The 288,358-nt window shown below is 36.8% G+C and overlaps 1 pseudogene; it reads left to right on the forward strand.

Annotated features, from left to right (window-relative positions):
* Positions 1 to 1,918: 1,918 nt before the first annotated feature.
* On the forward strand, positions 1,919 to 126,780 carry LOC136171071 (death effector domain-containing protein pseudogene; annotated as a pseudogene).
* Positions 126,781 to 288,358: the final 161,578 nt, after the last annotated feature.

Below are 288,358 nucleotides of genomic sequence, written 5' to 3' on the forward strand. Positions count from 1 at the left end.
CAGCATCTCTCCTGGCTGGCAAAGCAGCCGTAACAGCATTCTCTCCCAGCTGGCGCAGCGGCCATGGCAGCAGAAACACTACATTCTCTCCTCTCCTGGCTGACACAGTGGACACAGCCATGATGCAGCAGTAACACTGCCACTTTTCTACGTGGAGCTCATACAGGCGTACCATACACAGTAGCCTGTGACCAAGCGAGTGCCTTGTGATGCACATGTGTGGTGCTATAAGTCATCTCAGCTGTTATACAATCATTATTTACAAAACATGAGGCACGAGCGAGAGGCAGTGGGGTAAGAGAGCCTGACTGTGCCATCTTGGCTAATTTGCTTTCTGTACACACCAACTCCCCACCTGCCATTCCACCCCATTCTGAAGGAAGCAGTCAGTGGTGCTCTGTCCTGCAGGTGGTGTCAGCTAGAGAGTAGACAGCTGATCTTCCAACTCCTATCCAGTGGAAACAGGAAGTGTACCAGTTGTCTGCCTGGGACAACGTTGGTGGGTCTAGCAAGAAGTTGATTTTCCACCTAAACGTGAAGGAAGCAGATGACTCTCTGATTATCCCAGAAGGAAAGTATTAGCAGAATCCAGTCTCAAGCTGGACTTCCAGCTCCAATTAGTTACAAGGAGACTCGCCTCAGGAAGAGTAAGCTCACTCTCATTGCCATGAGGATTCCCTACACCCCTCCCAGCCCACTGAATGTCATCCAGTTCTTATGGATAAGAGCCTCAGCATACATGGCATCAGCAACACTGAACAAGGTGCTGCAAGTCAGGACTAGAAAACACTCCAATATCCCACCCAATTCTATCCCTCATGTCACTGAGACTCCATGAAGCTGAATGTCTACCTCCTGCAGACAGCAATGACTGAAGAAGGCAACACAAAGCAATGGGTGCTGTTTCTTTGTCCTCTCCTTCAACCCTTGAGTTTAGCAGGTTCATAAAGGAAGCTAAGAACCTAACCCAATCTGTTTTCAATCAAACATAATGAGGTGGACAATAGTGAGATAATCAACATTCAGCTTCCAAGCTTCCTTCATGGGAGCAGGGCCCAAAATGAAGATGTGCCTGACCTCCAACCTGCATTAATGAGATTGATGTGGTGGAAGTGGGCACTTGTCGTTTTGAGGAGTCAGAAGGATACAAAGGGTAGCTAAGCTTCTGGTACCACATTAGAGCAACAAATCAGTTGAATACTTCCTATGATTTACCCTCCCTTGTGACACTGGGATCCAGAAAAGTACTGGTCTTACCATCTCAATTGGAGGAGAAGAGATGGAACTAAGTCAGTGTTCTACATTTGAGATGCTGTTTGTGGGGCCCAGAGAGAAACTCATAAGCTCACACATACACATGGTCCACATGCTACATCTCAACAGAGATTCCAGGTTCTTATAAAATAGCCTGAATGTCTAGGATACAATTAAAAAATACTTATCATATCAAAAACCACACAAAATGCAAGAATGAGAAAAAGACAATTAACAGATGTCAGCACAGAAATCTATTAAATGCTGGGATGATCTGAGGTAGACTTTGAAGCAATTGTCATAATAGTGTTTCAGGAAGCAATAATGAATTATCTTGAAATATAAAATACTCAAAATTACTAACCTACAACTCTCAAATGTACTAATATTAACAAACGTACAATATTCACAGTTATGCCGGGTGTGCTTTTTCACCGAAATATAATCAAATTTAAAATCAGTAATAGAAAAATAAGAAAATCTTCAGAATCTTGGAGATTAAGAAATATCCTTCTAAGCAGTCATGCATCAAAGAGGAAGTTAGAGAGGACATTGAAAAACACATAAAAGTGAATGAAAAAATCAAAATACAAAATACATCAGATGTAGCTAAAGCAGTATTGGGAGGAAAATTTATCACACAGAATGCTTACATTAGGGCTGGAGCCCGGATGTGGAGCCGTGAGACAGGCCCGGGAGCACGGCGCAGATGGATCCAACATGGTGGCGCAGAACCTGAGCCGAGAGAAGAGACCTGGGCAATTGAGTTTCCTGCAGAGCACAGTGGGGACTGTGACTGCTGAGCCGGGATTCTGGGAAGCACTGTGTGCCTGAGCCCCCAGCATGGCAGGCTTGAAGCGGAGGGCAAGCCAGGCATGGCCTGAAGAGCACGGGCTCTATAGCCTCCACCGCATGTTCGGCATCGTGGGCACCCACCTGACGCACAGGGACGTGACGTGCGCGTTCTCTCCCTCTTTGTCTACGTCATCGACGACCACAAGCGTGGCCTCATCCCGAACGGACGTGACTTCTTACTGGCGCTGGAGCGCCAGGGCCGCTGTGAGGAGAGCAACTTCTGCCAGGTGCTGCAGGTGCTGCGCATCATCACTCGCCACGACCTGTTGCCCTACGTCACTCTCAAGCGGAGACGGGCTGTGTGCCCTGATCTTGTAGACAAATACCTGAAGGAGACAGCAGCTCGCTATGTGACACCCAGAGCCCTCAGCGACCCAGAACCGAGGCCTCCCCACCCCCCTAAAACAGTGCCTCCCCACTATCCTGTGGTGTGCTGCCCTACTTCGGGCCCTCAGATGTGTAGCAAGCGGCCAGTTCGAGGGAGAGCCACACTTGGGAGCCAGCGAAAACGCCGGAAGTCAGTGACACCAGATCCCAAGGAAAAGCAGACATGCGACATCAGACTGCGGGTTCGGGCTGAATACTGCCAGCATGAGACTGCTCTGCAGGGCAACGTCTTTTCCAACAAGCAGAACCCACTTGAGCGCCAGTTTGAGCGCTTTAACCAGGCCAACACCATCCTCAAGTCCCGGAACCTGGGCTCCATCATCTGTGACATCAAGTTCTCTGAGCTCACCTACCTCGATGCATTCTGGCGCGACTACATCAATGGCTCGTTAATAGAGGCGCTTAAAGGCGTCTTTATCACAGACTCCCTCAAGCAGGCTGTGGGCCACGAGGCCATCAAGCTGCTGGTGAACGTGGACGAGGAGGACTATGAGCTGGGCCGGCAGAAACTCCTGAGGAACTTGATGCTTCAAGCCCTGACCTTTTCCCTCTCACTTCTCTGGGCACTTCTCACCACCCACCTCTGGAGCTTACATGCTGTGCTGGGGTTTGTTCTCTACCCTTCCAACCAATCAAACCCCTGCCTTTTTTTTTTTTTTTTTTTTTTTTTTTTAAGGGAAAGACAAAAGAAAAATGGAAGTGGTGTCCCCCACCCCTCCCTGCACCCATGTGCCTGGGCTTCCCCTTGCTTCCCTTTTCCATTCACCCCCTCATGTGTCTCTACAGTCACCTTGCCACTGAGCCTTAAGACAAATGTGTAGGGAGAAGAAAGGCTACAGACCATAGTCTTTGTAAGGGATTGAAGTGGTCACTGCTTTTGGGTGCATTGAGGCGTTATCAGTACTTCTGGCTTTATGAGGGCTCTTAAACTCTGTCTGAAAAACCAAAGGGCTGTCAGTAGGGAGCTGTGTGGAAGGTGGGACTCTGAAGTGTATTTTGGAAATTAATCACCACCCTCTCCCAAATTATTGAATTTTTAAAAAACAAAGAAGCTGTGGCTCTTTCCACTCTCTCCTGGCCTCTGGTGCTGCTCCTCTCTGCCTCGCTTCCTCCATTCCATGGCTTGAAACCTCTGGCTGGTGTGGCTCCTTCCTTTTCCCTCTCTGTCAAACCTTCTTCAAAGGAACAATAGGTAAGAGGACAAGGTCACCCTAGTCACCGTCCCAACACACACACACACACACACACACACACAGACACACACACACGGTGGATGGAGAAGTGGTTGCTGATTAAAATACACTCCCCCTGAAAAGGGGAAGGGGGAGTGTGACACTTCTTTCCATGTTTAAGTGAAAATAAATAATGTACCCTGCAGCCCTTTCCCTTTGTGCTTTCTTCTGGTTTGGGCAAAGGGCATCATAGGTGAAAGTGAAGTGATTTGGTATCAATGCCTTTCTTCTTTTTCTTTCCTCATCTTCTACCCTCACGCCCACTCCCACGCTTGGGAGCAGGGGCTGGGGCGTGCACTGGTAGAATTTTTAAAAAACAAAGAAGCTGTGGCCCTTTCTTTAGGTAGGGAGGCGTGTTGAATAAGCCAGGAGGCCTAGAGCTGGAGCCTAGTCCAGCTGGTACAATACCACCTCCCCTTTCAGCTCGGAAAAGAGAGATTCAGACACAGACTTTATGATTATTATATTTTTTTCAATGCCAGTGTGCTCAGCCCTCAGCATAACTTCAGTTTTCATGAAATAAACAGTGACTATATTAAATTCCACCTTTCTGAAACGGAAAAAAAAAAAAAAAGAATGCTTACATTAGAAAAGAGGGAATGTCAAAAACATTCAATTTTCCTAGAGAAACTAGAAAAAAATACAACCCATAAATCTTTAGCAAGACTAATAAAGATTAAAAGAGAGGAAAAAATCATCAAGCTTTTTTTTGGCATGAAATAAGGGAATCCACCACAGATCCTGTAGTCTTAATAAAGTTAATATGCAAGCAACTTTATGCTCAAATTTGAAATTTTAGAGTATATGGATCAATTTCATGAGAACAAAGTACCAAAACTCATTTTTGTTGGAAGAGACAACATGCCTAGTTCTATAAACATTAAAGAATTACTTTTGTAATGAAAATTTCCCATAGAAGACATAGCTAGGCCAAAATTATCTAATTGAAGAATTTAAATATTTAAAGAAGAATTAATGACAGTTTTACACAATATTTTCAAAAGTAGAGGAAGAAACATTCCCACCTCATTTTTTAAAAGCTAATCTTACCAGAAGTACCCCAGAAAAGAAAACCAAAGACCAATATCCTTCGTGAACTTAGCAAATCAAATCCAACACTACATAAAACAATTATATACAATGACCAATGCCTTTTTCTTCAAGGTCATGAGACTGATTAGTCATTTGAAAGTAAATAGGTCTGATCCAATATATCAAGGAGATTAAAAATCACATCAATTAATAAAATGTTGCAGGAAAATCATTTGACAGAATGCAAGAATTATAAAAACTCTCAACACAGGAATAGAGTGGAATTTCATCAACTTCATATGCAACATTTAAAAACAAATAGAAAGCTACCATTAATATCACATTTAACAGTAAAAGACAAGATAAAAAAGTGAACATGGTGACTTCCCCTGTGGTTCAGGGTCTAAGACTGCACTCCCAATGCAGGGGGTCAAGGTTTGATCCCTGGTCAGGTAATTAGCTCCCCCATGAGGCAACTAAGTCCTGGTTGTTTTTGTTCAGTCACTTGGTCGTGTCCAAAACTTTGTGATGCCATGGACTACAGCAAGCCAGATCTCCCTGTCCTTCACTGTCTCCCTGAGTTTGCTCAAATTTATGGCCACTGAAACAGTGATGCCATACAACCATCTCATCCTCTCTTGTCCCCTTCTCCTCCTACCTTCAATCTTTTCCAGCATCAGGGTCTTTTCCAATGAGTCAGCTCTTGCTATCAGGTGACCAAAGTATTGGAGCTTCAGCTTCAGCATCAGTTCTTCAATGAATATTCAGAGTCAATTTCCTTTAGGATTGACTGGTTTGATCTCCTTGCTGTCCAAGGGACTCTCAAGAGTCTTCAGCCCACACTTCAAAGGTATTAGTTCTTTGGCACTCAGCCTTTTTTATTGTCCAACACTCTCTTAACATCCATACATGATTACTGGAAAAAAAAAAAAAAAAAAAAAACATAGCTTTAACTATATAGACTTTTGTAGGCAAAATAATGTCTCTGCTTTTTAATATGCTGTCTAGGTTGTCCTTGCTTTTCTTCGAAGGAGTAAATGTCTTTTATTTTTTTTTTTTAATTTTATTATTATTTTTTTTTAATTTTATTTTATTAGTTGGAGGCCAATTACTTCACAACATTTCAGTGGGTTTTGTCCTACATTGACACGAATCAGCCATTGAGTTACACGTATTCCCCATCCCGATCCCCCCACCCACCTCCCTCTCCACCCGACTCCTCTGGGTCCTCCCAGTGCACCAGGCCCGAGCACTCGTCTCATGCATCCCACCTGGGCTAGTGATCTGATTCACCATAGATAATATACATGCTGTTCTTTTGAAACATCCCACCCTCACCTTCTCCCACAGAGTTCAAAAGTCTGTTCTGTACTTCTGTGTTTCTTTTTCTGTTTTGCATATAGGGTTATCGTTACCATCTTTCTAAATTCCGTATATGTGTGTTAGTATGCTGTAATGTTCTTTATCTTTCTGGCTTACTTCATTCTGTATAATGGGCTCCAGTTTCGTCCATCTCATTAGAACTGATTCAAACGAATTCTTTTTAACGGCTGAGTAATATTCCATGGTGTATATGTACCACAGCTTCCTTATCCATTCATCTGCGGATGGGCATCTAGGCTGCTTCCATGTCCTGGCTATTATAAACAGTGCTGCGATGAACATTGGGGTGCACGTGTCTCTTTCAGATCTGGTTTCCTCAGTGTGTATGCCCAGAAGTGGTATTGCTGGGTCATATGGCAGTTCTATTTCCAGTTTTTTAAGAAATCTCCACAATGTTTTCCATAGTGGCTGTACTAGTTTGCATTCCCACCAACAGTGTAAGAGGGTTCCCTTTTCTCCACACCCTCTCCAGCATTTATTGCTTGTAGACTTTTGGATAGCAGCCATCCTGACTGGCGTGTAATGGTATCTCATTGTGGTTTTGATTTGCATTTCTCTAATAATGAGTGATGTTTAGCATCTTTTCCTGTGTTTGTTAGCCATCTGTATGTCTTCTTTGGAGAAATGTCTGTTTAGTTCTTTGGCCCATTTTTTGATTGGGTCATTTATTTTTCTGGAATTGAGCTGCAGGAGTTGCTTGTATATTTTTGAGATTAATCCTTTGTCTGTTTCTTCATTTGCTATTATTTTCTCCCAATCTGAGGGCTGTCTTTTCACCTTACTTATAGTTTCCTTTGTAGTGCAAAAGCTTTTAAGTTTCATTAGGTCCCATTTGTTTAGTTTTGCTTTTATTTCCAATATTCTGGGAGGTGGGTCATAGAGGATCCTGCTGAGATTTATGTCAGAGAGTGTTTTGCCTATGTTCTCCTCTAGGAGTTTTATAGTTTCTGGTCTTACATTTAGATCTTTAATCCATTTTGAGTTTATTTTTGTGTATGGTGTTAGAAAGTGTTCTAGTTTCATTCTTTTACAAGTGGTTGACCAGTTTTCCCAGCACCACTTGTTAAAGAGGTTGTCTTTTTTCCATTGTATATCCTTGCCTCCTTTGTCAAAGATAAGATGTCCATAGGTTCGTGGATTTATCTCTGGGCTTTCTATTCTGTTCCATTGATCTATATTTCTGTCTTTGTGCCAGTACCATACTGTCTTGATGACTGTGGCTTTGTAGTAGAGTCTGAAGTCTGGCTGCCAGGAAATGTCTTTTAATTTCATGGCTGTAGTCACTATCCACAGTGATTTTGGAGCCCAAGAAAATAAAGTCTGTCACTGTTTCCATTGTTTTTCCATCTATTTGCCATGAAGTGATGGGACCAGATATCATGATCTTAGCCAAGTAAATAATATATTTTTTAAAATTAAAGTGGTTTTGGTATATATGATAAATGTTATATATAGTATGTATATATATATATATATTTATATACATACACATACACACACACACGTGTGTGTGTGTGTGTGTGTGTGTGTGTGTGTGTGTGTGTGTATGGAATAGCATCCAGAACTATTAAGACAAAAGACTTAAAATCAACCTTAACTTAAGGGCAGGGCTGTAAGTTATCGGCTGGAATTCACCCAACATGAACTTAGATTCTGTAGGACATAAAGCAGGAAAAATCACAAAGTTGGAATCCAGGAAGTTCATACCTAGATTTCAACTGTAAACAGGCAAAGACTTTTTTTTTTATTCTTACATACTAGTTTTCTTCTTAGATAAGATGAATGTATTCCAAGTGTTAAAGTCAATCCCTATAAAGAATAAAGATGCTTATAATTACTAAGACTATATAAAACCAGAAGGCTTTTTTCCATCTTAACCAAGTCCTCATTTCTTGACACCACACAAAGCAGAATAAACAAAACAGAATTATCGACTTGGTTAAGAACTTTTAGTTCTAGACTTACAAATAGACACTAAATTTGTAGCTTTGATTTAACAAATTTTAGAGAACCTGTTTCAAAAGCATCCCATGGGAGTCAATCTAAATTTAAGCAAATAATTCAGAAATATAGGCCATCCAGTGGATCATATTGATGAGGTAAAAGTTACATTTCTAGTCAGATAATACTCTGATTATATGTATTTAATTTAATGCACAAAAACTATATGACATAGTATACTAGGTATAAGTATTAGAAAGACATAATTTCTTCCTCCCTATATGCAATTCAGAGATGATCTCAAAAGCAAAGCAGTTGTTACCTGACTGCATGAATTCTTATGTGGCCAATAGCAGGGTCTTCAAATCTTCTCTTGAATTGGCATCTTAGCACTGATATTTGTAAGAGCATCTTCTCCAAACATAGAATGATGTTATCTGCCATAAAACTACAACAACTAGAAAGGATCTAGAAGAAATTATTGATAAATATAGTAACTTGTTAGAGAAATGTTTGCAAGCAAACCAAGCAGTGCAAATGAATTATCACTTAAAATAGTGTCTATATACTACTATAGTACCATATGGGAGTGGTTGAATAGCTATGAATTTGTCAAAAGTCATAGGACCAAATGTGTAAATGTGTGAATTTTATCTTGTGTCTATTACTTCAATAAACTTGATTTTAAATAAATAGCACTTACCCCAATTTGCATTTTTTTACACTCTTTGATTACTTACAGTTTTTTGACTCGTTACAGTGTATCCAGCAGCCTACAGAGTACTGGGCATATAATATTTGTTCACATATTTCTTTGTTGAACTCTGTTGAATAAACCAATATATGAATTAGAACTTACTTGTTTGGCAGTAGATATTCTCTTTTGATCAAATTGATATTACAACATTAGCAGAAACATTAGAAAGAGGGAAAAAAATCCCTCAGAGCCTCACTTTATTTTTTTGCCATTCTTTCTTGTATTTTTCACACATGCACAAGCATAGCAGAAAGCCAATGTATATCAACAATTCTGTATTTGAGCAGATGTGTATGACCCACAATCAGAAGTAACAGTAGAAGTCAGGGACATTTTCTAATCCAGTATCACAAAACGTATTGGAATAAGCCTTTAGTTGAAAAACACAGTTGGCTATTCAAGAAAAAGACAGTTGACTATTCAATTGCATCATTACCATAGGGAAAAGCAGGTTGGCATATTCTAGTAGAGACAGGTGACTTCATTTATTCTATGGTATAACTTCTTTTAGCTTTTTCAGAATGACACTGCTTTTCTCATGATGAATAATAGCAAAAATACACTATAATAAATGGCAGGAAAGCCAGGAATCTACCAAACTACTCTCTATCAGATTGAAGAATTTCTCAGTCAAATATTACCATCTTTGGAGTGAGAGGCATGCTAATTGATTTTAATATGTGCTGTAATAATTATTTAAATAAAGTTTACTTGAATTAATTTTACCTGTACAGAGGGAGAGAAAAGTGAAGGCAATTATAATTCTTACTAGGAGAACCTTGTGAATTCCTTACCAAGCATTTGAGAAACCAGTCACCCTTATGGAATATTAGAAGCTCTGTTCAGCCTATTTTAGAGTGAAAGGCAGGCAGAAAAAAATAAAAGACACCTTCAGAATCCAACAAAATGAAAGTTAGTGTCAGAACTCTCAGATATAGAAAACTTTATAGAAGATCAACAAGCTATATATAAAATATTTCTTAAAAAATACAAAAAAAAAAAAAAAAAAGCAGTAAAAGATTAAATGTTTTCCCTGTTAGATTGGGAGTGAGGCGGAGATATCCACTCACAACGCTATTCTTCAAGATAATGCTAGAACTTTCAGCCACTTAATAAAGGCAAGACTAAGAAATAAGTGACAGATTAAAAAAGAGGATAGAAAAAATGTCACTGTTTTACCTTCTGTTTGCAAATGCATGATTGTGTATGTGGAAAATTCTAAAACATCTGAATTAGGTTACTTCTGCTTCTATAACAAAGCACCACAGACTAGGTGGTTAAAACACCAGACATTTATTTTCTCATGATTCTGGAGGCTAGATGTCCAAGCAGGATAAGTTTCTTCTAAGGCCTCTTTCCTTGTCTTATTGGTGGCTATTTGCTCAAATAACCCAACTGTGTACCTGTGTTCTGATCTCTTCTTACAAGGACATTGGCAACATAGGATTAGGGCACATTCTAATGACCACATTTTTACCTTAATCTCCCCAATTTAAAGGCTGATATTTAATTTAAATACAGCCACATTCTGAGGCACCTGAAGTTAGGACTTCAAAATATGAATTGAGAGAAAGTCACATTTCAGCCCATAACAACATCTCAAGTAAAAAAAAATCTTAGAACTATTACACATGTGCAAAGAGTTCAGAATACAAGAAAAAAAAAAAAAAACCACTCAATAATCAACCATATTTCTGTATACTAACTTTGAGGATATAAAAACAAAAATTAGAATCACAATACAACTTAAAACCATTCTACAGATTGTGAAAGACAATAACAAAGCATGTAGAGGATTGGCATGGAGAAAGTTATAAAAAGTAGATGAAAAAATAAAAGCCATTAATAAATGGAGAGTCATATGTGATCATGGATTTGAAGAATCAACATAGAAAAGACTGTTGTTGCAGTTTATTGCAACCTTTATTAAAGTTTTTTTTTTTTTTTTTAACATAGACAGAGGATTATTCTATGATTTATACAGAAAGCAAAGTAGCTGGAATAGGTTATTTTTTTTCTTTCTAAATACCAATAGAGAATCACTCTACTTGATTTTATCACTTATCATATAGCTTCACAGGTTAAGACTGTGTGTAATTGCAGAGAGACTAAGATCAAAAGGGTAGAAAAAAGAACCCAGAAGACACAAGTAAAATGTCCAGTTGGTTTTGTACAAAGATAAAAAGCAAACAAACAAGGAAAAACAATTGAAAGGATGAAAGATAGCCTTTTCACCAAACGGTGCTGGACTAATTGGATAACCACAGGGTAAAGAAAAGAACTTTAACCTGTAACCTGTACTCTATACAGAAATTATCTCAAAATGAGGCAGTTCTGTGATGTTATTTTATGTGTCAACTTGACAGGACCATGGTGCTCAAATATTTCACCAAATATTCTGGGGACGAGAAGTTACATTGAATTTGAGTAAAGCATACATAGAATTTTGACCTGTAACCTGTACTCTATGCAGAAATTATCTCAAAATGAGGCAGTTCTGTGATGTTTAATTTTGTGTGTCAACTTGACAGGACCATGGTGCTCAAATATTTGATATTTCACCAAATATTCTGGGGATGAAAAGTTACATAGAAGTTGAGTAAAGCAGACTGATTTCTACAATGTAAGCCAGTTGCATTTAATCAGTTGAAGATCTAAATTGAATAAAAGATTGACCCACTCTGAGCAAGGGGGGATTCTGCAGCAGATGTCTTCAGACTTGAATTGCAATGTCAGCTTTTTCCTGAGTCTCCAAGGTGTTGGGCCACCATACAGGTTTTGGACTATCCAGCCATTGTAATGGAAGGAATTGATTCTCCAAAATATGTCCTTATTTGTATATCCACATTCTACTGACAACATTTCTCAGGAGAATCGTGGACTTATGCACAAAACTGAATTTGTAAGCTTTCACTTCAAAAAAAGAAAAGAAAAATTAGAGTAAATCTTCAGGATCTAGAGCTAGGCAAAAGAGCTCACAGACCTGGCACTAAAACTATGATTCCTAAAAGGAAAGAAAGGATAAATCAGACCTGATTAAATTAAAATACCACTAAGAGGATAAAAATACAAGTCACAAACTGAGAGAACATATTTTCAAACCACTTATCTGACAAAGAAATAGTATTTAGAATATATTAAGAACTCTCAAAAATCAACAGAAAAAAAATCTAAAATAAAAAATAGTATCAATACTGATGAGAGTATGAAAAATGCCAGATCACTCATGCATTGCTAGTGAAACTGTGAAATTGAACATACATTTTGGAAAAGTTTGGAAGTTTCTTTGCAATTAAGCGTTCAACTACTACATGACCAAACAGTTGAATATTTGAATATTTATCTCAGAGAAATAAAAAATTTTGTTTACATAAAAGCCTATATAAGGATATTCACTTTAGATTTTTTAAAAATAATACTTTAAAACTGGAGGCTTCAGAATTCACTCAAAAGGTGAATGATCAAAGAAGCTGTTGTATATCAAATCTTGGAACTCTTGTTGTTTTTTGCTCAATTGTGTCCAATTCCTCTGTGACTCCCTGAACTACAGCCCACCAGTCACCCCTGTCTGTGAGATTTCCCAGGCAAGAATATTGGAGTAGGTTGACGTTTCCTTCTCCAGGGTATCTTCCCAACCCAGGGACTGGACCAATGTCTCCTGCATTGGTCTGTGGATTCTTTACTCCTGAGTCTCCAGGGAAGCCCTATCATGGAATACTACCTAGCAATAAAAATGAATACCTCACTTATACATGCCTTAATGAAGTTGTGGAAAAATATATTCGGGGAAAAAAGGCAATCCCCAAAGAGCATATATTGAGTTATCCCATTTATATGGCACTCTTGAAATATGAAAGATTTAGAAATGGAAAACATTAATACTCACTGGGTGGTAGAAATGTGGTGGAGAAGGGAAGGTATTTGTGGCAGAAATAGACAGGAGCAGGAATCCTTGTGGTAACGAAAATGTCATCTTCAACATATCAACATAAGTTTTCTGATTATGATACTGTAATATAGTTTTGAAAGTTGTTACTTCAAATGTAACTGGGTAAATGAAGGGATATGATAGCTTTATTATTTTTATAACTGCACGTGAATACTCAACTGTATCAAAATTAAAGTTTTAATTAAAATGCTACATTAATTAAGACAAAACTGCTATTTTTCCAAGATTAAATAATTTTCCAACATATTGAAATTTGATTTATGATAAAGATGCTACAGAGGAATATTAAGAAGAAGACAATCATTGGTGCTAGCTCATTTGCAAAAGTATAGGGTAAAATAAAACTTGGCCCATTCTTCACCACATAAATAAAGTGAATTTTAGGTGATTTATGGTTATTACTATGAAAAGTAGCACAATAATAATATAATATAAGATTATATAATCTAATCTAATCTAATCTATTATATATTATATATAATAATTATATATTATTAGATATTATAATATAAGATAATATAAGATTATATCTTCATGATTTGGGGAGTAGAACATAATTTCATTTTTAAAAATATTTTGTTAAAGTATAGTTGATATACAATGTGTCAATTTCTGCTGGACAATAAATTTTTTCAGTTATATATTCTTTTCCATTATGTTTGATCACATGATGTTGAGTACAGTTCCCTGTACTATTCAGTAGTTTTTGTTTATCCATTCTATGTATATTAGTACTCATTCCAAACTCTCAATTCTTCTTTCCTCCACTCCTCTTCTCAAGAATTTTTTCAACAAGATACAAAAGCTGTAAACTCAATAGAAAAGTGATGCAATCTAATGCATTAAAATTGCAAATTTCTGTTTATCAAAATACAATTTTAAAATAGTCAAAACAAGTGACAAAAGTGGTAAAGATGTATATTCTAACATTGAGATCATACAGTCTATGAAGAATCATCTACAAATCAGTAAGACAAAAAGATACATAGCAATGTAGAAAAAAGAGATTAAAAGAGATATTTCATAAGGCAGACAAATAGAAAGTTGTTATAAAATAGATGCTCAGAATCATTATAATCAGAGGAAAGCAAACTAAAACTAAAATGAAATAGCTGCCTCTACGCAGCATACAGAATATTCACTATGAAAAAGACTGAAGTATTATGTGCTGGTGGGCATTTCTGTGGATGCAATCATTTTGGGAATGAACTTATACCTATTAAAGTAGGAGCCATACATTTCACATATTTATATTTCTGGTCTTTGGTGTATATATATACACAACAGAAATATGTATATATGTGCCCCAAAATATGTGTACTTAAATTTTTGGGTAGAATTGTATTTAAAGTACAAAACCAGGAAATAACAAAAATATTCATCAATGTGTAATGCGTGAAGAAATTATGGTATATTCACACAAAATTTCATTAGGCAATGGAAGTGAATAAAATATTGCTTCCTGCAAAGCACTGAAATTTAAGACATCATGTTGAGTGAAAGAGGCCAGATACACTAGAATATCCTGAATATTTCCAGTTCCCAGTTTATAAATAGAACTTTAAACTACAGTGTATAGGTATGAACATAATGATTAAGTTCCAAAAAACAACTTCTAAAAAAGTTAAGATAATGATTGCCTTAAGGAAGTGAGAGAGCTATGATGTCAAAGTATATACACAATGTGGTTTTTTGATGTGCTGCTAAATTCTAGTTCTTGACTTGAAGAGTTATTATATGGGTCATTTATGGTAATTCTTTAAGTTAAGTGTTTTTGTTTTAGATATATTTAAAACTTATGAAGCTAAAGGAATCAGTAAATAAAAATAGAAATAACTGCGGGAGCTCAGTCGTGTCCGACTCTTAGCGACCCCTTGGACTATAGCCCACTAGGCTCCTCTGTTCATGGGATTATCCTGGCAAGAATACCAGAGTGGGTTGCTATTTCCTACTCCAGGGAAATGAACCTACATCTCCTATGGCTCCTACATGTGGAGGAGGATTCTTTACCATTGAGCCAATTGTGAAGCCCAAGAAATAGTCAGGGAGGCTAAACAAAACAGTTATATATACTTTTAAAAAGAAACTAATCAAAAAGATCACTCCATTTTTTTTTTCAATACTTGTATATTACTGCATTTTGTGTATCTGTGTCTTTGTGTAATTATTTGTTTGTCTTCTACTGGGGCATTATTCAGGTAGTCTTCAACTCTCCCTATGGTAGGGATTAAATTGCCCTTGTCTGTGTCTCTGTCTTCCTCCCTGATACAGTTTTTCCCATTTGTAAGGCTCACCCTCCTAAGTCACAGTAGGAAACAATGCTGCTTTATGACTCTGTAGAATATTTCCTTAGTCTTTATGTCTTTGAACCAAATACTCAGATTGAGTTGAAAACAGAATAATGTGGAAGAAGGAAATATGTGTTTATCACAAAAGCATTTATACTTTAAATAATTGACAGTAATCAAAATATATGAATTGCTATTACTCTCTGAGGTTATCATAATTTATGACCTCATGAAAGTATGTATAACCTCTTTAATACATATAAAGTTATACCAAATTTGAGATGTGCCTTATTGGACTAGGATGTCTTCTTTCATGATAAAAATCTATATCACTTTTCACTAAATGTCAAGAGGTGCCAAATATACCATGATGCAATATGTTAGAAATACGGAGCAATTTTTACTTCAGAATTTTTCCTTGTAGTTTTTTTGTAAGTTTTAGAGTCATTTTGAGATTTTGAAACAATATATTGAGATTTTGGTTGGAATTTCCCTTCATCATGTGCTATTATTTGTGTACTGTTGATATTTTAAAACTATATTCTGGTGTGCAGCTGTTCTGAGTCAGATTTACCTTTTTTCATTATAGTTCTTACACTTAATTTTTACTTGGAAAGCTTTCGGTGTCTTCAGTTTGTGTTACTCCACCTCAGTTTTCACTCCTGACTTTTACTTTCTCTGCGCCTGCTCTCTTGCATGCACCCAGTTTGGATAAGCTGTGTGAGTGCCTTTCACACTTCCTGTGTAAGCCTTGTGCTGTGTGCTCAGTTGCTCGCTCAGCTGTGTCCTACCCTGAGTGACCCATGGACTGTGGCCCACCAGGCTCCTCTGTCCATGGGGATTCTCCAGGCAAGAACACTGGAATGGGTTGCCAGGCCCTCCTCCAGGGGGTCTTCTCAACCCAGATGGAGTCCAGTTCTCCCACATTGCAGGCTGATTCTTTACCATCTGAGCCACCTGGCAAGTGCGTGTAAAAAGGTAACAATATTGACCAAACCAGTGTCAACCTTAGACTGGTCAATACTGTCACCTTTATCCTAACTGCATCCTGCTGAACAAATACTCCTCACATGATTTAGCTTCCTATGATCTAGCTATGAATCCAGTGCTTGTTTTTTCAGTCAATACTGATGAAATCTACTATATGACTTTGTGTTTGCTTGCCTTATTTTTGTTTGTTTACATGGATATTTCCATAACTGTGTTTTAAGTCCTTTTAGTACCTTTAAAGAGTCTGCAAATAGATGAGAGGGAACTTCTGCTTTGATATTGAGTGTTTATCCTTCTGACATAGAGATTAGGGGAGGACCAGTTTCCAATGGTGCTGGTGGTGGTTTACTCGCTAAGTGTCTGACTCTTGCAACCTCATGGACTGGAGCCTGCCAGTCTCCTCTGTCCATGGGATTTTCCAGGCAAGAATACTGGAGTGGGTTGCCAGTGACTAATACCTTTGCTAAATCCTGATGGAGTTGAAGGTCTGAGGCATCATCATGTCCACCTTTAGCAGTCTTGAAAAATTTGAAGCCATTTCCAGAAAGCCAGTTTCAACAAATCCAATTAACATTCCTCTCCGTCCAAGATTCTTCAACTAAATACTGCTTTTTGGAAACATACTTCTCTCCTTGTAGGAGGATTTGTAATTTTGCATATGAAGGGAGTAGGAAACTATTTTAAGAATGAGTAGATATGCAACAAAAATGTATTTATCTTATTTTCTAGTTTACTGGATGGAACACGCCCTGATTTCTGAACTTAGAGGTAGAATGCTGGTGAAAGGAGCAATGAAAAAGTAAGTGTTCATTGTGTGTACTTCTGAGTGGTGGTGATTTTGTCAGCACTGGTTGTTGACATGATTTTAGGTTAAATATGTCATGCATATAAGGGGAGTTTATAAATTGTCTGCTGCTTTGTTTTGCTGTTAGGGTCTTTCATCTCCTCCACACAAATTTTAAAGTGTTTTAGTAGGAATTTGGAAAATGATAAGCCAAGACCTTAGATACCATCTTAACCAGGTAGTTTGCATGGAGCTCAAATCCAGAAAACATCAATATAGAGAAATCCTTTAAATCAAGATTATTTTTAATCCTTAGTTTTACTTCAGTAAAGACTTGAAAACATTTTATATGTTACTCTATTAATTTGAAAAGACACTACAAGCATTTATACAACTTATAAGATAATTAAGAGATAGCCATTATTGACTTCTCTGTAGCTTAAACGGTAAAGAATCTGCCTGCAATGCAGGATACCAGGGTTCGATCCCTGGAGTTCCTCTGAAGAAGGGAATGGCAACCCATTCCAGTATTCTTGACTGGAGAATTCCACGGACAGAGAAGCCTGACAGGCTAAAATCTGTGGGATCGCAAAGAGTCGGACACAACTGAGCAATTAACGCAGGAACGCAATGAATATAACACTTTTATCTCTCTTTGGTGTAAACAATTCAAAGATAATTACACAGTTGTCCACCCTTAATTCTATCATTATTGTTATATTTTTATTAATGTATGGTAAACTGCTCAGTTTAGCTTCTAATACAGAGTTTAATTATTATTGGAGCCATAGAGAATCAAAGACCTGGAAGTCAGACGCTAAATGACTGTGGGCAAAAATGCCATGTTGTTTAATGAACTCATGTTACAAAATAGTTTACTTAGATCCATTCTATACAGAGATAAATTCGTTACAAATTTCTTTAGTTTTCTAAAAGTTGTATTTATAAAAAGATGTGTTTAAAATTATTTCTTAGTAGTATAGTTGCTGAAGCACCAAATAGAATCTAGAAAACCAACATATTTCACTAACTGAGAAATTTATCCTTGGATCAGCACTGGTTGATGTCAGTAAGGCATTCATAAGATCCTGAATATGGGGAGATGTAAGGAAATAAAGAAGATCATAATGCCTCTAAAATGTTAAAAAAGAAAGAAAGAAAGAAAGAAAGCTGTCTAGTTGAATATATACAATTGCTTAAATTTTATTTTGAAAGACTTGTAAATTTGCATGTTGTAAGAAATTATATGTATACAGACTTCCCAGGTGGCACTAATGGTAAAGAACCCACGTGACAATACAGGAGACATAAAAGCTGTGGGTTTGATCCCTAGGTTGGGAAGATTCCCTGGAAGAGGGAATGACAACCCACTCCAGTATTCTTACCTGGAGAATCCCATGGGCAGAGGAGCTCGGCAGGAGACATAAAAGACGTGGGTTTGATCCCTAGGTTGGGAAGATCCCCTGGAAGAGGGAATGACAACCCACTCCAGTATTCTTACCTGGAGAATCCCATGGGCAGAGGAGCTCGGCAGGAGACATAAAAGACGTGGGTTTGATCCCTAGGTTGGGAAGATCCCCTGGAAGAGGGAATGACAACCCACTCCAGTATTCTTACCTGGAGAATCCCATGGGCAGAGGAGCTCAGCAGGCTGCAGTCCATAGGGTTGCAAAGAATTGAACACAACTGAAGTGACTTAGCATGCATGTGTGTGTGTGTGTGTGCGCTTGCGCGCCATGCATCATTTTCCCAACTTCCTCCAACAACTTGCAAAATGATACTAAAACATCACAAGCAGGATGCTGATACTGATACACTGAAGATACAAAACGCTTTCCCCATCCCAGGCCTGACTCTTGGTAATCATTAACATTCTCTATAGTTTTGACACTTTAAGAATGTTATATAAATAGAAACATTCAGTTTATGACATTTCGTGATTGGATTTTTTTTTTTTAACTCACCATGATTCTTTGGAGATTCACTGAGATTGTTGTGTATATCAATAATTTATCAATATTTATTAACTTCACTTCATGTATTTCATTACATGAATGTGCCATAATCTGTTCAGTCGTTCACCAGTTGATGGACACTTGGATTTTTCTCCAGTTTTTGCTATTACAAGAAAAGTTGCTATGTACATTTATGTACAGATTTTATTAGAATATACCTTTTATTCCTCCAGGAAAATTACCCAGGAGTACGATTTCTGGGAAATGTGGTTGTTATATATTTAGTTTTATGAAAAACCACAAAAGTGTTTTCAAGTATGTCTGTATCATTTTACATTCCGACCAGCAATGTGTGAGTCATTCAACTTTTTTACATCATTGCCAGAATTTGGTGTTGCCACTATTTTTATTTTAGACATCCTGATTAAGCTTATAGTAAAACCTCTTTGGAGTTTTAATTTGTATTCCCTAATGATGAATTGTGTTCAACATCTTTTCATGTGCTTATTTGTCATCTACTCAGATCTTCTTCAACAAAATATCTGATCTTGTATTTTGCCCTTTTGGTAACTTTATTTTTTTAACTCTTGAATTTTGAGAGTTCTGCATATATTCTGGGGCTTCCCTCATAGATCAGTCGGTAAGGAATCTGCCTGAAATGCAGGAGACCTAGGCTCTACTCCTGGGTCAGGAATATCCCCTGGAGGAGGAAATGGCAATCCACTCCAGTATTCTTGCCTGGAAAATCCCATGGGCAGAGGAGACTGCCTGGCTATAGCCCATGGGGTCACAAGAGTCAGACAGAACTTAGCGGCTAAACCACCACCACCACATATTCTAGGCACTGGCCACTTGTCAAATATGTGGTTTGCAAACATTTCCTCCCAGTGTACATTTTCATCTTCTCAATAGGGTATTGGTAGAACAAAAGTTTGCAAAGTTTAGGACATTCAATTTATCAACTTTTCTCTTTTTGTTTCAGAAGGCATGGGTTTGATACTGGATCAGGAAGATCCTCTGGAGGAAGAAATGGCAACCTACTCCAGTATTCTTGCCTGGAAAATTCCATGGACAGATGAAACTGGCAGGTTACAATCCATGGGGTTGCCAAGAGTCGTATACAACTGAGCATGCATGCACAGCCCTTTTGCTTTACGTATTGATGTCAGGTATAAGAATTATTTACCAGACCTATCTATATCCTAATAAATATTTGGTTGAAAATGTTTTAGAATTAAGTTTTTAAGTTAAGTATGTGATTCATTTGAGTTAATTTTCATATAAGTTGGAAAGTTCAGGGCAGGGTCATTATTTGCCTACAAATGTCTGATTGGTCCAGCACCACTGTTGAAAGGCTATCCTCCCTCCATTGAAATGCCTTTGTTCCTTCCTCAAAAATCACGTGGGCATATTTGTGTGTGTCTTTACCATCTTTCATTGATCTAGTGTTTACCTCTCTGTGAATACCACAGAACCTTGATTGTGCAGTTATTAATGCAGAGTAAGTCTTGAAATTCAGTAGAATTACTTTTCTAAATTTGTTTTCTTTTTCCAAAAATTATTTTAGCTACTGTTCCTTTTACTTTTCTTATAAGTTTTAGAAAAATCTTCTTTATATGCACAAAACATCATTCTGAGATTTTCTTAGGAGTTTTTTTTGTTTTTTTTTTTTTAACCTAAATATCCATTTAGGGTGGATTGACATCCTTATTATGTTGAGCTTCAATAACTATGGTAGCTTTTAATTGTAGCATCCATTCACATTTTCTTAGATTTACTCTGAAGTATTTTACTTACTAATTTTAGATGGTACCACAGTTTATATTATTGCATCATTGTATTCATTGTTAGTTTATCTAAAAAGGATAATTTTTGTTTGTTCACTTTGTATCCTTTGGGCTTTTACAAAATTATCAGTTCTAGGAAACTTTTTGCAGATTCTTTGATTCCTCTGTAAAAAATCATGCTATATGTAAATATAGATAATTTTCTACCTTCCCTTTCAATCAATGTGACTTTTACTTTCTTTCTTTATTACAAAGTGATAAAATCTTTACCACTATACTTTGTGACCCTGTTTATCTAGCTTATATGCAGGGTACATCATGCAAAATGCCAGGCTGGATGAATCACAAGCTGCAATGAAGATAGCCAGGAGAAATATCAATAACTTCAGATATGCAGATGATACTACACTAGTGGCAGGAAGTGAAGGAATTAGAGTCTCTTGATGAGGGTGAAAGATGAGAGTGAAAAATCTGGATTAAAACTTAGTATTCCAAAAATGAAGACCATTGCATCTGGTTTCATCACTTCATGGTAAGTAGATGGTGAAAAAATGGAAACAGTGCCTTTATTTTCTTGAGCTCCAAAATCACTGTGGATGGTGACTGCAGTCATGAAATTAAAAGACCGTTCTTCCTTTCAAGAAAAGCTATAACAAAACTAGACAGAGTATTAAAAATCAGAGACATTACTTTGTTGACAAAGGTCTGTCTAAGTCAAACTTATGGTTTTCCCAGTAGTTGTGTATGGATGTGAGAGTTGGACAAAAAGAAGGTTGAGCATCGAAGAATTGATGCTTTCAAACTGTGGGTCTGGAGGAGACTCAAGTCACTCTTAAAGAAAATCAGTCCTGAATATTCATTGGAAGGACTGATGCTGAAGCTGAAGCTCCAATATTTTGACCACCTGATGGGAAGAGTCGACTCATTGGAAAAGACTGTGATGTTGGGAAAGATTGGAGGCAGGAGGAGAAGGGAGTGACAGAAGATGAGATGGTTGGATGGTATCCTCAACTTAGTGGACATGAATTTGAGCAAACTTCAGGAGATAGTGAAGGACAGGGAAGCCTGGTGTGCTGCAGTCCGTGGGGTCACAAAGAGTGGGACACAACTTAGTGACTGAACAACAACAATACTGAATATGAGTAAAATACTTTGTAAAATGTATTTACTTCAATCAATATGATTATTTGAGTTTTCTTCTATAGTTTGTTAATATGGTACATTCACTTTAATTGATTTTCAAGTGTGAACCAATTTTGCATCTTTGGAATAAACCCCACTTTATCAGATTCATAGCTCCGTAGTTGAGGCAGTTTGACATTTAAGAACCATTTAAAATGGAAAAAAAAAAAAAAAAAGAAAATCTGTATGTACATAGCCCAAAATACAGAGACATTAATGAATCATGATTTAATAATATAGCATGATCATTTTAAGTTTAGGAAAGGAGATAAATTAGTTTTTTTTTTTTTTTCATCTTTCTGAAGGTCTATTTAAAATATTTTTTAAATAATTGTTTTAAAAATAGAATTAGTTCAGAGTACACAATTATTAACTCCAGTGATATTTCAAAATAAGAATAAATCAACTTATTCATAATTCTTTCCCGAGGAGTGGTATGGAAGTAGTTTTTTCCTTTGTAGGTTATTTATACATATATTGTAATTTTAATTTTATTAGTGCTTGACAATAAGTTCAAAAGAATATTTACTTGGGTTAATCTTGATATTTAATGAGAGCAACTTGAAAGTGAATACTGTAAAATTCTCTTGTATAAAATATTTATGGAATTATAAAACAGGTCTTATACATTTATGAGCATTCAAATGTTCCTGTTCAGTTGTTATACTAAAGATAACTAGAGAATGTCATTCTTATTCCAGAGGATTATATGCATACTATCTTCAATACAAAGTCACACTTCAACAAACTAGATCAATTCAGACCTTTAGAAGTTGTGACATTTGCATATAAATTTAAACTCTGCCCCTGAGCTATAAGAACACATTAATAATCCAATTTAAATGTTTGACAGATATGTCTTATAAGAATATGATTTTTAAAGATATATTAAAGTAGAGATATAGTATAAAATATATTCTTCCTGATAGCAATTAATTTACTTTCATGAAAATAAGGTGTATAGAATCCATGCAATTTGTATTATATATCTAAAATATACATCTTTAAGCAAAAAAAAATGGCCCTGACACAGAATTAATACTCTCATTGGCAATTAAGGTTAATTCATAAAGTTAGTGATAGAGAAAGAGAATGATTTTATTTTAAGAAGAAAATTAAGTAAAAAGTTAAATTAACAGGAAAAACTGTACTAGCAACAATGTCTCTTTCGATAGCAATATTTTAATATGTACATGCCTTGGTACAATTTTAATTTGGTAGAGACCTTTCTGGCTCAGGAAGTTAAAGCTTAGTGTTCAGTTTTTAGTCACCATCTAGGATGAGTGGCACCAAACCTTGGAATTAGCTTACTCCTCCTTTAGTTTTCTCAAAATGAATCTGGTTGCAAAAATAGTATGCTGTTGTATCATTTATTTTCAAATGTATGTCAAGAAATGTATTGATAGCACACATGCATTATAAGAAATACTTAACTCATGTATTAATATGGTAGCAAATCAATTTCCACATCGATAAATTTGCTCACACTGAATTTAGATCACTCAGTTAATGAACCATTAGAGGAATCTCATATGTATAATTCCTCTGAAATAAAATTGTAGTCACATAAGTTTATTGATATTTGATTTACATTTAATTGAAAAATCATTGTTCAGTTTTACATAATCATAACATCACACCTAACCAAAAAGAGGAAAGAGGAGAAAAGGAAGCGCTTACAGAAAATACATACATATGTTTACATAAAATACATACATTTACATAAAATACATACGTTTACATAAAATACATACACACGCTAAGTCGCGTCTGACTCTTGCGATCCCATGGACTGCATCCCACCAGGCTCCTCTGTCCATGGGATTCTCCAGACAAGAATACTGGAGTGGATTGCCATTTTCTTCTCCAGGGGATCTTCCTGACCAAGTGATCAAACCCAAGTCTCCTGCATTGTAGGCAGATTCTTTACCCCTTTATTGACTGAACTACAAGGGAACTCCACTTACATAAAATACTGGAGTATTATTTAAAATTCTCCATAATTCCTTCATATACTCTTGAGTAACAGAGATGGTATCTATGTATCGTCCCTCTGTCAACCTCAACTTCTTTATCTAGCCCTGTGTAGTAATGCTTTTCATGTTTGTTATTTTGTATTTGCTGGGAGACTTGCCTATGTGATAATAATGTTGATAAAGGCTTATACTTTATTTTCTCTGTGTGGAGGCAAACTGACTGTGAGTTTTTGTTTTTTTTTCCTTTATTTGAAGGAGAATTTATTGATATAGATTTATCCTAGGCAAAAATATATCACTATTCAAAATTATTCTCCAAATTCCTGCTATTCAAAATTTGAGTGAATTACTTTCTTATGTAAATAAAATAAAATAATATTTTATTCTTGTTGTCTATCTTTACAAAAGTAATCACACTGACCACATCACAGAGCACTCAGTGAATATAGTACTGTATGGAATGGACAGTCATTAATCAAATTGATGTCAAGACTAGTGTGGAATCAAAGATACATTATGGCTAACACACATACTCATAGGAGTAACTCACAGTTACATTTTCAGAAAAGTTATGTGCTTGCTTTAAACATAGACTTATTGGAAATTAGATTTCAAAAAAATAACAATTCTAAAGCAAACCAATACATATTCAGATTATTTTCTTCCTAGTTATGCTATACTTTTACTATTATCTATGCTGCTGAGCTTATGTACTTATTGAACCAGTGTGGTGGAAATAATATACCACAGAGTGTGACTGCATATCATAATGGCAGTCAGAAATTAGTCACAATAGGAATAGATGCACTGTGGAAATAAAAAATACTTTCCAAATCAGGGTTTTATATAAAATATCGTTGACTGTCTAATCTTAGAAAAAGTGATGGAAAAATGTAATTAGAAAGATTTACCTTAAATGTTGCTTCCCTGGTGGCTCAGATGATAAAGTGTCTGCCTGCAATGCAGGAGACCCGGGTTCAATCCCTGGCTTGGGAAGATCCCATGAAGAAGGAAATGGCAACCCACTCTGCCTGGAAAACTCAATGGATAGAGGACCCTGGTAGGCTACAGTCCATGGCATTGCAAAGAGTCAGACATGACTGAGCGACTTCACTTTCTTTCTTTTTTTTTTTCTTTTTCACTTTCTTTCTTTCACTTTTATCTTAAATATGTAATATATCTGTAGCATCACTCATAAATGATGTAGAAATGTTGAAGAAGATTTTTAAAATTAGAAAACTTATATCCACTTTAATAAAGAACCCACTGTTATCAAAGATGTATGTCACAACATGTGTTTGTCTATATTCTCTCAACTTCTTTCTCATTAGTATACAAAAAAGGCATCAACTAACATTTATGTCAGAACTACATTCATGGCAATTCAACCCCAATCTGGCTACAGATAAAAGAGCTTGAAAAAAATCAGTGAATGCTTTCTGTGAGAATCAAATGAATAAATGAAATAATCAAATATTTTGTTAGTATTTGCAAACTGTGTGATCAGTCAGTTCAGTTCAGTCGCTGAGTCATGTCTGACTTTTTACAACCCCATGGACTGCAGCATGCCAGGCTTCCTTGTTCATTGCCAACTCCCAGAGCTTATTCAGACTCATGCCCATTCAGTCGGTGATGCCATCCAGCCATTTCATCTTCTGTCGCCCTTTCTCTGCCTGCCTTCAATCTTTCCAAGCATCAGGGTCTGTTCTAATGAGTCAGTTCTTCAAATCAGGTGGCCAAACTATTAGAGTTTCATAATCCAATGAATATTCAGGACTGATTCCCTTTAGGATTGACTGGTTGGATCTCCTTGCAGTCCAAAGGACTCTCAAGAGTCTTCTCCAAAACCACAGTTCAAAAGCATCAATTCTTTTATGCTCAGCATTCTTTATAGTCCAACTCTCACATCCATACATGACTACTGGAAAAGCCATTGCTTTGACTAGACAGACCTTTGTTGGCAAAGCAACATCTTTGCTTTTTAATATGTGTCTAGGTTGGTCATAACTTTTCTTCCAAGGAGCAAGTGTCTCTTAATTTTATGGCTGCAATCACCATCTTCAGTGATTTTGGAGCCCAAAAAAGTAAAGTCTGTTACTGTTTCCACTGCTTCCCCATCTATTTGCCATGAAGTGATGGGACCAGATGTCATGATCTTAGTTTTCTGAATGTTGAGCTTTAAGCCAACTTTTTCACTCTCCTCTTTCACTTTCATCAAGAGACTCTTTAGTTCTTCTTCATTTTCTGCCATAAGGGTAGGGTTATCTGCATATCTGAGGTTATTGATATTTCTCCTGTCAATCTTGATTCCAGCTTGTGCTTCATCCAGCCCAGCATTTCTTATGATGTACTCTGCATATAAGTTAAATAAGTAGAGTGATAATATACAGCCTTGATGTACTCCTCTCCCAATTTGGAACCAACTGGTTGTTCCATGTCCAGTTCTAACTGTTGCTTCCTGACCTGTATACAGATTTCTCAAGAGGCAGGTCAGGTGGCCTGGTATTCCCATCTCTTTCAGAATTTTCCAGAGTTTATTGTGGTCCACATAGTCAAAGGCTTTGGCATGCTCAATAAAGCAGACGTAGATATTTTTCTGGAACTCTCTTGCTTTTTCAATGATCCAATGGATATTGACAGTTTGATCTCTGGTTCATCTGCCTTTGCTAAATCCAACTTGAACATCTGGAAGCTCTCAGTTCACATCCTGTTGAAACCTGGCTTGGAGAATTTTGAGCATTACTTTACTAGCATGTGAGATGAGTGCAATTGTGCAGTAGTTTGAGTATTCTTCGGCATTGCCTTTCTTTGAGAATGGAATGTGGCCATTCCAGTCCTGTGGCCACTGCTGAGTTTTCCAAAGTTGCTAGCATTGAGACCTTTCAGAACTAACACCCCAAAGGATGTCTTTTTTCATTATAGTGGACTGGAATGCAAAAGTATGAAGTCAAGAAATACCTGGGGTAACAGGCAAATTTGGCCTTGGAATACAGAATGAAACAGGGCAAAGGGTAACAGAGTTTTGCCAAGAGAACACACTGGTCATAGCACCTTCTTCCAAAAACACAAGAGAAGATTCTACATATGGACATCACCAGATGATCAATACAGAAATCAGATTGACTATATTCTTTGCACCCAAAGATGAAGAAGTTTTATATAGTCAGCAAAAACAAGACCAGGAGTTGGCTGTGGCCCACACCATGGACTCTTTATTGAGAAATTCAGGCTTAAATTGAACCTAAAGGGATCATTCAGGTATGACTGAAATCAAATCCCTTATGATTATACAGTGGAAGTGAGAAATAGATTCAAGGGATTAGATTTGATAGACAGAGTGCCTGAAAAACTATGGATGGAGATTCATGACATTGTACAGGAGGCAGGGATCAAGACCTTCCCCAAGGAAAAGAAATGCAACAAGGCAAAATAGTTGTCTGAGGAGGCCTTACAAATATCTATGGAAAGAAAAGAAGCAAAAAGTAAAGGAGAAAACTAAAGATATGCCCATTTGAATGCAGAATTTAAAGAATAGCAAGGAGAGATAAGAAAGCCTTCCTCAGTGATCAATGCAAAGAAATAGAGGAAAACAATAGACTGGGAAAGACTAGAGATCTCTTTAAGAAAATTAAAGATACCAAGGGAAATTTTCATGCAAAGATGGGTACAATAAAGGACAGAAATGGTATAGACCTAACAAAAACAGAAGATATTAAGAAGATGTGACAAGAATACACAGAAGAACTACATAAAAACATCTTCATCCTGATGGTGTGATCAGCACCCTAGAGCCAGACATCCCGGAATGCAAAGTCAAGTGGGCCTTAGGAAGCATCACTGTGAACAAAGCTAGGGGAGGTGATGGAATTTTAGCTGAGCTATTTCAAATCCTAAAAATTGTTTTATATTCATCCTTTATAAGAGTAAAATGAAAAAAAAAAAGAAAAAGAAAAGAGTAAAATGTATAACAAATATACATACATATGAATATAAGTATATGCAAATTAAACTTAAAAGTAAATATATGTTTTTAAATGTATACTTAAATATGTGTATATTTATTTTAAAAGTATACATATATTTTTCAACAATCTTTTGTTAAATATTTGTCAAAACTCCACTAAATGGAAAGCAAAAGATGGCATATTTCAATTTATCTCAGTGTCCCCAATCCAGATAAGTATGGACTTATTAGCAATATTATTTGTTCAGACTTTTATCTCTCTGACCAGTTCAAAGCCTTTCTCAAGTAAGGAATCAAAAAAATAATAACAAGATACCCTATATCATAAACTTTAATAAGTAACATTGACTCCATATATATCATAAGACTTAAAAACATTATCCAGAAGATATTTGGAATGCAAGTTTGGATAACTGTGTGGCATTGACTCATCTTGTTAAATTTTCTTTAAAATTAGCACTCATCAAAAAAGAGAAAAAAAAAGAAAAAGAGAATGTTGGAGTAAGATTGTCTTTTTTGAATGCTATACGAGACATCACAAATGATTACTGCTAGTTTCAGAAAACTGGGCCACAGAAAATAATATTTGGTAACCAACTCACTTCTAAACATTTGAAATAAAGAAACTTTACTGGATGGGGAAACAGCTTGTACCTTCCACACACCTATCTTTTTCAAGCCTTATATCAGAAAATTAGACTTCATAGTGGAACAGAAAACACTACATTTATTTCCCACAGAGTAGTTTACAAAGAAAGCTTACTTCATTTTCTACATCCACTCAGAAGATTGTAGCTTCATGCAACACAATAGTTTCAAGATAAAAAGAACAGAATGTTCCATATATAAATAGTGGTAAGTAAGAGAACTTTAGAAACACAAAAACACTGGAGTCTTCAATTCACAACTTTTGGCATAACAGTAATGCAATTTATTTAATACTATTATAAGCAAATGTAACTCTTCATATTAAAGGGACAAATCAGAATAAAATATGAGAAATTATATTCAGTCAAGGTTGTATAAAAGAAAAAGTTATGATACAAGTAGCTTTCATAGTTAAAAAATAAAACAAATGCATTACAGGGTTAGTTAAGAAGGTTTGGTAATCTAAAATAGAGTAATTTGAAAACTGGGAGCAGTAACAGATTTTTTTTAATTAAAAAAGTGAAAATCTGTTGTTAATAAGTGATCAAATCAAATACTCTTTATTAACATAAATAAATAGAGTGGGTAAACTTCAAAACACTGAGTGAAGGAAACTATAGCATAGCTAAGAAGGGCTTCCCTGGTGGTACAGTGGTTAAGACTCCATGCTATCACTGCCAGGGACTTGTGTTAAATCCATGGTCAGGAAACTAAGATCCCACAAGCTTGTGGAGTGATCAAAAAAAGATAAAAATAAATATATAAAGATAAAATATATATAGATAAATATATAAAGATTTATATAAAAGATATATATATAAATATATATCTATATATATTTATATTTTTATATCTTTTATATCTATATATCTATATATATATATCTATATCTTTAAATAAAGATATATTTTTATCTAAAGATATATATATATATAAAAGATATATATATAAAAGATATATATATATATAAAGATATATATATATATAAAATATATATAGATAAATATATAAAGATAAAAAATAATAATATATGAGGATAATCAATTGTCAAGACTTAAAAATTACAAAATTTTGGCTTGCACATTTCTGTTTGTAGGTTTTGATTTTCTGTAGTAAGTTTCCATAAAAATTAATGGCTCCTAAATTTATCTCAAGATGTTGAAACAACTGAACAAACCAAAAAACTTACAAAACTGTAACAAAATAGTACTGGCCAGATGGTGACCAGTCAAAAAATTTTAGTTTTTCATGACCAGATAACTTCCATTATAATAAATTTCAGTGGATTGTTTTGGTTTTATGGACACAAAAAAAGAAAAATTTGTTTCAATTCATTTTATGAGACTAACACAGTCCTAATGACTACAGAAAAAGAAAGAATCACAAAAAGAACATGATGGCCCTTAATCACAAAATGTATAAAGGATAATGAAGGATTTCCTATAACAAAATAATAATAAATGATGATATTATTAGTTAAAAGACTGAGCCATAGAGTAATAAGAAATTAAAACATTTAAAACAGCAATAATTCTTAAAACTTCTTACTTTACTATGAATAGAAAGTCATTGAAAATTTAACTTCTCATTATAAAAAAAAATGTAAAAACCGTATTTACTTTTTACTTCCTTAGTGTGGTATATTATCAATAACAAACATATAAAATGCTGAATCACTACAGGTTTCACCATTAAACTCTTTAAAAAGACAAGACTATTCATTGTTATCCCCGCTATGGAACATTTTTTTCTTAGATTCCAGCCTTTGTAATAGAGTATGGAAAGTAATTAAAGGTACTCAATAAAACTGAGTAAGCACCATTATCGTTATTTGCTACAGGAATCATTTTGCAACCAAAGATTTAAACAAATCTACTGAACCACTGGGGCTTCCCAAGTCATGCTGTGGTAAAGAAGCCATCTGCTAATGCAGGAGACACAAGAGACCTCTGGGTTAGGAAGATCCCCTGGAGTAGGAAATGGCAACCCACTCCTGTATTCTTACCTGGAAAATTCCGTGGACAGGGAGCGTGGCAGGCTACAGTCCATAGGGTTGCAAAGAGTCAGATATGACTAAGCACAGCTTAATTACTTACTGAAACACATTGGAAGCAAAAAAGAAATTAAATTGGAAAATGACAAAGTGAAGATTAAAAATGATAACCTTTATAGCACATTTGGAAAAGCAGATTAAATATTAAGAATATCATTCACAGTAGTATAAAATTTAAAAAAATAGGAAGAACTGTTTACTGTGCAAGACCTATGTGAAAATATTACTAATTTTCATTGGGAGACATAAATAATTCAGGAATAAAATGAGAGATTGCCTCACTCTTTCATTCTCATTCATACTGAGAATGGATAAATTCTCCCCAAATTAATCTTTAGAAAAACTAAAGTTTCAATCAAAACTCTACTTTTCTTTACTGTGGTTAAATCATTTAAGAAGTCACCTTATAACATAGACGTTGTAACAGACATCTTGAAGAGAATGGCTCTTATTCTTGTCATCTCTTATTAGAAATAATGTCCAAGTTTACCCTCACCTGAGTTTGCCATTTTTCTATCTATTTGAGTGACAGCCTACTTGACTGCTGAGAAACTCCTTATCCTCTTCATCAGGAGATTTACAAGGAAAACTTACATGCCTGTATTACCAGATTTGATCTTTGTTCAGACTGTGGCTTCAGGCTTCTGCAGACCCCCTCAGGTATTTCAGCTGCTTTGCGCTATATGTATGTGTATATATGTATGTAGAATTAAAAAAGAACCAGCATTAATGACATTGAATAATAAAATTGTCAGGAGAATTCAGGGAGTTAGAAGGGATTTAACTAGAAAAATAAGCTTTAAGGAGTGCATTACTGGCCACCACCAACATTCTCCAGCAAATGGAGCTCTTACTAGCAACCTACTGACTTGAGACACAGCTTGCTCCTCTGTCTTGCTGGTGGGACTTGCCTTTTACATGCAGGTGCTTTTTAACATCCCAATCAGCATTCTCCCTTATCATTTTTGGGCATAAATCCCTACTTATTGGATTACCAGAAGTAACCTTAAACTTCAACATTATCTCTCTACTTTTCTACAGAAATGATCATCCCTCTTCTTTCATTTAAAAATAGCTGTTTAGATAACTTGTATCCTTTACTTTAAAATGTTCCTTCATACTAGATCCCAAGCCTTTTTTATGTTTGAGAGGTTGGGAAGAGTAAGTTCCTAAAGGAAAGCGCACTGTTTCCAAAAACACAAATAGTATTATCATCCCTAAAACTACAGCAAATGCTGCTGCATGATGCATTCAAATAGAAATGAAATGTGAAAAAATGCAAAAACCTGAATAAAAAAACATGAACATTTATATAATTTAATATGACTCAGGGCTTCCTATGCCTGACTCCAACAGTAATTCTTTAATTAAAATATGGATAAATCTGACAACTTAAAATGTTACTCTTGTAATAGAAGGAAGCAATAAATAAAACAACAGCAACAAATATGATGAGAAAAAGGGAAGGAAACTAAAGAAACATTTGTAGTAAAGAAGAAAATAAAATAAGAATTATGAAAAAAATAGTTCTAAATTGAAAACTCAGAAAAAATATTTCCAAAGTGTATCAGTTCAGTTTAGTCACTCAGTTGTGTCTGACTCTTTGCGACCCCATGGATTGCAATACGCCAGGCCTCCCTGCCCATCAGCAACTCACAGAGTTTACTCAAACTCATGTCCACTGAGATGGCGATGCCATCCAACCATCTCTGTTGTCCCCTTCTCCTCCTGCCTTTAATCTTTCCCAAAGTTAGGATCTTTTCAAAGATGTCAGTTATTTGCATCAGGTGGCCAAAGTTTCAGCTTCAGCATCAGTCCTTCCAGTAAATATTCAGGACTGATTTCCTCTAGGATGGACTGGTTTGATCTCCTTGCTGTCCAAGGGATTTTCAAGAGTCTTCTCCAACACCATAGTTCAAAAGCATCAATTCTACTCTGCCCAGCTTTCTTTATAGTCCAACTCTCACATCCATACATGACTACTGGAAAAACCATGTCTTTCACTAGACGGAACTTTGTTGGCAAAGTAATGTCTCTGCTTTCGAATATGCTCTCTAGGTTGGTCATAACTTTTCTTCCAAGGAGCAAGTGTCTTTTAATTTCATGGCTGCAGTCACCATCTGCAGTGATTTTGGAGCTGCCAAAAATAAAGTCTGTCACTGTTTCCACTGTTTCCCCATCTATCTTCCATGAAGTGATGGGACCAGATGCCATGATCTTAGTGTTCTGAATGTTGAGTTTTAAGCCAACTCTTTCACTCTCCTCTTTAGCTTTCATCACAAAGCTCTTTAGTTCTTCACTTTCTGCCATAAGGGTGGTGTCATCTGCACATCTGAGGTTATTGATATTTCTCCCAGCAATCTTGATTTCAGCTTGTGCTTCATCCAGTTCAGCATTTCTCAAGATGTACTCTGCATGTAAGTTAAGTAAGCAGAGTGACAATATACAGCCTTGACATACTCCTTTGACTGGCATTACATAAACACTCTAATCATTTGGAAAGAACTAATCTCTATGATACTGTCTTGCAAACTATGATTGCAGTACTTACCTCTCACAATGTCTATAGTAAATCTTGTGGTTAGTTTTTGGGGTTTTGTGTTTGTTTTTGGTCAACTTCCCTGGTGGATCAGATGGTAAGGAGTCTGCCTGCAATTCGGGAGACATGGGTTCTCTCCCTGGGTTGGGAAGACCCCCCTGGAGAAGGAAATTGCAACTCACTCCAGTATTCTTGCCTTGAAAATCCCACGGACAAAGATCCTGGCAGCCCCCAGTCCACGGAGTCACAAAGAGTCGGACACAACTGAATAGCTTCACTTTCTTTGTATTTGTTTATTCTGGGATTTGGCATACAAATAACAAAAGATTGTTATATATTGATATTCTACCCAAGGATTTCACTAAATTCACTATTACAATTCTAATATTTTATAGGTACTTTTGGAATTTCTACATATATATTATATTATTAAAAAATAAAGACAATTTAATTTTTGCATCCCTGTCATTATGCTCTTTATTTTCCTTACATAAATCATACGGAATAAAGCTATCAGTAAAATGATATATTGATGTGATGAGAATAATTTCCCTTGTGTGATTTCTGATCTTGGTGGGAAATTTTAAATACTTTGCCATTAATATTTAAGCAAGATACTTACTTTATTGTTTTTAATATACTCAGGAGTTTAATTTTCTTTCAATTCATGTTTCATTAAGATATATTTTTGAGGAAAAAAAAAAACCCAAAGATATACCATTTTATAAAAAGGCTTTGTATTGATTTTATTGTCTTTTTTTCCTAAATATGCTTCATAATTTTTTTCTAGAAATATTTTCTGTCAATTCAATGAGTTATATAAATTGTTTTTGACTGTTAATACACTTATTTTTTTCCTGGAAAAACTTACTAATGCTAAATTTTCAAGAAAGAGATTTTGGCTGTAATGTACCTTTTAGAAATATTCTCTCAGGTTTTAACCTCAAGACTATAGTGATCTCATACAGGATTTAGGAAATATTAACTCTCTAGTTTCTGTAAGAGATAGGGTAAGGTTGAAGATATTTCTTCTATATATTACTGGAAATATTGACAACTAAACTTGGCAATGGGCTTCCCAGATGGCTCAGAGGTAAAGAAGCCGCCTGCCAATGCAGCAGACACAAAAGCACTGGAGACTGGTTCAGTACCTGGGTTGGGAACATCCACGAGAGGAGGAAATGTCAACCCACTCCAGTGTTTTTGCATGGAGAATTCCACAAACAGAAGAGTCTGGTGGGCTGTAGTCCATAGGGTTGAAAAGAGTCACAACTGAGTGACTGAGCATGTATGCAAACAAACTTGGCTGTAGTTTTACTTGTAGTAGGTGTTTAATAATAAAATGTATTCCTTTATTAACTATATTAAAAAAATTATTTCAAGTTTGATAGGTTATATTTATTTTCTAAAAAGCATCTGTATATTCTGAAAGTGAAAGTCATCCAGTTGTGTCTGTCTTTTTGTGACCCCCATTGACTATACAGTCCATGGAATTCTCCAGGCCAGCATACTGGAGTGGGTAGCTTTTCTCTTCTCCAGGAGCTCTTCCTAACCCAGGGACTGACCAAAGTCTCCTGCATTTCAGGTGGATTCTTTACCAGCTGAGCCACAAAGGAAGCTCCCTGTATCATGTATTTTGTCAAAGCAACTATTACAAAAATATTCATACTATGTTCTTATTTCCCTTATTTCCTTTTTAATATAGGTTGCATATTTTGTATTCATGATGTTGGTAATTATATTTTTTCTAAATTTTTTCTCAAACATTTTGAAAGGAGTGTATCAATTTTATTAATCTTTTCAAAGATTCAACTTTTCATTTATTAATTTTTCTTTGTCTTATTTTTATGCAATTAATTTCAGATATTATATCTATTATATCATTTTTTCTACTTAATTTTAAGGTTTCAATTCAGTTCAGTCACTCAGTCATGTCTGACTATTTGCGACCCCAGTGACACTCCAGGCCTCCCTGTCCATCACCAACTCCCAGAGTTTACTCAAACTCAGGTATATTGAGCTGGTGATGCCATCCAAGCCTCTCATCCTCTGTCATCACCTTCTTCTTCCACCTTCAATCTTTCTCATCATCAGAGTCTTTTCCGAGGAGTCAGTTCTTTGCATCTGGTGGCCAAAGTATTGGAGCTTCAGCATCAGTCCTTCCAATGAATATTCAGGACTGATTTCCTTTAGGATAGACTGGTTAACTCTCCTTGCAGTTCAAGGGACTTTTAAGAGTCTTCTCCAACACCACAATTCAGAAGCATCAATTGTTTGGTGCTAAGCTTTTTTTTATATTCCAACTCTCATATTCATACATAACTACTGGAAAAAACATAGCTTTAACTAGAAGGACCTTTGTTGTCAAAGCAATGTCTCTGCTTTTTAATATACTGCCTTGTTGGGTTACAGCTTTTCTTCCAAGGAGCAAGTATCTTTTAATTTCATGGCTGCAAGTCACCATTTACACTGATTTTGGAGCCCAAAGAAATAAAGTCTCTCACTGTTTCCATTGTTTCCACACCTATTCGCCATGAAGTGATGGGACTAGATGTCATGATCTTAGTTTTCTGAATCTTGAGTTTTAAGCCAACTTTTTTACTCTCCTCTTTCACTTTCATCAAGAGGCTCTTTAGTTCTTTGCTTTCTGCCATAAGTGTGGTGTCATCTTCATATTTGAGGTTATTGGTATTTCTCCCCACAATCTTGATTCCAGTTTGTGTTCCATCCAGCCCAGCATTTCCCATGATGTACTCTGCATATAAGTTAAATGATCACGGTGACAGTATACAACCCTGATCTACTCCTTTCCTGAATATCCAGTTCTAACTGTTGTTCCTGAACTGCATACAAATTTCTCAGGAGGCAGGTCAGGTGGTTGGTATTCCCTTCTGTTTAAGAATTTTCCACAGTTTGTTGTGATCCACAGTCAAAGGCTTTGGCATAGTCAACAAAGCAGAAGTAAATCTTTTTCTGGAACTCTCTTGCTTTTTCAGTGATCCTATGGATGTTGGCAATTTGATCTCTGGTTCCTCTGCCTTTTCTAAATATAGCTTGAGCATCTGGAACCTCATGATTCATGTACTGTTAAAGCCTGGCTTGGAGAGTTTTGAGCATTGCTTTACTAGCGTGTGAGATGAGTGCAATTGTGTGGTAGTTTGAGCCTTCTTTGGCATTGCCTTTCCTTGGGTTAGATGAAAACTGACCTTTTCCAGTCCTGTGGACACTGCTGAGTTTTCCAAATTTACAGGCATATTAAGTACAACATTTTAATAATATCATCTTTTAGGATTTGAAAGAGATCAACTGGAATTCCATCACCTCCACTAACTTTGTTGCCAGTGATGCTTCCAAAGGCCCTCCTGACTTTGCATTCCAGGATGTCTGGCTCTAGGTGAGTGAGCACACCATCATGATTATGTGGGTCATGAAGATCTTTTCTGTACAGTTCTTCTGTGTATTCTTGCCACCTCATCTTAATATCTTCTTCTTCTGTTAAATCCATACCATTTCTGTCCTTTATTGTGCCCATCTTTACATGAAATGTTCCCTTGGTATCTCTAATTTTCTTGAAGAGATCTCTAGTCTTTTCCATTTTATTTCTTTCATTTGTTTATTTGCATTAATCACTGAGGAAGGCTTTCTTATCTCTCCAAGCTATTCTTTGGAACTCTACATTCAAATGGCTATATCTTTCCTTTTCTCCTTTGCTTTTAGCTTCTCTTCTTTTCTGAGATATTTCTAAGGCCTTCTCAGACAACCATTTTGCCTTGTTGCATTTCTTTTTCTTGGGGATGGTTTTGATCACTGCCTCCTATACAATGTCATGAACCTCTGTCCATAGTTCTTCAGGCACTCTGTCAGATAGAATCCCTTAAATCTATTTGTCACTTCCACTGTATAAACATAAAGGATTTGATTTAGGTCATACCTGAATGGTCTAGTGTTTTCCCTACTTTCTTCAATTTAAGTCTGAATTTGCGAATAAGGAATTCATGATCTCAGCCACAGTCATCTCCCAGTCTTGTTTTTGCTGATTGTGTAGAGTTTCTCCATCTTTGGCTGCAAGGAATATAGTCAATCTGATTTCAGTATTGATCATATGGTGATGTCTGTGTGTAGAGTCTTCTCTTGTGTTGGTCCTGGTGGAGTAGAAGGACATGTGCTTATGTTATCCCGCAAGAACTCTAAAATTAAAACTCGCTGCTGAACAACTATCCACAGGAGAAAGTTGGATTCCACACACACACACACACAAAAAGATACCCCATGTCCAGGGGCAAAAGAGATGCCACAGCAAGATGGTAGGAGGGGTGAAACTGCATTTAGAATCAAACTCCTCACCCACCAGAGATGCTCTGAAGGCTCTAATAAAGCTTTTGGTCACCAGGACCCAGAGACCCTACAGAGACTGAGAGAGAACTGTGTCTGAGTGTCTCTTCAGAGGTACTGGCCATCAGTCACTGCTACAAAGGTAGGGGCTCTGGGTGCAACATACTTGGATATGGCATAAGCCCTCTTGGAAGAGGGTACCATTGCCCCACCATAGAGCTGGCAAAACTTACACAGACTCTTGGAGGACACAGACAAAATCTTTTGTGCACCAGAACCCAAGAGAAAGGAGCAGTGACCCCACAAAAGATTGACTCATCCTTGTCCGTGAGTGTCCAGGAGTCTCCGATGGAGGTGTTGGTTGGCGGTGGCCTGCTGCAGGGCAGGAGGCACTGAGTGCAGCAGGGCATGCACAGGGTTTTTTGAAAGAGGTACGTTATCTTCATTATTTCCTCCATAGTTTGGCCTCAGGTCAAACAACAGAGAGGGAACACAGCCCTGTTTATCAACAGAAAATTGGGATAAAGATTTACTGAGCATGGTAGGGAGAAATATAAAAAACCTCAGATATGCAGATGACACCACACTTATGGCAGAAAGAGAACTAAAGAGCCTCTTGATGAAAGTGAAAGAGGAACGTGGAAAAAATTGGCTTAAAGCTCAACATTCAGAAAACTAAGATTACGGCATCCAGTCCCATCACTTCATGGAAAATAGATGGGGAAACAGTGGAAACAGTGAGAGACTTTATTTTTGGGGGTTCCAAAATCACTAGAGATGGTGATTACAGCCATGAAATTAAAAGATGCTTACTCCTTGGAAGGAAAGTTTTGACCAACCTAGACAGCATATTAAAAAGCAGAGGCATTACTTTGTCAACAAAGGTCCATCTAGTCAAGGCTATGGTTTTTCCAGTGGTCATGTATGGATGTGAGAGTTGGACCATAAAGAAAGCTGAGTGCCAAAGAATTGATGCTTTTCAACTGTGGTGTTGGAGAAGACTCTTGAGAGTCCCTTGGACTGCAAGGAGAAACAACCAGTCCATCCTAAAGGAGATAAGTCCTGGGTGTTCATTGGAAGGACTGATGTTGAAGCTGAAACTCCAATACTTTGGCCACCTGATGCGAAGAGCTGACTCATTTGAAAAGACCCTGATGCTGGGAAATATTGAGGGCAGGAGGAGAGGGGGATGACGAAGGATGAGATGGTTGGTTGGCATCACCATCTCAATGGACATGGGTTTGGGTAGACTTCAGGAGTTGACAATGGACAGGGAGATCTGGCGTGAGTCCATGGGGTTGCAAAGAGTCGGTCACAACTGAACGACTGAACGGAACTGAACCGATATTTAACTCTTAAAAGCAATATTTCTAAACTATTCTGAAAGAAGATTACAGTCAAGGAACCAATTATTCAGTTCAATTGCCATTAATGTCAGCATATGTTCCTGTGTGTGTGTGCGTGCTTAGTTATGTCTGACTCTTTGTGACCTCATGGAATGTAGCCCCTGGCATCACTCTCCATGGAATTTTTTAAGCAGGTTTGCTATATTGGGTTGCCATTTCCTACTCCAGGGGATCTTCCCCTCCCAAGTATTAAACTCATGTCTCCTGTATCATGGGCAGATTCTTTACCACTGTGACATGTGGGAAGCCCATGTTCCACGGTAATCATCAAGTTCATTACAATTTCCTAAGTAAGTAATATATTTAGGGATTTTTTTTAATGTAATATAATTGATGCTGATATAACTTTTGGTAAGAATTCACTAAGAGCCTTGGGGATATGATCACCTCTTTTGTATCATATCTGGCCATAGGCTCCATGTCTATGGAAAGATTAGTACTTTTCTTCACTTTGGAAATTACCCATCTTGCAGTTTCATCTCTGTAGTTTTGATATCAGTTGCTTGTACCTTTGCATTTCTGGTTCCTGCTTTTCAGATTCCTGGAAGTTATAATAACTTACAAATGTGGCCTTTATTCTTTATTCATTTGATTTGGAAACTTCATGTAGTTTAATATGGATTTCTAAAATCTGCACCTGAAAGCATTCTGAGTTATACATAATGTTGAGCTAGGTATGAGATATGGGCACAGACACTAAAATACAGAATAAGGCAATTTGAAGTCTTCTCTGGAGTGTTTCCTTGGACCTTAACTGAGGGTCTTTTCACAAATGTACAACATGATATAGACCATCTCAGTTCCTTGATCTGATAACATTTTTACCACCTCAGTATTTAGGGTTCCCCCCAATTATAATGCTGTTATTATTGACCCTGTGAAGGAATCTTTAATTTATACCTTTCAGGCTTCTATACAATGAGAAAGAAATGCATTTCATTCCCTGATCCATTGTGATTTGGCAGCTGGACTCTTAATCAGCGAAAAGATGGCTCTGGCTGTATCTCTCCTTCTCACATTCTTCTCACTGTTGTCAAGGCTTAATGTTCCTTCTACCAGAAACTTTTAAAGTTATGGATTAAGATCTTGTTTAACCTAGAAATATGAATGTGAAATCCAAAATTTCCATATATAATTTTGAAGACAGAAAAATCTGTTAAATCTTTTCTTCTGAGAAAATAGTATTTTTTCTTTATTTTTGCGGAAAATGAATCTACTGAATTAGTTTAAAAAGAATCATTTAGCATAAAGAAAAAAAAACACACTAAATAAATTTCACTGCAACAGTATTTTCTACAATAAAATACCTAAAAATCATGAACACAATGAAGGTCACAGAAATTATTATAAAATGTATTCTGGAGATATACTCAGCTCTTGCAAATTTCCTCCACTTACCCTCTTATGCAAACTAAGAGAATTAGGTCAGTCAGGCGTCAGTGGAAGTCTGTGCTTTCATAATCACTCTTATTGTAACCACAAGTCAATTCTGTCCTGGAATCTATATATATATTAACAGATTTAGTAAGTAAGCCAAGAGACTCCCACTGGGATTTGTTTTACTCAAGATGCCTTGATGTAAGGAGTTTTAAATTTTTTAATTGAATATATTTCTGAATAGCTTTCTTGTGGCTTATTTGACATGCTGCCATTACCACGAGCATGGCTTGATCAGGTTTTTTTGTTGTTGTTGTTGTTTTTTACCTGTCAGAAATGCATGGACGTGCCTCAGGTCAGTGAGTCTGCTGTTAGAAAGATTAGAAAGCCTTTCCATCCAAAAGTGTAAATAGTGCTAAGAACTCTTCCTTTGTCTTATATTTAAAGCTGATATAATAAGGTAGTTATTTTTTTCTTTCTCTTTTGAATGTAACACATAATTCAAAAGTAGTAAAAATTAATAACTGACTTAAGTGAAATTAAGAAAGAAAGATCCACATCAAGAATGGTGAAGGAAACACCACTAAATATTGACTAATTTGAGCTGGAGTCCAGGAGAAAAGTTAGCTGATACACACTATCTTGAACCTCAGGAGAAATACCCACTGTCCTAAGATAAGCATCATTGCTTTAAAAAGTCTATCCAACAATTTGTTAATTGAAGAAATAAATATATGAGTCTAACAAAGGCAAAATAGAGAATGCTTTGAAACAGAAAGATAAAAAGTTCAATGCCTATTTTTATTTATCATGAGCATCAGATGGCAGAGGTGAAGTAGAATAAAAGAGGTAGAATTCACCATACAATCACCATATCTGCTCAGAAACAGGTTTCATGGGCCTTAAGGTGGGGCTAGTGGTAAAGAACCTGCTTGCCAATGCAAGAGATTTAAGAGACACGGGTTCCATCTCTGGGTCCAGAAGATCCCTTGGAGAAGGAAATGACAATCCACTCCAGTATTCTTGCCTAGAAAACCCCATGGACAGAAGAGCCTGGCGGGCTACGGTCTATGGTGTCACAAAGAGTCAGACACAACTGAAGCGACTTAGCATTCACACAATGAAGAAAGAAAATGTTAACATATGGAGGAAAAATAAAACAAGGAAAAGGAAAAGAGGACAATGAAAAATAAAAGAAGGAAAAGGAAAAGAGGACAATGAAAAAGCAATTCGAAGTTTAGCTAAATTCACATTGACCCAGATCACGATCTGTCTTACCTGTAATATTCTTCATTAGTTGCTTGGTTTTCTACAAGTGTGAATCACAGTCAAAAAAGTATGAAACAAAGAATTGTCTGCTATTTCCTCCCAAAGAATGGCATTAACTATGAGTTAGTGACTTCTGAGAGAGTTTTCACTCTTCCAATTTTCCAAATGAATCTATCGTAGTGTTTATATTGTTTATTCTCAACCACGTTATATTAGATGTGTCTGGAAGAGATTTTGAAAAGTCAGGATCAAGAGCTATAAACAGATAAGAGGTCTTTACATTACCCAGAAATTCTGGACTTCTTCTCAAAGATAAATGCAAAAATTTGGTGAGGCTTTGGGGTTATCATCTTTGGAGAAGGGGAAATGGTCATATGTGAAATGTGTCACATATATGAAAAAGCTGTGTATGACAATTTGAAAATTTCAATGGGAGGAGTGAAAAGTCCAACAAAGATTAGTATTTTATTTTTGTTTACCTCTTCTTACTTAATAGGATTGCTATGCTGATGGGAGTGATATTATGCTTGGGTTTTTAAAATTTTATTTGCCTGGCTCTCTCAAAGAGAAGACCAGTCAACTACATGTAAGTTATACTTTTTGTATGAGATTTTCAAGAAAGTTAAAAGTTGTATTTATATAATGTAAACCATCATTTTCACCTTCTTGTTTTTGTTCCTAACTGCAAAGGAACTAGGTAATGTTGACAGTAAAAGTCCAAGTTAAGAATGCTAAGTTCAGAGCATGTTCTGGGACCCCTATCTCTGGGGTACGGACTGCCTAACTAGTTACTATCAACTGTCTATTTCACACATAATTTTATTTATTTACACACACACACACACACACACACACACACTGAAATCTATTTATGGAGAAATCTATGCATTAAAGGGCTTCCCAGGTGGCAAAGAGACATAGAAGATGTGGATTCCATCCCTGGGTCAGGAAGGTCCGCTGGAGGAAGGAATGGTAACTCATTCCAGTATTCTTGCCTGTAAAATCCCATGAACAGAGGAACCTGGTAGGATACAGTCCTTGAGTCATAGGAATCAGACACTACTGAAGTGACTTAGCATGCAGGCAGGCATGCATTAATAAATCTCAAGTGCACAATTTGATGAGTTTTCACAGATGTGTACACTTATGTAGCCACCACACTACAATCAAGATACTGAATATTTCCACCACCCAGAAAACTCACTCATGCCATCCTCCAGTTAATCTTGCCTATTGCTCTGATTCCTAACACCATAGGTTATCTTTACCACTGTTGGACTCCATATAACTGAAATTGTAAAGTATAAAATCTTTGTGTCTAACTTTTTAAAAACAATAAAATGTTCTTTGGAAGATTAGCCTACATTATTTTATCAATAGCTTATTTTTATTTCTGAGCTGTATTCCAGTGTATGAATACATCACACTTTGTTTACCCATTGTCTTCTTGGTTAATATTTAAGATGTTTCCAATGTTTGGACATTTTGGATTCTATGAATAAACTTTCTATGGACAATTATTTACAAATCTTTGTGTGGATATGTAATCTTCTCTTAAATATTTAGTTGTAGGATGCTTAGGAAACTAATTATCAAGCCATGTGGTTTACATGTATTTATCAATATGAGGATCCAAATATTTCTACAAATTGGTTGATCCATCTTACTGACCCTCCAACAATGGACTTTGACTTTGATTAATCCCACATCCTTGTCAATATTTGGAATTTTCATAAATTTTAATTTTAGCCTTCTTTCTGGGTTTATAGGAGTATATCTATGTGATACTAGCTTGTATTTCCTAATGAGTCATGATGTTGAGAATCTTTTCATGTGTTACTTATGTATTTATTATTATTCATGTCTTCCTTTGTAATGTGACTGCCAAGTTGCTTGCCCTTTTTAATAGATTCTTTGACTTCTTAGTATTGAGTTGCAAGAATTCTTTGTATACTGGGGACACAAGTGCTTTAATCAGGTATCTATCTGTGTAATTAAATATATCTCTTTGTATGTGTGTGTAGTATATACTCTGAGCATGTGGCTTGCATTTTTAGTTGTTCAGTGGTTATTTTAGATGAATGGATTTTTTCAATATTTATGAAATCAAATTTATCATTTAAATTTTTTGATGTTAATGCTTCTTATGTTTACTGTAAGAAATCTTTGCATTCACAAACACTGTGAAAATATTTTCTAATTTGTCTTGTAGAAACTTTGTATATTACATGTAAAAAAGGACAGTTTTGCTGATGATTAATGTGCAGTGAAAGAATGAAGGATAGAGAAGCATAACTTATTTTTTCCAAGGCCCTAACAAGCGGAACTGAGTAGATAAGTTTGCTATTTGTTAAAATGAAGGATGGAAAATAGTAATTTTAGAAAAGGAAAATAAGTGTTGGGTTCAGGAATATTTGGTTTTAAATTCCCAAAGGCATTTTGCATAAAAATCACATAGGTATTTGTACTAGTTAAAAAAAAATTTAGATCCATATATATATATATATGATGACTGAAGTTAAAGGATGCTTAAGAATACCTAAGAATATGCTGTAGGGTGAGAAACAAAGAGAATTCAATAACAAACTCTAGAAAATTGTTAATAATCAAAGATTATTAAGGGAGGGACTTGAAAAGTACTAAATAGAACAACCAGAAGTAAAAGAAAAATAGGAAATACTAGAAAAGAAGGCATATGAAAATATATTTGGGAAGTAAGATAATGATTCCTTGTACCAATTGCTGATGCATGATCCACGAAATGAAAACATTAAAGACATTGAACTTGACAATTTGAAGGATACGATGACTATGATAGCTCCAGTGAAGTGATATGAGTGGAAGCAGAGCCATGTGGGTTGGAGAATCGATGAGAATACTTCAGGTTCAGGAAAAATGGGGCAAGGCTATGCAGAACTTTTGCTGTGCAAGTCTTTGAAATGTTGTGCAACTGAAGGTTTTTTTTAAAAGGGCACTTTGGAGCTGCAAAGAAGAAAAAGATATGCTTACTATCAGAAACAAAGAGACAATTTAGAGCTACAAAGGAAGAATAGAGCTATGTTATACAGAGTAATGGACTAAATACTCATGATAGGAAATGCAGAGCTTGAGGTTAGAACTGAGACACCTGTATAACAGATAGAAACATTAAAGTAATCCAGACAAAATTCTGCTTAATGGCTAAAAAAGACAATAAAGTGTCATATGTTATTCTCAAGACCATAAGTTAAAAAGTAATAAAGTTTAACATGGATAATCTAAATTCTAGTCTTAATCATGAAGTTGGTGTGGCATCTGAATTTATATTGCTTATCCGAATGTAAAATTTAAAATTTAAGGGTTTTATATAAAACTTAAAACCTGGCAATTGCAAAACTGAAGAAACTCCTGAAGTTCAGCTGTAAAAGATCCTATAAACATACACACAAAACCATTTCACTGAATAAAATCTTATCCTAAATAGCAACAATAAGAAAAGAAAAAGACACCATGGGGAAATGTTCATAAAAAGTAAAGAACTAATATACCAAGCACTTAGACATATTACAAGAAGTACTTTAAATTATTAAAGATACAGAAATCCTTTATATAACATCATTGAACATATAAAAAGGTAACATAAAAAGTAAAAATTGGAAACTTCATGGTGAAACGTTAATATAATTGGCCCTTTTACAAAACAAGCATAAGCTGGTAAACTCTTATAGAATAAGCATTTTTAAAACTCTGAAATCTAATCCAAAATGTCCAGCAACCATACAGTTTCTTTTTAGAGTAGAGGGTGACTGAATTTTAATAAGAGAGAGTTCCAGCAGTTTCATTCACCTGTGTAGCATCTATTATTTTCCAGTGTAGTGTCCACAATCCCCAGATAGCATCCTGAGTTCCTGCAGCAGCTTGCTAATGCCAGGTCATTAGTATGCATGAGATTTCTTTTTTTTTCTCAAGTTATTGTAGTTATGCATTTTGATTTGCCTAGTGTAATGCTGAGGGACTGACGCAGATGCTGAGGCTTGTTTTACTGACTCTTCCTCCCTACCTTGGGCTGATGCAGCTGTCTGAGTAGTGGTGGTGGTACATACCAAAAGATTCAAAGGCCCACTTCTGTCCCCACCTGGGCCAGGAGATGGCAGATGGAGCAGGTGGTATGCAGTCTTAATTTATTCAGGAGAAGGCAGAGCAAAAAAAAAAAAAAAGAAGGCAGAGGAGGAAATATCTTATGGAATAAGGACTTGGAAGAGGAAGTGTAATGGATTTACCCAGGCCTGGACACCTGCTCAAAAATTATCTAAGATAAACTTAAATTTGTACCTCTGGCATATCTGTGAACTCTCTGCAAGTGGGAGATGAAGACAAAAGAAGAGCTGTAGGGAGTCCATTTAATACTGGATCAGTGTCCCAGCCAGGTGATTAGCAGGGCATGCTGCAAAGAACAGGAGAGTAATCTTTTCTTTTTCTCTATTTGGCTCCATGTACATAAGGAAAGCTCTTAGGTGACCTGATGATCACTGACATAAAAGGACAGATACTCTGGTGAACACACATGAGAGACATAGAATAAATTTCTTGCAAAAAGAGTTTGGAAATGTCTCAAAGAAAATAAGGCAATCAAAGATTTCATCTACTGCCACCAACAAATCCAGGGGAAGAGGAACTGTCTTCTTGTGTTATCACATTGTATTATTCAAATATCCAATTTTGTTTCTAAACAACAAAATTTAAGTCACACAAAGAAACAATACAGTATTTTCCACTCAAAGGACAAAAGATGAATTGACAGAACCTATCCGTGAGGAGAACTAGACATTTAACTCACTAGACAAAGATCATTAAATGAGCTTTCTTAATATGCCAAACAGCTAGAGAAACTATGGACAAATAATTAAAGCAAATAAGTAAAATTATGTGTAAATATAATGAGAATATCTATAAAAAGTAGACATGATTAAAAGCAACCAAACAAGAATCACAGAGCTGAAAGTACAGTACATGAAATGAACAAACTCTCTAGAAGAATTCAATACCACCAGATTTGAGGGGACAAAAGAAAAAAAAAAAAATCAGTGAACTTGAAAACTGGACAATAGAGATCATTTATGAGGAACAGGAGAAAAAAAAAAAAAAAGAACAAAAAGTAAAGAGTAAGAAAGATCCCTGGAATACCAAAAATCATACTAACATACACATTATTAAAATCCCAGAAAAGAGAGAAAAGAAAAAAAAAAAAAGGAAAAATTATGGTTGAAAATGCCACAATTGATGAAGGACATGAATCTTCAGATCTGAGAAAGTCAATAGACTCCAAGTAAGATAAATTCAAAGATCCTCACACTAAGACTGATCAAAATCAAAGACAAAGACAGAGAGAGATAATCTGGAGAGCAACAAGAGAGGTAATTTTATGTTTAAACTCATATTAGAAGTGAGGAATTTACTAAAAAATATAGAAATAGCCAATATACTACCTGCAGAAATATATAAGGATCAAAACATTAAATCTAAATAATAGAAATGAACAAAATTGAAAATAAAAAAAGATAATAAAGAGATTTATCAAAACCACAAGCTTGTTTTTTGAAAATTCTACACTGACCACAGACAGGACAGCACACTTAGAAAATTCTTCCACATGAAAAACTGAGTCTGGCATGATGGACATCTCTGTTATAGAAGAATATTCATCAGTAGAGTTATATGTTCTCTATATAAGATTATCTTTCTGGTTGATGTTTGCAAACTGGGGTGGAGATAGGAGTGCCAGTAAGGAGATAAAAAATGGCCACTTTGATTTTAAATGAGGACATAAGGTCAACAGGAATTAGTGATAGATTATATGTAGTTTATGATAAAAATTAAGGTATACCAATTTTCATGATTGGACAATGGGTGGCATTTTCATAAATAGGGAACAATGGTGTAAGGTCTTTAATAAAATGTCATTGTTTGGCCTTTTAAGTTTGTGATGATAATAGTGGTGATAAGCACATTGGGAAGAAAAGTTGTCAGTCTGGCGCCGAAGAACACTGTGTAGTCTTGATGATGCGTGAGTAGTGCAGTAGTCGTGTGCATAAGTCTCTTCTTCTGGGTATGAAGAACCGTGGGTATCCTGAGGGTGTAAAGGATGAAATTTTGAAATTTAATCTCCAGTGTTCTTCCTAGGAGTAGATCTGTCCTGAAGGTTCACTTTCCAGAAGTTGCTGGTTTTAGTCAAATAATAGAATCTCCATAAAGGCTTTTCTCTCCATCTTTCAAATCTCAAATGTCTTTAATCTCCCCATCAATTCTGGAGTCCTGAGTGGAACTCACACAAGGAACTTGACCAATGAAATTTGGCACAATTTAAAATAACACTTTAGAAAAAGACACTTGAAGCAAATGTCTATAATGAGGGGCCATTGACTGGCACCTCAAATTTCACCTCCATTTATCTGCCTCCTTGAAGTTGTGTCCTCTTGAAAGAAACAAACCAGATTCTGGAAGGAGTCTCTTGGTTGCTATCTTGTTTATGCAAATAGAAAAGTTTAAAATATTCTTACTGCCTCCACTTTTAAAAATATTTCTTTTTATGAAAAAGAGTACCATGGTATAAATCAACCCACTTATGTGATTTTCCCACCAAGAATTCAACCTCTTATTCCTGAGTATAAAATTTAGGGGAAGCTTCTGAGGTGGACTTTATTCATATCTGGTATCAGAACAGGGTCCACACGTATTATCCAGGACAGCAGATCATGAAAACAAGGTTCAGAGGTTAGGGACAGAAGTATAGAGGAGAAAAAAACAAAGCCTTTATCTTCTAATTTCCTCGGTTCTCTGGCAGGGAACTTGTATATCACAGTAAGAAAAGAGGGATTAACAAGAAAAAAAAAAAAAAAAAGCAATCATAGCTTGTTAACATGTGCAGTAATATATGTGGGAGAATTTAATGATGAGTAACTCAAAAGGGGTGGCTAGAGCTTAGGCTTTTATAGCATCTCAACACAGGGGTAAAGTGTGGAAAAGTGATAGGACAAAGGAAAACAGGTTTAGACTTTCAGAGGTGGCAAACTGTGAGAAGATATATTTATGTAGGGGAGGATAAATGATAAGGCCTAATCTAGTAAGAGCTTGTTTGTGCAGGTCTATTTGTCTATCTAGTCTATCTTCAGTCATAAAATTCACCTAGAAGAGGGTGAATACATGTTCTTGCTCAAGTCTCTAATTTTAGTCAGAAAAAAAGAGCTCCAAGAAAGACTTCTTCCTGTGTCTGTTGATTCTCAGTCTGCATTCAGCTCAGAATAATCATTTGCCAAAAAGGAATATTTTGTGGTGGAATAATAGAATCTCCTTCAGGAGAAACTTTGGGGATTTATATTTTTAGTCATGTTTTCACATAAACTTGGAATTTTTTGATACTTATTCCTCAGAAATCAAAGATTCTCTGTCTTTATTTAGTAACTTTTTTTTTTTTTAATCTATTCTCCTGTTTTGACAAAGTTTCCTGTAGTTAATCCTTAAATGCGTTAATATAACACATAAACACAAAATAGCTGATGGCACGTTTTCTCAAGGAACATAAAGCATTTTGACCAACTTAATTGAAAGTCAAAAGGATTACAATGTTTCCCAAATATAATAAATATTTCTGAGTTGATGCAAAAAGTTGATGCTTTTGTATTTTATTTTACAACAAGAAATATGTAGTCTCTCAATATTTATGTAAGTGCATGCCCTTGCCACTAAGGAAAAACAACTCAACAAAAAATTGATACTTTTAAATAGAATTATCATCCAAGTGTCTCAGCTGTCAATAATCTTCCTTTTTAACTTTGTATGGCAGTCGTGTAATAATTCTCCCAGATGTTATTTAATATGTTCCACCTCCCAATGAATTTGCAGTTAATTGACTGCAAATTATAAAGAGAAAATGTTTATAATGAAACAAGAGGAATCCTCATTTGGAGATCCCTTTGAAATGTAATTAAGCAGGAAGTTGTCTATGGGAGGGCAGGGGCCTAACTTCTAAAAGTGCCATTTAGTAATGAGGATGCTTTTTTATTCATATGACCAACTTCCCTCACTTACCTCTTCAGTGCATTTCCCTTGCCAAATCTGTGTTTGAAAATCTTGGGTTCATTATTCCTTACTGATTGAATTTACAGGATTCTATAGAATAGACCAACACTTCTATCCAGATGTAATTGGATAATTACATTAAGAACAATGTAAGAACAACTAAGAACAATTAAGAACAATGTAGTTGTTCTTAAAAAAAGAATACTAAACCCAAGAGTGATTCAGAGGTCAGCAGGACTGCTACTGCCTCCAGGCATCCAGGGGTGACACTGTCACCTGCTCATTTCCGAAGAGGACGGGGAGCAGCGCTGCTGGACCGGGGAAGCAAGACCATACTAGGGAGCTGGGACAACAGAGCTTGGAGACAAAGAGGATTATTTTAGAGCCTTAAAGCAAAATAGAATTTTTCTTGTTTATTTTCAGACATGCTTAGCTCTGCAGAGCTCTTCTATCTTATCATTCCCTTTTGAATGTGAGTGCTTATGCTAGGCCTATTACAACACTGTAGTTTAGAATTAGATAACTTATTTTCCTGTTACCCAAGTTTATGAAGAAGGAATTCATAGGGCCTGGACTCCATCTCAGGCCTGTCCGTGCTGATCCTGCTAGGCTGCCTCTCCAATGGACTCTGAACTCCGTGCTTAGCGCCTGTGGGAATGACAATGGAAGGATTAGACCCCCCTCTGGGCAGGGGAATCTTGAAGATCACATCCAGGTTTCTCATTGCCTAAGAGAAAACAGACACTAATGACCCCTGCCTCCATAGTATCTATCGGAACAGTATTATCGGTTATTAACTGGTTGGAATATAACCGTGGGCTTATTGATTAGTAACTGTTTGAACACATAACACGTGAATGATGGGGTTATTGTGATTGTATTTACCCTTCCTTTGTAAGCCTCAAGGGATTTGGGCTGGTGGGTTTGGACACGTACACATGGGGTATAAAGGATTTTCACAAATGCTGGTCGGGGCCCTTGGCTAAGAGGAGACTCTGCCTTGGGCCCGCGGGTATAATAAACTGCACTCCACTATCTGCATTGTCCTTCTGAGTGAGTTTGTTTCCTGGAACACGTGGTTACAACATTCAGAGCTGTAAAGGAGTTTTGCCTCAGGATGATTCACACTTCCTTTCTTGCTCACAACTGGTTGAGCTGATGTTCAGATGAGACTCGGACTTGAAGTTGATGCTGGGATGAGCTAAGAATCCTAGAATTATTGGGATGGAATGCATGTATTTTACATGTGTGGGCATGAATTTTTTGAGGGGTGTCACAGAGCACAGAGCATTATAAGCTGATTTGTATCCCCCCCAAAATTCATACAGTGAAGTCCTAACCCTCAGTACCCTATTAGAGAGGAAATTAAGTTAAAATGAGTTTGCAAAAGGGGATCCTAATCCCGTATGACTGTTGTTTATGTAAGAAGAAATTAACACAGACGCACAATATCCTCTTAGTCAAGACAAAGGAAGTGGCCATGTACAAGCCAAGGACAGAGGCTTCAGAAGGAATCAATCCTGCTGGTACCTCCATAATTGGGAGATAATAAATTTCTGATGTTTAAGTCACCTTCTCTCTGTTATGGTACTTTGTTATGATAACACTAGAAGACTAATACAACATTTAAGAAGTTCTGATAGTTCATAAAATCTTATGTTTTAAATGAAGCAAGTAAAATACTCTTTAAATGCTATAGGAACAAAAATGATATTTTAGAAGCCTGGATACAAATGCAAGTTCAGGAAAAAAAAAAAAATCCTGAATTGTCTAAATAAATAGTGAAATCTGAAAAGTTTTATTGCATTTGGAAGGTTATATGCCCTTTGCAATTGTATATTTTCCTTGTTAATCTTTTTGAAAGTGAAAGTTGCTCAGTTGCATTGGACTCTTTGCAATCCCATGGACTGTATAGTCCATGGAATTCTCCAGGACAGAATACTGGAGTGGATACCCCTCCCCTTCTCTAAGGATCCTCCCAAGCCAAGGATCAAACCCGGGTCTCCCACATTGCAGGTGGATTCTTTACCAGCTGAGACACAAGGGAAGCCCAAGAATACTAGACTGGGTAGCCTATCTCTTCTCCAGTGGATCCTCCTGACCCAGGAATTGAACCAGGGTCTCCTGCATTGCAAGCAGATTCTATGCTAACTGAGCTATCAGGGAAGCAGCAATCTTTTTAATAACTGTCAATTTAATTAAAATATGGCTTAACATATTCCTTATATGCTGTGATGCTGACTCTGAAGAACTGCTAAGTTTTTATCAACAGAGAATGTCTTATAATTTTTAGATGACATCACTGCTTAGGTAGTCAATGTTAGAGACATTAAAGATGAGATGTCAATAGTTGTGTAGTGCCGAAATCCAACAGGCAATATCTTCTTCAAAGAGATCTCCAAGAAAAGGCAATATATGACTATCAGGATGTTATTCCCCAGGAGGGAAAGAACTTCAGTAAAGGCAGATTCCTGGCTTGTCACATCAAGCATTTATTGTCATAAGAAACTTCCAGGTTTATTAGGGAAGAAAATACACATATAGAACTTGGTAATTGTTGATAATAGATAAGATTCCATGAGCACTACCAGTCACAAGTCCTGCAAGAACTGAGAGAAGTTGCAGCATTGAGTCTGGAGCCCCTAAGGCAGATTTAATGGGCAAAGAAAGCTCCCCGGCTGGTCTCAAATCCCCAGAAGTAAGAAGGGGAATGTGAAAGTAACTCACAAAGGAAAGGAAGGACTATGCTGATTTCAAGATAGGATGACTTATATTTTACTTGAAATGGCCACTGAAATAGTGAAATAAAAATGGACTTTTCATATGTTGTTATGAGCATTGTATGTGCTCAGTCATGTCTGACTCTTTGTGACTCTATGGACTGTAGCCCACCAGGCTCCTCTGTCCATCGAATTTTTCAGGCAAGAATATTGGAGTGGGTTGCCATTTCCTACTCTAGGGGATCTTCCCGACCCAAGGGCTGAACCTGCATCTCTTGTATCTCCTGCATTGGGAGGTAGATTCTTTACCACTGAGCCATCAGGAAAACCTCCATACTACATTTGAGCTCAGTCAAAATGATTAGTATTATTACTTGCCCATCAAAGTACAAAATTTGAAAGACATGTGAAAAGGAAGTGTAAATATACACCAATACAAGATGAAAAGATGTCAATAGAAACCACTATTTAGGTATGATATCCTCTGCAGAAGGCCAAAAGAAAAAAAAAAAGAAAAAGAAAGAGAAGGAAGGAAAGAAAGAAGGATGGGGAGAGGGAAGAAGCGAGGGAAGGAAAATAAGAAAAAAGCTGCTCCAGATTCTGAACCCCAAAGGAGAGCAATTCTCAATTTACAAAGGTACTTGGGAAGCAACATGGACCACAGTTCAAAACTTCAGAACTGAACCACCAGTTTAGATATGTTATGAAGTCTGTTATAAAAAAAAAAGGGGGGCTCTTAGAAAACCACTGAATGTCATATAAAGATGCTTGAAAAGGGATTGTGCTGAGAAACTTCATTGTATTTATAATAATAATAAAAAAATGCTCGCTTATTTCTCACCAGGCCAACTCACACCTCCGCTAGTCTGTACCTGTGTCATCACTCGAGTTGGATGAGGAAAGGGGAGCAGTATGAGCGTCTCATATGCGAGTGCTGGTGTCTTTGTTTTTGTAACATCTTATGAGTCTTACATTTGTTACAAGGTGGAACTGACTAAAAATTCCACCAACAGACATCAACACAAGAGTGCATCCATTACTTAATGTGATAACCTGCATTTATTCTGACAGGAATTATGGAGGTTCGTAGCAAGCACTCTGAGGTTGGGATATCTTGGCTGGTTTCCAACTCTGCTGGTTGCAGGAGTGACCTGGACATCATCTCTGTAATGGGGCTACTATTGCTTCTTTTTATATAATGGGCATGATAAGTGACATAATGTATTCAAAACACATAGCTGGCATTACAGTAAGTGCTTTACAAAGTGTGGCTATAAATACAACTTTAAACTGATTTTAGTTGAAATATTGATTGATTTGTCAAAATGCTTACTGTAACATCTGCTATTCTATTATGTTCTATAAATTGAATTCTGTTATGAAATGAGATTTTACTTTGGAGACAATGATAATACCTGGTTTTGTTCTGCAAAGTCCATGATATTTAAAATTTAGATGTTTCTTTGAAAAGATTTTCTTCTCTACTTCAGCATGGATCTCAAAAATTAACTGTACTCAGAGTTTAAACCAAACTTAATTACTGTGTCAACAAACAAAATGTGCCATTACATGGCTTAATAATGTTCTTCAGTTTGTACTATTTAGTACATTCCAGAGACTTACATTTTTATATTTATTTCTTAATATATTCATAAAGATGGCTACATATTTTGATATTGGAATACAAATATTTGATCAGTTATAAAAACAAAGTGAAAATATTTTGCAGAATCAGTAACTCTAAATAGTCAATAAGTTCAAAATAGGTTAAAATCTGTTAACTTATAGCTACTGACTATAATACTACAGTCACTGTTCAACTCTTCCCTGGAGACAGTGTTTCAAAGATTGTTCCTTCACCCCACTGTTTTCCTGACTTCCATGTGGACCTGTGTAGAGTTCCGTTCAGTTCAGTTCAGTCGCTCAGTCGTGTCCGACTCTTTGCGGCCCTGTGGATGGCAGCATGCCAGTCCATCCTGAAGGAGATAAGTCCTGGGTGTTCATTGGAAGGACTGATGCTGAAGCTGAAACTCCAATACTTTCACCACCTCATGAGAAGAGTTGACTCATTGGAAAATACCTTGATGCTGGGAGGAACTGGGGGGAGGACGAGAAGGGGACGACAGAGGATGAGATGGCTGGATGGCATCACCGACTCAATGGGCATGAGTTTGAGTAAACTTCGGGAGTTTGTGATGGACAGGGAGGCCTGGCGTGTTGCAATTCATGATGTCGCAAAGAGTCGGACACGACTGAGTGAGTGAACTGTACTGAACTGAAATGGGTTGAAAAATATGAAGATTGAAAGGGTTTGTGAATGAGATCAAAATTCATGTAAGGTCTGGGAAAACAGCTCTCAGATTCCTTGCTTTTAGCACTTCAGCTTGTGGTCTTTACTCAAATGAACAGGATTGAGCTGACATAATTTCTCTGTTTTTAACTGAAGTATAGTAGATTTGCATTGTGTTAGTTTCCTGTATACACCATCAGTGATTCAGTTTTGTATATATACATAATATTAATATTTAATTTGCATATTTATCATATATAATTTTCCATTACAAGTTATTGAAGGGTACTACAAGTTACTGAAGATAGTTCCCTGTGCTATACAGTAGGTCTCTGCTTTCTATCTACTTTATATATAATAGTGTCTATATGTTAATTTCAAACTCTTAATGTATCTCTCTATCCTCCACTATCCCTCCCCCCACTCCCATCCTTCCAGTAGCCATAAGTTTGTTTTCTATGTATGTTTCTCTTTTGCAAATAATTCATTTGGATCATTTGTTAGATTTCACAAATAATTGATATCATATTGTATTTGTCTTTCTCTTTCTGACTTGCTTGGGCATAATTCTTAACCTATAATTTCCTCATGACCCAATGGTAGAACTTATAAATTGTACATATTACCTTGCAGATCACTTAGGCTAGATGTGAGGATGGGGCATGGACACCAATTTGCCTGCTTAAGTCTCAGTTCTTCACTCTGAGAGGGGATGCTGAGCTTGTCAGGTGAGGGGAGCTGAGGGAAAGAAGTTGGGTGTGCAGCGGGTCAAAGAGAGAGCAGCTTATCAGCAATGCTCCAGTTTCCCTGCAGTTACTAAGGGAGTGTAATTATACCCTTGCCTTGATAGGAGACTAGGACATCACTGGAATTCTGGACCTGATAAAGTTATTTGAAATGCTTCATTCTAGAAGTTGGATATGAGCCTGGACTTTGCTCCTGATGTTGGTGTGAGATAAATCATTTTCAGGAATCTGCCTTAGAAAAATATAGATCCTTTTCTCTGGGTGCTGGGAAAGAATAACCACAGTTCTTTCAATTCCCCCAAACTTGAATTTTCCTAATATTAGCACAAACACACTGTACTGGCTTTATTTATTTATTTATTTATTTTGCTTTTTTTAGAGACATGGATTATTTTATAATATGTAAGCAATGAGTAATAAAGTGAAAGGAACTGAAAAGTTTAGGGCATTTTCTTAGAGGATATATGAAATCTGGATGATATCCTTAACAATATATTTGATCTTTTATAGTCTGTTGTTGTCAACTAATAGTTACATTGCCATTTTATATTCTTGTGCAGATATGTCATGATGACAGATAATTATTATTTGTATTTTTATTTTTTACCACATACATTTATTGAAACATAGAGAACTTGCAACCATTTGAATTTTAAACTGTTTAAACAATGCCATTTTATGGATGTTTTAAGATGAAAATGAAATACCAGTAAATGGATAGAATATTAACTTCAATCAGCAAGCTGTAAACCTAGCCACTCATTCTTTCCCCTCTGTCCTGCACTGTACCCATTCTCTCTGTGCAGTGAGGACATACAGGTTTTCAGGCCCTTGACCACATCCATTATTTATTTTTCAGTTTATTTTTAACATTTTTTTTTTAAAGTTTTAGCCTCTTGGAATGTTAAAAAAACAGAGAAAGAAAGGAGGGAATCCACCCTTTCACTAAAAATCTTACTCATCTCTTCATCTTTCTCTCATTTTCAGAGTGCAAAATTACATCGCATTACTGACCACTCACTGCCTTTTTACTGTTATAATCAAGCAGCTCATCACGAGCAAAGTGAAGCACACAAACTAGTTGATCAGAGACCCTAAGATGCTCACTGTCCATTGGTCCATTGTGTCATCACCTCTCCCATCCATATTCTCTTGAGACCCCTCTAACACCAATGCATACATACTTCTATATTCACTCGTAGGATACAAAGTATTACCAGGATCTATGGTTTCTGATTGTCTGTGGCAGTCTCACACCTCTGTTTCTTGTTGCAGGTACTCTTTCTTCTTTCAAGTCCCAGAGAAAATACTCTTCCATGATGGTTTTTCTGTCCTATCCAATATATGTCAATACTTTAGCTTTTTGTGACTTTTCAATCTCACACGTATCATATGATGCTTACCAAAATCCATTACACTCATCTCTCCCACAATCTGTTCATTCTGAGAGAACAGAAATTATTTCTTGATCTTCTTTGTTTCTTTACTACTTAAAACAGAAATCACTTAATGATTGCTGAAGTACTACTGCAATCACAATTTGCTTAGATTTTTCACTGAATGTTTATTCAAAACAAAGTTAAGTATTGAATTTTACTTGAGTATTTTTTTTTTTTTTTCTTTAAGACCAGAAAATCTTCAGAGATTCCATTCTTCCATTTAATAGTACATTGGAACAAAGTCAGTGTCAGGAAATCCAAATAAAGTTTGAAATGCAAATAAAGACATATATGGATTTGGAGATTTCTGAAGCAGCTTTTTTATCCTTTGGAAAAGAAATGTCAGCTTATTCACTTCATGGATACTGTTCTTTTATATTCCTGACCCAGGGATTTAAGCACTTGCAGAGATCCATTGCACCAATGTCAACACAGAATTCTATTCAAATCCCAGCTCCATTTCCTAAATTGGAACTTTGAGCAAGACAAGGTGCTGAGCTCCTGGTAGGGCAAGTCTTGTCATGTGTAAAATGAAAATGATAATATCAAATTCGTCCCAGTGCTTTGAGTATTAAATCTAAATTGGTCAAAGACCTGTTCTTGGGCTAATGAACAAAACTTTACAGTGGAAACTTAATGGCCGATTTCACTTCAATGAAATGTATTTTTGTTCTTTCCATATGTTTTCTAGTCTAACCTGTATCACATCCTGAAGACCAAATCACAACCAAATCCCAAAGTACTAACTGAACAGACTAACTGTACTAACTGAGCCAGAGCACCTGATTAGGAATGTTACGGCAGATACTGTTCTCCTGATGTCACCATAGCCAGCTCTAAATACTCTGTGAATACAAAAGGGTCTGGATGAGGAGAGTGGTTTTCTAAGAACATTCTTGAAGTCTCCAAAGCATTTCTACACAACAGAAATATAAAGCTAACCAGAAATACAAGTTTGTCTGGGGTAGGCACATTTGAAAAAAATTAAGAGAAATAGGTGAAATTAATTTTAATAATATATTTTTATTCAGCAAAAAAATCCACAATATTACAATTGCAACATGTTCACTATATTACAATTTCAACCTGTTCACAACATTAAAATTGGTTAATGAGATATTTTAACCATTCTTTTTATATGTGCTAATAAACAAGTCTGACCCCATATTGTTACAGATCTGTTTCTTTAACTTTGTATTCTATTGTTTTTGGTTTAAGGATATTGCCAATAGCCTGAAATATACAGAAGAGTCCCTTCTCAAATATCTGACCTTTAAGGTATAACACTTTCCCATTCATAAGAAATAAAAAGTTGCAGAACAGAGAATAATGTTTGTGTTGTGTGAGGTTTACAGGAACACCATGACCTGGTCTATGAGGATAGATGCAAGAACAAAGAATTCAACTCCAAGAAGTTTGCAACAACTGACCATACTCCATCCACTTTTAGAGTAGAAATAATGCGAATTTTGACTAGGGTAAGATGGTTCCTTAGAACATTAGCACACCGTCTTCTCTGTCTGCTGACTTTCTGAATATAGTCATTATTCCTTCTCCCAACAATCTGTCTTCCAACATATTTGCCTGTTGTGTGTTGAGCAGAAGGAGCTTGTACTTGTACTACTGTCTTCAAACTACCGTGTATATTCTATACTCATAGCATATCTTTACTTAGACTTGTGATATTTCAAATATTTATGGTCACATGTGGCTAATGCCTGAGTTAGACAATGTAACGGGTGAACCTAGGGAAGCTGAACTTGGGAAGTTGCTAGCCTTGTGCCATCTAAAAATGGCAGGAGAAAATGGGGCGCTTTGTGCCCATGCCGAATACCATGGCAGAGCATGCACATAACGGCAAGTTGGAGGCAGTGCATGAGTTTCCCCTCTCCTTACTGCCAGCCCTGTCTGCTGGATTTCACAAACTCTTTCTCACGCTGTTCATGCTGTCTTTTCAGTGACATCTATGGACTCACCCTTAAGTGCTATGTTTCTTTTTCTTTTTCATGTATCTGATCTCTTCCTTTCTCAGCATCATTATATGCCATTGAAACTGTGTTGATAGTGAATTCATCCTTCCCTCTTCAGCAAAATGATCTAAAACTTTCATCAAACTCTAGTGTGGCTCCATATAGCTACCTGATTTTAGTCAATGACCACAGGGAACTCTATGTTGGGATACATAGAGAATTCCAACAACTGACCTACTCCTTGGGTGTCCTATCTTCCCCCACTGAGGATCAGGAGAAGATTTTAGTAATCTCAGCCACACAAATTTCCAGGAAAGGACAGAAGTGAGAAACAAGACATAGCAGAACAAGAATGGAAGTAAAACTAGAGGCAAGGCTACTGCAATTAAATCCTTGACAGAGGTGGTCATATGATCACAGTCAGAAACATGGCATCCCCCAGCATTGGAGCCTCCCTCATCATCTCCATGGCAACCATCTGAAATAATGCCCATCTTTCTGCTTTTGCTTGGATCAATCCTGTTTACATTTACAAAATCAGGCACACACTTTGATAGAACCCATCCACTTACCTTTCTTTTCTTCTAGCGTCATTTAGAAGTTCTTAGAATTAAAATTGCTTATCTTCTGTGAAGATTTCTTCTAAATGATCATAAGGAAATTTATCAAGAGGCCAAATCTTACCATTAAAATTATATTTACTCACATTCCTAAAATATGCTGACCATCTTTCCAGTGTTTCACTGGCTGTATGTCCAGCTGACTTGAAAGTCCTAAGTGAACCAGCCCCCAATGGGACAAAGCAGGGTCCCTTCTGCCCTGGCCATAGTCCCTCTGCCTGAACAACTAATTCCCTTGAGCCCTGATATCAACCCTTTCCTTAACCAGCACTTCCAGAAGACTCTCTCTCTCTCTCACCAATTTTATCTTTACAAAAAAATATTTTAAAAGAAACTGGAAATTGAAAATCAACTTAGAGGGGTGGAATGGGGAGGGATGCTCAAAAGGGAGGGGACATATGTATACTTATGGCTGATTCATGTTGAGACTTGACAGAAAACAACAAAATTCTGTAAAGCATTTATCCGTCAATAAGAAAATAAATTAATTTTAAAAATTTTGAAAAAAGAAAATGGCAAACTCTCTGAGAGCAGTGTCTAATGCTTTAAAATGAAGCTAAACTGTGTCTTGATTGTAAAAGAAGAATCAATTTAGAAAGTACTGATTTGGAAGAACTTAATTGCTCATAAAATTAATTTATGGATGAATTTACTTGATGTTTGGAAACAAGAATACAAATGAACCAACTCGGATGTGCATGAATTTCCATGCTAGCCAAGAAAAGGAACTGACAGGAACAGAAAATTGAAACAGATGAGAAGGTAATGGTTGCTTTCCCTACCCTGGAAACATCCCGTATTAGGCTGTAAGCAGCGGACAGTTATAAAACAGTTTAACACTCTGAGTTGTAGACAAGTTTAGAATTTTAAAAAAGAACTATTTAAATTGAATCATGTTATAAAACTTCTCTGTGACTGATGTTTTAAAATCAATGTAGGTATATGTAAGTTTATAAACAAAATTACAGGAAACAGTATCTTCTGAAGATGTTGTAGGATAAATAATTTTGTAATTTGTTAAGCCTCCAAGAGCCATCAAAGCAGAATATTCCTGCTGAGAAAGCAGAACTTTACTGTAAATTATCCTGTAAGCAGAGAAGCAAAACCACAGCAACAAATTTTGTAGAATGAACATACACACACACATGTATTTCTATCTTTAGCAGAGACAATGAAAGGATTCATGTGTACATGGTTACCATTATATAGGAACAAAAAGGACATAGAAGAGTTTAAGATCATATATATGTGTATATATATATATATATATAATATATATATATGTAGCTAGATATATGTATATATATATAGCTAGATAGATAGATATCTGTCTAGTCAAAGCTATGGTTTTTCCAATAATCATGTATGGACGTAAGAGTTGAACCATAAAGAAATTTGAGCACTGAAGAATTGATGCTTTTGAACTGTGGCATTGGAGAAGACTTTCAAGAGGCCCTTGGACTGCAAGGAAATCAAATTAATCAATCCTAAAGGAAATCAATCCTGAATTGGAAGAACTGATGCTAAAGTTGAAGCTCCAATACTTTGGCCACCTGATGCAAAGAGCTGACTCATTTGAAAGGACCCTGATGTTGGCAAGGATTGAAGGTGGGAGAAGAGGATGACAGAGGATGAGATGGTTGGATGGCATCACCAGCTCGATGGACATGAGTTTGAGCAAGCTCTGGGAGCTGGTGATGGACAGGGAAGCCTGGTGTGCTGCAGTCCATGGGGTTGCAAAGAATTGGACGTGACTGAGTGATCAAGCTGAATATATAATATAATACTTGCATTTAAATTTTTCATAAAAATGTAAATGAAGCAATTATTTAATTATACTTAGGTCAAATTGATAATAATGTGATCACTTCTTACAATGCACAAGTATTAATGCCAATAAATAGTTGTTGATATTAACTTAGGGGCTTCCCTGGCGACTGGTAAAGAATCTGCCTGCAATGCAGGAGGCCCTAGTTCAATTCCTGGGTTGGGAAAATCTGCTGAAGGAATAGGCTACCCATTCCATTCTCTTGGGCTTCCCTGGTGGTTCAGCTGATAAAGAATCTATCTGTAATGCGGGAGACCTGGGTTTGATCCCTGGGTTGGAAAGAGCCCATGGAAAAGGGAATGGCTACCCACTCCAGTATTATAGCCTGGAGAATTCCATGGACTGTATAGTCTATTGGGTCACTTTGCATAAAGTTGTTACCTATTGCTTTTTTTTTTTTAATGCTCTTGCTTTTTTGATGATCCAACTGATGTTGGCAATTTGCTCTCTGATTCCTCTGCCTTTTCTAAATCAAGCTTGAACTTCTGGAAATTCACCATTCACATACTGTTGAAGCCTGACTTGGAGAATTTTGAGCATTATTTTGAAAACATATGAGATGAGTGCAATTGTATTGTAGTTTGAGCATTCCTTGTCACTATCTTTCTTTGGGATTGGAATGAAAACTGACCTTTTGCAGTCCTGTGGCCACTGCTGAGTTTTCCAGATTTGCTGGCATATTGAGTGCAACACTTTCACAGTATCATCTTTTAGGATTTGAAATAGCTCAACTGGAATTCCATCACCTCCACTAGCTTTTTCATAGTGACGATTTCTAAGGCCCACTGACTTCACATTCCAGGATGTCTGGCTCTAGGTGAGTCATGACATCATCACGGTTATCCGGGTCATGAAGATCTTTATTGTGTAGTTCTTCTATGTGTTCTGACCACCTCTTAATATCTTAATATCTTTTAGGTTCATATCATTCCTGTCCTTTATTGTGGCCATCTTTGCATGAAATGTTCCCTTGCTATCTCTAATTTTCTTGAAGAGATCTCCAGTCTTTCTTGTTCTACTGTTTTCCTCTATTTTTTTTTTTTTTTTTTCTGCATTGGTCACTGAGGAAGGCTTTCTTATCTCTCCTTGCTATTCTTTGGAACTCTGAATTCAAAGGGGTATATCTTTCCTTTTCTCCTTTGCCTTTCATATCTTTTATTTTCTCAGCTGTTTATAAGGCCTCCTCAGACAAGCATTTAGCCTTTTTGCATCCCCCCGCCCCTTGGGGATGGTCTTGATCACTACCTCCTGTACAATGTCACAAACCTCTGTCCATAGTTCTGCATAGTTCTCTTCAAAAAGCAAGAGAGTTTCAAAAAACAAACAAACAAACAAACAAAACACACAACATATATTTCTACTTTATTGACTACACCAAACCTTTGACTGTGTGGATAACAACAAGCAGTGAAAGGTTCTTAAAGAGATGGGAATACCAGACCACCTGACCTGCCTCCTGATAAATCTGTATGCAGGTCAAGAAGCAACAGTTAGAACAGGACATGGAAAAACAGACTGGTTCCAAATTGGGAAAGGAGTACGTCAAGGCTGTATATTGTCATCTGCTTACTTAACTTACATGCAGAGTACATCATGTGAAATGCTGAGCTGGATGAAGCACAAGCTCGAGTCAAGGTTGCAGGGAGAAAGATATGCAGATGCCACCACCCTTATGGCAGAAATTGAAGAAGAACTAAAAAGCCACTTGATGAAAGTGAAAGGGAAATGTGAAAAAATTGGCTTAAAACTCAACATTCAGAAAACTAAGATCATGGCATCTGGTCCCACCACGTCATGGCAAATAGATGGGGAAACAATGAGAGATTTTATTATTTTTTTGGCTCCAAAAACACTGCAGATGGTGACTGCAGTCATGAAATTAAAAGACACTGGCTCCTTGGAAGAAAAGTTATGACCATCCTAGACAGCATATTTAAAAGCAGAAATATTACTTTGACAACAGGTCCATCTAGTCAATGCTATGGTCTTCCCAGTATGTATGGATGTGAGTTGGACTCTAAAGAAAGCTAAGTGCCAAAGAATTGTTGTTTTTGAACTGTGGGGTTGGATAAGACTCTTGAGAGTCCCTTGGACTGCAAGGAGATCAAACTAGTCCATCCTAAGGGAAATCAAACTAATCCACCCTAAAGGAAATCAGTCCTGAATATTGATTGGAAGGACTGATACTGAAGCTGAAACCACAACTTTGGCCTCCTGATGCAAATAACTGACTTATTTGAAAAGACCCTGATGCTGGGAAAGATTGAAAGCAGGAGGAGAAGGAGATGACAGAGGATGAGATGGTTGGATGGCATCACCAACTCAAGGACATGAGGTTAAGTAAGTTCTGGGAATTGGTGATGGACAGGGAAGCCTGATGTACTTCAGTCCATGGGGTCACAAAGAGCTTGACACAACTGAGTGACTGAACTGAACAGATATCTAATGGGATGGTTGGTGCAGTTATTGTATTGTCTTTCACTTTCCCAACCTAAGATGCTTTTCCATGGAGTTGGTGATGGACAGGGAGGCCTGGCATGCTCCGGTGCATAGGGTCACAAAGAGTTGGACACAACTGAGTGACTAAACTGAACTGAATTGAATTCACCCTCAAGCTCTGATTGAATACCCTCTCCTCAAGATCCTTGAACATGGAAAACCCGTATGGTTTGGTGTCATGGAGAGTTTTGAGAACAACCTTTGAAATGCAGTTAAAGGCTAATGCCTGGGACATTTCTCCTCTCATGGATAATTGAAATGTGGTGGGCAAGTGTTTGGGGAGCAGGTGGTGTGGATTTGGCAGGCACATCATGCCTATGAAGCTCCTGAGCATTCTCACTACTTGGCCAAGTTCTCTTAGTAAAAGGTTATCTGGCACCCCTTTTTGACAGATTCCCTCTTAGGTCAGTGCCAGCCACCAGCTCTTATTCCTCACCTACTACAGGAAAAACCCATATGTGCTTCTTTCTTGTCACAAGGGCTTGATGTTCCTTTAAATGGTTTCTCTTCAGGTGGAGACTCAGCCATTCAGCTACATATAACACACTATATCTTCCCATGATTAAACTACAGAGAGTGTGATTTTCAAGAAAAAAAAAAAGTCTCCTATTACAACACAGTATAAACAGAATCCACAGTTAAACAACATATCCACACACATACAGAGTCACACTGAAAATAAAATAAGATGAAAAATACAGTAAAGAAATAACATTTATTTGTCTCCCACCAAATTGGAAATCCTCCTGTAGACTTTTCCACATAAGCTATGAACTTGAGTTCTGACTTCAATCCTGTATTATCCTCCCTATTTTACAGATGAGAAAAATAAGATTTTGAAATTTAACATACTGGGCAGAATCTGGTTTGAAGATGTAGTGCCTGACTGCATGGAAATACATGTATATAGCTGTTTCCTACAGACCTCACTGCCTTTGAGGAAGTGAACTACAGAATAGAGACTTCAGCATTTACATTTCTTATCATTCCTTTATCCTTTAAAATTCTCTGCTCAAGTTACAAGACTTATTCAACTAAGTGAAATACATCACTTTATACATGCAAATGAGGCAGTGCATGTATCTATGTGCATGATGTGTGTGCACATGTACACTTATGTCTATCATAGATAAATCAATGCAAGAAGTCAGCAAAGAAACAAAAACTATGTTTATTTATTTTTTAAGAGTATGACTATCAATTCAAATTGTAACTATTATGAACATCCAGAACTTCTGGTACTGTTTTTTAACTATTAAAATATTGATACTTAGATTTTATATGAAATATTTATGGTGTATTTAAAGAGATATCTGGCCATAGGGCACATTCTATCTTCCAAAAATAGTAAAACAAGGTTTTATTTTAAATCTAGTATATATATTTTACTATGTTAACCATCTTAATGCTCCAAAAATAGAAAGAATTTTAAAACTGTGATACAGACCTCCCAAATGAATCAAGTTTACTTGAGAAACAGTAAATATGTAATATGGCCTTCCCAGGTGGTTCAAGGGTAAAGAATCTGCCTACCAATGCAGGCAACCCAATCCAGTGTTCTTGCCTGGAAAATCCCAAGGACAGAGGAGCCTGGCAAGCTAGACTTTATAGGGTTGCAGAGTCAGATATGACTGAGCACACACATAAATAAATAATATGATTAAAAATAATGAATTGAAGTATTAAATAGCAAGAGTCAAGAAGCAAAGGGGAACTCATGGGGTAATTATATTTAAAACCAAGAGTTAGTATAGTTTCTATAATTAAGTGAAATTATATCTCAACCCCTCAGTGAGTAAGACTAAAAGAGAACCACTCTATCTGCATGGTTTTGAGAGATTGAAAGTCGCTTAGTCATGTCTGACTCTTCATGACTCCGTGGACTATGGAATTCTTCAGGCCAGAATACTAGAGTGGGTAGTCATTCACTTCTACAGGGGATCTTCCCAACCCAGAGTTTGAACCCAGGTCTCCTGCCTTGTAGGCAGATTCTTTACCAGCTGAGCCACAAGGAAGCCCAGATTAATTAAAAGGGAAGAGAGATTAATTAAAAGGCCAAATTTTGCAAAGTAAAGACTATAGAATCAGGTAGCGGGAAACCCTTACCCTGTTCTTTTTGAGTTGGGTACATTGCAAGAAGTAGTTGACTATATCTCATGTGGAAGTGTTACAGTAAGCCTCATATAATATGAACGTTCATATCGCAAACTTTCAAAGATGAGAACATGCATTTGCATGTCCATTCACATGTTAGTTCACATGTCTGGCATACATTGTCACATGTGTGCATCCTCTACAAGTGGTTGTGTTTTGTGTATTTTACTGTAACTGTATAGAATACAGTAGCACAGTATCTTTATTTCAAGGCCAGGATGTCCAGAAGCAAGCATGAAAGCTGATATTGTTAAGAAGCACCAGGATTTGGAGACCCAGAGAAAGGACAAAAGGAAGAAATAACTGAAGAATGGAAGAGATTCACAATTCAGGTAATGGTGGAGGGATTGTCTTTACTTGAGGAGTAACTGTTAGGTTTGAAGCACAGGACCCAAATGCAGAACGGAACATGACGTTTACAGCAGCTGTTCGGCATGTAAGCCAGTGATGAGAAAAAAAAAAAAAAAAAAAGCTACTGCCTCGACATCACTGGGTCATTTTTTCAAGAGGGTAGGTAGAATTGAATCAAGCAAGGAACCAAAACCTGTGCCATCAAGGTCAGGTGTGAGTGAGATAGCAGCTCGCCCTCTGTCTCCTATTGCTGATGACCTTTCAGCTCCACCATCTGCCACCTCCCCTCCCTCCTCCAGTTGGTAACTCCAGCCTGCTCACTAGATGCCAGCGCCTGTATGCCAGCTACTATACTCTACTACTATACTTTTCAAGGTAACTGTGTTCTAAGGTTAAAAAAATTTTTTTCTTGATATTTTAATGTATTATTTGTGTGAAAAGTACTAAAAACTGACTACAATACAGTACTATGTAGCTGATTGTGTTAGTTGGATACCCAGGCTAAATTTGCTGGACTTATGAAAAAGTTGGATTTATGAATATGCTCTTGAAATGAAACTCATTTGCACGTAGGAGATTTACTGTATATGGAAATCAAAAGATTCCAAAAGTGATTATAATATCCAAAGAAATACTGTCACTATATTGTGTCATGTATACTATAAATACCAGACAAATATCTAAAGTTAAGAAGACATTGTCAAATCTTTAGTTTGAGCAAACTTCAGTCACTCTTGTTGCATGGAATAGTCATGGGCTCCTGTGCAGAGAGCATAATCAGGTGGAACTGCCCATGTGGAGATGCAGTATCTCTAATGTAAATCAAAACCACAATAAGATATCACCTCACACATACAGATATCTGCTATCAAGAAAGATAGGAAGTGTTGGCAAGGAATTGGAGTCTTTCTGAGAGTCCATGTACACTGCTGATGGGAATGTGAATTGTTGCAGACACTATGAAAAACTGTATGGAAGTTCCTATAAAATGAAAAATAGAACTACCACATGATTCAGCAATCCTTCTTCTGGTTACACATCCAAACAAAATGAGAGCACTACCTTCAAGAGATAGCCATGCTCCCATGTTCATTGCAACATTACTCACAATAACCAGCATATGAAAATAACCTAAATATCTGGCAACTGATAAATAGATAAATGCATACATATTGGCATATAATTCAGCTTTAACAAAGGAGATCAACATGGATGATCCTGGCGGACATTAAGATATGTGTAAAAAGCCAGACAAAGAAAGAAATATGCTGTATATCTCCCAGGTGGAGTCTAAAGAAGCTGAATATATGGAATGGGGTTAGAATGTTGGACACTAGGAAGGAGGAGGTAGGAGATGGAAAGCTGTTGGCGAAAGAATACAAGGTTACAGTTATGAATGATGAATAAATCTAGAGATAGAATGTGTAGCATGATGACTATAGTTAATAATACTGGACATTTCTAAGATAATAAGCATCAGATGCTCTCACCACACAGAAAAAACAGTAGTCATGTTAGCAGGTGATATGTAAATTAGCTTAATTGTGGCAATCATTTCACTGTGTTTCCATATACAATTTTATTTTTTAAAAAGACATATTAATTTCAAGATTCAGTTTCCATGCAATGTCATGATAGGAATAGACTAAGACTAAATATTTTTATTTAATTATCTAACACTGTAATATCCTTTCATTATTTTTTATATATAATTCACTTCACTAGTTTAAAATAATTTTAATTACACAAGTTTTTAGATAGAATTGAATGTGCAAAAATGAGTTTTTCTTGTATCTGGTTTTGCAAGTTATTTATTTATCTGGTTTATCATAAATACATTTTTTTGAAGTATTTTGGATTCAATAAATTGATTTTAAAAGCTAGCCTGCTTCTGACCACCTCAGTGACTTTTGGCAGGTGAGTCAGCCTCTCTACACTCAAGGTAGTTCCTCTATAAAATTAAAAAATAAATAAATAAACTGCCTTGAGTTTACAATGGCACATTGTAGTAACTCGTTAAGTGTAATCTTTGTTGGTTCACAGAGCTAACACTTTAACGCAGAAAAAGTTCATAGGCTTTATAAAATTTAATTTAAAGAAAAAACTTCCTCACAAATGAATATATTATTTGTTTTCAATTTCATCAATCTTTATAGCTATATTTCACAAATAGTATACTTATAAGTCCAGTCATTTTAAGTTCCTTATTTTCTTAGGAAAAGAAAGAAGTGGCTTGAAGAAAGTACAGTTAAAAATATCTACTGGCAAATTTCTTTCTAAAAGAAAACAGTTGTAGTTAAATATTTGACTTGTTTAGCAAAATGTTCATGCAATAGTAATATGCTTTTAGTAAGTTTACTAGGTAATAAAGACAAACATGTTGAATTCTTATTTTAATTTACATATATTTGGTAATTTATAAATTATAATAATTTTAAACTCCTTTTTACTTTTAAACATCACATGATAATGCTTCTTCATATAAAATAATCAACAATACACATGTTAACAGAGTTAAAATAATGAAAACACCCTCACTTCACAAATCTATTACTCAGATATAATCAGCTATGTCACTCTGACAGCATGACATTTTTATTCATTTCAAACTTCAAAAACTTGATAAGATATTGTATATATGCTGTAGCAATCAAATATTTTTAAAAAGTGGTTGAAAAAATATAATTATTAAATCTGTGCTCTACAATATGCTTTCTTGAAATTTGTAAAACATCAACTAGTTTCATATTGTTATAATTTTAACAGCTGCTTATATATACAGAATATGCTTTTCCATAATTTTATTGAATATTATTTATAGATATTCAAATTGTACCATTTGTAGAAATACATCAGACTGAGAGAGTAATACATTAATGATGACTTAAAAAACAATGCATATTATTTTCGTAAAAAATATAAAAGTGAAGAATACAAGTGTTTCTGGAGAAACTCACCTTTATGTCATGGACTCTATTAATAGAAGCAGGCCCTCCTAACATTGATTTCATTATGATGGGAAACAAGCTTTTAATATTTACTTTACCTAAGGGAAAACATGGATTCTTAGACTTGCTTTTACCTTTTGGAAGACTTCATTAGCTTCTCTCTTGGCACCCAAACAAGAAAATGGTCACCAGATCAAATATTAGCAGGTTCATTTTGCTGGCTGGTTATTTGATCAGTGTGCAATACCAGAAAAAAAACAGTATGAGTTGTGAAATAAAGTCTGGTTTGGGGGTGTGGGTTCTGCAGCCTTGAAGGCTGGAGAGATCTAAGGCTTCTTTTCTGGAATATATGTTCCAAGAGGTAGTAGAACTTTGTCACCTTGACAAACTCATAGAAAAGTTTCTGATCTGATCTGACTAAAATGGTTTTGTTGTTACTGCTATTCTTAAATAAGCCTTAACCTTAATTTACCATATGATATCATATGAAATGAGCTGCTGAGCCAAGATTAATGAACTGGATCAGAATTGATTCAGAACCTAGCTGTCAGTTACGGCCCAGAGGGAAGGCAAGAATCAAGGGTAAATCTAACACATATGGTCCCCAAATACAAGTGTTGGCCATTTATTTTTTTTTATTGATGAAAATAAATGGAGAATTGAAAATGACAACTGACTAGTTGATGCATTAAGGAGCTCTACATTTTCATGCAAAGTCTTATTTGTAGAAGGATCACAGATGAATTTCTGGATATATTGGTTTAATCAATCTACAAGATTAGCAGTTTTTATATCTTCTGTGTATCATACTGACTACGGTCCATGAAATGAAAGACTCAAATTTGTTCATTTTTATGTCTGAGTGATGTTCCATTTTATACATGTACTACATCTTCTTTATCCATTCATCTATTAATGGACATCTAAGTCATTTCCAGGTAATGGCTATTGTAAACAGGACTGAAATGAACACTGGGGTAAAGGTGTCTTTTCGAATTGTGGCTTTCTCAGAGTATATGCCCAGTAGTGGGATGATATGATAGATTTCTTCCTAGTTCTTAAAGGAATTTCCATGCTGCTCTCCATAGTGGCTGTATCCATTTACTTCCCACAAACAGCATTTTCTCCACATACTCTCCAGCATTTGTTGTTTGTAGATTTTTTAGTGATGGCCATTCTGCCTGCCTCAGTGCAGTTTTGAGTTGAATTTTTCCAATAATTAGTGATGTCAAGAGCATTTTTGTGTGCTTATTGGTCATCTGCATGTCTGTTTTTGAGAAATGTCTGTCTAAGTCTCCCCATTTTTTGATTGGGCTGTTTGTTTTTCTGATATTGAACTGAATGAGCTGCTTATATATTTTGGAGACTCATCCTTTATCAGTTGCTTCATTTGCAATTAGTTCCTCCCATTCTAAAAGTTGTATTTTAATCTTGTTTATTATTTCCTTTGCTGTTAAAGAAAAAGCTTTTAAGGTTAATTATGTCCTACTTGTTTATTTTTCCTTTTATTTACATTACTTTAAGAGGTGGGTCAAAGAGGATCTTACTGTCAAAGAGTGTACTGCCTATATTTTCCATTAAGAACTTTATAGTTTCTGGCCTTACATTTATGTCTTGAATCCATTCTGAGTTTATTTTTGTTTATGGTATTGACAGAGTCAATTCTTAGGTAGGTTGTTAAGAAATCCAGGGTCCTCAAGGAGGAGAAAAAGGTTTGGGGCTTTGGAGGAGATAGGGGTTCTCAAGGAAGAGATAAAGAAAAACTTTTTCTCTACATTTCTTAGTTTTAGCCACATAAAACATTTTACATAACTCAGCTTAAACTCTGTACTAAGAATTGCATAACAACAATGTATCCCATTTGAGGACATGTTTCTCCTCCTTGAGAACCTTCTGACTAAATCCTGTTATCTTAAAATTAAGGGCATGGGTCTGATAATATCTTTGGTTAGTTCTAATCCTGTCTTCTTAAAATGTAACTTGTGGGACTGGGTCTAGTAAGACCTTTACAACATCGAAACATTCTTTTGATATGCTGTAATAACCAACTGAAAAAGTACATAGCTCCCTTGCTAAGACTAGTGAGGGGCACTTTTCTGCTCCTTTCTGATGTCTACCTCAGAAACTTTCTCTGGCCCTTTTCATTGTAACAAAACTTCTACCACACAAGAGCCCTGAGTGGTCAAGCCTGTTCCCTGATCCTGAAGTTAAATTCTCTTCTTTGGCTCACAAATCCAACATCCTTCACCTTACGTTATTAATATTAGGAAGTGTTTTAGTTTCATTCTTTAACATGGAGATTTTCAGTTTTTCTAGCACCACTTATTGAAGAGACTTTCTTTTCTCCATTCTACATTTGTGCCTCCTTTGTCGCTGAGAAGGTGTCCATAGGTGTGTGGGTTTATCTCTGGGCTTTCTATCTTGTTCTGTCAGTTTATTTCTGTTTCTGTGCCAGTACCACACTGTCTTGATGTCTGTACCTTTGTAGTATAGTCTGAAGTCCAAAAAGTTGATTCTTCTAGCTTCATTTTTCTTTCTCAAAATTCCTTAACTATTCACAGTCTTTTGTGTCCTGACTTTCCCATACAAAGTCTAATTTTTTCTTGCTCTTGTTCTGTAAAAAATAGCATGATTGTGAGGTGGATGAACCTAGATTCTCTTATACAGAGTGAAGTCAGTCAGAAAGAGAAAAACAAATATTGTATATTAATGCATATATATGGAATCTAGAAAATTGTGATAATGAACCTGTTTTCAGGGGAAGAATGGAGATGCAGATGTAGAAAATGGACTTGTGGGCACGGCAGGGGAAGAAGAGGATGGGATGAATGGAGAAAGTAGTTTTGATATATATACACCATCATGTGTAAAATAGATAGTTTGTGGGAAGTTGCTATATAATACAGGGAGCCTGGTCTGACACTGTGATGTCCTAGAGGGATGGAATGAGGGGTCAGAAGGGAGACTCAGGAGAGAGGAAACATGTGTATAATTATGGCTATGTCACATTGTTGTATGACAAAAACCAGCATGACATTGTAAGGCAATTTTCCTCCACTTAAAAAAACAAATAAAAAGCAATTAACTAATAGGGTGTTCTGTAATTTCTCACACACTTTCCTAGCAACTGGGCTATCTAATTCTTAAAGTCAACTTGTATTTATTCTTAAACCTCTTATGACACTTTTACTATTAATGATAATTACAATTTTAAAAAGCAGCTGAATGATGATTGGAAACAGCATTATATTTTTAAGAGGTATAATTTAATTAATTCAGAAAAACTTGATAAGTGTGACTCATCAAAAATATTTCTAATTGTGAGTCTGAAAATTATAACAAGCTAGTTAAACAAAATTTAACTCAAATCCTTCATTGAAGTCATTTCAAAAGCACCATTATGTTCTGGGTAGTTTTCTAAAAATATCTTTATTAGGAAAAAATATCAAACATTTATAAAAGCAAAGAATTAATTTATACAACTTTACCAATTATCATATAATGAATAATATTGTTCCAACAGTATTCTTATGTTTCACCAGTAAATATTTTAAAATATATCTCAATATATGATTTGCTTTTTAACTGAACTAAAATACCTATATCCCACCTAAAAACTAAAAAGTATTTAATATCATTACATTGTGTGTAAGCTTGTTTATCACATATTTGTTTTTACAGATTATTTGTTTTTATCAAGGACCTATTAAAATAAGATCTATAATAAATTATAAAGTCTCTTTGATACTTTATTTTTTTAAGAATACTGGTTTCATTGTTTCAACTTATTTTATTTTCAACTTATTTTTAAAAGAACCTGAGATTTTTCACTCTGTAGCTTTTATTACAGCCCAAATTTTACTGACTGCAATACTGTGGTGCCATTTCTTATGTTCCTCTGTCCCCTGTCATTGTTTAACTTCATGACTGGATCAAACATCTTAATCAGATTCAAGTTCAGTATTTTCACAAGAATATTTTAGACTTGGTTTTATCTCCCTCTCCAAAGGAGACAGTCAATGATTGGTTGTCTCCCCTTTTTATATGTAGTCAGCCATTGGTGACTACTGACTAAATCTGATAGTTCAGTAGACATTGCAAATGGGGATATTCTAACTGTTTCACTCATTCTTAATTTATAAACTGAAATAGTATATAGAAGACACATTTCCTCAACATTTATTTGGTTACTCACATCTCCTTTTCAAGTATTTTGGTTCAGTTCAGTTCAGTCACTCAGTCGTGTCCTACTCTTTGCAGCCCCATGAACCGCAGCATGCCAGGCCTCCCTGTCCATTGCCAACTCCCAGAGTCCACCCAAACCCATGTCCTCTTGAGTCAGTGATGCCATCCAACCATCTCATCCTCTGTTGTCACCTTCTCCTCCTGTTCTCAATCTTTCCCAGCATCAGGGTCTTTTCAAATGAGTCAGCTCTTCGCATCAGGTGGCCAAAGTATTGGAATTTCAGCTTCAACATCAGTCCTTCCACTGAATATTCAGGACTGATTTCCTTTAGGATGGACTTGTTGGATCTCCTTGCAGTCCAAGGGACTCTCAAGAGTATTCTCCAACACCACAGTTCAAAAGCATCAATTCTTCTGCGCTCAGCTCTCTTTATAGTCCAACTCTTACATCCATACACGACCACTGTAAAAACCATAGCCTTGACTAGATGGACCTTTGTTGGCAAAGCAATGTCTCTGCTTTTTAATATGCTATCTAGGTTGGTCATAACTTTCCTTCCAAGGAGTAAGCGTCTTTTAATTTCATGGCTGCAATCACCATCTGCAGTGATTTTGGAGCCAAGAAAAATAAAGTTAGTCACTGTTTCCACACCTTGATATAAAATTTGAAAAAGGAAAATCAAGATAAGTGATATATGCTTGCTTTCCTTTATATAGATAATGAGTTGATTAGTGAATGTTCTTCAAATGGGAAAAAGTAAGGTGTAGGTAGGCATGTCAGTGAGGTGTGTCTGTGTGTGTGCATGCAAGTGTATTTTCGATCAGTATACATTAACATTTTTAAATAGAGCTAAGAAGTATCAAAACATTGCAGTTTTTTTTTTTTTTTTTTTTTTTTAATTAATTGATGTTGTCTGACTTTGGTCACTGGGAGATTCCCCAAGCTAGCTAGTGTTTCCTTTTGGCATCACTGAAAGTTTCTTAATCTTCTGTTATCAGATAAAGTCAGCTTGTTTTGCACATTGTATGCAACAGACATGGACTTGGATATTTTCCTAAAAGATCCTAGTGACTTTTAGTGGAAACGGCACTTAAAGGTGGTCATCTAGATGCTGCCCATGCTTTTTTTTCTTTGTTGGTCTGTTTTCTGAGGACTTTCTGTAGAAAGTTCAAGTTGATTTAAAAAAAAATAAAACACTAAGAAAGCATAGATGCAGTCAATTTTGTACACTATTATGAGTTAAACAGATTAAACCTCTTACCAAAATACAAACCTAAATATTAATGTAAAGAAATCTCTGTTAAGTTCTGTGAGAAAATTTAATGCAAAATTTGACCTTACTACATATGCCTATTATTATTTTTTTAAATTTAAGTATACATTATTTTTAGCCAATTCAACAGAATTTCCTTAACTGGAGGTTAAGTGTCTGAATCCCATTATAACATATACAAAGATTATGTTAACACAGTTTTATTGTCTGGAGTAGATCAATTTTATTCTATGCTAGAATCCATGACTCAATTGTTTAAGAGGCACTTCTGTTGTCTCCTTTTAGTTTGTATTTTATCAGTTAATAAGTAAAGTAATTATTATATATAATAAGTCTATTTTACATGGAGATACTGATGTTTGATATTCTTTCAAATATTTCCGGCAGACTTCATTTTGACTGTTTTGATGCTATGTTGTTTATTATAAAGATATGCATAGTTGTCATTACACCTATTGATTGTGTATATTGTCAATAAAGACAACACTTATTTAATAGAGTAAATTGCTTTTTTCTGAAACAAATATAAAACATAAATTTTACAAATATATATTGACCTTATATACCTTACCTAATACTTTATAATATTTCTATAATATTTTGTTTAAGGCAAATTTCTTGTAAACAGAACAGAGCTGGGTTTATTAATATTGTAATTGCTTATAAACTATTTAATTTTTAAAATAAATAGCACAGAACGTAGCAGGCATTAGATCTAGTATTTAGTCATAAAAACCTGGATTAAGATTTGTATTGTGTTGCATAATGCCTTTTTTATATAAAATAAAATTTAAAAACTCATATTTAAAAATTATTTACACTTAGGTAATACTTAAAATAAAATACCAATAACCAGATTCACAGGTGAGTTTTAAAAAGTTCAGTGGGAAATTCATTTGAGTACAAGAGCAGATGTTATGTCTGCTTCCTCAGAGAAGAAGAAACCAACCCATGATGTACTTACCCGTGTTCACTCCTTGTTCCTACCAAACTGGGAATAATGTCCCCAGCACAGCTAGACTGAAAGAAAAAGAAAAAATTGAAGAAACAAAGAAACTAAGGGAAAAGAGGAAATAAGAGCTCCAAACATGAGCTAAAGAACAATTATAAATTCAAAGACTGAAATCCTGAGTTTCTTTATATGGGAAAACTGCAGGTCAAATTTCTGATTAACTGGTTCAGTTGACTCATAATGATTTAAACAAGTTTTGATTTGCATAATGACTAATTTCTTATAACATTGAATATATGACTTTAAAAATAAATCAAAATATTTGAGTGTTTGAAAATTAGATGAAAACGTACGAGGTTGGACGTGAAATTTTCAAAAACTCTGGGATTCATAGATCTAAACCCTTCTTAGGAGTAAAATGATACAGAAATGACGTTTAAAATATATCTTTTAAGCTCTTGTAGATAATTTATGCTTAGGTTTCCAAGGTAGCACTAGTGGTAAAGAATCTTCTGCCAATGCAGAAGACACAAGAAACATGGGTTTGATCCCTAGGTCAGGAAGATCCCTAGAGGAGGAAACGGCATCCCTCCAATATTCTTGTCTGGAGAATCCTGTGGACAGAGGAGCCTGGTGGGCTACAGCCCATGGAGTTGCAAGGATTTGGACACAATTGAGCATCTGAGCATAGCAAAAACAATTAGTGCTTATTTGTCATGGGATATTGAATATTTACTTTAAATATCTTTATAGCATTTGGATTGATGAGATTATCTTAATAAGTTTGTGGGCCCATTTCTAAAGGATTAGAAAAGGTTTCAGTATGGAAAAATAAAACATAGAGTTTATAACTTAGGTTTTGGATTTGGAAAGGTGTATCTGGGGAGGCTGTAAAGTCAATGGCAAGTGACTTTAGAAGAGACACAGCGTAGAGGGAGCCAGATAAGAGGAGAAGATGATATGAAAATGGAGTGCTATAGCCACAAGCTGAGGGAAACCAAGGATTCCAGGAAGCCTCCAGCAGGCAGAAAAGGCAAGAGTTTCTCTCCTCTAGAATCCTGCAACACACTGATCTCAGACTTCTGGCCTCCATACGTGGTATTTAAGCCGTCCAGTTTATGCAACTTGTTAACTGTAGCCTTAGGAAGCTGGTGTAGATCAGTTAGGAACACATTTTTTTGATTAAGAAGTGGCAGGCTTTTTCTTTGACCTAAGGCTCCTCTGAGCCCTTCAGGCCTTGACCTTGGTGTCCATTTCTGTTGGACCTACATCACCCAATTTTAATAAAAATACTGTTAAATCAGTGGAGAAGGAAGCCTCAGCCTTGATATCTGATCAAATTCTTCATTCCCACCTCCTCTGGTGACAATATCTGATCATCCTGGCCTGCCTTCAATAAGAACCCAGTCTGGACAACATTGTCTTGTCCAGAATCCCCCTTGTCCCTCCTGTTTCCTCTTAGTAACTTTCCATCAACTGACACCACCCTGCTCCTTGGTTATAAATCCTCACTTTTTTGTGTATTTGGAGTTGATCCCAGTCTCTCTCCTCTACCGAAAGCCCGTGTTGATGATCCTTGAATCAAATATCCCTTGCCATCTTTTAACAAGGGTCAGAACAATATTTTCTTTAACAGAAGGTGTATGGACCTTCACAGTATAAATGGTATGCATCATGATGATGATGATGAACCTTTCTTTAGGGCTCTATGTGCTGTTCTTGTTGCTTTCTATATTTTGACTACTTTTTTTTTTCTTTGTCTAATAGCTTCAGGCCTTTAGTATATAGGTGCATTTGTTTTTCTTCTCCAAATAATGAAATGAAAAAAAAGAGAGAGAGAGAGAGAGAGAGAAATTAGGCAGAGTTTCCAGGGTTGAAAATTGGAAGCAAATTATGTAAAGTGGTGGTTTTACAAAAGTAGCATATGCAAAATATTCTTGAAAATTATCTTACCAACACTAATAACTATTGCTTGCATGTGATAATAATGTTATTAATGTTTTATTACTCCTAGAGATGCAAAAGTAGATAGTCAAATAATATAGAATGTCTATACAAAAACTATTTTAAATCATGTGCTCTAAACTTTTCACCTTATGGGTATCTCTGACAATCAGGTTAACTTTTTATTTTCCCTCTAGGGATGCTCATGTTATACTTCATTGGTACCATGGAATTAAAGTAATAAGTAACCACCCCTTCTTCACCAGCCTCCCCGGTGGTTCAGTCAGTAAAGAGTCTGCCTGCAATGAAGGGGGTGCAAGTTCGATCCCTGGGTCAGAAAGATGCCCTGGAGAAGGAAATGGCAACCCACTCCAGTATTCTTCCATGGACAGAGGAACCTAGTGGGTTATAGTCCATGTAGTCGCAAGAGTGGAACACAACTGAGAAACTAAACCCACCTACCTAATCACCCCTTCTTCAGAAATGTTAGTTTAACATAAAATGGGAGCCTTATGTTAAAATTAAAAAAAAAAAATTGGCTCACCATCAGATTTTTTTTCAAGGTTTCAAATCTTGAAACCATCAGTTTAGTTCAATTTGGATTCTTGACTTGAAATTCTGAGGCTAGAATCTTTGAGGAATGGGTAGGTAGATTTACACTGTTCCATTAAGAAAATGTAATTTCGGGAGTATAAAGCGTAAGCATTTTAAAAACCTATTACCAAAGTTAGTGAAATTAGTATGAGGAGCTTGGGCTCTGGAACCATTGGGGTAGAACATTGAGCTCCATTCACAAATAGATCAGGCCATGGGATGTGCTCTCTTCCAAGGCCCTTACTGAAACTGACTATGGGGAGGCGATGGTGGAAATGCAGGGGTTCAGTTCTTGTACCTCTTGTTGAATATAGACACTGACTGAACACACAAAATGAGAGCAATTACTATCAAGGACCCAACAATGATTTTATATAAGTATTAAATTCTGATCCCGTAGGACAGAAGCCCCCTCTTAATTAACTCCAAAGCAGATTGAAAACAAAAGCAAAGCAAAACAAAAACCACAAAGGATCAGTGACCCTGACCAGGCAGCTATGGATATGAGGAAACATGGTGTTGTTGTTGGAGACCTGCAAACAGAAACATCCTCAAAAATGGCCTTTGTAAATCTTTCATCTATTAAGTGCAGGCATAGAAAAGGAAAAAAAAAAAAGAAAAAAAACCACGAAAAAAACCACTAACACTTGGAAATTTAATCACACCATTTTGGTAACATTCTCATGAAACTGTATAATCAACTCCACTGGAAAAACTAACAAAATCTGTGTTCTGATAATTAAAAAAAAATGGCCTTTGTGATTCACATCTATGTTTGGAGTATAGTCTCCACAAAATACAAAACAAGAAATGTAGCCTTTCAAGTCATGCTCATATTTGAATTCCTGTATTGAAAACTTCTGAGCACTAACTTATTGCCACATTCTAATTTATTGAAAATTTCAACCTTACGTGGGTGGTCTCCAACTTACCTCTGATGCTGGGGGGGATTGGGGGTAGGAGGAGAAGGAGATGACAGAGGATGAGATGGTTGGATGGCATCACTGACTTGATGGGCATGAGTTTGGGTAAGCTCCGGGAGATGGTGATGGACATGGAGGCCTGGTGTGCTGTGATTCATGGGGTCGCAAAGAGTCGGACACGACTGAGCGACTGAACTGAGCTGAATTGTATTAGGAGTTGTCTTAAAGCATTGTATGCAAAAGTATGTAGCTGGAATATTCTTTTTCTCTCTGTGTGTATGTATTACTTAGAAAAATATGGCAAAACTATGTTTTCTTAATATATTTTGCATTTAAAACTTTGGATATATCTTGAAAGATTTAATAATTCTTGATTTCATGTAACTGACCATTAACTGATACTTCATTGCTGAGTTTTGAAAACAGTTCTAATACAGTATTGCAATGAAAATTAGCTATAGATATTTGAAGATTTTTTATGCTTTTGTGCATTTTGTCCTAGTACAAGAGACATGTGAATGCAATCCATATATATACTTTGAAAAAATTATATTGCTAACATTATTTTAACCATCATCTGGGGAAAATGCTCTGAACAAAGTGACACTGAAAATGTGTTAAAGTGGTTGATGGTGTTTTGTATTTGAGATACATAATATTTAATATTGTAAGTTATTAATTTTAAATTAAGACAAAATGATAATATTTTAAATAGTACTTTCCAAAAGACTAAATTAATACATTTCTCACTACAAGTCTCAAAAGATATGTATTTTATTTTGATACTGAGTTTTTATTAAAAACAAATCTCCCCATTTTTTCCATATTTGAAATAGAGTTTTTCCCAAGTACATTTAAAAAGTATCCTGAGCTTTCCTTTCAAACTACCCTTTGTTTAGGTAACAAAAATATTTAATTCAGTTTTCAGTGAAAATAGATTTAACAGGACAAATGATTAAATTTAATACATTTCAGATATTTTTCTCAAGTGTCTAGAAAGAATAATCTATAAATAATATATATAACAAAAATAGGTATTTAAAATGATGAGTAGGTTATTTCACTGTATAACATCTAAATGCATTCATAAACTGTTGGCATTTTGGAATGCTTGGAAATGTTTCAGCTGTGTTTTAATAAATGTGTATCATTCTTACTTGATAATTAACATTAAAAGAAATGATTCAATATTTAATTCTGATATATTAACTCATATGAAATTTAAATGTGCATATTTTGCAGCATACCCTTCCCAGTGATTTCTGGGGTATGGAAAGTAGTTTCAGTTTATAAATATAGGCTATGAGAGGAAGGAAAACTTAATCAGAACCTTACTACAGTCTTTATTAAAAGACTGTTGTGTCATATTAATGACACTACTGCAACTATTATATACTTATTTATGATATTGTGTGTACTAAGTCACTTGAGTGGTGTCTGCCTCTTTGCAACCCTATGGACTGTAACCCACCAGGCTCCGTTGTCCATGAGGATTCTCGAGGCAAGAATACTGGAGTGGGTTGCCATTCCCTTCTCCAGAGGATCATCCAGGTCCAGGGATCAAATCCTGGTCTCATGTTTCCTGTATTGCAGGCAGATTCTTTATCAGTAGCACCACCTGTGAAGCCCATGATATACCTTTAATTGATCCTCTTTATTTATTTATTTATTTTACTTTTAAAACTTTCATTTTGAAATAATTTTACTTATAGAAGGTTTGCAAATACAGTACTAAGAGTTTTTATATACTCTTTACCCAGCTTCCCCTAATGTTAACATTTTATGTAAATGTCATGTGTTTAGCAAACCCACATAGTTTAAGCTGGTACAGCATTGCTAACTAAACTACTAAGTTCACTCAGATTTCACAAGTTTTTCCCTAGTGATTTACCTTCCTGTTGTGGACACAATTCAAAGCATTATCAAACCAAACATGCATCTACTCACCCTTTTGCAATAAAGCCAATCTACTGACACAAGGTTATGGTGAAGGAAAGTGCAGTGGTTATCGCTGGAGTCAAGCAAGGAGGCAAGACAGATAGTGCTCAAAACATACAGAACTTTCTAAAGACTTTCAGGGAAAGATTTTCAAAGACTGGGGGAGGGAGGGGGTTGTCTAGTATTTGATTGGCTTGAGGACATTCTTCTGATTGGTTGGTGGTGAGGTAAGAAGGATCAGCAGCATCACCTTCTGGTTCTGGAGGTTTGTGGTCTCCCTGGTTGTGGGCAGTATCGTTCACTTCTTCCATCTGGTGGGGCTAACTAAGCCATTTTTATTTTGTCTCATTTTACTGTTTTCCTTTGCTTCTGCATTTTCTCACTTGTCTGATTAATACTCTTTGGAACTTATGGAAAACATAGGAGGCCAAAGTTTTTCTACAAACAAGATGCAGGCAGAGGCCATGGGGAAGCAGTCTTCCCTGGGAACTACCCTTGTTTCTTGTTGGGTTATGTAAGTACTCTGCTACTTTTAGTAGTTGTGTCTGCTTGGTCTCCTCCCCTTTGTGACCATCTTGACTTCCATGGCCTTCACACCTTGAAAAGTTAAGTGTCAGATATTTTATATATCAGTTTGAAGGACTGATGCTGAAGCTGTAACTCCAGTACTTTGGCCACCTCCTGAGAAGACTTGACTCATTGGAAACGACCCTGATGCTGGGAGGGATTGGGGGCAGGAGGAGAAGGGGACGACAGAGGATGAGATGGCTGGATGGCATCACCGACTCGATGGACATGGGCTTGAGTAAACTCCGGGAGTTGGTGATGGACAGGGAGGCCTGGCGTGCTGTGATTCATGGGGTTGCAAAGAGTCGGACACGACTGAGCGACTGAATTGAACTGAACTGAACTGAACTGACCTCAGTTTAAGTTTGCCTGATGCTTTCTCATGACTAATTCGGGTATTCGGGTTATGGTTTTTTGGTAAGAATTACATGGAGATAAAGTAACATGGCCTGTTACTGGTGTCTGAGCCCTGATTATGCAGTTGAAGTGGCATTTGCAGGTTTCACACTGATATTTGTCCTGCCTATTCTTGAAGGGACGAATTGCAATAATTGGTGTATACATGTTAGAACCTCCACAGTGTTTTTTTTTTTTTTTTAATAGTTTTAGATATAAATTGGGGTGCTGCAGCTATCCTGTTTCTTGAAGTTCATCACTAATTTTGCCAATGATCTATGAATCTTGCCTGAAACAATTATTACTGTGATGTTCTACTGGTGATTTTCTAATTCCATCATTCCTTCTACAGTCATTGATCAGTTTTTCAGCAAGGAAGATTTGTACCTTTTCCTTCAATTGCAACTTATTCCATCATATACTTATTTATATCTATATAGACTCATAGATATTTTATATGCTCATTGTGTTAATATCTAGGAGTATTATTATTTACTTCATTGCTAAATTTTTTCCAACTTTTGCCTTAAGAATTTTTTCAGATTAGTCACTCTGACCTTTGGACAAGCTTGATCTTTCTCTCTCTCTCTATCTGTTGTATAAATCTATTAGAGTGTGTTAAAAAGAAGTAGCTAAAAGTTCGAAGAAAGAATTGCAAACAGAAGACTTCTAAGACAGTTAATAGCGTGCTCCTGGAGCACAGAGATGAGAAGGAAACAGCGGGAACGTGTGGACCACTGTTCAGCTTTGCTTTCTCTGCTACTCCTTCTCCTCATCACCTTTCTTAATAATTAATTTCTACCTGAACTTTACTCTAGTCAGATGTCATGCTCTACAGGATTGGAATCCTTGTGTGTTTGTTGAGGTCTGCATTATCATCTAGTCTATGGCAAATGTGTATGTGAAGTCTGTGAATTCAGCGGTGAGGAGGAACAGTGCACCTTCCTATCAACTACTCTAGTTTTTCATTCAGGTTGTATAAACCTTCAGTCATCTTGGAATTGTATTGGACTGAACTATTTCATAATGAAAGAGACATGTGAAAACCTTCCAATGTGATTAAGAAATTAAATATATATTTTTTCTTCAATTTTGTCTATTATTTATTCTTTTTATAGTATAAAGCTTATTATCAGGTGCACACAGAATTTAGAATTGGTTTGTCTTTGTGATGATTTGAAATTTTATTATGTCATTATCTATATTTATTTTTATTAAAATTTTAAATTTAATATATTTTACTTTGATATCAATGCCTTATATTAGTATACTTTTTTAAGAACATTGAGTTTTTCAGACACATGCATCTTAATTCTTTCACTTTCATGATTTTTATATCCTTAATATTTTAGATATTTTTAAATGAAGCATATAGATAGCTTTTACTCAATCTTAGTTTTTATACTGCATTTATATTTAATTTGAAAATTAAAGTATTTATATTTTTAACTATATTTTAACTGAATTTTACTTTGCCCACTTAATTCATGTATTTTTGATTATTTATTACTTTATTTTTAGTTCACAAAGTATTGTTTATTTATTATTATAATGCTTATCTTCTAGTATGTTGATAATTACATACTCTTAAAATATTCATTTATTCATTTCCCTAGAGATACAACATAAACATTTGATTCATCAGATTCTAACATAAGTTATTTATTTTATTTATTCCCCAAAAAATTCATAGATCTATGACCACTTTTTCTGCATTTATACAGGTTTTACATATATGCTATTGTTGTTTTCTTCTTTTTATTCCTTCTGATCATTCTAATAGTCCACTGGGGTTCTAAATAGTTTTCAGGCTTGCAGTGTTTGTGCTACCAAGTCACATGCCAGTCTAATTTCTGGCCCTTTGAAAGTATCTATCTTGTTTGAAGTTTAATTTTTTGTTTATTTGTTTTCCTCGCACTTTTACTTCTGTGTTAATAGAAGTAGCTTTCTTTTTTCTGTCTTGTTTTTCCTTACTCAGCTTGTGGTTACAATAATCACCACACCTGTGAATTCTCCCTCTCCTTTCTTTCAGGAAAACATGTTACACAAAGGTTAGATGTCTTGCTGATTACCCTGCATCTTTATATTCTCCATTCTTTTGTCTTTCTTTTCTCCACTCTGAATATTTTTTTCAAAAGTGTCTCCCAGTTTTCTATATCCCTCTTTTGTAGTTCCTAGTCAGCTATTGAACTCTTCCATCTGGTTCATAATTTATTTATTCTACCTTTCAGCTTTTCAATTTCCATTTTGTTGTTCCTTATATTTTCCAGTTCCTGTGTAAGTTCTCAATCTTATCTCAATATACTAAGCATAGTAATTCAAATACTATATCTGATAATGCTTTTACTTGAGTCCCGTAGGATTTATTCCAATATATAGTTACTATTCTTATTTATTCATCATATTGTCTTGTTTCTTCCAATGTCTGGTTATGAATTGCTTTTTCTGAATAATAATGATGAAAATATTGGATATAACTTGTAACTTAAAATGGTATTATTTTCCTTTAAAAAATATTTAACTTTTTTTTTGTTAGGTGATTAGGAATTATTGCAAACACACATCACATAATCCAAATAAGAATTGCAATTGTCTTACTTCATCCTTATATATGTATGTCCAGTTCATTTATGGACAAACCCAGGGCCCTGGATGTGGGAAGGATTGGTAGATCTCCCTTCAGCAGGCCCCAAGATTTTGAGTTTATTCAAAGTTATGATATGCCTCTTAGCTTCTCAGAACCCTCACCTGAAATCAGCATGTACACTGGAGACGTTGTCAAATAACTGTCATGTCTCTTGTCTTTTTGCCTTTATTAATGTTTTCCACAGATATTCTAAACAAATTGAAATGCAATTTCTAATCTCATTTTATGATCTCACTTTAAAGATTGGACCAGTTCTTTGTTGCTGGTGGAAGTAAGTCTTAATGCATCACAAATTATGTTGGTTCCTATCATAAGGTAAATAATTTGTTGGCCTTTCCTTCAAGCTGGAACCTTAAAGCCATTGTATCAGTTTATTCCAAAACAATGATGCAAATTTTATAATGTATTAATTATTTAATGTAATGGATTGAACTAATCTGAATTAGTTGAGTTTTTACTTTCCTCTGACACTCCTAGGTAATTAAGCATGTTTAATGCTGTAGAATGGTGGACCCTGGAAGCAAACTAATATGTTTATATCTTGAAAGGAACACTGCTGACTGCTGTATATTTCCATCTTTATTTCCTAAGAACTAGTTGTGGTTGACTCCATGCTTACTCCTCCTGCTTCTGTTTACAAAGCTGTCAGAATAGATTATAGACTTTCGGCTTGTTTTGATAACATTATTCTGTATTTCCAATTGGTGCCTGTAGCAACAGTGTTATAGGTCAGAGGCTATTTGTCACATTTCTCCAATTTATAGACTGATTTTGAATGACTAACAATTAGATTTCTATCTACCTTAGCACAATTTAATTTTGCTTTAACCGTTAGAAGTTATAACCAGTTCTTTATTGTTTAAGCAAGTGCTTGATAGAGTCTGTATGTTGTTCTTTAAATATTTCTATCATTTACCTTGCTTGTAGATATTACATCAAAAAAAAAACCTAGGCCCTCAAAAGGACATAAAATTGGCTATACTGAAACATATAGTCAATCTATTCCAAACTTGTCAATTTATTCCAAGTTCTAAGTATCTTGGTTTTTAATTGCCTCTATTACATATATAACTTTCTCTTCAATTTACTAAAATGGAAATGGACTTAAGTGAATTTAAATAGGTGATTTTATATCCAACATATATGCTGCAGTTTAACCCAAATGAAATATTCAGAATTCATCTCTCTTTAAAACACGCTAGTCTATGTGAACACTTAAGTATGAATCAGTGACACATGTTGATACTTCTTTCATTTCAGTCAAATTTAGTCACAACCAACCAAGCTGCAAGATTATTGGTGACTATGTTTAAATTTTTATGGTACATAACTACTCTGAAGCATAGTTCTGGTAGTGCAGTAGCACAGCTTGTAAACACTTTGGAGTATGTAAAAATAAGAACCCAAAGTGTTTTGTATGTCATTATTTCTAAAGTAAAATTATGAATTTGTTTCTATTTTCAAATAAAGGTAAATAAACTAGGTTCTTTATGTATAAAGTGGAGACTTCAGTATAAAATATGCAATTGAACTATATAAAATTAAGGTACAGATGGAGGTACAGATGAGATACTTTTCTTCCTTTTCTGAAACCATTATTATTTATTAAATGCCATTTGTTTTTCCAAAATATATCTTGAATCTTTCTCATCTATGAAACTTCTTGACAAGACCATAGTCTGGGCTACAACCATTTCTCACCTAGATTGCTTCAATGACTTATTAAACCTTCACCCTGATTTTTCTCTTGGCTTTCTCATCCAATCAGCCTACAAACAATGCCAGAGTGATATTTATAAATAGAAGTCAAATTAAGCTACTTCCGATTATAGCCCTGCAATATATAAGGGTTCCATGCTTCTTTGCTCTGCTCAGCACCCAGTATCCACCTCCAAACCCTGACTCTGTCATCAGTTAAATGTATTCACTTTCATACCTCTATTTGCAGTTGCTGTGTTGCAGAAAACAAGAGTAATGGGGCCATGTCTTGTTTTCAAAATGCTATTCCAGAGTTGTAAACACTCTTGTAGAAAGAAATCATGTAGCCCACAGAGAGGGTAGAAAAAGTCTACCGAGAATGCTAGTTTGGTAAAGGAAGTTAAAATGGGAGTCTATTCTTATTGAAGAAAAAATAAACACAATCAAAGGGAAATGACTGCTAGAGTTCCTATAGCATGTCATCTGGGATTTCAAAGTATAGTTTTTCTGTGGCTAATAGGGCTTTGGAATTTAGATGAACAAAATAAAATAGGGAAATAATGAGATATGTGGGTTAAGTGAATTAGTAGTAACAAAACTAGTCAACACTTACTTAGTTTATACCCTATATCAGGCTTTGCTATTAAAACAGTTGTGTCATGCCAACCATATGAGATGGATTATCACTAATGATTTATCTATAGCCTTTCAGCATTAAAGCTGTCTCTTTCTAAATTTTTGTGCTTTGATGCTGCTGCTGGAAGTTTGCAAGTTGCATGTTCTGTGATGCATTACCCATGGGCTTTCTGCTGTGTTCTTCCAATGAGAGGTACTTTTTTTCCCCAGTCCTAGTGGCCAAGGTGCTTCTCATGGCTGTTAATATTCAGGTTACTTGGCATGGATTTATTGACTTTCCAACCATCAAATAATCATGTAACCCATTTTAAATATTAGACTTCCAAAGCTTGAAATAGTCAGAACTGGTTTCTTCTAACTGCAACCTGATCGTTACAATTTCAGCTTTACTGATGAGAAAACCCCAGCACAAGAAGGCTGTCTCTTGCCCAAGGTCATACAACTAGTAAGTGACAGGCAAGGATTAGGACCCATGTGGTCTGTCTTCAGCATTGGTCTTCACAACTTAATTACACTGCATCTTTGTATCATGTTTAAAACCATAGTGGGGAGCCTCTTAAAACATGGATCATATAAGGAATAATATGAACAGTATATATAAATTTGTACATATGCATATATCATTTCTTCTCAGCAGCAATAAAAGGTCAAGTTTTTAAAGACTAGAAAAATCAGAAAATAGTCATAATATATATTTTGGGCAAAAGATTCAAGTTATAAACCAATATTCATGATGAGATTAAAATATTGTTAGGAAAATAATATAACATGCTTGTTTATATTAAAGTTCTTGCTACATAGAGAAACAGTAATTGAAATTTTAAGCTTCCTTGAATTATGAGATAAAGACAGCAATGTATTTGGAACAAATTGAGTATCTGGATTGGCATTATTTCAATTTTTTTTAAATTAGCATTTGGTTTTCTTTGTTTCCTAAAGTTTTCAATGTAAATGTCTAATAGATAAAGGGACACTAATATTTTTCACATCATTTGCAGACTTTTATAAGAGGAAAATACTTCATGATATAATTGCTGAAAAGGGAGACTCAAAGTTCTATATAAGGTTGTCAGTTGAGCAAAATGCATAAAGAATTTAAAAATTAATAAACTACTAATACTAACAATAATGTATTTATGGGAGGACTATGATGAAGTATTTCAAGTAGGCTTGTTCAGGCTTCACTGACAAGGAAGCAGAACCTGACACTGACCTTGCTTCTGACCTGCCTGGACACTGACCTGTGATCCTGCTGAGGGTGACTGATCCTTGCCAGTAAGACAAGCGACACTGTAGATAAGATAGGGAGCAGGCCTTGGAACTCTTGAGCCCCTGGGGGAGGTCCAGCCAACCAAGGCTTAACAAAATCTATGACTTGCAAGTAAAACAAATAGCATTGTAAAAAAGATTTACATGAAATCAGAGGTGCAATTTGCTCTCAGACTGATGGGGAGATCAGTTTGTGGCGTGGAATTATAAGCAGGAACCCCCAAAACTGCCATGGAAGTTGACCTTTGGCATGGATGCACTGCCAGGACCTTTTCCCAATTGGAGCGATAGATTTCTGTCACAACACTGTCTGACTCTGGATGTTAGTCGACCACATTCAATGATGTATGTGCTGCTAACTCTCCTCTACTGTTTCTGTTTTGTTTTCTTTTACAGATTATATATCACAAGTAAGTTAGATAATCTTTATTAAAAATTGAAATTATTTACTTGGGCATAATGAGTGCTTTCTTTTGTTAATGAATCTTTCAAACCTAAAATGAGAGAGAACATTTTCAGTGAAACACATTATCTCTGCATTACCAGCCTCTCATCTAGTTTAGAACCCTAAATGATGATATATTCTGAATAAATGAATGAATGATGTTTTAAAAAAAAGAAGAATAACTTTCAGGTAAAATTTCCACTTAATTAAGTGGGAAGCATAAGACTTTTTGGTGAATAAAAGAACATTTCTAGAAAGAGTAAATTAATGAGTGTTCTCCAGCCACTATGAAATTCCTAGGTTTAGGCATTTCCTGCCAGATGATACAGAACTCATATTTGACCATAGGCCACTCAGAGGCCAATAACTGAGGGGCAAGGACCAGTAGAAAGGAAAGATGCTTTATTCAGAAAAGCAGGTAATCTGGAGAGAAGGTACACTCATGTCCACAGGCCAACACTAAAGGTTCTTCTCAGTCATGACAGTTTTTTTTTTTTTTTTAAGTATAAAAAATTTAAATTTTTTTTATATTTTAAGTATAAAATCAACAATTTAAACAATGAAAATCAATTTAAAGCATAAAATCAATTTAAAGTATAAAAAATTCAAAGTTAACTTATGGTGTTGGCAGGATAATATTTATAACTGGAGAATAAGAAGGGACTAGTGATTGGGAAGAGGAAGAAGAAAAGCTTCTGGGGTGTCAGTAGCATTTCTACTTCGTTGCCTGAATGGTAGTTACACAGAAACTGTGATAATTTGCAAAGTTGTACATCAGTGCTTCTCAAAGACATTTACTCTTTACGGGACATGTGGCAATGTTGGCAGGAATCTGTCATTGTTACCACCGCAAAGGGGAGTAGTGTTATTGGTCTCTACTGGGTAGAAGCCATGAACATGTTATAGTACACAGGACAGGCCCTCCCTCCCCCACAAAGAACCATATTACCAAAAATTTCAGTGATGCTGAAATTGAGAAACCCTGTTGTACACTTGTCATTTGTGTCCTTTTGTGTAAGTTAACTCTAGTTAAAAACAAAAGCCATGTGCATTATGTTTTCATTAAAAAAAAAAAAAAAAAGGTGCTAGTCTTTTTGCATGTTTTCCTATTCTGATTTGTTGTCCTCTAGTGGTCACTAAGAGCAGAGAGGGATAAATGGTCCTGCAAAATTGTATAGAAGCAAAACTATAATTGAGGAAATTCTGTCCATTATTTCCTCTGTAAGTCATTATTTGACTATACTGTAAGTAATAGTCACTCAGTGGTGTTTAACTCTTTGCGATCCCATGGACTATAGCCCACCAGGCTCCTCTGTCCATGGGATTCTCCAGGCAAGAATACTGCAGTGGGTTGCTATTTCCCTCTCCAATTTGACAGTACTGGAAGAGCCTTTATATCCAACTCTGAAATGTGAAGTCAAGGGGAGCAGAGTTGTAAGGACCCATTATTTCACACTGAGAAAAACTTTCTAAGAAGAGTTCAGGGTCTAAAAGAGCGACTTTTACATTATGTACTTGAGTCACAGATGTATCATGTTCCTTTTAAGTAGAAAGCAAAGTGCATTGCTGATACTTTTTCTGTACACATATATGGAGAAATACCCCAAGTAAACAATTTGATTTCATGAGGAAATCAGGAAGATATCCAGAATTATTTTTGCACCTTGATTTGCAGTTTACTAAACCCAGTTTTGGACTTCTCAGGCTGCACTAGTAAAGAACCCGCCTGCCAATGCAGGAGATGCAGGTTCAATCCCTGGGTTAGGAAAGATCCCCTGGAGGAGGGCACGGCAACCCACTCCAGTATTCTTGCCTGGAAAATTCCACAGGGCCGTAAAGAGTCGGACAGGACTGAGCACACACACCCTAAGAAGCTGGGTGGAGCCAAGTGCAGCTCTAAGAAAGCCTGAGGGAAGAGACCATGTTCAGATGCGGGAAGAGACCACGTCCTGTGAGGCTTCCAACCGTATAATGTTTCTGTGTCTCAGACACACACAAATACACATCACATCCTTCCAAAGCAGTACTGAACTTCTAGTGGGGCTATACTTTCAATTCTATTCTCTATCGCTACATTTTACATATTCTTCCTCCTTGCTTCCCCCCCAACTCTCCAGTCATCAAAGCTGACTTTGCATTCAAAGGCAAGAAACTCACGCGACTCTTGCACAGATGGTGCACCGCCAGCTGCCATCAAGGCATGAGACCCGGCACTGGCTGCACACTCTGAGGGAGCAGGCCTGGCACGGGTCTCCCGGGTCGAATATCAAGCCCAGGTTTCTCTGAAAGTGGGCACAGACCCTGGTGGTCTCTTGTTGAGTCTTCCCACTTCTGCGTTTTGCTTCCAAGAGTTCGTTCTTCAGCTTCCTTATTCTCTTGTCCTCTAGTTTTTTCAAATATTCATCTCTCTTTAGGACTCCCAGAATCATCTTCTTCTCATGATCTAATAAAAATGAACTCAGAGTTCTTAGACATGGTATTTCAGCAGTAGCTCTGAGTGGCAGTGGTTGAATTTTCCAGGTAAATTGATACCCACAGTTCTTAAGGTCCCCGTGAATAACTCAAGAGTCACTCAGTTGCTTGATGAACAGAAGTTTTTAGAAGGTCTCTGAAGATCTGCTGATGGTAGGTAAGGATTCTTCCAGGCAACACAGAAAACAAGCTCCACTGGGATTACATTTCAAGAAAGTCATTATTGTTTTAACTGAAAAGATCTCCAAAGCCTTTGCTTTGATATACAGTCCAATGGCAGCTGAGTTCCCCCTTATGATGCTCAGCGTTACTCCAGGAAGCTACAGAGCAGAAAACGGATCTGCTTGGACGGAATCCAGAAAATATCAGATGGATCCAACAAATTTTTCCTTGGAAAATTCGACCCAAGGGGGCCCCGACATTCAAAATGGAGACAAAACAACAAGAACCCCAGGAGGAAGAAATTTTAATACAGGCCATGGCGGCTCTAAAGATCTCCAGAAAGCCTCAATCATGACAGTTTTTAAAGGGAAAAGAAGTAATATCAGTTAAACACTGAAGCAGGATAGGTTCTTCATCATATTCTATTGCATGTAGGCTGATGATTTCTGATCTTTCTTTGGATGTTCTCTGGCCTGCATGGTTCTCATGACCCAACAAGGGCTGCCTGTAAATTTACTAAGAGGGAGCTAGGGGTAGAGAGTCTCATTTTTAATTACTTAATTCTGCATTCTTACTCCTTCTAATCCAGGAAAGGAATCAACAGGTTACATAAGACATTGTGTGCATTCAGTAGAGCAGAAATCAGGAATTTGGATAAATGTGACCTAGAGACCCCATTTTTATTATTAAGATTTAAGGTAAACAGAGATGAACAAACAAAAAGGGACAAAAGAATTGCTTACGAATCCCCACTGTCCAGCGTCATTGCATTTCTATGGGACTGGGGGCAAAGATCCATCTTCTAGAACTGCTTCATGCTGAGAACTGGCATTGATTGAGGGCTTAGAATGAAAGATGTTAGCATAATATCATAGCATCTCTTTACTGACAATTTTAGTTGCCTGATTACTAATGTCTGAAGAGCAAGTTACAAGTATGTTAATGCCCAAGCAATATAAATTATTTATGAGCAATAATGATAATTCCATTATTTCACGAGAAACTTAGGCTGTGACTCTGTTGTCCTAATCGAGAACTGCCTGAATTGATCTTTGGTGACTCTGGGAGTCCTGGGAGACTTCAGGTCTTCTATAAACAAGATGCAGGAGACATAAAGGGGTTTTGTGCGGGGCGGGGGGGGGTGGGGTGCTGCCCTGTAGAGTTCTGTCTGGTTCCATTGAGACTGAGAATGTACCCTGGACACAAACCTCTACTATATTCTACAGCCCCAGACAAAGACTTTATAAAATTGTAAAATAGTTGATTTACAATGTCTTCGTAGTTTCTAGTGAATGCAAAGTCATTCATGTTGTATACAATTTGCATGTTTTATACTACATAAGTATATAGATATATAATATAAAAATATAAATAGCATATATGTATATGATACATAATAAATAATATGTACTATATAATATACTTTATGTCTAATATGCTTTATTCATATTTAATATATTAAATATCTAATCATATAATAGGAAATAAATATGTTATATGATATATATTACATATGTATTAAATATTGATGTTATATATATTAACATATAGTTCATATAATATGTATATAATGTGCAGTATAATTATGAAGTATATGATATAAGTATATATAATATTATATATGATGTAAATAATACATACTTATATGTGATATTAAATATAATGGTATATATTAATAATATACACATGAATTATCTAACACTGTGTTTATTACAGGATATAGAATATAGTGCCCTTTCTGTTTATCTATTTTATATATATAGCCATATCTGTTAATTCCATACTCCTAATATATACCTACTCCTAAAATGTCTTTCTCTAAACTATCTCTCTCAGGTTTTCCTAGTTATACCAAATAAGACAACATATGTAGAAGCCATTAAAAACACTATGGAAAATTCACTTCAGTTCAGCTCAGTCGCTCAGTCGTGTCCGACTCTTTGCGACCCCATGAATCGCAGCATGCCAGGCCTCCCTGTCCATCACAAACTCCCGGAGTTTACTCATACTCATGCTCATCGAGTCAGTGATGCCATCCATCCATCTCATCCTCTGCCGTCCCCTTCGCCTCCTGCCCCCAATCCCTCCCAGCATCAGGGTCTTTTCCAGTGAGTCAACTCTTCCCATGAGGTGGCCAAAGTATTGAAGTTTCAGCTTCAGCACCAGTCCTTCCAATGAACACCCAGGACTTATCTCCTTTAGGATGGACTGGTTGGACCTCTTTGCAGTCCAAGGGTCTCTCAAGGGTCTTCTCCAACACCACAGTTCAAAAGCATCAATTTTTCGGTGCTCAGCTTTCTTCACAGTCCAACTCTCACACCCATACATGACCACTTGGAAAACAATAGCCTTGACCAGACGGATCTTATTTGGCAAAGTAATGTCTCTGCTTTTTAATAGGCTATCTAGGTTGGTCATAACTTTCCTTCCAAGGAGTAAGTGTCTTTTAATTTCATGACTGCAGTCACTGTCTGCAGTGATTTTGGAGCCCAAAAAAATGAAGTCTAACACTGTTTCCACTGTCTCCCCATCTATTTCCCATGATAATCGGACCAGATGCCATGATCTTAGTTTTCTGAATGTTAAGCTTTAAGTCAACTTTTTCACCCTCTTCTTTCTGTTTCATCAAGAGACTTTTTAGTTCCTCTTTATTCTCTACCATAAGGGTGGTGTCATCTGCATATCTGAGGTTATTAATATTTCTCCCAGCAATCTTGATTCCAGCTTGTGTTTCTTCCAGCCCAGCGTTTCTCATGATGTACTCTGCATAGAAGTTAAATAAGCAGGGTAACAATATACAGCCTTGTTGTACTACTTTTCCTATTTGGAACCAGTCTGTTGTTCCATGTCCAGTTGTAACTGTTGCTTCCTGACCTGAATACAGGTTTTTCAAGAGGCAGGTCAGGTGGTCTGGTATTCCCATCTCCTTCAGAATTTTCCACACAGTCGAAGGCTTTTGCATAGTCAATAAAGCAGAAACAAATGTTTTTCTGGAACTCTCTTGCTTTTTCAATGATCCAGTGGATATTGACAATTTGATCTCTGATTCCTCTGCCTTTTCTAAAACCAGCTTGAACATCTGGAAGTTCTCGGATCATGTATTGCTGAAGCCTGGCTTGGAGAATTTTGAGCATTACCTTACTAGCGTGTGAGATCAGTGCAATTGTGCGGTAGTTTGAGCATTGTTTGGGATTGCTTTTCTTAGGGACTGGAATGAAAATTGACATTTTCCAGTCCTGTGGCCACTGCTGAGTTTTCCAAATTTGCTGGCATATTGAGTGCAGCACTTTCAGAGCATCATCTTTCAGGATTTGAAATAGCTCAAATGGAATTCCATCACATCCACTAGCTTTGTTCGTAGTGATGCTTTCTATGGCCCACCTGACTTCACATTCCAGGATGTCAGGCTCTAGGTGAGTGATCACACCATTGTGATTATCTGGGTCATGAAGATCTTTTTTGTACAGTTCTTCTGTGTATGCTTGACACCTCCTGTTAATATCTTCTGCTTCTGTTAGGTCCATACCATTTCTGTCCTTTATCGGACCCATCTTTGGAGGAGATGTTCCCTTGGTATCTCTAATTTTCTTGAAGAGATCTCTAGTCTTTCCCATTCTGTTGTTTTCCTCTATTTTTTTGCACTGATTGCTGAGGGAGGCTTTCTTTTCGATCCTGGCTATTCTTTGGGACTCTGCATTCAAATGGGAATATCTGTTTCCTTTTTTCCTTTGCTTTTTGCTTCTCTTCATTTCACAGCTATTTGTAAGGCTTCCTCAGACAACCATTTTGCCTTTTTGCATTTCTTTTCCATGGGGAAGTTCTTGATCCCTGTCTCCTGTACAATGCCACGAACCTCTGTGCATAGTTCATCAGGCTCTCTGTCTATCAGATCTAGTCCCTTAAATCTATTTCTCACTTCCACTGTATAATCATAAGGGATTTCATTTAGGTCATACCTGAATGGTCTAGAGGTTATCCCTACTTTTTTAAGTTTAAGTCTGAATTTGGCAATAAGGAGTTCATGATCTGAGCCACAGTCAGCTCCTGGTCTTGTTTTTGCTGACTGTATAGAGCTTCTCCATCTTTGGCTGCAAAGAATAAAATCAATCTGATTTCGGTGTTGACCATCTGGTGATGTCTATGTGTAGAGTCTTCTCCTGTGTTGTTGGAAGAGGGTGTTTGCTATGAACAGTGCTTTATATACATTTGTTCAATTAATTCTTAATGAGGAATTTGAGACTCAATGAGAATCTACAGTTTGCTGAGGTTTACATTGCTTATGGAAGATTCTGGACTCAAAGAGCAGCAGCTTGCTTCCAGAGTCCGATCTCAGAATTAAATGTTGTTTTTATGCGAATTTTTTTTTTTTTTAAAGAAATGAGGAAGCCGATGGAAAGATTGCTTGTTGAAGAAAAGATTTCTAGAAGCAGCCTGAAATTCTGATGAATGTTCTCTTCTTCATGACTCACAGTCTTCTTAGAACTAGTTACAGAAATTTTATCCTTAGAGTCTGTGGTCAACAAACCACATTCTGTTGGGAAGATAATCACTTTTCAGAAACTTTACCTGTTGCCAGCTATTAGATTCTCCCTATCGCCCCTCTGTATTTAACAGGAAAAACAGTGTAATAAATTTAAGCAACCAGCCGTAAATCCTGAGCAGAACATTTGTTTCCTTGAGCATTCTTGTGAATATTGTATAAATCAGGTTCTTATAAATTCACATTTCTAAAATTAAAAGGAATATATAACATAGAAATAAAAGCAAAAACAATCAAATGAGATCTAATCATGCTTAGAAGTTTTTGTGCACCAAGGAAACAATTAACAAAACAAAAAGACAACTTATAGGTTAGGAGGAAATGTTTGCAAATGATGCAACCAATAAGGGTTTAATTTTCAGAGTATACACATAATTGAAACTCAACAACAACAACAAAATAACACATCTTAAACATGGACAAAACACCTAAATAGACAATTCTCCAAAGAAGACATATAGGTGGCCAATAGGCACATGAAAAGATTCTCACCACTTGTAATTATTAGAGACATGCAAATCAAAACTAAAATAGATATCAACTCACACCTGTCAGAAAGGCTATTATTTAAAAAATCCAGAAATAATAAATGCTGGAAAGTGTGTAGGCAAAAGGGAACCCTTCTACGCTGTTGGTGGGACAGTATATTGATACAGTCAGTATGGAAAACAGTATGGAGTTTCCTCAAAAAACTAAAAATAGAGTTACCATATGATCTAGAAATCCCACTCCTGGCCATATAGCTACATGAAACTATAATTTGAAAAGATACGTGCACTCCTGTGCTCATAGCAGCACTGTTTATAACAGCAAGACTTGGAAGCAGTATAAATATCTATCGAGAGACAAATGGATAAAGAAATCTTCTTTCTCTCTCTCTCTCTGGTTGTTGTTTAGTTGATCAGTCATGCCCAACTCTTTTGTGACTCTGTGGACGGTCTCCAGGCAGGTTCCGCTATCAATGGGATTTTCCAGACGAGAATACTGGAGTGGGTTGCCATAAACTCAGCCATAAAAATTAATGAAGTAATGTCATTTGCAGCAACATGGATGGATCTAGAGATCATCTTATTAAATGAAGTAAATGAGAAAGAGAAAGACAAATACTATATATATTACTTATATGTGGGGTCAAAAATATGTCACAAGCATAACTATGAAACTCACTACTTATATCTTCAACCAATGTGCATGCATAACTTTGATAAAAATAAAAACTCTAAAAATTAATATATTGTAATATTTAAAGTCATTTGAAAATATCCCCCTATACTATTTTATAGATTATAATTTGCTTTTCCATATATTTTCACTGTGGAAAAATTGATGTTGGTTCAAAATATAGATTTATCATAGTTATTAAAAATGTTAATTAACTAATTCTATAACCTTAGGCAAGAAATATAAATTCTCTGGACTCTCATTTCCTCATCTTGAAAATGAAGGTGCTGGAATAGATTATCTTAAATGTCCTTCCTAATTCTGCCTTTCTGTGATGTTATAAAATAAACTAACTTACTGTCCATTTAGGGTTGTCCCAGTAACATTATATGGCTTTCTTTTAGGTTGATTGTGACCTTTGATGACTTTAAGATAACTTTTCCAGATTCACATATCACAGCTAGTAGATGTATGTGCATTCTGCTCCATTTGACATTACGGCATTAGGGGAAAGAAGAATTGGACCTGTGATCCAATTCTTGATATTTTGTCATCTCTGCTTTTAAAAATATATTCCTAACATTAAAAATGTAATAAATACTTTTTTTGATGCCACTCATAGTTAAAAGTTAGTTTCTAGGATGTTATAATAATGTTCTCTGTAAAAACAAAATTGAAAATAAAACTAAAAATATCATAGGAAAAATGTCTGTTTGTATTTCCTAGGAGCAAATCTGCCTGGAAGCTATTCTTACTCTCTCAAATCTGAAAAAGTGAATAAAACACCCTCTGTCATGCTGAGAAGAGAAGTTAAGTGATCCTTGGGATGTGTGAGACAGAGAATCACTTATATCAGATGTTTTCATCCAGAGTTTCAGAACTCAGCTGGCAGTTTGGATCCACTGGGAGAAGGGAACTTGGCACTCAATGTAACAAAAGCATATATATATATGCTTTTTATTATATATTATATATATATATATATATATATATATATATTTTTTTCCCCCTGTGATCTGGCCTGACAGGAAAAAACAAAAACAAAACAAAAACAAAAAACAAAACCGTGTATACAAGTAAGCCTGGCATCTCTTCAGAAGAAAAGTTGGAAGGGTGTCTATGAGGGACACAATGTGAGGCAGGGCAGAGCAATTACAGACCAACCATTCAAGCAGCAGTGTTCTCAGAGTGACAAGAGGAGCCTGACCACATGATTGCATGATCAGGGCCAGCGTCCCATCTTGGACTGGGGCATGTGAGAACTGGCCTTTGTGACTATATAGTAAAAGAAAGAAATTTGGGCCTAAAATAGAAACTACAATGCAATACAAAGTGATATCATAAAAGGGAATGGATATTCTTATAAACAAATGCAATTACAAATCTATAAAGGCCAAAGACAGTTACTCAGTACTGGGTGTACATTATCAATAATAACATTATTCTATGATGTTGAGTAGTAAATCTTTACAATACGATTAACGTGTGCAGAGGGACTCAGAAACACTGCCAACTGTCCAAGGGATCAAAATGGAGATACAAAATGTGGCGTTTTTAAAAGAAGAATATAATATAAAGCTCTTTGTCATCATTTAGAATTCTTTTTGAGAAACTAATATAAAATAAGCAAGACAATGCCTGTGTAAGACAGAGGGTGATACATTTTGGTGAGCAGTAGTATTATCTGGGAAATCGTTGAAAACGCAACTGCTGAATCCCTATCCTTGGAGTCACGGACTCCCAACCTAAGCAGTGGGTTCTGGACGTTATCAGATATCTAGGTGACTTACTTGCAGTTCAGAGTAAGATCCCTATGACCTGAGCTCATAATCTCATGCATTCACATACTATTTATATATAGATGGGTTTATATAGTGGCAAGTTTTATTTAAGGACTAAAGGGATGAAGATACACAAACCGATTCAAACAATTCTGGATGTGCTGCATTCACTCTTAATTGTTCACTGTACATGGTCATAGACATTCACCCAGAAACAAATGTGTATTATGTATGTGTGTGTGTAAAAATATTTTTGCCTAAATTAAGTACACATAAATTGATTGAAGCAAAATGTCTTGGAATTCTCTGTCAAGTCATATTTTACTGCTCATGAAAGCTGTGAATTGTTAGTAACTTGTCCTGAGACCATATGACGATTATAGACCAAAAAGATGTCATTGCAATGTAGCTCTTGCAGAGACCTCAACAAAGCAGAGACCTACTGGAGGCAGATAGAAAAATTACATTTTTTTTTTCCTGCTGTTTATATTTGGATAAATATATGAAATAAAGGTGAAAAGATCAATTTTCAATAGGAAAAATTGATTGCTTTGCATCTTTAAGAAATTGCCTAACTACTATTAGCATATTAAGATTTGTCCTTTAATATTTTTTCATCAGTTCCAGCTACTGAAATAAAATTCTCATGTGTAATTTAACAGCAGCATTAATGAAGTTGATTGGTCTATAACATCCAGGGTCAGTTTTATCACCTTTTAAAATGCCAGATTTAAGATATTTTTATCCCACCACTAAATGAAAGAACTACTTCATCAGATGTACACTAAGAAAAAATTGGATAAAGTTAGCCTAATTTAATTCTTGATAAGATCTTTAAAGCTTGAATGTCACAAAATGTAATAGAAACCTACTTTTTAATTTAATTTCACAAAGGTAACTATAAAACCCTTGCAAATTTTATTCACCATGAGTGTGATTTTTCCAATGCAGAAGCTTAAACCAGGGGAATAATGTCCATTGGAGCTACAATACTCAAGTTTCTAAAGTATTAAAAAAGTTTGTCCTCAAGCAAATCCCTGTGACCAGCAAGGTTGTACCTTGGATGCTTGCTGATGTGAGGGAATCTAGGATTTCAGCTGGAAGGTTAAAAAATAATGTATTAGTAACTATATGTTTATTTCCAAGTAAGGAGATGGAAGGATACAAAATTGCTTATAACTCAAAGAAAATCTACATACAACAAAAAGCAATAACTTTAGCAATAGATGGACTCTCTCTTAGTTATCCATGATTTTCTGCTACTGGAGAAATGAATATGGACACCAATGAGGCCTCTTGAGTTTTGAACAACTGTATCAAACCAGTGACATGTACCAACTCTGAAAATAAAAGCAAAAAAACCAAAACCATGTTTAATTCATGCAGTTCCTTATCTTTAGTTGCACATTATCTTTGTAAACTCTATTTTCATATAAATACAGATGTTACATGATATTGATCTTAAATAAATTATCAGTTATTTTTTTTTAAGCACAATTGTATTTATTCAGGATCATTAAAGAACTGCAATTTGGAGTTTTTAATCATGGTGAATCACATGCAAGTCCCCCACCTCAGAGAAAGGAAGACTTTTGTAATAAAGGGAAGAGGAAGGAGTAAGGCTAGAGTTTACCAAGAGTCTATTGAAGAAATTAGGTGTTTCAAGTATAGAGGTTTGTACACTGGTTGAGCTATGACAATCTCTCATTGGTTGAACTTCTTGTTTGGCTCTGCTATTGTTTTAAGGTGTAAGAGCTCCCTGTTCTTGCCTCTAGACCCTATTTTAACTGTGGTTTTTGCTTATTAATTTTACATTTCTCCCTTTTGATTGAGATCTTTCTCTGGAAGAATTGCTCATCAAGAGCACTTTCTCTGAGAGTACTGCTCATCACTCACTACCAGGAAGGACCTTTCAGGGTGTAATGTCCCTCACTCCAGGGAAAAATGTATGGATTAGAAATCTATTGAGGTCACATTCAAGGGACAAGGAAGGAGGCATAGTAGAGAGAATACTCAGTCATTTTTAATCTAAAGTCCACATTTTATCAAGACCATAGACACTGGAGATGATCAGAAGCATTATGACATCATCAAAATCTGGGAAAAAACTTCCAACAAATCAGGTTTAGATACCTTGGGAAAGTAGTTTGATCAGATATCATTTGCTTCCATCCCAGTAAATACTTATTTTTAAGTCATCAGATGGTGTGTAAACTCAATAAGTTTTCAGGACATGTTATAGTGTCTCTTGTGAATCCAAAAACCTATTCACTGGAGTTTTGTAGCACAAGGATTAGTTAGCAGTACCTGGTATAGGCCTTTACAGAGAGGTTAAAGAGTCCTTCAGGTGTCTTTTCCAATTGACAAAATCTCCAGCTTGCAAGATGGGATGCTTAAGGTCTTCATCTTCCAAGGTCATATTGTGAAAACATTGTTCTACCAAAACATGGTTATTTCCCATAGAAGCTATTATTACCTTGAAATTCTGAAGTTATGTCTTATCAGGTGTGGATTAAAAGAGACAGAAACCACCATGTATTGGGCTTTCTGTGTCTATCTTAAAGGGTGAAAGTTTATGAGTTACCAAAGGGGTGGATTTAAGATTTAGATGAACCAACAGTAATGCTTATGAACAAGCTATTGAGAGGGCCTCTATCATTTTTGCCAATTAAGTCTTAAAAATGTAATTAAATGGCAAAACTAAACCAGGATTGAGGTGGTAAGTGCAGATAAAATGCAAAACTTGTGAAACAGCACAGACTTGTCAGATTATATAGCCAGTAAAATGGATTTCTTGAATTTCCAGAGAAGCTCGCCAGGAAGGGGCATCTTGTTCCAAAAGGATTTAGCCACAGAAAAGGCAATAGCTTGTCTGGAAGGAAAAGCTTCACTCCAGTGAGACAGCATACAGATATGATGGAAGGAGTTGTGTGAAGTACCTTGCCAGACTTCAGATGGCCCATTAAACAGTTTAAAACACCTAGAAGTAGAATGAACAGGAATCCCTGGTTGTACTTTGGAGAAGTGGGACAAGTGAAGTAAGCACATTTTGTAGCCTTGTTAATGTGTCCCCACCAATATTGACTCATTAAAGCTATCATTTTGTCAGTAGATCAATGGTTTAATTCATGCACAGTAGTGAGGATTAGGAATTCTAGAGCCTCCTATAGGGTTGAATTGTCACTTGACTTGAACTAGAACTTTCTCTTTTTTTACTAATTGTTGAATCCCCAAACTTTTCCTTTCTTTTTTTTTTTTTTTTTTTTCTTTCCTTTTCAGAGGTCAGCCTATGGCCTTCTCTAGCTAGATTATCCTAAGTTATCATTAAGGGAAATATTCCTGGGCCATGACAGAGGTTCAGCTATTGGTTCCTTGAAAGGGAAGTATTATTTGCAGAAATATCAGCAAGGAGATTCCCCTTAGCTTCCAGAGAGTCAAGTTTAAAATACCCCAGAATCTTAATAATAGCTAAAGTAGCAGGAAAAATATAGTCTCCAATAATTTCTGAACATTGGGACCATTTTGGAAGTGAGGAAGATACATTTTTCCACAATATTGTATAGTCATGAGCTACTACAAAGCCATACCTACTATGTGTATAAATATTGGTAGTTCTGTTCTTGGCTAAAGTGCAAACCTGTGTCAATGTACATCATTCAACTTTTGGGGCTGAAGTAGCCATAGGTAAAGCCTCAATGACATGAAAAGGACGTGCAATAATATACCCAGCAGGGTATTTTCCATTGGCATCATCAGTGAACCATGAAATGTCAATGTTACCCAAAGGAATTTCCTACAAACCATGGCAAGGAGGCAGAAAGTGGCCCACCAGCATTAAGCAATCTGTATTGTCAGTGATAGAAAGGAGAAGAATGGCAGGATTAAGGTTATTACAAAGTGAAAGTGTTATGTGAGGAGCAGTTAACAACAAATTCCTTAACAAAAGGTCTTTATAGAAGTGGGGTAGCTGGCTGAGAAATGTCAAATGTGATGACAAATTGGGAGAGCTTCTACTGCAGGGGGTACAGAAATAAGTAAAGAGGGTCCTACAATGATTTTCTCAGTGACCTTAATCAAAAGGACAGTGGTCATTATGACTTTAAGGAAAGAAGTGTATCCTCATGCCAGTGTTCAGTTGTTGGTTATTATAGCCTATGAGTCAATGATGGTCCCTGTGTTTCGAATGAGTGCCTCAAGGGCATTTCATTCCTTTGCAAATACAAATAAGAAAAAGAGAAACTGGTCATTGAGGTGTCCAGGGTAGTTAGGTTCCTCAAGCTCTCCTTTAAAACACTGAAGATTCTGTTGCTACTTCTGCACAGAAAATTGGATTGGGTTGTTATTTTTCAGTAAAACATACAGAAGTTTGGCCATAAGAGAGAAATTTGGAAACTAATTTTGAGATTGAAAAATATCTCAGTTGATGCTTAGTTTTGAGTTTGGAGAAACTTAGAGTTAGGTAGTTACAATAGGAAAAAGGAGTCCAAACCGGCAGTGGCTAAAAGATAGAGGGAAAAGCCCATGAAAAGGGAACAAAGGAAAATTCCATGGACTGGAATAAGAACTTCCGCCGAAACAAACATGCCCCCTTCCTGCCTATCCCTAATTTACATCTGGCAGGCTCGGGGCAAGGGGAGACAAAATGTATAAAAAGAGGGAGTCAAGACGGCTTGAGGACTCTCCTTTGGGGTTGGCCCACTCTCACGCCTCTGAGGGTGTACTATCCTTTTCTTACTAAATAAAATCTCAACTGTAAATGAGCTGTAACACTCACCTGCCATTTCAAATCTTTGTTGCAGTGAGACAGAACTGAGGAAATTACACACTCTCCCGACCTATTGACACCATACAGTCTCCCTGGACCTAGATTTACCCCTTGTTCTGTTATCAGATGTCCTAAATATCAAACCTGGATTTGGGCAAACTATAATATTTCTTTGATGACTTTATGTTCCTTTAAGGCTACTAGTTTTAGTAAGCAGAGGCTCTCTTCCTGTGAGGAGGAATATCATCTAGATCAACCTTTAGCATTTGTGAGAAATGAGTCCAAGTATAACCCTGAGATATTAGGGTCCAGGTGAATTTTTCTTCTTCCCAAACGATGGCAGAAAGGTACTGGTTAGTTCATCAACTGTAATGCTAAAGAATTCTCTGCATAAACCAATTTCAGTAAAGGATTTACTTCTGGTATTACACGAGGTTAGGAACAACGGTTGTCGAGAAGAAGCAAAGTTAGTTATTGCTAAGAGGTCCTGGACAAGTTGAAATAGAATAAGAACCTGTGGGTACCTCCCATGTGAAAAGCTCTTCTATGTCCCCTGTTTCTTGTTTGTAGGTATTCCCTGAGTTCAAAAGGGCAGATTCATACAGTTACTAATTAGGGAAGTGAGAGAATACAGAAACAAAAGAACAGTAGACTCAAACAGTCTTAAAGAAGACATCTGAGGCTGACAGGGATTGAAATTCTTAACCTGCCAAATAATGAGAGACACAACCTTATTTTGGCTTCTTCTCACACATTCCACCCTAATTTACAACCAGGATTGCTAGCAATCAACGTGCATGACAATGTGTATATGTCATATCCAACTCTTTGCAACATTTTGGACTGTAGCCTGCCAAGTTCCTCTGTCCATTTTCAGGCAAGAATACTGGAGTTGGTTGCCCTTTCCTCCTCCAAGGCATCTCCCCTAAACCAGAAATTGAACCCACATATCCTGTGTCTCCTACATTGCAGGTAGATTCTTTACACATTGAGCCATAAGGAAGCCCAACCTGTCATTTGGCTCTAAGTAAAGAATAACATGTCTCAGCCATGGCTTTTGCTCTATCCTAGAAAGAGGTTAAAGGAGCATAAGACCATGATTTACTAAATGTTTTGCAGAAGCACAGAGATAAATTGAAATCACCAATGACACCTCAAGTCACAAGACAGTGCCAGGAAGCTTACCAAGTCCAAGCTCACTCTGCTCATCACATGACAGGCCAATGAATCCAAGAAGCAGGTGTTGAGGCAAGGAATACAACTTTATTGGGAATACGACTTTCTTGGGCTGACCAAGAAAATAGCAGACTAATGTCTCAAAGTAACCATGTTGTCAGGGTTTGGATGCCAGGTTCTTTTATAGAACCAGCGAGGAAAGCAGTGAGGAACTAAAGTCAAAAGGCAGAATAGAGACAGAGGCAGTGAGGAAGTAAAGTAAAAAGGGTCTTCAGTGTTGCAAAACATCTCTGGGAAGGGCCAGCTTTTGGAAGGGGTGTGTTAATCTCTTCTTGTAGGCAGGTTTAGATTATCTCCCTCTGAGCTGAACAAAGACATTTTAGTTTAACAGTCAGGCAAAGGGGCAGAATTCTTTGAGGCAGGCCATTATGTATGGTTATAATAACAGCAACAACAAAAAGCAAGCCAAAGAAACAGTTCCAACTGGAGTCAGAGTCAGAATTGGTTCTCTGCAAACTCCTTACTTATTTTCTTTTTTTTTTTTTTTGGCCTGTAAAATGCTTGCTCCCTAGCCAAACTGCTAGATAAATTTGAAAGGAATCTACATTTCCCATCTTCCTGGTTGGCATGTTCTTGACTAATAAACCTTTCTCTGAACCAAATGCCAATGTTTTGGATGTTGACCTCAAATTGCATCGGGTACACAAATTTGGGTTTAACAACACAACCTCCATCCTCAGCTCTTGGATATTCTCTCCAGGAAAACATGAGGATTTATTACAAGGGAAAATGAAACATTGAGACTTGTAATCTTATATCAGTGGCTTTCTGCCTGGAAGGACTTCTTTACTTACAGGATACTGATTAATTCCGAGGAGAGAATTTGAGAGGTGTATTTGAATCTTGATGGGAAATGCACTGTGAATTTTGCCAACGCTAGTTGGAGATTTCACCCATAAGGAGGGTAGTCACTGATTCAATAGGAGCAAATGATTAGTTCTTCAGAATCTGCTCTAGTACTGTCAGAGGTAGATTAAATGAATGATGTGATGGGATCATTTAATTCAGGTGGTCTACTTTGATGACTGCTATCAAGTTCTAGAATAATCTCTCTTTTAGGAGAAGAAATTCCAGAATGATACTTTCTTATGTAGTTTCAACCTAATGGATGTGTAGAGGCTGACAGACTAAGGAGAAAATGGTAGGTATCTCTCAAAAGTTCTAAACAAAAGATAAAGTGTTCAAAGACAGGAACCTCTTGAGGTTCATTCAAGATCCCCTCTATTTCAGCTATTTTAGTCCTCTGACACAGGGACTGCTTTACAATAGCAATCCTCTGGTGTCAACTGGGACTGGAAGAGGTTCATCCCCCATATGAAGAAGTGATTCTCTAAAGCAAATAAGAGGGAGGTTTGGGAAGAGCCTAGTCCATGGAACCCTGTCTTTAAGAATTAGGAAGACTTTGAAAGGTTACTGCCTGAAGATCTTACATTTAAAACAATATATTTTCCAATGTCCAGTCTCTTCGCAAAAATAGCAAAAAATTAAAAGGGTTTTAGTTTTGTTTAGGAGTCTTCATTTGCTACAGGTGATAATTAAGAATTTTGGTGTTCTTTCTTTGAGGTGACTCATCTAGAGTGAGAGGAGCTGGTTTGCCAGTAACCAAGTCCGGAGTGGACATAGTTTCCTTTTTCATCCTGTCTCTGTTTTATCTGGGTGAAAAGGCCCTGGTTCAGCCCACTAATAAGCAGAGAGTTAGAAGATTTTCAGGTGCAATCACCATCTGAGGAAAGACCAGAATTTTCTTTAAAAATAATATGAAACTGAGTATAATATTCATGAACAGGTTCATCAGAATTTTCTGCACAAGACTAAATTTTCTTTGAATCAACAGGTTTCAGAAAAGCCCTAGGAACTGCTTGTTTGTTATCTAGCAATTGCCCAAGTATGGTCATATGAGCTAGTGGGCTGGTCTCCTGGTTGTAATTCTAGAGACCTTTCTGAATTTTCCCAGCTAGTGGTTTTCACCTGGTCCTGCACCTTGTCCTTGCCTACAAGCATGTGAATCAGATGATATAAGTTAGAGAAACCAATTGGTAAACTTGAAGGACTACACAAAATTCATCAGCAAATCTTTGAGGATTTTTAATTATTTCTGAAAAAGTCTTGACTTTGGCTCAAAGTTTACCATTAGTCCAGAAAATATAAGAAATTAAATATTTAGCCTCTGGAAGCTAAAAAAACTGACTTTTAAAAGTACAAGTTCTGAGAGGTTCAGAGGAAAAAAAGGTGGAGAATTTTAGGGAGAAAAGGAAAGTTCAGTGAAAGAATTATTATGGAGTAACCGAGAGTATGGGGGGAATGTGAAAGGGAAGAAGAAAGGTCAAGAAGAGGAGGACTCTACCAGTGAAAAACTGGGGCGAGAAGGAAGATGACACCAGAGCCAAAAGCAGAGGGAAGAAGAGCCTGAGATTTCAGATGACTTCTTTTCTTTCTTTAACCATTTCTTTGCTCATGTTTAGCTTAAAATCATATATGGGAGAAGGGCAATTTTAAGAACCTGGTAATATTTGGAAGCTTCAAAATACAGTCAAAAAGAGTGTTTCCTTCTGTTTTGGAAATTTAGAGCTATGGTTGTACATTGAGTTTAAAGAAAAGTAAGTTTGAGGAATTAAAGAATTTCCTGTAATGACTACTGATGTTCTAAATTGTCTTTGGTTAGTTTGGTTCATTTAGTTAGAAATGGTATAAGATAAGCCTAGTTTTCAAACCTAACATTGACCAGGATCCCTATGTGAGGGGATCTTCAAAATTTTTGGGTAACTGGGATCCTAATTCTCAGAGGTCTTTCCCTTCAGTTAAAGAATAATTTTCAAAGAACCTGTACAACTCAAAAGGGTTACAGCTTAAACAGTTCAAACTGCCGGCAGATGTAACATCATTTCAGTTCAGTTCAATTGCTCAGTTGTGTCCGACTCTTTGTTACCCCATGAATCACAGCACGCCAGGCCTCCCTGTCCATCACAAACTCCCAGAATTTACTCAAACTCATGCTCATTGAGTTGGTGATACCATCCAGCCATCTCATTCTCTGTCATGCCCTTCTCCTCCTGCCCCTAATCCCTCCCAGCATCAGGGTCTTTTCCAACGAGTCACTCTTTGCATGAGGTGGCCAAAGTATTGGAGTTTCAGCTTCAGCATCAGTCCTTCTAATGAACACCCAGGAGGTATCTCCTTCAGGATAGACTGGTTGGCTCTCCTTGCAGTCCAAGGAACTCTCAAGAGTCTTCTCCAAGACCACAGTTCAAAAGTATCAGTTTATTGGCGCTCAGATTTCTTCACAGTCCAACTCTCACATCCATACATGATCACTGGAAAAACCATAGCCTTGACCAGATGGACCTTTGTTGGCAAAGTAATGTCTCTGCTTTTTAATATGCTATCTAGGTTAGTCATAACTTTCCTTCCAATGAGTAAGTGTCTTTTAATTTCATGACTGCAGTCTCCATCTACAGTGATTTTGGAGCCCAAAAAAATGAAGTCTGACACTGTTTCCACTGTCTCCCCATCTATTTCCCATGAGGTGATGGGACCAGATGCCATGATCTTACTTTTCTGAATGTTGAGCTTTAAGCCAAATTTTTCACTCTCCTGTTTCACTTTCTTTTTTTTTTTTAGTATGCTACTTTATTTATTTTTTATTTATTTTTATTTTATTTTATTTTATTTTATTATTTGGAGGCCAATCACTTCACAACATTTCAGTGGGTTTTGTCATACATTAACACGAATCAGCCATAGAGTTACACGTATTCCCCATCCCGATCACCCCTCCCACACCCCCTCCACCCGACTCCTCTGTTTCAGTTTCATCAAGAGGCTTTTTAGTTCCTCTTCACTCTCTGCCATAAGGGTAGTGTCATCTGCATATCTGAGGTTATTGATATTACTCTTGGCAATCTTGATTCCAGCTTGTGCTTCTTCCAGCCCAACATTTCTCATGATGTACTCTGCATATAAGTTAAATAAGCAGGGTGACAATATACAGCCTTGACGTACTCCTTTTCCTATTTGGAACCAGTCTGTTGTTCCATGTCCAGTTCTAACTGTTGCTTCCTGACCTGCATACAGGTTTCTCAAGAGGCAGGTCAGGTGGTCTGGTATTCCCATCTCCTTTAGAATTTTCCAGAATTTATTGTGATCCACAGAGTTGAAGGCTTTGTTATAGTCAATAAAGCAGAAATAGATGTTTTTCTGGAACTCCCTTGCTTTTTTAGAGATCCAGCAGATATTGGCAATTTGATCTCTGGTTCCTCTACCTTTTATAAAACCAGCTTGAACATCTGGAAGTTCACGGTTCATGTATTGCTGAAGCCTGACTTGGAGAATTTTGAGCATTACCTTACTAGTATGTGAGCTGTGTGCAATTGTGTGGTAGTTTGAACATTCTTTGGATCGCCTTTCTTATGGATCAGAATGAAAACTGACATTTTCCAGTCCTGTGGCCACTGCTGAGTTTTCCAAATTGGCTGGCATAATGAGTGCAACACTTTCACAGCATCATCTTTCAGGATTTGAAATAGCTCAACTGGAATTCCATCACATCCAGTAGCTTTGTTCGTAGTGATGCTTTCTAAGGCCCACCTGACTTCACATTCCAGGATGTCTGGCTCTAGGTGAGTGATCACACCATCGTGATTATCTGGGTCATGAAGATCTTTTTTGTACAGTTCTTCTGTGTATTCTTGCCACCTCTTCTTAATATCTTCTCCTTCTGTTAGGTCCATACCATTTCTGTCCTTTATCGAACCCAGCTTTGCAGGAAATATTCCCTTGGTATCTCTAATTTTCTTAAAGAGATCTCTAGTCTTTCCCATTCTGTTGTTTTCCTCTATTTCTTTGCTCTGATTGCTGAGGAATGCTTTCTTATCTCTCCTGGCTATTTTTTGGAACTCTGCATTCAAATGGGAATATCTTTCCTTTTCTCCATTGCTTTTTGCTTCTCTTCATTTCACAGCTATTTGTAAGGCCTCCTCAGACAACCATTTTGCCTTTTTGCATTTCTTTTCCATGGGGGTGGTCTTGATCCCTGTCTCCTGTACAATGTTACAAACCTCTGTGCATAGTTCATTAGGCTCTCTGTCTATCAGATCTAGTCCCTTAAATCTATTTCTCACTTCCACTGTATAGTCATAAGGAATTTGATTTAGGTCATACTGGATATCAGTCAGTTCTAAAAGAAAGTCTTGTCCTGAAGGAGTCAGTCCAAAACCTTAATTGCAGAGCCCTGAAGAAACAGTCCCTGTTTCCAAACGAACAGGCAGATTTTAGCCAGTTCCAGTTGCAATAGCCTCGTTTCAGAGGAGTCAGGATGAAGTGTCAAATGAGTACTCACATACAGAACAAGGTCTGCAGCCAGAAAGGATAAAGCTTTAAATGAATCCCACCTAATGCCAAGAGTTTAAAAATGAGCATATGGCAGGAACTGGGATTCAAGAGTAAGACTAAGCCTCAAACTCCAGGGCCCCAATAAAAGCAGGGACCCCAGTGTGGCTACTTTACCTGTTGCCTCACCAGTCTGTTTTCAGTGATCTTTTCTGGTCCCCACATGGGTCATCAACATAGATGACCTATAGAACTAGAGTGTTAGTTTTTTTTTTTTTTTTCCTCCAGCAAAAATTAGTCTATTCAGGATCAACAAATAATTGTAATTTACAGTCAGCCACTGTGGTGAGTCACATACAAGCTCCTCTGTACCAAGGAGAGGAGGAGTCCCTTAAAAAGAGTAGAGGAAGGTAGAATGTCTATGGTAGAGACCGTTGGAGGAATAGAAAGTTCCAAGTATCGAGCCTTTTCATTGACTGGGCTATGACCATCTCTCTTTGACTGAGCTCTTGTCAGACCAGAAAGGGAGTTTCTCTTCTTCTTGGGCTTGGTCTTCATAGTAGGACTTGAGAGTTCTTCATAATAATCCCCTGTCATTGTTTTAATTGCTTCTGTTTATTAATTTTTAAGGCTTCCCTGGTGGTTCAGTTGGTAATGAGTCTGTCTGCAATGTGGGAGACCTGGGTTCGATGCCTGGGTTGGGAAGATCCCCTGGAGAAGGAAATGACAACCCACTCCAGTATTCTTGCCTGGAGAATCCCATGGACAGAGGAGCCTTGTGGGCTACAATCCATGGAGTTGCAAAAGATTTCTTCTTCTTGGGCTTGGTCTTCATAGTAGAACGTGAGAGCTCTCAATACTGATCACCTGACTATTCTAATTGCATCTGTTTATTAATTTTTAAAATTATTTTCAAGAATCAAACATTCTGATAATTCTCTGCTTTAGGTACATTATACTACTTATTTTATCTGAACACTTGGATTTTTTTTTTTTTTTTTTCTTCTTCCATCTTCTTTGATTCTATTCTTCTTCTTAGATATCTTCCTCATACTTTTCTTTCTGGAAAATCTCATTTATGCAGAGGTTCCATTCCAGAATAAATTATCCTCTCTATATAAGTTGATAGTAATTTGTAGTCTATATTTTAAAAAATCTAATGATAATTTTTATGATTTTCTTTTCTACTAAGTACAAGTTCTAGAATGCAAAACATTTACTTTAAATATCTTCATATATATCTGTCAGGAAGCATTTAACAAGAGGCTTCCTGTGTGCTCTTTTGGATCTATCAGGAACTCACTGGCCCTTATTAATTCCTTCAGGAATTAAGAGGAGAGGCACACCTTTCCCAGGTCTGAGGAATACAGGCATTTCTCATTACGGTGATAAGTACCCTCTTCCTTTTTATGAGCCATATGGTAAAAGGCGATTGTTTGCAACTCTCTCTTTGATAGGGATCATCTTATGTTTTGTAAGTCTGGAATTTTAATCTTTATCTTTGCTTAGAATAACCACCTTGTAAGACAGTATATATGCCCACGCCATGTGATTAAAACATTTTTGCTCCATCAAAGCTTTGGTCCCCGTGTTTGTCTGTCTGCCTTCCTCCCTCCCTTCCTTTCTATTCTCTCCTTCTTTCTCTCTCTATTTCTGGCTAATTCCTTGGAGTGCGGAGGCCCGCTGAGCTCACTTTCTTGCCCAGGCTTCTAAGACCCTCTCGAGAAGGCGCACTTTGCCTTCACCCACTTGAGAGGGCTCCTAGTGCCTACGTGCAGCAGCGCGAGCCCTAAGAACAGGACTCTATTGGCTTTCCGCATAAACCAGGGTATATCAGCCTCTCTCTCTCTCTTACTCTCCAGACCACCAGGTTCCGGTCCATTAAAGGACCAACAAGCGCTATCAGCTTCTTTCTCTCTCTTACTTTCTTATCATCAACTCCAGACTACCAGGTTCCGGTCCATTAAAGGACCAACATATATCAACATTCTAAGATATATTAGATGCTCAAACATTAATAGAGCATATTTATCTTGATTAAAAGAAACACATCAAATATATGTAAAAGTATTAAATTAGAAAAATATCATTAACTATATAGTAAATGAATTTGTTAAACATTTAATATGGCATATCTTGAAATTAAAAAAAAAAATGATGGAGAATATTCACCACTAATTAGAAGCATAGCTCATTAGGAAGCTGAGTCGCAGAATATTATCATGCTAGAATCTTATGCACCAAAGCAGTTTGGCAAGAGATATGAAGCCAGCGGAACTGCTGGAACATTCCTGGACTAGCTGGTTACTATGGAAATAAAAGCAAACGTGAACAGGATGTTAAGGGGGGAAAATCAGCAGGAATTACTTGTAGCTTAAGTTTTAGGCAAAGACATTAGATAAAAACCGCCATAACAAGTAAGTATGGCTTACAAAGGCTTATAATGAACTCTCCTATAAATGTTCCTATTTAGTATCTTAACACTCATTAAATACTTATCTTTAATGCAGCTATCTGACTAGTCAGTCAGAACATTAATGCACATATAACAAAAAGTGAGATTTTTTTGAGTTTCAATCAAATATTTATCTTAATATGAAAAACATGTACAAAGTGCTGTAATTATTTAAATATAATCATTAAACACATACTAAATTATTTTTACCCATTTGCTTTTTCATAAGAAAAGTTTTCATTTTACTTAACTCATGCAAATTATAACTCAAGGAAAGCTTTTAAAAAATTCAGCCACAAAATACCTGTTATGCACTTTTAAAGCATTTTATTTCTATCAGGTAATTGGATGCCAACATAAGAGTGCTAGACTATAACATTTGAAAAATAAGGTCTATAGAAACTGTTTTAAAAGAGATGAAATGTAAATGACAAAGACTAATTTACTGTATTATTAACTGTATCACAGGATGATACAAAATGTATGTAGTTTTTTCTGAAAGGTTATTACTTTGCTGAAATGCTTTACAGATTTCATCAATTCCTTATTTTGGTTTGAGTGAGAAGATACTATGTGAGCATACTATTATCACAATTAACTAAATAATTTTGGAAGTTGTTAAAATGTATTTTTATTGAATTTTTAATTTGCTTTGGAATAATACCTTAATACAACAAAAAATTATGACCAGGTATTCATGATTGTAATCTAGTTTAACTTAAATTTTATTTACAGCTGAGTTCAAATTATTGTGCAGCATAGCTTCAACATTATTTTCTATTCTTACTGCAGTAATGCTGACTTTGGATTTGGAATAGTGTGCAACTGACTGTCACAGCTCAGTCTCTATCTGTCTCTTAAAGCTAGCCCCTATCCTCCCTCCAAAAAAAGAAAAAAAAATATATATTAAAAATGTGTTCAAGTGTGTAACGAAATAATAAAACACTGCCAATTAAAATTATAAATTAACTTGCTCTGAGAATCCACAACCTATATGGCTATGAGAATAAAGATTAGGATTATAATAAAAAAAGAATTACGTCTTGGTCTTGCTCCCTTAACAATTTATTCTTCATAGTATCCCCTAGGACACGTGGTCTCTGCCAGTCAAGTCAACAATAACTCTCTCTTCAGCATAAATGTGACATTTAGCCCAGTGGACTGCCTCACACAGAAACCATAAGTCTGAAAGTTGGTAGATTGAGGATTAGTGAAGAGTCACATCTTGACAAATACCTATCAAGGAGACAGAAGAAAAATTAAAAAAAAAAAAAAAAATGAAGTGCATTTTCAGTTTTATTATATGTGTGTCAATGTTTGGGTGTGTCAGAGAACCAAGAATAAGCTAAGTCTTACTGTGTGAGGACTTGTCACATAATGAGATTGAAGTGTGTGTTTAGACCCAACTGCTTCCTAGCTTGGGATTTAAGAAGAAGATTCTAACAACAACACAAAAGCCAAAGGTAGAACCCAGTAAAAAGCAATCCTTAGATTTTACAACAAACACGAAATATGCAGACATATTTATTATAGACTGAATAAATGAAAGGGAAATATAAATATTTAAAAATAAACAAGATGTTTTCTAAAACACAAGAGAAATTCAACCCTACTTCTGAAAAGTCAGAGGAAAGACTTAGTTCTGAATGTTTCCTAGAAAAATGAAAATGAAATTTATAGAGCCCCAGGACAACAGGAAACAGGAGAAACAAGACAGAACTTCTGTGAAAGCAGAACTAAGAGACAAGGTTAAAAAAGAATTATATGACCTAAAAAAAAAAGAAAAAAAAAAAAAAGTCAAGGAAGTGTAATAGCAAACCTAAAATTCTTATTTGAAATAGAATAAAAATGTCTGTTGGAGAGTATGGAAAATAATAAACACAATCAAGAAAAGTCTCTAGGATTTTCTCCCAGCATGAAGATGGAAAGGCAAAAATCATTTGAAAAATTATAGATGTTGACACTGTTGAATGTCATCTGAGCCTGTGCTCTTGGACAACAAAGATGGTTAAGAAGCCCTGTCCCTGTGTTTTGGGAAATGGCTCACTGCATTTCCCTATCACTTAGCTAAGACTCCCTTGTTTATCTCAGTCAAGACCAGACACAGATACTGCACACTCCCATCCTTCTGCTAGTAAATGAATTGAATTGCTTGTCTCCATCAACATAGACAAAATGCCTGCAAATCAGACCCTACCAGACTTTAGCAGGGGGTCATCCTTCCCCAGGTCTCAGCAATAGAAACTGCAGCCACCTCTGCCTGAAGACTCCTCTCAAAATTAACTGGACTCAGGGGAAGAAATTCTCCCATCAATTTGCTTATCACACTGCTCAGACCACCCCCTCACCATGTTCCCTTCAGTCTTATCTATTTCTTTCTGCACAAGAAAGCCCTTCCCCTTGTCTCTTCCCCTAATGCAATATAATCTTTCCCTTCATATAGTAAGTCCCTCTTCTTATTGCAAGTCTTCTTGAATAAAGTTTCTCTTTACCCAAACTCAGGTTTGTTTTTAAAAAAAGTAAGAAAAAGCAGAGAAAATCCAACCTAAGAATTAGATACTCATAAGATGAGTGTAAAATAAGATATGATATAAAAGTAAAACGAAAAGAAGAAGAAGCTGACTTTATAGGTCTACCTACAAGACTTGGGATCTGCTTCTTTTCTAAACTGGGAAAATGAATTAAAAAGAAAAATCATAAAAACACTAGAAGAATATGTGAGCATCACTCTTTATATCTATTCTGTTAGTATAGTCTCTGAAGCATCTCATTGCCCTATTGACTTGACATATAATGTAAGCACTGACTGATTAAAAAAAAAAAAAAAAAAAAAAGAATGTTCTAGCACCAGTTACTTTCATGGACTCAACTCATGTAACCAACTACTTGCTTGATTTCTTCATTTAATATTGATGAAACACCTCCAACTTAGCAAATTCAGAGCAGAATTATTTATTTTTGCAGTTCTTTCCCATTATTCCAGTAGGATTTCCAACTGGAGGATGTGGGCCATGTTCTTCATAATTGTTGGAGCAAAATATTCCAGCAGTGACTTTCATTTTTATTTTGTAACTCATTTCATTAGCAAATTTTGTCATGTTCATATTTAAGGCTTATCCCTGTCAGAATACTCACCTCTGCCCCTGGGGCCTGAGACAAAATCACCAGGTGTCTCACCTGAAATAACCTAGTGACCTTCTTTCTGGTTCCCTGCTTCTTCATAAGCCCCTTGACCTACCTTTTTATCTATATAACAAATAGAATGATTTTTGAAATTTCACATCAGATCATATAACTCCTTTCTTCAAAACCCTTTGATTATTCCTCTTTGCTCTCAGGACTAATTCTAAAGCCCTTGTCAACCTTGGCACAGAACCATCCCCTCTCACCCAAGCTCTCTGCAAAAGCAGACTCCTTCTTATCCTGAAATTTACCTGGCTTATTCTTGCCTCAAAGTCTTCTATAGTTGCTATTTTGACATTTCATAAATACCATATACAGTTTTAAATTCCTGATGCACCATGTTGAGAATCTTGTATATTTCATATTTAGTAGTTAACTGAAAGCAACATAAATAAATTGAGCATTCTTATTTTTAAGATTTGTAATGCTTTATCAATTAATGGATTGTTTTTAATAGATAATGACATATTAACCAATTTTTTTTCTTCAACAAAGTATACTATTGTTAGATAATTAGAATAGGAGAAAGGAGTCCAAAATGGCGGTGGCTAAAAGACAAAGAAAGGGAAAAGCCCATGAAAATAGATCAAAAGAAAATCTGCAGAGCGGAGTGAAAAAACTTTAGGTGAAGCAAACATGCCCCCTACTTGGCTAACCCAACTTGCGAAGGGTAAGCTCAGTGGGAAGGAGACAAAATGCATATAAAGAGGAAGCCAAAACAGATTGAGGCCTCTCCTTTGGGGTCGGCCCGCCCTCAAATCTCCAGGGTATACTCTCCTTTGTTTGCGAATAAAACTCTGAGCTGTAACTGATCTGTAACACTGGTCTGCCATTTCAAATCTTTGCTGTGGCAAGACAGAAACAAGGATATTACATACTCTCCTGACACTATGGTAAAAAAAAAAAAAAAATTGAGTCTTTCAGGAGAATTACAGTTGTCCATTTATAAAGAAGTGGTAAAGTAAGCTCCGTTAAAAAAAAAAAAAAGGAAATCAAATTATAATTTCTAAATGAATTGCAGTCCACCCTTTCTAGTGTCATCAAAAAATATAAAATACATATTTGGATGGGAACAGCATGAAAGATCTGTCTTCTAGGAGCAGGTAGCTTTGTTATGGGATAGAACCCATCACACAGCAATAATTCAATTCAAAAACCAATAGAAATGATAATTACTGAAAAGTCAAAGACAATTTCCCGCCAAGAACTTCTTTGTAAAGTTGAAAATCAACCAGCTGTATGCTATCCATTGTTGGGGTAGGCAACGTCTAATGCAGCCAAAATGCTTAGGTGCTGTGTCAGAATGCCAGTTCCAAAAGATGAGTCATAGAGTAAAATCCCTGAAGAGAAGGGAAGCAAACTTACAAGGAGGTATAGTCTTTCATATATAATTAAATTATAACATTAAAACTGTTTAAAATAAAAGATAAGGACCTTCCAGTACTTAATTATGCCTTAAATTTATAAACAATTATGAAGGTGTATTAAATCTTTTAAGATATTAATATTACATCATTCAATACAAAATCAAGTCTTCTGAGATAGTCATTATTTTTCATATTCAAAAAAGTTTGCCATGGTTTAAACCATATTTTTAAGTTCACCCAAAGAAATGTCTGCAGAAGAAAATAACACCCTAGTGTTATTTTTCCCTGAGAGGTTAGAGGCATCTTCTCCATTAAAGAAGTTACCTGTCTACATAGATTCTATTTGCAACAAAAAATTAGAAAATAGGATTTTTACAAGTTGTTTGACTCTCATTCTACAAATATAGATGGAATTTTCCACTGTATATACCATGATTTACTTACATTTCATAAATAATTTTTCCCCAAAACGTTATTAAGATTTATTCTGTATTACAATATCAAATTACACAAAGGTGAATATTGAACAAAAATTACTCTTGTAATTTCAACCATGATAGATAACATTTGGGCCTGTAACTATAAATTGTCTTCTTCTAAGCAAGCTGGTTAGGAATGAAAGAAAGAGAAAATAAACCATAGGAAAAAAAAAAATTAGTACCAGGCTTAAAGGCCTGGGATCACTTTTTTTGGCAGATGATATCAGATCTTCAAAGGTCAAAAATACCAGATGATAATGTTAAAGAACTACAAGGGCTTTGGCGAAAATGAATGCCCAGGAGTTTCCCTCATGACTGGTGATCTAGACATAGGGAGGAGTGATTACCATCATTTGTCTGATAACTGGAAACAACAAAATGTTTATAGAAGAAAATGTATATCAGCTGGAAATTTTAATAATTTCCAGCAAAATGTTAATAATTTTATTTCTTCCTACCAATTTATCTTTGAATTAGACTGGATATTTCTCATGCTACAATCTAGAACAAAAATAAACAGTAATTTAATTGACTAATTAAGGTAATTGATCCAACTATGTTATTTATTGTTATTTTATCTGAAAAAATTCACTTGTCATGAGGATAACTGATGGAGAATGAAGTGTTGAGATATTTTACTGCCATTGGTCAATACCGAAGGTCTTTCTTCTCTCAGAGAAAAATGAAACCAAACAAGTAAACAAAAACCAGGGAACGTAGGATTGGGCTACATGGTAATGTGAAAGCTGGGAAAGCAGACTGCCCCCACCATAGCCATCAGTCATGGCCTGGTGCCCATTTTCTATTACCTGTCCCAGCACATATCCCTCCTACTACTTCAGCAGGTCCAGCCTTGTGAAAGGATTGCCTCCAGAGCACTAAGTTATTCTCACTGGTTTCCTTTCTCCTAAGAGCTGATCAGAAAGCATGGAAAGAGGAGAGCTACTCATTACTCAACCCCAAGATCACCTGATATGTAAGGACAGATTGTTTTGTATAGTATTAAAAATGAACTTCCCTTTGGCCTGCATGTTGATTGAAAATGATCAATATACAATCTAAACTTGTATGACTTCTGTATTTCTTCTTCCAAGAGGTGTGAACAATGTGAGGAAATTTCTGAACCTTCAGTTGACAACTATTTTGTCTTTATCATCCCCAGCCAGGTTTTCTCTGATAATCTTAGAGCAAAATTTAAAAATGCTTATACAGTGCCTTCCTATAAATTTTTTAAATAAACAAACAAACAAAAACAGTTTTCTTAGGAAAGTAATGCATATTCAATATAGAAAATGGAAGGGAGGAGAATAAATGGAAACACAATTTCACAAGACAGAGATGAGACCTATAAATATACCTTTAAAAATAGTGGTTGTCTGAAGACACTAAACCTACCCTGTAGATAAAACACTAAGCTGTCTTTCTAGATTCTTAATTTATGTACTTTTTAAAAATGTGGTTAAAATGGCATGTTCTATATTATGTGAATTTATCACAATTAAAAATGAACAAAAAACAAAAACAAACAAACAAACAAAAAACAAACAAAGCTGATAGGAAACCCTTTTTTCACAGTGCCCAAAACATATATTTAATTTAGTCCATCAAGAAATAAATAAGGATATATAAAACTTTGTTCTTGCCACAGCTTTTCTAATTAATTCAAAGATATACAAATAATTTGAACATAAAATGCGATAGCTTTATAATTTGATGCATTTCATTTTCTCCAAACCTGTAACACTTATAGATTGAACATAAAAAGAGAAAACAAAACACATAGTTGTACTTGTGTATAAGAAAATGTTCCAATGATACCATAAACAACGGAGAAATGCCAGTGGGAAGAGAGATGGATGATGTGTCGGCAGCTGGGGTCCGGACTGGGGTTAGTGGCAAGCCTCAGAGTACAGGGCAGAGTACATCCACAGTGTTCAGGAGATCCTGTGGGGACCTGAGTCATCTCTCTGGGATAGGGATCTCATAAATGAGGAAAAAGGGGACATGAAGAACTACTGATAACCCATGACCAGGGACTATTTCTTCAAAGGATGTTTTAGATCAGTGAAAAAGGACCAAAATTATTGAACTAATAAACTAAAATTATTGGTCTAATAAACCACTGTGTTATCAGAGTAGAAGTAAGGCTGATATATAAGAGATTGCAAAGTGCAGTGGCTCATATAAAATGAGTGTTTATTTTGTTGTTTTCTAAGTTTCTACACTGAGCAAAGAGCTTTATTTGCTGGTGTCATTCAGGGTCCAGAATGGCAGGTGTGTGGCTTAAAGCCATGGGCTCAGGGTGGAAGCAATAGTTGTGTTCATTCCCCAGCTAGTGGAGAAAAGGAAAGAAAAGTCTTAAAGTTTTCTTTGCAGTGTCAGGGGAGACGTGTTCCTCTACCCACTTAGGTTCAGAGATTGGATCTGCGTGAATTAAACTGACAGGAAAAAGATAGAGGAAGGAAAGGATTACAGAGTCATTAATATTTTTATATACACGAGAGTTCACAGGAAAAGAAGTGACACTCAAATAAGTAGCTAGACTTGAGTGTTCATATTCTCTAAAAAAAAGAGTTTTGGGCCTCAAGAATGATCAGTTCAATTCTGTTCAGTCTCTCAGTCATATCTGACTCTTTGCAACCCCATGGACTGCAGCATGCCAGGCTTCCCTGTCCATCATCAACTCCTGGAGCCTGTTCCAACTCATATCCATTGACTCAGTGATGCCATCCAATCACATTATCCTCTGCCATCCCCTTCTCCTCATGGCTTCAATCTTATTTATCAAGGTATAATAAATACGAGTTATTTCAGTAAAGTTGGTTTATGCAGCTCTTCATCTCCTGTGATAAGTGTTGTTTCCTCATTCTGGTACAGGAGGTTGGAGAAATGCATGCCACCTTCAGAAAGAGAAATTTATGCCCTGATTTTAGGCAGATAAGAGGCTGAAAGAGAAATATTTCTTTGTCTGTTGATTTTTAATCATCCTTCGTTCAAAATAACCCTTATCCCAAGTGGCATATTTTGGTGTAGTACATCTTGATCTCCCTCAAAGAAATTGACCAGGATGTTTGAACTCACATCCTGTCTTCTCTAATGTATTCATTCACATACTTATCATTAGTTACCAGAAGCATTGTGGAATTTAATATCTAGCTTGACTGCCGTGGACCCAGCTACAAGCTGTCAGGGTAGGTAGACAGGGAATGTTCTATTTCTAAAAATTAGGAGGAGACAGTAGTTCCCACCACAATTGGTTATTCAGGCTACTTGAAGTTCAGTTTCCTCACTCTTTGCAAGGCTCTGGAAGTGGCCTGTAAGAGGAAAGGGGTGGATTGGGTAGTAGACAGTGAGGGAAGAGATCACTCTGTCTGGAAAACTGCTGTCCCTTGCCAAGCTCTAGCAAACACCTCCTAATAGAGTCATGTGAATGACTTGCAAGGTGAATCATATTACCAAGACCTCAAGCTGTAGCGAAATGGGTACAGAAAACCAGCATCCTGGCCGATGTTGAATGTGCTTTTGCTGTTTTGAGCAGCATACCACAGCCAGAGCAATGCAGGTGGGGGAATGGTTTGGAAACATGATTGAATGGAATTCGCTGAGAAAGGAAACTTCTCTGGGGGCCTGAAAGCTAAATATTCTGTGGATGTACTGAGATGAGGCCTGGCACAATTGTATAGAAGAGTCAGCCACTTATTTCAGTAACAGGATCTACTCAGAGCAATTCCTAAAATGTCTCCTTCCCTTTAAGACAAGGAGAACCAACCCAAAGGTAAAGGCTAGGCCCTTCATTCCCCAAGCTATTCTTTCAAAGTTTCCTAAACTTGTAGCTAACAAGCCAAGGGGGAGCAGAGTGGGCCAAGTGCAGAAGCTAGTACATAAAAAGGGAAGATTGACAAAATACTATTCAAAGTAGGGAGAGAAATTTGAGGATTGTTATTTTTGTTATGATCATATTACTCAGAGGATCTTTGTAATATTCTGAAGAATTGAAGGGCACAAGAAAAGAAAGCTTGGCCTAAAAAAGCAACCCACCAATTTGTGCTCCCAAATTGGATCAGCAAAAAGCTGCTTCCTCCTGGAAGGAGGGCATCTCCCTAAATGAACTTGGCAGATGGCACTGGAGTGATCTGGGAAGGGCACTCTTAGAGGAGTCAGCTTCCCTCTGTTCCCCTTCAAAGCACAGACAGGGAAGCTTCTGATGCTGTCTCTGATCTCCTTACCATCCATCACACTTCCTCACTTAAAATTTATGATTGGGTTGGGCCTTGAGCCCTTGAGGACAGGCATGTACTCACTCTTTGCCTCTCTCTATTCACTCTCCTCCAATCTTCCTTCTCAGTACCAACAGAGCCAAGAAGATGTCTACTGCCTCAGTTTTGTTTTCTAACCTCATATGAACTCACCTAGTTGCTAGATATAATTTATAACTCAAAGGTTATCATGGTAAAAGAAGGTAAAGTGATATTTACAAAATCAGTAAAGAAAATAACTATACAATTTTAAAAGAAAATATAGGACAATATTTCATTAATACAGACAAGTTAATGTGTAACTTCTTAAACATGATGCAAAAAGTAAATAAAATGAAAAACTGTTACATTTGGCAACCTTAAAAATTCATGTCTATGCTTCACAAAGGTCCTTCTAATAGACAAAAGCTAAGCAATTGCCTACAAAAAATAAATAGATAGCGGATATGTGTTCAGAAAATAGAACAAATATGAATCCTTAAAAACAGAATCAACTAGAAAGAAGTCTGGGCCTAGATCATCAATAGTCTAATCAAGATAGCAGGAATCCAAATGATTGCTAAGCAGATGTAAAGTTTTCCAAATTAAGAGCAAGTGTGCAAATAAAAATAAACAGTGAAAGATAACTGGTTATAAAAATTAGAATAATTCCAAGATAAGGAGAAACAATGGAAATACTATATGGGTCACATTTAAGGTATATATGATCAATAATTACAATTCTAGTTATGTATCCTACGAACCATGGCATGTGATCATGAAGGGGTATGGATGAGTCTATTCTGAACAACATTATTTGTAACACAGAAAAACTAGAAAAAACTATCACCCATCCATGGGTGAACAGGTAAATATTTTGAGCCATAGTTCTAAAATGCGATTACATATAGCAGTTAAAATAAACTACCTGTGGTAACATGTATCAATCTCAAGGATATAATGATTAGTGAATAATATTGACTAGATGGAACCATCCTAATGAAATAAAAATTAGTAGTACACATTATACACATGTGGGTATATTATATGTAATATAAATCTATGTGTAACATACACAATATTTGTGATATTGAGTAGCATTTGAGGATGTATAAATCTACAATACTACTTTTCTTTGGAGGGAGGGTGCTGTGCACAGGGAATTTCTACCTCTATTGATGATATTTTTATTTATAAAAAAATAAGGCAAAATGTTAAGGCTGATAAACTAGGCAATGAGAATAGAAATAATGATAGTCTCTGTGCTATGAGTACCTCATAATAAAAATACCAATAATAATGACAGTAATAATAATATAACCCACAATAACAACGATTATTCAAGAAAGTTATATCCTGGAACCCCCTCCCCAATCTATAAAACGTGGGTAGCCTCCTTGTCTTGTGTGTCTTCATAGACGCCTCAGCCACACTTAAATGTTCCACCTTCCTCAGCATATACCAAAGATAACTAGTTTGACTCTATAAAAGAAAAGCTGGATATAATAATTTGTATGAATAAAATACCACATATATTCAGTAGCTACACATTTTCAAGCTGAATGTTATAGAAATAATTTTTGTCACTCTTTTGTGTAAACTCAGAACTGAAATACATTTCTATATTTTCAAATTACATGATACTTTAACCTTGAAGCTTGACAATGATTTTAAATTTCAAACATGGATTTTTGTGAAGGCATTAGTTGTGGATTATGAAAACTATATGTTCTGGAGTTTGTTCATTTTCACTAGATGCCAGAGAAGAGTCAAAACATACTTTGTAGAACTGAGAGAACAGATGGAAGCAGGGCAAATCGGGATGTGACTTGAAGCTCTTCAGGTCTTGCAAGTGAGCTTACCAAATGAGGTAATGTGCTCACCGGTCTACAGCCATCCTTCCAGACCTGCTGATGCAGAGAGAAAATGATGCCCTTTATTCAAGGGTGTATCATCACACAGTTTTCTTCCTTGTATATTAAATATCTTTGGGAAACAATGAGTTAAATACTCAGCAGAAAATTATTTTTAAAAAATACTTAAGTTTCTACTGGCTGATAAATGGATAAGGAAGTTGTGGTACATATACACAATGGAATATTACTTAGCTACTAAAAAGGAATACATTTGAGTCAGATCTAATGAGTTGGATAAACCTAGAGCCTAGTATACAGAGTGAAGTGAAGTGAAGTGAAGTGAAGTGAAAGTCACTCAGTCGTGTCAGACTCTTTGTGAGCTCATGGACGATACAGCCCATGGAATTCTCCAGGCCAGAATACTGGATTGGGTAGCCATTCCCTTCTCCAGAGAACCTTCCCAACCCAGGGAACTAACCCAGGTCTCCCACATTGCAGGCAGATTCTTTACCATCTGAACCAGGGAAGCCTAAGAATACTGGAGTGGGTAGCCTATCCCTTCTCCAGCAGATCTTCCCGACTCAGGAATAGAACTGGGGTCTTCTGCATTGCAGATGGATTCTTTACCAGCTGAGATACCAGAGAAGGCCCAATATACAGAGTTAAGTAAGTAAAAAAAAAAGAAAGTCAAATACTGTACATTAATGTGTATACATAGAGTCTAGAAAGATGAGACCAAAGATCTTACATGCAGGACAGCAAAGAAGACACAAACATAAAGAACAGGAGGTTCGGGAGGTTCAAGAGGGAGGGCATATATGTATGCCTATGGCTGACTCATGTTGAGGTTTGACAGAAAGCAACAAAATGTGTAAAGCAATTGTCCTTCAGTTAAAAATAAATAACTTTTATAAAAAAGGAAAAAAAAAAGAAACCATAAAGAACACTTTTGGACTCAGTGGGAGAAGGAGAGGGTAGGATGACTTGAGAGAATAACATTGAAACATATATATAATCACATGTAAAATAGACAACCAATGGGATTTTGATGTATGACACATGGCAACAAAAGCCAGTGCTCTGTGACAACCTGTAGGGATTGGGTGGGCAGGGAGTTATGAGGGGGTATTCAGGATGGGGGGACAGATGATTACCTATGGCCCCAATTCATATTGAAGCATGGCAAAAATCATCACAATATTGTAAAGTGATTTTCCTCCAATTAAAATAGAAAAATATCCAAGTTTCAAAAATCTAAGTAATTGACCAATGTATCATATAATATGTACCTGAACAATACACGTCTGTATTAGGTGATTGTGTTTGGAAAGTACATGGATTCATGTAAATGAGTATATATTTATAAATAGTGTGTGAAACAATTTATAGGCATAACTTTTCAATTTGAACAGAATGGCATTTTTTTTCTTTCCTACTAGAATTAAAGTGGAAACTGTAGTATCACTCTCCACAGTGGTCATCACTGCTAAACCACTAACCTTGACCTTCATTAAGGTCCTCGTTCTGCTGGCAATATTTGTAGCTAATGAAGCACGACATTTTCTTGCTGACATAATAATTTCATAGGTAGTATTACCACCCTAAATGGGAGGACATTAAAACTGACTTCTGGAGGCTTTATTTTTCTTCAAGTGAATCCATTAGCAAGATATTTTAATCCCTTACTGATTCTAGAATTAGGAAGCTTAGTATTTATGTGATAGAATTACACTAAACCACTAATTATCTGTGGCACATTTGAAATTTAAACAATTTCACTTTCCATAATTAATTTTTTTCTCATTTTACTTTCAATAGCTAAATCCACTTGTTAAAATGACATTACAAAGAAATATTTGGGAAAAAAAGCGATTCTAAAGTTTTAGCATTAGATTTAAATAAATAAGCATTATAGTAATTTAATGCTGATATTGTCTGATTTGTTTTTCTTATTTGCTTGAGAAATCCTCTATCTATATTATAAACGAAGACTTTAATTTTCAAAGTGAACTTGAAGTTGTTAAAGACGCATATATGCTTACAGAGTTATTTTGTATTAGCATCAAGTTGAAAAGTAAACTTTAGAAAGTTATACTAAAGTGTTTTCCACCATCATTTATTGTATTTATATGCAAATATGCATTTGATTTATTTAAATTAGGGGGAAATTATGGTTTTACCACCTGTTAATGGAGTGTAGTGTGCACATTTTGGATGGAAAATTGTTCCCAATTTTTGCTTTATGTGTGTACATCTGATTGTTCCTACCATGTGACATTTATATCCAAATTCCAGAGTTCTGAGGACTAACTCCATATTATTATGTAGTCATTCTATTGTGGAGGACAGAAAGACTTATTGTGCAAACTTTCAGTACACAATAAATTTCTAGAAATATTCTCTATCAATTACTAAAGTCCAGAAAACTTGTCATGACATATCCACTTTGTTATTTACCAAACAAACAAACAAAAAACATATTTTAATTTTGTATTTACTTTTGCATTAACTCCGTAAACATATGGGAGTCTTCAATTTAGCAACTTCATATCCACTTCAAAAATTAATGTAATGTTTTATAATATAGGAATATAATTGCCTCTTCACTAAAGAAGGCAAAAAAAAAAAATCCTATCTTTTAATAACTTATTTATGAAGCACTGTGTGTCATTGCCTTTAAATGCATTATTAGCTCATTATGTTCACTTTACAAATGAGGGTTGAACATGGATAAAAACAAAATGAGTGTGAGCCGCACAGGCGGCAAAGTGTTAGATCTGTGAGCATCACCTGTGTTTCCCTGGCTCTGTATCCCTGCTCCTTCCTCTCCATCACATTCAGCTCAAGACTCAGGCCAGTCCTAACCTGGGTAGTCACACACAGCAGATGTCAATATCCTCTCTTCCCAACACAGTTAAGCAGAAAGTGTGGCTCTCAGGGGAACTTCAAAGGCAAGGTAGGGGCTGAAGGAGGGGTGTGTGCCTATCTGAACAGCACTGAAGTAGTAGAGGGGTCCCTGAGGCGCCGGCTCCCCCAACCACTGCCCCTCCCAGGTCTGCAGTGGCCACCGCGGCATCGGCCAGGGCACTTGGGCAGAGCCCCCTCAACTTCGTCCCGCTGGGCCTGCCCAGCGTCTGGCAAGTGGGGCTGCGCGGGCCTGTGAGCGCAGCCAGCCCTGTGGGGAGCCCAGGCGGAGGGGACGCCAGGTCCTGGCTCCCCCAGTCCGCAGCGTGAGCAGCCGGTCATGCCCTCCCCTCGCCCCGCACGCTGCCCCGGCTCACCCGGAGCCAACTGATGTGTGCATGTGTGAATGCCGTCGCTTCGGTTGTGTCTGACTCTGTGTAATCCTGTGGACTGTAGCCCCCTAGGCTCCACCTTCCATGGGATTCTCCAGGCAAGAACACTGGAGTGGTTTGCAGTTTCCTTCTCCAGGGGATCTTCCTGACCCGGGGATCCAACCCAGATCTGCCGCATTGCCTGAAGACTCTTCACTGTCTGGGCCACCAGAGAAGCTCTTCAGTTCAGTTCAGTCGCTCAGTCGTGTCCGACTCTTTGCGACCTGACTCTTCGCTGGTCGCCAGGCCTCCCTGTCCATCACCAACTCCCGCAGTTTACTCAAACCCATGTCCATCGAGTAGGGGATGCTATCCAGCCATCTCATCCTCTGTCGTCTGTTGGTCTTTTAATGGACCGAAACCTGGTGGTCCGGAGTCGAGGATGAGAAAGTGAAAGAAGGAAAGAGGCTAATATTCCCTGGGTTACCCAGCCGGCTTTCACGTTCCAGGGAATCAGCCAGAAATAGAGAGATAAAGAGAAAGAGAGGAAGAGAAAGAAAGAAACACACAGGGACTAGAGTTCTGATGGAGCAAAGGTGTTTTACTCAACATGGCGTGGGCATAGATACTGTCTTACAAGGTTAGTAAAGATAAAGATTAAAACTCGACTTACAAAACACAAGGGGATCCCTATTAAAGAAAGAAGAGGGTACTTATCACCATAATGAGAAACTAACAAAGGAAATGCCTGCATTCCCCAGCCCGGGAAAGGCGTGCCTCTCTTCTTAATTCCTTAAATACCAAAGGTTTCATGACAGATCCATAACAGCATATGGGGAACCTTCTGATAAATGCTTCCTGACAGCCGTCCCCTTCTCCTCCTAACCCCAATCCCTCCCAGCATCAGGGTCTTTTCCAGTCAGACAACTCTTCGCATGAGGTGACCAAAGTACTGGAGTTTCAGCTTCAGCATCAGTCCTTCCAATGAACACCCAGGACTGATCTCCTTTAGGATGGACTGGTTGGATCCCTTGCAGTCCAAGGGACTCTCAAGAGTCTTCTCCAACACCACAGTTCAAAAGCATCAATTCTTTGGCGCTCAGCTTTCTTCACAGCCCAACTCTCACATCCATACATGATCCCTGGAAAAACCATAGCCTTGACCAGGTGGACCTTTGTTGGCAAAGTAATGTCTCTGCTTTTTGATATGCTATCAAGGTTGGTCATAACTTTCCTTCCAAGGAGTAAGTGTCTTTTAATTTCATGGCTGCAGTCACCATCTGCAGTCATTTTGGAGCCCCCCAAAAGTAAACTCTGACACTGTTTCCACTGTCTCCCCATTTATTTCCCATGAAGTGATGGGACCAGATGCCATGATCTTATTTTTCTGAATGTTGAGCTTTAAGCCAACTTTTTCACTCTCTTTCACTTTCACCAACTCTTTCACTTTCATCAAGAGACTTTTTAGTTCCTCTTCACTTTCTGCCATAAGGGTGGTGTCATCTGCATGTCTGAGGTTATTGATATTTCTCCCAGCAATTTTGATTCCAGTTTGTGCTTCTCCCAGCCCAGCATTTCTCGTGATGTACTCTGCATATAAGTTAAATAAGCAGGGTGACAATATACAGCCTTGACGTACTCCTTTTCCTATTGGAACCAGTCTCTTGTTCCATGTCCAGTTCTAACTGTTGTTTCCTGACCTGCATACAGGTTTCTCAAGAGGCAGATCTTGGTGTCCCCATCTCTTTCAGAATTTTCCACAGTTTATCGTGATCCACACAGTTGAAGGCTTTGGCGTAGTCAATAAACAGAAACCTTTAGTGGATATTAAAATATTGGAAGTAGGATGGCTAAGGAACTATATATTCCCATAACATACTTTTCCTGAGTTTTGTGGTGTGTCTGACTGTGGACTCCTGGTATCAGATACAGCTGTATTTACCTCCATAAATTCCAAGATGGTAAGTTGTCATTGTCCTTTTTATTGAGGTTAAAATTGTGATTCTTTTTTTCTACAAAGTTGGCATTGTTGATGCTTAGCTCACACCTCAACGTACATTTCCTGATGGGAGAAGTAGGAGCACATTGGTCAGTGAGTATTTTTAATACAGACACACAAAATTGAACAATTCAAGCTCTCTGGCTCATATGTCACTTAACCCAATAACTTGCTTCCATTTGCCACAATACCCAACTAATTTAATAAGGCTGGGTCCCTAATGAGTGACTGAGGATTGAGTATTCATTAATTTCACATGCTTGTTTTATAAGTCCTCATCACTTTAATACCAGACCCCTGTAAAAAGAATGTCTCAAACCTCATGTTTTTGGCTCTTCAGTATGAAAGGGTTGTTTCCTTTCACACTTTTCCTTCATGATCATTTACTAACAAATTTGCTCATGGCTTAGTATGTTAACAGAAGAGATGACTAATGAAATCTAAGTAGTCATAAAAGGAAAATTCCCATGAACTGAATAAACACAAGAATTAAAAATGTGATGGATAGGAATAAGATGCTAGAGAAATTGATATTGCCAACCGTATCATTTCAGCCACATTTCAATACTCATAACAATTACGTAGAATCAGCAACACCACACAGCTCATCAATGGCATCTGTTCATCTCCACAGCTGTTATCCCAGAAAAAAAAGGCCACTTTCCTCCCCATGCGGCTCCAAACACTATGATTGTAATGAACACCTATACTGATGAGGAAAACAGCCTAATGGTTTGGAGAAAATTCAAATAGGGGTCCATTTGAAAGTCAGAAATTATGTAGTTACCAAGGAAACTCGCTGATGAGGCAATAAAATGGTTTAACTTCAAGCTACAGAAGTTTATGTTACATCCAAATCAACTTGCTATTTATTTTCCACTTACTCTTCTAAAATGGCTAGAAAACAAAATAAAATCATAAATAATATAACCAGACAACGTTTAAATGGCTAAATTATTTATTTATTTATTTTGAAGAAATATTAATTTTTCAATCTTTACTACACTCTCAGACATGTGTGTGTGTCGTTTGTTTGTGTGTATACCCTCATGGTTATTAACAGGAAACAGAAAAGTGGCAGGAAAAGATAGTAGCAATCAGCTAAAATATCTATAAGGTGTAATGAGAACACTTGATAGGGAGAACAGACCAAATGAGGAAGTTCAAGGGACACTTGCTTTCTTTGAAAACATTAATGAAACAAGAACTTAAGAGAACTCATATTAAGAGAATGAGGTGGAGATGCATGAGAAAAGTCTTGGTACAGAAGCTTACAATTAAAAAAAAAAAAAAAGTAAAAACAGTTTATAACCTGGGTATAAATAGTCCAAAGAGAATGGGTAAAGGTCATTGAGGAGACAGAGCCTCCCTTACTTCACCATGTTTAGATATTTGGGGCTTATTTTTCCTAAGAGTAATCAGAAGTTTATGATGAGCAGAAGAATATTCATTATTTCAGGGAAATGCTATATCAAAGAACTCTTAGAGAGTAAACAAACCTTTGGATTTCTCCATGGAGTCTGTCACAATTATTCAGATGCCCACTCTGCATGCTCCATTATTTGTCCATCATGTGATGACCTTAGCCTCAAGTTTGAAAACTGGCCATTCTACATCCCCAGAGCAGTAAGTCTGAAATAAGGTGCAGCATTCCCTCCTTTTTCTTCTTATCTACTTTCTGGGCACCGTGTGCTGTAAATGCTATACCTCATACTTTTCTTAAACATGAGTCTTCTTGGGCTTCTTTCTACAACCTCACAATGGGCCTATAACAGCAGCTTTCAAGTTACAGTTTCCCTTTCTAGACCTTCCTTTGGCCATGGAAACGTACCAGCATTCATTTGAAAATTTCTATTTGATTTTAATCAGTTTTATTTTCTAATTTAAAAAATAGAACCCTAATAATTTTCATAGTGTATGTCTCGAGGTCTCTATGCATCTAACAAATTTCTCCAGTCTTCTTTCCACAAAATCCCACATCCCTCTGATGTTGCTGTACTTTCTTTAACTTTCTCATGTTTTCTAGTCTTTCCTAAAGCTCTCAGCACATGGATATCCTAATTATGCAACCTACATTTTTAATTGAGTCTCTGATTTCACATGTGATAAGAAAAGCTACCTTGTTTTGAGTGCTTACTCTGTGTCAGGCACTGTTCTAAATGTGTTCATTTACAGTAAGCTCTCTTTCATTTTTATTATTAATCTTATTTTATAAATAAGAGCATTGATCCTCAGAGCATCACATATCTGGTAAGTGGCAGAACAAAGATTCCAGACTTAAGGATCACCTCTAGATCCTGTGTGTTAAACCACATTTTTGTTCATTCTAATGTTCCTCTGTGTGATATATATACACACACACATATATATAATTTCTGATATGACATATGTAATTGTTTCTTTCACTAATTAAATAATTATCTATTATTGTCAGGGTCTATATTTTGCTTGAGTCTTGTTTTTCCCTTTTGGCCTTCATCCAAGAATATAAAATGTCATTAATAGAAACATGTTGAATGCTATTCAGAGGCATTACATGTGTCAGAAGCATAGCTTTCAATTCCTGGTTGCCTGATTATTAACAATATAACTTTAGGTACCTTAACCTTTCTCTTCCTCAGTTCCTCATTTGCAAAATAAATAAAGAAGATGAAGTATTATATATATATACACACACACAGAGACACAATGCAATGTTATTCAAGTGTAAAATGAATGAAATATTTTCATTTACCACAGCATGGATGTCATTATGCCAAGTGAAATAAGTTAGAGAGAGAAAGACAAATATTGTGCAATCTCATTTATATCTGGAAGTAAAAAAATAAAAATAAATGCAAAGATCATAGATACAGAAAACAAATTGGTGTTTGCCAAAGGCAGAAGTAGGGGTTGACAGAAATGGTTGAGGAGGTCAATAGGTATGGATTTCCAGTTATAAAATAAATAAGTCATGGGTTGTAATCTACAACATGGGACTATAGTTAAACATGCTCTATTGCATACTTGAAAATTGTAAGAGATTAGATCTTAAAAATTCTCACCAAAATTTAAAAAAAAAAGCTATGTTAGGTGAGGGATGTTATTATGGTGAGTATTTAAAAAAGGTATATTAATATTGAATCATTATGTTGTACATCTGAAGCTTATGTCCTGTTATATGTCAGTTGTATTTCAATTGAAAACTTTAAAAATTAAATTAAATTTCAAGCCTAATAAAATTAAACAGGCATTATGAGGATAAGGAGTGTGTGTGTATGTGTGTGTGTGTCTATATAATATAACAGTCCCTGGTCTGGCTGAAACTGAATGCTTATGTAAGTAAAATTGCCAGTAATACTTGCTATTTTCACTAGTTTTCATTTTTAATTCTAATATAGTTCTCCCAGTTATGTCAACTCCTATTTCTCTATATTCTTTGATAATGAAAAAAAAAGTTACATGAGGAAAAAATAAGAAATGGTAGGTGATGGATAGAATGTCATGTTGAGGGTCTGAACAGTTCCAGAACTAGATCTTTTGATCCAATGGCTTCACTGCATTCCTCCAGGCTGGCTTGTCATCTCATGGGGCCACTGTATCAAAGGCTGCCCAGCCTGCAACACTGAAGGTGAGATGCTCAAGCTCCTTGCATTTGCCCTGTCCTGGGAGACCAACCCACCTATGCCCGGCCTCTCTGGCATGCACAGGTGGACCCTCTGGGTCTTTGAGGGTTTTGTCCTTCTCTTTGAATTATTCTATCCTTCCCATCCCCCATCCTCTCATCTGATCTCAAATATCTGTCTTATATGCTATAAGCTTCCTAATTAGAATAATACTGTCTCCTACGGCTGCTCTGGATAAAACTTGTTCTCAGAAGTATAATTCTATTAATTTCATTTTTTCAAAGAAAGTAGGTGAATTTTTTCAGCCACTAAATCCCCTCTTATTACCTTCCTTATTTCCACATGACCAGGGGTTTCTGAGGAAAACAGTAGGGAGGCAGTGAAAACACAAAACAGGAATATATGAATAAAAACCCATGTAAAGAATGCTTCTTATTCCCAAACAAGGAAGCAAGTACATAACTTTATGAAATAGGTAAAGGCCACAAATTTCACAAACATTTTTCTTTATAACTTAAAAATTATTTGATATGTTAGTCTGTTTGCCCCAAAGAAAATGTTTCCCATTTATTTATGGATATTAATTCTGCCTGAAATACAGACTTTGGCACACCCTAACTTGAATAGATGTTCATCTTGCTGATGAAGGTTCATCTCTCCTCACATTCTATCTCAATAGTGGTCATAAATAACCTTTATAAGGATAGCTCCTCAAATCTCTGTCTTCACTCATAAGTTTTATTGAAAGCTCTTTTCAGGTGATAAAGCAGCATCTCACACTAAACTTGGTCCTAAAATGTATGAACATTTTAAGAAAATATACTTATTGCTACATAATTTAAGGTAACAAAACACTGGATGGAAAATATCATGGCCTTAGATACAGGTGCAAAGGCAGAAAGTTCAAATGGCCAGTAAAGATTCTACCTAAAGTAAAGGAGGAGCAGCAGCATCTATGGTTTCTCTTTTCTCTACAGACATTCTTTACACATAAGAAGGGAATGAGTGTGAAACTGCTTCTGTGGTTTTAGACACCTGTCATGTTCTCATGCACAAAGTTCCACACCCCTGCTGTTGCAATGTTACCACACTCACAAACACTGAGAAAGCAGCAGTTGAACACAAAGTATGTGTAGTGCAGCAAGCCTTCCCACTTTAAGGTGTGGGAAATGCCTTCTAAATAAGTTTGAATTTATTGTCTTATCGGTTCAGTTCAGTTGCTCAGTCATGCCCGACTCTTTGCAACCCCATCGACCGAAGCACGCCAGGCCTCCCTGTCCAGAACAAACTCCTGGAGTTTACCCAAACTCATGTCCATTGAGTTGGTGATGCCATCTAATGTTCTCATACTCTGTTGTCCCCTTCTCCTCCTGCCCTCAATCTTTCCCAACATCAGGGACTTTTCAAATGAGTCAGCTTTTTACATCAGGTGGCCAAAGTATTGGAGTTTCAGCTTCAATATCAGTCTTTCCAATGAACACCCAGGACTGATTTCCTTTAAGATGGACTGCTTGGATCTCTTTGAAGTCCAAGGGACTCTCAAGAGTCTTCTCCAACACCACAGTTCAAAAGCATCAATTCTTCTGCGCTCAGCTTTCTTTATAGTCTCACATCCATACATGACTACTGGCAAAACCATAGCCTTGACTAGATGGACCTTTGCTGACAAAGTAATGTCTCTGATTTTTAATATGCTGTCTAGGTTGGTCATAACTTTCCTTCCAAAGAGTAAGAGTCTTTTAATTTCATGGCTGCAGTCACTGTTTGCAGTGATTTTGGAGCCAATAAAAATAAAATAAAATAAAATAAAATCAGCCACTGTTTCCACTGTTTCCCCATCTATTTGCCATGAAGTGATGGGACCGGATGCCATGATCTTAGTTTTCTGAATGCTAAGCTTTAAGTCAATTTTTTCACTCTCCTCTTTCACTTTCATCAAGAGGCTCTTTAGTTCTTCTTCACTTTCTGCCATAAGGGTGGTGTCATTTGCATATCTGAGGTTATTGATATTTCTCCCAGCAATCTTGATTCCAGCTTGTGCTTCATCCAGCCCAGGCTTTCTCATGATGTACTCTGCATATAAGTTAAATAAGCAGGGTGACAATATACAGCCTTGATATACTCATTTTCCTATTTGGAACCAGCATGTTGTTCCATGTCCAGTTCTAACTGTTTTATACCTTGTTGTAAATCAACATTCATCAGACAACATTCTTTACAGGGTATAATCACTATGAGTTTTTTCCCTTCTTTTTAGTACCAAGCCTCTTTAACAATTCAGTGCTGAATTATAAACCCACCTTTTACTTCAATCTGCTTGGACAACTCTTCTATTTTCCCTTAACTAGAATCATCCAGTGGAACTAACGTCAAATCTCCTGATGATCCTTGGTCAGTATTGATGTAATTCTTCAACACTCTTTACAGACCATGATTTTCTTAATCTTCTGCAAAACCCTTGTTTCTTCAAACTTCAAGTCACCTAGTCATTCTGGCTGTCCCTTTCTCCTCAGACTCATTTTTTCTAAGTAATTAAAGCAGGCGTGCCTTGCTACATTCTTGTTATCTAAATCAATAGTACAATATATGTAGTATATATGGTACCTGTAGTCATGCTATACTATCACCTTTATGCAATCATATACATATTGATCAGTACTGCTCTATACTAAGTCCTCAGATGAGTGTAGACTGACCTAAAAGGTGTCAACTGGTTGTTTTACAAGTGGAAAAAATGTTTTTTTTTTTTTTTTCCTGAAAATTTGAACTAAAGTTGTGCAGACTTAGAGTGATGTAACAAAAGTCACAAGAGCAATGGTCTACCAGCACAGGTCTAATCTAGTCCCCTCCTCCCTGAAATCCTGGTTTAAACTTTCCTGTATTCATTGCCTTACATCACTTTCTTTCTAACAACATTGGTGTGCCTTTATTCATTAAGTTTATCATACCTATTCTAACCTTACTTCCTTTCTCCCCAAAATTGATTTTCCTGGTTAGTACTATACTTTGCATCAGATAGCTACTGTTATGCAACAAATCACTCAAAACATTGTGCCATTGAAACAACTATTTATTTATCCACAGTTCAAGTTAGTAGTTTATTTTCATTCCAAGTGGGACCTTCCATGCATCTTTACTCAATCTCATTAGGTGCAGCTTTCTTACCTGCACTGTCTGCTCTAAATATCACTGATATAGCTGCTCTGATTTGGGAATTGTTTCGTGGTTCTTCATTCCTGTGGGGCTGGCTTAGGGCTGGTCTCGTGATATTGCCAGGGACCCTGAGAGAGAAAGAAGGCATGCCAGTCTCCTTGACATCGAAACATGAAACTTACAGATTACCACTTCAGCCGCATCTGTTGAGCAAAGGAAGTCATGTGGACAGCCCAGATGAAAATAAAGATAAATGGATTCCATAGCTTAATGAGAGAGGGTGTTGTGTTCCTTTGCAAGGGGTACAGAGTCAGGAAGAGTGTAACTAATCTGTAATCTACTACAAACTAATCCTTATGAGATCTCAGCTGCTTGGCCCTATTACCTCACTTCCCCATCTCTTCCCCTATATGAGGCTGCAGCACAGCTGAGCAGAATCCTTTCACAGTAGAAATTAGTTTCATGACAATATAACTGTTACTATATTGAGGTGGGCTTTTCATAGTCCTCAGACACTCTTTGAATCTTCCTGTGAGGACTCTCTCGAGTCCCTCATTGTCAATTTCAGAAACACTTCTTTCTCCATGGACCACATATACAACTACTTCAAAACTGTGAGAGAGTAAAATCAACACTGTTCATGTGATGCTTTATTCTATGAGCTCAGGTGTGATCATGCTTTGTTACAGCTCAGTAATATTGAAAGTTCTGGGTGGGAAAAGATATGCCACATTTTATAATGAAGGGAATATAATATGAAAAATGGCATTATTGTGGTGCCAGTTACCTGTAATTCATAAGATGCATCATTTAAATGAACAACACAGTCAATATATCTAGAGTAAAAAAACTGAAAAAGCCAAAACTCACCTCTCTCAATTATTAGTTGGAAACATGGGCAAGGTGTTATCTTTTCTCGACATCTGCTTATTAATGTGCAAAATATATAAAAAAGGTAAAGCAAAATGACTGATAGTGTTTTTTATAGCAAGAGATATATTCAACTAAGGAATGTGATCTGGAAATTCGTAAGTTTAATGTTCTGGAGGAATAAAACAAAACAGACTATTTGATGTTTAATGGATAAATATTTCAAAAACACTTCATAGACATATTTTGCTAATGCATTTTTAAAGCTTCCTTTTTTTCAATTTTACTGTAAGTACATCTAAAGAAAGACAAAAGTGTTTTATAATACATATCCATCTGTTACTTATTTTATGCTTTGTTATAGTAACATATTTTCATAGTTCTAGTATAATCACTTTTCTGTAAACAATTATAAAACATTTAGGAGTTCAGTAATCCAAGGAAATGAAGAGTATACAGATGCAGTAATACTTCTAAACATGAAGAACTTCATGTTTAATGCTTCAACTGTCACTAACACTTAGCTTTCAGGATGGCCTGCTAAAGTTTATTTTCAACATTTCTTGCATTATCAGTTTTTAACTTTCTATTAAATATCCACTTCCTCCAAAGACCGAAGGAAGACTGATACTCTGTTTTATTCCTAAGATAAATTCAGTGGGATTCATGGCCAGTGTGTTGCAGTGATACCATGCCTGAACATATCTCTACTGAAAATGAAGAGCTATCATAGAAAATATATAAAAAGAAAAACTGAGAAAGATAACACAGGAGTAACATTGCATTAAAAGTTCAATTGAACAGTTAGAACTTTTGCATTAAAATCAGAAGGCAAAAAAAAAAAAAAAAAATCAGAAGGCAACTCAACTTTTCCACCTCACACCCACTTCTGTACACACACATGTTGGGGGCTATTTCTTCCCATAACTTTGGGCTAGATTTGGAGCAGGTTCTTTTTTCCATCACACACAGACAATGAAAAACCCTCCAATGTCATCTAATCACATAATGGTCTTATCTCAACAATTAATATATCCAGCCTTGTGTCATAACTGAACATAAGTGAGATAAGCCTCTTCCTTCCTCAGGCCATCAGTTGCAGGAAGACAAGGAAGGTGGCTTCTTCCTTCTCCTCTCCTATTGCTCCTGCCTCTCGTCATCGCTTTCTTTTCTCTTCCCAAGTTTTATTGAGATATAATTGACATATAACACTGTATTAGTTTCAGATGTAAAGCACCATGATTTAACTTAACAGAAAGAAACAATTACCACAATAAGTTTAGCGAACATCCATCTTATATAGATACAAAATTTAAGACATTATTAAATAAATATTTTTCCCTCATGAGGAAAGCTCTTAGGATTTACTCTCTATACAGTTTTCATATGTAACAGAGCAGTACTGATTATATTTATTATCCCTCATATTTATCTTTTCTTTTTTATAGTAGGGTCCCTGTTGGTTATCTATTTGAAACATAATAATGTGTATATATCAACCTGATACTGCTAATCCTCACCCTCCCCTTCCTACCTGGTGACTATACATTTGTGCTCTAAATCTGTAAATATATTGCTGTTTCCTAAATAAATGCATTTTTTTTTTTTTTTTTTTTTTAGATTCTGCATATAAGCAAGGAGGCAAGGATTGAAAAGATGCAGGAAATGTTTAACAAAGGCCTAGAAGCACTAGAGAACAAAAAACATATAAACAATACAACTGAATTGAAAAATAAGCTAGAAATAATCAATAGGAGAATAACAGAAGAATTGATAAAAGATCGGAAGACAGAATAATGGAAATCACTGCCTCCTCACCTCTTTCTAGCCTATGCTGCATTCAACCCGTGCAAAGTATCAGAAGACAGGGGAGGAAGGGAAGAGAAGAAACAGAAGCATACAAACTACATGTCGACTTAACCCATGGTGAGCTCTGGCGCTTTCTGCGCTTGGCTGCTATTAGAACTGACTTTTGTCTTAGCGTGTATATGTGTTCTTTAGAGAATCTTCCACCTCCCACGTCACATTTGCATCCAACAAAGACACCGCTCTGCCTGCTGGGCCCTGACAACCTCCTCCTCAGCTACCAGGCCTCTAGGGGTGCGCCTCACGTCATCTACACACAGCTTCCTAGACACTCCCTGGGCCTTCTAGACCAGAATCTAATGACATCTCCTTTTCAGCTCTCCCACATGGATGATGTGTTTCTGCATCCAGGCGCCCCTGGTGCATGCTTCAGCCTGAAAGATTCTGGCAGCACAAGTCCCTTCCTAAGCAGCTCCATCTGCTTTGCTCCGTCATCAGGACCACCAGCCAGTCACCACCTCACACCTTTCTTTTCCTGAGGAATTGATAGAGTACAGTGCCAGATTCCTGGGCTGCACGCACATTCTCTCTGTGGTCTCTGTAGGCTTCCGAACATATCAAAGTGGAATACCCCAACTACCTTCCCACATACAGACTCACTCCAGCGTGGAGGAGGGCAGCCCAGGCACTCTGGCTGTCCTTTCCTAATCCACATCCTTAACCTCCAGTTACTTACTCAGCCTCTCCAAGCTAGTTCACATACTGAGGATCAGTTGCCAATTAAAGCACCAGTTGTCAGACACTTTACTCTCCTAAAAGGGTGATTACTGCCTAACATCTCACTTTGGAGGACATCAGCTAAAACTCAGGTGAACCTAGGCCTAACATAGTTATGATTCTATTTTAAACACATTGTTACAGATGTTCTAGATGCCAAAACATGAGTAGGGATTGCAGCATCAGGCCTTGTGAATTTCTGGGGGCTTTCAGGTTCAAATTTGAAGTGACTGATGGGAAAGCAGATCTGGAAGTGAGCTGATGTCTAAGATGGTTAGCCAAGTGAAGACCAGATCATGCCCACTGAGGAAGGCTGAAACCACAGTAGGACCTCTAATTCAAGATTTACTGATCCTCATGAGCCTAAGAAGAGGGAAACATTGCCAGCTGGGAAGTGAAGTGACATAAATAGAGCTAGATCCTATGAGCACTGGCAGGAGAGAGCCAAGGTTGGTATCTGTGTAGTTATGCCATGGAAATAAGCAAATTTTTCAAATAGCTGTGCTTTACCCTGGTGACTGACTGTTAAGCATTTACTAGTCCACAAACTGATATAAACCTATATGCAATTCAATATAAAAATTAACATGAAACCAACAGATATAAAGTAAAATCTTTATAGACATATATGGATAACATACATTTTTCATGGAATGGCATGAGAAAAAATAAAAGTCATGAACATATATATGAGCATGAAATATATGCAGTAAAAATCTATGGAGGAAAAATTAATAATTCCACAATGAAAAAAGAAAAAAAATAATATATTTCTCTTAGAAATGAATCAATCAGGAAGAATATTAGTAAGAAGATAGACACTGTGAACAAGAGAATTAAAGTGCTAAATTTAATGAAATTATAGACACACACAAAATTTAAACAATATAAAATTTTAATGATTGATATTGAAGATTTTGATTAAAAATTACAATTAAAAATTAGCATTTGATACAATTAAATCAGATATATATATGCATGTGTGTGTATATCCTAAAACACCTTCAGCTAAAAGAAAAACACTGTGAAATGATTATTATTTTTAATTTGTGCTTCCATTTTTCTAATTTCTAAGGGCTGTAGTTAAACCTTTCCATGTGTCTTATGTTTGCAAATGCTAATATTCCATAGTGAAAGTATCAAATTTCAAGTCTTATCTTAAAATACACAAATAATTTCATACAAACTGACTAAAAGTTTTAAAGCAAGGTACAATGATTTTTCAAGTATCCTAGAAACTTATTATCAGTGTGACAGGAAATGAAATGAAAATTCATGAAGACTGTTTGTAACATCGTGTTTAATTTCAAGGGCCAGAGATGCCGAGATAATTAGAAAGACGTATAGCAAAATTTCTGTCAAAAAACTGGCAAAATGGATAATCATGGACAAAGCAAGAAACTGATTGATAAGACATGCCTGTCCAAAGTACACTGAACAAAATAGAATTAAAGAAACAGTCAACATTTTAAATCTGCTATTTCAATTATAAATATTAAAAATTTCAGGATTATCCATCATACATTGATGAAACTACAGTTGTGAATCCAGTGATTTTTTGGTAATTATCAGCTTGGAGGTATAAAAAGAATCCCTAAATCACAGTATACTCCAATTATTTGTCAGTTTGTAGAAATGGAAAAGGAATTTTTAAACAATATACACTGGTGGTACTGCGCTTGTACAACTGAGGATAGGGAAATCCAAAAATCTGTCAAAAGGAGGCTTTCATCCACATTTCTTATTGTGATGTAAAGAAAGGTGCTATGGCCAATAATGTATGGACTATTAAGAGATGTTGCTGTTAAGCTCAAGTGATTGCCAACCATATTAGGAGCAGATCATTGACTATTTGTTATTTTTTGCAGTTTTATGAACAAGGGAGTGGAAATTAAACTGGTCATTGTTCATTGTGTGTTTTATTGATTTTATTATGGGGGAGTTTATTTTATTGACATTCTAAGAATTTTAATAACTGTGTAACTGATTTATGCCAGGTGGAATATGAAAGATTGTTTTAAGAAGACAACATATTGAAATAAAAATTCTTATATCAATGATCATTTACACTATTTTGGCTAACAGTATATGGTCTCAGTGTTCAGACATCTCAGGGAATGCATTAAGTTTTTTTATTTTGTTTGTTTTTACACACGTGTTTCTAGACATCCGTGTTTGAATACTCTCAGTGAGCAACAATTTTCTTTTAGACGTAGAACCGCAGTGACACGTTTATACAAGCAATATTGAGCCAAGTGTCTCTTCATTATTGAATAATCATAAATATTACAAGACTTCTCATTAAAGAATTTATTTTCTAATGAGTAATTTTGCAATATTTGAATGTATTTCCACAATTAATTGGTTATTTTTATTTCACAATTTAATTTTTAATTTACTAAAGCTGTTTTGTTAACTTTTATTTATGACAAGTGTTACTGGTCTTCCATTAATACTAGTGATATAAAACATTCATTTTAAATATATTTTGGAACTAAACTTTACAAAGCAAAATAATACTGGTTCAGTTCAGTTCAGTTCAGTTAAGTCACTCAGTCGTGTCTGACTCTTTGTGACCCCATGAATTGCAGCACGCCAGGACTCTCTGTCCATCACAAACTCCTGTAGTTTACTCAGACTCATGCCCATCGAGTCGGTGATGCCATTCAGACATCTCATCCTCTGTCATCCCCTTCTCCTCCTGCCCCCAGTCCCTCCCAGAATCAGGATATTTTCCAACGAGTCAGATCTTTGCATGAGGTGGCCAAAGTATTGGAGTTTCAGCTTCAGCATCAGTCCTTCCAATGAACACCCAGGACTGATTCCCTTTAGGATGGACTGGTTGGATCTCATTGAAGTCCAAGGGACTCTCAAGAGTCTTCTCCAACACCACAGTTCAAAAGCATCAAATATTCGGCACTCAGCTTTCTTCACAGTCCAACTCTCAAATCCATACATGACCACTAGAAAAACCATAGCCTTGATCAGACAGAACTTTATTGGCAAAGTAATGTCTTTGCTTTTTACTATGTTATCAAAGTTGGTCATAACTTTCCTTCCAAGGAGTAAGCGTCTTTTAATTTTATGGCTACAGTCATTGTCTGCAGTGATTTTGGAGCCCCCAAAAATAAAGTCTGACACTGTTTCCACTGTCTCCCCATATATTTCCCATGAGGTGATGGGATCAGATGCCATGATCTTAGTTTTCTGAATGCTAAGCTTTAAACCAACTTTTCACTCTCCTCTTTCACTTTCATCAAGAGCCTTTTTAGTTCCTCTTCACTTTCTGCCATAAGGGTGGTGTCATCTGCATATCTGAGGGTATGGATACTTCTCCAGGCAATGTTGATTCCAGCTTGTGCTTCTTCCAACCCAGCGTTTCTCATGATGTACTCTGCATATAAGTTAAATAAGCAGGGTGACAATATACAGCCTTGACATACTCCTTTTCCTATTTGGAAACAGTCTGTTGTTCCATGTCCAGTTCTAATTTTTGCTTCCTGACCTGCATACAGGTATCTCAAGGGGCAGATCAGGTGGTCTGGTATTCCCATCTCCTTCAGAGTTTTCCACAGTTTATTGTGATCCACACAGTAGAAGGCTTTGGCGTAGTCAATAAAGCAGAAAAAAATGTTTTTCTGGAACTCTCTTGCTTTTTTGATGATCCAGCGGATGCTGGCAATTTGATCTCTGGCTCCTGTGCCTTTTCTAAAACCAGCTTGAACATCTGGAAGTTCATGGTTCACATATTGCTGAAGCTTGGCTTGGAGAGTTTTGAGCATTACTTCACTAGCGTGTGAGATGAGTGCAATTGTGCGGTAGTTTGAGCATTCTTTGGGATTACCTTTCTTAGGGATTAGAATGAAAACTGACTTTTCCAGTCCTGTGGCCACTGCTGAGTTTTCCAAATTTGCTGGCATATTGAGTGCAACACTTTCACAACATCATCTTTCAGGATTTGAAGTAGATCAATTGTAATTCCACCACATCCACTAGTTTTGTTCATAGTGATGCTTTCTAAGGCCCACCTGACTTCACATTCCAGGATGTCAGGCTCTAGGTGAGTGATCACACCATTGTGATTATCTGGGTCATGAAGATCTTTTTTGTACAGTTCTTCTGTGTATTCTTGACACCTCTTCTTAATATCTTCTGCTTTTTTTAGGTCCATACCATTTCTGTCTTTTATTGAGCCCATCTTTGCCTGAAATGTTCCCTTGGCATCTCTAATTTTCTTGAAGAGATCTCTAGTCTTTCCCATTCTGTTGTTTCCCTCTATTTCTTTGCATTGATCACGGAGGAAGGCTTTCTTATATCTCCTAGCTATTCTTTGGAACTCTGCATTCAGATGGATATATCTTTCCTTTTCTCTTTTGCTTTTCGCTTCTCTTCGTTTCACAGCTATTTGTAAGGCCCCCTCATATAACAATTTTGCCTTTTTGCATTTCTTTTCCATGGGGATGGTCTTGATCTCTGTCTCCTGTACAATGTCACAAACCTCTCTGTCTATCAGATCTAGTCCCTTAAATCTATTTCTCACTTCCACTGTAAAGTCATAAGGGATTTAATTTAGGTCATACCTGAATGGTCTAGTGGTTATCCCTACTTTCTTCAGTTTAAGTCTGAATTTGGCAATAAGGAGTTCATGATCTTAGCCACAGTCAGCTCCCAGTCTTGTTTTTGCTGACTGTATAGAGCTTCTCCATCTTTGGCTGCAAACAATATAATCAATCTGATATTGGTGTTTACCGTCTGGTGACGAGATAATAATATACATTGTCAACCATTATTGTAAGGTTTTTAAATTGGTAAATACATGAAGTTTTGGAAGCATTTTGTTATACAATAATGACTTATAAATATTTTCGTGTTCCTTTTATAGCAGAGAGTGTTAGTCGCACAGTCGTGTCTGACTCTTTGCTACTCTGTGTACTCTCGCCAACCGAGCTCCTCTGTCCATGGAATTCTCCTAGCAAGACGTGGGTAGCCATTACCTTCCCCAGGAGATCGTCACGACCCTGGGTCCTCCTGCATTACAGATGGATTCTCTATCAGCTGAGCCACCAGGAATAATAAACTATGCAAGAGAGAGGAGAGAGGGGGAAAATATTGATTTTTCTAATTTATATTGGGCACTATAGTTTTCATTTTGGATCAACTATTTCATTTACTTCCTATGAAAAATCCAATATTTACTTCTGTACCTCTAGTTTAAGGCAGAATGTAAAATCTGAAACATTTAATAACTCAAAGTTGAATTAATAAAAAGTTCTATGAAACACACTTGAATTCTGGGTGTTTGTACTGTACAATATTTTGCTTTAAGTGAACATATTGAATGGGTCATTTTATATAAACAATGTGATTCCTTACTCCAAAGTATATCCACAGAAGAGGTGGACATAATAAAAAAAATATGTTTCAAAAATATTGTGAATCCTGTATAGCAGCAAAGGTTATACTGCTCTGAGTATCCAGAAGACAAGGAAGAGGAAGTGACTATTGCTCATGACCTAAGGTTGTCTGGAGCCTTCAGACAGAAGAGAATAAAAGGTCAGTCAAAGTAGAGAGATGAGTAGGACAAAAAGAAAGAATATATCATAATTTCACAATGACCTAATAAGCAATTCCAACATTAAACTTATATGAAGAATAAAGCCATAAAATATCTCTGTAGTAGATACCTCAGTTGAGATGTTTGCTGCCATGTACTTTCTCCCTGCCATGTGCCATGTAGCAGAGTCATTAACTGGTTCTACCCGATTGCCTGAGAGAACAGAACATATGGTTTTAAGGTTATTGCATTGAAAATCGTGCATCAACAGTGATATGGCTCCCTTTACCCCACTGTGGCAATATATGAGACTTCATGATGCCAGTGTTCATGATCAAAGTGTCCTAAGTGTATGTTCTTTATTTCATATTTGTCATGGAGTACTGCACCACCTGCAGTAGAATCTGTATTGTTGATAAATAAACCTTTAGTGAGATAAGTCACAGATTTAGGGATTAGTTACTATCACAAAGCATGGATATTCTAATACAAAAAATACAATTTTAATTAAAAAGATGAAGTAGAAACATTTTTGCAAAATAAGAGAGGAGCTAACACCAATAATGTAAAACTCTACAAAAACCAATTAGAAAGTGATTAACCCCTGATAGAAGTTTTAGAATATGAATTTCAACATAAATGTCTTCAAATTGTCATAAATAACTTCAAAAATATCTATGAATAGATACTCTTTCTTCATTAGCAACTATAGAATTGAAGATTTGAACATATGATTTACCTGTATTCAAAACTAATATTCCAAATGATAAGGCCAAATATGAAAAAAACACCACAAAATGCTGCAGTTAAGTTCTACAGTTGAGGGAGCAGAGTTTCTCCTTGTTTTCTCCATTGGATGCTTGAACATTTCCTGTATATTTTCAATAGGCATGCAATTATTTCATTATCAGAAAGACATTATCATTAAAAAACTGAAATCATAAACAAATTAGAAGTATTTAAATGATATTAAATAACGTCCATATGGTAAGAACTTTTATAGGCACAAGAACATTTCAAGAACTCCAAAATAATATATCTATCAATTTAAATATATTTTAAAAGTATTCGAGTCATTAAACTATCATTAATAAATTAAAAGAAAAGTACAAAATGTTTTGTGTGAATGTGAAACAAGATTTAAAACTTGCAAACAGCATGATAAGAGTATTTTAACAACCAACAAATATCTGAATGTCAAGGCAGGTAGCAGAAGGATGCAAAGAAAGTAAAGAAAAATATCTCTAGCTCTGGTTGAGATCTAGGGACCCTTCCAGGTCTGGGAGAGGATAGGGGTGGAGCTTTGTGCCTGTTAGGTTCTGGTTTCACCGGGCCAGTCAATGAACTTTGACTCACGCAGAGACCATTCCTACTGCACCCTTGGTTATAGGGCACTCTCGGCAGTGACTTGGCAGTGCTTCCTTTGTAACTAAAATGTATCTACTAAGATGAGAAAGACTGTAATAAATTGTCATCTTTGCCATAAAAATATGACCAGAAGAGAGGAGCCATGTCTTGAGTGAACTTCACACGTTGACAATTTCACAAGGGACTTTTCTAGTAGTTGTGGAAGCTATAAAAACAGATTAAATTCTAGTAGAAGAGATATTATTCAGTTTAATTCAATTCATGCAGTCGTGTCCGACTCTTTGCAAACCCATGAACTGCAACACGCCAGGCCTCCCTGTCTATCACCAACTCCTGGAGATTACTCAAACTCATGTCCATCACGTCAGTGATGCCATCCAGCCATCTCATCCTCTGTCATCCCCTTTTCCTCCCCACTTCAATCTTTCCCAGCATCAGGGTCTTTTTCAATGAGATATCGTTACAAATCTTATAAAAAAGACCAAGATGGATACAGCACTGACTCCATAATTTGAACATTTCAGTCTCTTACATTTCAGTAGGGACATGAAACATGAGTGAAGAATCCACATGAAAACTCTCAAGGGAATATTCTGTCTTCCGGATATCACATTTAAAAGTCTCTCACACTGAAAAGAAACTTACTCAAGGAGTTTTTATCTGAACGCTCTAAAATAAATCTCCTGTGTACTTAGTCCATGCAAGATGTCTGCGTTGTTTTTCACTCATGGGGAAGTTCTGAGGAAACCATTAAATGTGTTTTTTTAGTTTAAATTCTAGGTGATTAATGTAAATGTATGGCAAAACCCACCACAATATTGTAAAGTAATTAGCCTCCAATTAAAATAAAAAGAAAAATTCTAAATTGTTTTTTTGGATTATAGAAAATGTGTTCATCTTCAGTTTGAAGAAGAAACAAAATAGAACACCAGCTTAAAGCACAAACAAACAGACAAAACCAATAATTAAACCTCTGGCAACCAAAAAGACCACAAACTATAACCCCCCCCATCCCCCACCCCCCCAAAAAAAGTACAAACTTATTTGAGGTCTTGGAACTGTAATTCAGGGATCCTAGATTCCAGAGGAAACCACAATAATGTCCTGGGCAGAGGTTTATTTGTTTGTTTGTTTTTTAATAGGCTAAAAGGAGGATGTTAATCCAAACTTACACAAGTCGTTTGAATCAGAGGGTAAGATGAATCTAAACAAACAATTCAGTTATGGCATGGATATGGATTGTGAACAGTTCCATCAGATCTTTGTTAATAGACTAAATGTTTCCCGTCAGTAGAATGGGAAAAAGCCTGAGGAATTGCTTCTTGAAGGACTCAAGAAACCTGAGAAGCTAGTAATTCTGCACCCATTCTCCTTCTTTGGAAATCATCTAAAGGGTGAAGCCAGCCCACAGTGGTATGCCTGTGTCTGGATTGGTCATCTCCAACTAAGACACAGGTAATTTGATGCAAGTCAGAGATGGCTTCGATCATAGGTTTATATCACACGATTATATTTTTTTACAGAGTAGAAGGGGTCTTTGTGACCTTGGGAAAATACTCAACTATGGCCCATAATTCTGCAAGGAGCTAAGGCTCCGGATTCCAGATTATGGGTGCCATAGAGTGAAAAAAAAAAAAAAAAAAACAGTGACAAAGGGAAAAATTTTTACATGAGGACTACTAGGTGGGGAGATTACAGAAGAGGATTAGGGGAATCAGAAAAATAGAATGGCAACACAGTGAGTCCTAGGTAAGCAGGAGTCAAAGGAGAATGAGCAGAAGAAGAGGTCTCTTGACTTTTTTTTTTTAATTTAGTTGAAAGTAGAGGTCTTTATTTGCAGCAGTGAACTTGGACACTGTATCCTGAAATGAAGCAAGTTTTGGTTTTTAAACCTTGGAGTTTCATGATCTCCTTGGGAGGCTTCAGCTTATGAATTTAAATAGATTTACTATTCTGTTTGTTTTAGACCAATTAGCCTCTAACTGTACATCCCAAATGATGAACTTTTCAGTTTCAAAATTTCCCCATTGTGGCTAGGTCAATTTTATGTCATCTATTGCCGTTGGTATGCTGACCTAGACAAGCACAACAGGAAACCTCCAGCTTTTTTTTTTTTTAACATGTACCCTGCAGGAGTCCCAGATGGGGGAAAAATCCTCCCCTATAACAGTGTTAGGCTGTAAATGTTCCATTATAGTGAACTCAGGGAAAGGGAGCACCTTAACCAATTGGTTTAAAAAGGACATCCAAACTAAAGGTCTGAACCTCAACCAAAGAGGAAGGTTGAAGACCGAGAGGACTTATCATCCAAGTCTTGCACCAGCAGGGAGGTGACAGCACAGGGGGCTCACACAAGCACCTTGCTCACACCCATGACAGCTTTGGAGATAGGCAGACGACCACTTCAGGTCCCGCTTCTGATACCAAAAATGTCAACTTACAGGAACATGAACTGTAAAGAAGCAAAAGGACAATGCCTTAAGGGGTCTTAGTATTGTAATTTGGGGATCACAGATTCAAGAAGAAACCAGAATAGTGTCCCATCATTGAAAAATGGGCAGGACTTTTTACAGGAAAATAAAGGATGTTAATATAGGTTTACCTAAGCTGTTTACCAATAATTTGAATTGGAAGGTAAAATTATTTTTTATACACAAATAGGTTATTGGATGTATTTCATTCATTACTAGGGGTAATTATCTTTGGCCAGATAAAGTTCAGTTTTTAGTATTATTCTATTTTGTAACTCAGTTACGATTCAGCAGTTTTCAAATTAAATGTTCAGCAAAATTCCAACATGGAAACCAAACATGGAGGTTCTCAGGTCACATCACAGTCATCCTGACAAAATTTTTTTCATTCTTCCAAAATGTAGCCACTTATATCAAGGGTTTGTAAACTGCAACTAGAGGTGAAACACAGCATCAGTTCACTTCAGTCAGTCATGCCTGACATTTTGTGACCCCATGGACTGCAGCATGCCAGGCTTCCCTGTCCACCACCTACTCCAGGAGCTTGCTCTAACTCATGTCCATCGAGTCAGTGATGGCATCCAACCATCTCATCCTCTGCTGTCCCCTTCTCTTTCCTTCAATATTTCCCAACACCAAGGTCTTTTCCAATGAGTCAGTTCTTTGCATCAGGTGGCCAAAGTATTGGAGCTTCAGCTATAGTATCAGCCCTTCCAACGAATACTCAGGACTGATTTCCTTTACAATTGACTGGTTTGATCTCCTTGCAGCCCATGCTGCTATCAAGAATTTTCTCCAACACCACAGTTCAAAAGTATCAATCTTTGGTGTTCAGCTTTCTTTATGGTCCAACTCCCAAATCCATACATGACTGCTGGGAAAACCACAGCTTTGACTATATGGACCCATGTCAGCAAAGTAAAGTCTCTGCTTTTTAATATGCTGTCTAGGTTGGTTATAACTTCTTTTAGAAGGACCAGGTGTCTCTTAATTTCAAAGTTGTAGTCACTATCTGCAGTGATTTGGGGGCCCAAGAAAATAAAGTCTGTCACTGTTTCCATTGTTTCTGCATCTACTTGCCATGAAGTGATGGGACCAGATGCCATGATCTTAGTTTTCTGAATGTTAAGCTTTAAGCCAGCTTTTTCACTTACCTCTTTCACTTTCATTGAGAGGCTCTTTAGTTCCTCTTCAGTTACTGACATAAGGATGGTGTTATCTGCATATCTGAAGTTATTGACAATTTTCCAGGTGACAATTGATTCCAGGTGAAAACTGATGTCAGGCTGTGCTTCAGCCAGCCTGGCATCCACTACTGCATCATTTAAGTACATGTAAATAAGCAGTTAAATAAGCAGGGTGACAATATACAGACTTGACATACTCCTTGCCCAATTTGGAACCAGCCTATTGTTTCATATCTTTTTTTTTTTTTTTTATTTTTATTTTTATTTTTTTTTTTTTATTTTTTTTTTTTAATATTATTTTATTAGTTGGAGGCCAATCACTTTACAACATTTCAGTGGGTTTTGTCATACATTGACATGAATCAGCCATAGAGTTACATGTATTCCCCATCCCGATCCCCCCTCCCACCTCCCTCCCCACCCGACTCCTCAGGGTCCTCCCAGTGCACCAGGCCCGAGCACCTGACTCATGTATCCCACCTGGGCTGGTGGTCCGTTTCACCATAGATAATATACATGCTGTTCTTTCAAAACATCCCACCCTCACGTTCTCCCCCAGAGTTCAAAAGTCTGTTCTGTATTTCTGTGTCTCTTTTTCTGTTTTGCATATAGGGTTATCGCCACCATCTATCTAAATTCCGTATATATGTGTTAGTATACTGTAATGTTCTTTATCTTTCTGACTTACTTCACTCTGTATAATGGGCTCCAGTTTCATCCATCTCATTAGAACTGATTCAAATGAATTCTTTTTAACGGCTGAGTAATATTCCATGGTGTATATGTACCACAGCTTCCTTATCCATTCATCTGCTGATGGGCATCTAGGTTGCTTCCATGTCCTGGCTATTATAAACAGTGCTGCGATGAACATTGGGGTGCACGTGTCTCTTTCAGATCTGGATTCCTCAGTGTGTATGCCCAGAAGTGGTATTGCTGGGTCATATGGCAGTTCTATTTCCAGTTTTTTAAGAAATCTCCACACTGTTTTCCATAGTGGCTGTACTAGTTTGCATTCCCACCAACAGTGTAAGAGGGTTCCCTTTTCTCCACACCCTCTCCAGCATTTATTGCTTGTAGACTTTTGGATAGCAGCCATCCTGACTGGCGTGTAATGGTACCTCATTGTGGTTTTGATTTGCATTTCTCTGATGATGAGTGATGTTGAGCATCTTTTCATGTGTTTGTTAGCCATCTGTATGTCTTCTTTGGAGAAATGTCTGTTTAGTTCTTTGGCCCATTTTTTGATTGGGTCGTTTATTTTTCTGGAATTGAGCTTCAGGAGTTGCTTGTATATTTTTGAGATTAATCCTTTGTCTGTTTCCTCATTTGTTATTATTTTCTCCCAATCTGAGGGCTGTAAAAACCTCGAATAGCCAAAGTAATCTTGAGAAAGAAGAATGGAACTGGAGGAATCAACCTGCCTGACTTCAGACTCTACTACAAAGCCACAGTCATCAAGACAGTATGGTACTGGCACAAAGACAGAAATATAGATCAATGGAACAGAATAGAAAGCCCAGAGATAAATCCACGAACCTATGGACAGCTTATCTTTGACAAAGGAGGCAAGGATATACAATGGAAAAAAGACAATCTCTTTAACAAGTGGTGCTGGGAAAACTGGTTAACCACTTGTAAAAGAATGAAACTAGAACACTTCCTAACACCATACACAAAAATAAACTCAAAATGGATTAAAGATCTAAATGTAAGACCAGAAACTATAAAACTCCTAGAGGAGAACATAGGCAAAACACTCTCCGACATAAATCACAGCAAGATCTTCTATGACCCACCTCCCAGAATATTGGAAATAAAAGCAAAAATAAACAAATGGGACTTAATGAAAATTAAAAGCTTTTGCACAACAAAGGAAACTATAAGTAAGGTGTTTCATATCTTGTTCTAACTATTTGCTTCTTGACCTGCATGCATATTTCTCAAGAGGCAAGTCAGGTGATCTGGTATTCCCAGCTCTTTAACAATTTTCCAGTTTGTTGTGATCCAAGCAGTCAAAGGATTTAGCCTAGGGGCTTCCTTGGTGGCTCATTTGGTAAAGAGTCTGCTGGCAATGCAGGAGACCCAGGTTCAATCTCTGGGTTGGGGTGATCCCCTGGAGAAAGAAATGTCAAAGTACTCCAGTATTCTTGCTTTGGAGAATCCTATGGGCAGAGAGCAAATAGTTCATGGGGTTGCAAGAGTCAGACAGGACTGAGCAACTAAACCTAAACTAACCTAATGAAGCAGAAGTAGATGTTTTTCTGGAACTCTTTTGTTTTTTTGATGATTCAATGGATGTTGGCAATTTGATCTCTGGTTCCTCTGCCTTTATTTCTAAATTCAGCTTAAATATCTGGAAGTTCACAGTTCACGTGCTGCTGAAGCCTAGCTTGGAGAATTTTGAGCATTACTTTGCTAGCATGTGAGATGAGTGAAATCATGTGATAGTTGCAAATTTTTTTACATTGCCTTTCTTTGGGATTGGAATGAAAACACCTTTTCCAGTCCCATGACCACTGCTGAGTTTTCCAAATTTGCTGGCATGTTGAGTGCAGCACTTTTACAGCATCATCTTTTAGGATTTGAAAGAACTTAGTAGAAATTCCATTGCCACCACTAGATTTGTTTCTAATGATACTTTCTAAGACCCACTTGATTTCACACCCCAGGATGTCTGGCTCTAGGTGAGTGATCACACCACTGTGGTTATCTGAATCCTTTAGATCTTTTTTGTATAGTTCTTCTGTATATTATTGCCACCTCTTAATATCTTCTGCTTCTGTTAGCTCCATGCCATTTCTATCCTTTATTATGTCCATCTTTGCATGAAATGTTACCTAGGTAGCTTTAATTTTCTTGAGATCTCTAGTCATTCCCATTCTATTTTTTTTTTCCACCTCTATTTCTTTCATTGATCACTGAGGAAGGCTCTCTTATCTCTCCTTGTTATTCATTGAAACTCTTCATTCAGATGGATATATCTTCCATTTTCTCCTTTGTCTTTCACTTCTCTTCTTTTCTCAGCAATCAGTAAGCCCTCCTCAGACAATCGTTTTTAATTTTTGCATTTCTTTTTCTTGGGGATGGTCTTGATCCCTGCCTCCTGTACAGTGTCACAAACCTCTGTCCATAGTTCTTCAGGCACTCTATTGATATAATTCCTTGAATCTATTTGTCACTTCCACTGTATAATCATAAGGGATTTGATTTAAATCATACCTGAATGGTAAAGTGGTCTTCCCTACTTTTTCAATTTAAGTCTGAATTTGGCAATATAGAGTTCATGATCTGAGCCACAGTCAACTCCCGGTCTTGGTCTTGTTTTTGCTGACTGTATAGAGCTTCTCCATCTTTGACTCAAAGAATGTGATCAATCTGATTTTGGTTTTGACGATCTGATGATGCCTCTGTGTAGAGTCTTCTCTTGTGTTGTTGCAAGACAATGTTTGTTATGACCATAATGTTCTCTTGGCAAAAATCTGTTAGCCTTTGTCCTGCTTCATTTTGTATTCCAAGGCCAAATTTGCCTGTCCCTCCAACTATTTCTTGACTTCCTATTTTTGCATTCCAGTTCTCTATGATGAAAAGGATATCTTTCTGTGTGTGTGTGTGTGTTAGTTCTAGAAGGTTTTGTAGGTCTTCATAGAACCATTTAACTTCACCTTTTCACGTTAGTGACTGTGGCACAGACTTGGATTGCTGTGATATTGAGCGGTTTGCCTTGGAAATGAACAGAGATCATTCTGTCATTTTTTAGATTGTACCAGTTACTGCATTTCAGTCACTTTTGTTGACTATGAGGGCTGCTCCATTTCTTCTAAGGGATTCTTCCCCCACAGTAGTATATGTAACTGTCATCTGAATTAAATTCACCCATTCCATTTCATTTTAGTTCATTGAGTCCTAAAATGTTGATGTTCACTCTTGCCATCTCCTGTTTGACCACTTCCAATTTACCTTGATTCATGGACCTAACTTTCTATGACCCTTTGCAATATCGTTCTTTACAGCATTGGACATTACTTGCATCACCAGCCACATTCATACTGGGTGTTGTTTTTGCTTCAGCTCAGCCTCTTCATTCTTTCCTGAGATATTTCTCCACTTTTGTTCAGTAGTATTTTGGGCACCTACTGGCTTGGGCAGTTCATCTTTCAGTGTCTTTTTTTTTTTTTTTTTTTGGCTTTTCATACTGTTCATGGGGTTCCCACTGCAAGAATACTGAAGCAGATTGCCATTCCCTTCTCCAGTGGAGCATGTTTTATCAGAACTCTCCAACATGACACATCTCCCTTGGCTGGCTCTACATGGCATGGTTCATAGTTTCATTGAGTTAGACAAAGCTGCAATCCACATGATCAGATTGGTTAGTTTTCTCTGATTGAGGTTTTCATTCCGTCTGCCTTCTGATGGATAAGGATAAAAGGTTTGTAAAGCTTCCTGATGGGAGGGACTGGTTGCGGGTGAATCTGGGTCTTAGAACACACCAACGTATAATCTGGGTAACACAACATATCACTTGTTTTTGCAGTATGAGTTAAAAGTAGTTGCTAGCTTTTCAATTGTTAGAAGGTAGCCAAAACAAATAATTTGATAATTGAAAATTATATGGAATTCAAATTTAAATGCTTGTAAATACAATCCTCATCACTTCATGGCACCTATATGGGAAAAAAGTAGAAACAGTGACAGACTTTATTTTTTGGGCTACAAAATCACTGCAGGTGATGAGTACAGCAATGAAATTAATAGAAGCTTGCTTCGTGGAAGGAAAGCAATGGCAAAACTAGACAGCACATTGAAAAGCAGAGATAGATATCACTTTGCTGACCAACGTTCATATATTCAGAGTCCAGAGTGCTAACCATTACACCATGGAACCGCTCTTTAACGTTCATATATTCAAAGCTCTGGTTTTTCCAGTAGCCAATTGTGGTGCTGAAGAAGATACTTGAGAGTCCCGTGGACAGTAAGTGGTCAAGCCAGTCACTTCTAAAGGACATCAGCCCTGAATATTCATTGGAAGGACTGATGCTGAAGCTGAAGCTCCAATACTTTGACTACTTGTTGGGAAGAGTCAACTCATTGAAAAAGACCTTGACATTGGGAAAGACTGAGGGCAGGAGGAGAAGGGGCAACCAAAGATGAGATGGCTGAATGGCATCATTGACTCAATGGACTTGAGTTTGAGCAAGCTCTGGGAGATAGTGAAGGTCAAGGAAGCCTGACATGTTGCAGTCCATGGGGTTACAGAGAGTTGGCATGACTCTGTTACTGAAGAACAACAAATACAATCATTTTGGAGTACAAACTTATCCATTTATAGATTGTCAATAGCTGCTTTCACCCTGAGATGGCAGACTTGAGGATTTGTAAGGCTTTGTAGCCAAGATTATTCACTATCTGGCCCTTTACAGAAAAAGTTGAACACTGATTACTATGTTACCTGAGAATACTTTAAATTCATAATTTTGTTTAATTTACAAAACAGCTCAGTCTCTATAAATTTCAACCTCTTTCTTAACTAGAAATTATAGATTTGAAGTGGGAATCAAATTAGCATCTACTGTGTCAGCTATAAATTGGCACTTACCAAGAGCATTGCCAATGACTGAACAACAAAGGCGCTTGCCATCTGCCTCTGTGGAGATTGAAACCTGTACTGCTATAGCTATTAACCTTCAACAACCCCTGAAGGAGTTCAGGGTGGAGTGAGGCACTCTGTGCTTCAGGGAATCTGGTAGGACAGGTCTATAGATAGCTGGATGTTTTTAGGAACACATTTTATGATCTCAATCCTTGCCTCTCCTCATATCTAAAGAAGCATTAAATCCCTTCATGGTGATATCAGACCCTCATGACTAACAAAAAATCTTTTTTAAATTGAGTGTTTCATGGCATTGAACTCCCCCTTCACCAAAACCTTATATATTGACTTTCCCCCACTGCCACTCTGGAGCAGTCTCTCAGAGCTATCTGAGATGCTGCCTCCCAGGCTGCAGTCCTCATTTTGCCCCAAACTCACAGCTCTCAAGTTGTATATCTTTTTTTAGTTGACAACTGCCTGAAAATAATTTCAGAAGGCAGTCAAAAAAAGTATTAACGTCTGTGCCATGAAATTTATAATGTCACAAGCAAGGAAGAGCCTAGAATATTCAGCTGTAGCATGACCTGACTCCTGATCTCACATTCCACATTATACATGTAACATAGATGGGAAAAAAAAATGGATCTGAAATTTAAGCATTCCTCTTAAAGTTAACTAAACTTTGAGGAAAAAATGTAGACTAAAGTCTGGTTCAGCAGGTTTGAGGAATTAAGCCTATGCAATAGATGGGGATCTCAGTTAAGGTTACTTGGACCATCAAGGAGTTATCTTTTCTAAACTCATGCTGGATTGGAGGAAACAAATGCCAGGGACAGATTTTACCTTTATCTGATAAGGAACTTAGCTTCCCAGGTGGCTCAGTGGTAAAGAACCTGCCTGTCAATGCAGGAGATGCAGGAGATGAGGATTTGGTTCCTAGATCTGGAAGATTTCTTGGAGAAGGGAGTTACAACCCACTTCAGTATTCTTGCCTAGAAAAACCCATGGACAGAGGAGCCTGGTAGACTGCAGTTCATGGGGTCGCAAAGAGCTGAATGTGACTGAGCACGAATGCACACACGATAAGGAGCTCTAGAACTCCAGATAGCATTGTGAAAGATAAGGGCAAGCCACCAATGGGTGAAGGGTAGAGAGGAACTCATTCTTGTCTCAGAATTTTTCACAGCAACAATCACTGCCATAAGAGCAGAGAACTGCATTCACCAAACAAATCAGGAAATAGACTATGCTATTTATGCTTATAATAATATAAATTAAATATTTTAGTAAATATTTCTAAGTTTGATAAAATATTTACAATAATGTTTATAACCAGTCAAATTGCTATATACATATCAAATTACTATATAGCACAGCAGTGAGAGATCCTCAAAGAAAAAAATAAGCACAATAACCAAATATATCTAGGAAAATGTTACCAAAACAAACAAAAATAGGACTAAGTGAAGAAATGCATCCAATACAAGATAAACAATAAGAAAAATATCAGAAATTATTGGAGAAAGACAAAGTAAGTATTGAGTCAATTTAATTAGAGAATGAAGTCTACCCAGTTAGAAGGATTATAATTTCAGGCAGGACAGTAAGTATTATGTCTTAGTAATGCACAACAGTGAAAAACAAACACAGAATTTGCAGAAGAAACACTATGGGTAAATTAAATCCCAATTATGCAATTTTAATAAAAGATATTAAACAATAATACTGTAAGAAATTTTCAGGGTTAATAAAACACCTTATCCCAAACCTTTGTGTGTTAAGTTCAGTTCAGTTCAGTCACTCAGTGGTGTCCAACTCTTTGCCACCCCATGAATTGCAGCACGCCAGGCCTCCCTGCCCATCACCAACTCTCGGAGTTTACTCAAATTAATGTCCATCGAGTCGGTGATGCCATCCAGCCATCTAATCCTCTGTTGTCCCCTTCTCCTGCCCCCAATCCCTCCCAGCATCAGGGTCTTTTCCAATGAGTTAACTCTTCGTATGAGGTGGCCAAAGTACTAGAGTTTCATCTTCAGCATCAGTCCTTCCAATGAACACCCAGGACTGAGCTTCTTTAAGATGAACTGGTTGGATCTCCTTGCATTTACATCTGTGCCCCCCAAAAAAACCCTTGGGACTCTATCAATATAGTATCCCCACCATGTCCCCCTTTCCTTAAGTGAAAGGTCTTCCTTCATACCTTTCCTGGGTCTCAGAAGACTCACTCAAGAGTTAACAATGAGAACAATGTGAAGATGTAGTAGTGAAGAATAGCTATTGAATGAAAATTGGTACCAAATTTAAACAACAGATCAGTCATATAGCAGAGTCCATGGGACTTTTAGTTTTTCCCTGAAGGGAATAAATAACAATGTTTGATCCACATTCCTAAGTTGTTTATACAGAAACCAGGTTACCATCTGATGGAAATTTCTATTCACAAGCCCTGAAAAATTAGGGCCATAAGATTGATGTTGTCAATTCCCAGAATATCACCCTGTCACACTTCCGAGCAATCAGGAGAATGCCCAGGAGCTGATCCTAAAATCCACACCACTAATGCTGCCTTTAGAGACACTTCCCTAAAAGCCATCAGGGAGTTCTGGTCTTTTCAGCTTGAGATGCATGCTCTTGCTTGGTGCCCTAAAATAAATCTTGTACTTTCCTTCACCAGAGTGTGATGTCAGAGACTGACTTTGCTGCTCATAAAATAAATGGATCTGATTTTGGTTTGGTAGCAGTAGCTTTTTGTTTTTGTTTTGATTTTTTTTTCATTAACAATAGATTTATTCTGAATTGTGGAAGTGTACATGTTTTAAAAGTTCTTCACAATTTTCTATGTTAAATTTTTCTGTGATATACAATAGAATAATTATAACCACAGAAGCCTAATTTTTAAATGGTCCTAATACTGTTGAGAAATACAGACAAGAAAGTGTAAAAACCAATTTAAAAATATATTTAAACAATGATAATTAATAAAAAGACATCAGAGAGGGGGAAATGCTCTAAAAATGATTGTCATTGCAATATTTCTGAAGTTTGTAATATATAGGTAAGTTTTGCTTTGTCATTATATTTTGGAGAGTTAAAATGTACTTGCACTACTATTTCAAGTTTAAATTTTCTAACTATGAAAAACTTAGAAAATGGAAGTAAATAAATAATCACCAAAAAAAGGAATAAGTTCCAAGGCAAGTTTTTACTGAACCCAAACTCATACTGCTCACTGCACAATAGAACAGTAAATGAAGAGATGTGTCAATGAGCAAAGGAGTAATGATTTTATTTGGAAAGCCAGCAGGACAAGAGGATGGTGGGCTAGTGTCCTAAAGAATCATTTTACCCCATTTAGAACCCAAGATACTTTTATACTTAAAGGGGAGGTGGGTGTAGCTGGTGGCGGTAAACATCTTGATGCTAGAACTCTTTGTTCTTGCAGCTGTCCAGGTAGGTCTAGTCATAAACCTCCAAGAATCCGAATGCTATTCTTTAGACCTGCTCATTTTTATCTCTATTTGAATGGAAAAGTGTTATACTTTTAAAGGTCAGAGTCTTGAGAATGGGGTATCCTGTGTATTTCAAGCTAAATGCAACATTCTGTTACAAAGGGTGCTAAGCCAGCATGACTAAGCACATACAACAGAACACAAGCATTAGAACTAAAAGCATAGACCCAATACTGAGTTACATCTAGTTCTCCAACTTCATGAATCATAGCTGTATAACAGCCAAGGGGCTTGCATAACTCAATGCTATTAGGCCACCAAAGACAGACAGGTCATAGTGAAGTGTTCTGACAGAACATGGTCAGTTGGAAAAGAATATGTCAACCCACTTCAGTATTCTTGCCTGGAGAATCCCATAGACAGAATGAAAAGTTAGAAAATGTATGATATCAGAAACCAGAAGATGAGCCACCCAGGTTGGAATGTACCCAATATGATACTGGGGAAGAACAGAGGGCAATTACTAATAGATCCAGAAAGAATGAAGCAACTGAGCCAAAGCAGAAACTTCAGTCTCTTGTAGCTGTGCCTTCTGGTGAAAGAAGAATCCTGTGCTAGAAAGAATAACATTCCACAGGATCTTGGAAGGTTAGGTCCACAAATCAAGGTAAACTGAATGTGGTCAAGTAGGAGGCGGCAAGATTGAACATGGACATCTTAGGAAACAGTGAACTAAAATGGACAGGAATGGACAAATTTAATTTAGATGACCATTATATCTACTACTGTGGGCAAGAATCCCTTAGAAGAAATGGAGTAACCTTCACAGTCAACAAAAGAGTTCTAAATGCAGAACTCTTGTGTCACCTCAAAAATAACAGAATGATCTCAGTTTGTTTCCTAGGCAAACCATTCAACATCATAATAATCCAAACCTATGCCTCAATCACTGATGCAGAGAGAGATGAAGTCAACTACTTTATGTTGCAGGGGCTGAAATTTAACAATTCTGTGAAGACCTACAATAGAATACACATGTACACACACACAGACAAAGTCCTTTTCTTCATAGGAGATTGGAATGCACAAGTAGCAAGTCAGGAAATACCCAGAATAACAAGTAAATTTAGCCTTGGAGTACATAATGAAGCAGGACAAAGGCTAACAGAGTTTTGTCATGAAAACATGCCGATCATAGTAAGTACCCCTTTCCAACAACCCAAGAGAAAAGCCTACACATGGACATCACAAGATGATCAATTATGAAATTAGATTGATTATGTTCTTTGCAGCCAAAGATGGAGAAGCTCTATACAGTCAGTTAAAAAAAAAAAAGTAAAAGGGACCTAAAGAAGAATGTAGTTCAGATCTTTAGCTCCTTATTGCAAAATTCAAACTTATATTAAAGAAAGTAGGGAGAAATCGCTAGGTCATTTAGGTATGACCTAAATCAAATCCCTTATAATTGTACAGTGGAGGTGATGACTAGATTCAAGAGATTGGATCTGGTAAAATACTTGAAAAACTATGGACAGTGGTTCAATACATTGTACAGGGGGCAGTAACCAAAAACATCCCAAAGAAAAAGTAATGCAAGAAGGCAATGTGATTGAGGAGGCTTTACAAATAGCTGAGGGAAGTAAAGTAAAAGGCGAGGGAGAAAGGGAAAGATATGCAAGATATGCAGAGTTCCAGAGAGTAGCAAGACAGATAAGAAGAACTTCCTAAATGAAAAAATGCGAAGAAAGAGAGGAAAACAATAGAATGGGAAAGACTACAGATCTCTTCCGGAGATAATCTTGATGGTGTGGTTAGATAATCCTGATGATGTAATCACTCACCCAGTTAGACAACCTGGAGTATGAAGTCAAGTGGGCCTTAGGAAGGAATTCTATGAACAAAACTGGTGGAGGTGACAGAATTCCAGCTGAGCTATTAAACATCCAAAAATATGATGCTCTTAAATTATTAATACATCAACAAATTTGGAAAATCCATCCGTGGCCACAGGACTGGAAAATGTTAGTTTTCATTCCAATCCCACCAATGTTTAAACTACCAAAGAATTGTGCTCATTTCACATGCTAGCAAAGTTATTCTCAAAATCCTTCAAGTTAGGCTTCAGCAGTACATGAATTTAGGACTTCCAGATGGACAAGCTGAGTTTAAATGAGGCAGAGGAACCAGAGATTGTATGGACAATATTTGTTTGATCATGGAGAAAGCAAGGGAGTTCCAGAAAAACATCTACTTCTGCTTCACTGAATAGGTGAAATCCTTTGACTTCATGGATCATAACAATCTGTGAAAAATTCTTAAGGAGATTACAGCACCAATCATCTTCCCTGTATCTTGAGAAACATGTGTGTTCCTCAAGGTTGTAACAGAAGTAAGAGTTAGAACATGTGGAACAAGAGATTGATTCAAAATTGGGAAAAGAGTATGACAAGGCTGTACATTGTCAGTTAAGTTTAGTCACTCAGTCGTGTCCGACTCTTTGCAACCCCATGAACTGCAGCACACCAGACCTCCCTGTCCATCACCAGCTTTTGGAATTTATTCAAACTCATGTCCACTGAGTCGTTGATGCCATCCAACCATCTCAGCCTCTGCCGTCCCCTTCTCCTCCTGCCTTCAGTCTTTCCCAGCATCAGAGTCTTTCCAAATGAGTCAGTCCTTCATATCAGGTGGCTAAAGTATCGGAGTTTCAGCTTCAGCATCAGCTCTACCAATGAATATTAAGATTGATTTCTTTTAGTGTGGACTGGTTGGATCCCCTTGCAGTCCAAGGGACTTTCAAGAGTCTCCTCCAACACCACAGTTCAAAAGCATTAATTCCTCAGTGCTCAGCGTTCTTTATAGTCCAACTCTACATACATACATACATGACTACTTTAAAAACCATAGCTTTGACTAGACAGACCTTTGTTGGCCACGTAATGTCTCTGCTTTTTAATGTGCTGTCTAGGTTGGTCATAACTTTTCTTCCACAGAGCAAGCATCTTTTAATTTCATGCTTGCAGTCACCATCTGCAGTGAACTTGGAGCCCCCCAAAATAAAGTTCAACACTGTTTCCATTGTTTCCCCATCTACTTGCCGTGAAGTGAGGGGACAAGATGCCATGAACTTAGTTTTCTGAATGTTGAGTTTTAAGCCAACTTCTTTTTTTTTTTTTTTTTCATTTATTTTTATTAGTTGGAGGCTAATTACTTTACAATATTGTAGTGGTTTTTGCCATACATTGACATGAATCAGCCATGGATTTACATGTATTCCCCATCCTGAACCCCCCTCCCACCTCCCTCTCCATCCCATCCCTCTGGGTCATCCCAGTGCACCAGCCCTGAGCACTTGTCTCATGCATCCAACCTGGGCTGGTGATCTGTTTCACCCTTGATAATATACATGTTTCGATGCTGTTCTCTAAACATCCCACCCTTGCTTTCTCCCACAGAGTCCAAAAGTCTGTTTTGTACATCTGTGTCTCTTTTTCTGTTTTGCATATAAGGTTATCGTTACCATCTTTCTAAATTCCATATATATACGCTAGTATACTGTATTGGTCTTTATCTTTCTCGCTTACCTCACTCTGTATAATGGGTTCCAGTTAAGCCAACTTCTTAGCTGTTCTCTTTCAGTTTCATCAAGAGGATCTTCATTTCTTCACTTTCTGCTATAAGGGTGCTGTCAACTACATAGCTGAGGTGACTGATATTTCTCCTGGTAAACTTGATTACAACTTGTGCTTTATCCAGTCGGGCATTTCACATGAAGTACTCTGCATATAAGTTAAATAAGCAGAGTGACAATATACAGCCTTGACATATTCCTTTTCCAACTTGGAATCAGTCTGTTGTTCCATTTCCAGTTCTAACTGTTGATTCCTGACCTGCATACTGATTTCTCAGGAGAAAGTTGGTCTGGTATTCCCATCTCTTAAAGAATTTTCCACAGTTATTGTGATCCTCACAGTCAAAGGCTTTGGCATAGTCAATAAAGCAGAAGTAGATATTATTCTAGAACTCTTTTGATATTTCGATAATCCAATGGATGTTGGGAATTTGATCTCTGGTTCCCCTGCCTTTTCTAAATCCAGCTTGAACATCTGCAAGTTCACGGTTTGCATACTGTTGAAGCCTGGCTTGGAGAATTTTGAGCATTACCTTGTTAGCATGTGAGATGGGTGCAATTGTGTGGTAGTTTGTGAATTCTATGACATTGCTTTTCTTTGTGATTGGCATGAAAACTGACCTTTTCCAGTCCTGTGGCCACTGCTGAGTTTTCCAAATTGACTGGAATATTGAGTACAGCACTTTCACAGCATCATCTTTTAGAATTTGAAAACGCTCAACTGGAATTCCATCATCTCCACTAGCTTTGTTTGTAGTGATGCTTCCTAAGGCCCACTTGACTTCGGATTCCTTGATGTCTGACTCTAGATGAGTGATCACACCATCATGATTATCTAGGTTGTGAAGATCTTTTCTATATAGTTCTTTTGTGTATTCTTACCACCACTTCTTAATAGCTTCTGCTTCTGTTAGGCTCATACCATTTTGGTCCTTTATTGTGCCCATCTTTGCATGAAATGTTCCCTTGATATTTCTAATTTTCTTGAAGAGATCTCTAGTCTTTTCCATTCTATTATTTTCCTATATTTCTTTGCACTGATCACTGTGGAAAGCTCTCTTATCTCTCCTTGCTATTCTTTGGAACTCTGTGTTCAAATGGGTAATACCTTTCCTTTTCTCCTTTGCTTTTTGCTTCTTTTCTTTTCACAGCTATTTGTACGGCCTCCTCAGACAACAATTTTGCCTTGTTGCTCTTCTTTTTCTTTGGGGTGGTCTTGATTCCTGCCTCCTGTACAATGTGTCCATAGTTCTTCTAATCCCTAAGATTAGATCTTAAAAATCTAATCCATTGAATCTATTTGTCACTTCTATATAGTCATAAGGGATTTGATTTAGGTCATATCTGAATGGTCTAGTGGTTTTCCCTACTTTCCTCAGTTTAAGTCTGAGTTTGGCAATAAGGAGTTTATGATCTGAGCCACAGTCAGCTCCCAGTCTTGTTTTGGCTGAATTCATAGAGTGTTTCTATCTTCAGCTGCAAATAATATAATCAATCTGATTTTGATATTGATCATCTGGTGATGTCCATGTGTAGAGTCTTCTTTTGTGTTGTTGGAAGAGGGCGGTTGCTATGACCAGTGCATTCTCTTAGCAAAACTCTATTAGCCTTTGTCTTGCTTCTGTATTCCAAGGCCAAATTTGCCTGTTTCTCCAGGTGTTTCTTAACTTCCTAGTTTTGCATTCCAGTCCCCTATAATGAAAAGAACATCTTTGGCTGGTAGTTCAAGAAAGTATTGTAGTTCTCAGAACCGTTCAACTTTAGCTTCTTCAGCATTGTTTGTTGGGGCATAGATTTAGATTATTGTGATATTGAGTGGTTTGCCTTGAAAACAAATAGAGATCATTCTGTCATTTTTGAGACTGCATCCAAGTACTGTACTTCCCACTCGTTTGTTGGCTATGATGGCTATTCTATTTCCTCTAAGGGATTCCTGCCCACAGCAGCAGATATAATGGTCATATGAGTTAAATTCACCCATTCCATTCCATATTAGGTTACTGATTCCTAAAATGACCATGTTCACTCTTGACATCTCCTGTTTGACCACTTCCAATTTGCCTTGATTCATGGAGCTATCATTCCAGGTTCCTGAGAAATATTGCTCTTTACAGTATCATACTTACTTCCATCACCAGTCACATCCACATGTGGGTGTTGTTTTGCTTTGGCTCTGTCTATTCATTCTTTATGTAGTTATTTCTCCTCTGGTCTCCACTGTATAGAGCTTCTGCCCCAAAGTAGCATATTGGGCATCTATTGATCTGGGTAACTCATTTTTCATTGTCCTGTTTTTTTTCCCTGTTATACTGTTCATGGGGTTCCCAAAGCAAGTATACTGAAGTGGCTTGCCATTCCCTTCTCCAGTGGACCACGTTTTGTCAGAACTCTCCACCATGACCCATCCGTCTTGGATGGCCCTGCACAGCATGGTCATAGTTTCACTGATGTAGACAAGGCTGTTGTCCATCATGAGGGGCGGTCATGAGAAGATACCCCTCGTCCAAGGTAAAAGCAGCGGCTGCACTTTGCTGGAGTAGACGTGAAGAGATACCCCATGTCCAAGGTAAGAGAAACCCAAGTGGGACAGTAGGTGTTGCAAGACGGCATCAGAGGGCAGACACACTAAAACCATAATCACAGAAACTAGCCAATCTGATCACATGGACCACAGTCTTGTCTAATGCAGTGAAAATAAGCCATGTTCTGTGGGGCCACCCAAGAGGGTCAGGTCATGGTGGAGAGGTCTGACAGAATATGTCCACTGGAGAAGGGAATGGTAAACCACTTCAGTATTCTTGCCTTGAGAACCCCATGAACAGTATGAAAAGGCAAAATTATAGGATACTGAAAGAGGAACTCCCCAGGTCACTAGGTGCCCAATATGCTACTGGAGATCAGTGGAGAAATAACTCCAGAAACAATGAAGGGATGGAGCCAAAGCAAAAACAATACTCAGTTGTGGATGTTACTAGTGACAGAAGCAAGGTCTGATGTTGTAAAGAGCAATATTGCATAGGAACTTGGAATGTTAGGTCCATGAATCAAGGCAAACTGGAAGTGGTCACACAGGAAATGGCAAGAGTGAATGTTGACATTCTCTAGGAATCAGTGAACTAAAATGGACTGGAATGGGTTAATTTAACTCAGATAACCATTATACCTACTACTGTGGGCAGGAATTCCTTAGAAGAAATGAAGTAGCCATCATGGTCAACAAAAGAGCCTGAAATGAAGTACTTGGATGCACTCTCAAAAAATGACAGAATGATCTCTTTTCATTTCCAAGGCAAACCATTCAATATCATGGTAATCCAAGTCTATGGCTCAACCAATAACACTGAAGAAACTGAAGTTGAACGGTTCTATGAAGACTGACAAGACCTTTTAGAATTAATGCTGAAAAAAGATGTCCTTTTCATTATAGGGGACTGGAATGCAAAGCAGGAATTCAAGAAACACCTGGAGTAACAGGCAAATTTGGCCTTGGAGTATGGAATGAAGCAGGGCAAAGGCTAATAAAGTTTTGCCAAGAGAAAGTTCTGATCATAGCAAACACACTCTTTCAACAGCACAAGAGAAGATTATACACATGGACATCACCAGATGGTCAACACCAATATCAGATTGCCTATATTCTTTTCAGTCAAAGATGGAGAAGCTTTATACAGTCAGCAAAAACAAGACTGGGAGCTGACTGTGGCTCAGATCATGAACTCCTTATTGCCAAATTCAGACTTAAACTGAAGAAAGTAGGGATAACCACTAGACCACTCAGGTATGACCTAAATCAAATCCCTTATGACTATAGAGTGAAAGTGAGAAGTAGACGTAAGGGACTAGATCTGATAGACAGAGAGCCTGATGAACTATGGATGGAGGTCCGTGACATTGTACAGGAGACAGGGATCAAGACCATCCCCATGGAAAAGAAATGCAAAAAGGCAAAATGGTTGTCTGAGGAGGCCTTACAAATAGCTGTGAAATGAAGAGAAGTGAAAAGAAAAGGAGAAAAGGAAATACATACCCATTTGAATACAGAGTTCCAAACAATAGCCAGGAGAGATAAGAAAGCCTTCCTCAGTGATCAATGCAAAGAAATAGAGGGAAACAACAGAATGGGAAAGACTAGAGATCTCTTCAAGAAAATTAGAGATGCCAAGGGAACATTTCAGGCAAAGATGGGCTCAATAAAGGACAGAAATGGTATGGACCTAACAAAAGCAGAAGATATTAAGAAGAGGTGTCAAGAATACACAGAAGAACTGTACAAAAAAGATCTTAATGACCCAGGTTATCATGATGGTGTGATCACTCACCTAGAGCCAGACATCCTGGAATGTGAAGTCAAATGGGCCTTGCAAAGCATCACTATGAACAAAGCTAGTGGAGGTGATGGAATTTCAGTTGAGCTATTTCAAATCCTGAAAGATGATGCTGTGAAAGTGTCGCACTCAATATGCCAGCAAATTTGGAAAACTCAGCAATGGCCACAGAACTGGAAAATGTCAGTTGTCATTCTAATCCCTAAGAAAGGTAATCCCAAAGAATGCTCAAACTACTGCACAATTGCACTCATCTCACACGCCAGTAAGGTAATGCTCAAAATTCTCCAAGCCAGGCCTCAGCAATATGTGAACCATGAACTTCCAGATGTTCAAGCTGGTTTTAGAAAAGGCAGAGCAACTAGAGATCAAGTTGCCAACATCCGCTGGATCATTGAAAAAGCAAGAGAGTTCCAGAAAACATCTCTTTCTGCTTTATTGACTACTCCAAAGCCTTTGACTGGATCACAATAAACTGTGGAAAATTCTGAAAGATGGGAATACCAGACCACATGACATGCCTCTTGAGAAACCTGTATGCAGGTCAGGAAGCAAAAGTTAGAACTGGACATGGAACAACAGAGTGGTTCCAAATAGGAAAAGGAGTACATCAAGGCTGTATATTGTCACCCTGCTTATTTAACTTATATGCAGAGTACATCATGAGAAATACTGGGCTGGAAGAAGCACAAGCTGGAATCAAGATTGCCTGGAGAAGTATCAATAACCTCAGATGTGCAGATGACACCACCCTTATGGCAGAAAGTGAAGAGGAACTAAAAAGGCTCTTGATGAAAGTGAAGGAGAAGAGTGAATAAATTGTTTTAAAATTCAACATTCAGAAAACTAAGATCATCGCATCTGGTCCCATCACTTCATGGGAAATAGATGGGGAGACAGTGGAAACAGTATCAGACTTTACTTTTGGGGGGGCTCCAAAATCACTGCAGATGGTGACTGCAGCCATGAAATTAGAAGACTCCTTGGAAGGAAAGTTATGACCAACCTTGATAGCATATTAAAAAGCAGAGACATTACTTTGCCAACAAAAGTCCACCTGGTCAAGACTATGGTTTTTCCAGTGGTCATGTATGGATGTGAGAGTTGGACTGTGAAGAAAGCTGAGCACCGAAAAATTGATGTTTTTGAACTGTGGTGTTGGAGAAGACTCTTGAGAGTCCCTTGGACTGCAAGGAGTTCCAACCAGTCCATCCTGAAGGAGATCAGTCCTGGGTGTTCATTGGAAGGACTGATGCTGAAGGTGAAACTCCAGTACTTTGGTCACCTCATGCGAAGAGCTGACTGAGTGGAAAAACCCTGATGCTGGGAGGGATTGGGGGCAGGAGGAAAAGGGGACAATGGAGGATGAGATGGTGGATGGCATCATCGACTTGATGGCATGGGTTGAGAAAACTCTGGGAGTTGATGATGGTTAGGGAGGCCTGGTGTGCTGTGATTCATGGGGTCACAAAGAGTTGGAAACAACTGAGCAACTGAACTGAACTGAACTGTTGTCCATGTAATCAGATTGGTTAGTTTTCTGTGTTTGTGATTTTCAGTCTGTCTGCCCTCTGATGGAGAAGGATAGGAGACTTATGGAAGCTTCCTGATGGGAGAGCCTGACTGAGGGAAATGGAAGGCGCTGGAGCAGTGTCTCTGTGACCCTGGAGCAGTTGTTAGGAGAGATCCCATGTCCAAGGTCAGAGAATCCCCAGCAAGACTGTAAGTGCTGGAGTGGTGGCTGTGAAGCCCCGTACCTGCCAGAGATGCTCAGAGGGCTCAAACCAACCCTGTGCACACCGGGACCCAGAGACTCCACAGAGACTGAGACAGAACTGTGTTTGACGTCTCCTGCAATGGTATGGGTCAGCAGTGGACTTCCGCAGGGCAGGAGCTCTGGCTCCTGCAGGCCTGGGTATGGCATAAATCTGCTTGGAGGAGGTCATCATTAACCCCACCATAGAAGTGCCAGCACTCACACAGGACTAGGGAAACAGACTCTTGGAGCGCACAAACAAAACCTTGTGTGTACCAGGATCCAGAAGAAAGGAGCAGTGATCTTATAACAGACTGACCCAGACTTGCATGGGAGTGTCTAGGAGGCTGTGGTGGAAGCATGGGTCAGTGGTGGCCTGCTGCAGGGTTGGGGGAACTGAGTGTAGAAGTGCATGCATGGGACCTTTTGAAGGAGGTTGCCATTATCTTCATTACCTCCACCATAGTTTTTCCAAGGTAAATAACAAGGAGGGAACACAGCCCCACCCATCAACAGAAAATTGGATTAAAGATTTACTGAGCATGGCCCCACCCATCAGAACAAGACCCAGTACATTGTCACCCTCCTTATTTGTCTTATGTGTAGAGTACATCATGTGAAACAAGCTGGAATCAAGTTTGCCAGGAGAAAGGTCAACAACCTAAGATATGCAGATGTTAACATTCCTGTGGCCAAAAGTGAAGAGGAATTAAAAATACTCTTGAGAATGGTGAAAAAAGAGAGTGAAAAAGCTAATTTGAAACTCAACATTAAAAAAAAAAAATGTGGAAGCAGTGACAGATTTTGTTTTCTTAGTTCAAAATCACTGTGGATGGTGACTGCAGCCAAGAAATTAAAAGATGCTTGCTCTTTTTGTTGCAATGGTGAATGGTATTGTTTCCTTAATTTCTCTTTCTGTTTTTTCATTGTTAGTGTATAGGAATGCAAGGGATTTCTGTGTGTTAATTTTATATCCTGCAACTTTACTATATTCATTAATTAGCTCTAGTAATTTTCTGGTAGAGTCTTTAGGGTTTTCTATGTAGAGGATCATGTCATCTGCAAACAGCGAGAGTTTCACTTCTTCTTTTCCTATCTGGATTCCTTTTATGTCTTTTTCTGCTCTGATTGCTGTGGCCAAAACTTCCAACACTATGTTGAATAGTAGTGGTGAGAGTGGGCATCCTTGTCTTGTTCCTGATTTCAGAGGAAATGCTTTCAATTTTTCACCATTGAGGGTGATGCTTGCTGTGGGTTTGTCATATATAGCTTTTATTATGTTGAGGTATGTTCCTTCTATTCCTGCTTTCTGGAGAGTTTTAATCATAAATGAGTGTTGAATTTTGTCAAAGGCTTTCTCTGCATCTATTGAGATAATCATATGTTTTTTATCTTTCAATTTGTTAATGTGGTGTATTACGTTGATCGATTTGCGGATATTAAAGAATCCTAAGATGCTCAACATCACTCATCATCAGAGAAATGCAAATCAAAACCACAATGAGGTACCATTACACGCCAGTCAGGATGGCTGCTATCCAAAAGTCTACAAGCAATAAATGCTGGAGAGGGTGTGGAGAAAAGGGAACCCTCTTACACTGTTGGTGGGAATGCAAACTAGTACAGCCACTATGGAAAACAGTGTGGAGATTTCTTAAAAAACTGGAAATAGAACTGCCATATGACCCAGCAATACCACTTCTGGGCATACACACTGAGGAATCCAGATCTGAAAGAGACACGTGCACCCCAATGTTCATCGCAGCACTGTTTATAATAGCCAGGACATGGAAGCAACCTAGATGCCCATCAGCAGATGAATGGATAAGGAAGCTGTGGTACATATACACCATGGAATATTACTCAGCCGTTAAAAAGAATTCATTTGAATCAGTTCTAATGAGATGGATGAAACTGGAGCCCATTATACAGAGTGAAGTAAGTCAGAAAGATAAAGAACATTACAGTATACTAACACATATATACGGAATTTAGATAGATGGTGGCGATAACCCTATATGCAAAACAGAAAAAGAGACACAGAAATACAGAACAGACTTTTGAACTCTGGGGGAGAACGTGAGGGTGGGATGTTTTGAAAGAACAGCATGTATATTATCTATGGTGAAACGGACCACCAGCCCAGGTGGGATACATGAGTCAGGTGCTCGGGCCTGGTGCACTGGGAGGACCCTGAGGAGTCGGGTGGGGAGGGAGGTGGGAGGGGGGATCGGGATGGGGAATACATGTAACTCTATGGCTGATTCGTGTCAATGTATGACAAAACCCACTGAAATGTTGTAAAGTGATTGGCCTCCAACTAATAAAATAATATTAAAAAAAAAAAAAAAAAAAAAAAAAAGATGCTTGCTCTTTGGAAGGAAAGCTATGACAAATCTAAACAGCATATTAAAAAGCAGAGACATCACATTGCTGACAAATGTTCATATATCCAAAGCTATGGTTTTTCCAGTAGTCATGTACAGATGTGAGAGTTGAACCATAAAGGAATCTGAGTGCCAAAAAATTGATACTTTTGATTTGTGGTGTTGGAGAAGACCCTTGAGAGTCCCTTGGGCAGCAAGATCAAACCAGTTACTCCTAAAGGAATTCAACCCTGAATACGAATTGGAAGGACTATTGCTGAAGCTGAAGCTCTAATACTTTGGACACTTGATGTGAAGAGCCAACTCACTGGAAAAGACCTTAATGCTGGGAAAAACTGAGGACAAAAGAAGATGGATGATGCAGAGGATGAGATGGTTGTATAGCATCACTCATTCAATGGATATGACTTTGAGCTAACTCCAGGAAACACTGGAGAAAAAAGAGGCCTAGCATGCTACATTCCATGGAGTTTTAAAAGTCATTTGGGATTTAGGACTGAACAACTATAACAAATTCTCTTTCCTTTAAGTAACTGTTCCTATGATTGTAAACATACATTGTTTCCTTTTTCAACATTATGATATAGCACTGCACTAATCAATATTTTACCAACATTTTCCCTATCATTTTAAATTTAGAAATTTGTGACAATAATTTTTAATGTTTTGATATACCTCCATTCTTTGAGTATTTCTTTACTTTTCATATAGTTAACCAATAAAGTTGTTACCACTTTTCTCTTACCCTCACAGTTGTATCCATTTGTTAATCCAGAAAATATTTATTGGCTGCCCAATATATTTCAGCTCCTTTCTTGCTACTGGGATGGAAAGACACAGCTACTGTCTAAAGGATCTCAAAGCATATTATTTAATAAAAAATAAGGACCAGAATGGTGTAACAAGACTCATTCAAAAATTTGTAAACCAAGAAGTCTGGGATTTTTTTTTTTTTTTTTTTTGGTTTGTTGTTATTGTTGGTTTGTTTGTTTTACTTTTAAAATTTGTATGTTAGCCCAGTACTGGCAACATATTAGTGGCCAAAAATATTCTTAGAGTCATTGTTGAATGGATGTATGAATAAATATGTAAGTGAATGATCAGAGACAATATAACATGCTGGGGGTATTTTGTTGCTTGTTTTTACATTTGCAAGTTTATAACTTCATCCTCTATCCCTTTATCTTTAATCTTCATTTTTTTCTAACTTCTCCTCCTCTTCCTTCTCACTGATAGCAATGTATGTGTGTGTATGTGCTTTATTTTTAGTCCATTTTCTTGTGAATTGCTGTGCTACATCCGTTACCAATTATCCTATAGATTTTTAACTTATTCTCAGTACTTTGCTAGACTCTTGATGCAACATATTGAGTTTTGTGCAAATATTTTTTCTAAGTTCATCTTTTTTTTATTTTAACTACTCTCTGGATTTTTTTACACATAATTTTTAACATTCTATTCAGTCAGTTTCAAAAAGAATCAAAATCTTCAAAGGTCTATTAAAGTTTTTCAATATGATTTTTGCCATAGCATATTAAAAAAAAAAAGATGCTTGCTTAGCACACAATCGCATAAGTCTATACAAATTCCTTTCATGGTTTACTTATTTTATATTATTTTTATCAAATTAAAATAATTTGTCATATACAAAAGTTCTAATTTCACTTATTTCCAAAATATTAATCACTTTGCTGAGTGCCATTAATTAACTAAACAATTCAACTTATTTTTGCTATAGAAAGCTACTTTGTCTCTTCATTCACCCTTGTACCATTTAGCTCTGCCTATCTGCCCCATTCTACTGTTCACTAATGAAAGTAAATGAAAGTGATAGTCATTCAGTTGTGGTCGACTTTTTGCGATCCCATGGACAATAGCCCACCAGGCTCCTCAGCCCATGGAATTCTCCAGGCAAGAACATTAGAGTGGGTAGCCATTCCATTCTACAGGGGATCTTTATGACTCAGGGGATCGAACTGGGGACTCCTGAATTGCAGGCAGATTCTTTACTACTCGAGTATAAGTAATCTATTACATCATAAAATATTAATTTATTTTTGTGATTAACCAACTCATTGAGTCCTTATGTTACTTTTTGTAGATTTTCAGATACTCATGAAGTCTAAACGTTATATACAAAATATAAATCAGTTCAGTAGCTCAGTCGTGTCTGACTCTTTGTGACCACAAGGACTGCAGCACGCCAGGCCTCGCTGTCTATCACCAACTTATGGAGTTTACTCGAACTAATGACCATTGAGTCGGTGATGCCATCTAACCACCTCATCCTCTGTCATCCCCTTCTCCTCCCTCCTTCAATCTTCCCCAGCATCAGGGTCTTTTCAAATGAGTCAATGCTTCACAGCAGGTAGCCTAATATTGGAGTTTCAGCTTTAGCATCAGTTCTCCCAACGAATATTCAGGACTGATTTCCTTTAGAATGAACTGGTTGGATCGTCTTGTAGTCCAAGTGACTCTCAAGAGTCTTCTCCAACACCATAATTCAAAAGCATCAATTCTTTGGCACTATAAAAAAGATTTTCACGACCCAGAATGATGCCAAATCTAAATAAATAACATTAAATTTCCCCTCTCATAGTTATATCTCTATTATTAATTGGTTTTGGTATTTGTCAAACTACTAGATATTCTAATGGAATTTAATAATTTGATCATTTAATAAGATAGGCAATTTTAATCTAAAAATTAATTAACCTCAAAATTAAATATTATCTTTTTAATCTTATTTCATAATTTTTGTATGCTTTTTATATATTTCTATATGCTTCCTTGGTGGTTCAGATGATATAGAATTTACCTGCCAATACAGGAGATGCAAGATTTGATGCTAGGGTCTGGAATATTCACTGGAGAAGGAAATGACAACTCACTCCAGTATTCTTGCCTGGGAAATTTTGTGGACAGAGGGGTATGGTAGGCTAGAGTCCATGGGGTCACAAAGAGTCAGATGACTGAGACTGAGATTAAGCACACCACAGGACATATTCATAGACTCCTTTCCTTAACAGTCAAAAACTGTGAGCACCCAGAATATCAATTAATAGATGCACCGATGAGTAAATTACAGTGTCTCCATACAATGATATAATACACGAAACAAATAAGTAGAAAATAAACCAAGAGATTTAGAATATAACAGTTAATAAAAAATGTCTGATGTTCAGTTGCCCAATCGTGTCCTACTCTTTGTGACCCCATTGACTGTGGCATGCCAGGCTCCCCTGTCCATCACCAACTCCTGGAGCTTGCTCAGACTCATGTCTATTGAGTCAGTGATGCCATCCAGCCATTTCATTTGCTGTTGCCCTCTTCTACTCCTGCCTTTGATCTTTCTCAGCATCAGGATCTTTTCCAATGAGTCAGCTCTTCCCATCAGGTGGCCAAAGTATTGGAGTCTCAGCTTCAGCATCAGTCCTTCCAATGAATAGTCAGGACTGATTCCCTTTAGGATGGACTGGTTGGATGTCTTTGCTGTACACGGGACTCTCAAGAGAGTCTTCTCCAACACCGCAATTCAAAAACATCAACTCTTCAGCACTCATCTTTCTTCATAGTCCAATGCTCACATCCATTCATGACCACTGGAAAAACATAGCTTTGTTTTTGTTGGCGTTTAATCTTTCTGCTTTTTAATATGCTGTCTAGTTTGGTCATAGCTTTTCCTCGAAGGAGCAAGTGTCTTTTTAATTTCATGGCTGCAGTGATTTTGGAGCCCAGAAAAATAAAGTCTGTTACTGTTTCCCCATCTATTTGCCATGAAGTTATGAGACCAGATGCCATGATCTTACTTTTCTGAATGTTGAGCTTTAAGCCAACTTTTCACTCTCCTCCTTCACTTTTATCAAGAAGCTCTTTAGTTCTTCTTTGCTTTCTGTCATAAGGGTGGTGTCATCTGGGTCTCTGAGGTTATTGACATTTCTTCCAGCAATCTTGATTCCAGCTTGTGCTTCATCCAGCTCAGAATTTCGCATGATGTACTCTGCATAGAAGTTAAATAAACAGGGTGAAAATATACAGTCTTGACATATTCTTTTCCCGATTTGGAGCCAGTATGTTTTTCTAGCCCAGTTCAAACTGTTTGCTTCTTTACCTGCATACAGCTTTCTCAGCAGGCCAGTTAGGTGGTCTGATATTCCCATCTCTTTAAGAATTTTCCACAGTTTACTGTGATCCACATAGTCAAAGGCTTTGGCATAGTCAGTAAAGCAGAAGTAGATGTGTTTCTGGAACTCTCTTGCTTTTTGATGATCCAGCGGATGTTGGCAATTTGATCTCTGGTTCCTCTGCCTTTTCTAAATCCAGCTTGAACATCTGAAAGTTCATGGTTCACGTACTGTTGAAGCCTGACTTGGAGAATTTTGAGTTTTATTTTGCTAGCTAGGGTTTCTCTGATAGTTTAGCTGTTAAAGAACCCGCCTGCAATTCAGGAGACCCTGGTTCAATTCCTGGGTTGGGAAGATGCCCTGGAGAAGGGAAAGGCTACCCATTCCAGTATTCTGGCCTGGAGAATTCCATGGGCTATAATAGTCCATGGGGTTGCAAAGAGTCAGACTCAACTGAGCAACTTTCACTTTTCCTAGTGTGGGAATGAATGCAATTGTGCGGTAGTGTGAGCATTATTTGGCATTGCCTTCCTTTGGGATTGGCATGAAAACTGACCTTTACCAGCCTTGTGGCTACTGCTGAGTTTTCCAAATTTGTTGACATATTGAGTGCAGCACTTGCACAGCATCATATTTTAGGATTTGAAAGAACTCAACTGGAATTTTATCACCTCCACTTGTTTTGTTTGTAGTGATGCTTCCTAAGGCTCACTTGACCACATTGTAGGATGTCTGGCTCTAGAGGAGTGATCACACCAGCATGGTTACATGGGTCTTTTAGATCTTTTTTGTATATTTCTTCAGTGTATGTTGCCATCTCTTTTTAACATCTTCTGTTTCTGTTAGGTCCATTCCATTTCTGTCCTTTATTGTGCCCATTTTTGCATGAAATATTGTAGGATACAAAAATTAATTAAAAAATATTTATTTTCCTTTTAAAATTATTCTGTGGTTATTTTTGATACATATTGGTGCTTTTCTTGCTCCATATTTGCCTTTTATATATTGTTTTAAATTTATCAATGTTTTTATGATTTTTCTAAAGCACACATTTAAAGTGACATGTATTTAGTGCCTACTGAGTAACAATGTGGCTTTGTAGTAAATGTTTCTTATATTCAGTTTTTATAAATCACACAAACTAATAACATTAATAATAAGAATAATTTTACAGTGTTAGCTGTATACCAGATTGTTTTAGGGAATTAATACAAATAATTATCTCTATCCCTATAATGTTCATATATTTTTATCCCCCTTAAGCAAACAAGAATGCTCAGTACAGAGAGGTTAAATAATTTAATAAAATTATACAGCTAATAGGTATAGAGCTAGTAGCTGGAGGTATAACATAAGAATGAAGCAAATTATTTTTTTTAAAGCATTTATCCAAAAAATCATAAACAGCAAAAATGGTGGATTATTTTGCCTGACAGATATTCTTTAATAGTCTTAATGTCACTCTAAATAATTTCCTACCATTTTGTGTCAACCCAGAGCTATTCTATTATTTTATTTTAGAATCTATGTACAAGATAAACCTGTTTGCTTTAATAGCTCTGTTGCAGAGTCATTATTCTATTAAACTCTACTGCATTATGCTAAGCAAATTTTAAGTGACCTCCCTATATAGTGAAAAAAGTGATATGTTCTTATCTTTTAAAGACTTAAAGCATAAGAGCTATTGTTTTTCAATCCTTTTATCTATGAGGAAATTAAAAATGTTATGCTCATTGTTTTCAGGAAGACATTTGGATTAATGTTATCTAAAATGTTTGTTGATAAAGAAGGAATTTAAAAATTAGAAACCACTTATTTATTCACTAGAAAATCTATAAACATTAGACATTATGGGAACAGTTATGACACAAAATAATTCAACTAGATTAATTTTGTTTTAAATATCCATGCTTTTATTAAACAAATATTTACATTTAACAGGAAAAATCTCTACCATTTTGGAATTTATAATCTAGTGAAAAGAGATAGATAAAAACTAAGTGAATACTTAAATTGTATATTGGATGAGCTCTGTGGTGAAAACTAAAGCATGAGAGAAATACAGGTAACATGAGAGAACTATGATAGAAATATTATATATATATATATATGTTTATATATATATATGCTATATATATGCTAGATATATAAATATACTAATAGGTCTACATATGTGTACTTAGTCACTCAGTTGTGTCTGACTCTTTGTGAACCATGGATTGTAGCCCACCAGGCTCCTCCGTCCTTGGAATTCTCCAGGCATGAGTAATATAGTGGGTAGCCATTCCGTTCCCCAGGGGAGCATCCTAACCCAGGGATTGAATCTAGGTCTCCTGAATTGCAGGCGATTCTTTACTCTCAGCGCCACCGAGGAAACCCAGTAACCCACCAATAGGTATATGCAACCACACACTTATGTATAATAGTGTATACTTATATATAAAAGACATTTATCAAGAAAGATAGGCTAGCTTTCTAAAGCACTTGAAATTATTACTTTTTCACTTTGGCAAAACATTTAACATGAAATTTGTCTTCTTAGCAGTTTTTCTATGTGTATAAGGCAGTGTTGACTATAAGCACTAAGATATGTGGCAAATCATGAAAATTTATCTTCCAAACTAAAATTTTATGCTTATTGAAAAGTAGTTCTCTGTCTTCTTCTACTTTCATTCCCTGGCAAACACCATTTCACTTACTTTCTGCTTCTATAAGTTTGATTATTTCTATTAACACCTCATAAAGTAGAATCATGCAGTATTTGTCCTTCTGTGACAGGTATATTTCACCTAGCATAATTTCCTCCTGGTTTAACCATGTTACATGTGGCAGAATTTAATTCTTTGTTGCTATTAAAGATGCTATATTTTCTAGAGAAATTTTAGGTTCATTATAATATTGAGATGAAAGTACAGATATTTCTCATATACTCACTTCCCGTCCACAGTCACAGCCTTGCTCACTATGAGCATTTCTCACCAGAGTGGTACATTTTCGTACAACTAATGAATGAACCTATCTTGACAATTACAGTCATCCCAAATTTTACTATTTTCTCTGTCCTAAAGTCCTCTGTGGTCTGTCTACTCATTTCTCTCTCCATCAACCACTGGAAATTACTGACCATTTTACTGCCTCTGTAATGTGTATTTTCCAGAATAGCATGTATTTGGATTCAAACAATATGTAACCATTTTAGATTGACTTCTTTCACTTGGTAATGCACATTTAAGTTTCCTCCATATCTTTTCACTGCTTGATATTTCACTTCTTTTTAACATTGACTAGTATTCCATTGTCTGGATATATCACAGCTTATTTACACATTCGCCTACAGAGGAAATCTTGGTTGCTTCTGAGTTTTGGTAATTATGAATAAAACTGCTATAAATATCCACGTGCAGGTTTTTGTGTGCACATATGCTTTCAACTCTTTGGATGATCATGATTACTGGATTTATGGCAAGATTTTTTATAGCTTTGTAAAGAATCATCAAACTGTCTTCTAAAGTGGCTGGTGTTATTTTTCTTTCCCACCAGCAATGAATAAGAGGATCTATTGCTCTATATCCTTGCTAGCACTTACTGTTGTCAGATTTTAGCCATTCTAATAGATGTATAGTGATATTTGCTGTTTGAATTTTCATTTATCTTATGACCTGTGATAAGAAGCATGTTTTTATAGCATTTTTGCCACCTGTATGCATCCTTCAGTGAGGTGTCTGTTAAGATAATTGGTCCATTTTTTAATTGAATGGGATACTTTCTTATCATTGACTCTTAAGGATTATTTATACATTTTGGATGACAGTACTCTGTCTGGTGTATCATTTACAAATATTTAATCCCAGAGGTTGACTGGCCTTCTCATTTTCTTGATATTTACTGTTATTTTTTTCTTTTTTATGCTGACTGCTATTCCATTGTATGTATATACCAAAATACTCTTATCCATCATTCACTGATAGACATTTAGGTAGTTTCCTCATCTTGGTTATTGATGATAATGCTGTAAAGAACATGGGAGTGCAGGCATCTTTTCAAGATTATGATTTCAAATGTTTTAAATAAATATCCAGAGGTGTGATGTCTACATTCTATAGTAGAATATTTTGAGAACTCTCCATATAGTTTTCTATAATAGCTGCATGAATTTACATTCCTACAAAGAGTATGCAAATGCTTCCTTTTATCTATGTCCTTACTAACACTTATCATTTTTTAATAATAGTCATCCTAATAGTATAAGGTGATATCTCTTTGTCATTTTGATTCCAATTTTCCTTATTATTTGTAATCTTGAGTAACCTTTGCATATACATTTTGGCAATTTGTATGCATTTTTTGAGAAATGTTTATCAATTTCTCTAATTTTCAATTTAATTTATGTTAGTAAATGGTAGAGACTATTTACACATCTTATAGATTAACTTCTTTTCAGTTATATGGCTTACAAACATTTTCTCCTATTCTGCATAACCATGCTACCTTATTAATTGTCTTTTAGCTTCATGTAGTCCCTAATGCCCATTTTTGCTTTAGTTGCCTGTAATTTTGGTGTCACATCTAAGAAATCATTACCAAGACTATTAGCAAGCTCCATGATGAAGCTTCTCCCTATATTTTATATTTAGATATTTAAAATATTTCAACTTGATTTATTTGTATGATGTAAAATTTCAACTAAATAGTAAAACATATTTTAGAAAATAAACACATTGCCCTGTCCCATTCTTTCTACCTGAATGCGTTTAATGGGAGGAATCACATGCTCTGAAAAACTGGAAAGATTAAATAATTAAATTAGCAAAGGTATTACTTTTCTCCAAAATTAACAAAGAGCCCCTCCCAGGACAAAGCCTGAAATTTTCAAACACACAAAAGTGCCCATACCATCTATACCCAAATGGTAATCTTTTTCTTATACTGCTAAAAATAATTAAGATATTTGTAGTCTTTAGAGTGTTATTTCATTTCACAAGAAAATGTTTTTATTTTATGTTCTCCTTTCTATATTGTAATTTTTAAGCAATTAGTTCAGCTCCGTTCAGTCGCTCAGTCATGTCCGACTCTTTGTGATGCCCATGAAGCAAGCCAGGCTTCCGTGTCCATCAACTCCCAGAGTCTACTCAAACTCACGTCCATAGAGTCGGTGATGCCATGAAGCCATCTCATCCTCTGTCATCCCCTCCTCCTCCCACCTTCAATCTTTTGCAGCAGCAGGGTCTTTTCAAACGAATCACTTCTTCCCATCAGGTGGTCAAAGTATTGGAGTTTCAGCTTCAACATCAGTCAATCCAATGAATGTTCAGGGCTGATCTCCTTTAGGATTGACTGGTTAGATCTCCTTGCAGTCCAAGGGACTCAAGAGTCTTCTCCAGAGACACCAGTTCAAAAGCATCAATTCTTCAGCACTCAGCTTTCTTCATCATCCAACTCTCACATCCATACATGACTACTGGAAAAACCATAGCTTTGACTAGATGTACCTTTATTGGCAAAGTAATGTCCCTGCTTTTTAACATGCTATCTAGGTTGGTCGTAACTTTCATTCCAAGGAGTAAGTGTCTTTTGATTTCATGGCTGCAGTCACCATCTGCAGTGATTTTGGAACCCCCCAAAATAAATTTTGACACTGTTTTCACTGTTTCCCCATCTATTTCCCATGAAGTTATGGGACCAGTTTCCATGATCTTACTTTTCTGAATATTGAGCTTTAAGTCAACTTTTCACTCTTCTTCACTTTCATCAAGAGGCTCTTTAGTTCTTTTGCTTTCTGCCTTAAGGGTGGTGTCATTTGCATATCTGAGCTTATCAATATTTCTCCTGGCCATCTTGATTTCAGCTTGTGCTTCATCCAGCCCAGCATTTATCATGATGTACTCTACATATAAGTTAAATAAGCAGGGTGAAAATATACAGCCTAGACGTACTCCTTTCCCAATTTGGAAAAGGTCTATCGTTTCATGTCCAGTTCCAACTGTTGCTTCCTGACCTGCATACAGGTTTCTCAAGAGGCATGTCAGGGGTCTGGTATTCCTATTACTTGAAGAATTTTCCACAGTTTATTGTGATCCACACAGTCAAAGGCTTTGGCATAGTCAATAAAGCAGAAATAGATGTATTTCTAAAACTCTCTTCCTTTTTCGATGATCCAATGGATGTTGGCAATTTTATCTCTGGTTCCTCTGCCTTTTCCAAAACCAGCTTGAACATCTGGAATTTCTTGGCTCACGTCCTGTTGAAGTCTTGCTTGGAGAATTTTGAGCATTACTTTACTAGCTTTGAGCTTCCCTGGTAGCTCATAGTGTAAAGCATCTGCCTGCAATGCAAAAGACCCGGGTTTGATCCTGGGTCAGGACGATCTCCTGGAGAAGGAAAAGGCAACCTACTCCAGTATTCTTGCCTGGATAATTCCATGGACAGAGGAGCTTGGTAGGCTACAGTCCACGGAGTCACAAAGAGACGGACATGACTTGAGCAGCTTCACTCTACTAGCTTGTGAGATGAGTGCAATTGTGCAGTAGTTTTGTTAGGGGAAGCACACTGATTGAAACCGCCCACCCTGGCCAGGCACCATAGTAACCATTTGCATGAGTTGTTTTATGGCAGGAGATCCTGATAAGGAATACGGAACTAATAAGCCACCACCAGCCGGAAGAGTTCGGGAAAGATCGAAAGGAGACACTACCTGTCCGTCCACTTCCCAGAATCCTTCTTGCTAGCATCCACCTTGGCTGAGCGATGCGTGCGCCACCAGGAAAGACTCTGAATTAGAATGATTGGCCAAAGACTACCCGGAAATGAATCCCATCACCATAAAACCCAAGACTGCGAGCCACGCGGCAGAGCAGTTCTCCTGGGTTCCCTTACCCTCCTGCTCTCCACCCGGGTACCCTTTCCCAATAAAATCTCTTGCTTTGTCAGCATGTGTCTCCTCGGACAATTCATTTCCGAGTGTTAGACAAGAGCCCAGTTTCGGGCCCTGGAAGGGGTCCCCCTTCCTGCAACAGTTTGAGCATTTTTTGGCATTGCCTTTCTTTGTGTTTGGCATGAAAACTGACCTTTTCCAGTCCTGTGGCCACTGCTGAGCTTTTCAAATTTGCTGGCATATTGAGTACAGCACTATCACATCATCTTTTAGGATTTGAAAGAGCTCAACTGGAATTCCATCACCTCCACTAGCTTTGTTTGTAGTGATGCTTCCTAAGGCCCACTTTACTTTGCAATCCAGGATGTCTGGCTCTAGGTGAGTGATCATACCCTCATTATTATCTGGGTTGTTAAGATCTTTTTTTGTATAGTTCTTCTGTGTATTCTTATCACCTTTTCTTAATATCTTCCTATTCAGTTAGGTCCATGCCATTTCTGTCCTTTATTGTGCCCATCTTTGCATGAAATATCCATTTGGTATCTCTAATTTTCTTGAATAGATCTCTAGTTTTTCCCTTTCTATTGTTTTCCTCTATTTCTTTGTACTGATCACTGAGGAAGGCATTCTTACCTCTCCTTGCTATTCTTTAGAACTCTGCATTCAAATGGATATATCTTTTCCTTTTCTCCTTTGCTTTTTCACTTTAAGAAATAGGTATTTACAGATCTCAACCATGTTTGAGTTATATAAGACTTCATTTATTACGAGCCAATACATTTTGTTAAAATTTTAACTTGTTGGAAATTAATTATAAAAAGTATAAAATATATAATAGAAGATAGTTTTAGGAATTGCTTTCCTATTTCCTAACAAATGTAAATCTATAATTTCATCTCCCATAATAAATTGTGGACACACTCTCCTACATGTTCAATAATTTTATAACCTTTGGGGGATATAAAACCAAGACATTTGTAAAGCATAAATCATTTGTTATTATATACTATACTCAAAATGTTAATTCTTGCTTTAAATTCAACAGCATGGATGTGCTGCCAATTACATTCTCAGAATCTTTTGCAGGGCTTCCTTTTTTTCACATATATAATTCTTATATATGCAACAAATCACACATATATACACATACGTACACAGAAACACATAGTTGATCCCTGAACAACATGGGTTTGAACTGTACTGGTGCACTTAAAGGTATCTTTTTTTCTTTTTCAATAAATACTGTTGTCCTCCGTGGTGGACAGTTGGGTGAATCCAGGGATGTGGAAAACACAGATAGGGAGGGCCATGTTTGGAATGTAGGTATTTGCAAATGTTCGTGCTCATGGTAGGTCCTGGAACCAATCCCTCACAGATATTGAGAAATGACTATATTCGTTATTTCAGTGAGTGAAAAATAGCTCAAAAAATGTAATGCTTTGTATGTGAATTTGAAAATCTTTTTCTCCATATATTAGAAACATATAAAGGCAGTAAAATTTTTTCTTATACTATCAAAAACATCACTCTTTAAAAAGTCTTTAATTTTTTTTCTGGCTACTTTGATGACTAAATTTTTATTTATTTCAATCATTGGATCCATGAGACTTACTTTGAAATAATTAGGGAGAAATAGACTCAGACATTTTCAAATTGGTAGCCAGTATCCCACTAGCAGCCAGTATCCCACTGACATTTACCAAGAAAACGAATTTTCCTTCTGATTATAAATGCCAGGTTTTATTAAATCTTCTGAAAATATCTTTAGATTTTCTACCTTTTTCTTCTGTACCACAAGTTTTTAGTCATTATCATTTTGTAATTCATTAAAGTATTTGATAGGGGTGATTTGTAACCAAACTTTTGATTCTAGTTTTTTTCCTGGCTATTTGTATTTATTTATTTTTTCAGTTAAAATATATAAAATTCCCAGCAACTATAAGCAAATTCCTATAGACATCTTTTCACTATTGAGTCTGACTATGTAATAAATTGTATGAATCATATGTATTTTTATTGATTTGAGTCATTTTATGTCTCTTCATAAAAATTGGCAGTTTTATTTAAAATATGTGCACATTTTGCTATGTTTGTATCTATTAATACATGTCATTTTTAACAGAAGCAACTTTAAATTCAAATTACATCTAATCTTCATATAACATAAATGAATTGTTTTGCACCACTTCCTTGGTGGCTTAGAGGGTAAAGCATCTGCCTGTAATGTAGGAGGCCCGGGTTCGATCGCTGGTCAGGAAGATCCCCTGCAGAAGGAAATGGCAACCCACTCAGGTACTCTTGCCTGGAAAACCCTGTGGATGGAGAAGCCTAGTGGGCTACAGTCCATGGGGTCAAAGAGTCGGGCACGACTGAGTGACTTCACTTTCACTTTCAAGTTGTTTTGCAAGGAAGAAAGATGGCATAATTTTTTTCTTTTTTTTAATAAATGTTCTTAACAAACCGTTAAACCAAAAAGCAATTTTTGAGATTAATCTTGGGGCAGAAAATGTGATAGCCAGTTCCAGTGGGTAAATAAACTAGAGTTGTGCCCTCACTGAGCTTGCAGTTTAATGAGTGAAAAACTAACGTATAAAAAGCAAATGAACCACTTTAGTGACAGAACTGATCCTTTGTTGCCGACTCCTGAGCATTTCAACTACATCACATGACATCCTATTTTTACATCCAGCATATGGGCTTTTCACTGTTCTCATCTGTTTGTTAGAGTAGCCAATATAGCAGGCATAGTCATGATGCCCACAGCTAGTTGAACTGGGATCACGGCTCAGGTTTAAATGTACAATGTAGAGTGAGGAAGTGCACAATTACTCAGATGAAGAGCTTGTTGAAACAAAACTGTTTACTATTTGCAGTGCATAGATAACTGACAATATTTTTCAGTAGCATTGGGTGTGTGTGGCTATACAGGAAACGATATAATTGATGGGATCGTGAAAATAGCAATCAGAAATCTTCAGCTCTATTTTATATGAGAGAGGTACTCATATAATTTGATTTAATGGAATTTGTTGTTGTTTTTCAGTCGCTCAGTCGTGTCTGACTCTCTCTGACCCCATGAACTGCAGTGCACCAGGCTTCCCTGTCCTTCACCATCTCCTGGAGCTTGCTCAAATTCATGTCCACTGAGTCGGTGATGCCATCCAATCATCTCATCCTCTGTTGTCCCATTCTCCTCCTGCCTTCAGTCTGATGGAATAACTCACGATTAATTTTAAGAATAAAGAGATAATTCTGTGACTAATACTTCATCAGTAATTTTAGCATTAAACTTTATGGTTTAACAAATAATTTTTTACATGTTGTTTTAATTGTTCCTCAGAACACGTTGTTAAAATCAGGTCATATGTTTATTTATTTATTTTATGATAAGAAAATTGTAGTTTATAAAGCACAATATTTTGAATAATTTTCTGTTGTTACAAAGATATTTGGTAGTAGCATTTTTAATAAAATTAGTATAAAATTATAGTGGGAGTTTCAAAGTGTATTAGATTTTAAGGATTAAACATCTATCCTTGCTCTTTCTGCTAAACTCCATAGATAACTCTTTACATATCCTTCCACCATTGCTCTGCTTCTCTAGTTGACAATGTTGCTGAATATCACTTTTTAGCATTTTCAGATCAACAAAGGTTAAATGTAAAAGACTTTTATGTGTGCTAAATATGTAGCCTTTTCTATCCATAAACTCTTTTAATTGAAATGAGATATTAATTACATAGATTGAGAACCAACAGCAAATTCATATTCATATAAATTTTATATGCAGTAAATCAAGAATTTTTATCTAGAAATCTATGAGATTTATAGAAGAAAATTTTCCAATATAGTAATAACAAAAATAAAACAATTTGCTTGATGTTTTGTTCTTATCAACTTTGATTTCTATGAACTCTCTTAAGTTCTTTGAATACAATCAACTATGGAAACAAATAAGTCGGTCTACTAATATCTGCAACACTATAGAAATTACAAATAAATATATTGTGTTCTAGATGAAATTCAATATTCAGTATGTTGTGTTGCATAAAACTGAAATATAGCAAAATAATCTAAAATAATGCATTAATATCACATCTATTTTCTCTGTTTCTTGAATATCTATAGTGTTGTCTCTTCTAGTGCAGAAAGTTAAATTTCCAGTTTTCACCTCCAACAACATTTATCTTTAGATATGCTATTCTTTTTGAACCAATTTTCATATTAAGCATAGACAAGATTTTTAATGTATACAGGTGAAGCATCTTGCTTCTCAACTAAGTTACATCCAACTGAAACAACTGTTAGTGAAAGCATAACTTGAAAGACCATAATACCACATGGTCTCTTCCTGTGAGAAACTCCTCAGGCATTTTCTAAAAATAATTATTCCAATCTATAGATATTATATTTTACAACATGCGTGGCATATATTTGGAACTATATTTCCTCCTGAATTTCATTAGGTAGAACAATGTCTAAATCAATCATTACTTTATTTTTTAAATATTATGTCATTCAAGTTATTCTGTTACTTGTATCTGTATGTGCACTCAAAAATTGCTTTCTAAGTTGTTCAATTTGTTGCAGCATACTTGAAATGTTAAAAAACTTTATATTGCAAATCCAAGTGTAAAATTCATTTAATCAATCTTGACCTGAGTCACTAATTAGTAGAAATTCTTATAACGGACTGTATGATTCCTTGATTTTACCTGACTAGAATGAATATACTTACAAGGAAAGCAAGCACATAACATTCCAGCCTTTGTTGCACATATATTTCCATATAGCTTTGTTGCACATATTGTTTTTCTTTTCTACACCATGTCTCTCTTTAACCCACCCAACTACCTTACAAAATAAATGGCATTTTTTTCTCACTTTATAAACAAATGGGGTTTGTTGGCACGTGGATTCTTTACTGTCTGAGCACCATGGAAGTCAAAATGGCAATTAGCTATTATTATTATTATTTTTTTAATGACCAAATTCAAACAATTACTTAGAGTTGAAGCGATGATTCTGAGATTGACCTAACTAAACCACCATCTGTCTCCACTGACTTAAGGATCAATGTTCAGATACCAGTGTCTTCCTCCCAGAGGATTTGGTGTTCTATTGATTTGTCCATGCCATAAAAATTTCTGCCTCTGGCCTCATTTCAATTTCTCACATTTTAAGTCAATTATCTTTTGTTCTGAATTCTCAGCTACCATCAATTGTAATACGTATCAGTCTCATCCCAAACAGTAAAAAAATGAAAATTAGGAGTCCAAAAAAGATATATTTAGTACTTTTATGTCAGCCTATTTTAATTTGCCCTTAATTAATGAAATATACTTTGTGGTTAAAACTTCATTCTGAGTCTGTGCTCCACCAATTAACCACATGATACTGTATATTCAGTTCAGCATACAGTATATTCTGTATATACTGTATATTCTGTTCATAATATACTGTGCAATGAAAGAGACATAAAATTTTTAAATGAAAACAAACTAAATAAAAACAAGCTGCATTGAGAAAAGAGTAAAGTTCTGAGTAGAATCAGCAGAGACTAGAAGAAATGGGTTTCCCATCTTCCCTCTTCACAAATCTGCGTTGCAGCTGACCTACCAGTGGAGGGATTGCAATCCTTCAGATCTCTTGCTCTCACAGGGCAGGTGTGTGAAAGCAGCTTTGCATCAGAGGAAATAATGGACTATTTATTGGTAAGTAATGCTGTTTTGGGATACTACTAGAAGCAGCTCCTTTGACACATTTTTGATTGTGCATCTGTTTTCCTCAGAGCTTAATCACAAAGATGAGATCACCAGGCAACATTTAAACTAGTTCCTGATTCCTGATTTACTAATGTGCACAACACCTTACCTAGCCAATTTATTCCTTTTATTGATTAGAAGGAGTAAGAATGAAGTAGATAAAGAACGACTGACTCTTTATCCCTAGTTTTCCCTTAGTAAATTTGCAAGTGGATCTCATGGGTACAGGCAGACCTTCTGGGCAAGAGAACATCCAATTCAAGGCAGTCCACATGAGCAAGACAGTGCCCCCAAGGAAAATCAGAAGTCAGTAAATCTGCATGCAATGGAAAAATAACAAAGAATCTGACCTACTGACTAATGATTGAGAATGTTTCCCTTTAAAATTCATCATGACTGAGCAAAATTGTCAGAGTTGGTCTCTGGACACAAGTCTACTTTCTTCCCAGATTGCTGGTTCTTCTGAAAAAAAAAAAAAAAAAAAAATCTTTCCTTTCTACCAACTCTTGCCCCTTGATTATTGGCTTTCAAGTGACAAGCAGCTGAACCTAAGTTAACAAACACCACATAATGGAGTTTTATGGAAACATGATCTTCTTGGCCCTAAAGACCACGGGGATGTTGGGATGTTAGAGTGCTATGACTGGAAAGAAGAATGCACACACCAACAGGAATATAAGTGAGTTCTAGTTCAGTTACAATCTTGAGAAAATGGTTTCAGCTCACACATTTCCAGGGCAAGCCAGGTGTCACCCTGAATCATTTCCAGATAATTCTGCTCTTTGAATCACAATGCCTCATTTACTTCATTTGCAAGCAGTGCTAGTAATATTAGCTACCTTATAGAATCATTAAGAACATTAAATGAGTTAATTTATGAGCAGATGACTGGGTTATAGTAAAGGAAATGTCACTTAGTCTTATTACCAATTACTTCTGTGAAACATCTCCATCATACCAGGATTAGAGTTCAGACAGTTGCATATAAAATGAATGCAACCCTCAACACGTAACAAATACCAACTCATTTAATGAATTTTTTTTTTTCTCAGTGTTAACTTTTAGTTATTTATTGTCGATGATGCAGAAGGATAGTTTTGTAAATACTGACATAGAATTGGTTTTAGAAATTGAATTGGGGCTTTAGAATCTGATATACTTGTTTTGTATTGAATTTGTGCCACTTAACTGTCTGAGTGGCATTGTGAGTTGCTTAATCACTGTAACCCTCTGTTTCTCCCTTTGGGAAAATTAGTTAAAACACAAATTCTGTGGTCATCAGAATGATAAACATGGCTAATCCTCAAATGCTGTCTGACATATAGCTGCTGTTCAGTTGCTCAGTTGTGTCCAACTCTTTGCAACCCCAAGGATTGTAACATGCCAAACTTCCCTGTCCCTCACTATCTCCCAGGGTTTACTCAAACTCATATCCATTGAGTCAATGATGGTATCCAATATCTCACCCTCAGTTGCCCCTTCTCCTCCTGCCTTCAACCTTTCCCAGAATTAGGGTCTTTTTCAATGAGTCAGCTCTTCAAATCAGGTGGCCAAAGTATTAGAGCTTCTGACATATCAGTTCAGTTCAGTCACTCAGTGGTGTCCGACTCTTTGCGATCCCATGAATCACAGCACACAAGGCCCCTCTGTCAATCACCAACTTCCGGAGTTTACCCAAACTCATGTCCATCAGGTCGGTGATGCCATCCATCCATATCATCCTCTGTCATCCCTTTCTCCTCCTGCCCCCAATCCCCCCCAGCATCAGGGTCTTTTCCAATGAGTCTACTCTTCGCATGAGGTGGCCAAAGTATTGGAGTTTCAGCTTCAGCATCACTCCTTCCAATGAACACTCAGGACTGATCCCCTTTAGGATGGACTGGCTGGATCTCCTTGCAGGCCAAAGGACTCTCAAGAGTCTTCTCCAACACCATAGTTCAAAAGCATCAATTCTTCAGTGCTTGACAGTCCAAATCTCACACCCATACATGACCACTGGAAAAATCATAGCCTTTACTAGATGGATCTTTGTTGGTAAAGTAATGTCTCTGCTTTTTAATATGCTATCAAGGTTGGTCATAACTTTCTTTCCAAGGAGTTAGCGTCTTTTAATTTCATGGTTGCAATCATTATCTACAGTGATTTTGGAGCCCCAAAAAATGAAGTCTGACACTGTTTCCACTGTATCCGCATCTATTTCCCATGAAGTGATGGGACCAGATGCCATGATCTTAGTTTTCTGAATGTTAAGCTTTAAACCATTTTTTTTTTTCACTCTCCTCCTTCACTTTCATCAAGAGTCTTTTATTCCCTCTTCATTTTCTGCCATAAGGGTGGTGTCATCTGCATATCAGAGGTTATTGATATTTCTCCTGGCAATCTTGATTCCAGCTTGTGCTTCTTCCAGCCCAGCGTTTCTCATGATGTACTCTGCATATAAGTTAAATAATCAGGGTGACAATATACAGTCTTGACATACTCCTTTTCCTATTTGGAACCAGTCTGTTGTTCCATGTCCAGTTCTAGCTGTTGCTTCCTAACCTGCATACAGGTTTCTCAAGAGGCAGATCAGGAGGTCTGGTATTCCCATCTCCTTCAGAATTTTCTACAGTTTATTATGATCCACACAGTCAAAGGCTTTCGCATAGTCAATAAAGCAGAAATAGATGTTTTTTTGGAACTCTCTTGCTTGTTTGATGATCCAGCAGATGTTGGCAATTTGATCTCTGGTTCCTCTGCCTTTTCTAAAACTAGCTTGAACATCTGAAAGTTCTTGATTCACGTGTTGCTGAAGCCTGGTTTGGAGAATTCTGAGCATTACTAGCATGTGAGATGAGTGAAATTGTGCAGTAGTTTGAACATTCTTTGGGATTGCCTTTCTTTGGGATTGGAATGAAAACTGATATTTTCCAATCCTGTGGCCACTGCTGAGTTTTCCAAATTGGCTGGCATATTGACTGCAACACTTTCATAGCATCATCTTTCAGGTTTTGAAATAGCTCAACTGGAATTCCATCACGTCCACCAGCTTTGTTCTTAGTGATGCTTTCTAAGGCCCACTTGACTTCACATTCTAGAATGTCTGTCTCTAGGCGAGTGATCACACCATTGTGATAATCTGGGTCATGAAGTTCTTTTCTGTACTCTGTGTATTCTTGCCACCTCTTCTTAATATCTTTTGCTTTTGTTAGGTCCATACCACTTCTGTCCTTTATTGTGCCCATCTTTGCATGAAATGTTCCCTTGGTATCTCTAATTTTCTTGGGGAGATCTCTATTCTTTCCCATTCTGTTGTTTTCCTCTATTCTTTGCATTGATCACTGAGGAAGGCTTTCTTATCTGCCCTTGCTATTCTTTGGAACTCTACATTCAAATGGGAATATATTTCCTTTTCCCCTTTGCTTTTTGCTTCTCTTCTTTTCAAAGTTATTTGTAAGGCCTCCTCAGACAGTCATTTTGCTTTTTTGCCTTTCTTTTCCATGGGAATGGTCTTGATCCCTGTCTCCTGTTCAATGTCATGAATCTCTGTCCATAGTTCATCAGGTACTCTGTCTATCAGATCTAGTCCCTTAAATCTATATCTCACTTCCACTGCATAATCATAAGGAATTTGATTTAGGTTCTACATGAATGGTCTAGTAGCTTTCCCTACTGTCTTCAATTTAAGTCTGAATTTGGCAGTAAGGTGTTCATGATCTGAGCCACAGTCAGCTCCCAGTCTTGTTTTTTCTGACTGTATAGATCTTCTCCAGTTTTGGCTGCAAACTCATAATCAATCTGATATTGGTGTTGACCATCTAGTGATGTCCATGTGTAGAGTCTTTTCTTGTATTGTTGGAAGAGGGTGTTTGCTACGATCAGAGTGTTCTCTTGGCAAAACTCTATTAGACTTTGTCCTGCTTCATTCCACACTCCAAGCCCAAGTTTACCTGTTTCTCCAGGTGTTTCTTGAGTTCCTACTTTTGCATTCCAATCCCTATTAATGAAAAGGACATCTTTTTTGAGGTGTTAGTTCTAAAAGATCATGTCGGTCTTCATAGAACCATTCAACTTCAGCTTCTTCAGCGTTACTGGTTGGGTCATAGACTTGGATTACCATGACATTGAGTGGTTTGCCTTGGAAACGAACAGATCATTCTGTCGTTTTTGAGATTGCATCCAAGTACTGCATTGCGGACTCCTTTGTTGACCATGATGGCTACTCCATTTCTTCTAAGGGATTCTTGCCCACAGTAGGAGATATAATGGTCATCTGTGTTAAATTCACCTACTCCAGTCTATTTTAGCTAACTGATTCCTAGAATGTCGACATTTACTCTTGCCATCTCCTATTTGACCACTTCCAATTTGCCTTGATTCATGGACCTAACACTACAGATTCCTATGCAATATTGCTCTTTTCAGCACTGTACCTTCCTTCTATCACCAGTCCCATCCACAACTGGGTAATTTTTTTTTTTTTTTTTTTTTTGCTTTGATCCCATCCCTTCATTCTCTCTGGAGTCATTTCTCCATTAATCTCCAATAGCATATTGGGCACCTACCGACATGGGGAGTTCCTCTTTCAGTGTCCTATCATTTTGCCTGTTCATATTGTTCATGGGGTTCTCAAGGAAAGAATACTGAAGTGGCTTGCCATTCCCTTCTCTAGTGGACCACATTCTGTCAGACCTCTCCACCATGACCGTCCATCTTGGGTGGCCCCATGCAGCCTGGCTTAGTTTCACTGAGTTAGACAAGGCTGTGGCCCTGTGATCAGATTGGCTAGTTTTCTATGATTATGGTTTCAGTGTGTCTGCCCTCTGAAGCCATCTCTCAACACCTACCATCTTACTTGGGTAGCTCTTACCTTGGACGTGGGGTGTCTCTTCACGACTGCTCCAGCAAAGTGCAGCCGCTGCTCCTTACCTTGGATGAGGTCGCGCCTCCTGATCTTGAATGTGGAGTAGCTCCTCCTGGCCCTCCTGCGCCCGCGCCGCCACTGCTCCTTGGACGTGAGGTAGCTCCTCTCCAACACCGCCCCTGACCTTCGGCGTGGGATAGCTCTTCTAGGCCGTGCTTCTGTGCCATCTGTCGCAGCCGCTGCGCATCTGACATGTTACAGGTTACTAATTCATGTTAATTCTTTCTCTTGTCCTGCACATGATTAACAGTCTTCTCAAATGTAGCTTGTTAAAACACAAAAATAAGATTTGTTTGATTTTAAAATTGCTAAAGAAGCCAGACACTGCCTATTTAGTGCATTCAGCTATCTGGTGGAGTTCCTTAGAATTAAAGTAGTATTGTTGCTCATGAATTTTTTTAAGAGATTGAAGTTACTTACATAACAGACACTGTGGCTTAAATCTTCAATGTTAATAATGAATTATGCACCATTTCAGGGGCTTTTAGCAGATTTAAGCACTTTTGAGTAGGATTCTTTGCATTTGTGTAGCATTCTAAAATACTCAAGCAAATCATTTAATAATATCTGAATGTTGTGAATTTTGAGAGTCCTGTTGCTCACATTCTGAAGGGGGGTACTAAGGAACACTCCACAGCACCATTTAGATAACAAACAATTCCTTTTTTAAGGTAAAAAAACCACTGCCCATATAGACTTACCAATATGTGACAGTATAGTCACCCAATTCCCCTCACTGAGGCACACACCCAGGTTCTGAGGAATGAAAACTATGAAGGATAATAGAACAAGACCAGAGTGTACACTTCTGCTACTGTTTCTCCCATCAACATATTGACCCAAGTGGCTGTACCAACTCCGGCTTTCTGCAGCCTTCTCTGACATCACAAAAATGGCCTCCCAGCCTCTAACCTGCCCTTGAACAAATGATTTCCATAATGGATTCATGTGTTCTTTCTCAGACTCACCAGGGATAATGACATGTATCCCTCCTTATAAATTAAAATGTATATACTTCATGTGGTGGGGGGCAATGACATTTTGTCACCAAAGTAGGACATTTTTGAGATTAAAATATGGTTTTATTAAGAATTACTTTAGGACAATTGGAGTCCCACAGAACTCCTTGTAGCAAAAAGGGATGTGCGAGATTTTCAGGAACTAATCATGCTTACTACACTTGAGTTTCTCTTTTATAATTCTCATCCTTTTTTTTTCTGTATGTTCTGGCTACACTAAATTGGTGTTGTACCCTAAGAGAGCTTTTCTCAAATTTAGATAAACCCTTGTGATCTGTCTCCCTAGATAAAACCATTGCTTCTTTGATCTCATTTTCAATTATCTATTTAAATTATCCAGCCACACTGGACTCCTCACTCCTGGACCTCCCAGCCTCACTTGTGCTCAGGGTTTTGAATGTGTTACACCTTCTACCTACTCATTTCTCCCAGAACAGCAGCTCACTATTTCCTCCAGGTCACTCAATGTCACCTTCTCAGTGGAACCATCCCAGCTTACCCCAATTCAAGTACTGGGCCTCTTCCTCATCTATTCCATACATCCCTTCTCTGCTTTATTTCTCCTTTAGCATTTATTTTCAAACCCTAAACATATTACATATATACAGTCGTGTTCATTGTTATATTTCCAGGATCTACAACAGAATTCGCCACATAGTTGTAAACAAGTATCTGTGAATTTGAGAGTACCTCTCTGTATTTCTTCCCAGGTGACATTAGTGGTAAAGAACTCGCCAGCCTATGAAGGAGACCAAAGAGATGCCAGTTCAATCCCTGGGTTGGAAGATCTCCTGGAGACGGGCATGACAACCCACCCCAGTATTCTTGCCTGGAGAATCCCATGAACAGAGGAGCCTGGGGGGCTACAACCCATAGGATCACAAAGAGCTTGACATGATTGAAGCCACCTAGCATGCGTTCACACATTGCACTTGAATCTCCCTTTGTCTATACCATACAATCCTCCTTTCTTGGTCTGGTGAAGTTGTATTTATTCTTAACAATTCAGCTCAGGTGTAACCTGTTTTAGGAAACTTTCCCTCACTTCCATGTCTCTCACAAGCACTGAACTTGCATCATTTTATTGTAGCTATTCTTCAACTTGCCTATCTCAGACTTAGACTAGGAGCTACTTCAGATCAGGGAATGAAATTTATCTCTGTTTCTCTAATGCAATACTGTGCCTGCAATACTGGGTGGATAACTACACATTTCTTATGTTAGTGTAGCCAGTCCTTTTACCTCTTTTCTGTTTGATTGCCCCTGTTTGTGTGTTTTAGACCTTAATCATAAAGAGGAGATCATTAAGCAGAATGTAACTTACCTCCTGATTTCTCCTTTACTAAATGCACTCAACTCTTTATTTAACATGCTGACTCATTTCTTGCAATAGAAGGAGTAATAATGAAAAATTTAACAGTTAAAGATTTACCAACACTCTACCTCTAGCTTTTTTTTACTAAAGTCACTGGATCTCATTGTCATAAATGGACCACACAGCCAATACAACACCTATTGCAGGTAGACACTGTGAGCAAGACACTGTCCCATGGAAGACCAGAAGTCAGTAGGTCTGCATGCAACAGAAAGATGAAGACTGCCTGCCTCAATGATTACCTGAGATTATTTCCTTTATTTTTTTCCTTTTAAAAATCGGCATGGCTGACTTACATCAGGGTTGGTCCCTGGATATAAGTCCACTATTCCCCCCAGATTGCCTGCTTTTTAAATAAAGCATCTTTCTTCTCCATAGATGCTTGCCTCTCAATTTATTGGCTGTTGAGTGGTAAGAGACAGAGCCTGTAGCCAATTCCATTAGGGAAGGCACTGCATGTGGAGTTAATCAAAATCATCTTTTAAATGCTCCTAATGCTCACAAATTTCTCTAAAATTTCCTTGTTAACAACTGACCATTCTTTTGCATGCCTAACACTCCCTAGGTTAATCATATTTCAATGTGATGTTGTATAGCATTGTGCATATGATGTTATACCTAAGAAATCTTTGTCTAATCTAAGATCAGGTAGGTTTTCTCATGTTTCCTCCTAGAATTTCTATATTATTGGATATTATATTTAGATCTATAATACATTTTGAGATTATTTTTGTGTGTATGCTATGAGGTAAGGGTGGAGATTTTCCTTACTTTCCTCCTCCCCCACCACATCCTCCCCTCCCCCTTTCCTTCTTCCCACCCCCTCCCGAAAATCATCATCTTTTTTAAAAAAAAATTTTCTGCTTCTCCTTTGCTTCTTCTGGTTCCAAGTATAAATCTACTTGTCCTGGTGCCATTTGTTAAAAATAATAATTATTTCCTCACTGAACTGCATTGGAACTTTTGTTAAAAATCAATTGACCATAAATATAAAGAAACATTTCTGAACTCTCAACTGTGTTCCACTGACCTCACCTATTCTTCTGCCTATATCACAATATCTTAATTACTATAACTTTGCAGTAACTTTTGAAAATAGGTAGTATGTTCCCTCCAACTTAGCCTTTTATGAAACTATTTTGTCTTCTGGATCTTGTATTTTATATAAACTTTCTAAATAAACTTTCAGTTTATACAAAAAATGTCTATAGGGATTTTTGATAGGGATTCTTTAAACTGTTTAGATCAATTTGAGTAGAATATGGTGTCAACTATGTCAGGTCTTCCAACCATAATTATAGAATATTTCTTGATTTCATTTAGAACTTTAATTTCTCTCAGCAGTTTTGCAATTTTCAGTGTAAATAGGTTATGCTTCTTTTGATAAATTTATTCTTCTTTTGATAAATTTATTCTCTTTGAATGCTATTGTGAATGGGATTGATTTCTGTATGTTGATCCTATATTTTGTGACCTGGCAAGCTCGTTTATTAATCCTGATAGATTTTTTGGAGCTTTCATTTGTTTTTCATTTTAGTATTTGGCATGATAAATTTATATTCCATATATTATTATACATCCTAAACTCTAATTTTTTCTGCATGTTTATTACAAACTATTAATATTGATTTCCCACCCCACAAAACTTAGCTTTAAGACAAATTTGCATATCCTGTTTGTTTCATTTATCTTAACAAGAAGTAAAGATTACAACAACCAAAGAAGTCTTCCTGCTATTTTGGAGAGCAATGTAAATTCAGGCCTGAATACAAAATAGTGATATGCCTCAAATATTTTTTTGTTTCAGTATTGTTTTTTTCAGTTTCCATATTACTTTCACATGTTGTCTGGTTTGATTCTTACATGTAACATTATTTCCCACTTAAGAAAAAGCACCAGAAGGCTCAGATGATTAAGTTTCCTAATACATGGCAAAGCTTCAGCAAAAAATCAGCAATCCCTTACTCTGTCTTGATTTTTTCCACAACACCACAGAATGCATTTAATTTAGGAGGCAACACAAAAATCTATATATAACCCCATTGTTTGGTAAGCTTTATTTCCTGATGACTTGAGAGTCTCAGGTGATACTTCATCATCTAAGGTACTTATTCACAACTCAAAATTCTATTGTCCATGGAAAATGTATCAATTTTTTCATTGACAGTCTATAACATTTTCCTTGAGTTTGTAAAGGTCTATACATTTATTTTCATAAGAGTCAAGTTTAGAAAATAGGAGATTACACTAACCATTAACTCTCCTGGGGTATGCTATTAGTCCTCAAAAGGTTTGTCGAGATTGTCCTTCAGTGTAATTTCATTTAGTAATATCACTAATGATCCCATTAAGGACATTAAATTTTTCTTTTCTGATTGATCTTGAGAATATTGAACTCTATAAAGTATCTACAGACTAATCAGTTAAATAAATCAAGGTCACCTTTAAGATGGCATCCTAAAGCTAATTGTGGGTATAAGATTTGTTACACAACACTCATCCAGAGGTAGCTATTTCTAAGCACCAGGGTTACATCAAGTAAATTATTTCACATGTTCAACAATCTATTCTGTGTGCAAATTTGCTCAGGAAAGCGTTATATATTGGAGGGAAAATTTGAGATCATAGCTTTTTTTCAGAATACAGTATCTCATAGGCAAATAGATGAATAGATGTTTCCAGTCTAAAATGTTACAGCCTAAAATTTTACAGTTTAAAATTTTAGAGTCTAAAATTGAAATGTGTAAGCAAGAAGTTCTAGTATATGTCTTTTCCTTTCCATTTTTTCCCTACTATCTTCAAGTTAGAATGGGGAAGTGGGAAGAAAAGATAAGCTTCGTTAAAGACTAGTTACTTGCTAGTCTTGTGCTAACACTGCTTGCTGTTAAGTCATGTGTTAACACTGTTTACAACAAGGCAAGTTATACAGTATCAGAGATTTGCAGTTCAGTTAATATTTTTTTCTAGCTGAAAATATAGCTTATCTTTCTTGTGTTTAAGAGTTCTTCACTGTATTTCTCTTTGTAAAGAAAAACTTAATAATGCACAATTGTAGATCAGAAAATAAATATTACTGGAGCTTTATTAACATAAATAGCTGCCATGTTTCTTTATATTGGGCTTGTATGACCTGGGGGAAATTATGTGGATATCAACAATATTTCTCAGTAGTTTAGAGCTGGAGAGGACCCAAAGCAAATAACATATAACTTTCTCATTTTGTAAGGGAAAAAGCTGCAGGAGGAAATTCTGTTGACTTTATCTAAATATGATCAAATTGTGCCCTAAATAGGTCTTAAATATACTTCTCCTCATCCCCAGATGATACAGTTGGGTTTCCTGCAAAGCAAACTAGGAGGTCAGTGGTCAAATGTTCATGTGCAAGAAGTTAATGTATAAATGCTTTTGGATGAATGTGTCTTAGGGCAGGAAGAAACCAGGATTGGGCACAAGAGAAATTGAACTGCTTGGTCCTCCCACAATGACCTCAGCCAATCCTTTTCTGGGGGAACTCTAAAGCGAGATGAACACCCCAGTTGTGTCCCAGCTGGGGCAGTTGGCCTTTATCCTCTTACACTGGTCATCATTCTATGAGGGCCATCCCCTGGCACATGACCACAGGACACTGGCTCTCTTCAGTGCAGAGGAAGACTCATAGAAGGACTCAGCTGAGAGCTGCTTGTGCCAACCCTTCCACCAGCTCTGGAGTGAAGGCCTCCTTCTCTAGGGGGTACTAGGAACGGCACCATCACATACACTGCATTGAAATTGTGTATTTAACTGGAAGACAGTTCTCCTGTTGTCAAGGGTGACACAATAAAACAAACTGACATAAAAATCACATTAAAAATAACCCTTCCCTGCTGCTTAGTTATGTCTGCCTCTCGGCAACTCCATGGCACGTAGCCCACCAGGTTGCTCTGTCCATGGAATTTTCCAGGCATGGATACTAGAATGGGTTGCCATTTCCTGCTCTAGGGGACCTTCCTGACCCAAAAATTGAACCTGTTTCTCCTGTGTTTCCTGCATCGGCAGGCAGATTCTTTACCACCAGCGCCAGTGTAGTACTTTTCTGATGGGGAAAATACGTAGAAAGGAATATGTTTAACATGAATAGTCGGCTTCCCTGGTGACTCAGTGGTGGAGAATCCACCTGCCAATGCAGGAGATGTGAGGTCAATCCTTGGGTCCGGATAATCCTCTGGAGAAGGAAACGACAACCCTCCTAGTGTTCTTCCATGGGAAATCCCATGGACTGAGGAGCCTGGTGGACTATAGTGCCTGGGATTGCAAAGAGCCAGACACAACTGAGTGACTAAGAAGCAGCAACACTGAATATTAATATTTGGAAATGGCTTTTTCAAAAGTAATTTATTTTGCAATTTCAGGGGTTATTTTTAAGTATTCTTTATATTTATTTAAAAATGAGATATGCAAAGTTTTTAGAAGAAAAACTAGAGTAAAATTTACTAATTTTCTTAATAAACCTGGAATAGTTTATATTAGTTTCCTAGGACTACTGTAACAAATGACCACAAGCTGGTGACTTTAAAACAGCAGAAGAGTATTCTTTAACAGTGTGGGAGGCCAGAAATCTGAAACCAAGGTATCAGCATGGTTGATTTCTTTTCTGGAAGTTCTGAGGAATGTTTATTCTGTGACTATCTCCTGGCTTCTGGTGGTCACCAGGAGTCCCTGACTTTCTCTGCTTGTGGCTGCCTCATGTGGCCTTCTTCCTTGTGTGTGTCATTGTGTGTCTTCTGTACTTTGTATAAGAACACCTGTCATTAGATTTAAGGCTCACCTAGTCTTAGCTAATTACTTCTGCAAATAACCTGTTTCTAAATATCGTCACATTCTGTGGTTCCGTGTAGCCAGTTATCTTTGGGGGACACAATTCACCCCACTGCATATGTATTCAGCCTTCTCCTTGTCATTGCAATTAGAGAAATAATCATAAAATGCTCAATTTTCCCATGAATATAAAATTACATTTGAGGTTCATTTTTCACTATATAGTCATTATTGCAATTACATGTATCCTTATAGTAAATATTGAAAATTATTAGATTAAAAAAATACAAAAAGGGTATTCATGCTTTGAGTTCACTTATTGTACTTAAGACCTTGTGTACTTTAAACAGAGGGATACAAAGAAAGCACATAAAATAGCCTGAAAACCACTGTACATTTGGTATGAAATAAATATGAGGAAAAATAAACTTCCATTTAAAATTTAGCAAAAGTATACTGTTTGCCTTGAAAGTAAGAAAACATGGGAAATGATTTAAATGAATTACATCTCTTTAAAATACTACGTTTGATTTTATTTAATCTTGTGTCTTTTTTTTTCTGACCAAGCATTTTTTTTTAGATGTAAAGATAGTTTAATGCATTCCATCGATCTTAGAGCTACCTCATAGTAGTTTTCTAGGCATTTCATAAATGCTTGTGGTGGCACTCATCTTCCTAATGATGTTTTTCTGAATGATATTTTTAAATGAAAGGGCAAACCCAACATTTCTCTTTACTTACTCTCATTTCTCAAGTTACTCAAAGCTGACCTTAATATATTACTCTTGAAAAGTTACTAGGAAACTGGTGCCTACTACTCAGTTGATAAGTAAATAAGCTTTAAGGCATCAAAAACTGCTATTCAATTAACTCCTAAATGGTACAGAAGGACTGAATCTGTGAGACACTAATAGATTGGAAGAGTAGGCAACTCAGTTCAACAGGACTACCTCAGCCAACCAAAACATATTTACGCATAATCAAAAGACCTCTTAAAACTTCCACGAACATGTTTTAGCAGAATTTGGCTATAGCATGCTATTTTCTGGTTTTCTGGTTAGATGGGTCTCTCTTTCTTTTTGCTCAAATGTCCTTGAATTCATCCCGAAGCTATCTCCTACAATGCAAGCAGATTAATTTTGAAGAAGTTAACATTCTTTCTTTAGCTCTTTTTGTATAGACACATGGATATATAAAGAGATATGATAGACAGATACAGAGATAAATGATAGGTAGATGATAATAAATGATAGATAGATGACAGATAACCTCTTTTAAGAGTCTACTAAAGAAGAAATCAGGTAGCCTTTCCCTTTCCCAGGGGATCTTCCCAACCCGTGATTGAACCCAGGTCTCCAGCATTGCAGGCAGATTCCTTACCATCTGAGCCACCAGGGAAGCCCAGAACAACAAAAGACATAGACAACTGAAAGGAAGTATCTGAGTTTGTACTGATGTGAGAGTTGGGCCATAAAGAAAGCTGAGCACTGAAGAACTGATGCTTTTGGACTATGGTGTTGGAGAAGACTCTTGAGAGTCGCTTGGACTGCAAGGAGATCAAACCAGTTCATCATTAGGGAAATCGGTTCTGAATAATTGTTGGAAGGACTGATGCTGAAGCTGAAGCTCCAACACTTTGGCCACCTGATGCAAAGACCTGATTCATTGGACTGGAGGCTGGAGGAGAAGGTGACGATAGAAGATGAGATGATTGGATGGGATCACTGAGTTGGTGGACATGAGTTTGAGCAACCTCTGGGAGTTGGTGATGGAATGGAAGCGTGCTGCATTCCATGGGGCCACAAAAAAGCCAGATATGAGTGAGTGACTGAATTGAACTGAACTGAGGTTGTACTGAGAGTTAATATGAGAAATAACACAAAGTATCCTCATCACTCTTCTTTCCACCCTGGCATGTACACTGAAGTAAATGTCACTTCCTGCTGAAAAGTATATGTGACAATGAATAGAGCTATATCTGATAATCCAAGTCTTTAAGTCCTGGTAATCAGATAAGAAAGCCATTTGGGAATGTAGGTTTGTAGTGTTTTAAAAATAGATTATTCCCTAGAGAAAATGCAGGAACAAGGAAGATTACTGGTGTTAAATCATTATGGGATTAGTTAGTTGTAGCTAAAGTTTAGGGGAAATTGAAACAGCAAGCATTGATATTTGGGAGCAAACAGACACCAAGGAGGGATTGGGTTCCATTCATGATGTGGAAGTGAACAACACTCAGCAGAGAATACCTGGAGAAGTACTTTAAAAATAAAAAATATGCATAAAAGTGTTTAAAAGAAAACAGTCAGGCAAATTTAAATATTTGCTTGAGCCCAAAAGAAAAAAAAAAAAAACTATATTGAAAGCACTGAAAATCATGAACTTGCTAGGGACTTCCAAGAATGAATAATGAACCTATTTTCAAGGCAGGAACAGAGACACTGATGTAGAGAACAGACTTGTATACACCGCAGAGGAAGGAGACAGTGGGTTAAACTGAGAGAGTAGCACTGACCTTTATACACTACGATATGTAAAACAGATAGCTAGCGGGAAGCTGGTGTATAACAAAAGGGCTCCTCTAGACTCTCTGTAATGACCTAGATGGAAAGGATGATGGGAGTGGGAGGGGGGCTCAAGAGGAAGGGGATATATGTATACTTATAGCTGATTCACAGTGCTGTACAGCAGAAACTAACAACATTGTAAAGAAGTTATGCTCCAATCAAAAATAAATAAACTAAACAAAAACAGCAACAATAACAACAAAAAGATGTACCCTTTGATCTGAAAAAAGCTGAATTTTACAATAGTCATGATACAGTGGGTTTAAAGACACTGGGTATAATGCAAAAAATTCTCATCTCTGACAGATGAGAATCAAATTAGATACGTCTTATATTGTCTCAGTTTGCTATCTTAGAAGATAGTAGGATACAGATGTGGTGGTATGAATCAGAGTCCTCTAGAGAAATAGAACCAAAGGATGAAAATATATGTCTATTTTGCTAGGAATTGGCTCATACAGTTGTGGAAGAGGATGTCAAATCTGAGATCTGTAGTACAGGGCAGCAGAAAAAATCTCTGTGATAATTTTAAAGCAGGAACTTCTCTTTTTTGGAAACCTCCATTTTTGCTCTTAAGACCTTCAACTGATTAGATGAAGCCCACTCAAACCATCAAGAGTATCTCCTTTACTGAAGGTCAACTATTTGTAAATGTTAATCATATGTACAAAATATTACCTTCACAGAAACATCAATATAAAATTTTGACCAAAGAGCTGGGTACTATAGCTTAACCAAGTTGATGTATACAGTTCACCATTGTGAACAGGAACCCATCCACATGTTGACAGACTTGCTGATCTAGGGGGATAGAACTGAAAGCCTAGGAATACCATGGCAGCTAGATTTTGCTGGGCAGAATGCCAGGGAAGATCAAGCTACACATAGGGAGAAGACTAGTGAACTAAGGAGGGTCGTCTCTGAATATATTCCCCATGTGCATGTGAGAAGACTATGTGATACTAAGGAAAGAACTACCCTGAAGGACTAGAGATGAAACTCCTACACCCACACAGATCAGAAATAGCACCTGCAGTCATCAGCCAGACTTAAATTCATTAGTGTAGGTATTGTATTCAAGAAACTTGCTTCATGGGTGGGGAAAAAGTAGCTGTGAACTGAGTGCTGCTCTGGACTTGTCTAACAAGTCATGAAAGTAAAATCTGAAAAAAAATCGAAGGATTTTTTAATAAGTTCTCCACGTCCCACAACAAAGTTTAGGAATACTATAGGAAAACAAGACATATAACATCCAACAAGATAAAATTCACCAACACGTGCTTCCAATAAAAAAATTAGCCCACATATAAAGAAACAGAAATAAAATTAATTAATATGACAGTATTGCTACTGTGATGTTCCTATTTACAATTCTGACACCAAATATGTGGGTTTTTCACACCAAACAACTCTCCCATTCTCTGTGGATACTGACTGCATGTCTGTCAATTTTATTTTAACACTAACTAACTACCTGGACTTAGCACAGATTTTACAGGTTAAGTACCCAGTCCCATAAGACTGCTTATCACTTCAGATGTCAATTGCAAGTAGTGGGTCCCCAGGTTACCGGGATTTCTGTCCGCTTTGGTTAAAAACTGGATGTTTCAAAATTTTGCTCTAATGCTTATAGAACTCAAGGAAACACTTTACTTACAAATACCAGTTTATTATAAGTGTGAAGTCGCTCAGTCGCGTCTGACTCTTTGCGACCCCATGGACTGCAGCCTACCAGGTTCCTACATCCATGGGGTTTTCCAGGCAAGAATACTGGAGTGGAGAGCTTCCCGAACCAGGGATTGAATCCGAGTCTCCCACATTGTAGGCAGATGCTTTACCGTCTGAGCCACCAGGGTAAAGGACCTTGAAAAAGATGCAAATAGAAAGAAGAACAGGTGCACAGGACAGATGAGGAAGTGTCTAGAGCCCAGGTGTATCTGTTTCCGTGAAGTGCAGCATGCATCCCTCTCCCAGCATGAGACTGTTCACTAACCTGGAAGACCTCCAAACCTTTAATTTAAGGTTTTTATGGAGGTTTAAGTAGGTAGGCATGACTGATTAAACTATTAGCCATTGGTGATTAACTCAATCCCAAGCTTATCTCTCCTTCCCAGAGGTCAGAGTTAAGGTGAAAGTTCCTGTTCTCTAATCACATGGTTGACTGCTCTGGCAGACAGCCCCAATCCTGATGCTATCTAGAGATTACCAACAGTCATCTAATGCCTAAACTCAAGAAAGATTGAAAGGCGCTTACCGTGGATAGCAAAAATACTCCTCTCATCTTATCACTTAGAAAATTACAAATGTTTTAGAATATCTGTGCCAGAATCTGGAGATGAAGACATATATATATATATTCTTGTTATAATATCAGAGACTAAAGCTGGCATAATTATAATTAACAGCAGAAAGACAATAATATAATTTAAATATATGTACCAAAAATATTGAAAACAGTAAGTAGAAAAATGGAAGACATAAAAAGCCCCAGATAGAACACATAGAGTTATTAGGTAATGTGTCATTGATTAAAAAAAAAAAAAAAAGTACCAGATCAACCTTTACAAAAAAAAATTTAGTTGAGCTGAATATATTTTTGTTGTTCAGTTGCTAAGTTGTGTCTGACTTTGAGACTGCATGGACTGCAGCCTGCCAGGCTTCCCTGTTCTTCACTATCTCCTGGAGTTTGCTCAAACTAATGTAAGTTGATTTGATTATTCCATGAAACAAACTCATCCTCTCTCACCCCCTTCTCTTCCTTCATTCTTTCCCAGCATAAGGGTCTTTTCCAGTGAGTCAGCTCTTCACATCATGTGGTCAAAGTATGAGAGCTTCAGCATCAGTCCTTTCAATGAAAATTTAGGATTGATTTCCTTTAGGATTGATTGTTTTGCTCTCTTGCTGTCCAAGAGACTCTCAAGAGTCTTCTTCAACACCTTCAAAAGGGTTGATTCTTTGTCACTCAGCCTTCTTTATGATCCATTTCTCACAACTGTACATGACTACTGGAAAAACCATAGTTTTGACTACATGGACCTTTGCTGGCAAAGTAATGCCTCTACTTTTTTAATATGCTATCTAGGTTTGTCATAGCTTTTCTTCCAAGGAACAAATATCTTTTAATTTCAAGTCTCTAGTCATCATCTGCAGTGATTTTGGAGCCCAGGAGAATAAAATGTACCACTATTTTCATTTTTCCCCATTTATTTACCATGAAGTAATGGAATTGGATGTCATGATCTTAGTTTTTTGAGTGTTGAGTTTTAAGCCAGCTTTATCACTTTTCTCTTTCACCTTTGCAATATAAAATATCCAAAATGAAACCTGAAGAGAACAAAACAACTCAAAATAAAAGAAAACAAAGCAAAAAGTAACAGAGCACCAGGGACAATGTGTGATAATAACAATCACTGTAGTTCCTTGCTCGATCTATATATTTATATTCCCCAAAGGAGAGGAAATGGAGGAAAAAAAATTGGAAAATACTGAAAATATTTTAAATTTGATGAAAAGCATAAACCCATGGAATCTAGACAAATAATAAACTTCAAGAATAAGCAACATGAAAAACTACATGTATCATAATCATATTGTTCAAAATTAGTGATAAGGAAACAAAAATAAATGCAATGAACAGAAGAAAAACATGCCTTTCCCATGCATTGGACAGCAAAAGTGAAAGACAGAGCAGATTTATCAATAGAAAAATGCAATTAAGAAGAAGCAGATCAATGTCTTTTGAAACATTAATACTGAATTATCATTGCTAAAAGAAAAACAAAGCATAAACCCATAAACCCAAAATTCTATATCTAACAAAATCTCTTTTCAAAGTGAAGGCAAAATAAGAACTTTTTCTCACAGATTAATTAAAAGAACTAGTCACAAGCTGACCTGCACTATGTAAAATATGATAGGAAGTCTTTCAGACAGAAGGAAGATTCTATCAAATGAAAACAGCAATCAACAAAAAAATGAAAAATTCATTGGAAATATAAGCTACATGTGAAAATATATGCATTTTCTTACAACTAAAATGTCTTGAGATGAAGTTAAACATTATGTAGGATTATTAACACAATTATGAATAATTAACATCATATAGCATTTATAATGTATGTAATGAAAATGTAACCTATAATGTATGTAATGGGACAGAGACTGTATATACATATGATGTTGTATAAATGTATAATGTGAAGCAGCAATGGCACAAAAGCTGTAAATATATAATTAGAAATATATAATTGTATTTAAACAGTAGGAATGGATAAACTTTAACATAGAAGACTATAGTAGACAGTGTGATAAGTTAACGATGTGCATTGTAAAACCTACAGCAAATATTAAAATAACAAAACAGAGTTGTAGCCAGTTGGCCAAAAAAATTACACTGAATTATGGAAAGTAGTCAATAAAAGATACAATTTAAAAAAAAGATAAAATTAAATATTAATATGAGGAGAAAAATAAGAACATAGAACAGATGGAACAAATAGATATGCAATGGACAAATAGAAAATAAGTAATAAGATAATAGATTTAAATGTAATTATGTCAATAAACATTGAATTAAGTGATTTAACCACTTTTCCTTACTTTTTTAAGCTCTAATAATATTATAAAACTGAATAATTTATTTTTTTATATTGGGATATAGTGGATTAACAATATTGTGCTAATTTCAGGTGTCCAGCAAAATGATTCAATTATACATGTATCCATTCTTCAAATTCTTTTCCCATTTATATTGTTACAGACTATTAAGCAGAATTTTCTGTATTATACAGTAGAACCTTGTTGGTTACCTACTTTTTTATTCTATTTCTAATTGGAGGATAGTTACTTTATAATATTGTGTTGGTTTCTGTGACACATCAACAGGAATCAGCCATAGGCTGTCCTCCCTCTTGTACTGCACTCCCACCTCCCGCTAGGTACACGGGATATGATGTCCCAGCATGGAAACAGTGGGAGAAAGAGAGGGTGGGAAAGTAAGAGAGAGTAGCATTGCTTCGCTGGTGGTTCAGACAGTAAAGCGTCTGCCTGCAATTCGGGAGACCTGGGTTCGATCCCTCGGTTGGGAAGGTCTCCTGGAGAAGGAAATGGCGACCCACTCCAGTATTCTTGCCTGGAGAATCCCACGGGTGGAGGAACCTGGTAGGCTACAGTCCATTGGGTCGCAAAGAGTCGGACACGACTGAGCGACTTCACTTTCACTTTCAGCATTGAAACATGTATACTATCACTCTTCCTAAAGGATAGTTTTTCTGAATAAAGAATGCTTGATTGTATTTTCCTTTTAGCACTTTAAGTATAATTTCCATAGTTTTTTTATGAGTAATCAGCTGATACATATAGTGCAGATCCCTTTTATGTACTGAGCCCCTTCTCTTATTGTTTTCAAGTTTGTATTTATCTTTCAACAGTTTTTTTTTAATGATTTATATTGTGAATCTCTGTATTTTTTGTGTGTGAAGTTTTCTAATCTTCTTGGATGTGTATGTTCATATCTTTTATCAAATTTGGAAAGTTCACAGCCAGTAACTTTTCAAATATTTGGTTTTCCCTTCTGTCTCTCTCCTCTCATTCTATAGCTTTCATTATACAAGGTCGATATGCTTTATGGTGTCCCACAGTACTCAAGTCTCCATATTTTTTATATATATATTTTTCTATCTGTTCCTGAGACCTAGGTAGTATCAATTAATCTATTTCAGATTAATTGGTTACTTCTGTTAGATCAAATCTGTAATTGAACTTTTGTCATGAATGCTTTCATCTCTTCAGTACTTTTTATCTCCAGAATTTTAATAGGTTATTCATAATAATTTTTAGGTTCATTGATATTTTCTATTTCATAAGACATCATTTTAAACCTTCCTTTAGGCTTTTAACACAATTTCCTTTAATTTATTGAACATATTTGACATACTTGATTCAAGCCTTTTTCTAAGAAGTCTTACATTGTCAGTCTTCAAGTACAGTTGATCCTGACTCCTCCTACCTCATCACAGTCTCCATTTATAGGCAATCATATTTTATTTCTTTGCATACATTGTACTTTTCTGTTGATAATGACATTTTAAAATAATATAATGTGGCAACTCTGGAGATCAGAACCCTTCTCCCATGCAACAGAGTTTGCTGCTATTGCTATTTATTACCTTTGTTTTTTTATTTCTTAGTGGCTTTCCATATTTAAGCATGTAAAGTATGTATCCTTTCCTATTTATTGCCACTGATTCTCTGATTTGATGGAATTAGTTGCCACATAACAACAGACTCAGAGGATTTTCTCTCTCTCATTATATCCCTGCCATATGAATGTATAAAGACATGGTGGCCTTCCACAAGCCAGGAAGAGAGCTTGCTCTAGAGCTCAACTCTGATGGCACCCTGATCTTGGACTTCCATCCTCAGTGCACAAGTGTTCTCTTTTCTCCACATCTATGCTAGCTTTTGTTTTTCGTTGTGCTTCTGACAATGGCCATTATAACAGATATGAGATGATATTTCATTGTGGTTTTGATTTGCATTTCCCTAAGGATTAGTGCTCTGCATGCACGTATATTCTGCATGCTCAGTTGCTTCAGTCACATCCGGCTCTTTGAGACCCCATGGGCCATCGCCCATCAGGGTCCTCTGTCCGTGGGATTCTTCAGGCAAGAATACTGGAGTGGATTGCCATTTCCTCCTCCAGGGGATCTTCCTGACCGAGGGATCGAAGTCACATCTCTTATGTCTCCTGCATTAGCAGGCAGGTTCTTTACCACTAAATTCACATGAAAAGCCCCAAGATTAGTGTTATTGAGCATCTTTACATGTGTCTGTTAGCCTTTCATATATCTTTTTGTCTATTAATATTCTTTGCCCACTTTTAATTGGAATATTTGCTTTTGCTATTGAGTTGTATGAGTTTTGTATGTGTTTTAGATATTATATTCTTACGTTTTCTTCTAGATGTTTCATGGTTTCAGGTCTACTTGCTTTTAATTCAGTTTGAGTAGATTTTCATCAGTGGAAAAGATAGGGGATCCAGTTTCATTCTTTTACACATGACGATTCAAAGATACAAGCACTGTTTATTAAAAAAGCTGGCTTTTCTACATTCAGTATTCTTATCTCCCTTATCAAATATCAGTTAACCATCTATTCCTGGGCTAGTTTCTGCCCTCTTGATTTTGTTTCACTGATCTTTTGTCTATTTTTATTTCAGTATGTGCATAATGTTATGAAAACTATAGCTTTATAATATAACTTGAAATCAGTTGATATATTTTGCTTTGTTCTTCTTACTTAGGGTTTTTTGGATTATTCAAAGTCTTTTGTAGTTTCATAAAGGTTTTAGAGAAATATATATATATATGAATATATGTATATACATATTAATATATGTATATATGAATATATGTGTATGTATATGTATGTACATGTATACATATATATGTAGATATATGTGTATATATATGAATACATATATATGTGTATGTATATGCCTATAGAATTTTGAAACGTTTTGCATTGAATCTATAAATAGGTTAGTTTCAATTGATATTTATATTTTATTGATCCTTTCAATTCCTAAACTTGAAATACTTTTCTATTTATTTGTATCTTCTTCAACTTCTTGCATTGTTATCTTATAATTTTCAGATATTTCAGTTTCTTAACTGGATGTATTGCTAAATATTTTAGTATTTTTGATGCTATTGTAAATAGAAAATGATTTTTAAATTTGTTGCTAATATATAGAAATACCATTGATTTTTTAAAATTAATTAATTAATTTTAATTGCATGCTAATTACTTTACAATATTGTGGTGGTTTTTGCTGTACATTGACCTGAAATAGCCATGGGTGTACATGTGTTCCCCATCCTGAACCCCCTCCCACGTCCCTCCCCATCCCATCCCTCAGGGTAGTCCCAGTGCACTGGCCCTGAGTGCTCTGTCTCATTCATAGCACCTGGACTGGTGATCTATTTCACATATGGTAATATACATGTTTCAATGCTATTCTCTCAGGTCATTCCCCCCTCGACTTCTCCCACAGAGTCCAAAAGACTGTTCTTTATATTTGTGTCTCTTTTGCTGTCTCACATATAGGGTCATCATTACCATCTTTCAAAATTCCATATATATGCATCAATATACTGTATTGGTGGTTTTCTTTCTGACTTACTTCACTCTGTATAATAGACTCCAGTTTCATCCACCTCATTAGAACTAATTCAAATGCATTCTTTTTAATAACTGAGTAATATTCCATTGTGTATATGAACCACAGTTTTCTTATCCATTCCTCACTGATGGACATCTAGGTTGCTTCCATGTCCTAACTATTGTAAGCAGTGCTGTGATGAACATTGGGTTACACGTGTCTCAGTCAATTATGGTTAATTTGGTGTGTATGCCCAACAGTGGGATTGCTGGGTTGTATGACAGTTCTATTTTCAGCTTTTTCAGGAATCTCCATTTTTCTCCATAGTGGCTATGCTAGTTTGCATTCCCACCAATTGTGTAAGAGGGTTCCCTTTTCTTTGCACCCTCTCCAGCTTCTAATGCTTGTAGACTTTTTGATAGCAGCCATTCTGACTGGCGTAAGAGGTACCACACTGTGGTTTTCATTTGCATTTCTCTGCTAATGAGTGATGTTGAGCATCTTTTCATGTGTTTATTAGCCATCTGTATATCATCTTTGGAGCAATATCTGTTTATTTCTTTGGCCCATTTTTTTGATTGGGCCATTTATTTTTCTGGAATTGAGCTGCAGAAGCTGCTTGCATAATTTTGAGATTAATCCTTTGTCTGTTTCTTCATTTGCTATTATATTCTCCTATTCTGAAGGCTGTCTTTTCACCTTGCTTATAGTTTCCTTCATTGTGCAAAAGCTTTTAAGTTTAATTAGGTCCCATTTGTTTATTTTTGCTTTTATTTCCATTACTCTGGGTCATAGAGGATCCTGCTCTGATTTTTGTCAGAGAGTGTTTTGCCTATGTTTTCCACTAGCAGTTTTATAGTTTCTGGTCTTACATTCAGATTTTTAATCCATTTTGAGTTTATTTTTGTGTATGGTGTTGGAAAGTGTTCCAGTTTCATTCTTTTGCAAGTGGTTGACCAGTTTTCCCAGCACCACTTGTTAAAGAGATTGTCTTTTCTCCTTTGTATACTCTTGCCTCCGTTGTCAAAGATAAGGTGTACATAGGTGTATGGATTTATCTCTGGGCTTTCTATTTTGTTCCATTGATCTATATTTCTGTCTTTGTGTCAGTACTATACTGTCTTGATGACTGTAGCTTTGTAGAATAATCTGAAGTCAGGCATGTTGATGCCTCCAGTTCCATTCTTGTTTCTCAAGATTGCCTTGGCTATTTTAGTTTTTTTTTTTTTTGCACTTCCATACCAATTGTGAAATTATTTGTTCTAGTTCTTTGAAAAATACTGTTGGTACCTTGATAGGGATTGCATTGAATCTATAGATTGATTTGGGTGGTATACTCATTTTCACTATATTAATTCTTCTGCTTAGTGAACATAGTATATTTCTCCATCTCTTTGTGTCCTCTTTGATTTCTTTCATCAGTGTTTTTTAGTTTTCTATATATAGGTCTTTTGTTTCTTTGGATAGATTCATTCCTAAGCATTTTATTCTTTTCATCGCAATGGTGAATGGGATTTTTCCCTTAATTTCTCTTTCTGTTTTCTCATTGCTAGTGTAGAGGAATGCAAGGGATTTCTGTGTGTTAATTTTATATCTTGCAACTTTATTTTATTCATTGATTAGCTTTAATTATTTTCTGGTGGTATCTTTAGGGTTTTCTATGTAGAGGATCCTGTCATCTGAAAACAGTGAGAGTTTTACTTCTTTTTCAATTTGAATTCCTTTTATTTCTCTTTTTTCCCTTATTGCTGTTCCTAAAACTCCCAAAACTATGTTGAATAGTAGTGATGGGAGTGGGCACCCTTGTCTTGTTCCTGGCTTTAGGGCAAATGCTTTCAATTTTTCATCACTGAGGATAATATTTGCTGTGGGTTTACCATATATGGCTTTTATTATTTTGAGTTATGTTCCTTCTATGCCTGATTTCTGGAGGATTTATATATATATATTTTATATATGTTATCCATTCAACATAAATGGATGTTGAATTATGTCAAAGTCTTCTCTGAATCTATTGAGATAACCATATGGATTTTATCTTTCAATTTGTTAATGTGGTGGATCACATGGATTGATTTGCAAATACTGAAGAATCTTTGCATCACTGAGATAAAATCCACTTGGTCATGATGTATGATATTTTTAATGTTATTTTATTTTATTTGCTAGAATTTTGTTAAGGATTTTTACATCTATTTTCATCAGTGACATAGGCCTGTAATTTTCTTTTTTTTGTGGCATCTTTGATTTTGGTATTAGGGTGATGGTTACCTCATAGAATGAGTTTGGCAGTTTACCTTCCTCTGAAATTTTCTGGGAGAGGTTGAGTAGGGTAGGTATTAGCTCTTCTCTAAATTTTTGGTAGAATTCACCTGTGAAGCCATCTGATCCTGAGCTTTTGTTTGTTGGAAGATTTCTAGTTACATTTTTGGTTTCCATGCTTGTGCAGGGTCTGTTAGGATTTTCTATTTCTTCCTGGTTCAGTTTTGGAAAGTTATACATTTCTAAGAATTCATCCATTTCTTCCAAGTTGTCCATTTTTTTTGGCATATAGTTGTTGATAGTAGTCTCTTATGATCCTTTATACTTCTGTGTTGTCTGTTGTGATTTCTCCATTTTCATTTCTAATTTTGTTTATTTGATTCTTCTCCTCCCCTCCCCACCTTGATGAGTCTGGCTAATGGTTTTCTATTTTATTTGTCTTCTTGAAAAACCAGTTTTTATTTTGTTGATTTTTGCTATAGTCTCCTTTGTTTGTTTTTTTATTTCTTTCTGAATTAAGTTTTATGATTTCTTTCCTTGTACTACCCTGGGGTTCTTAGTTTCCTCTTTTTCCAGTTGGTTTATGTGTAAATTTAGGCTGTTTGTTGGATTTTTCTCTTGCTTCTTGTAAGCTTGTATTGCTATGAACTTTACCCTTATCACTACTTTATTGAATCCCATAGGTTTTGGGTTGTCATGTTTTCATTTTCATTCATTTCTATGCATATTTTTATTTCTCGTTTTTAATTTCCTCTGTGATTTGTTGGTTATTCAGAAACATGTTGTTTAGCCTCCATATCTTTGTATTTTTAATAGTTTTTCTTTTCCTGTAGTTGACATCTAATCTTACTGCATTGTGATCAGAAAATATGCTTGAAATGATTTCAGTTTTTTTGAAATTTGAGATTTATGACCCAGGATGTGATCTATCCTGGAGGATATACCATGTGTACTTGAAAAAAAAATGTGAAATTCATTGTTTTGGGGTGAAATGTCCTATAGATATCAATTATATCTAACTGGTCCATTGTATCATTTAAAGTTTGTGTTTCCTTGGTAATTTTCTGTTTAGTTGATCTTTCCATAGGTATGAGTGGGGTATTAAAGTCTCCCACTATGATTGTGAAACTGTTAATTTCCCCTTTCATACTTGTTATTTGCCTTACATATTGTGGTGCTCCTATATTGGGTGCATATATATTTATAATTTTTATATCTTCTTCTTGGATTGATCCTTTGATCATTATGTAGTGTCTCTCTTTGTCTCTTTTCATGGTCTTTATTTCAGTCTATTTTATCTGTTATGAGTATTGCTATTCCTGCTTTCTTTTGGTCTCCATTTGCATGAAATATCTTTTTCCAGCCCTTCTCTTTCAGTCTGTATGTGTCTCTAGGTGTGAGATGGGTCTCTTGTAGACAGCATATATAGGGGTCTTGTTTTTGTATCCATTCAGCCAGTTTTTATCTTTTGCTTGAAGCATTTAACCCATTTACATTTAGGGTAATTATTGATAAGTATGATCCAGTTGCCATTTACTTTGTTGTTTTGGATTTGAGTTTATAAACGTTTTCTGTGTTTCCTGTCTCGAAATTCTTTAGCATTTGTTGAAGAGCTGGTTTGGTGGTGCTGAATTCTCTCAGCTTTTGCTTGTCTATAAAGCTTTTGATTTCTCCTTTATATTTGAATGAGATCCCTGCTGGGTATAGTAATCTGGTTTGTAGGTTTTTCTCTTTCATCACTTTAAGTATGCTCTGCCACTCTCTTTTGGCATGAAGAGTTTCTATTGAAAGATCAGCTATTATCCTTATGGGAATCTCCTTGTGTGTTATTTGTTGCTTTTTCCTACTGCTTTTAACATTTTCTATTTGTGTTTGATCTTCATTAATTTGATTAATATATGTCTTTGGGTGTTTCACCTTGGGTTTATCCTGTTTGGGGCTCTCTGGGTTTCTTGGACTCAGGTGGCTATTTCCTTCTGCATTTTAGGGGAGTTTTCAGCTATTATCTCCTCAAGTATTTTATCATGGCCTTTCTTTTTTGTTTTCTTCTTCTGGGACTCATATGATTCGAATGTTGGGGCATTTAACATTGTCCCAGAGGTCTCCGAGGGTGTCCTCATTTCTTTTGATTCTTTTTTTCTTTTTTCCTCTCTGCTTCATTTATTTCCACCATTACATCTTCCACCTCACTTATCTTATCTTCTGCCCCAATTATTATACTGTTGGTTCCCTCTAGAGTGCCTTTGATCTCAGTTATTGCACTATTCACTATTTATTGTCTTTCTTATTTCTTCTAGGTCCTTGTTAAACATTTTTTGCATATTCTCAATTCTCGTCTCTAGTCTATTTATCTGTAACTCTATTTTGTTTTCAAGATTTTGAATCATCTTTGCTATCATTATTCTGAATTGTTTTTCAGGTAGACTCTCTATCTCCTCCTCTTTTGTTTGGTTTGGTGGTTGTTTATCATGATCCTTTACCTGCTGAATATTTCTCTGCTTTTTCATTTTGTTTAGATTGCTGTGCTTGGGGTGGGCTTTCTGTAGGCTGGAAGTTTGTGGTTCCTCTTTATTGTGGAGCTTGCTCCCTGTAGGTGGGGTGGACGAGTGGCTTGTCAAGATTTCCTGTTTAGGGAAGCTTTCATTGGTGTTCTGGTGGGTGGAGTTGATCTCTTCTCTCTGGAGTGCAATGAAGTGTCCAGTAGTGAGTTTTGAGGTGTCCCTGGGTTTGGTGTGACTTTGGGCAGCCTGTATTTTAATGCTGAGGGCTATGTTCCTGCATTGCTGGAGAATTTGTGTGGTATGTCTTGCTCTGGAACTTGCTGGCTCTTGGGTGGAGCTTAGTCTCAGGGTAGGTATGGAGGCTTTTGGATGAGCTTTTGTCGATTAATGTTCTGTGGAGTCAGGAGTCTTCTGGTGTTCTCAAGTTTGGGATTTAAGCCTTCTGCCTCTGGCTTTCAGTCTTATTCTTACAGTAGTCTCAAGACTTCTCCATCCATACAGCACAGATGATAAAACATCTAGGTTAATGGAGAAAAGATTCTCCACAGTGAGGGGCACCCAGAGAGGTTCACAGAGTTACATGGAGAAGAGAAGAGGGAGGAGGGAGATAGAGGTGACCAGGAGGAGAAGAGGGGGAACTAAAAGGGGAGAAAGCAATCTAGCTGTTAATCAATTCCCTATGTGCTCTCCACAACCTGGAACACCCAGAGATGTTCACAGAGTTATATAGAGAAGAGAAGAGGGAGAAGGGTGATTAGGTGTTTAGGAGGAAAAGAAGGGGAGTCAAGGGGGGAGAGCCCAATCTAGCCAATAATCAATTCCTTAAGCCTTCTCCACAGCCTGAAACACCCAGAGAGATTCACAGAGTTAAGTAGAGAAGAGAAGGGGGAGGGAAGAGATAGTGGTGACCTGAGGGAGAAAAGGGAGAGTCAATAGGAAGAGAGCAATCAAGCCAGTAATCAAACCCCTACGTAAAAATGAGTACTGAAGATTAGATTCTTAGAGGTACAGAGTTGATAACAAATACCAAAAAGCAAAGATTAAAAATCTAGAGTAGAGGTTAGACTCTCAAAAATACAATATTAAAACACAAAACAAAATCAATCACAAAAATTATATAATATATATACACAAAATGTTTTAAAAATAGGGTCTTTTATTGCAAGGTAATAGTAGGTTATAAAAATGAAAATTAAAGGAGTAATAACTTAAAAATAAAACAAAAATTAAAAAAAGATAATAGTAAAATTATATCTAGGAATTTTTCTGGAGTTGTTGTGGGCAGGGTGGGTTCAGTTAAGTTTCAGATAGTTCCTTGTTTCACCTTATACTTCTTCTCAAGGTCTAGAGGCCCCTCCCAATGCTTTGTCAATGCTAACTGCACGGTTTTAAGCTATTGCATCTGTCACTTCCACAGCGGTTTCCTCTTCTTTATTTTGTCTTCCTCTGTTTGCAAGTCTCTTCAGTGTCTAATATCCGCCCTGATACAAGGGGGCAAAGGTTGTCACTTATTTAGGCTCCCTTGTTCAGTTGTACTTTGGGGAGAGAGGGACACTGGAAAAAAAAAAATCACTGGCATGTGTGGGGAGTGCTTGCAGTGTGTGGACCGCACTGGGTTTGCCCCAGCTCATGGCACGTGTCCTTTCCTGGTCTACACTGTTCAGGCTCCAGGTTGCTCTGCAGGGGTGCTGTCCAAAGCAGGCCCTGGGTTTCGTGCACTTCCCAGGTCTAAGCCGCTCAGGTTAGGGTTCACGGGTACTCCACAAAGGCACAGACTCGGTTGGACCTGCATTTAGTGCCCTTCCCAGGTACTAGGAGCTCAGGCAACCAAGTGCTTGGTGAGGCACTGTCCCAGGTGGGCTGTTCATCGTCATCACCTGCCCAGTCCCAGCCTGGTTTCCTGGGAGTGCTGCAAGTGTGCCATCTCAGGTGTGCTGTGTGTCTCCTCTGGGGAGCTGATCTCTGGCTGCGACCCTCCTGGCAGTGTCAGCCATACAGGATCCCAGGAAGACGGTTAACAACTGGGAACCTGCTCGCAGTTTGCTGGTGAATGCCATCTCTGGGGCTGAGATTGCCCCTTGCCTTCCAGCTCTGGCTATCTCCTGCCTGCCTCTCTGCCTCGTCAGGGGTTGGGCCAGTCCCATCCTAAGCTAGCTCAGGATCCCACCCCACCCTGTAGCTAGCTTTCTTTTGGCATTGGCTCAATCCTTTGTTCTGTTTGTGGGCCAGACTGCACCTTAGGTTAGAGCTTGTCGCAGGAAGTTCTTTCTCTCTCTCTCTCTCTCTCTCTTTTTCTTTTCCTCTCTGACTATCCCACGTTGCTATCTCACATTAGCTCCGTCGGATTTTCCTCAGGGCATTCAGGCCTGGTCCTTACCCTAAGCATGCAACCCGCACCTCCCTGTTCAGCCCCCGCTCACTGATGGCGGACACGTGTTTGGGATACTTTTCTGCTGGGAGTTGTGGTTAGAGCAGTACTCTGTGGATTCCCCCCCCCCCCCCCCCAGTCATGTTGCTCCCTGAGATTCCAAAATTCCCCACATACCCACCAGTGAGAGGGCTTCCCAGTACTTGGAAACTTCTGCTCCACGAATCCCTCCCCCGCAGGGTGTCCATCCCTAACTCTTTTGTCTCTCTTTTTGTCTTTTATATTTTGTCCTACCTTCTTTAGAAGAGAATGGGCTGCCTTTCTGGGTGCCTGGTGTCCTCTGTCAGCTTTCAAAAGTTGTTTTGTGGAAGTTGCTCAGCATTCAAATGATCTTCTGATGAATTTGTGGGGGAGAAAATGGGCTCCCAATCCTATTCCTCTGCCATCTTAGGACCGCCCCCAATGCCATTGATTTGTGTGTGTAATTTTTGTATCCTATAGCTTCGTTGAATTCATTGGTTAGATCTAGCATCCTTTCAGTTGATTCTTTAGAATTTTATACATGCAAAATTCTGCGATCTGCAAATAGAGACAATTTTATGTCTTACTTTCTAATTTTGGTAACCTTTATTTCTTTTTCCTATCTGATTGATATATAAGATTTCCAGTACTATATTGAATAAGAGTGATAATAGTAGGCATCATTCTTTTTCCTAAAGGAAAAGTTTTCAGTCTTTCACTGATGAGTATGATGCTAACTGTGTGTTTGTCATTTATGGCTTTTATTATGTTGAAAAATATTTTTTTATTGCAAATTTGTTAATTTTATCAAGAGTTGATGTTTAATTTTGTCAAATGCTTTTGCTACATTGAAGATGATCATGTTATTCTTTTATTTTATCAACTGATGTATCACATTGATTTGCATATGTTGCATCATTCTTGCATCCCTTAGATAAACTTTATTTAATTATAATGTATAATCCTTTTACTGTATGACTCAATTTGGTTTGCTGCTTTATTGAGAATTTTTTGCTTCTATATTTATTAGGCAGTTTGTTCTGTACTTTTAGTGTCCTTTTCTCATTTTGTTATCAGGATGAGAGTAGCCTTGTATAATTTGTTTGGTGGTGCTACTTCCCCTTCAGTTTTTTAGAAGACTTTGGGCAAGGTCATTTTTACTTCTTTAAATGTTTGATAAAATTCACTAGTGAACTCATCTGATCTTGAACATTTTTTCCCCGGCTTTGGGAGAGCTTTGATTATTGATTCAGTCTTCTTACTACAGATTTACCTATTCAGACATTCTATTTCTTCCTAATTAGGTCTTAATGAGTTGATTATTTTTAAGATTTTTTGCTTTTTTTATCCAGCTTGTTAGCATATAACTGTTCATAGTAGTCTCTTATGATCCTTGACATTTCTGTGATATCAGTTATAATGTCTCCCATTTTATTTATAATTTTGTTAATTTGTGTCCTCTTTCTTCCTTGCTTAGTCCAGCTAACAGTTTGATAATTTTGTTCATATTTTCAAATAACTAAGTTTTAGATTAGTTACTCTTTTCTAGTCATTGTTTGTTGTTGTTGTTCTCTATTTTTCCTCTGCTACTTACTCTTTCCTTTTGATGATGTCTCTGAGTTCAGTTTGTTTTTGTTTCCGTAGCTCCTTGTGAGAGTTGAACCATAAAGAAGACTGAGCACTGAAGAATATATGCCTTTGAATTGTGCTGCTGGAGAAGACTCTTGAGAGTCGCTTTGACAACAAGGAGATCAAACCAGTCAATCCTAAAGGAAGTCAACCCTGAATATTCACTGGAAGGACTGATTCTGAAGCTGAGGCTCCAACACTTTGGCCACATGATACGAAGAGTCAACTCACTGGAAAAGACCCTGATACTGGGAAAGATTAATTGCAAAAGAAGAAGGCAATAGAGGATGAGATGGTTAGATAGCATCACTGACTCAATAAACATGAATCTAAGCAAAGTCTAGGAGATAGTGAAGGACAGAAAAGCCAGGAATGCTTGTCCAAATGTAACTCCTGTCCATGGAGTTACAGAGTCAGGCATGACTTAGCAACTAAATAACAACAATAGCAAAAATGCATAGTTAGGATATTTATTTGAAATAATTCTTGCTTTTGAGTAAGGCATTTATTGCTATGAACTCCCCCCCTCCCTTAGAAACTGTTTTGGCTGTGTCCCACAAGTTTTGGTATGTTGTGTTTCCAATTTTGCTTCAAGGGACTTTTTAATTTCCATTTTAATGTCTCCTTTGATCCCTTGATTATTCAGGAGACTGTTGTTTAATTAGGTAATTCCCAGTTTTTTCCTTGTTATTGGTTACTAATATAGTGCCATATAATATCATGTGTTATCAATATGCTTTAGTTTATTGCAAGTTGTTTATGTGTGTGTGGATGTGTGTAAATACAACAGAATTATCCCTTGTGGTTACTCGGCTAAGATAAAATATGCTGTACTTTTAAAAAACTCTTTGAATGTTTAGTTTATAGCATTTTAGATTTCAAAAATGCACATTAATGCAAATCTAACAGACTGTGGTGTTTGGTAAAAGATGAATAAATCACATTCCAGTTTATAGACCCTTTGCCCACTGAGCTGACCTCCTCCTAGCTTTTGCATTTTGGCCACTTTTTTCTTTATTCAGAATTTCAAGTTATTTATTTATTTATTTTTTTCTTAAAAAAAAAGTTTATCTATTTTAATCTTTCAAGTAATTTTAGGAGTATGGTTGGTTTATGGCATTGTGCTTGTTTCAGGCGTGCAGCATAGTTCCAGCTACTGTGCTGTGCTTAATCACTCAGTCACTTCCAACTCTTTGTGATCCCTGGACTGTAGCCCACCAGGCTCCTCTGTCCAAGGGGTTTCTCTAGGCAAGAATACTGGAGTCGGTTACCATACCCACCTCCAGGGGAATCTTCCCAACCCAGGGGTCAAACCCAGGTCCCCAGCATTGCAGGCGGATTCTTCACCATCTGAGCCCCCATGGAAGCCCATGAATACTAGAGTAGGTTGCCTATCCTTTCTCCAAGCTATCTTCCTGACCCAGGAACTGAAATGCGGTCTCCTGCATTGCAGGCAGATTCTCAACCAGCTGAGTTTCAGATTCTTTTCTCTTCTATATCATTATAGAGTATCAAGAAGAGTGCCCTTTGCTATACAGCAGGTCTTTTTTTGTTATCTATTTTATGAATAGTAGTGTCTGTATGTTAATCCCAATTCCCTAATTTACCCTTAGCCTCACCATATTTCCCCTTTCATATTCATAAATTGGTTCCCTACATCTGTGAGTCTCTTCCCATTTTATAAGTAAGTTCATTTATACCTTTTTTCTTTCTTTCTTTCTTTCTTTTTTTTTTTTTTTAGATTTCACTATGGGCTCCAGAGTTTTCTGAATTATTCAGTAAAACTTACACTCTTTCAGTAAATGGGACTATGTCACAGTTCCCTGCCTGAATATCAGGGGAAGAGCTGCTCCAGGCTACCCTCAGTTTTCCAAACAGGTTCTCTAGTTTACAGGGATCAGGGATTACTCTCAGCCTTGCTTATGAATTCATCTCTCTGTCTGTGTGTAGCATTGGGGCCTGCATGTTCCTCCTGGCTTTGCTCCGGGGTCTATCAGTTCTGCCTGCCTGACTCTCAACTCAGTCATTGCTGGACCACGTTGTTTACAGAAATTGTTACCAGTCCTTTTGGTCACATGGTGCTGGGAGACACTCTCCACAGGAGATGGGTCAATAAGATTCACAATAGTAGAGCCCATAGATAACCCTATAATCCCAATGGTGCAAGGGCAAAGTAGGGGTTCCCGTAAAGCAAACTGCAATGCTAGTGAAGAGGCTGTCTCCTCTCTCTTCTCTTTCCCCATAGAGGAACCAAGGCATCAAGGGAGACATTTCTGCATGGGACTGTGCTAGACTAGCGTAAGGGCGATGTGGTCAGCATGTAGTTACTATTTCTCTTATCCTTCTAATGTGATCATCTTGGTCTCAGTGTGAATCAGCCTCACTCCCTTGTTCTAGGATACTCAGTCGTGTCTTGTATTTGAACAATTGTTAGTTGTTCTTTTGAAGGTGAGCAAAGTCAGGAACAACCAATGTTACCATCTTGGAGACATCACTCTGTTGTGCATTTAATAAATATAATTCTAACTCCTGAAAACCTTTTTTCATCATGTATTCCTTTTGCAAACTGTCACTTTTGTTGCATGCTTAACTTACTCTCCTTTAACTGGATATATTTTCCAGGTATTCTTCCCTGTCCTAATATATTTGATTTTCCCTGTTATGAGTGAATGAAGTCCTTCAGTTGTGTCTGACTCTTTGTGATCCCATGGACTGTAGCCCACCAGGGTCCTCCATCCATGGAATTTTCTAGACAAGAGTTCCCTGTTATAGAGATATGCAATTCTATCTTCCAAATTCCTTCACTGATTTCATATATGTCCTTTCAACCAAGATTTTATTACTCTTTCCTGATTACCAAAACTATTCTCTGGAAAACCATCAGGAAACTTTTCAGATAGAAACAATGGCTTTTTCCATTCTTCAGTTTCCTCTCATCAGTTACATAATACTCCACACTGCCAGGAAATTTCTTTTAGACTCTGCTCATTCTTTGGCTTTCATGACATGAGATAATTATGTGATATATAGGAACAGCATGGGTAGAGGCTCTGAATCTCCAATCTGTTAACTTTGAGAGAAAATGTGAAACTTTGATCATTGATTAAGTTCTGAAGTCCATAAAAATTAAATGTAAGCTTGGTCATTAATCAAGAGTGGAAAAAAGAGATAAAGTGAACAAAAATGTATTGTTTGCCTAATTGTGAGGTAGACTGTACATCAGGGAGGTTATGGTTCTAAACATAAAAGGCTCTGGCTCCCTTCTATATATGTTTAAAAACTCTTTCATTTTTTTCCATGGTATTTGGGCAGCAAATGAAAACTCTCACTCTGGTATCTGTCTTTCTGTCCATTGCTTTCCTCAGTACTCCAAATAATCTTGCTTGGTTCACTTTCAGGGAGAGTTTCTTAAGATCTTTGGAAATCCTTATGTTCTGCTGATGAGTTTCTATGGAACTAAAGTAGTTTTGGTAAAGTGTGAAGAAATAGAAATAGTGAAAATGGACATTATGAAAGAGATCAAGAGAATTTTTGAAATTATTAGTTAAGAATAAATTTCATTGTGGTGACTTTAACAATGAAAATAATAAAAGCAGTTAACTTACTGCTGTTTACTATATGGCAGACACTTTGAGAAAATGTTAATTTGTGTTATGCCACAAAATTCTCTCAAAAATCAACGTATAAAGGTGATTATTCCAATTCTATGGATAAGCACTTATTTGCATTAAAGTGTCACATAACTTGCCAGAATCACAGAGTTATTAAGGCAAAACCAAAATTTAAGCCCAAATGAGAAACATAGATTGATATTTTGGCAGTTGGGGAAACTATGGCAATGCTCAGATAGGCTGTGAATCCATGATTCTGTGTGTTATAGAGAAAAATTATATAGTATAAAAAGCTTTTCTGAATGGTGAAAAGTTGGCTGTGTAATTAGTTATTTTTCAGGAGACAATTGTGACAGCACAGGATTTTTTTGTCCAGTGATGTAAAAGAGGTGTATGTGCATGGTCATAATTTTTGGCATGCCAGTTTTGCTATTCCTCTTCTGCATAGCCAGCCTTAGAGCCACTCGTGTTTGTTCCACCTGCATGACAGCCCTGACTATCATGGCCTTACAGTGGGAATAGGGGCTAATCCTCAAGTCAGGGTAGAACATGCTGCTCCTGTGGGTGAGTGAAGTTCCTGTAGACAAGGCTCCTTTTAACATGAAATGTTGTCTCCTGTGGACCTGCATTATTTACTACTTAGTATAGCTTTCTTGATTCCTACCTACTAATAGAAAGTCGAGTTCAGTAGCTCGGTCATATGTCCCAGAGGGTGTAAGTGCACCTGGTATGCTTCCGCTTCAGCAATATGCTTCTGCTGAACATAATTGTAAGGTAGCTTGACTCTATATCCTATCCCCACTACAAAGATGTTATAAAATGAAAACAAAATTGTGAATAAGCAGTAGACAAATGAGAAACTCCACTGGTAAACAAAAAACAAGAGATACTACAAAAGAGGAGAACATTGTTTTTTCCCCATGGTGGGGAAGGGTATTTCAGAGGGTATGCCAAAAATCTCTGCCAAATAAAGGCATGAATATATTTTATTCAGGGGGGAAAAAGTTGGTGAATAAGGCAATTGTTAACCTGCTTTTTAGGTTTTTATAATTTAATTTGATTGACTTCTAAGTTCTTCGGGGGTAAATAATGCATCCAGAACTGGAAGAAGCAGTGCCAATGACTCATTTTTAGGTAGTGTGGTTAAGTTTCATCTAATACAAATCTTTTTAAAAGTTTCAAAAGTCAGTCCTGAAAAAATCTGGTGCAACAGGAAAAGGCATTTTGTTGCTTTTTTAAGGATTTCTAAAGATATTTTCGGGTGAATTATCTATTTAGGTGCCTTCTAGAACATGTCAACCAAATAGATAACAAAATATCTCTGTAAAAGAAGTACATTTCAGACAACACCCTGAAAAGCATAAATTCATTTATTTAACTTCTATAGAGAGGTAACATATGTAGAAAATTAAAAATTGTGTTTGTTACTTTTATATATAATTTACTAGTCAGATAGTTATAATTACCAAAGCACACTTTTTCTTCCATGCAACCCTTAATTCATGACCATCTGGAAATAATATTTATTGTAAATTAGATTATAGAAATGGTTAAAAAGCACATGGAACCACAGATTGTTAGTTTTAACAAAATTTTAGAGAATTTCTCGTCAGAAAGACCATATAATTCATGAACATGTTATTTTGGGGTTTTCTCAAAATTTTTAGCACAACACTGTTCACACTCTGACTGCCTGCTAATTATGTTTTAGGAAATACAGGAAAAACTATTCAAATGATTACTGGAGTAATACTTATGAAACTAAGAAGGGTACTGTGGGGTTCCTGGGCACAGAAGCCTTTCTGTGTCCCCAATCCCTTGTTTGTAGGGGACAGACTGGAGACCCCATGACCTTACCTGAGTTCCAAAGGGCAGATTCAAGCAGTTGATAATCAGGGAAGGGAGGGGATGCAAAAACAAGGGAGGAGGGCCAAGAAAAAGCTGTGCAGCCTTGGGGCAGGGTCTTGGTTTCACTGCAAGGGATACACATAACAAAAACTTTGGGCTCTTTTAAAAAAACTAAAACCCTGAGACGTGTCAGCATATTTCACCACAGAGAAGAGTAGTGCAGGCCCTGCAAACACCCTAATCCTGTCTGCAAACCCACTGTGGAATCATTGCTATCAAGCTCCTCGCCAAATCCTCCTGGGTTGGGGAACACACTTTTTTGGGGAAAATGAGCTCACTGTGCCCCTTTTTGCCTGGCAAAGTAATACAACTATCTTTTTCACCCAAAACTGTCTCTAAGATTTAATTCAGCACCAGTGCACAGAGGCTGAGATTTTAGCATCATTTACCTTATACTTCTTGAGACTTGAGCCAAAAAATCTAGGAAAAAGCATACTGCTAGATCAGGTTATTTGAAGATATTTTTTACTACAGAGCCACGATGCTAAATTCTCCAGTTTCTAAAGTACAATTCTGCAAGACGCCTCAAAGGGAGGATTCCTATATTCACTTCATTATTTAACCTAACTCCCTTTGATTGCTAGTTACCTATTCTGTGCTGTGCTCAGAGGTGTCCAACTCTCTGTGACCCCATGGGCTGTGGCCCGCCAGGCTGCTCTGTCCATGGGATTCTCCAGGCAAGAGTACTGGAATGGGCTGCCATTTCCTTCTCCAGGGGATCTTCCCATCCCAGGGATTGAACATAGATCTCCCACATTGCAGGTGGATTCTTGACCATCTGCGCCACCATGGAAGCCCCAGCAGTTACCTATAAGGACAGTGATTAGAACTTTGATCTCTGGAAAATAGTCTTTATTGTAATTGTATGCTCAGTCACTCAGCCTTGTCCAACTCTTTGTGACTGTTTAGATTGTGGTGCACCAGACTTTCCTGTCCATGAAATTTTCTGGGCAAGGAATACTGGAGTGGGGTGCCATTTCCTACTTCAGGGGATCTTCGTGACCCAAGGATCAAACCCTCATCTCTTGCACCTCTTGCAATGGCAAGCAGATTCTTTACCACTGTACCACCTTGGAAGCACACACATAAAGTCCAGCAATTAGAACTTTGGTCTCTAGAAAATAATCTCTTTATTAGCTTTTCAATTACTCTCTATTGTATCATTATTTATTTATTTATTTATTTTTTTAATAGAAACTGATAGGGTTGAGCAAAGTGCTTTGCTAAACAGAAATGCTATTTGAAATTATGCTACTCCCTTAAGGGTATGTCTACTGCTGTCATTTACAGCTGTTTTGTCTTCTTTAATATGTTTTGTCCTCCTCAGATTAAACCTCTTTCATCAGCTTCCATTTGTGTTGACATTCAGTTCAGTTCAGTTCAGTTCAGTCGCTCAGTCGTGTCCGACTCTTTGTGACCCCATGAATTGCAGCACGCTGGGCCTCCCTGTCCATCACGATTGTCAAGGTCTAGAGAAGGGAGATTTTGTGTTTGATTCATTTTCCTTTAAATTCTTGTTCTAAAAAAGTGGGATGTTTTCATAAGAGAGATAAATATGGAAGAGTATAAATAATGGGAATGAATCCAGCCATTTTGCATTTTAAAAGTTATTAGGAAGGATGCAAGTTATTAAAAATATAGTGACAGAACAATGAGAATCATTCTGTGTTTAGATCAAGTACAAGAATGTAGCTCAGAATATCAGGGCTATGGTGAGAACTCACATTTGGAGCCATAAAGGCTTGACTCTGAATTCTAGTTTAGTCTCTTTCTGATTGTGTGCACGTGTCCAAATCCTTTACATTCTCTGGTTCACAGTTTATCTTTAGAATTAGGACAATGACACCAAATTTAAAGCTGGAAATTTTGCGGGAAGTTGAATTTTATTATAATTTTTATTATGAGACTTAGTCTGTGATACACATTTTGATTTTCTATCTTCCAGCATAATGCTACAAATTCTGGTGAATAGGAACTCAAGACATGACTCTGTTGTTTACCTGGTAATGTGATTTGACTTTGTTGTCTTACATTTCTATGTTTTAGTCTTCTTGTATATAAAATTGGGATTATGATGTCTACTTTATAGCTTTTATTTGTGATGGAAGGTGATTATTTATAGATGTTATTGATCAAGAGTTCGGGTGAGGATAGAATGTCTCATGAGAGAAAGTTTGCAGAGTGAAGACAGCTACTGAGGGCAGCACAGGTAGGGACAGAGAGAAGCCTATGTAGACAGATAGAGGGAGGGAAAACACAATAGCAATGCCTACTGCAAAAGACAACTCCAAGAAAGGAACAAGGAATAAGCACTAATCTATGATTTGGAGATAAGGATTTAAGTGCCCAGTGAAGGGATTTAGCTACAGTAAGTTATTGTTTCTGATTAATCATTAACATGACTCAAAAATAAGATTGATTGTAGTTGATGTATTAATGGAAACCATGAGTATAATGTATTTCTTCAAGAAACCTAGTTGTGAAGGAAATAGTGGGTGATAACAATCAGAAATCAGTAAGCAATAACTGTGCATTTTAACTTGGTTTAATGTTGCTTTTTTTTTTTTTTTATTGCTTAAGTCCATTTGACTTAGTTCTTCTTTGTTTTATTTGGAAATAACCTGATGTGCTTATAAGAAAAAAGAATACTCTTTTGAAATGAAAAGTTTTAGGTGGAGTGGCAGCATAAATGGAAGGATAAGCCTAAGTCTCAGGGACAAATCGCTGAATTGGAAACAGAAAGAAAAAAAAAAAAGATGCAGGAGAGGTTTTTTTTTAAGTTGTTTGAGTGTTATAATATATTTTGTCATATTTACTATTGTATTCATTATACTGCTTTCAATATTTGTTTTATTTGCAGTAGGTTGCTTAGCATAATTTCACTTTCTCTTTTCACTTTCATGCATTGGAGAAGGAAATGGCAACCCACTCCATTGTTCTTGCCTGGAGAATCCCAGGGACAGGGGAGCCTGGTTGGCTGCCCTCTATGGGGTCACATAGAGTCAGACACAACTGAAGTGACTTAGCAGCAGCAGCAGCAGCAGCTTAGCATAATACAGAATAATATTTAAAAATATAGACTCAAGACCAGACTGCTTGAGTTGGAATCCAGATTTTACCACTCTCCCAATTTGTGGCATTAAGCCTTTTATTTCATCTCTCTGCATGACTCATTACTTGCTTACGAGATAAAACATTAATGATATCAAATCACAAGTTGGAATCAAGATTTCTGTGAGAAATATCAACAATCTCAGATATGCAGATAATACCACTCTAGTGGCAGAAAGTGAAGAGGAACTAAACAGCCTCTTGATGAGGGTGAAAGACTAGAGTGAAAAAGCCAGCTTAAAACTCAGCATTCAAAGAACTAAGATCTGTTGACTAAGATCTATGACATTTATTCCCATCACTCATGGCAAATAGATGGGGAAACAGTGGAAATAGTGATAGATTTAATTTTCTTGGGCTCCAAAATCACTGTGGATAAGACTGTAGCCACAAAATTAAAAGACACCTCCTCCTTGGAAGAATAGCTATGACAAACCTAGACTGTATTAAAAGGCCGAGACATCATTTTGCTGACAAAGGCCCATATCGTCAATGCTATGGCTTTTAGCAATCATGTATGGGTGTGAGAGTTGGGCTTTAAAGAAGGCTGAGTGCTTAAGATAGAACAGCATGTATATTATCTATGGTGAAACAGATCACCAGCCCAGGTGGGATGCATGAGTCAAGTGCTCGGGCCTGGTGCACTGGGAGGACCCAGAGGAATCGGGTGGAGAGGGAGGTGGGAGGGGGGATCGGGATGGGGAATACGTGTAACTCTATGGCTGATTCATGTCAATGTATGACAAAACCCACTGAAAAATTAAAAAAAAAAAAAAAAAGAATAGATGCTTTTCAACTGTGGTTTTGGAGAAGACTCTTGAGGGCTCATTGAATAGCAAAGAGCTCAAACCAGTCAATCCTAAAGGAGATCAACCCTGAATATTCATTAGAAGGACTGATGCTGAAGCTCCAATATTTTGGCCATCTAATACAAAGAGCAGACTCACTGGAAAAAACCCTGATGCCAGGAAGGATTGAAGGCAGGAGGAGAAGGGGACAACAGAGGAGGAGATGGATGGAGGATGGATGGCATCATGACTCAATGGACATAAGTTTAAGCAAACGCCAGGAGATAGTGAAGGACATGAAAGCTTGGCATGTTACAGTCTATGAGGTCATGAAAAGTCATACATAACTTAGTGACTGAACAACAACAACAACTGCAATAGTACATGATAGTATACTTCAAAGACTAGTATAAGAATCAGTATATATAAAGTACTTTGACTAGTCCTTAGCAATAAGTAATTGCACTATTTTATTACTGAAGACATTTCTACTTACTGCTTTATTTTCTCATTGTAGGAGTGATTTCCTAATCCACACTCCATGTGTTTAACTCCACTTCTCATTGCTTATTCTGAAATTATTCTCATTTTTCATACCTTATCTTTCACCCTCCTTCTAGGACAACTTTCTCCCATTTTTCACATAGACAATACTGTGAAACTTCAATAGTACCATCTCTATGAAGGTTATTTATTTGAGGATTTTTTATCACTCAACTTTTATGAACATTTTCAAAAACTCTGAGAAGACTTATCAAAAATAATAATGGATCAGAACTAAAAATGTGAGCTTTGAAGCCAGACTGCAATGCTCATATCTCAGTACTGTGACCTCCTAAGCTTTCTCTCCTTGGTACTGTGGCTGTTCTCTTACCTGTAAAATAAGGGTTATAACCTCTCTCATATGAATATTTAATGATTGATCCAGTTAATATAAGTTATAGTAGAGTTGTATTTTCCAAGAAAGGCCTCAAAAATATTCCCATCCTGCACTATATTTCAGCATCAAAACTTGTTTCCAGTTACTATTTCTGAGTAAAACCCACTCCCAAATTTGGTAGCCTGAAACAAGCAAACAAAAAATATCATTTATTTCACTCATAAATGTCAGGTTCTGCTGCATAAGGCAGCATTTTTTTTTTTTTTAATTCCATGGCTGTGATCACCATCTACAGTTATTTTGGAGTCCAAGAAAATAAAGTCTGTCTCTGTTTCCATTGTTTCCTCTTCTGTTTGCCATGAAGAGATGGGACCAGATGGCATAATCTTAGTTTTTTGAATGTTGAGTTTTAATGCAGCTTTTTCACTCTCTTCTTTCACTTTCATCAAGTGACTTTTAGTTCCTCTATACTTTCTGCCATAAAGGTGGTGTCATATGCGCATCTGAGGTTATTGATATTTCTCCTGGCAATCTTGATTCCAGCTTGTGCTTCATCCAACCTGGCATTTCTCATGATGTACTCTGCATATAAGTTAAATAAACAGGCCACCTGTAGATGTGTCATTCATTATGCTATTGTAGGAAAATCAATGTATAATTAGACGCAGGGTCTGTTGGTGGTAAGGTTTTTGCTATCTTGATCCTAGTTGGTTCCATTTCCTTTCTTATTCTGGACTCTTTAACTTAAAGATGTGCGTTAGCTTCTGCTAAAGGTTAATGTTGATGGATTTTTAGAAAGGGCCTGGAGCATCTCTGGGATTATCTCCATGGCTTCTTGGGGTCTCTCTGGTTATGATCAGTAGGACACAAGAAAGCATACCAAGAAAGAGGAAGCTGAAGATGACTAGTTCTTCAGGCGACAAGCACAAAATGTTAGTGTAATATTCACCATGTTCTATTGGTCAAGTAACCACAGACTCCACCTCTCAATGGGACAAATGACAAAGACTTGGTGGCCATTATTTAAAACTCTCCATAAGTAAATATGTGTTTTTTTTCTTTCCTATGATCTAAAATATTCAGCTTATAAGATAATCAATTTTAATATTTATATTTACTTAGAAATTTGAAAATATATCCCATGACTTCATATATGCTTAACATTATATAATTATATTTATGAAATATATTCAAGTCTTCCATAAATATAGAATAAAATATAACTATTTTAATATTTATATATGTATGCATGCATATTCATACTTATATATGTATACTATACATATTATAAAATATAGTTCTAGGTCATCTATAAGTCATCACTGATTAAAAAGTAAACAGAACTTTATCTATGTTTCTAAAAATATTTCTGTTTCCCTCAATAATTCTCCCATTAACCCTAATAAATTTCTGTAGATGAAAATTAAACCTGTGCGTGGGTGGTTTAAGTCACTAAGTCATGGCCGACTCTTGTGACCCCATGAACTGTAGTTGGCCAGGCTCCTCTGCCCATAGGATACTTCAGGCAAGAATACTGGAGTGGGTTATCATTTCTTTCTCCAGGGGATCTTCCCAACTCAGGAATTAAACCCAGGTCTCCGGCATTGCAGGCAGACTCTATACCGACTGAGCTATGAGGGAAGCCCTGAAATTATTTTACTATTGATCTAGTGAAAGTTGCTCAGTCGTGTCTGACTCTTTTCGACCCCATGGACTATACAGACCATATGTAATTCTCCAGGCCAGAATACTGGAGTGGGTAGCCATTCTCTTCCTCAGAGATCTTCCCAACCCAGGGATTGAACTCAGGTCTCCCCCATTGCAGGTGGATTCTTTCAGCTTAGCCACTAGGAAAACCCAAGAACACTGGAGTGGGTGTCTTATTCCTTCTCCAGGGAATCTTCCTGATCCAGGAATCAATCCAGGGTCTTCTACATTGCAGGCAATTTTTTTACAAGCTGAGCTACCAGGGAAACTGTGTTTGTGTGTTATATTCTAAAACAAAAATTCTTGTGAAAAGGCTTACATGTGTATTTTGAAGCTAAGTTGAGAATATTGGTAAAGTAAAAGGCCCATTGTGTTTTTTTGTTTTGTTTTTAAATTTTCTCCCCTAAACTAAGTACATTCACCACCTTCTGGTCACTGGTTGGCTGGAGTTTATTCTAGCCTTATAAGTAAAAAAAAAGCACACAGAGAATATTCACTCTTTTGTATGAGATCTAATATGTTAACATCATAGATGTGGAGAGAGAACAGTGTGTTATAGTAATTAGGACAGAGATGATAATGTGATTTCAGCAGTGCTTGTTTAGGTTGGAGGAACAGTACTGAAGACCCTGCTGTTCTCATCTTTTTTCTTCAGTCGACCAGATGGTCACAATCAGACAAAGTTACCTGAGGGCTTTGACTGTGAATTTGAATAGCATATGTTTTCTCCTGAAATTTAATTTATTTCTGGTTACTGGGTAGCCTGCATACAGTGTCAGCTAATTATAAAATTCCTTAAAATTAAACAGATAAATATTACATGAACTTTACAAAGTTTTTATTCTAAAAAAGTGCCACAAATATGCTAACATTGTGTTACCGAATGTCATTTTTCAGAGTATTATATAAAATAGTTGTTGTGTATTCTCTAAGCCATGTCCCACTCTTTGGACCATGCCAGGCTCCTCTGTCTTCCGCTGTCTCCCAAAGTTTGCTCTAATGATGCTATCTAACTTCTCTGCCACTCCTGTCTTCTTTTGTCTTCAATTATTTCCAGCATCAGGGTCTTTTCCCATGATCTGGCTGTTTGCATCAGATGGGAAAAGTATTGGAACTTTCACTTCAGCATCAGTTCTTCTAATTAATACTCAGGGTTGATTTCCTTTAACATTGACTGGCTTGAACTTCTTGCAGTCCAAGGAACTCTCAAGAGTCTTCTCCAGCACCACAATTCAAAAATATCTATTTTTGGATGCTCAGTCTTCAACTGAGCAACTCAACTTCAACTGAGGACCAACTCTCACATCTGTACATGACTCCTGGAGAAACCATGCTTGTGCTTCTACTTGCTAAGTCATGTCTGACTCTTTGCCACCCTTAGGACTGTAGCCTGCCAGGATCCTCTGTCCATGAGATTTTTCAGTCAAGAATACTGGAATAGGTTTCCATCTCCTTCTCCAGGGGATCTTTCCTACAAAGGGATCAAACCTGTGTCTCCTTTATTACAGGTGGATTCTTAACCTTTTGAGTGATCCAGGAAGCCCCATAGTTTTGACTATGTGGACGTTTGTTGGCAAAATGATGTCTCTGCTTTTAAACACACTGCCTAGGTTCGTCATAACATTCCCTCCAATGAGCAAGCATCTTTTAACCTCACAGCTGCAGTCACAGTGATTTTGGAGTACAAGAAAAGAAAATCTGTCATTGATTCCACTTTTCCCCCTTATATTTGTCGTGAAGTGTTGGGACTGGATGCCATGATCTTTGTTTTTTGGATATTGAGTTTTAACCCAGCTTTTTCACTCTCCTCTTTCATCATCATTAAGAGGCTCTTTGGTTCCTCCTTATATGCTGCTGTTAGAGTGGTATCATATGTTTATCTGAGGTTGTTGATATTTCTCCAGGTAATCTTGATTCTAGCTTGGGATTCATCCAACTTGGCACTTTGCATGATCTAGTCTACATATAAGTTAAATAAGCAGGGTGAAAATATACAGCCTTATTGTATATCTTTCCCAATTCTGAACCAGTCGATTGTTCCATGTCCACTTCTGTTGCATCTTGACTAACATACAGGTTTCTCAGGAGGCACTAAAGTGGTCTGGTGCTCCCATCTCTTTAAGAATTTTCCACAGTTAATTGTGAGCCACAGACTCTAAGGATTTTCATGGTCGATGAAGTAGAACTATAGTTTTTTTAAGAATTCCTTTGCTTTCCCCATGATCCAGTGAATTTTGGATATTTTATATCTGACTCCTCTGCCTTTTCTAAACCCTTCTTTTATATTTGGAAGTTCTTGATTCAGATATGGTTGAATCCTAGCTTGAAGGATTTTGAGCTTAACTTTGATGGCATGTCAAATGAGCATGATAGTATGGTAGTTTGAACATTCTTTAGCATTTCCCTTCTTTGTGATTGGAATGAAGACTGGCCTTTTCCAATCACGTGGCCACTGCTGAGTTTTCCAAATTTTTTGGCATATTGAGTATAACATTTTAACAGGACCATCTTAAATGGTTTAGCTGGAATTCCATCACCTCCACTACCTTTGTTCCTAGTAATGCTTCCTATGGCACATTTGATTTCACACTCAGGATATCTGGGTCTCAATGAGTGACCACACCATCACGGTTATCTGGATCTTTAAGAATTTTTTTGTATAGTTCTGTGTATTCTTACCATGTTTTCTTAATATTTTCTGCTTCTCTTTGGTCCTTACAGTTTCTGTCCTTTTTCTTGCTCATTCTTGCATTTAATATTCCCTTGATATCTCCAATTTTCTTGAGATCTCTAGTCTTTTTATTTTACTGTTTTCTTCTGCTTCTTTGCATTGTTCATTTAAGAAACCTTCCTATCTCTCCTTGCTCTTCTCTGGAACTTTGCATTCAGTTGGGTGTATCTTTCCCATTATCCCTTTCCTTTCTCTTCTCTTCTTTGTTCAGCTATTTGTAAAGCCTCCTCAGACAGTCACTTTGCCTTCTTTCATTTTTTTCACCCCTTGGGATGGTTTTGGTCAATGCCTCCTGTACAATATTATGAATTTCAGTCCATAGTTCTGCAGGCAGTCTCTCTGCCAGACCTAGTCCTTTAAATCTATTTGCCACCTCCACTGTATAATCATAAGGGATTTGATTTAGATCATACCTGAATGCACTCGTGATTTTCCCTACTTTCTTCAGTCTAAGCCTGAACTTTGCAGTAAGGGGCTGATGATCTGAGCCACAGTCATCTTCAAGTCTTTTTTGTTGTTGTTGACCGTGTCGAACTTCTCCATTTTCAGCTTCAAAGAACATAATGATTCTTAAGACGTGACTGTTTGATCTTGCCATCTCCTGCTTGACCATGTCTAGCTTGCCCTGCTTCAGCACCAGGCACGTCCACAGCTGGGCATCCTTCTCACTTTGGCCCAGCCACTTCAGTCTTTCTGTAGCTATTTGTAATTGCACTTGCTCTTCCCCAGTAACAAATCGAACACCTTCTAACATGAGCAACTCGTCTTCCGGTATAATATCTTTTTGCCTTTTTATATTGATCATGGGTTTCTTGTGGCACAAATACTGGGGTGGGTTGCCATTTCTTCCTCACGTGGACCATATCTTGTCAGAACTCTACTCCATGACTCATTCATCTTGGGCAGCCTGGCATGGCATCTTTCATAGCTTCCTTGAATTATGCAAGCACCTTCACCAGTACAACGCTGTATTCCATAAGGGGTTTTATTGATAGACCTATAAAATTGCTCTTTTCAAATCTGTTTTCAGAAATTAAATTCTTCATAAATTTTTTAAAAGTAAAATTAAAAGTTTGCATTAATTAAAACTTAATGTCTTCTTCTGAGAAATGTCCATTCAGGTCCTTATCCCGTTTCTAAAGGAAATCATTTTCTCGTTTGTTTTCTACTGAGTCCCTACTGAGTTCCCTACATACTTTGAATTTGTAAACTCTTTTCAGATGTATGGTTTTCAGATATTTTCTCCCACTCCATAGGTTGCATTTTCATTCTGTTAATTGTTTCCTTTGCTGTGTGTAGATTTTTAATTTGATGTGGTTTCGCTTGTCCGTATTTACTTGCTATTGATATCAAATGAAAAAAAATTGCTAAGATCGATACCAAGAAATATTTTCCCTATGTTTTCTTCTAGTTATTTAGAATTTCATGCCTAATACATAAGATTTTAATCTATTGAATATTTTGAGCTGATTTTTGTATATAGTATGAAATAAGAATCCAGTCTCATTCTTCTGCATATGGATATCTATTTTTCCAACATCATTTATTAAAGAGACAATTTATTCACCATTATGTGTTATTAGTACCAATATTGAAGAGCAATTGGCTGCAGATTCATGGATTGGGGTTCTCTATTCTGTATCATTGAAGAAGGAAACAGCAACCCACTCCAGTATTCTTGCCTGGAGAATTCCATGGACAGAGGAGCCTGGCAGGCTACAGTCCATAGAATCGCAAGAGTCTGACATGACTTAGCGACTAAACTATTACTATTCTGTATCATTGGTCTATATATTCATCTTTATGCCAAATACATACTATTATAATTACTAAAGTTTTGCATTATATTTTGAAATTAGAAAGTATGATGTCTATTTTCAAGATAGCTTTAGCTATTCAGGATCTTCCACAGATCTGTGAATTTAAAGGTTATTATTATTTTTTTTTAATTTCTGTGAAAAATTGCTGTTAGGATATTAGAGGGATAGGATATTGATAGAATATTGCATTGAATTTGCATATATCTTGAGTCCTATGGATATTTTGACAATATTAATCTTTCCAATCCATATACATGGGATGCATTTTCACTTGTCCATGTCTTCTATGATTCCCTTCAGATGGTTTTAAAGTTTTCAGCATATTTCTTTGGTTACCTTTGTTCCTAATTTTTTTTTTTAAGTTACAATTGTGATTGACATAGTTTACTTAATTTCTTTTTCAGATAGTTCATTGATTGTGACTGATAATTTTGAAATGTGACTGATATTTTTATGTGGGCTTTTTATTGTGCAACGTTATTGAATTTATCAGTTCTAATGTTTTTTCTTAGATCATTAGGGTATTGTACCTATATGATCATATCATCTGTGAACAAAGAGGAATTGTATTTCTTCTTTTCTGATTTTATTGCCTTTTATTATTATTATTCTTGCCTAGTTGCTCTGATGAATTTTCAATACTATTTTGAATAAAAATGGTAAGAATAGACATCCTTGTCTTGTTTTTGATTTTAGTAAAAAGCCTTTCAATGTTTCACCATTGAGTTTGATATTAGACTGGGCTTATCATAGATTGCCTTTGGTGTATTGAGGTTCACATTTTCTATATCATATGATTTTTTAGAATTTGTATCATAAATGGTGAATTTTGTCATTTTTGTGTTTATTGAGATATCATATGACTTTTGTCAACTTCATTTTGTTATATAGTGCATTTACTGATTTGTGTATTTTTAATCATACTTGAATCTCAGAAATATATTCTTCTTAATCATGGTGTATCCTTTTAATGTATTGCTGAATTACCTTTGCTGGTATTTGGTTATGGATTTGGGCAACTAAGTTTGTCATAGCGATTGGCCTGAGATTTTCCTTTCTTGTAGTGTCCTTGTCTGACTCTGGAATCAGTAATGATGGTTTTGTAAAATTAATTTGGAATTAGTCTCTTTTCTCTCTCTCTCTCTCTTTTTTTAATAAGTTGAAAACTGTCAGTGCTAACTCCTTAAATGTTTAGTAGAATTCACCAATAAAACCATTTGAAAGTTTTTGATCACTGATTCATTATCTTTGCTAGTAGTTGATATATGCAGGTGTTCTGTTTCTTCAGTCTTGGTAGGTTGCATGTTTTTAAGAATTTATTCATTTATTTTAGGTTATCTAATTTGTTGGTATATGATTGTTCATAGTATTTTCTTATGATGCTTAGTATTTCTTTATTATTGGTTGTATTGTCTCCTCTTTCATTTCTGATTTTTTGAGTCTTTTTTCTTAATTAGTCTAATTATAGATTTGTTAAGTTTATTTATCTTTCAAAAAATTACTTCTTACTTTTCCCTCATCTTTTTTATTGTCACTAGTCTCCATTTCATTTACTTCCATCCTGATCTTTGTTATTTTCTTCCTTCTATTAAGTTCAAGCTTAGTTTGCTATTTTTCTCTCTACTTCTTGAGGTATAAAGTTAAATTGTTTAGTTGAGATATTTTAAAATCTAAACATTTATCACTTTATACTTTCTATTAGAACTTTTTATGTTGCATTTTGTTTTCATATGTTGTGTTTTAATTTTCATTTATCTCAGAATATTTTTTATTTCTCTTTTTGAATTCTTCTTCATATCATTGACTGTTCTTAAAAATGCTGTTTTAACCTCTCCAATATTTGTGATATTTTCAGTTTCCCTCTCTTTTCTCCCTTTCTAGTTTTAAACTCTTCTGGTCACAACAGATGTTTTATATAATTTCAATTTCTCCTTAAATTTGATCAAACTTTTTTTGTGTGTGGCAACATATAATTTACTCAGAAAAATGTCCCATGTGCTCTTGGTAAGAATGTGTATTCTTTTTCTTTTTTTTATTTTTTTTTTTATTTTTATTTATTTTTTTTTTTGTATTCTTTTTCTTTACTGGTGAAATTGTCTGTGTATGTCTGTTAGGCCCATCTAGTCTAAAATTCAGATTAATTCTAATGTTTTACTAGTTTTCAGTCTGCATGATCTATCTACTGTTGTTTGTGCAATCAATACCATCAGGAAAATCTATTCAGGTGTTCTCATCCTATGTAACAAGTGTCCCAACCTGGTGAGTTTTCCCAAGTAGGACCTCAAGTGCCTAATGCGTCTTGTCTCAGTGTTATATTTGTGGAGCTCTCTGACCCTATCAGGTCACCAATTTTCTTCTGAAGTGTGTCAGATATGAGATTCCTTTTTTAAGCAACAAAAGAAGATCCATGGCTCTTGTGCTTGTCCTTTAACTGCCCATAGTCACCAGTTTCTCACTAGCTGTCTGCAGTGCATCCTTGCAATCAATGACCTTATGTTGTTGCCCCATTTGGTCAAACGTTTGAATCATCACATCATCCAGTGTATTATACTTTAGAGGAGGTTTTTTCCTAAGTCACTAGTGGTGAAATAATATCAATTGTCCTGTTGCCTAGAGCAGGAGATCTTCATGCTCCACTTACACTGCTGGGAGGTATCTTCTTTGTCCCCTGGACAGGGAGTGAGTGAGTCAAAAGCCCATCTTACCATTTCTTAGATAACTACTGTCATCTCTTATATATGTTAGTCAGAGTTTTCTGAAAAGCAAGCACTAACACCAAATTAAGTAGGCAAGGGTTTTATTGAAGTCATGCCTATGAAAGAAAAAGAGGAGGGAGTCAGAGAAGTGAAAGACTTCCTAATCCTAATGCAGATCTAACATTTGTGAAAACAAGATGGACAGGCAGATTAATTGGTAAGTGTCTAAAGCTACAGGCAAAATGTTCACTTATGCTGATGGGGGACTCACTGGGTAATTACTGCCCAGAGGTGTCTTCCATCTTGACAAGACAGGCCTTTATGAGCATCCCTGACACACTCATTCATTGATTGTGAAGAGTCAATGAAAGAAAAGTGGATTCAATGTAAACACAGTGACAAATTCAGAAGGGAGACTGCCTAGGTCAATCTTGGCTTCCATAATAAATCTGAGCTGAGCACTATCATGATCCCCAAGCACAGAGCTAAGGTGGTTTTAGACTGCTCCAAACTTACTCTGTATCTTATAGCTATCTGTATCCTTTGAATTGTTAGTAAAATTTGATATTGAGTAAAAAGTCTGATGTTTGTGAGTCTGATGTGACATTTTGCTCTATTTTCTTATTTTTTCTTAGTAAAATAAGAATTTCACTAATACTGATAGTTAAGTGATGCCAGCTTTTAATCTGATGCTTTAAAATGAAAAAAGGTAATTCCAAAACATAATTGAAATATGTTTATCCAATTTATTAGATGAAAATAATATTTTGGAAATTTATTCAGTTACTCAAATGTGCTATATCAGATATTTTTGTAAATCTTATTTTAAATTTACTTTAACACTTTGGGAATTGGTTTTTGGGAGATCTGTGACTTAGTGACATATATGAATATTACCTTAGTGTCAAATTTGTTTACAGAAAGGGAAAGTTTATTTGTTTGTTTCTTTACAGAAAGAAATAGAATCACAAAATAGAGATGATGAATCAAGCAGTCAGTATGTGTACCTATTGATTAATCATGTTTGCTATAATTTTGTGTTTATTTCTATTTTTAAGATCATATATAAAATTAGCCTGTAACTTTCCCTTCTTATTTACTTAGAACTATTTACATTTATAGCAATTTAACCATTTGATGTCATATTTTGTTTTCTCTAAATGCTCCTACAATCTCCATCTTCCAGATTATTTTGTGTCAAGTGCTATACATATATTGTTGCTTTCCTGTAGTTATTTCAGATGTATACCTAAAACATGGGCTTTCAGGTGGCATTAGAGGTAAAGAAGACACCTGCCAATACAGGAGACATAAGAGACACAGATTCAGTCCCTGGTTCCAAAAGATTCCCTGGAGAGAAAAATGAACACCCACTCCAGTATTCTTGCTGGAAAATCCCATGGACACAGGAGGCTGTTGGGCTATTGTCTATAGGGTTTCAGAGTAGGACACAACTGAAGCGATTTCAGTTCAGTTCAGTTGCTCAGTCATGTCTGACTCTTTTCAACTGCAAGGACTGCAGGACACCAGTCCTCCCTGTCCATCATCAACTCCCAGAACTTACTCAAGCTCGTGTCCATTGAGTTGGTGTTGCCGTTCAACCATCTTAGCCTCTGTTGCCCCCTTCTCCTCCTGCCTTCAATCTTTCCCAGCATCAGGGTCTTTTCAAATTAGTCAGTTCTTTGCATCAAGTGGCCAAAGTATTATTAAATTTTCAGTTTCAGCATCAGTCCTTCTAATAAATATTCAAAAACTGATTTCCTTTAAGATGGACTGATTGAATCCCCTTGCCATCCAAGGGACTCTTAAGAGTCTTCTCCAAAACCACCGTTCAAAAGTATCAATACTTTGGCGTTCAGCTTTCTCTATAGTCCAACTCTTACATCCATTCATGACTACTGGAATATATAGCTTTGACTGGATGAATCTTTTTTGGCAAAGTAATGTCTCTGCTTTTTAATATGCTGTCTAAGTTGTTAATAACTTTTCTTCCAAGGAGTAAGTGTCTTCTAACTTCATGGCTGCAATCACCATCTGCAGTGATTTTGGAACCCCCAAAATAAAGTCTGTCACTGTTTCCCCATCTATTTGCCATGAAGTGATGGGACCAGATGCCATGATCTTAATTTTCTGAATGTTGAGACTTAGCACATACCTAAAAGATAAATTGTTTTGCTAAGTATTACTGTTACATCAATATCATGCCTAAAAGTCTATCAGTAATTCATCAATATAATCATGTATCCAGTCAGCATATGGTCTCCTAGTATGAGTTGATGTTTCTAAAATTTGTTGTTGTTCAGTCGCTCAGTCATATCTGATTGTTTGTAATCCCATGGGCTGCAGCATGCTAGGATTCCCTGTCCTTTGCAATCTCCCGGAGTTTGCTCAAATTCATGATGCCCATTGAATCAGTGATGGAATCCAACCATCTCATCCTCTGTCATCCCCTTCTCCTCCTGCCTTCATTCTTTCCCTGCATCAGGGTCATTTTCAAAGAGTCAGCTCTCCACATCAGGTGATCAAAATATAAAATTCTGCTTCAGTTCTTGCAATGAATAATCTGGATTGACTTCCTTTAGGACTGACTGATTTGATCTCCTTGCTATCGAAGGGACTCTTAAGCATCTTCTCTAACACCACAATTCCAAAGCATCAATTCTTTGACTCTCAGCCTTCTTTATGGTCCAACTCTCACATCCATACATGACTACTGAAAAAGCATAGCTTTGAGTAGATGAACCTTTGTCAGCAAAGCAATGTTTCTGCTTTTAAATAAGCTGTCTATGTTGTTCATAGCTTTTCTTACAAGGAGCAAGAATCTTTTAATCTCATGGCTGCAGTCACCATCTGCAGTGATTCTGGAGCCCAAGAAAATAAAGTCTGTAACTGTTTTCATTGTTTCTCCATCCATTTGCCTCTAAGTAATGGGTCTGGATGTCATGATTTTAGTTTTTTTGAATGTTGAGTTTTAAACCAGGTTTTTCACTCTCCTCTTTCACGTTCACAAGAGGGTTTTTAGTTCCTCTTTACTTTCTTCCATACAGGTGGTATCATCTGTATATCCAAGGTTATTGATATTTCTCCTGGCCATCTTGATTCCAGCTTTGATTCATCCAGCTCAGCATTTTACATGATGTACTCTGCACAGAAGTTAAATAAACAGGTTGACAATATACATCCTTGACATACTCCTTTCCCAATTTGGAACCAGTCCATTGTTTCATGTCTGGTTCTAACTGTGGCTTCCTGACCTGCTATGGCTCTTGCAGGATGTAGGTAAGGCTCTCTCGCATTCGTATCTTTTTAAAAATTTTCCAGCTTTGTTGGTCCTTTATTGAACAGGAATCTGGTGGTCTGGAATCGACGATGAGAGAGTGAAAGAGGGAAGGAAGCTAATATTCCCTGGGTTAGGCAGCCGGTTTTCGTGTTCCAGGGAACCAGTCAGATATAAAGAGAGAGAGAGAGAAAGAGACAGACAGACAGACATGGAGGCCCAAGCTCTGATGGAGCAAAGGTGTTTTAATCAATATGGTGTGGGCATATATACTGTCTTATAAGGTAGGTATTCTCAGCAAAGATAAAGATTAAAATTCCAGACTTAACAAAACATAAGGCGATCACTTTTACCATACGGTTCTTAAGAAGGAAGAGGGTACTTATTGCCTTATTGAAAAACTAACAAAGGAGATGCCTGGATTCCTCAGCCCCGGGAGAGGGGAGAGACTTGCTTCTTCTCTTAACTCCTGAATATTCAGGAATTAATAAGGAACAGAGGATTGCTGATAGATCCAAAACAGCACACAGGAAGCCTCCTGTTAAATGTTTCCTGACACAGTTTGGTGTGATTCACACAGTCGAAGGCTTTGGCATAGTCAACGAAACAGAGGTAAATGTTTTTCTGGAACTCTCTTGCTATTTGTATGATCCAACGAATGTTGGTAATTTGGTCTCTGGTTCCTCTGCCTTTTCTAAATCCAGCTTGAACATCTAGGAGCTCTAGCTTGGAGAACTTGAAACCTAGCTTTTTGAATTCTGAGCATTACTTTTCTAGCATGCAATATGAGTGCATCCATGTTGTAGTTTGAATGTTTTTGATATTGCCCTTCTTTAGGACTGGAATGAAAATTATTTTACCGTCCTGTGACCACTGCTGAGTTTTCCAAATTTCCTGACATATTGAGTACCAGCAAATACCTTTTTTTTTTCTTCAATACTTTTTTTTTTTTCCTTTTCTTGTTGTGATTCAAACACATTTTCAACAATAGCCTCCAATTTTAGGTGAGATAATTCCCTCATGGCTCAGATATCAGGGAATCTGCCTGCAATGTGAGAGACCTGGGTTTGACCTCTAAGTTGGGAAAATCCCCTGGAGGAGGGCATGACAACCCATTCCAGTATTTTTGCCTGGGGAATCCCATGGATAGGTGAGCTTGGCAGGCTATGTCCATAGGGTCACAAAGAGTCAGACATGGCTGAGCAACTAAGCATAAACAATAATTCTTAGAACAGGAAAAACCTTGCAATAGAATTTATCATTTTCTCCTTAATGTGCTTAAATCCATGAATTTGAATGGTTTTGTAATTGTACTCTTTGCAAAGGGCAAATGTGTTAGGACAGGTCAAGAAATCATCAGTAGCCTTTACTCTGGTGAGGGAGATGGAAGGAAGAACCAGGATTTCCTTAAACTAGCAGGAAAAACTAGCATAGTAGATGCTTCTTGATATGGACCTTCTTCATGTTGAGGCCCACGAGAATCCAAGGGACATGAGAACAGGTTCAGTGTTTTACATGAAGTTAAATTTTTGAGTAATAGAAAATCAAATTGCCCTTGGCAGAAAATCATGATGGGCCTTAATTCATGGGAAAAAGGAGGATCCTTCCAAGATCAAATGGTCCAGTGTGACTGGTTGAATCAAGCTTTTACATTAATTATTGCTATCTTATATTTATTTCCTAATATCACAGGAATTGAAGAGAAAGTTTTATCCAATGCTGTACATAATGGGTGCTCCTACATGGGTGGGACATTTGTATACCCATGGCCAATTCATGTCAATGTATGGCAAAAACCACCACAATATTGTAAAGTAATTTTTAGAAATTAAAATTAAATTAAAATTTAAATTTAATTATTTTTTTTAAAAGGGTGAATGTGTTGTCAGGAGGACATACAAAGGCCCATTTATGAATTTTGTCTTCCTATGTGTTCTCATAAAATGTATAAATTGATTCAGGTATCCCTAGATTAGATCATATTTTAATACATGATGGCAAATATTTTTGTTGTTGTTGTTGCAGAATTAAAGGAAAATAAGTCCTAACCTGTAGCTATTCAACTTAAAATTAGGAGGGCATGGGCCTAATTTTCTGTGGCACACAAAACAAGCATTTCAATAAATGGTCATGAGAATGTGATGTAACAACCTCAAAAACATGCAACAAAATGTAATTATTAGTATACTTGACAGGCATATGAGTTTTATCTATGATTTTCAGCCTGCTACTGTGACTTATGGGAGCAACTCATCTACCTGCTTAACCTCTCCTCATCTACACAAAGAAAATTTCCCAAAAGTGAATGGAGGTCTGAAGTTTTCATCACACTTGCTCCTGAACCAAATTCTTCCAAGGACGTGGATATTTTGTACACCAAGATCCTAATTAAGGGGTATTGTTTAAAATAGGAGAATAATTACACCAAGCTATTTTGTTAGTCATTCTATCAGGAGCAAGTGAATGAAGACAGATCATATTCCACATACAGAAGAAGATAAAGAGTCTTGTATATGTGACTGAAAGTTCTAAATGATTCATCTCAGGATAAACTGCTGTCAACATAATTACATGAAAAATGTCTTTAAAAGTCTAATCAGATTTAATGTACTTGAAAATGAATTTAATAAATTGCAACTTTTGTCTTGAAACAAAAAGCCTAATTTTCATGTATTTTCACATGAATGAGTTTAGCTAAATTTTTCAAGGATACCTCACAGGTTTGAAATCAAGAGTACAAATTACAAGAGCAAGCTTAAGAGAACAATATTTGACCTGGGTTTATTATTTTAGTTACTAAGCAGTGTACCAGATTCAAATAGAATAGAATAAATTCAGAAGCAAATATTTATGTTGTCAGTATCTTAGATAAATGTGCATCTTCAAGTCAATTTCATGTTTACAAAGCAAATTTGGTTAATCATATATTAGTTTACATATTAAAACATGATTTCTGGAACAGATAGGTCTTTAGTACAAACTATAGCAGTTTGTGAGGAAAATTTAAATCAGGTATATCTGGGTGGTGGTTCAAACTCATCCTATTTCATCTTTTAATGTGTGAGTTCACATCCTGTAATCATAGGTCTGTGTGGGTCCTCATGATCTATCCAACCAATGATCACAACTTTCACCTAATTGCATATCTCAAATTATTTCTCAAATCTAACTTCTACACAGCTACCTGAATGATCATCAAGTGCTATGTCTTATATCTCACAGCAAAAGAAGTCCCAGAATAATGAAAAAATGATTATACTAGAGGAAATAATGAAAGTATGAGAAAGAAAAAATAAGAAATTTATTTTATATATTACTTTTGGAGTGTGAAGGTTTTTTGTTTGTTTTTGTTTGTTTTGTTTTTATAATTATGAAAAAGTAAAAGTCATGAATTGGCAGATTGATAAATTTTCCCTATCAATTTTAAATGCATGGAGAAAAATATCAGAATGTATTTCATGGGGAAAAATATCAGAAAATAGTTAAAAGCAAATGAGAACCTAGAAAAATGCCTTCAATTTTAAAACATATAAATTATAGGTTCATTAAAATATAAGAAAATACATACAAATGAACAGCAAAAGAAACAATAGAAAATGGATAAAGGGTACAAATGATGTGTTAAAAAGGAAAAATAGTAAGACTTAAAATATTGAGGTGAATTGGTTTATAACATTACATAAATTTCATGTCTACAACATTAAAATTAAACTCATGCACATCCTACAGTGTGATCACCACCTAAAGTCTAGGATCCACCCATCACCATACAATTGGCCCCCTTTATCTATTTCACTTTCTTCATGTATACAGCCTTGTCATGGCAAAATAGCTTAAATAACTCGATGAAGTTATAAACAATGTAGTGCAGGGCCTTCCAAGTTAGACAGGTCATAGTGAAGAGTTCTGACAAAACATTGTCTACTAGAGGAAGAGATGGCAACCCACTCCAGTATTCTTGCCAGGAGAAACCTATGAACAATAAGAAAAGGCAAAAAGATATGAAACCGGAAGATGAGCCACCCAACTAAGAAGGTGTCCAATATGCTACTGGGGAAGAACAGAGGCAATTGCTAATAGCTCCATAAAGAATGATGTGGCTGAGCCAAAGCAGAAGTGATGCTCAGTTGTGGATGTGTCTGGTGATGAAAGTAAAATCTGAAGCTGTAAAGGAAAATATTGCATAGGAATCTGGAATGTTAGGCCCATGAATCAAGGTAAACTGGACATGGTCAAAAAGGAGATGACAAGATTGAACATCAATATCTTAGGTATCAGTGAACTAAAATAGATCGGAACGGGTAAATTTAATAAGGATGATAATTATATATCCTACAATGGGCAAGAATCCTTTAGAAGAAATGGAGTAACCCTCATATTCAATGAAAAAGTCTGAAATGCATTACTTGGGTGCAAACTCAGAAACAACATAATGATCTTGGTTTGTTTCCAAGGAAACCATTCAACAGTAATTCAAGTCTAAGTCCCAACCACTGATGTTATAGAAATAGACGTTGGCTGGTTCTGTGAAGACCTACAACACTTTCTAGAACTAACCACCAAAAAGAAAAAAAAGAAAAGTCCTTCTCATCATAGGGAATTGGAATTCAATAATAAGAAGTCAAGAGATACCCAGAATTATGGGCATGCTTGACTTTGGAGTACATAAGGAAGCAGGGCAAAAGTTAATGGAGTTTTGTCAAAAGAACATACTGGTTGCTAGCAACCACCCTTTTCCAACAACAAAACAGATGACTATATATGGACATCACCAGATAATCAATGCCAAAATCTGATTATGTTCTATGCATCTGAAGATGGAAAAGCTCTGTACATTCAATAAAAACAAGATCAGGAGCTGATTGTATCTCAGACTATGAGCTCTTTATTGCAAAATTCAAGTTTAACTTGAGGAAAGTAGGGAAAACCACTAGGTCATTCAAGTATGACCTAAATCACATCCCTTATGATTATAAAATGGAGGTGATAGTTTCAAGGGGTTAGATCTGGTAGACAGAATGTCTGAGGAACTTTGCACATAAGTCTGTAACTTTGCACAGGAGGCAGTGATAAAAATCATCCCAAAGAAAAATAAATGCAAGAAACAAGGAGAGACAAGAAAGCCCTTTTAAATGAACAACGCAAAGAATAGATAAAAACAATAGAATGGGAGAGACTAGAAATAACTTCAAGAAAATTGGAGATATCAAGGGAACTTTTTACACAAAGATGAGTACAATAAAGATAGACATGTTAAGAACCTCACAGAAGCAAAAGAGATTAATAAGAGATGGCAAGAATGCACAGACGATCTATATAAGAAAATCTGAATGACCCAGATAACCACAATGTTGAGTTCACTCATCTACAGACAGACATCTTGGAATGTAGAGTCAGCCAGACCTTAGGAAATATTATTAGGAATAAAGATAGTAGAGGTGATGAAATTCAAAAGCTGAGTTACTAAAATCCTAAAAAATGACACTGTTCAAGTGTTGCACTCAATATGTCAGTAAATTTGGAAAACTCATCAGTGACTACAGGACTGGAAAAGGTCAGTTTTCATCCCAATCCCAAAAAAGGGTAATGCTCAAAAATGTTCAAACTATCATACAATTGTGTTTATTTCACAAGCTAGCATGGTTCTGCTCAAGAACCTTCAAGATAGTCATCAGCAGTACGTCAACTGAGAAATTCCAGATGTACAAGCGGGGTCTCACAGAATCAGAGGAACCAGAGATCAAATTGCCAGCACTCATTGGATCATGGAGAAAGCAAGGGAGTTCCTGAAAAACATCTGCTTCATTGAATATGCTAAAGCCTTTGACTTTGTGGACCACAAAAAACTGTGGAAAATTCTTAAAGAGTTGGGAGTACTAGAACACCTTACCTGTCTCCTGAGAAACCTGTATGTGAGTCAAAAAGCAATACTTAGATCTGTACATGCAACAATTGACTGGTTCAAAATTGAGAAAGGAGAATGAGAAAGCTATACATTTTCACCCTGCTTATATAGCTTGTATTTAGAGTACATCATGTGAAATGCCTACCTAGATGAATCACAAGCTGGAATCAAGATTGCCTGGAGAAATATTAACAGCCTCATATAGCAGTTGGTACCACTCTGATGACAGAAAGTGAAGAGGAACTAAACAGCCTGTTGATGAGGGTAAAAAAGAAGAGTGAAAAATCTGGATTGAAATTAAACATTAAAAAGCTAAAATCATGACATCTTGTCCCATCACTTCATGGCACATAGAAGAGGAAAAGTGGAAACTCTAATCAATTTTATTTTCTTGAATTCCAAAAATCACTGTGGATCGTAACTGAAGCCATGAAATTAAAATCTAGACAGGATAGACATCACTTTACCAGAAAGTCCATATCATCAAAGCTACAGTTTTTCCAGTAGTCAAAGAATTGATGGTTTTGAATTACGGTGCCAGAGAAAACACTTAAGAGTTTTTTTACTGCAAGAAGATCAAATTAGTCAATTCTAAGTGAAATCAACACTGAATATTCAATGAAAGGATAGTTGCTGAAACTGAAGATCCAATTCTTTGACCACGTAATGGGAAGAGCTGACTCATTTTAAAAGACTCAGACGCTGGGGATGATTGAAGGCAAAAGGAGAAGGGGGCAACAGAGGATGAGATGGCTAGATAGCATCACTGATTAACTGGACATAAATTTGAATAAACACTGGGAGATATTTGGAGGACAGAGTAGTCTGGCCTGCTACAGTACTTGAGGTCTCAAAGTGTCAGACACAATTTAGTGATTGAGCAACAACAAAATTTATTTCACCCTCCTTTTCAGCCACATTTTCCCACTGGTAACCACCAGACTTCTCTGTTATCAGCAATTATTTTCATTTTGTTTTGCTTTTATTTGGTTTTCTTTATTTTCTTCATATGAGTGAAATTGTATAGTATTTCTCTTTTTATCTTATCTGACTTATTTCATGAACATAATGCCCGTGAAAGTGAAGTTGCTCAGTCGTGTCCAACTCTTTGCAACCCGTGGGCTGTAGCCTACCAGGCTCCTCTGTCTATGGGATTCTCCAGGCAACAGTACTGGAGTGGGTTGCCATTTCCTTCTCCAGAGGATCTTTCTGACCCAGGGATCAAACCTAGGTCTCCCGCATTGCAGGCAGACGCTTTACCCTCTGAGCCACCAGGGAAGTCCTACATAATGCCCATAAGGCACATCATGCCACAAATGCCAATGTTTTATTCTTTTTTTTATGACTGAATATTCCAGTATATATGTGTGTGATATATGAAATGTGATTTTATGTATATGTCATGTATGGGCTTCCCAGGTGGCTCAGTGATAAAAAAATCTGCCTGCAAAATACCAGAGATGTGAGTTCAGTCCTTAGGTTAGGAAGATCCCCTGGAGTAGGAAATGCCAACCCATTCCAATATTCTCATCTGGAAAATTCTGTAGACAGAGGAACCTATTGGTCTACAGTCCATATGGTCCCAAAGTGTCAGACATGACTGAGCATGCACACATGCACATTAATTACAAAGCTCTGGGTTACAGAGAAGTGATTTCCTGCACTAAACAGTCCTGGATAATGTCAGTAGAAGGACAGGAGAACATGTACATGCCCAAGATGCTATCAGTTATGCTAACAGCCGTGTATTTCTCAAGATTATGTTGGCTACTTGGGGTCTTTTATGGCTCCATACGAATTATACAATTTTTGTTCTGTTTATGTGAAAAATGTCATTAGAATGTTGACAGGAGTTGCACTGAATCTGTAGATTGCTTTGGGTAGTATGGAGATTTTAACGTTATTAATTCCTACAATCAATGAGAATGGAAAATTTTTTCTATTTCGTTATTGTTGTTGTTTAATCACTAAGTCACATCCATGTCTTTGCAACCCCATGGACTATAGTACACTAGGTCCCCCTGTCTTTCACTATCTTCCAGAATTTGGAGCTTCTCAAGTGGCACAAGAAAGAACCTTCCTGCTAAATGCAAGAGACAAGAGATACAGGTTATATTCCCAGGTCGGGAAGATTCCCTGGAGGAGGGCATGGCAATTCACTCCAGTTTTCTTACCTGGAGAATCCTATGGATAGAGGCAGCCTGATGGGCTACAGTACATAGGGTTGCAAAGAACCAGGCATGACTGAAGCAACTTTGTACATATGCATGCATGTCTACTGAGTTGGTTATGCTATCTAGCCATCTCATCCTCTGTCACCCACTTCTCCTTTTGCCTTCAATCTTTCCCAGAATAAGTCTTTTCCAATAAGTAGACTCTTTGCATCAAGTGGCCAAAATATTGGAGCTTCAGCTTCAGTCCTTCCAATTGATATTTGGGCTTGATTTCCTTTAGGACGAGGAACTCTCAAGATTCTTCTCCAGCACCACAGTTCGAAAGCAACAGTTCTTGGTCTTAGGGTGATTAGCTTTTCACCATTGGTTGTGAATTAAAATTAAAAGATGCTTGCTCCTTGGAGGAAAATCTATGACCAACATAAACAGCATATTAAAAAGTAGAAATGTTATTTTGCCGACAAAGGTCCATCTAGCCAAAAGTATGGTTTTTCCAGTAGTCATGTATGGATGTGAGAGTTGGACTATAAAGAAAGCTGAACGCCAAAGAATTGATCCTTTTGAACTGTGGTTTTGGAGACGATTCTTGAGAATCCCTTGGACTGCAAGGAGATCCAACCAGTCAATCCTAAAGGAAATCAGTCCTGAATATTCATTGGAAGGGCTGATGCTGAAGCTGAAACTCCAATACTTTGGCCACCTGATTCAAATAATTGACTCACTGGAAAAGACACTGGTGCTGGGAAAGATTGAAGGCAGGGCGAGAAGGACAACAGAGGATGAGATGATTGGATGGCATTACTGACTCGATGAACATGAATTTGAGCAAGTTCCGGGAGGTGGTGATGGACAGGGAAGCCTGGTATGCTGCAGTCCATGAGTCGCAAAGAGCCATACAGGACTGAGTGAATTGAACTGAATTTGGGTGTAAATTTAGCTGTGCACTTCTCATGTATGACCTTTATTATGTTGAGCTATATTCTTTCTATACTTTCTTTAATTTGAGAATTTTTATCATAAATAGATGTTGAATGTTGTCAAACACTTTATCTGCACCTGTTGAGGTGATCATATGATTTTTGTTCTTTATTTTGTTAATGTAGTGTAGCATGTTGATTGATTTGCAAATGTTGAACCATCTTTGCACCCCTGGGATAAATCTCACTTGGTCAAGATATAAAATTACTTATTGTCATGTTAAATTTGCCAGTATTTTGTTGAGCATATTTTTTAATTATGTTCATCAGTGGTACTGGCCTGTATTATTTCTTTTCTTTCTTTTTTTTTTTTTTTTTGTTTTGCGAGTCTGGTTTTGGTATGGGGTGATATGTTTGTAAAATGATTTGGTAAGGAGTCCTTCCTCTTTAGTACTTTGGAAGATTTTGAGAAAAAATAAGTATTAAATTGTCTTTGAATGTTTGGTAAAATTTACCGGTGAATATACCTGATCATGGGATTTTGTTTTGTGGCAGGTTTTTGATTACTGTTTAAGTATGCTTAGTAGAATCCATCTCCTAATTCAAGAGCTTCGGGTGTGTACCTGGGTCAGGAAGATTCCCTAGAGAAGGAAATGGAAACCCACTTCAGTACTCTTTGCTGGGAAATCCCATGGACAGGGGAGCATGGTGGGCCACAGTACTTGGAGTCACAAAGAGTTAGGCACAACTTATTGACTAAATAACAACAGCATCTTTACTAGTAGTCAGGTATTCAGATTTTCTATAGTTTCTATATTTTATGATTCAATCTTGGAAAGTTTTATGACTCTAAGAATTTATCCAGGTTGTACTATTTGTTGGCAGATAGCTGTTCATAGTATTCTCTTATAGTCTTTCACATTTCTGTGTTATTCATTGTAACATTTCTTTCATTTCTGAGTGTATTTATTTGGCTCTCTTTTTCTTTTATCTTAGTAAGTCTAGGTAAAATTTTGTGTCTTGTTTATTTGACTAAACAATCAGCTCTTAGTTTAACTGATCTTTATATTACCATTTCATTCTCTATTTCACTTATTTCTTCTCTGATCTTTATTATTACTTTCCTTTAATTAATTTTTGGGTTTTTTTTTTTCTTTTCATTAATTGTTTTATGTATAAAGTTAGTGTGTTTATTTGAGATTTTTCTTGTTTTTGCAAGTATGTTTGTATCACAATGAACTTCCCTTTAGGACTATTTTTGCTATACTCTATAGATTTTCATATGTTTTCAGGTAACATGCATTTACAACTTGATTTATTTGTTGATCCAACAGTTATTCAGTAGTATGTTTCACGTAAGGCCACTATTTCCTTTTTGAGTTTCTGTCTGATCTATCCCTTGATACAACTGAGATGCTAACTTTTCCTACTTTTACTGTGTTGCTGTCAATTTCTACTTTAGGTTTGTTTAAAACTGAATAATATATTTGGTATCCTATATTGGGTGAATATATATTAATAACTATTGTATCTTACTGATGGATAGTCCCCTTTTTATCAATATATAATGTCTATCATTTTCTCTTGTTACTTTTTTTGGCTTGAAGTCTACTTTATCTGACATGATTATAGCTACATCATCCCATTGTTTCACTTTGAGCCTATATTTTCTCTAGAACTGAAGTAAGTCTACAAGAGGCAGCATATACCTTGATCTTGTTTTTCCATCCATCCAGGCGTTTTTTGTTTGGTGAATACAATTCATTTACAATTTGTGTGATAATTTCATACATGAAGACTTAATAATGCCATTTTACCATTTGGGTTTTGGTTTTTCAATGTCTCTATGTTTTCTTCTTCTTGTATTTCTGTCTGCTGTTATAGTCTAATGGTTCCTTATGATATTTTCTTTAATCAGTTTTCCATCCTTCTTTCTTCTTTGTCTCCTTTTTTTTTTTTTTTTTTTCTGGTTGTGTGTCTGTGCTTTTGTGGTGGTTTTTTGTCTGACTTTTGTTTTGTGGTTACTATGATGTTATTTATAAACTATCTCAGAGATAAAATATGATGTTTTCTGCTGACTGTATCTTAATTTCATTTGTCTATTCAGGGTTTGTCCTTTTTCTCTTTCCTTTTATATTTTTGCTGTCACAAATCATTCCCTTTTATATTATGTTTGTTACCAAATTAGAGCAGCTTTAGCTATTTCAGTGTTCTTTTATCTTAAACTTTATGGTGTTTTGTTAATTATGCTTGTTAAGTGTTTAACAACTTCTTCTGATATAGTTTCTTTTTCTTTCTTTCTTTCTTTTTTTTTTTTTTTAATTCTGTGTATTTCCTACCTTTCTGAACATTTTGCCTTTTTATTTCTTTCGGAAGAGCTTATTTCAACATTTCTTGTGATGCAGGTTGACTCATGGTGAACTCCTCTACCTTTTATGTCTGGAACAGGTTTTATTTCCCCTTCATACTTGAAAAATAATTTTGCTTGATTGAGTTTTCTTAGCTGATAGTACTTAGTGAAAGTGGCTCAGTTGTATCTGACTGTTTGAGACCCTATGGACTATGTAGTCAATGGAATTCTCCAGGCCAGGCTACTGAAGTGGGCAGCCTTTCCTTTCTCCAGGGGATCTTCCCAACCCAGGGACTGAACCCAGGTCTCTTGCATTGCTGACAGATTCCTGACCAGCTGAGTCATAAGCAAAGCTCAAGAACACTGGAGTGGGTAGTCTATCCCTTCTCCAGTGGGTCTTCCCAGCCCAAGAACCATACCGGGGTCTCCTGCAGTGCAGGTGGATTATCTACCAGCTGAGCTGTGAGGGAAGCCCAAGAACACTGGAGTGGGTAGCCTATCCCTTGTCCTGTGGATATTCCCAACCCAGGAATCAAAACCAGGTCTCCTGCATTGCAGGTATATTATCTACCAGCTGAGCTGTGAGGGAAGCCCTGACAGTACTTATCTTTTAACATTTTGACTGTGTCATTCCCTTTCTCCTTGTCTGTGGGATTTCTGCCGAGAAATCTGCTGATAGCCTAAGGGGGTGCCTTGGTACGCTAGTCTCTTTTTCTCTCTGGCTTCTTTAAAATTCTTCCTTTACATTGACTTTTGACAGTTTTCACATTGTGTGTCTTGGAAAAAGTCTTTTTGCATTGAAATGATGAAATGATTAGCTTCATGGACTTGTATACACAGTTTCTTCCCTAGGTTTGGGAAGTTCTCAGCTATCATTTCTTCAAATATGTCTTCTGCTCCTTTCTCTCTTTCTTTTCCAGGATACTTATTATCTTTATGTCACTTTTTAAAAAATAGCGTCCTATTGTTCTTAAAGATTTTCTTCATTTTTACAAATAGCTTCCTCTTCTTTTCTACCTAAACTGTTTCTAGATTTCTATCTTCAAAATTGTTAATTTTCTCTTCTATATCAGTTCATTTCAGTTGCTCAGTTGTGTCTGACTCTGCAACCCCATGGACTGAAGCATGCCAGGCTTCCTGTCCATCACCAACTCCCAAAGCTTGCTCAAGCTCATGTCCTTCAAGTTGGTGATGACATCCAACCATCTCATCCTCTGTCGCCCCCTTCTCCTCCTGCCTTCAATCTTTCCCAGTACCAGCAGCTTTTCCAGTGAGTCAGTTCTTCACATCAGATAACTGCAGCCATGAAATTAAACACACTTGCTCCTTGGAAAATAATCTGCGGTGAATTTAGACAGCATATAAGAGAGCAGAGACAATACCTGTCTAGTCAAAGCTATGGTTTTTCCAGTAGTCACATATATGGATGTGAGAGTTGGACTATAATAAAAGCTGAGTGCAAAAGACTTGATGTTTTGTCCTATTTTTTGTGCTGTATGTTTTGTGCTGTATGCAGGTTAAGAAGCAACAGTTAGAATCAGACATAGAACAACAGACTGGTTCCAATTTGAGAAAGAAGTATGTCAAGTCTATATATTGTCACCTTGCTTATTTAACTTATATTCAGAGTACATCATGCAAAATGCTGGGCTGGATGAAGCACAAGCTGGAATCAAGGTTGCTGAGAGAAATGTTCATAACCTCAGATATGCAGGTGACACTACTCTTATGGCAGAAAACAAAGAACTAAAGAGCCTCTTGATGAAAGTGAAAGAGGAGAGAGAAAATGTTGGCTTAAAACTCAAAATTCAGAAAACTAAGATCATGGAATCCAGTCCCATCATTTCATGACAAATAAATGGATAAACAAGGGAAACAGTGACTCTGAGTTCTGCCTCCTCTATTTGTTCTAATCTACCAATGTTCAGATGTAAAGGTATGTGTGGATCTCTCTAGAATCATTATGTACTGGTCAGAGGAAACTTTGTTCTGTTGTGGATGTTTTACTAGTTGTAAATTGAATTGAAGGGAAGTGAAAGTGAAAGTCACTCAGTCATGTCAGACTCTTTGCAACCCCCTGGGCTATTCGGTCCATGGAATTCTTCAGGCTAGAAAACTGGAGTGGGCAGCCTTTCCCTTATCCAGGGGATCTTCCCAACCCAGGCATCAAACCCAGGTCTCCCGCATTGCAGGCAGATTATTTACCAGCTGAGTCACAAGGGAAGCCTTTGTGTAAATTGAAGAAGGGAGGCAAAGAGAGCATCTTATCCCTACATGATACTGATGTCATCCCAACGTGACTCTTAAATACAAGTAATATTAGGCTAAACTTTTTGCATAATATAGGAAACACAAATTAAAACTCTAATGTACAAATTTCCATATTAGGCAAGATTCAGAAAATTATACATATTTTATTTGCATATGTGTTTATACTATGTAGATAGATAAATGACAAAAAGAAGAGCAACTGAAATGGAGAGATAAATAATATACACTTGTACAATCTGTATTAAGAGAAATTTGATAGAAATAATAGTGCTAGTTGTTTATACCACTAACAAATTGATATGCAAAATGGCACATGTACAAATGCCTTCATATTTTTGAGCATCATTCATATTAGCATAAAATTGAAAATCCACAATTCCATCTATAAAACACCATTAACATCAATGTGCCATACTCAACACCCACATGATTTCACTTTTCTATTATTCTCTTGTGATTTTCTCTCTTCCTGCTCCTATGATTCTTTCAACATTATTATCAGAACTTATCACAGAGAAAGCAAAAATGATATAATGGATAAAATATTAAGTTACTGATGGACAGTAGCACTATATGAATGTTAAGGTCCTTTTCAACCTTGGAGTATAATTTTTGTTGGAGATAAAATGAGTTTTACTGTCAATGCATCAAATATCTAAGGGGACAGCAATTTCAAGTATAGTTTTAACTAACTAAGATATAAAAACAGATTAGGAAAAATGGTAAAAAATAGTATTATTATAGGATGTGCAATTTTTCAAGGCATCATTTAAGGCTAGTATATGTTAGAGGACATTTAGGTATCTAAGATTTTGCCAAGAATGATTTCGAATTTTGATGACTTTGTTTATGGGGGTGAAATTAATCCATTTTTTATGTACTGGTGCAGGTTCATACACCTATATCAGCATGTATTCCTAGACTTGCCATGCTAATGTCCTAGAGGACTGAAAGTCTTTTAGAATTCACAATCCTCTGACATCATAAATCATCACAATTCACACTAGAATCAGAGGAACAATGATTAGAGTTTGGCTGAAGTTCAGCTCCAGTTATTTATGTAGTAAACACAATATAATCAAGCTCTTGAAATTCAAAGACAGTGAATCTTGAAATCAACAAGAGGAAAAAAAGACTCATTATATTTTGTGAATATTGATAAATTCATAAATAGGTTTCTGAGCAGGCACCTTGCAGGCCAATAGAGAGTAGAATAATATTTTCAAAGTATGCAAGGAGAAAAAAAAAAAAAAAAGCTGTCAACCAAGTAAACTTTCCACAGAAAAGCTTTCCTGCAGAAATGAAGAAGAGATAAAGATTTTCTCAAATAAACAGAAGCTGACAGATTTTATTACTAGGAGATGCTACGAATGCTAGGAAATTTTTGAAGCTGAACAATGTGGAAACATATGAAAGTATACAATTCACTGGTCAAGGTAAATGTACAGTAATACTCAAAACGTTCTAATACTGCAATGATGGTATATAAATCACTTTGAACTCTAGCATAAAGGTAAAAAAAGAAGTGTTAAGAGTAACTATAGCCACAATATTGTGCTATGGGTACATAGCACAAAAAGATGTAATTTTGTATATTAACAACATATTTTGTGGAGAGGCATCTAAGTATGTAGAAAATTTGTAAGCAAGTTAAGCTGTTATCAACTTAATATTTCCTGGTAAAATATAAATGTATTATAAAAGTCTCATGGCAATCCCAAAGCAAAAATCTAAAATAGTTTAAAAAATAATAAATATAAAATAATTAAAGCTCACCACTATAAACCATGCTGTTAAAGAAAATTCTTGAGAGCCCCTTGAACAACAAGGAGAGCAAACCAGTCAATCCTAAGGGAAATAAGTCCTGAATATTCATTGGAAGAACTGATGCTGAAGTTGAAGCGCCAACAATTTTGGCACCTGATGCAAAGAACTGATTCACTGGAAAAGACCCTGATGCTGGGAAAGATTGAAGGCAGGAGGAGAAGGATACCGCAGTGAATGAGATGGTTGGATGGCATCACTGACTCAATGGACATGAGTTTGAGCAAGCTCCAGGAGTTGGTGGTGGACAGCAAAACCTGGCATTCTGCAACCCATGAGGTCACAAAGAGTTGGACATGAATGAGTGACTGAACTGAACTGATCAAACCTCAACTCACAAAGAAAGACAGCAAGGGAGAAAAAAAGGAAAAAGCAAACTATTAAAAAACTCACAAAGTAATGAACAAAACAGTGATAGTAAGTCCTTACCTATCAATAATTATTCTAAATATAAACTGCTTATGTTCTTCAACCAAAATAAAATTAGTGCTTGAATGGATTAAAACTATCCAATTTTATGCTGTCTACAAGGAACTCACTCATGTTTTAAGGATGCACATAAACTGAAAGTAGAGAGATTGAAACCAATATCCTATGTTAATAGAAACCAAAAAATATTAGGGATAACTATACTCATCTCACACACTAGTAAGGTAATGCTCAAAATTCTCCAAGCCAGGCTTCAGCAATACATGAACCGAGAATTTCCAGATGTTCAAGTTGGTTTTAGAAAAGCCAGAGGAACCAGAGATCAAATTGCCAATATACGCTGGATCATCGGAAAAGCAAGAGAGTTCCAGAAAAACATCTATTTCTGCTTTATTGACTATGCCAAAGCCTTCGACTATGTGGATCACAATAAACTGTGGAAAATTCTGAAAGAGATGGGAATACCAGACCACCTAACCTGCCTCTTGAGAAACCTGTATGCAGGTCAGGAAGCAACAGTTAGAACTGGACATGGAACAACAGACTGGTTCCAAATAGGAAAATGAGTACATCAAGGTTGTATATTGTCACCCTGCTTATTTAATGTATGCAGAGTACATCATGAGATACGCTGGGCTGGAAGAAGCACAAGCTGGAATCAAGACTGCTGGGAGAAATATCAATAACCTCAGATATGCAGATGACACCACCCTTATGGCAGAGAGTGAGGAGGAACTAAAAAGTCTCTTGATGAAAGTGAAGGAGGAGAGTGAAAAAGTTGGCTTAAAACTTAACATTCAGAAAACTAAGATCATGGTATCTGGTCCCATCACCTCATGGGAAATAGATGGGGAGACAGTGGAAACAGGGTCAGAGTTTATTTTGGGGGCTCTAAAATCACCACAGATGGTAACTGCAGCCAAGAAATTAAAAGATGCTTACTCCTTGGAAGGAAAGTTATGACCAACCTAGACAGTATATTAAAAAGCAGGGACATTACTTTGCCAACAAAAGTCCGTCTGGTCAAGGCTATATTTTTTCCAGTGGTCATGTATGGATGTGAGAGTTGCACTGTGAAGAAATCTGAGTGCCGAAAAATTGATGCTTTTGAAAGATGGTGTTGGAGAAGACTCTTGAAGAGTCCCTTGGACTGCAAGGAGATCCAACCAGTCCATCCTGAAGGAGGTAAGTCCTGGGTGTTCATTGGAAGGACTGATGCTGAAGCTGAAACTCCAATACTTTGGCCTCCTCATGCAAAGAGTTGACTCTTTGGAAAAGACCCTGATGCAGGGAGGGATAGGGGGCAGGAGGAGAAGAGGCTGACAGAGGATGAGATGGCTGGATGGCATCACTGACTCTATGGACATGAGTTTGATTAAACTCCGGGAGTTTGTGATGAACAGGGAGGCCTAGCGTGCTGCTGTTCATGGGGTCGTAAAGAGTTGGACATGACTGAGTGACTGAACTGAACTGATACTTTGCTGTACAGTAGAAATTATCACAATTTGTAAGTCAACTATACTGCAGTAAATTTTTTAAATGGGTCCTTAACCTTATAGGACTGGGAAGAGGAAGAGGCAGCACAGACTTCTCTTCTTCTGCATGCAAAAAGAATAGGCCATTTGAGGACAACGAGAATTCTATGATCCAGGAAGACAATGTTACTAGAATCACTATTGAGCCTTGATCTCAGACTCTTATCATCCAAGACCATAAAAAGACATATTTCTCTTTTTTAAGTCACTCTATCTATGAATTTTCCTTATGGTAGCCCTTGTAGGCTAAATCATTAGCCAACTGATATTTGAACCTTCTTTCTGGTTGAAGGCTACTGATTTGAGAATAACCATAATCTCATTCTTCTTATTTATATTTGTCAAATAAAATTAATTTGATTGTCATAAACAGGCAGTTCCCTGATAGCTCAGCTGGTGAAGAATCTACCTGCAATGCAGGAGAACTAGGTTTGATCCCTGGGTTGGGAAGATCCCTTGGAGAAGGGATAGGCTACTCACTCCAGTATTCTGGCATGGAGAATTCCATGGACTCTATAGTCCATGGAGTTGCAAAGAGTCAGACATGACTGAGCGACTTTAACGCATTCACTCACTCATGACATATACGTGAGACAGAGGAGTTGAAATTCTCTCCCTTTATTGTAAGTGTGATTTTACAGAACCACAGAACTGTTTTCAACCACAGAGGTTATATTTGTTCAGTTAAGTTATAATGATGATTTGAATGAAATTACACACACACACACATGCACACACACAATTAGCAGCAAAAGTAAAAGCGTTCTAACTCTGACTAACTTTCCTCAAAGATAAAAAATTCAAAAAACATTCCATGTTAAAAGTTAATGGGATGCTTCTGGTACTAAGGACCCCTGGTTTCTAGGGACACTAGACCAACCGTCAACACACTTTTTACTTTGTGAGCTGATGCAGATCGTTGTAATGAAGATGCTATTCGACCTAGGGTAGTCAGAGCTTAACGTTTCTTGATTATCAGAGGACAGTATCATGCTAGTCTTATGGAGCCAACTTAGTCTTTTTATCTCCTAAGGAAATAATTCATACATAAAATTAACAGGCATACTTGTACACTGAGGTGCACAAAATAAATAAAAACGTTTATGCTCATATGAAAAATTTCTTTTTATGTTGCTTCCTTGTTATTTGGTGTCTAAGAATCCTCAAGAGCTGCCTGTGAAGCAGATATTTCCACCCTGGGTGACCAGTCTACCTTCATTTTTTCTCTAGCTACCCAGTGAAGAAAAAAAAATAATAATTAGATCTATCTCACTACTCACAGTTACTAGTTTTGAACCCTGCATCCCCAGAGAATTTCACTATTGCCCTTTCCATTAAAGCATTAAGGCATGGATTTATTGATGGCCACTGATATGCCAGTACCTGGAATATCACCATCAAGATAGCCTTGAACCACTAGAGTCATCATGGCACTCACTTCTCAGAACTCTGCATTTGGAAATATGACTCATTAACTCATCTCAATGTACCCTATATCACATATGTTGCAACTTCTGCCCCTGCTGTGTCCTTTTGAGAAGCAAAAACTATAATGGGTTTATGTTTCCAATAAAGTAAATGGGGGATATGCCTTGATATAGCTGAAATGTGCCCCCCCCCACCACCAATGCCTCTGTTGAAGCCCTAACATCTGAGGGTTTGTATTTGGATATGGGGCCTTTGGGAGGCAGTTAGGTTTAAATGAGATGATGAGAGTGCAGTCCTCATAATGGTAGTAGTGCCATTTTAAGAAGAAGAGACCAGACAGCTTGCACTGTCTCACTCTCTCCCACAGTAATGTGAGATGCCGGTCATCTGCAAATTAGGAAGAGTGATCTCACCAAGAACTGAATCTGCTGGCACATTGACCTTAGAATTCCAATTTCTTTAACTATGACAGATTTTTTTTTTTTTTTTTTCTAAGCCACAATCTATGGTACTTTGGTATAGTACCTAAACTGATGAACACAATAGCTGGTTTTGAGAAATTGGGTGCTGCTTTAAAAAAAATACCTAAAAATGTGAAAACAGCTTTGCAACTGGATTATGGGCAGAGGCTAAAGGAGATTCGAGCTGCATGCTAGAAAAATGTTTAGATCTGCATACAGACTGTCAGAAGAAAGATGGATATGAAAGGTGATTCTGGGGCACTCAGAAGAGCTGTGGAGAGAACTTCCATCTTCTTAGAAGAGGCTAAAATCATGTACAGAATCTTGGTAGAAATATGGATGTTAAAGACTATTTTGATGAGGCCTCTGTTGGAAGTAATGACTATGAGCTGTGGGGGTGAGGTTGCCACCCCAGTGTACCTGCAGGGGACAGCATCAAACTAAATAAGATTTTTCTCAAGCTTTAAGTTCTAATGGAATAGACCATACTATATTTTGGACTTACTTGGTCACATCACTCTTTCTTTCTTTCCCACATCTCCCTTTAGCAATAAGAATGTCTATCTTATGTTTGCCCACCATTTTATTTTTTAGGTGGGTAGCTTTTCCGGTTTCACAGAGTCAAAACTGAAGATAAACTTTGGCTCAGGAGGAATCACACCCTGTATCTCACACAAATCTGATTTAGATGATACTTAGATGCTCCTTTTGACTTTGGATATTAGAGTTGATGTTGAATGAGTTAAAATTCCTGGGACTGTGGAATTGGAAGTATATATTTTGCATGTGATAAGGACAGGCATTTTGGAAGGCCAGGGACAGAGTGCAATGGACTGAATATTTGTGTCTTCCAAACTTCATATGGTGAAGTCCTAATCCCAAATAGGATGATATTTGAAAATGATGATTGGGAAAGTTAATTATGTCTAGACCAGATCATGGGGGTGAGATCCTCAGGATGGGATTAGTGACCTGATGAAAAGAGGAAGCTCTTTTGTGCTCCACACACTCATACCAAGGAAGGTTCATGCATGCACACAGAGACAAGGCAAGCTTCTGTAATAAAGAAAGAGGAGCCTCACTAGACACATAATCTGGCGGCACCTTGACCTTGGACTTTTAGCCTCCAGAACTGTCTGGAGTCTATGAAATAAATATAAATAAACAGAAATAAATGTCTGTTGTCTATGGTATTCTGTTATAGCAGCCCTAGCTAAATAAGATAGCCTATGAGAGAAAATGGGACAGAGTTAGGCAAGGTTGAGATACTATTTGGATACAAGACAAAATCCTACAAAGTAGAGAAGCAATAGAGGGAAGGTTGGGTAGAAAGAGCCCTAGGTGGCAGTGCAGTTCCATGAGAGTTTGGCAAGACTAATGGGCAAAGTCACTCTTCAGAGTGGTACCAGGGCTCCCAGGAATGTGCTTGCATTAGCTTTCATGGAGCCACAGCACAACAATTGTGGTCATCATTCAACTTGTCTTTTCCATAGTAGGGGTTATGAAGGACATACTTTCATAGATACATAAAGTGCATTGATTTTGAATCAGAAAGCCCAGGGTTCAAGTCTGAGGTTTTATATTTTCTGCTGGGAAGACCTAGAACAAACAGGCTTTTGAAATTCTGTTTCTCAGTTGAAAATGGTCTAAAAGGAAGTACGTCTTTTGAGGCATGGTTGTAAAGATATAGACACAAACACACAAAATGTAAAATGCAAAAACATTCCCTGGTGCACTGTGAAGATACAATAAATGCTAACTATAAGGATTATTCAGTTCAGGTCAGTCATTCAGTCATGTCTGACTCTTTGCGACCCCATGGACTGCAGCACACCAAGCCTCCCTGTCCATCACCAACTCCTAGAATTTACTTAAACTCATTGAGTTGGTGATGTCATCCAACCATTTCATCCTCTGTATTCCCCTTCTCCTCCTGCCTTCAATCTTTCCCAGTATCAGGCTCTTTGCATCAGTATCGGGCTCTTTGCATCAAGTAGCCAAACTATTGGAGTTTCTGCTTCAACATTAGAGCTTCCAATGAACATTCAGGACTGATTTCCTATAGGATGGACTGGTTGGATCTCCTTGCAGTCCAAGGGACTCTCAAGAGTCTTCTCCAACACCACAGTTCAAAAGCATCGGTTCTTTGGCCCTCAGCTTTCTTTATAGTCCAACTCTCACATCCATACATGACTACTGGAAAAATCATAGCCTTTACTAGACAGACCTTTGTTGGCAAAGTAATGTCTCTGCTTTTTATTATGCTGTCTATGTTTGTCATAACTTTTCTTCAAAAGAATAAGCATGCTATCAATGTCCCAGAGTCACATGTTAATGCATGGAATTCCATTCAAATTCAAATTATTGCAGACCTACTGGTCTCACCTCATCCAGTTCCAAGTATCAGGTCAATGTTTTTCTTTCTTTGTATATTTTTAAAATTGAAATATAATTGCTTTGCAATGTTCTGTTATTTTCTGCTGTAAAGGATACAGGTCACTTTTTAACAGAAAGCATTTTTATCCTCTCCTCAGACACACAGGCACAGTTTTCACATATAAGTTGCTTTGATCCCAGCCTATAGTAAACTTTGAATTGTGTACAATGTTCATGACCAATGTTAAATTCCTTGGACCCATAAGTTAAGACAATGTTGAGACACATTAATTAATAAAAAAAGGAACACTTGAATGTGATAGGTGACCATAATTTACTTATATTTTACCAAAACAGTGCAAGTTAAGTGATAGATGATCTGAAGCAGATATAGCTTGTGAATTAAAGAAGCACTAGAGCATTAAAAAAAAATAAAATAAAATAAAAGCTATACATTGTGGCATAGTCTATGAGGTACAGTCAATTGTGGTGGAATTCTCAGTGAAGACCCACTTAGGTCTTGGGATATCAAAATAAGGCTTGCTAAAATCTAAAAAGTGAAAAAAAAAAAAACTCCACGAAAGTTCTTGATTTCTCCCAACTACACTTACAGTTTTGCAAAAAAATTGAAGTGAGGAATTTGATTCCTCCATTAGTTGTTAATTCCTGTCTAAATCAAGACTAAAGGGAGGCTTTCCAAAACACCCCTAAAAGAGGCTATCTATCAGTAACAGCTGACTGAGGTTCAAACCTCTTACTATGTGTACTCCTATGCCCCCTGTGGCCCTTTTGGATGAGAACTAAACCAAACCAAACTGACTGAATGGAGCCAAAAAATGTCCCTAACTTCCAGTGAAAGCTCTTATTGATAATAACAGATTCTGAGGAAGTATTGTATCCTTGCAAACTTGGAACCCTTCTAGACAAAATTATAGGTTGTAACACTGTTCTACTTGGAGAAGCATCTTTTCTGTAAGATGCAACTATAAACCGGTTCTTTCATAATCGTGGAAATGTATACATATATTTGCTTACATATAATTATGTGATTTAAAAGTCTCAACAGAGGGCATTGTGTTCTTTGATCTTTTACGTATCTTCTCCTAAGATATGATGAAAGACTTGTGAGGAACAAGATTTAGAACAAAAATCCACTGACATTGAAACGGTTGTTGATGTGTTACCAGACTAGACAGAGGACAGGTTAGGTGGCAGCTACCCACAGGACACAACTCTAAGGTTTCAACATCTCTGAAGTAAATGGGCTTATAATTCCATATATTCAGATTTTCCACATGCATTTCTATATGCAACTGAGGAAAAATAGACTGTTTCTGAGATAGAAAATATTGCCATGAGTTATTGTTTAAAAATTAAAAGAACACACACAGCTTTCTCCTGGCCACCAATGAAATGCAGTTATACTGTTTGTAATTTTTGCCATTAGGATATATTGGATTGTGGTTGTCTGGGCTCTATAGTAGCAGACATTCAGGTGAAATTTTAAAAACAATAATTCAAAGCCTGATCCTTTTAATAGAGGACAAGCTGTGTGCTTTACTATTTGAATTATTAAAATATTAAATGATTTCATAATTTTTCAATTATGTTCTGTGGTCTGAAGATGGCAGACCATTGACGAATGCCTTAACTTCCTTATGTTGAAAATATACAATTTTTATTAACAAAAAAAGGTTTTTCTTTGGTTTTACTACATGGATATTAAACTAATACTTGAAAAAATAAACTAAAAAATTGCTAGGAGATTAAATAGTCTACAGCTCTTAAGAAATTTTGATTGATCCTTTACGTCACAAGAATATTTCTTGACATAGGCGATGGCATATTTATTTCCAGCTTCAACTTCAAGCACAAATTACACTGCATAAAGGTGTAAGATAACCTTTGTGTCAGTGCAGTGTCAGAACACTGATTAAGCTGGAGCAAAGCCATGAGAGAGAGACCAAGTTAAAAGTTAAAACTGAGATATTGAGGTTAAGGGAAACAAAACCCATTCTCTTATTTTCATTATTTTAAATAGCAAGCAGTCTAGAGACAACACTTTGCAAAATATGTTGAAAATAAAGACATCCCAAACAGTAATTATTAAAAGATGTATTTTAGAAAGTGTTTTAAAACTCTTGTGTGCTGTCTCGGATTGGTAATAGGGGCCCTGAAGCAGGGAGCAGGGGATGGAGGGCAAGAGGAATGTGGAGCTGGAAGTCATGATTCAGTTTGATGAGATGGGGACCACTCTCTGATGTCATGGTGAGGTTCATATTGTGACCTTGGTTTATATAAGTGTTGTTGAGTGTTCCCCATGGTAGTTTGTATATATACACAAAGTTGCACTTATCCTAAACTGTATATGAGAGATGTGCATGGTAATTCTCAACAAAATTTTGCCTTTGCTAAAACAAGAACTAAGTAATCTTTAGTTTTATATAATTGTGTTAGTTTTCTAAGACTACCATAACAAAGTACAATAGACAGCACAATTCAAAGAAAAACAGAACTTTACTTCTTACATTTCTGGAGGCAGAAGTGTGAGATCAAGATGTCACTAGGGTTGATGTCCTCTGAGACCTTCTCTCCCTGGGGTATAGATTGCTGCCTTCTCCCTATGTCTGTGTCTTAATCTCTTCTTGCTAAGATGATATCTTGCTAAAATGTTAATTGGATTAGACCTTAAAGACTCTAATTTGAGCAACTTTTTAGAGACCCTATTTCCAAATACAATCACATTCTAAGATAATGGGTGTGATAGGGTTTCAACACATTAACTTGAGGAGAGGGTACCAATCAACCCATAACAATAGTAGATCTGTGTAATATATGAAAGATCACACACACACACACACATGTCTATCTATAATTTATTTTATAATATCTTTATATAATCCACCAGTATCTATCTCTGTTGATAAATTTGTCTATGTTGTTCAGTCACTCCGTTCAGTACAGCTCAGTTACTCAGTCGTGTCCAACTCTGCGATCTGATGAATCACAGCACGCCAGGCTTCCCTGTCCATAACCAACTCCCGGAGTTTACTCAAACTCATGTCCATTGAGTCGGTGATGCCATCCAGACATCTCATCCTCTGTTGTCCCCTTCTCCTCCTGCCCCCAATCCCTCCCAGCATCAGAGTCTTTTCCAATGAGTCAGCTCTTCGCATGAGGTGGCCAAAGTATTGGAGTTTCAGCTTCAGCACCAGTCCTTCCAGTGAACACCCAGGACTGATCTCCTTTATAATGGACTGGTTGGATCTCCTTGCAGTCCAAGGGACTCTCAAGAGTCTTCTCCAACACCACAGTTCAAAAGCATCAGTTCTTTGGTGCTCAGCTTTCTTCACAGTCCAACTCTCACATCCATACATGAGCACTGGAAAAACCATAGCCTTGACTAGATGGACCTTTGTTGGCAGGGTAATGTCTCTGTTTTTTAATATTCTGTCTAGGTTGGTCATAACTTTCCTTCCAAGGAGCAAGCATCTTTTAATTTCATGGTTGCAATCACCATCGGCAGTGATTTTGGAGCCCAAGAAAATAAAATCAGCCACTGTTTCCACTGTTTCCCCATCTATTTGCCATGAAGTGGTGGGGCCAGATGCCATGATCTTAGTTTTCTGAATGTTGAGCTTTAACCCAGCTTTTTCATTGTCCTTTTTCACTTTCATCAAGAGGCTTTTTAGTTCCTCTTCATGTTCTACCATAAGGATGGTGTCATCTGCATATCTGAGGTTATTGTTATTTCTCCCAGCAATCTTGATTCCAGCTTGTGCTTCTTCCAGCCCAGCGTTTCTCATGATGTACTCTGCGTATAAGTTAAATAAGCAGGGTGACAATATAGAGCCTTGACATACTCCTTTTCCTATTTGGAACCAGTCTGTTGTTCCATGTCCAGTTCTAACTGTTGCTTCCTGACCTGCATACAGGTTTCTCACGAGGCATGTCAGGTGGTCTGGTATTCCCATCTCTTTCAGAATTTTCCACAGTTTTTTCTGATCCACACAGTCACCCAATCACGTGCAATTCTTTGTGACCTCACTGACCGCAACATGCCAGGCTTCTCTGTCCTTTATCATCTCCCAGAACTTGCTCAAACTCATATACATTGAGGTAGAGATGCCATGCAACCCTCTCATCCTCTGTCATCCCTTTCTCCTCCTGCCTTCAATCTTTCCCAGAACCAGCATCTTTTCCAATGAGTCAGTTATTCGCATCAAGCAGCCAACGTATTGGAGTTTCAGTTTCAGCATCAGTCCTCCCAATGAATATTCAGGATTGATTTCCTTTAAGATTAACTGGTTTGATATCCTTGCAGTCCAAGAGACTCTCAAGAGTCTTCTCCAACATCACCTTTCAAAAGTATCCAGTTCTTCAGTGTTCAGCCTTTTTGGTTCAACTCTCACATCCATACATAACTACTTTGACTAAGTGGACCTTTATTGACAAAGTATGTCTCTGCTTGTATATATGCTGTCTAGTTTTGTCATAGCCTTTCTTCCACGTGCAAGTGTCTTTTAATTTCTCTGTCTATATGATGCATATACTTTCATCTTGAAAAAATACAAGACTTTTCCATGTATTTTTTTAATTTAAAAAATTTTTTTACAGTTTAGAAAGAAGTAATGTCATAGGAATATGTTTATGAAATGTGGCAGACACTATTTCAGTTTTTTTCAAGTAATTAGATAAAATTTCTCTTCAAATAAGATTGAGACATTATGCTATATGTGTCATTAGATTGGTACCTTCTCAGATAAATTTTAACACAACAGATATTAAACTGGAGGTGAATTATGCAAATTATATTTTTGAATTGTGTCCTTCATCTACCCTTATTTTTTATCAGCGATTCAGTTGAGGGCATTGATAACATTCTTTCCTTAAAGAGCATAAAAAGAATGCTATGTAAGTATTCAAAGTGGTTTTGAAAGTTAGAAACAACCTTAAATCTTTGCTGATCAGACCATAACCCATATAATATTTTAAGCTTAGCTGCTAATATATTAGAAATAATTAAAAGCAATATATAAACACTTGCAAATACTGTTAGAAAAGCAACCGGTTTTCCTGAAAGAGAAGACAATTTATGATTATCTACCCTGGTAATGTGATGGTACAAGAGCTACATATATTTAATTAGTTTTAGTTTCAAAATAAAAGGCTAAAAATGGTGTGCTAGTTAACAAAATTGAAATTGATGTATATTTTAATACAATAACAAGATTTTACATATTAAGTGTCTGTAATGAAACATAACCATGACTGGGAGAGTTCTAGGAGATCTTTACAATATTGTACAAGAAATTGAGACACTGATTGATAATTGATTTAAGTTCCCATCTAAACATAAAATGTTAAATTATGATATAGGTCAGAGGGGAGTTTGGATTAATATTTAATAATTGTTTTCTCTGTACTTAATACATTAAACTCAGGTTTGAACCCTGGATTTGCAGAATGACAATCAGCACTCAGCCATTTCTATACATAGTTAAAGTTTGAAATAATAAATATACTGCACTTGTAGTATAATTATCATATATTTTTTAAAAGTTGTCTTTATTTATTTTTTAAATAATGTTAGATTTGGAGAAGTACACAAACAGGACACAGAGTTCCCATGTAACTTTCACCCAGCTTCTCTTAGTGCTAACTTTTTACATAACCATGCCAAAACTATTGCATTCTTTATAGACATTGTCTTTATAGACAAAGAAATTGGCATTGGTACAACACTCTCGTCAAAATCACAAATTTTTTTGGATTTTACCAATTTCCCCATGACAAGTTTTTTTTTTTTTTTTCCCCCACTATACTAGAATCTAATCAGGATAGCACTTTGAATTCAGTCATCAAGTTTCTTTAATCTCCTTCAGTCTGTGAAAGTTTCTCTGTCTTTATTTTTATGACCTTGAGAATTTTGAAGGGGCATGTTATAGAGTGTTTTTCAATTTGGGTCTCCTTGGTATTTTACTATGGCTACACTGGGGTTACAGATTGTTGGAAGGAAAGCCACAGGTGATAAGTGTCCTTATCACTTATTGTGGAATGCATGATATTAACATAATATGACATAACATAACATGAAGTTATTTTGATCTGTTTGAGAATTGTCTGCTAGTTGTCTCCATCATAAAGTTACTCTTAGTCACTTTAAATTCTGCTCCTTGGAAGACAATCATTAAGTCAAACTCACACTTAAGGAGAGAGAAATTAAGCCCCAGCTCATGGAAGGGAAATAAATTTTCCATATGTTATTTGGAATTTTTCAGTAAGAAAGATTTGTGCTTTTCTTTATTTGTTTAGTCAATCATATATTTTGAATCATTTATTCACTGTATTAGAATTCAAATAATAAGATATATATACATATATATATACACGTAAATTTCATATAATGAAATAAATATCCACATGTATATAATGCTATAAATAAATGATCGAGTAAGCGAATAAATGAGGAAAAGCATGTAACTTTCTCAGTGAAAAATTCTAAATAATATATAGCAAAGTTATTTCCCCTCCATGAACCAGAGTTTATCCCTCTCTCCTGAAGGGTGAGTTTAACTTAGTGGTTGTCTTCTAATATTTATTTACTTATTTGCTCAAATTACTTCAGAAATCTTTCAGGTTGGTTTCTATGTCCTTTAAATATGTGTCTACCTCCATGCTTCTTCTTCTTCTTCTTCTTTTTTTTTTTTGGTGGGTGGAAACATTCCCTTATTTTCTGGCATACAAGATGCCCTGGGCTCATTTTTCATTTACCTTGTCTCCACCATTTCTCCAAAATTCCTTATATCTGTTGTTGGACAGTGGAATTTAGAAACCAAGATCTGAGCACTATGTGCTCATTGTGGCTGGGAACCATGGCTATTGAGGACTCACTGCTTCCAAGTCCTCTAGATGGACAGAACTAAGACGTCTGTATTTATCTGTATCCATGCATGCATTTATATCTACATTTACATATATATGTGTCTATCTGAATATATTTTAAGATAAATGAATTCATACTGATATTTGCAAAGGTAATCCTGAACTGCAGGATTCCTCCTATTCTTCCCTGGATGTTTTCAGTAAATCAGTTCACTGACAGTGAGAAACCTGCCTCCTGTTCTCTACAATTCATTTATTTCTTTGTTCAACACTAGCATATATGCAAAACAATTTCAGAACTTGCAGCCTATATCTCTTCAAAAAATTTTACTAACTAACTTGCAGTGTGTACATGCAAGTAACTTTATTCTTTGTTGTTCAATCCCTCAATAGTGTCTGACTCTTTGTGACTCCATGAACTGCAGCAGGCTTCCCTGTCCTTCATCAACTCCTGGAGCTTGCTCAAACTCATGTCCATTGAGTCAGTGATGCCATCAAATCATTTCATCCTCTTATCCCCTTCTCCTCCTGCCTTCAATCTTTCCCGGCATCAGTGTCTTTTCCAATGAGTTGTCTCTTCACATCAGGTAGCCAAAGTATTGGAGCTTCAGCCTCAGCTCCAGTCCTTCCAATGAGTATTCAGGACTGATCTCCTTTAGGATGGACTGGTTAGATCTCCTTGCAGTCCAAGGGACTCTCAAGAGTCTTCTCTGACACCACAGCTCAAAAGCATCAATTCTTCAGTGCTCAGCTTTCTTTATAGTCCAATTCTCACATCCATACATGGCTACTGGAAAAACCATAGCTTTGACTAAATGGACCTTGGTTGGTAAAGTAATATCTCTGCTTTTTAATACACAGTCTAGGCTTTTCTTTCAAGGAGTAAGTGTTTTTTAATTTCATGGCTGCAGTCACCATCTGCAGTGATTTTGGAGTCCAAGAAAATAAAGTCTCTCACTGTTTTCATAGTTTCCCCATGTATTTGCCATGAAGTGATGGGACAGGATACCATGATCTTAGTTTTTTTGGAGGTTGAGTTTTAAGCCACGTTTTCACTCTGTTATTCCACCTTCATCAAGAGGTGTTTTAGTTCCTCTTCACTTTCTGCCATAAGAGTGGTGTCATCTGCATATCTGAGGTTATTGATATTTCTCCCTGCAATCTTGAATCCAGCTTGTGCTTCATCCAGCCTGGCACTTTGCGTAATGTAATCTGCATAGGAGTTAAATAAGTGGGGTGATGGGATTCAATCTTGACATACTCATTTCCCAATTTTGAACCAGTCCATTGTTGCATGTCCAGTTCTGTTTCTTCTTGACTTGCATATAGGTTTCTCAGGAGGCAGGTGAAGTGATCTGGTGTTCCCATCTCTTTCAGAATTTTCAGTTTGCTGTGATCCACACACTCAAAGGCTTTAGTGTAGTTCATGAAGAAAGACTAGATATTTTTCTGGACTCCTCTTGCTTTTTCTATGAATCAGAGGATTTTTGCAATATGATCTTTTAATCTCGAGTCCCTCTGCCTTTTCTAAATCCAGCTTAAACATCTGGAAGTTCTCAGTTCATGTACTTTTGAAGCCTAGCTTGGAGAATTTTGAGCACTACTCCCCCTCCCCCCCATTTTATTATTAGCATTTTTATTCTTATATCATTAACGTTATTGTATTCAGTCAAAATACAGATTTCCAAAGTCTTAGGTAATCATCTTTTCTCCCACTTAGTTCCGTGACATTTTTAATGCATTTAAATTCATTTCTTGCAGAATTCATTCCACTAGGATCGCCTGACATTGATTTATTTTTAAATTTACATCGTAAGTTTCGCTCTTCATGATGTACATCTCTATGCTCTTTGACAAACACCTAACCTTGTTTCTAATACTTCAGTACAATATATCTTTCTTTTTACCCTAAACATTTCCCTGTCACTCTTTATTAAGTTAATCCATTAATCTTTGTTACCAAAATGCAAGTTCATCTGCTCAATGATGAGCAGTGAAACCAAACAATATCAGAACATTGGAGTTTGGAAAAGAGAAAGGTGTATTACAGGGTCATGCAAGGAGATGAGTGGCTCACGCCTTAAAAGCCCCAAACACCCCTAAAACTTTCCACAAACCCTTTTATAGTAAAGATGAGGGAGGGATGTGGTTAGTTGTTGCAAAGTTCTTGATGTCAGATCCTTTGTTCTTAAGGTTTATTTATGGTCAGGTAAGGATGTCTCTGTAAATCTCTACCAAACAAATGCTATTCTCTGTTCTGACAAGTTTCAAGGTACAACTTTCACCCTCCAGGGTCCTGGCCCTGGCTAAGAGGAGGCAGATCTCAGTTGGCTGCACCCCCAGGGCCAGGTTCTCAGACCCTGACCCACTGATATCTATGAGGGAGCCAGAAGCTCAACCCAACTGGCGCTCCAGCTCTTCAGACCGCCCAAATAGGGATGGGGGAGGAGTCAGGTCCCGCAGACTGGGATCCAGGCAGTGACCTTGGTGAGGGCTCTGGAACTCCGTAGTACACAGCCCCCAGTTTGTTCCGTGGTCCTCCCAACTCACCCATTGGCCTAAGGCCAAGGAATGGTCTGGAGGGCTCCAGCAGAAGGCCCGGATCCAGCTCTTACACCCCTCTCCACCTAACAACCACCGTTCCACTGCTATCGGCTGAATCACCCCTCTAATTTGACCTCACTGACAGTTGGTTGCTTTCCCTCGGGGCCCACTGTGACATCAACCAATAGCTGAGCAGGACCTGTTGCCTGGTAACAGGGTGCAGGGTAGCGACACACAGAAGTGGCTGCGTGCTGAGGGTGGCACGAACTATATTATGCTTTCAGCAAACATGACTCTGTTTTCTGCCTCTCTTATTTTGACTTTTTCTTATTGTTACACAAATGTAATTAAACCATATGTAACCTTTGGGGTTTAGTTTTTTCACTTAGGAAAATATGTTGAATATTCACCCCTGTTGCTGCTTGTGTCAACAGCTATTTATTTCTGAATAGTATTCCATGGTATGGATACATGAGAGTTAATCTATCCTTCTATGAAGGATACCTTGGTTCTTTGGAATCAACCTTCTTTAACATCTATGTTCAGGCTTCTGATGAAAGAAAAGTTTTCAATTTTGGAGAAGGAAATGTCAATCTACTCCAGTATTCTTGCTTGGGAAATCCCATGGACAGAGGAATCTGGCAGGCTACAGCCCCTGGGATTGCAAAGAGTCAAACTTAACAACAAAAAATGCTTTCAATCGAATAGGGTAAATATTAGAAAGAAAATTGCTGAGATTTATTGTAAGTACATGTTATACTTTATAATAAATTTCCAAATAGTCTTGCACGGTGTACCGTTTTGCTTTATTACTAGAAATGGATGAAATTTCTTCTTATTCCCACATAAAATTTGATTTTTCTATTAAATATTAAAGCCCTGAGAAAATATTGTTTGTCAACATTATATATTTTTAAAATAATAGTATCACTTTGCATCTGTTAAATGCTTTAGAAACGCTGACTAATTTATGTTTCAGACTTCTCTGAATATAGAGACACAGTGAAATATCACAGTTAATTATTTTTGTGATTGTGTGCTTAGTCAGTCAGTCATGTTTGACACTTTGCAACCTAAGCAGGGTTTGTAGCTGAGCAGGTTATTCTGTCCTTGGGTATTTTTCAGGCAATAATATAGGAGTGGGTTGTTATTTCCTTCTCCAGGGGATATTCCTGACTCAGGGATCAAACCTGTGTCTCCTATATTTCTTAGATTGCTGGTGGAGTCTTTACCTGCCGAGCCATGGGGGATACCCAGTTATTTATGGTACTGTTCAAAAGAATTGCAGTACATACAACTCAATGTTAATCTAGGGCTTCTCTGATAGTTCAGTATGTAAAGAAACCATCTGCAATGCAGGAGACCCAGGTTTTATTCCTGGGTTGGGAAGATCCGCTGAATAAGGGAAGGATACCCACTCCAGTATTCTTGGCTTCCCATGTGGCTCAGCTGGTAAAGAATCTGCCTGAGATGAGGGAGATCTGTGTTTGATCCCTAGATTGGGAAGATGCCCTGGAGAAGGGAAAGGCTACCCATTCCAGCATTCTGACCAGGAGAATTCCATGGGCTGTATAATACATGGAGTTGCAAAGAGTGGGACACAACTGAACGATGATACTTTTCACAATGTTAAACTTAAGAGTAATAATATATAAATTTGACACATCTTTTCAGATCATGATTTACTGATCTGTAAATCAATCCCTTCAGTTAGTTCAGTTCTATCACTCAGTCATGTCAGATTCTTTGTGACCCCATGGACTGCAGCAAGCCAGGCTTACCTTTCCATCACCAACTCCCAGAATTTACTCAAACTCATGCCCATTGAGTCGGTGATGCCATCCAACCATTTCATCCTCTTTCATCCCCTTCTCCTCCCGCCTTCAATTTTTCCCAGCATCAGCATATTTTCTAATGAGTCAGTTCTTCACATCAGGTGACCAAAGTATTGGAGTTTTGGTTTCAGCATCAGTCATTCTAATGGATATTCAGGATTGATTTCCTTTAAGATCAACTGGCTGGATCTCCTTGCAGTTCAAGGGACTCTCAAGAGTCTTCTCCAAAACCACACTTCAAAAGCATCAATACTTCAGCGCTCAGCTTTTTTTCTAGTCCAATTCTCACATCCATACATGACTACTGGAAAAGTCATAGTTTTGACTAGATGGGCCTTTGATGGCAAATTAATGTCTCTGCTTTTTAGTATGCTGTGTATAATGGTCATAGCTTTTCCTCCAAGGAGCAAGTGTCTTTTAATTTTATAGATAATCACCATATGCAGTGATTTTGGAGCCCAGAAAAATAAAGTCTGTCACTGTTTCCATCGTTTCCCCATCTATTTGCCATGAAGTTATGTGACCAGGTTCCATGATCTTAGTTTTCTGAATGTTGAATTTTACGTCAGCTTTTTCACTCTCCTCTTTCACTTTTTTTTTGTATATAAATAATCATATACTTGTTATAAATCTTACTATATTTTGTTTTTACAAAAATGAAATAAGTACATTGAGTTAGGTTATTTGCTTTTTTTCTTTTTAGACTTTCTTAAAATAACAGTTTTATTAAAATATAATTCATAGAACATAAAATTCAACCATTTAAACTATACAATACAGTGCTTTTAAGTATATTAATAGTTTGCAACCACATAACTGCAGAAAATTTTCGCCACTCCAGAAACTTAATAGCCATGGTCAGTCATTCCCATTCCCTCCTCTGCCGAGCCCCTGGCAACCACTAATTTACTCTCTGCCTCTGTTTATTTGCCTATTATGAACATTTCATATAAATGGAATAATACAATATGTGGCCTTTTGTGTCTCTCTTCTTTCATGTAACATAATGTTTTCAGGTTCATACATTTTGTAGAATATATCAGTTCTTTGTTCCTTTTTAAGGCCAAGTAATACTCCATTGTATGGATATATCACTATTTAGTTATATATTCATCAGTTGATGGACATTTGTTTGGTAACTTGGTTTTTTGCTTATTAATTTTTTATTAACATGCAATTCATAAAGAGGCACTTTAGATCTTCTTTGTTTTCTGCCATAAGGGTTATGTCATCAGCATATCTGAGATTAATGATATTTCTCTTGGCAATCTTGATTCCAGTTTGTGCTTCATCCAGCCTGGCAATTTGCATGATGTACTCTGCATAGAAGTTAAATAAGTAGGGTGACAGCAGTAAAGCCTTGATAGAATCCTTTCCCAACTTGGAACCAGTCTGCAGTTCCATTTCCTGTTCTAACTGTTGTTTCTTGACCTGTATACAGATTACTCAGGAGACTGGCAATGTGGTCTGGCATTCCCATCTCTTTAAGAATTTTCCACAGTTTATTGTGACCCACACAGTCAAAGACTTTGGCAGAGTCAATAAAGCATAAATAGATGTTTTTTTCTGGAACTCTCTTGCCTTTTTGATGATGCATTGGATGTTGGAAATTTGATCTCTGGCTCCTTTGCCTTTTCTAAATCCAGCTTGAACATCTGGAAGTTTATGGTTCATGTACTGTTGAAGCCTGGTTTGGAGAATTTTGAGCATTACTTTGCTAGAGTGTTAGATAAGAACAATTGTATTGTTGTTTGAACATTCTTTGGCATTGCATTTTTAGGAATTGGAATGAAAACTGAACTTTTCTATCCTGTGGCCACTGCTGAGTTTTCCAAATTAGCTGGCATATTGAGTGCAGCAGTTTAACAGCATCATATTTTACGATTTGAAATAGCTCAATATCACCTCCACTAGCTTTGTTTGTAGTGCGCTTCCTAAGGCCCAGTTGACTCTGCTTTCAAAGATGTCTGCCTTTAGTGATCACACCATCATGGTTACCTGAGTCATTGTATAGTACTTCTGTGGATTCTTGCCACCTCTTCTTAATATTTTCTTCTTCTGTTAGGTCCATACCATTTCTGTCCTTTATTGTGCCCATCTTTGCATGAAATGTTCCCTTGGTATCTCTAATTTTCCTGAAGAGATCTCTAATCTTTCCCATTCTACTGTTTTCCTCTATTTCTTGCATTGATCACTGAGGAAGCTTTTCTTATCTCTCCTTGCTATTCTTTGGATTTTTGCATTCAAATATATATATCTTTGCTTTTCTCCTTTGCCTTTAGCTTACCTTCTTTTCTCAGCTATTTGTAAGGCCTCCTGTACAATGTCATGAACCTCCATCCATAGTTCTATAGGCACTCTGTCTACCAGATCTAATCCCTTGAACCTATTTGTCACTTTCATTGTATAATCCTAAGGGATTTAATAGGTCACACCTGAATAGTCTAGTTGTTTTCCCTACTTCAATTTAATTTTTAACTTTTCAATAAGAAGCTAATGATCTGAGGCACAGTCAGCTCCCAGTCTTATTTTTGCTGACTGTATAGAGCTCTCCATCTTTGTCTGCAAAAGATATAATCAATCTGATTTCAGTATTGACCATCTGGTGATGTCCATGTGTAGAGTCATCTCTTTTGTTGTTGGAAGAAGGTGTTTTCTATGACCACCATGTTCTCCTGGCAAAACTCTGTTAACATTGTCCTGCTTCATTTTGTGCTCCAAGGTCAAATTTGTTTGTTACTCCAGGTATCTCCTGACTTCCTACTTTTGCATCCCAGGCCCCTAAAATGAAATTAACATCTTCTCCTGTGAGAACTCCAGAATTAAAACTCATTATTGTCAACAGGAGAATGTTGGATCTCCCCCCCACACACACACAAAGCCTCACGTCCACGGGCAAAGGAGAAACCCCAGGAAGATGGCATAAGGGGTGAAACTGCATTTAGATTCTAATCCGAAACCCACCAGAGATACTCAGAGGGCTCAAGCAAAACGTGGTACACACCAGGAGACCAAAAAGACTGAACCAGACCTGACTTTGAGTGTTTGAGTGTCTCTCTGTTTGAGTAACTCAGAGTTTGAGTAGCTCTGCCTTTGAGTGCAGAGTTATGGGTCAGCAGTGGCCTCCTGCAGGGACAGTGGATCTGGATACAGCAATCCTGAGTATGGCATAAACCTTCTTGGAGGAGGTGGCCATGAACCCCACCAAAGAGTCACCAGAACTTACACTGGACTGGGGGATCATTAAGAATAAATAATATATTGGTTTCTTTTGTTTATTTTCTGGTTTGTTGGACAAGATAGGCCATAAAGCATCACTAGAATAGCTTCTATAATGCAATTTATACTTATATACATAAGTTTGCCATGTAACTGTGTACTTTTATATACACATATGTACACACACACACACACACATATATATATATATTCAAGTAACCAATCATCTTAAATTTAGATACACTAGAGATACCAATTAGAGGGCAACAGTGAATACTTTTGTATAATTTTTTGTCAAATTTAGAAAACAAAATAGCCACAGAGCTTACTTGTTGTGATTAAATATGCTTTGAGACTACATCTGGGTCCCCCCAGTCATAATACATTTATAACTGAAAGATATAAGCAGACATGGCAGCTCCATGAAAAGTAGGACAGATATCCAGTAAAAAAAAAAAAAAAAAAAAAAAAATCTGTGACTTTAATGACCTTGTATAACATCTTCACCTATTAATATCCCCACCATAGTTCACTACAGCATTGTGAGTTCTGCTCTTCCCTTGGTGAGGAAATAGTATTCCAGTGAATTTGTTAGGGAGTTGTTAGCACTTAACCAACAAACCCTAAAACACAGTGACTTGATACAACGGAATTTTTTTTTTTTCAACTAGTTACATAATCAGGATTTCAGAGTAGTGAGAAGCTCTTCTTTGAGTGATAGATTAAGAACACAGGCCTTTTACATTTAGGGACTCCAACACTTCCAACATATGACTTGCAAGGTCATGACAGAATCCTGCATCAGAGTTGAGGAAGGAGAAAAGCTCAGAGAGGAACAGGTGAATGGGCACAGTGAGCTTTGAAAGTGGTGCAGAATTAACTGCAGGTCTAAAATTTGTAGTCTACATGTATTATTAGAAATGAAATAAGATGGGGCAGGTATTTTCTCCCCTTGTAATCAATATAATTCTGATGGCAAATACTTTCCTAGAATATTATCAAGTTAGCCTAGCATCTATAGGAGTAGCAATAACCAGTAGCCATCAGTCTGGTCCCAGCCTTGAATTTGAATGGAGGTAAACCTGGACCATGAAGAAAACTGAGTGCTGAAGAATTGATGCTTTTGAACTGTGGTGTTGGAGAAGACTCTTGAGAGTCCGTTGGACTGCAAGGGGATCCAACCAGTCTATCCTAAAGAAGATCAGTCCTGGGTGTTCATTGGAAAGACTGATGCTGAGGCTGAAACTTCAATACTTTGGCCACCTCACGTGAAGGGTTGACTCACTGGAAAAGACCCTGATGCTAGGAGGGATTGGGGGCAGGATGAGATGGCTTGATGGCATCACCGACTCAATGGACATGAGTTTTAGTAAACTCTGGGAGTTGGTGATGGACAGGGAGGTCTGGCGTGCTGCGATTCATGGAGTTGCAAAGAGTTGGACACGACTGAACTGAACTGAACTGAGATCCTGGAAAAAGAACCCTTGCTGTTTAGAATCCCTTAGTGGCTAAACTCACTGGATCAAGTCAGCAAGGGAGGCTGCCCTGAGTCTGTTCTGATGTACGCTTCTCATATACACTTGGTTGATCATTTGTCTGAATTTATCTTATTGGTTTCTAAAGGAAAGACTTTTAGTCATAAACTCTACTGGAGTTTTGTGTACACTCTAGAAACACTACACTGATTCAGTAACCATTAAATTAAAAGCAATAAGATGTCATTGTTCTTCTTTTATCTACATTTATATCCCTGGTAAAGTAGAATTAAAACAAAAAAGAAAAAAAAAAAAAGCCATGGAAATACTCCTTTTTCTGAGGAAAGTGTGAAAATGAATAAAGGAAAACTCATTTAAATAGAGTAAGGAAGCCCAGTGTGTGTTGGAAGAGAAGGGGGCTCTCATTAATATACCACTCACCACAGTCTACAGAGCCCAGTATGAAGAATGATTTCCTCTGATCCAATCAAAAGCCACTCCATGCCTGCAGCCAATGAAAATCCCCACACTCCTCTCCAATTTCTTCCTTTCCTCGATAAGAGCAAGATGCTCTCCTTTCTTCTCCCGACTCGTGTACTATTCTCCATAGTATGTCCAGAACTGAAATTCTCAGGTATTCCGAAACAAACTCATTTTGTTGATAAAACAACCCGCTCCTTTGCTTTGTAAATTCAACAGAAGACAATACAGCACATTGTGTAAAATGTGCTAAGCTTAAGGAGTTTGTTTTCCAGTAGGTTGCTGAAAAGGAAGTAAATATTTCTTTTTGAATTGCACATAAGGCTAACACAAGGAGGAGGAGCTACAAAGGTAATAATCACCAGTAAAATGTGTAAAACTTGGAATAATGTATGCCAGTGTCTGTTCTCATCTCAACAGACTCAACTCTAGAGACTTTTGTTCTTTTGTTCAGGTTATGAAACATTTTATCCAAATTAAGGGAATAATGTGCTCAATCAATTAGTCCTTTACAACTCTTTGCGACCCTATAGACTGTAACCCACCAGGCTCCTCTGTTCATGGGATTCCTCAGGCAAGAATACTGAGGTGAATTGCCATTTTCTTCTCCAAGGGAATAGTAACCAATAAGTTAACCTATAATTAGTTATAGCAAATATTTCCCAAGTAATTAAGCCAAAGAAGAAACTTGAAAAATCCTCAAGATAGTTGAGAAAGAGTTGATAGATTTGCCAGTCCTCTGAGTTCTCTGAGTAAGTAAAGTCCTCTTATTCAGGATCCACATTAACATGTTACCATGGTGCTGGTTAAATGACATAATACTTGTTTCAGATAACTGTCAGACCCAAGTCTTCCTCAGTTTTTAGTGATCATTCATCTAGAGCCAGACATCCTGGAATGCAAAGTCAAGTGGACGTTAAGAAGCATCACTATGAACAAAGCTGGTGGAGGTGATGGAATTCCAGCTGAGCTATTTCAAATCCTAGAAGATGATGCTGTTAAAGTTCTGCATTCAATATGCCAGCAAGTTTGGAAAAATCAGCAGTGGCCTCAGAACAGAAAAAGTTCAGTTTCATTCTAATCCCAAAGAAAGGCAATACCAAAGGATGTTCAAACTACCACACGATTGCACTCATCTCACACCCTAGCAAAGTAATGCTCATAATTCTGCAAGTCAGGCTTCAACAGTATGTGCACCCTGAACTTCCAGGTGCTCAAGCTAGATTTTAAAAATGGCAAAGGAGTGAGAGATCAAATTGACAACAACCATCGGGTCATTGAAAAAGCAAGAGAGTTACAGAAAAACATCTATGTCAAAGTCTCTGACTGTGTGAATCACAACAATCTGTGGAACATTTTTTAAGAGATGGGAACACCAGACCACCTTACCTGCCTCTTGAAAATCTGTATGCAGGTCAAGAAGAAACAGTTAGAACTGGACACAGAACAACAGATTGGTTCCAATTGGAAAAAGAATATGTCAAGGCTGAATATTGTCAACCTGCTTATTTAACTTCTATGCAGAGTACATTATGTGAAATGCTGGACTGGATGAAGCACAAGGTGGAATCAAGATTGCTGGGAGAAATATAAATAACCTCAAATATGCAGATGACATCACCCTGATGACAGAAAGCAAAGAAAAACTAAAGAGCCTCTTGATGAAAGTGAAAGAGAAGAGTGAAAAAGTTGGCTTAAAATTCAGCATTCAGAAAACTAAGAGCATGGCATCTGGTTCCATCATTTCATGGCAAATAGATGCAGTAACAATGGAAACAGTGGCATACTTTATTTGGGGGGGCTCCAAAATCAGTGCAGTTGGTGATTGCATACATGAAATGAAAAAATGCTTACTCCTTGGAAGAAAATCTATGATCAGTCTAAATAGCAAGTTAGAAAGCTGAGACATTATTTTGTCAACAAAGGTCCATCTCGTCAAAGCTATTGTCTTTCCAGTAGTCATGTATGAATGTGAGAGTGGGACTATAAAGAAATCTGAGTGCCAGAGATTTGATGCCTTTGAAATGCGGTGTTGAAGAATACTCTTGAGAGTCCCTTAGACTGCAACGAGATCCAACCAGTCCATCCTAAGGAAATCAGTCCTGAATTTTCATTGGAAGGACTGATGCTGAGGCTGAAACTCCAAAACTTTGGCCACCTAATGTGAAATACTGACTCATTGGAAAAGATGTTGGTGCTGGGAAAGGTTGAAGGCAGGAGGAGAAGGGGACGACAGAGGATGAGATGGTTGGATAGCATCACCGACTCAATGGACATGAGTGTGAGCAAGGTCTGGGAGTTGGTGATGGACGGGGAAGCCTGGCATGCTGCAGTCCATGGGGTTACAAAGATACATACACGACTGAGCTACTGAACTGATTGACTGGGGAATATCCCTAGGAGGAGGAAATGGCAGTCCATTCCAATATTCTTCCCTGGATAATACCATGGACAGAGATGTCTGGCAGACTACTGACCATGGGGTCCCAGACTGGATGTGACTGAAGCGACTTAGTACGTATGCCACCTCCCTACATAGGAGTCTTCTAAGCTTCCCAAAATGGTCCCCAGATAATCTTGATTTTAAATCAAAGCATTCAATTGCCTGATCTCAGTAAAGTGTCTGGAGCATGGTCACACAGTTCTTATGTCAGCTCTTGAGCTTTGCCCTAGCAGCATCTCTTGTGATAACAACTTTGCCACAATTCTGAGATGACTGAGCAAGAATATTGCCCCGGGCTGGCTTTGGTTCATTTACAGAGATGTACACAAGTGGCAGGACTAGTGAAGATCAGTTTCTATATTAGGCCTTCTGTCTTCTCCTGGTACCAGCCCACCAGTGTTCTGTTTCCTTTGTTTATGCTTGTATTAAGTGTCATGTGTAGGTTGTGTTCAAGAAGCTGCTTTCCATCCCATAATAGTTTCCAACTTCTTTACTTTTGCCACCCCTCTTCCCCACAATCCTGACCCTGGTGCACACCCAAAACTTCTCTAAAGAGACATGTTACTCCAGGGAATGTCCTCCTCTGTGGATTGCTTGAGCTGTCCTCTGCAGCCTCCTCCATTGATGTGGGGACTCTGGCGCTTATTATTCAGTCTGTTCTCTATCCCATATTCTGCCTGCTTGCCTGAACATCCTTGGATGTTTAAGCCTGGTCTGTTCCTGAATGCTACCCCTTATTAGAAATAACAAGAAAAAACTAATCATAGGGCTAGTTCATGGTATAAATATTAAACAGTTGGATGAGCATAAATTATTTGTGAAATTTCATCAGTTTCAAAAATAACATAATAGAAAAAAACAAAGCAAAATGCAGAGAGGACCAAAACTATGTTTCTGGAACTGAAAAAAACATTCAACATAGGAATGAAAAAAGAAATGGGATAAATTCCCCTAATCTTTGTTTTTTCAATGCCAGAAAAAAAGTACTTGTATAGAACACTTCCAGAACTACTCAACTCTTCTCAGAATTGATTTTATTATCATTTTCAAACATTTTTAAATTGAGGTATAGGTGATTTACAATGTTGTGCTAGTTTTAGACATATAGCAGAGTGTCAATTACACCTATAATTATAACATATATATTCTTTTTTACATTTTCTTCCATTTTAGATTATTACAAGATATTGAGTATAGTTCCCTTTGCTATACAGTAGGTCCTTGTTGGCTATCTCTCTTATATACAGTAGTGCATATATTTTATTACCAAACTTCTCATTTATCCCCCTCCCCCATCTCTCCCTTTGGTAACCATAGCTTGTTTTTCTGTGTTTGAGCCTATTTATGTTTTGTAAATAAGTTCATATGTATCATATATTTTTAGATTCCAGGTATAAGTATCATATGATGTTTGTCTTTCTCTCTCTGACTTACTTCCCTCTGTATTATAACATCTAGATCTATCCATGTTGCTGAAAATGACATTATTTAATTATTTTATTATGACCGTCACTCTATTATCCTTGTCACATTTCAAAGCTGTGCACCTTGACCATCACTGCCCATTCTCTTTATGGCAGTCAGTTTTGCATCCTGCTAATGGAGACAGCCATGTCTAGAATACCTTCATTTTGGTAAATCCTTAAGCTACTTCAGCAAAAGATTTTCCAGAACTCTCAGTTTGTTCACTTTTTTTTTGGTTTGTTTTCACTCTGTTCACTTTTGTCATGATTTATTAATTAATTGCAGAGTCAAATTCAATGGAAAGTCCAATGCATGTAGTATAATCTGATATATTTCTGTAAGTTTTTACTTTTGTAGATTATTATTTTTTTTTTACTTTTGTAGAATATTTTAACTGCAATTGAAAATCATTCCAAGATGTACATATGTTTTCCAATGAGGTAGATGGAATTAGTGCCTGGAAAAGCACTGTGACTTTGAGATTCCATTTTGCCTTTCCCATCAAATAATTACTAATGTAGAGCTTAGAATTGGACAGAATGGACAATAAGAGCTACTTGCTTAGTTCACTTGAACATCATTATGGAACAGATGTCACCTGTCTGTGTGGAGCAGCCCAGTTGCCAGTTCTAGCACATCTATGAAAACGGCAGACTCAGGACACTGTCTTTATGTAACATCGCTACCCTTGGTTTCCCAGCCTGTTGTAGTCATTGTCCTTGCTCTTGTGGTTGGATGACTTGGGGAACTCCAGACTCGTTTTTTCTTTTTTTTTGGGGGGGGGGAAGGGGTGTCGGGGGGAGGGGGACGTGTCCTTTGTTCCTCAGCTCTTGAACTGATATATTGGTTCACACTGGATAAGGAACTTGAACTTTTCTGTATTTTATATTTTTATTTGCAAAACAAAAAGATTCATCTTTACCACTTGCTTTACAAGGTATGACAGAAAAAAAAATGAGATTTTAATATTGGTACTTTAATATTTTCCTATGGGGGAAAATACATCCCTGCCAGCAATTCTTTGTCACCCTTTCTAACATCTAAAAATTAATTATAAGTACTTTAAAAGTGGTTATAAATGTATTAGAATTCCTTAAATAATGATGCATATATGTACTACTATATCTTTATATTCTAGTTCATGAATAAAGTGATTAAATATTCTAAGAACTGTAGTTGCCATATCATGGAAAGTATTACATTTGAGTGTGATGCATCACTGCTATTGTCCTCATATGTTGGGATGTGGGATGGACTAATACATTAACTGTAATGTTTGTCATAGGAAACCAGTGCATATGGCCAGATTACCCTGAAGCACATTTAAGCGCACGCAGTGCGTTTGAAGACCCAGCCCACAAGCATCTGCTGCGCCAAGTTCTGTCTCATTTACTGCACCTCTGCTTCAGAAGGCTGGGCATCCAGAGTCGGGCTACCTGTGATGACCTTCCACTGAACAGTTGGCTGGCATGTGAACAATATGATTATGAACTCCAGGCAGCCTCCAGAGCTATCTCATTCTATGGTGTAATGGTTAATAAGTTCATTTCCTTTCAGCCAAAATAGCTCTTTTTTTTTCCTTGAGAAACAGAGCATTTTCCCACAGCTTTTATAATATGAATAAAACCTTAAGGTGAGCTTGAAACCCAAAATCAACCAGTTTTGAACATGGCTATTCTATTAGGATTCTTCAAAGAAACAGAACCAATTCTATATATTCATAAGAATATATACAAATATAATCTATATTTATAAATCATTCAAATGTAATTTATATACAATTTAATGATCATTTCCATTTATAGATAAATACTATCATTTATTTTAGAGAATTGGCTCTTGCACTTTGGGGGAATATCAAGTAAATGGATACATTTATAATTTAACTATGCTTACTGCTAAACAGACTTACTTGGTGTTTCAGAAGGTAAAGGATTCGCCAGCAATGCAGGAGATCTGAGTTTGATCTGAAGGAAGAATAGGAAATTAATTTTGATCTGAGTGGTCTAAGGGTATCTCTTTATGGAAAAACTTCTGGGTGTTATAAAGGATGAGAATAGGCCAACTTACTGAGAATGAAAATAAAGCAATTTGAGATAATTTCATATTGAAAACCATAAGGTGAAAAAAAGTTTGAAGTTTCAAGGCATGGAAAGAGTTACAGGTTTAGATATAGGATGATAGGGAAGCCAATGCATGATTGAACTGAGCAGATTGAAATGAGCAAATTGGTCACGTGAGTGATGAGATATGAGTCACTGCAGCTGTCTGGAATTAGCACCTGTATGGTTAGCTCTGTTTACTAAAATGAGAAAGATAATGTTTGCCTACTGAAATGAGGACAACAAAAATAGGTTGGGAGGGCCATGGAAGGACCATATTGGGACTCCTAAGATTATATTTTACATGAAAATATGTAAGCTACTCAAGTGTAGTTAACAGGGAGGCACTTAGACTCAGGGTTCTAGATCTCAGAAGAGAGGTCTACAGGACAGACAATCTGAAGGTAGGACAGGGGTTGTTAGGACAGTGATGATGTGGTCCCCCAGGAAGGGATGATCTCACCTTCCTCCACGTGGTCTATCACTGGTATGGTGAACTTGCTCCTAATATTAATTATTCATTTCTAACTAAAGACCTTGGAACATAATTTTAATATTTTAAAGTAATTTTAATGATAAATCTATTAATATCGAGACTTTAAAATGAGACTGTCAATGGTCAGAAAGATCTAGGTTCAAATATATGAATTTGGGGAAATTAAATTGAGTCATTCACTGTCTATATTTAGGTTTAAAAATAATCTCTATCTATCTATCAATCTATCTATCTATCTATCTATCTATCTATCTATCTATCTATCTAATAGTTTAGTGAGTAACAAAGAGCTGATAGATTTCCCTTTCAGTGAATCTCATATTTTTCTTTAAAATTTGCCAAATTATCATTGACAAACTTTTTAAGAAAGTATTTTGTTTTGCAACATTTAATTTCTTAAACTTTCAAAATTGAAGCTATATTCATATTTAAAAGTCACAAATCACATACCATTTCATGAACCCAGATACATTTGCTAAAACTGAAATCACTCATGTAACTGGCAGTAGATAAAGAAAAAGCATCTGGAAACAGTCTTTCCCTCATCACTTCTCATCCAGTAACTTGGTACCCAGTAACTTGTTATTCTGGGTCTCCATTAGGTTTGCCTTCAAATATTTATGTTTGTTATGTATAAAATATACTTATTCAAAGAAAACATAATCACTCCCATTTGGACTATACCTAATAACACTAGCCAGTAGAATATATTTTTCTCTTCCAAGATGATTGGGTTATAACTTTGTCCTATGGAAAATCTGTTATTTTAATGCTAAGATATTATATATATTTATACAGAGAGAGAGAGAGAAAGAAATGGCAATTCACTTCAGTAACTCCAGTATTCTTGCCTGGAGAATCCCATGGACAGAGGAGCCTGGCAGGCTACAGTTCATGGGGTCACAAAGAGTCAGACACGACTAAGTGACAAAAAACCCCACTACTATATTGTAAAGTAATTAGCCTCCAACTAATAAAATAAATGGAAAAAAAAGAGAAAAAACAAAATGACGACAGTTGTTATAAAGAACAAAAACCTTGTGATAACCTTGTCATATGAAATAAAGTGAATATTTACTATAAGAAATATTCTTGTTTTTTAGGAAACTATTAACTTTTATCATTCTAACAGTTCTTAAATTAAAAATAGTGCAGTAGTCAAGGTTTTATTGTGGTTCATTTTTTTGCAGTAAATGCAAGATGTAACTCTCTCTGGGGTATTTCAAGTTCAAATGAAGCTGGCTCACCATTTTTATATTTATAAAAGTGTTCTCTTGGTGCCCAGTGGATTCTGCTTGGAACTTGGAACTGTTAATCTCTAAGCCCCTGTTTCTTCCTGTGTAAAAGGAGAAATAGCATCTGCCTTCAAGGGCCACTGAATTTTTGAATTAAATACTGTGGGGCAATACAGAAGCTTATATTAAAATTTACATTATGAAGAACCTATTCATTATTTTTGTAGTATATAGAGTATATTTTCCACTGAGATTCAGGTCTGATCAGAGCAAAATGGACATGTAGCCTTGGGTTCGTAATGCACATCAGTGGCAAATATCTAATTCATATATGTGTCTGATGCCAGTGACTATAGAAACTCATGTCTAGCAGTAGAGGATTGGGCAAGTAATGCGGAATCTGTGTCCCAAAGGTGTAATTTCTTTCTCCCTACGATTCCATCATCCCTAAGACCAGCTCCTCTGCTACTCTTCTATCACTTAATTATGCAAATTATAGTGCTGGATAACCATTCATTCTCATAACGGGTTGGAACCAGAAACCTAGCCGATTGGAAGCCATCAGCAAGAGCTATGTGACATCCAGTTCCCATCTCCTCTAAATATAAGATGATAATATTTATAGCAGCATTGATTTTCCTGTGGCCAGATAAGGCAAAATTGCCTACATTTCTATTACCATATTTTCCTATTAATAAACCTGCAGAGCATTCAAAATTCATTCAAGTATTCTCAGCAGCCATATGGATTCAAAGAGACATTATTTTTTTTTCATGTTTCACTGGCCTTATGTTTACAACCATAGAGTCTGTGATCATAACATGTTAATATAAAACATAGAAACATTTTGTATAGCATTATTCAAAAGATCTTGGTGAGTGATCAAACACACATTAAAAGCTACTTACAAAAAAGAACACATTTGAGTTCGTTCTAATGAGGTGAATGAAACTGGAGCCTGTTATACAGA

Source organism: Muntiacus reevesi, chromosome 6, assembly GCF_963930625.1.
Source record: "Muntiacus reevesi chromosome 6, mMunRee1.1, whole genome shotgun sequence".
In the NCBI taxonomy this organism is placed as follows: domain Eukaryota; kingdom Metazoa; phylum Chordata; class Mammalia; order Artiodactyla; family Cervidae; genus Muntiacus; species Muntiacus reevesi.